The 288,358-nt window shown below is 39.4% G+C and overlaps 3 protein-coding genes and 1 pseudogene across 6 annotated transcripts; 1 reads left to right on the plus strand and 3 right to left on the minus strand.

Moving 5' to 3' along the window:
• Positions 1 to 7,702: 7,702 nt before the first annotated feature.
• LOC101545849 (mitochondrial import inner membrane translocase subunit Tim8 A-like) lies at positions 7,703 to 8,590 on the minus strand. The gene has a single exon (XM_055118661.1). It carries the CDS (start codon positions 8,078 to 8,080, stop codon positions 7,703 to 7,705), a length of 378 nt encoding a protein of 125 aa, XP_054974636.1. The 5' UTR covers positions 8,081 to 8,590.
• Positions 8,591 to 16,611: 8,021 nt separating this feature from the next.
• PCGF5 (polycomb group ring finger 5) lies at positions 16,612 to 126,988 on the minus strand. Of its 4 annotated transcripts, none has more exons than XM_055118925.1 (10): positions 126,853 to 126,988; positions 71,953 to 72,247; positions 48,515 to 48,611; positions 45,266 to 45,321; positions 45,096 to 45,155; positions 39,721 to 39,869; positions 37,118 to 37,216; positions 34,032 to 34,121; positions 28,516 to 28,575; positions 16,612 to 22,257 (listed from the first exon to the last, which is right to left on the minus strand). In XM_055118925.1, the coding sequence occupies exons 2-10, from the start codon at positions 72,062 to 72,064 to the stop codon at positions 22,210 to 22,212; spliced, it is 771 nt and encodes a 256-aa protein (XP_054974900.1). In that variant the 5' UTR covers positions 72,065 to 72,247; positions 126,853 to 126,988; the 3' UTR covers positions 16,612 to 22,209. The 4 variants fall into 4 exon arrangements, with proteins under 4 accessions (XP_054974900.1, XP_054974901.1, XP_054974899.1 ...); XM_055118926.1 differs by lacking the exon at positions 126,853 to 126,988 and adding an exon at positions 124,497 to 124,816; XM_055118924.1 differs by lacking the exon at positions 126,853 to 126,988 and adding an exon at positions 74,354 to 74,602.
• On the minus strand, positions 90,345 to 91,293 carry LOC101547305 (40S ribosomal protein SA-like; annotated as a pseudogene).
• Positions 126,989 to 134,070: 7,082 nt separating the features above from the next.
• LOC101546109 (ADP-ribose pyrophosphatase, mitochondrial-like) lies at positions 134,071 to 134,973 on the plus strand. The gene has a single exon (XM_055118662.1). The coding sequence runs from the start codon at positions 134,086 to 134,088 to the stop codon at positions 134,971 to 134,973; it is 888 nt and encodes a 295-aa protein (XP_054974637.1). The 5' UTR covers positions 134,071 to 134,085.
• The last annotated feature ends 153,385 nt before the right edge of the window (positions 134,974 to 288,358 follow it).

Genomic DNA, 288,358 nt, shown 5'->3' on the forward strand with positions numbered 1-288,358 from the left:
AAGAGTGGTGATGTCCAGCGTAAGGTCATGTGGTGTGGACAACGCTCCTAAAGTCTGATGTCCATCAAGACTACAACCAACTGTGTGAGAACCACAATCTGATGCATACAACCCTCAGTCATTACAATAATGGGCAGAAACAAAGAAGGGAAAGGAATCTTTACAAAGTTGTTCAAAATAACTATAGATACAGAACCCATTATTAAACATTCACAAACTATTTTGCATTTGCAAATGTATTTTTTCATCTTATCAACAAATTTGCTAGGGAGGCTCGCAGGGGCCAAATGTCGTTTGAGTTTCTTTTTTTGGCAGCTATGCCTGAGTGACTCTGGAACTGCAGAACTCCTACAGCATAGAAATCTAGGAATTGTCATAAGGAATAGATCTGCCTCCGTGTCACAGAGGGTGACAAGGCAGGCATGACACATATTCCTCAGCTGTGTGAAGAATGGCCACAAATAGCATCATGCAGATCCATTCTTTCAGTATTTCTAAGGCATTCTGCAGCCCAGAGTGGGTGGTAATGCAAGATCCGGTTTATTCCTTTACTTTTTTCTCTTTCTTGGTCCAGCCAGATGCAGAATTCTGCTGTCAAATCAAGCTGTTTATACAACCTGTGTCTTTGAAGTCTCTTTACTCAGATTTGACTTGGGATGTGGATAAAATCTCTTATGTCCTTTGCATGCATGTATTTTTTTCATCAAGTTTTGTTTGTTTGGGCTGAGTCACATTTCATTGCATATGCACCATATCTTTTTAAAATATGGAAATAAAAATGTATTGATACTTAGTATGAGTATCACACAAAAACTCAACCAAGTCCTTCCACCTCATGGCACACAAGTTATCTGCTCCTGGGAAAAAACAGATCTATAGTCATCAGTTAATGAATGTGATTAAATAATTTACGAAGGTGATAGTGATGGTGCATGTTGAAGTTGTGGGGGTGTGGCAGTTGAGATTGGAAGTCTTTAGCATGCCTTAGCCTCACTTTGAGAATCTGTTAAAATAGATTCCTGGGTTCCATATCAGAGAATTTGCATTTCTAATCCATTAATTTCCCAGGTAGTCCTGCTGATGATGCAGTGGAGAATCACAGGGCTGCCAGAACAGTTCTTCTCAAGCCTGGCCCCATGTTAGAATCACAGGAACACATCAGACTCTGATATAAGATCCAGATTGTATTTCATCTCTGCAGTTGATTTCATTTGTACTCCCAGAGTTCATAAGCACTACATTAGTTCAAAGGCAAAAGTTTAGGAGAAAAATAAGGAGCTTAGAGAGCTCACCTAGAACCTATTGCTGTAACTCCAAATTTACCTATGCATCAATTGCAATGAATACTGATTGCAAATTGAGCATTATAAATAGCAAAGGAAGCATCTATGTACACATGTCCACGGGCATTTCAACGCTCAGCATTGAAAGTAAGGAAATTACTCAATGAGGCAATTTCTGAGTAAGTGCCGGGCATGGCAGCTATGGAAGAAGCTGCTGGTGCAGATAAATCTTCAGCATTGTTGAGAAATTCAGTTATGAACATCAGTGAAGACAGAGCTTCCACCTGGCACTATGTACTCATGCTGGATGCTGCCAAAGCAGGGCCAATTCAAGCACAAAGATCCAAAATCCTGACCTGAAACTGTCCCCTGAAACTGCCTGCACAAGCTTGGTTTCTAGATGCTCTATAAAAACATATCAATTTATTTATTTATTTATTTATTTATTTTTAATTTTATCACCATGTGGAAAGTTACAAAGTTCTCAGGTTTATGTCTCAGTTATACCGTATTCAAACATCATCCCTTCGTCAGTGCCCATATTCCACCACCAAAATCCCCGGAAAAACATACCAATTTTTTGACCTGGTAAGTTTATGTTTCCTTTACTGCTAAGTTTCCAAAGGTACATATTTGATGCAAATTTATCTCTCGTTGATTAATAATAACCTATATTTATGGAACATTTACCTTTGTCAAGGGAGTTTTCCATGCACTATTTCACCCTTCTAAATAAGGAACTCTTTTTTTCCCTTTTTGGGTCACACCCGGAGATGCTCAGGGGTTACTCCTGACTCTGCACTCAGGAATTACTCTTGGTGGTGCTCGGGGGACCATATGGGATCCTGGGAATGGAACCTGGGTTGGCCGCATGCAAGGCAAATGCCCTACCCGCTGTGTTATCACTGCAGCCCCTAAATAAGGAACTCTTATGATGCCAATTTTACAGAATAGTTAAGCACAGAGTTGAATAACAAAACCTAGTATGGTTATTAGTACACTACTTAGCCAGCAGCAAAAACAAGATTTAAATGCAGATTCTGCCCCCCCCGCCCCAGGGGGGGTCTCTTTCACCTACCAGCCATGCTCACAGTGCAATGGCCTGGGGATACTTGGGATCTTACAGTCCCTTAGAGAAATTCTTCAAGATCAAAAGTGTTTCATAGGGGCTGGAGCAATAGCACAGCTGGTAGGGCGTTTGCCTTGCATGCAGCCAACCCGGGTTTGATTCCCAGCATCCCATATGGTCCCCCGAGCACGGCCAAGAGTAATTCCTTAGTGCAGAGCCAGGAATAACCCCTGTGCATTGCCAGGTGTAGCCGAAAAAGAAAAAAAACTGTTTCACAAAGTGCTAAGATGTTACCACAAATTTAATCTCAATTATCACAGAAGAATTTTTTAGAGAACACAGAAGACCATAATCCTGTATATATTCTTATGTATTAAACTTTCATATCAATTTCTAACATGATAATGATGGCAATAATCCATGGACACCAGGGATCCTTGAAACTGTTCATATCAGTTTGATTCTTGAAACAATAATCATTTATTTTATTTTTTTAATGTTTGGGTCACACCTGGCGATGCATAGGGATCACTCCTGGCTCTGCACTCAGGATTTACTCCTGGCGGTACTCAGGGGACCATATGGGATGCTGGGAATTGAACCCCAGTCAGCTGCATGCAAGGCAAACGCCCTACCCGCTGTGCTATCACTCCAGCCCCCAACAATAATCTTTTTTTAGTGTGGTGCTGGGGTTCCAAAAGCAAAAGGTTTGAGAACTTAGATCTATCACTCTTTTGCCATGTCAGAATCAGAGGAGAGACGTGGGGCAGCCCAGTTCCACCATTTTACTGCTGAGGACACCAAGGCCCAGAAGGCACATACATGGCTGGCCGGTCACACAAACATCAGCTCCAGAATGAGCACTGGACCCACTTCTTTAGTTTTCAATTTCATTTACAGATAAATGGAGGCATATTTAAAACAGTAATTTTCTCTGGGCAAAATCCAATCTGTGCTAGCTTCCAATCTGGCAGACTGAAACAGGGGCTCCAGGGAGTTGTGCAAAATGATAGGCTCCAGGCAAAAGGGAGCAGGAAAATGGCAGTTGCTCCCAGCAACAAAGTGGATTAGTCATGGAACAAAGGGGCTATTTTCCTCTAGGGGACAGCAGGGGTCAGTCGGGCAGATTATCCAACAGTGCTGGTAAAGGCGCTTCCTCATAGACTGGTGGGTTCCATTTACGGGAAGGCCGAATCTGTCATTAAGTCTGGTAACGTGGACTTCATATGAGCAACTCCATTTTGGTTGTGTTGTTGAAGGATTCCCACACATCAGTGAGGCAAATTCAGCATGAAGGCAATTCTCTCGGATTGTTTTCCTCACAGGTACCTGTTCCTAGATTACCTAGGTTATTAAGAGGCGGTCCTAAACTCTGCTTTTGGCAGAGGGTAGGGTTCTTGCATCTGGAGAAGGCTGGCCCCCAGTTGGTTTTGGAATTCTGCCCAAAACTGTCCTCTGTGCTGGCACAAAGCTTTCCTTTAAAGCAATAGTCCTTTCTCAGAACATTTCAAATGGAATAAATACACGTCAATCAGCGTGGCGTGGCAATCAGCAATCAACTCCCTATTCAGTCAAGCTGGTGACCCAGAGGTCCCCAGCGCCCTGTGAAAGTGGCCGGGTGACAGGGACACTGTGTGGGAGGCTGGCCTCACCATTACCTGCAGTGGAGCTTGGATGGAGTTTCTCATTCTTTCCACAGTAATTGGAGACCGGGAAAAGTTAAAGCAGAAATGAAAGAGCTTCAGTCCTTTGAGGCAGAGGAGCTAAACACCTCTAAAGGCATGCAACCTCTCAATCTGCACTTCCCTGATTCTTTCCATCTCTTTGCTTCCTTGAACTCTTTCCCCGAGACTTTGCAACCATTGCAGGTTGATAGCACCCCCTGCAGGACAATTTGGGAAAAACTGACTTTAGGCAACCAACCCTGCCTTTCCCTGACAGTTTCCAGTTGCCACTGCCTCAGATGTAGATTCTCGCCTGGTCTGTCTTCATACTTTCTCTTCTTTCTTTTAATATGTGTGCACATAAACAGCACAGCACTCAGAGGCGTGAACAGCCTCCTAACCTCTTAAGTCAGCTCAGCTTCTTTCAGTTATCTCATGAAAAATCATTACACCGTCCTCTTTTCATTCTATTTGTGTTGCTCAAATTTTACCCTAATCACTTCTGAGGAGGCCCTTGGAGCGGTAATGAACCAACTCTCTGGAGGGGACGATACAATGTGGGATTGAGGGCAGGGGAGGAAATCCTACAGAGGTTTAAAAAAGTAAAATTTTATTTGTATGACTTGAGTGATAGCACAGCAGGTAGGGCGTTTGCCTTGCATGCAGCTGACCTGGGTTCGATTCCTCCGTCCCTCTCTGAGAACTACGGAGAGTATCCCGCTCACATGGCAGAGCCTGGCAAGCTACCCGTGCATATTGGATATGCCAAATCAGTAACAATAAGTCTCTCAATGAGATACGTTGCTGGTGCCCGCTCGAACAAATTAATCAACAACGGGATGACAGTGCTACCGTGCTATTATTTAAATATATATTAATATTGACAATGGTTATTTTGATTGTCACTATCACTGTCATCCCGTTGCTCATCGATTTGTTTGAGCGGGCACCAGTAACGTCTCTCATTGAAAGACTTATTGTTACTGTTTTTGGCATATCCAATATGCACGGGTAGCTTGCCAGGCTCTGCCGTGCGGGCTCGATACTCTCGGTAGCTTGCCGGGCTCTCCGAGAGGGGTGGAGGAATCGCTCATGGGTCTGCCGCGTGAAAGGCGAAAGCTTAACTGCTGTGTTATCACTCCAGCCCATATTGTATTCTCAACTATTCATGTATATGGAATGCTATTCCATCTCTTAATGTTCTATCATTATGTGAGCTTTCATCTATTCCACTGAATTTATCCTTAAATATTTAATTCTTCAGAATAAAATTGTGACTATGATTGTTTTCTTTTAAACTTTTTCCCTCTTGCTCATTATTTTCATATGAGATTGCAACAAACTTTTGTGTATCGGTTTTGAAACAAGCCACGTAGTTATATTCTAATAAATTTTTAAATCATTTTATTGTTTTTTCTGAAAATATTATCATATTATAAGCAATAATAATAGTTTCAGTTTTCCTTTTCCAATATGGATTTCCTTGCATTTTTGTTTGTTTTTTGCTTTTGTCTAATTGCTCTAATATCTGTCACACAGAATTAAGTAAAAGTGGTAGTATAGGAAAGCCTTGTCTTGTTTCTGATTTTATTTTATTTTATTTTTAAATTTAATTGTATTGAATCACCGTGACAAAAGTTACAAAGCTTTCAGGTTTAAGTCTTAGTCATATAGATCAAACCCCATTCCTTCACCAGTGCACCTGTTCCCCCACCAACAGCCCCAATATACCCCCCCTCCCACCCCCCCCCCACAACTGAGTGGCCAATGATCTTCACTTCACTTTATTCTCTCTATACTTTGGATACATTCAATATTTCAATAGAGAACTCACTATTATTTTTTGGAATTTCCCCCCAACAACCAAACCTGCTGGAAAGGCATCATTTGATAGTGTTTTCCATTGCTGAGAATGAAGATTACAGCAGCTCTTTAGGATTTGGATTTCTGTTGTTTTAGCTCAGTTTACAGTCTAGATGCATTTCTATAAGTCTCTGGGTGCCAAAATGGGTTAGTAGACCTCCCGGATCATAGTCTTTAAGGAGCAGAGGGGCCGTGTCGTGCGCGGCTGCTCTGGATCTCATCTGTGCGGAGGGCGTGCCGGTAACACCCCCATCTCATTATCTCTTTTGCGCCAGGTCACTACAAGGTCGTACCTCTGGGTTGTGAGTCCTAGAAAATGGCGGACGCCACGTGGGCGTTGCTGCTGCTGCCCCTGCTCTCTTCCTCATAGAAAGAAAGCGTTGGGAGAGAAAATCCTTCCCCCTCCCCGGGGGGCATGGGGTCGTAGCTCAGCTCACAGTCTAGATGCATTTCTATAAGTCTCTGGATGCCAAAATGGGTTGATTTTATTTTTTAATTGAAAACCTTTTTATTTTTGGGTCATATTCGGCAGTGCTCAGTGCTTGCTCCTGGCTCAGTACTCAGGGATCATTCCTGGAAGGCACAGGGGACCATGTGAGGCGCTAGGAATTGATTGAAACCTGGCCAGCTACATGCAAGTTAAATGACTAACCTGTTGTATTCTTTCTGACCCCTTGTTTCTGATTTTAAAGATAATGCTTTCAGCTTTTCACCATTGAGAATATTATTAACTGTGGACTTCCTATAATTTTTATTATATTGAGATATGTGCATTAAATTATCATTCCAGTGAGAACTTTTAACAAGCAGGTGATAATTCTTGTCAAATGTTTTCTTAGCATCTGTTGATATGTGATTTTTATCTCTCCTATTGATATAGAGTTTTATATTAATTTTATGTAATACCATCCTGTATATGTGGAAGAAATTCTGCATGGTCATAATGTATGATCTTTTTGATGCATTGTTAAATTCAATTTGCTAGTATTTTATTGAGAATTTTTGCCTCTATGTTCATGAGACACTGGGCTATATTTTCCTTTTGGGAGGGGAGAATGTCCTTGTCTGCTTTTGGTATTAAGTTAATTATGTAGACTCATAGAATGTATTTGAAAGCATTGCTTTAATTTTTAAAAGAGTCTGCAGATAAGGTTTAGTTCTTCAAAGATTTTGCAAAACTCACTGCTAAATCATTTTGTCCTAGACTTTTAAAAAAATTACTGTTCCAATCTATGTGTATGTTATCAGTTTAGATTTTTTCTTTTCTAATTATAAAGGGAGACTAATTACAAAGGTGAAGTACACCATATTGATATTACAGATTTCCCCCCAGCACTCAAACATGAGAAAAGGAGGCCTAGAGTTAGGTACCAAATTACTCTTCCTCTCACTACCACCCTTTTTGAGAGACATGAAGACATATATTAATCTGCCCAAAAATCTGAAATGAGTTCAGACACATGATAAATTTTGCCATTACTAAGTTTGAGGAAACAGTTCCACCATCAATATACAGGAAAGAGTTAAAGGGGTTTTGAGACATGCACAGTACCACATACAGTAATGAGTATCAAGAAGTTTTTCAATTCCTGTGTACTCTCTCCATAACACCAGCATGAAAAAAAAAACAACCCACAACCCAAACCACATTTAATTACAGTGAAACACACAAAATTGGTCTTTGCTCCATCTTAGAGGATGATAGGGTGCCCTACAAGTGACACAGGTGGGAACCACCCTCATGGCCTTTTCTTCATTATCCCATCATCAATAGATCTTCATTTCTTGAAGTACTGTACTTTTCTATAGGGAGAATGCCCAAATCAGTCAAAACTGCGTTCTGGGAAGACTGTCTTGGATTTCTGGGTCTGTTCCAGTCGATTTAAGATGAACTGGCTTGTGTCAATGAAGCGCTCAACGCAGTTCACCAAACAGGCTTCAGTCCGACTGTCCAATTTCGGCCCAGGCTTGTCCATGCACTTCTCCCAACAAAGTTCTGTCATTTGATGTACCAGCTGCTGGAAGCTCTGCTTCTGTGTCTCTGCCTCAATGAAGCACTGCAACTGCCGGTCTACGGAGGAGGAAGGGGAGACGGACTCCATTCCAGTGGGACGCGCGCACGATCCACTAACCAACCGACCTTCGCGTGTCTCCGTGACGGAGACGATTGATTCATGTTTTCTGTCTTTTTTTTGTTTCATTCTTATTAAGCTATATTTATCCAAAATTACCTATTTCTTCTAGGTTATCAAATTTATTGGCGTAGAATTGTTCATAGTAGCCTCATTACCCTTAGTATTTCTATATCTGTGTAATTTCTTTTATTAGTTTTTTCTTTATAAACCCAGTAAAAGGTTTATTGATTTCATTTATCTTTTCACAAAACCAATTCTTAGATTCATCGATCTTTCTTTTATTGTTTTTTTTCTATGCTATTTCTACTCTGATTTTCATTATTTTCTTCCTTTGAGCTTTTAACTTAGTTTCTTCTGTTATCAATCGCCTTAAATGGAAAATTAAATTTTCTGTGATTTTCTTTGTTTCTTAATGAAGGGCTGTATCATTACCAATTTCCTACTTTTTAGCACCACTTTTGCTGTGTATCTCATGCTACTGAAAACTAATTTATTATTTTTCAATAAATTTTTAAAATTCAATTTATTTAAATAAAATAATAACAATTTAAACAAAATCTACAGGTCTCATTTAAATTTCTGCTTTGAATTCTTCACTGGGCCTGCGGCTGCTGAGATTATTGTTTAGTCTTCATTTGTTCAAGATTTATTTAGGGGTGTGTGTGTGTGTGTGTGTGTGTGTGTGTGTGTGTGTGTGTGTGTGTGAGATTAAATGTTGAATTTTAAAACACTGCAATCATAAAAAACACTTGGTATGATTTCAGTTTTAGAAAATTATTGATATTTGTTTTGCATTTCAGCATATGGTCTATCATTGAAAAAGTTTTGTGTGCATGCACTTAAGCATGTAAACTCTTTTGGAGCAAAATGTTCTATAAATGTCTATTAAACCCATCTGTTCTAGTTTATCATTTAAGGCTATTATTTTCTATTTTATTTAGCTGTTGTCCATAGTTATATGGTGTGCTAAAAATTCATATTATTGCATTACTGTCATATTCCTCTTGCTTTCTATTAATTATTGCTTGATGAATCTTATTGCTTTTTAGCTTGGTGCATAAACATCAAAAATTGTAATATCTCCTTACTATATTAAGCCTTTCATCATGTAATTGTTCTCTCTTATTAGTGTTATAAGCTTGAAATTTGTTATCTAGATATAGCTATACCCGCCTTTTTTAAGCTGCCATTTGTTTATTGGATTACCATATTTTTACTCTTCTCCCCAAAATTTCTCTGCTGCATAATTTTGGTATTCTGCTACTTCTAGGTATATTGTTTTTCATTTTATAAGACACACGATAAATTTCTTGCAAGGCCAATTTGGTGCCAATAGTTTTCTTTAATTGCTATTTCCTTGTAAAATATCTCATTCTTCCTTCTGATCTAAAAAATAATCTTGCATGTGTGAGTATTTTTGAAAATCCCTTCCCTTTCCTTTGAATATCTCATACTATTTTTTTATATTCTATTTGGTTTCTGTGGATAATCTTACAGGAATTCCTTGCATATCATTTATTTTTCCCTATATTCTTATTGTATTGTTTTTTTAAATTTTTATTGAATCACTATGAGATAGATCATTACAAAGCTGTTAGTGATTGGATTTCAGTCATACAGTATTCCAACACCCACCCCTCTACCAGTGTACATTTCTCACACCAGTGTCCCCAGGTTCCCTCCAATTATCTGTCTTCTTCTTCTTCCTTCTTCCTTCTTTCTTCTTTCTTCTTCTTCTTCTTCTTCTTCTTCTTCTTCTTCTTCTTCTTCTTCTTCTTCTTCTTCTTCTTCTTCTTCTTCTTCTTCTTCTTCTTCTTCTTCTTCTTCTTCTTCTTCTTCTTCTTCTTCTTCTTCTTCTTCTCTTCTTCTTCTTCTTCTTCTTCTTCTTCTTCTTTCTTCTTCTTCTTCTTCTTTCTTCTTCTTCTTCTTCCTCCTCCTCCTCTTCTTCTTCTTCTTCTTCCTCCTCTTCTTCTTCTTCTTCTTCTTCTTCTTCTTCCTCCTCCTCCTCCTCTTCTTCTTCTTCCTCCTCCTCCTCCTCCTCTTCTTCTTCTTCCTCTTCCTCTTCCTTTTCTTCTTCTTCTTCCTCTTCTTCTTCTTCTTTCTCTTCCTCTTCTTCCTCTTCCTCTTCTTCCTCTTCTTCTTCTTTCTCTTCTTCTTCTTCTTCTTCTTCTCCTCCTCCTCCTCCTCCTCCTCTTCTTCTTCTTCTTCTTCTTCTTCTTCTTCTTCTTCTTCTTCTTCTTCTTCTTCTTCTTCTTCTTCTTCTTCTCCTCCTCCTCCTCCTCCTTCTCCTTCTCCTTCTTCTCCTCCTCCTTCTTCTCCTTCTCCTCCTCCTCCTCCTCTTCTTCTTCTTCTTCTTCTTCTTCTTCTTCTTCTTCTTCTTCTTCTTCTTTCTCTTCCTCTTCTTCCTCTTCTTCTTCTTCCTCTTTCTCTTCTTCTTCTTCTTCTTTCTCTTCCTCTTCTTCCTCTTCCTTTTCTTCCTCTTCCTCCTCTTCTTCTTCTTCTCCTTCTTCTTCTCCTCCTTCTCCTTCTCCTTCTACTCCTCCTCCTCCTCTTCTTCCTCTTCCTCTTCTTCTTTTTCTTCTTCTTCTTCTTCTTCTTCTTCTTTTTCTTCTTCTTCTTCTTCTTCTTCTTCTTCTTCTTCTTCTTCTTCTTCTTCTTCTTCTTCTTCTTCTTCTTCTTCTTCTTCTTCTTCTTCTTCTTCTTCTTCTTCTTCTTCTTCTTCTTCTTCTTCTTCTTCTTCTTCTTCTTCTCCTCCTCCTCCTCCTCCTCCTTATCTCTCTCTTCCCCCTTCTCTCTTTCTCACTTTGTCTCTCTCTCTCCCCCAGCTCTGTTTGGGCATTGTGGTTTTCAATATTGATACTGAAAGGTTATAAAGAATATGTATTGTTTTTATTCTTAGTTTAAACTCTTTAGTGATGTATTGGGGTGTGTTTATTTGGTTCTTTAAAAAGGGATTCTTAGGGGCTGGAGCGATAGCACAGCGAATAGGGTGTTTGACTTGTACACAGCCGACCTAGGTTCGGTTCCCAGTATCATATATGATCCCCTGAGCACCGCACAGCAATCATTGGGAAAGACGAGTAAGGAGAGGCTGCTAAAATCTCAGGGCTGAGTGTAATAGAGACGTGACTGGTGCCTGCTCGAGTAAATTGGTGAAGAACGGGATGACAGTGATACAGTGATACCTTAATTCAGACTTTTGGGCACCCAAACCCCCAAACCTCACACAAGTTTTGAAAGTGTGTAAATATATATGTCTTGAAAGAAAACATACCAAGGTCTTGCTGACCAACACAATCAGGTGATCTACAGGGATTCCTTGGGTGATGGCTAAAATAATCAGTTCTTCAGGGAAGCATATTAACACCTTTCTGGGAGATGCAAGTGAGCTATAATGAAGTGAAATGCAAAGATGGCAACTCCCGGTCTATACTTCCAAAGAATATTTCCATGAGTGCCCAGCCAGAATTCTGCACTCCAGTCAAACAGGCCCCTTTCATAAAAAGATTAAGGGTATATTTAAGTCTTTGGTTTTGAGTTGTTCTGTGTGGGTGGTAGTAAGTAAAAAAGTTGTTTTACATTTATTATAGTTCTTTGAGACAGAGGAATGCCACCAGACCAAGGTGTATGCCTTGGGTGGCTGCGTTTCTGGGTTAGTAGGTGTAAAAACTGGGGCACCAGTCATATGTAAATGCTCCTTTCAAGAATATTAATGCTCTGGATCATGATCGAGAGTACTAGGCCTCCAGAGGCTCTGGAGAGTGGTTATTAGCTTAGGTGCGTGTTTCATTAGATGTCTACTTGAGACCACCATTATGAAGATAAACTAAGAGGATCTTTCACAGGGTGCTTCCGTAGCCATGGAAAAGGGAGCTGTTGGAGTAGTTTTCTCCTTTAATGATAGTCCAGCGAGCCTAGCTTTTGACCTCTTGCCCCATCAGGTCCTGGAAACCACTGAAACTCATGGGTAGCAGGACTTCCCCAAGGGAGAATGGCCCTACCTCCTCTCATCTGGGAACCCTAGGGCTGTGTTATACTGCCATATGTTTTCTTGTTACTAAATAGCAACTTTTTATTTCAGCCTATAGAGGCTCCCTTAAAATTTCTCATAACAGAGGGCTGACAAGATCCTTTGCCTCTTGACTAGAAAACTTTCTCTTCTTTCAGAAGGACAACTCTGGTAAGAATTGGGGATGGTTGCATGCGACTCTATAGCATTGTATATATAGCACTGTAGTTCCGTTGTTCATCAATTTGCTTGAGTGGCCACCAGTAACGTCTCCATTGTGAGACTTGTTAACTGTTTTTGGCATACTGAATACGCCATGGGCAACTTGACAGGCTCTGCCATGCAGGCAGGCGGGATACTCTTGGTAGCTTGACTGGCTCTGAGAGGGCAGAGGAATCAAACCCAGGTCAACTGCATGCAAGGCAAATGCCCTACCTGCTGTGCTATCGCTAGGTAGATTGCTAGGCTCTGCCGTGTGGGCGGGATACTCTCGGTAGCTTGCCAGGCTCTCCGAGAGGGACAAAAGGTCAGCTGTGTGAAAGGCAAATGGCCTACCTGCTATCACTCCAGTCCATGGTTCTATAGACAACTCTAAATACTTCAGGCACATAATATGTGGTCCTCATTTGAAGGCAGTTTATGCATGGTTGCTCAATGCTCAAATGCAATTAGTGACTACCATTCCCCACCCAGAGTGTCTGAAAGTCGGCAGCAGTCTTGGATACTGGAGGTCTGACACTTTCACTTGAACCCACCTGAACCTAGACTGGAGACTGACTTGATTGAGAGAGAGAAGATGCTCTGGGGAGCCAGGGTCTTCCAAAATTAGCACAATTGGGGAGATGCGGCTGTCTTCCTGTGACTCAGAATATATAATGTCAATAAGTACCATTCCCCTTCTCTGGCTTCCCACACTGTGACCCTCCGCTTTTCTTCACTCCCCAATCTCTCAATCTGTTCCTACTTTCTGTGGTCTGTGAACCCTAGATAATTAGTTCCTCTTTCCTAATTTTTAGTTATCATTATCATCATCATTCCATTGATTGTCAAATTTCTCGAGCAGTCTCAGTAATGTCTCCATTCATCCTAGCCCTGAGATTTTTAGAAGCCTCTCTTTACTCGTCCTTTCCAATGGTGCTGCATTGGAGGCTCTTTCAGGCTCAGGGAATGAGACCCAGCATTGTTACTGGTTTTGGCATATGAATACGCCATGGGGAGCTTGTGAGGCTCTCCCATGTGGGCAGGAAACTCTCGGTAGCTTGCCCGGTTCTCCTAGAGGGAGAACTAGGCTAAAAGATGTCGCTTCCAGGACCTTGGTCTTATAGTCTCTGGATGTTGGCCATTGGTGGTATTACATGGTGCTGGGGACAATTTCTGGGTGTGACCGCCTAGCTACTGGAAAATGGGGAATCTGGGCGGAAGAGGTCCAGTCCCGATCCGAGCAGGCTTGGAGGTCTCAGCCCCGGGTCCTACACACCTGGGTTCCTCTGCTGGTTCCCTCATGTGTGAGGCTCGTCTGAACATGTAGAGAGGGGCCTTGAACATGGCTGTGGCTAGGCTCCGGAGGTCTTCGGCTGCGGGAGCTCTGTTTGGGGCGGGGAGGGAAACTGAGCCTCCCCCACCCCCTTCCGAGGGGCTCCGGGGAAGACAGCCAGGTGCAGGGGCAGAGACTCTGCCAATTTTTAGTTATATAATGGATTATTTAACTCTCAAAAGAAATTTAAGGGGGAGACCTATGATGGAGTTTGTATAATATAGTGCCTTCTGAAAGGCAGACACAGGACAAAAGGCAGACACAGGATCCCCCAAATTCCATACTGATTTTGGTTATTCCTTCCCAGCCTCTGGATGGTCACTCTGCTCTTGCAGTTGCCCGGGTCAGCAGTAGGCTTGGTGATGCAGGAAGAGCTTCAATTTCCCTCCCTTCCATCCAGACCTATTCTTAGTGGGCAGGCTGGGCTGCATGCTGCAGCACAGGGTACATGTATCTGTTCATGCCAGCAGGAGCGCTTTCGTGGCAGCGCACCGTGTCATCTAGAAGAGTAGTAATAATCTTCTATTCCAGGGGTACTGGTGATAGCACAACTCTCTGTCCATTGAGAGTACCATCTGTGAGGCCTAGTTTAGGACTCACTGCTCATGCTGCCCGTGCTGGCCTCTCATTTTCTCTAGAGCATGACCATGGATCAGTCCTTGAAGTAGGTACTGGGACAGAGAAGTGGACTGCACAGGCTGTCTTGAATGGTTGTAGGAAATGCAACCTGCCTGGTTGCTACACAAGCTATTGCAATTGAGATGAGTGTTACGAAAAGAACGGTACAGGGCAACCTAGCCAAGGCAGGTACCTGAGAGGGGAACTGAGTTTATAAGGTCATAAAACTGCTGAGTGACTGAAGCCTTCCTGTGTTCACTCCCGTTTCCTGATCATTTCCCACCACGCCACCCAGCCAGCCCAGGATTCTGGAAACACTCTAGCAGCACTAAGATCCCTTTCAATGAACACATGTTTAAAAACCAGACAGAGTCAGTGTTCTTGGGCTGTTTCCATCCCACTTCTTGGTCAGCTCAAATGGGAAAAGTTCCCAGAACACCCACCACACCTCCACCCCTCTAGCAGCTGCTCATCCAACTGCTTCCACATGGGAGCTGAAGAAATAAAAGGAGTTTGATGCCAGCAGGTTGCACTGACCAGCCCAGAACAGCTGGTACCAATTCTTCAGAAGCAGAGCAGAGCACTCTGCAATTCAGGAATTCCCAAAATCCCACACTGATTTTGCTTATCCCTTCCCAGCAGATGGTCACTCTGCTCTTGCAGTGTGCCCGGGTCAGCAGTAGGCTTGGTGCAGTAAGGGCTTCACTTTCCCTTCCTTCCATCCAGACCTATTCTTACGTGGGGGACAAATTAAATGGGCAGGCTGGACTGGATGTTACAGCACAGGGTACATATATCTGTTCATGCCAGCAGGAGCACTTTCGTGAAAGGGCACCATGTCATCTTGATTCTAGACAAGATCACCATGGCCAGATTCATGTTTTCTTGGGAGCCTGCAAAATTCCCATTCCATGGAACAGAAGCATCTGCTCCTCCCAGTGGTTTAACACCCTGGCTTCTGGCCACCTGGTGAGTTCCTTACACCATTCAAGGAAGACTAGGAAGTGGGGGTACAAAAACTTTCTGTGGAAATCATTCAAGTGCAGAATTCCACAAGGTGCAGCTCATGGGAAGAGAATCCCCTTCAGTAAGAGACTGTCCCTGTGGAGTAAAGATGAACTTGCTCAGAAACAGCCCACTGAAACAGGCACAGCTCCAGAAAGATTGCCGAGACAGAGGAGCTTTAAGGGAGAAGCCAGGTCCAGCTTGCTTGGAACTATCCTAACAACCTGCTCATTTCCTCTCCCCTACCCTGACACCACAGACCTAAAGAGTGAGGGAGAAAGGAAACAGAGTACCCTCTTTATAGAAGGCATGTGAATGTTTACCAGACACTAGTTAGAAACAGGGACAAAGTGTAAGATGAATACTTAAGCATTAATTAAGAAATTAGAAGGTCTTCAGATTTCTGAATTGAGATGGTTTTGAGAGTGAAAGCATGCTGAAAAAAGTGCTAGGGATTGTTGAGGTTTTCACCTAGTAGAAGGGGCTTACATGGGGGACAAATTAAATGTGTGTTTTAGTAACATGTCATGGGGGTCAACTAATTTAATGTCACATTTAGCAGGTCATTCACTACTAGCTACAGATCGGGTAATTTTTATCCGTTCTTATGGTATCACTAACATAAGACAAAACTTTAAACATCAAAGTAATAACAGGTCAGAGAAAGGAGTTTGCAGGTGTCTTGACTATCTATTTGGCTTAACCAGAATTTTGGGGGGCAGATATACAGGACTAAAACAAAGAAGCTATCTAACTGCTAAAAGAGGCAATCTTTTGACTTGGGCCATAATTTGACAAAATGAAATGTCCTAAAGTATATTTGTGGTTACAACTCAAGTATTATTTGAGAGAGTCTGCCATTTTTTTTTGTTTGTTTATTTTCTGGGCCACACCTGGTGGTGCACAGGGCTTACTCCTGGCTCTGTGCTTGGGATTACTCCTAGTGGGGCTTGGAGGACCATGTAAGAAGCCAGGGATCAAACTCAAGGCAAGTGCCCTACCTGCTGTACTATTGCTCTGACCACCCTCAGGAATCTTTATTCAAATATTGAACAAATTTCAATGAAAATTTTAAAAACCATTTGAATTGATGTATCAGGATTTGTGATAGTTAGTTATACTTTTCATGCAGACATCATCCCAACACCACACCCACCACCAGAGTACAGCTTCCCTCCCCAGTGCTGTCCAAGGCTTCTGCCACCCTCCCCATCCTATGTAAATTCATTTTTATAGACAAAAATCTCTAGTTCTGATGACTCAGGCCAATTGTTTTCCCCCTATTATGTGTTTTTATATCCCACATATGAGAGTTTATTTATTTATACTGTGGAGGTGGTGATGCCTACACACATAGATGATTCAAGTTACACTTGGGGAGACTTTATAATGAAATCTAAAACTACCAATGTTAAGGATGACAGACAACAATGAATTTTGCAATCAAAAATTTAATAACAAAGATACTATTTTTAACATGGTCAAATATTCTTGGCTAAGTCCAGATTTAAAAAAAAACAAAAGTATCTAGCCCAACAGTACAACCATACAGCTTTGTACAGAACATTCCATAGATTGACAGAAAATACATTTGAGCACAAAAATAAAAAATATTTAAAGAGAATCTCTAAGCAGCATTTTATTTCTGCAAAACAGACATATATCTTGTACTGATTAAATATCTACAAGTGCTTTTCCTTTACAAAAATACATATACTCTTAATAGACTAAGTCATTAACAATGACCTGGTAATTCTTTCACTTCAATTTGAATGATTTATAAGCTAAATCTTACAACCACAAAAAGGTTTTTATTTGTATTAAGATGTTACCACTTTGACAAAAAAAGCTGAAAATATTTTATATTTCAAAGGAAAATGAGCAACATAACTGTACAATATAGTTGATTATGGTTTTATTTAATGTGAGGGCTACTCTATTAAAAGCTGATGTTTGCCATTGTGTTGCCAGATGCAGGAATGCAGCAGAACACTGGTGCTCCCCCCACAAACTCTCGTTACGGACCACAGCTTCATAAGGACACTTAGGCCCCACTCCCATTCTAAAACACACAGAAAAAGAAAACCTATCCCAAACAATATCAGGCTGATCTCATTGTATCTTATTATTTAGAACTCCTGGTTCCAGTGAACCGATGTGAAGTATGGATAATGTGTTTACTATCTCTACACTGTCCAGAATATTTAATCTTTATTTGCACTAGATGATTCATCTTTCATGAAGCTCTAAAAGCTAGGCCTTGCATTTTTATCTCTCGCAGCTGATTCTAGATTTAAAGACAATTAAATTAATTTCCAAAAACTGTCTCCTCTCAATACTAGAAAAGGGTGTCCAGAGTATACAATTTTGGTGAGCATTTAAAATAAATTACTTGCAAGTTTAATTCCTTAGTTTCCTAAAAAGAAAGTGCTCAATCTTTTCATTCTATTTTGAAATACAGCAAGGATATCAAGTAAACACACTATTTGTGGAAACTACATTAGACTAGGAAGAGAATCACTTTTAAATCACTGAAAAATGACAGTGCTTTCAGTAAAAGAATTATGCATATTTAATTTTTATGCATATAAGCCCTGAAATGCATTTTTAAGTACATTTTAACGAGCTTTCGGTCTGTTGTTTTTTCATCAAAATTCTCTGAATTAAGCTTATCAAGTAAATCCAGAAACAGTTGGTTAATTTGTGCTTTGAAAGGATTTCTAAGTTTCTTAGAAATTAGAAATATTAGCATAGTAAGTAATATTTTATGTCTAACAGTTATGCTATGCTCCTTATAGTAGAGATATTCATTCTGGTAATATTTTGTAGTTCTGTATTTCTAGTCCAGAAAATTAAAGTCATGGCAAAATCAGTTTTACAATTTTTACAACTAACAAACATCTTACTGGCATAAAGCAGTCTTGCTGGTAAATTTCTTATGCTAAACCAGAATGTGTAATGGTGCCATCAATTTTCATCCTAATCAAGAAAGTTTACTTGGGGGCCTCTCCCCAAAACTTCACAGTACGTGAGCTTTGCCTGTCGGGTGGTCCATAGCATGTGCTCCCAAGAAGAAATGGGTTAGGAGAAGGTTTAAAACTCTCTTGATATGTGTTCTGAAAACATCTGCTAAATCTGGCTGTCTGACTAAATTTTAATAACAAAGTAACAGCTGAGAAATAAGACAGGTACTTAAAAAAAACACAGGCTCTATGTAAATTTTGCTTTGGAATACAAGAAAAAAGAAAGCACTTCTTAAGTAACTCCAACAGAATGTATGTTTTTCTATACAAAGTAAGCACATCGCACTTTTACTAAATCTGTCTTCCATAAATTTCACAAACCACCAAGAACCAAGGAACTAAATAGGCATAATTTTAGTTCAATCTTTCTCTATGGAATAAAAAGTATCCTTAATTAAGCATTAAATTTCCATTGTTTTCTTTTCCAAGTTTGTATTTACTCCACACCTTTATCCAGGGGGAGACTTTTCACGGTTTCTTTTGACAAAACCTACAACTGGTTTAGATGTTAGTAAAAAAACCAATGAACATATTTAAGAGGAAGTATATTTTGGTCATTAAGAAAAATCTACCCTTGATTGATCTCCCCATAAAAATCCAGTTAAAGCCTTTCTTTGGTGACATTTTAGCCATTAGCCTAGGTTATTGCCTAACTATATCAAATCAAATTGGAATGAAAATGTTTCCAACCTCCAAACTGTTAAAACTGTCTCTCCACGATGTTATTAACAGTTAAATATCTTTGGTGATACCTATTTTCTTATGAAAATCTTAAGAAGTTTTCTTATGAAAATCTTAACTTATGAACACCTATTTAGATGCACAACCATTCCTAAGAGATTGGTGCAGATTAACTTAAAATTTATGCAGTATCTAAACCGGAAATGCACTTTATTAATGAGGCACTTTCTCAAATTTTTCCATAAAGCTAAACAGTTCAGAATATCATGTAGTTCACTTGTTCTTAAAGATTCACTTAAATTTAGATTACATTTGAGTGTATAACATAGTTGAGCAAATGCATTACATCTATAAAATGTGGCCCAGTAGTATGTGATAGATTTTCAATGATAAAAAAAAACACTATTCCATAAATAGTGAATAGACAATTACATAAAGTAAATGCACCCCAGATTGATGACCCAGTATTACTCACTAAAGGGCCTTTCTGTTTACTTTTTGAAAGTATTTCATTAATCTAAGGAAAAGATCACATTATGATTTTTCTGTTCACTTATGATGAATATAGATTACTTTAAGTGCCTATAACCATAGACCTATTTACATCCAAAGTTCCTTGACCCTTTTGTATCTATGATAGCTAAGGCAGAGTAAACATTATAAAATCTTTTAGGGGGAAGTTCTTTCTGTTTATTGCTTACGAAGCAAAAGATTAAAGAAAATTTTAACTGAATTTTATTCTGAATTTTCAAATTCAGATGATTATTCCTATAGGTTATTTGTATAAAGAACATTTTATTAGAAACCTAAATTTATAAAGCTAGTCATAAAGGTCACCAGTTAATTTTTTTCTGTACCTGGTTTCTTGCAAACCTGACTGAGGAAAATATTAACTGGGAATTTAAAGGATTAAGACACAAAAATAGTCCCACACTTACAAAATCATAGGTGAATATACCCAAAGAGGTCAGTCTAAGAAGTCTGTGGTTCTAGCATTAAATGTTATTACACAGGACCATAATAAAAATGTGTACCTTTCCCCAAATGACAACTGATACTCTTCTATATTTAAAGGGTTCATGTTTTGGCACATATTCCACTGTATTTCAATAAAAATGTTAACATATTGACACTGAAGAAAATTTATCTGTAACTATCCTCAATTCCCTAACTGCTTCTTATGCCATTTCTGTGAAAATAGTGAAATTACATCTACTAATGCAATTGACCAAATTTAACAAAATGCTGTATATAAAACTCCTTTAAGGCTCTTAAAGTTTTGGCTGGGGACCCCAAACATTTAGATTTCATTTGTGGTATATAAAAAACACTCTCAATTCATTTTGAATTAAATGAGAAAATTAAATTCCACATGAAAATCACCGACCTAGGTGTGACAAATATATAATGAATTAAAAAAGTCCAAATTCTTAGGGATTTCAGAAAATTAGACTTTTAAAAAACAGCAAAATACTTTCTGTGTGCTAAAGAGTAAATTCAGTTTTGGGTTGTAAATGGTCCAACCATTTAAAGAATTAGAAATCTAATTGGCTTTTAAAATTCTGCAAATCCTTCTAAGAACAAATATAGTCTAACTAAATAACATTAAGTACTGCCACAAAAATCAGAATGAGGAAACTTTATTATAAACTTTACATATATGGGAAAGATAATTATGAAGCTTCAATCTTTTACATTGTGAAGTGCATCAAGATTTAGCTGTATTTTGTGGTTTTTTTCCTCTCCTTCTATTTTTAGTTTTATTCTTAAGAAACATCTGGACATTTAGAAGGCAACAATTTGTGATATATTTTATTGGAAAATATAGCACACCTACCATGTATGTAGTATAAAAACTATGTGCATAACACAGATTGTGCTCATGTCAGATTTCTAAAATAAATCTTTTTCCTAACTTTCAAGACTGTTTAAGTTTCAGATGGTATTTGAAGCAGTTAATAAAAATTAATTTCCAAAGACTCAAGAAAACAGTAAATTTTAAAATGTTTAAAATGAAATTCTTCAGGTAACTTAGGGTAACAAGACTTTCTCCGACCTGCAGCTATTCTCAAAAAGAATGGAAGACTTAACATAACTGCAAAATCAATGACATTATTTCAGTTCTGACTTTAATGAACTTGTGTTTAAAACAACAGTCTCACTTCCCCCAATTACTACAAGATTTAAAATGGTTATCTTAAAACCATTACTTTTGGTTAGCATATTTATCTACAAAGTCAGCATTAATTCTATTTTATGTATATGGTTTGGACATATGATAAGCAAGTTTTAATCTAAGATTGCTTTGAGCTTTTGAAATCCATAAAATAGTGCTATATGCCCTAAGAATTCTAATATTTAAAATCATCAAAACCCTCTGGCATGCCAGTGACATATACCCAACGCCAATGTAAAAAAAAAAGAATATGCTCATTAAATAAGAGAAACACCAAATTATGCACACTATACAGTGACATTTCATGAAGCAGCACCTGCTTGTCATAAGGCATTATGAAAGATTAACCTTACATACACACTAATTTTGTTACATATGAACATAATCAGCTGCCCACATTTTGAATGGTTGTGAATCTTACTTCAGTTCTCCAAGAAGTGACACATTTTAAATCCAGAGAGCTAACATGCCTTCCTTGTGGATCTAGTAGACTACACAGAGAGATGAATGGAAATGTCTACAATTATGTGTTCTAATGTTAAATAAAAAGTGGAATTCTTCCTAAAAGAACTGAACATACAAAAGCAAACTGTTTTGTACACACATACACACACACACACATTCTCTCTCTCTCACTCTCTCTCACAAACTTACTGAGAATAGGACAGTGGATCCAAAACCACTTTTCTAAATATATTTTCCATATAAAATAATTTCAGATATAATAATTAGCTTCATGTACAGTACTCTATTTAAAAAAAGAATAAAATAGCATGTGAAAAATGCAACACCACAAAGATTGAGCCATATTACTAGTGTAATCAAACATTAGAACAACCTTAGAACAGGCAAGCAAAATATTCAGATGGCTGAATCATGGCCACACAGCTGACTGGTTTTAACTATGACTTGTACATTCTGAGACAATACAAACACCTTATGTAGATGGTTCAGTAGCAGAATGGCACTTGGTTTGCTCTTAATAGAAACAACATAAATGCAACTGACAACTTAAGAGACATATAATGGCCTTATTTGCATGCTGAAAATCTGGTTGTGTCCCACTAGTCCACATACAGGTTCCCTGTGCAATCTGTTGAGTAAACAAATAGTGCAGGATTCATCTCAGCAGGCTCTATGCCCCGGGGTCTAACCGAAATCAATTCTTGGTCGATACTGCAATACCATGGGGTATGACTATAAAATAAAAACATATGGTCAGTAAAAACTATATCAAAATAGTATCATTCACATACAAAAGATTTTAAGAATACATGTTTTATTTTACTAGTAGTGATTATGACAGGGTTAAAATTATCATGGATTTTCAACTGCGACTTTTCTAAAATCAGCCAAGTTTTCCATAACGTGCAACAAAGGTCTAATAGAAAGGCATATAGATGTTGTACTGGTCACATATTCAGATTGTGAATATGTGAGTAGTATAGTACTCATGTAACAGAGAGAGGCACAACCCCTGGTTAAAGGCATCCAATCATCAACCCCTGTGCGGCTAAACAATGCAAGTCCATAGTCTAGATTATGCTGGTCACTGCTTGTGAGAGCCCAATGACAGACAAGTTAACAAAGAATTCCCGACCCTGAATCTGAGAAACCAAGGTTAATCTGACATATTTCTTATAATTTAAAATTTAACTGCCCTTTCAAAATGAACAATTGCTGTTATTGAAACATTTAAGCTACTACCTCCTTTCAATGAGTTGAGACTATTAAATATTAGGACTTGAACATTTCATAATTAGATGGTTCATATTATCCTCCATGCTTCTCTAGTCATATAGAAGAGGCGTCATACAACCACATATAATACTTGAGAGAAAAGGATTTCATGGAAAACAGGCATATGCCACACTACTTCTGTGTCTGTTTTTACCTTCCATTTTATATGGTATGTCGTATAAACCCAAATATCACAAAATCAAAAGGGCCTATAGAGTGAATGGTTTTGCTACTGTTTCTCTTCATTGTTGGTGAATGGAAATTTTAATACATAGAACTGTGTCTTTCCTGTAATGGAAAAGGTGAGATCTAAAAGTCTAAAAGCCCCCAAATGATCATTTCTACTCTTGTCACAGCTGTGTTACATACTGGGAACTTTGCTGGAGTCTTTTACCCCTGTGCTCAGTGTGAGACTAGAAGAAAGAAATGGAAATTCCTACATCTTGTTCTTCCTAACAGTGAGGTCACTACCAATATTTAGAGAAAGTCTTGGTATTTGAGTTTCCACGGTCTAAATCTGTTTTGGTTTAAATTTTACTTGTTTCAGCTGAATCACAGCATCTGGTAGTGAAGCACAGAAATTTACATTTTTCATAGCTCTCTAGGTTTCCTAAAGCATGGTCAGATACAACGACCGCCACTTAGAAATTCTGCCTTAACTTTACTAATTTATATTCTACCAATTCCAGACAACATCTGGCTCTCTACTACAATAATCTTTCCAGCTTTGCATTCTATTCTTGACACTGCTGAATTTATACATTTTCTGTAAACAGGTGACTTTTTAAAAATAGAAATGTACAGTGTTTCAGTACATTTAGAAATGTACAGAAAATGTACATTTTCTGTATACAAAAGTATCCAACACTAATTCTACTAGGATAAATTTTGAGAAGAGAGAAAAATAATTTAGTAGTCACTAGTTGGAATTTTCTAGTTTGGGTAAAAATGGCCTTGCATTTTTGTCCTACTGTTAACAGGAAGATGAACAATTTCGTTAAAATGTATTATAATACTGGAAATTGTTAAGATAAACTTGAAGTCCCTGTGTGTCGGTCAGCTTTGTGAAGTAAAATGGCATCACGTATACTATAATGAAATATGGCATTTCACTGTCTCTTTATGTTATGTAATAGCATGAAGTAGCCTACGTTTTGTATTGTTACTAGTTCTCAGTCTCACCAAGTATTAAAATAAAGAACAGATACTTTCAAACATATTTCAAATGTGATAGCTTTAAAAATAGTAATACTAACTCTGACATCCTTTATTATCTTAAAAAAATAAATTCTTTATCATAAACTTGCTTTCACTATTTGGAATTTGAAAATATAAAAAAGTCCCTGGGGGAAAAAAAAAGAAAAAATTATTTGAATTCTAACAAATTATCTCAAATCATTTTAAAGTACATTGTAGTTTAAAGTACATTCTGTAGTCTAAAGTATACACTTTTTTCAAAACTGGAAATCATATTCACATGTTGTTTGGCAAATAATTTTGTCCATTAAGAGTATCATCAATATTTCTACATAAATAATTAGTCTATGTGATCATTTTTATTATATATTTTCTGTTTTGGGGCCACACTTGAGGAGCTCAGGACTTATATCTGGCTCTGTGCCCTGTGATCCCTCCTGGCAGTGCTGGGGACTGACACTGAAAGCATTACCATGATACTACCTCTCTGGCTCATGTAGCCATTTTTTAAGGCCTGCATATAATGCCTTGTAGATATGAATTACAATCAATAAATCTTTTCTGGCTGTACATCTTAGTTTATTCCACTGTTTCTCTTATTATAAATTAGTCTTGACCTAAACCTAATGTATGTACATCCTGCTCTCCATTCCTCACCTAAATCCCTCAGGATCCAAAAAGTAGAATTGCTGACTCAAACAAAATACTTAATTTTAAAAGAAGTTTTTACAGCATTGCAACCCACAGTGCCCAAAAGGAAACAGAGGCGGGGGAGGAGGAGTGAGGTGTGGGGGGGAAGCCTATATGACTCTGTATCTCAGTGATTCGATAAAAAAAAAATAAAAAGTTCAGATAAATACTCATACTGGGCTTTAAGAAAGTGGTCCCATTTTTATAGTTCAGAAAGAAACATAAATGTTCATTCTTCCACAGTCTTATCAATCTTGAGATCTTGTTCAACTCTTAATTTGGCATTACAGAAAACAGTATTTTATTTTTTCATTTCTTCACTTTTAAATAAGGTCATAATTTTATATTCTTATTAGCATATTTTGTTTTGTAAAAATGTCTTTTGTTCACCTTATATGGAAAACAAACTTTGTCTTTAACATGACTTTGTTATATATTAATGGCTTTTCTGCTGTATGTTCAAAGTATTTCCTTAGTTATAGTGTTTGTATTTTTCTCTATTTTCAACTCATTTTTCTTTTATATGTACAACAGGGTCATTTCCACTCTGAGATTATTGAACTAAACATATTTCCTTCTTATTCTTAAAGGTTATTTTTAACATTTACTACTTTAAGGACTGAGTAAGTACAGGTAGTATGAGATCTGGATGGAGTCACAAACCTCACCCCCACCAGTAGTCTCAGTATAATTCCTGAAAAGCAAGCCCCACTGTTTCATTTCCCACCCATAGGAAGTCTGCCTGCAAGTTCATTGGCCACCGCTAGTCTCAGTCTTCACTCAGTCTCACAGGCTCCTTGGAGTCCTCAAACAACCACACATGACCTCAGGGTCTCTGCATTAGGGTCTCCCTGGACGGGACTATCTTACCCCAGATACTCATATGATGATTTCTTTCACTACTTTTTGATAATAAAATCACCACCTTAAATTAAGTGACTGTCCATTTTATCAAAAATTTCATTTTTCTTTGAACGCTCATATATAATTCTTATCCATTTTTTTTTAATTTGTTACCATTATGAGTATAAATCTCCCAAAAGGAAAAGAATGAGGAGGTTTCTAAGCAGTGCTCAATAAGACTGCGGGTCATACCTGGCTGTACTTGGTCAATTGGGCCAGATGGTTCAATGCTAAGGGGCTTCAGGCCTTGTAGTGCCAGGGCCACCAGGGCTGCACCTGGTTGTGCCAGGAAAACATGCAGTGTTGGGGATCAAACTGAGGTCCTGCACATGCCAGGCATATACCCTGTCTCCTGCACTATTTCCTCAGCCCTGGGGAAAAAAATTGATAACTTTACTTCTGGATTCTGGGGTTTAAGAGTGGGGCATGGCTAAGTGCTTAATGAATATCTGTTAAATGAATCCTTTACTAATTTGAAATACTCTGTGAAAACTCCTACACACTAGTCATTATTCTACATTTAAGATTGTATCATACATATGTTTTGGGGGGTGCCTCCCTAGTATGTTCAGGAGGTGCACAGGTCCTGCTTTTGAGTCTCAGTCAACAAGGGCCAGTGGCTCAAAGCATGGGCCCAAAGGTACAGTGTTTCTTGGGTCACACCGTTACCCTGTCCCAAATAACAGTGTTGGGGACCTAACTGGAATCAGATGAATGCACACTCCTACTGCTCCAGTCCCTAGAATTATTTATTTATTTTGCCACACCTGGCTGTTTACTCCTGGATCTGTGCTCAGGGATCACTTCTGGTAAGGCTCAGGGGACCACATGGGATGCTAGAGATCAGAGTTGGGTCATCTTGTGCAAGCAAAGTGCCCTTCCTGCCCTTCCTACTACCTCTCTTCAGCCCTCTAGTATCAAAAATTTTGATTAGGCTTTAAAATATATGTGGTGGTACAGAAGTCAGTCACAATTCCTTTAAACCTGTGACTGACCTCTAGAAGCACCTGGTTGTATTTCCTGGTGAACTTTAAAGCCATCTTAGATTTCATTAATTTAGAGGCCAGAGAGATAACGCACAGGGTTGAAGCACAATCTAGGCATATGAAGGCCTAAATTCAGTCTCTACCACCACATAGTTTCCTAAGCACTGCTGGGAGTGGCCCAAGCTCCCCTCAATTGTTTCTCCCTTTCAATAAACTTTATAATTTAATTATGGGGTTATATTAATCTCTATGATATTTAATTGCTACTTAAATTTCTTGTATGGGAGTAGTGTTTTAGGGAAATATCAGTATGACAAGATCTTTGATCTTAGGAAATACTTGGGAAAGAAGTTAGTGGTCGGTTGTTCCAATACTTCCAAATTACTATCAAAGAGTTTCACAAAGAGATAATAGATCTATTTATATAGAGAGTACAAGAGGAAGAAAGGGAAGGGGGGAAAAGGGCAGAAAAATGTAGTTCACTGGTAAATTTAAGTGAAAGTTACTGTCTGGGGGATTGAACTTGAGTTGGCCATATGCAAGGCAAATGCCCTGCCTGCTGTACTATTGCTATGGCATGCCTCACTACCCCACCATATTTTTGGATCTTCCATGAACTAGTGATTTAGGGTCTTTTCCTTCTTGAATAAATTATGGTCCACTAATAATTTCATAGAAAACTGTCCATTTCAGGAAATCTTTATAAATATAATAGCATAAAAATATGTATGTACATCTTTTCTTGTAGTAAAGTGATACTTTTTAAAACATTTTCTAGGGGACTTTTGGCTAAAGGTACAAACTAAAACAAATTCAAAGTGTTGAAGATAGAAAAAAAATATGTGGATTTAAAAAAACTGGTCTTAATACAGTTGTCTTGTACTACTTTAGAATAAAATGCAAAAATATGTCTCTATCTTAGGAAATGTGCATTATTGCCTACAGCAAAAGCAAAAAGCTATGTATGAACTGTAGCTACAGAAGGGAAATCATAATTCTTCCTCAAAATCAACTGTGAAGCTAAATGCAACTGGAACATCTATACACACTTTTTAGATGTATACAAATCTAAACCTATCAGTTAAATGATCTCTCTATCCTTCACTCTAAACTGTTTAATGTGAGAAAAAAATTTCCCACTATTTTCCCTTGATGTTGAATATACTTGTTAAATATGCTTACAACATTGCAAAACAAACCAAAAAAACCTTCAGCAATTAGTATTTTCTAAATTTATAGAAGGTATTTCAATTTTTACTAAACTTTTCTCAGATTCATGTTCAAGTTTTCTCAGTGTATTATGTTAGTTCACTATAGTTTTGTTACTAAGGGAGATGACTCAAGAGAAGTCCTTAACGGCAGGGTCAAGTAAGCAAGCTAACAATTACATTTAGCACTTGTTATTATTTTATTTAACTTTATCTTCTGCTTGGGGGAGAAAGGTAAAAATGTCTACTTAGAAAACAAAAGGAAGTATAGCTGAGATATTCAGTGGGGCAGAGCTTCTCAAGGGCTAATGCTGGTAATTATAAGAAGAAATTTTTTTGTTGTTTTACTTTTGGGGTCATATGAAGGTCCTCAGGGACTACTTCTAGGATGATACTGAAGGTAGCTCCTGGTTGCAAGGGATAAGACCTGAGGCGCTCACATGCAAAGCATGCATTCCAGTTCTTTAAGCCATTTTCCAAGCTTCATAACATTAAGTTTTATTTATTTTATGGTTCATAAGATATGGCCTTAACAGTTATAATCATTTTCATTCAGTAAAAGTCAATAGATAATGGGAATTCTGGGGAAATGAATTGAAAAGATCAAATTTTATGGATTATATTCATTTTGCATAGGTATGCATCCTAGGAATTTGAATCTGGGATGGAAGCAGTCACCATTGTGGAGGGGCATCGTTAGGATCTTATGTACAGTCGTGAGTGCCTCTTACCTGATACAAAGGGCCATCCTGAGAGCAGACTTGCGAAGCTGAGCAGTTCAGACACCGAAACTGCGGAGGAGATGAACTCATCAGATAAGAGGCATCCACAACTGGACACATATTTAATACTAATTATTTAAAATATTTTAACGTCAAACATGAGTCAACATGGCTAATTTTCAGTAAAACATTGTAAAATATGGTAGCTTAAAAAATAAACTATTTTAATAACTCAGTGACTGGTCAGTTTAGCCTGAAATAATTTCAGCTCTAAATGTGATCATGTTAATATTCTGTAAACACTTGTCAAAATGGTGGCCTATACTTTCCCTCTCCTCTTTTAATACTATTTCCAACAAAAACCCTGACATCTGCTCCATTTGGTGGACATCCTCTTTCTTTAGTTATTGCTGCCATACTCTCTCCTGCATCTCTTCAACTACCCTGAATGTAACAATATTCTAGGATCCCAGAGCTAAAAGTGAGGCATGAAACTTGACTGAATTAAATGGGGATCTCTTCTACTTTATTAATTTTTCCTCACCAGGAACCTGCAGAGAGTGTGACTGCATGCAGTAGCATCAGGGATTGGGGGTGCTTTTTAAACCACTGAATTTTCTTCCAGACACTTTTGCACTGGGAGCTCCAAGTAGCAAAGCTCTGGGGATCACCTCAGTGTATATGAGCAGCACTGGGATTTAAGCTCTTGGCCTTGCACTTACTAGATAAGTGTTTTAAGCCATTGAGTCATTGTCTGAGCTACCATTTCCTGCTTTAGAAGGGTTCTTTATATTGCTCATATCAGAATCTCAGTTTTCAAATCTATTTTAATAGTACTATGAGTTTCTTTAATTTATATTGTGTTCAAATCTGTAATCCCCTAAATGTCACACAGAAACCCCACATATAAATTCTTTTAAGTAAATCAATGGGTGAACATACTTTAAATTGTTGTAATAGCTTGTCATTCAAATTAAAATATAATTCCCAGCTCTTGATTTTTCAGTATCATGTTAAACATGCAAAGACATTTTAATTGTAATGGATTATAAAATAAATGTATTCTTAATGTCATACATAAATTCAACACTGCATGCCTCTACAAAATGGAGGAAAGAAACATAAAATAAGTAAGGTATGTAAACAAGAACAAACCCTAACATTCCAGAATGGCTTTTCAAAATATACCTTCTGAAAGAATAGCTAAGCATTAATTAAAACAAACATTTGGTAGCCTTTGAAATAACATCTTAGAAACTTTCTAGTATTTCATGCCCCAAACAACTTTAGCAATTATTCCCCTAGATTTTATTCCCTGATTTCTGTCCAGTGCTCGCTGACATGCTTGCCCAGTGTTGCTACCCATGACAAAATTCTCCTTTCTGTTATGAGTCACTAAGCTTTGGCCTAATCAGACTTAGCCTAACTATGCAATCCTACAGGAATTTAAGAAGAGTAGAGAGTTATGAGGCTATTTCACCAAGTGATTAAAGTTTTCTATTAATCCCTTTGGGATGGGGGGGGGTAAGTCAAGCTGGATATTTACATTTCCTAACATTAATTGATACTGAAAATAAAGGAAAGCAAGACAAACTGGCTTGTTTGGTGCAATAACTTTTGGTACGGGTGTAAGAGATGAGACCAAACAGGATCATCTGGGGGAAGGGCTCTACTTGAGCAGACTCTAGTCAATCTACCCAAGAGAAGGTAGGCAGGAGGAATATGATTCTAAGATAAAAGCTGAGGCTGAATAGAAAGGGATGTTAACAGTAAGCTCTTAGGGATGAGACTGAATAAAAGAGATAATTATAATAAGAAAAGTTAACAAACACAAGCTATTTACAAAACAACTAAGCCCTTATCCATTATAACTAAACCCATAATATCCATTATATTATTCTGATCAGTACTTTATTATATCATATTAATTCTTACTAAGTTTTCAAGAAAAATATCTGTAATCAAATTTTAAGGATTAAAAAAACTTCATCAAAACTAGGAAGCAGGCAAGAGATGTCAAAACATAATAAAAGATAACACAGATACATAAGACATTCCTAGACATTAATATGAAAGAGTAAACATTTTCATAAGATATGCTTAAAAGGGATAAAACAGCAATCACTATGAAACAAAAGTTCAAAGAAGAAAAACTGATACTAAGCAGTGTTCGTGAGTATGTCAGAAAAATGGACACTCAGATGTTACTGATATGATTACAAATTGCTAAAACCTTGCTAGAAGACAGACAATTCATTAATGTCAAAAATTTCCCAGTATTACATGTCTGATATGGCTCTGCAGGCAGCCCTATCACTGCAGATCCTGAGCAGCACTCAGCCTTGGGTCATCCGTCTGTTGGCTGAGATCTGCTGGTGGGGCCCTGAGCCTCCTGAGCACCACTTGGGAGCACCTTTGAGAACAGTGAAGCACGAAAAGGGAAAAGGGATTGAGAGTGTCAGATGGGGAAAGGAGTTGTTAGAAACAGGAAGACAAAGTTCCTACAGAGAAGATAATTTTGAAGCGAATTCAATGAGGGTAAGGCAGGCAAATTTGAAATCTACCGGGGCAGGAAGAGCAAGCCTTGCCTGTCTGAAGAAATATAGAGATCAACAAGAGGAAGAGTCAACAAACTGCAAAGACAGCTAGGGAAATTATGTGGGGGCCATTTCTATAAGTCCCGGAAAGTACTTTGGCCTTTTTTCTTCGGTGGTAGTGGGGCCTCAAAGTGATGCTCAAGAGGCCCAGGGTTCTCAACTGGCCGGGCCAGCATCAATGTGAGGCCCAAGAATGGTGCTCTTTGGTCCTGTAGTGCCAGGAATTACCTGGTCATGTTCTGGGGCCTCCAAGGGGGTACCCAATAATTCTTGCGGACCATGTGGTACTAGGGCTCTAATGGGTGTTCTGTCTTAACTTCAGTGTTATATCTCTTTGGCCTCAGATCTGTGGCTTTTACTTAAGTGATACTAGATGTTAATGGAGTGTGTAGAGTAAAGAGCAACAAGTTTTAAGTTGTTTTAAGAGGATCAGTCTGGTTGCTGTGTTGGGTGAGGTTGAAGGAGAAGCATGGGAACTAGTCAGTTGAGTTTATGGAAATCCTGGAGGAGAGCGACCATGACTTACATCTGATGGTCCAAATGAAGGTGGCAAGACAATAAATTGATTCTGATTTAGTGCTCTTGTGGCAGAGTCACATAATTTCATAATGATGGATAATGGAACTTCAGGGATTTTCTTCTTTGTACAACTAGAAAAAAGAACTACTAATCCCCAGACTACTGAAATTGCAAAAGACTGACAGCATACCAGGCTTGGAGGAGGAGAATAAGCAAAAACATTTTCTAATGCTAAAAAACCAAAACTATTCCACGACATGTTAAAAAAAAAAATAATTTTTTTTTCTATTTACTGGTCTACTTTGTTTCATCAAAATTAAATGTCATTAGTTATTGAGCCATTTTTGGAAGCAATTTCTAGTAAGATATGCCTAAATAACCAAGGCATTTTAAAACTATTCAGAAGTGTATAATCAGAAACATAATTGGAGTAAAGACTGATTTAATTGATAGTTTATTAAGAACAATTTCTATGGCACAAATATTTCATGCTTTAATATTAACATTTAAATACTTGGGAGTGTGTGGGCAACCTTTAGAAAAGGACCTTGAGAAGAACAAATAAAGCTATTAGCGGCCCTGCAGTGGATGACCACTTACATTTCTTCAGTCTTAAGGCAAATATATTCATTAATGATAATTTCAAGCACTAATACTAAAAATGCTGAAGGACTATCAAGGTTAAAATTACATTCAATACAATTTTATTGTGTGTAATATCACAATATCAGTTCTCGCTGAGAATCAACTAGTTATGTAATCTGCATTTTTAGTACCTGAAATGTTTTGATTGTAAGGATTAAATCAGGGTGATGTATGCACTATTGAGAAAAATTATAAAATGTCATAGAAAGGAAAGTGGTAATTTACCAAATTTACAAAGACGATTAGATAAAGAATAAAAAAGAAAGAGCCCCATAGGAGTTTAATAAGTTTTTTAATGGCACACAACTAGTGAGCAGTATTAGAAATAACTTTTTCTTCCTGGCCATGAAAATTCAATCTTACAAGAAAAACTTTACCTAAGTAGCACTGGAACAGATAAAGAAATTCTGATTTAAGATACTAGGTGATTCAGTTATTATATCACATGAAGACATTTATTCTGAAAAGAGCCAAAGATCCTACCCACTGAACAGCACAATTTTTAAAAAAATGTTTCCAAAGAGTTTCATCCAGAAGTTAAGTGTATCTGTGAATCTCTACAACAAGGCAACATATTCTACAACATGACAACATACTTAATATCTGATACTTTATACTACTCTAGTTATATTTCTAAATTTTGTGGTTTTCACTAATTTCTATTTTTAATAAAACTAACAGAATAGAGATAAAAGTTATCCAGTTTCAAATGACATGCTCTGCCACAAACACACCAGAATCTTAACATCTGAAAGTCCTTGAAAGTCACACATTATAACCTTCTAGTCAATCTTAATGCTTGTTTATTTGTGTAACAGATTCTGAAGAAATCCCTGGTTGTTACTACTCTTGTTTCTTAGTGTGCTACCAGACTTAAAACCTTAATCCCAATATCATCAATAACTTGCAAGAAAAGTACTTGAACTTTCTAATTAACTCTAAATCAAAGATATAGTTCAACCTAGGAAATGCTCCTTCTGGGTTTTGGACTTCCTCAAAGGTTTCTATTTTTAATCTTGTTCTTCATGTTGCTTATTATCTAGGAACTATCTAATTCTGCCATAGAAACCACTGAAAAATCACTTACCCTTCAATCTGATTTTATACTTTCGATATAAATTATGATCCTGAAAAAAAGATGATCTAAATTCTACACTTTCCTGTTCCTTCTATTACAATAATAATAAAAAAACCTCACTGTTCACTACATGTAGTCAGGGCAAAACTTGTTCTTCCTCTTTCATAGTAAAATGCACTTACATGCTGCTTTCTTTGTCTTGTGAGCAATAGAGTTCTGAGCATACTTGGATATAGTTTCAAACTTACCTTATTTATAACAAGACCACATTTAATATAGACTTAAATTTGTAGGGCCTGGGTGATAGTAAAGCAGGTAGCTTTGGAGGGGGCCAGAGTTATTGTACAGGGGGTATAGTACAGCGTTTGCTTAACACGTGGCCGACCTGGGTTCTATCCCTGGCATTCATCTGGTCCCCTGAGTACTGCCAGGGATAATTCTTGAGTACATAGCCAGAAGTAACACCTGAGCTTCATGGTGGGGCCCAAAAACAAAACAAAAAAAACAAAAAAGAAAGGAAAAGACTTAAATTTGGGACTACTTGTCATAAGGTCACTGGGAGAAAAAAATAAGAGAAATGAGGATCTCCTTTTCAATTCAGTTTTTTCTTGTAAGTATTAAAATAATAGCTAAATGTAAAAAATATATATAATTTATACACTTAGGTAAATATGAAAGCAATTTACATTTTCTCCTCTTAATCGCCATCTTGTCATGTAGATGAATTCCATAGTATGATCCTTCCCCATAATTTCACCATTGCACAGCACATCCAACTTTAAAAAGAATAAAGATCCATTAATGAAAGCAATTTTGAATTTTAAGCATTTGTACACTTTTATTTTCAAAAGATTCAAAGTTACAATAAAAGATTGCTCACTGAAAAGAAAGCTAAATGCTAAAGTGCTAACACATCACTTCAATAATAATTTAAATATAGGTGATTCAAATATACATTTCTCATATGCCTATATCTAAAATACATATAGTTTTTAATGCAATGTAATTTTCTTAGTCCATTTCCCCATGTACTTTTGAGGTTTCAGACTTTTGTGGAGGGCAACAGTGGAGGTGGGGGGGGTTAACTTCTACTAAATAAAACTGCAGAAGACTCATCTTCATCATAGCACCTTTGGCTTATAAATTAATTTCTCAGGATCCTCTTACAATCCCAAGGTGGAAGTATTTGTTTTTCTCTCAATTTGTATTTAAAGAGACAGTAAATGAATGAATATAGACACAAGATTTATAGACCCTCTGAGGCCTAATTTTCAGTAATTACCTATTGTCAACTGACTGAATTAGGCATGCCATTGGCTGCCTCTCTAGCCTTCCACCCCCAAGTTTCTCTTTTCTGCTTGAGTAGCACTTGCTGCTAATATTTAAGAACCCTTTTTCACCTTGCATGAAACTCAAAAAAGGTTATATACTTATTAATGTTGTCTTTTTCTCTACGTAAATTATTTTCTAAATCTTTCAGGAGGCCAAATGGAACTATGTCTATGAGTTAATAAATTAATAAAGAATAATTAAAATGTTAATTTTAAGACTCTACAATTTAAAGACTCTACAACTTCTGCAGTTCTCCAATTATTGAAAAAAAAACCCCATAAATTCACATAAATTATGTGAAAAGGGAGAAGAATGCGCTTGAAATAATTATTTGTCAAAAATGATTGTAATTATAAAAAATGATTATAATTCCAATTTTATTAGACAAACTTTTAGCTAAAGTAACTGAATTTTTTTAGTTATTATAATTGGAGCAATAGCACAGCGGGTAGGGCGCTTGCCTTATACGTGGCCGGCCCGGGTTCGAGTTCTCCGTCCCTCTCCGAGAGCCGGGCAAGCTACTGAGAGTATCCCACCCGCATGGCAGAGCCTGGCAAGCTACCAGTGGCGTATTCGATATGCCAAAGACAGTAACAAGTCTCACAATGGAGACGTTACTGGTGCCTGCTCTAGCAAATTGATGAACAATGGGATGACAGTGCTACATTGTAACATGGAATTCAAAATGCTTTTCAGATATAATTTTATTAATTTGGGGATTGGGGCTTCCCAAGCAGCACTCAGTGGGCCCATGGCAATTCTTCGGCAACTAGGCCAGCAGTTCAGTCAAGGGCTGGAGAATGCAGTGTTGCTCAGGCCCTGTGGTAGAGGGGTTCCCTGGCCACTTCAGTGGTGCTGCAGGCCTCCAGGGCCAAACTTGTGATGTTCAGGGACCATGTGATGCTGGAAATCCAAGTCAGGTAGGCAGCCTGAACACTGTAGTATCTCTCCTGCCTGATTATCTTTATGCCGTCCATATTATAAACACATGAGCAAAGAAGTCAAAGGAACTTATTTGGATGAAATTCATTATCAAGTATTAGCTATCCTGACAGAATTAGCAATACTGTTACAGAAGTTTCAATTGCCAGGCATTGCATTAAATCACCCCTCTACACTGCTGGGATGCAAAGTAAGAGGCAACCAGTTAACTGCTTCTAGAAATCTTAGGAAAAGGCCTTTGCATTGGGATAGGTAAGGAGAGGATGCTGCCTTTTCTTCTTATCTTTTTCTATGAAGGAATATAGTATGTCCCAGCAGTAAGACCATGAGATAAACTATTCACTTAGCTCTAACAACGTCCTGAGAATTAGAAAAAGTTGTTCAATAAGTCACAGTAAAAGGATATAAATCTGTGGAGATACTTTGCAATTGAAGAATATAGTGAAAAACCAAGTAAGGGTAATAATTTTATTTCTTTTTTTCATTGTTGCACCTATAATTTGTTGTTAGCATATTGCATTTTAATCAAGTATATGGGACTCTGGTTACCTTTCACAAAGTTTTCCTTAAATAAATGTTGATTTCTCTGGGAATTTTTTTGCTATATGTGGACAAAACCATAGCAAAGATTAATTTTTAATATAAAACTATTAGTCACCTGAGAAAAAATTTAAGTATGTTCAAAGCTTTCTTGAAATATATAATACCTTTAAATGCTTGATCAAATCCTTTTATTTCTGCTATGACTACTCATGTTAATATTGTACATAAGCTCAAAAAGCTGCATTGTCTTTAAAGTCTTTGTTATAAAGGAAACTAGTGTTGGTCCTATAACCAGAATCGAAAGGGGAAGAAAAAGGAACTAATACAAGTGGTAAGACTGTCATCAGAGTATGTCAGAAATGATTGTCATTTCCTTATTATGTTAGAGCCTAGGATCATATTCTCTAAATACTGAACACATTAAAAATGGTGCTATATCAACATCAGGGTAATTTATCCCTCCAGTAAAGAAATCAGTGAATCAAATTTATATAGTTATAACTTAGTGCCAAGCAAGATCAGTTATGCATATCATGGAACTAAAAGACTATTAGTCACCAAATCTCTTTTGATAAAGACATCTTACATAATGAGTCTATAGAGAATTAGATAAAAATGGATCTCAAAGATCTCAAAGGAGGAAAAAAACACATTCTAAAGCATGTTGGAAATTGAAAATAATTCATTTAGCTGCTCTATTTATTTTGAGAATACTAATGTAGTCTTTCTTTTAAAATGTCCTCTAATTATAAAACTCAAGCATATTACTACCATGATTTAGTCAGGATGTTATCTTATATAAAATACAAATTACATAAATTATATTCTTAAGCTTAGAACTTTGGATACAAAACCATTTCCATAAAAGTTAATTTAAATTTATTCTGTTAAATACTTTTCTTGATGAATTTTACTTCAGATCAACACAATAAACAAGATTAGATTATTAACTTACCTCATAAGAACTTGGAAGTTTTAACTTCAAACTTAGAAATTTTTTAATAGTTCCCACAGTTACTCGTGTAGAACATCGTATGAATTTCTTCATTAAACCCTAGGAAATAAAGATTACTAATTAATATAATCTACCTTTTAAACTATAGGTGTCACTTCTACTATCATTTTGAATATTTCTAATGTTATTCTAAAAACGTTTCTATGTACAGTTCTCTAATACTTGTGAGTGAAAAAGATTTCTAATTCTTGCCCACTGAAATGATATTTTCTTTATTTGTTTTTGGGCACACCTTGCAGTGCTCAGAGCACACTTCTAGCTCTGTAGTGAGGGATCCCTCATAGGGTTTGGGGGACTCTATGAGGTATGGGGGACTGAATGTGGGTCAGCTGCATGTAAAGCAAGTGCCCTACCTGCCGTACTGTATCTCTCCAGTCCCCAAAGCCCTGACATTTTTAAAGAAGGCACTGTATCATGTGTATTAGAAAATGCTTGCATCCCCTAGACATTCTGGTAAAGTATGCATCAAAAATTTTACTGAAAATAAAATTCATAAATAATGGATATTAGCACATTACTTCTGAAAGCATCAGCAGCATTAAAATGTCTCAAACTTTAACTAGCTTTAAAAAGTACAGTATTTCAAAGAAGGCTCTAAGGAGCCCCTAAGATTCAATAGAGAGGGGCCAATTAGATCACAAGATCCTGAGTAACAAAAAAAACCTTGCAGTTTACAGACACAATTTAGGAGGAAACACATGCAGCTAGTATCGAGAGTCTCTGGCAGTGCTTTGCTAGCTATAAATTCCTTGACTCGACTACACTAATACAAATCTGCAACGCGAAATTACAATTTTAACTTTTAAGTTTCGGCTTTAATTTTCTTGGCAATATATAGAGAAACAAGAGACTGTTGGGTTACAAGGTAGCTCTGATTTAATTTTTTTTTTTTGAGGAATCTCCATAGTTCTCCATAAAGTCAAAGCATTTTACTATTCCAGCAGGGCATAAGTGTTCCAATATCCCATCTTCACTGACATAATACTTTGGTTTGATTTTGATAGTAGCTATCCTAATAGCTGTGAGTTTTGCAGTTTTGACACTAATTTCTCTGGCTAGTGATGCTACCTGTTCTTATCTTTATTCATCCTTTCTATACTGAAACTAAAAAATGTCTATTTCCTTCACCTTTAAATTGGATTATTTAATTTTTAAAGAGTTATTTAAATATCCTGCATTTTAAGCTCTTATTAAATATATGATTGCAAATATTTTGTTCTGCCTTTTCATTCTGTTGTGTTCTTCGATATATGAAAATTCTTTCACTGGTTTTACATTCAGGAAATACTGGCCTCAGAATGATCCAGGTATACTGTTCTTCTATTTCTTTACCACTGTTTCATTTTGTTTTAAAACAGTAATTTTCTAGAGCTAACTTGATTTTTCTAGTGTCATCACTTTAATTGCTGCATCATTTCTTTTACTATTTTTATAAGAACAAAGATAAAAAAAAACTTTGGTGAAAAAATGTAAAAAAAAAATAATAACAGGTATTGCACCAGAACAAATAAACTGAGAAGCTTGGAAGTATAAACAGGTACTTTTATACAATTACATAGGAACTGCCTCTAGAAATACTACTATTATATGCCTTGTACAGCCAACCTTTCTTATATTATTGTAGTTAAACTAAGACCTAGCCAAAGTTTCTTGAATAAAGAAGTGTCCTCTTGCTACTTAAATTTTCAGGTCTAATATCCACATAGTGAAAATTCATTAAGTAACTCATAATTCTATGTTGCATAATGTTAAAAACAATCTGAGTGTCTGACGTACTGATTTGAATTTTCTAATAGGAACATGCCAATAAAAGATTAGTGTTTTTTTTAAATGAACACACTGGTTTACAGATTATAAAGAGGAAGTAAAAGAAAAGAGATAGATGATAGGTATCTGAATAAAATACGAAATAAAAGAAACATTTTCAATAGATGGCATTTGCCAGGATGTGACAAAAATCTAAAAGCTAAAGTTGTTAAATGGCTGTTTGCAATAAACAGGTAGAAATCACTATTTAAATAACACAAAATGAAAAGACCAAAGAAGATGAAGTAGAGTGCTTAAAATTCTTAGTACAGGGATCCATTACAGAAAGGTTCAGCTAGCAAATATATGACTGTGAACAAGAAATGTTAAGAATACAGAAAATATCTAGGAACTCAGGAGCTCTAGAAGTTCACAGGCATTTAATGACATGAAAAAATAAAGAAAAGGATTAGAGTCACTGCCGGACATGAAATTACTGGCATCTGAGTTGGTTCTCATGTTGAAGAGAGGACGCACTTGGTATGAACTCCCAACAAAAGTATAAAAGGAGGTAAAGAGAGAGAGAGGCTCGATTTTCTGTACAAGCCACTAGATGGTGGCAGTAGCCCAGGACGATTTGCTTGAGAGAGACGAAAACAAAGTATCTGGGTAGGTAAGCTGCCTTTGTAGGTAAGGATGGCAAAGAATAGCATTCTGCTTATGTTCATAAAAACTCTGAAAGCAAATATTAAAAATATTTGTTATAAAATTATAACAAATGGCATTTGTCCACCCACCTTTACGACATTGTCTCCTGATTGTCCATTATTTCGTAGACAATCTAGACAAATAGCAATCTGTGGGTCACTTCTGTGATAATCTTTGTCATCTTGATTTTCATCACCTTCTTCATCTACTTTAGGTTTGTCCATTTTTGAAGTATCATCTGTATTAAAGAAAAATAAAATATGACTTGAACTTGATTTCAAAGTTAATAGCAATGTTAATCATCTGAACAGTAAACTTACATCAACTTAATTTAACAGTTATTGATTATAAATAGCTGACAATTTTAATATGTCTTAAATGTTCCAAACAAAACAAAAGAAATTTTAAAAATTTTGGGGGAGGGGGTCACAGTCAACAGTGCTCAGGGCTTACTCCTACACTCAGGGATCACTTATGGGAGTAAGAAAGAGGGGCAGGGCTCAGAGAATCATATGGGATGCTAGAGGGTTGAACCTGGGTCAGCTGCATGCAAGCCAAGCACCTTACCTGCTGTATCCCTCCAGGCCCAGTTTTTTTTTCCAAACCGTAAGTGATTTATTAACAGACTAAAATGTCTAGGCTCACTGTGATATTCAAAGGAATTATTACAGACTAGCTATGCTTGGTCACAAAAATAACTGCAATTAATTATTAGGTCACTTAAAAACTAGAAAAGATTCTTCCCCCATGCTGGCAACCTAATCAAGAGCCTGGGCTCCTCTCTTTTCACAAAGAGACAACAAATTGTGTCTTTACTGGAGTTAATTCCTTTAGGAGAGGCGAATGTTTGGGGAAAGAATACAGTAGAGGAGAGAGTGTCAAAGAATATCAACATGGGTGGGTCAGAAGTCAAAAGCACATGACCAAGAGGAATAGGCTCAGAAACTCCCCTCTAGGGATCTACAGGTATGTCACCCCTACACTGAGTGACCCAGGATTTGAGAGGATCAGAGAATGGGAGCAGGAAGGGCCAGGCATGAGAAATACAGAGACTTATGGTAGAGAACAGGACTGTGGAGAGCAGAGATCAGTGAGGGGGTTACTGGTAGATTAAACTATTGGAAAACTGCTGACGTTAGAACCTAACCATGTACAGCAAAAAGAAGATGCACTTCTTCAATGAGGGAGAAGGATATGGATACCTTCCCAGTGCTCACCTTTTTCTTGGAGTCATCAGCACCCCACACTGTGCTTGAATGATAAACACAGATGAGATCAGGATCACCCGCCTCCTCCCACTACACCATACATCCAGGGTAAGGCTTGGCTCTGCTAGATTCTCTGTCTTCATTCACATGGCACCCGGGTTCAATAACACCTGCCAGGTCTTTTGAGGTGCTCATTACTACACAAACTGGGAGTCCACCATGCCTGGTTTGTGAGGGTTGGATGGAGTTGACAGATTACAGCAGCCATCTAGAAACTGCTTCCTGGATGTAAACACCTATTCGTTCTCATCCACAACAAGGACAGAACATTTCTCCGACAAGGTCTATCATGGATCTATGCAAACCCACATTTTCTGTCTCCCCAGCCTCAGAGCACAGTGCAGTCAGTGATTACATGAAGTCTGTGTAAAATCAGCTCCTTTCCAGCTGTGTAACTGTGAAAAGCTGGATTCCCTGTGCTCAATAACAAGGGCAGAGCATGCCTTCCACATAGGATACAGTTAGGAACAGGCAGAGACAAGTACTCTGAGCTAGGGTACATTTTCAGTCAACCCTCACATAGGCAGAGACCAGAGGGATTGTCTGCTGCTACCAGTGGCATCTGCCAGTGGCTGGGGTCTCAGACCCTCTGTTATCTCCCTTGAACTTTGAAAGCCTGCCTATAACCTACCATGCTCCAAGCTAGGTTACAACTGACAGGTCAGGCACACAGTCTGAGGCATGAGACATCTGAAGGCAAGGAAGAAAATGCTTCTTGAGCAGATGGTGAGGGTAGGATCCATCCCTGAATCCTCCTCAGCTCAAGCAGTCACTGCACCAAGAAAGGCCGGTATCACTGATAATCTACAGCATCAATCCCATTGCTTCCCATCTCCCTCCAGGTAAAGATCTTGGGCTTCTACAATATGCCTGCTTCTAAGCTCCTATCATGATACCTACAAAACAACAGAAAGCTCAGTTTCTAAGATCAACCCGAAACCATCAATTTTAATAGGACTGGAAAGAAAACTACTTAGCCTTTTACATATGCATAAGAACGATGAAGAAAGAACTTCACCTATTACATATAAAGCATCAGAACGATGAAGAAAGAACTTTGCCAAGTGATGAATCAAGACAAAATACTTGGAAACCTTTCAATGTGACATAATTAAGTAAACTACCCAAGAAAGACTTCAAAGTCACAGTCACAAGGAGGGTTCCCTGAAATTAGGAAAACAGTGGATGGACCAAGAGAACTTTAGGAAAGAAGGAGGAAGAAAGGAAGGAAAGAAGGGAGGGAGGGAGGGAGGGAGGAAGGAAGGAAGGAAGGAAGGAAGGAAGGAAGGAAGGAAGGAAGGAAGGAAGGAAGGAAGGAAGGAAGGAAGGGAGAGGGGGAGGGAAGGGGAGGGAGGACCAAACGGAAACAACAGCTTAAAAGACATTGTATAACTGGGCTAGAGAGTTAGTACAGCAGGTAGGGTGCTTGTCTACATATGCCTGAACTGGGCTTGATTCCCGGCATCCCATATGGTTGCCAGAGCACTGCTAGGACTTATTCCTAACCCCTCTCTTCCCAAAACCCCCACCTCCAAACAAAAAATGCTGCAGTAAAACTTAAAAACACAATAGAAGGGTTCAACATCAGAATGGGCAATGCTGAAACTGAGTAAGCGAACTGTGGGTAGTAAAAGGCATTCATAAGAACCAGCAAAACAAAACGATTCATAAAAGCAAGATATTGGCGTTGGAGCAGCAGTACTGTGGGTCGGGTGCCTGCCTTGTACATGGCTAATTTGGGTTTGATCACTGATACCTATTAGATCCCCTGCACTCACCAGGAGTGATCCCTGTGTGCAGAGCCAGAAGTAAGCTCTCAGCACAGGGTGGGAAAATAAGCCATGATCACATAAAAGGGAATCGCTGTGAGATGAGCAGTAGAAACTCTACAGGCCATAGAAGTCAAAGTTCTGAATGAAAGAAAGACTTCCAATCAAGAATACACTTCTCAGTGAGCTTCTCTCTCAGGGTTGAAGGAATGGCAAAAAACAACTTTACGGGGGCGGGATGGGGATGTGGGAGGAGGGGGCATGAAGGCCCATTTGTGCATTAAATGGGCTTTATGAGGCTATCCTAGAATGAACAATAAAAAAATACACTATCACTTAGAAGAAACAAAATACCAATAATCTAAGATGAAGGGGATAAAGAGAGTAATGATGTGACTCTTAAAATGAGTTTGAGATTTTCTTTAGATTTAAAATAGGACCTAACAGGTGGAGATAGTATAGCAAGCAGGTAGAGCGCTTGCCTTGTACACAGATGACCCAAGTTTGATACCTGGCATCCCATATGGGCCCATGAGCGCACCAGGAGTAATCTCTGAGTGCAGAGTCAGGAGTAGCATCTGAGCATTCCCAGATATCACCCATAAAATGAAAACTAAATAAAATTTTAAAAATAGGACCTAAGTTTAGAATTAAACCATAGGTATCCTCAGAACATAAATAAAAATATAATAGAACTAGAATATCATACTGCCACACAAAAGGCACAACTCAAACAAAACAAAGAGCAAAAAATAACAATAAGCAATTTTATTTCAATTATCTCCCTAGACTTTTAACATCCTCAACTCACCCAAAGGATCGATCTATCAAGAAACATAACATATTTGCACCAAAGGAAGGATAATCAAAATATATAAAGCAATTATGAAGATCTAAAGAGCATTAGTAGCAATTCAGTAGTGGTTGGGGACTTCAATACCTTATTATCATCAATGGACTGATCAAAAATAAAAATATGAATAAATAAAAATAAAAATAAAAACAACTGTCCTCATTGAGAAATTAGACCACACAGGTTTAACAGACATCTAGAGTTCACTCCACCCCATAAAACTTGAATATATACTCTTCTCAAACACAGTTTTAAGAACTGAATAGTTTTTAAGAACAGATCATAAACCAGGATGCAAAACAAGGGTGAACAAATTTTCAAAACTAATCTTATCTCTGTCCAGTAATGTTTCTAAACGATGTTAAAAATTACTATCTGCTAAATAGAGAATATGAAAGAGAAATGTGGTTACTTAGCATTGGTGAAGTTTCAAATTCTCATAAATACCTAGAAATATGTTTCAAATTCTAGGATATGTATATTGTTATCATGTAATTTCCATCTCTCAAAATTTCAAACCAGATTATCAGAGCAAAGCAGGACCCTCTGACCTGGTTTTTAGCTACATCTCAGTTGTCTCGCCTACTAAAATATACAAAATTCAATAAAACAGAAAACCCTCACTGTTTACTTGAAAGTGATGGCTATTTTTTCTTTCAGTTTCCTTTAGGTTTCTAATAACATTCCATAATTAGCCAATTTTCTGTTTCATCTCTCTTTGCCCTTTCTAAAGTAAGATTTCTTATATTTCCAATTACTCTCAGTGTGAAGAATAATACCATTTTGTGTTTTTGGATCACACCCATCAGTACTCAAGGCTTATTCATGGCTCTACTCTCAGGAATGCTCAGTGAACCATATGGGATGACATAAATAGAACCCAGGTGCAAGGCAAGGTCCTACTGGCTTGTACTATGTCTCTGGCCCCTGAAGAACTCTGCTTTTGCTTGAATTTATATAAAAGGTTCATAATGAAAGAAAAGTTCACAATGTTTAAAAAAAGGTTCATGAACTATTTACAGGAGAATTTTGAACTTGAAGAGATAAGGTTCATCAGTTACCAAAAAAAAAAAAAAAAAAACCCACCAAAAAAACAAAACCAAAAGAAACCCTCCAAAAACCAAAAAAATCCTGGGTGATTTCAGAGACGCCATCAGATACACACATTTAAAAAAGTTACCTTGTGAAGAAGCAGTTCTGATAGAGAAGGAACCACTAAGCAAAGGGTGCTAGGTGGGCCCACTAGGGATGGGAGATATGGGCTGAAAATAAGACTACAGACTAAACATGATGCCTACTTAATACCTCTGTAGCAAACCACAACACCCAAAAGGAGAGAGAGAGCAAAGGAAATGCCCTGCCACAGAGGTGGGGTGGGGTGAAGGGGACAGGGTGGGGGTGGTGGGAGGGATACTGGGAGCATTGGTGGTGGAAAATGGGCACTGGTGGAGGGATGGGTAATGATCATTGTATGACTGAAACGCAAGCATGAAAATTTGTAAGTCTGTAACTTTATCTCACAGTGATTCACTAATAAAAATTTTTTTAAAAATAAAATAAAAAAACTAAGTTACCTTGTCCATTTTCCTGAGGCTTGTTTTTCTTCCAAAATTCAGATTCACGCTCAAGTTCTTCTAATTTAAAAGAAAAAATAAGTATAAAAATAATGAAGCAATCACAAAATCTTTAGTAGAACTTTTGATTTCATAAAACTCAAAAATCTGCAAGAAGTCAAAGAACTTACGTTCTCGTAGTCCAGGAACCAGCTTAAATATAATTTCCTCTAATGTATTATCCAGTCTTCCAAAGATGAAAAAAAAGAAATATTAACAACAAAGACATGAAAATCCAACATGTAAACAGTTTGTGATCTTCATCTTGTATAAATTACAAAATACAGAACACACACATTTTAACACATCTACTACACCAAACTCTTTTGCACATGGAGCTCATCTGTTTCTAGCCTTTTCCACAGTGGGAGATTGGTTACAAAATGGGTCTCCTCTCAAAATGACTTTGAAATTCCTGCAATGATTAACAGATTGAGTCTATTTCCCCACCCAGGAATACAAGCTGGCTCTGAGACGAACTTTAGACCAATAGAACGTGGCACAAATAAGACAAACTGCTTAGTTCTGAACCTCAGACTTGCCAGGCATCACATGCTTCCTTGCTCTTTCTTTTTAGAATACTGTCAATATTGGAACAAGTTTGAAGATTGACTTGTATCCTGCAGTGGAAAGCTAAGTTGCTTCCCTGAGGTCATTTTACAAGTTCATTGACAATTTAGCATTCCATGTCTGATAGAAACAGCAGTGGTCTATCTGACTGGCAGCTAGCTTAAAACCAGCCAAGACCAGAAGAATCACCTAGATTTGCGAACCATAAATAAGACCCTAAAGAGAGTGGTATACTTTTCTGAACTCAGAAAATTTCAGAAGAAAAATTATATTAAATCAAATCAAATAAATGTTAATAACGGACATTCCTAGGTAAAGAAAATAACGTATTCTTTGCTTTTTGTGGGAATGGCGCTATTTTGTTAATAAATTTTAAGTTAAAAGGAAGTTTATTTTCTGAATTATTTGTATCTGGGTATCCATTTTAGGCTTCATTATTTGTGGGTGGGGATGAGAATGAGAGTGTGCTATCCTATAAACTGAAGAATTCTCAAGGGCATTCAGTATTCCCAGTCTTCTAGCAGCCAGCAAGACCACCCAATTCTGACAATCAGTACCATCACCAGATATTGCTAAATGTAAACTGTGTATGATCACCGATATAAATCCAACTATTAAAGCTTTGTTCAAGACTACAAACCACAATGGCTCTCAAATGTTAGCCAGTGTCATAACTGGAGATAACCGAAGATGGGTTTCACTCTTTAGAGTTTAGATTTTTGGCAGGTGTGAAAACTATCATTCTGGAACCACACATTAAAAGTCACTGGATCAGACAGAATTACCTATAGACAAATTAATCCAGCTTTACAGACTATTAGATAACAGTCTGCATCGTGCGATGACACAGATGTACATAAGGAGACTACTTAGAGCACAGCTTTTAACTCTTTTTAACTTTTTCCACTCAAAACCCATTTCCAACTGAGAAATTTTTATGTGACTCTAGGCACAGAGGTATGTAAAATAAGTACATAAGTAAAAAATTATTAATAATTAATAACAAATCTAAAGACAACCTCAGCATTAATATATACAGGACTGCGTTTCATAGTTCGAGAAGCTAGGTTCTAGAGAAAACTTGTATTACAATGAACAGTTCCCTAAAATCACAGTTAACCTGTGGCAGAGCTGTGGTAGGAACTTTGGGAAGTAAGGAGGGTTAGAAAAAGGTTGGAGGGGAAAAAGAGGGACATTGGCCTGCAGATAGGAAGTGATATCTGAGTTTGCTGAGACACTGAACTGCCATTTACATAAATCTCTACTTTATAATATGGGAAAAAATGAATTGGGATCTTATAAACCACTTCTAGCTTGAAAAGTACATGGTTATACTTAAGTAAATACTGTATCACTGTCATCCCATTGTTCGTTGATTTACTCAAGTGGGCACCAGTAATGTCTCTATTACACTCAGCCCTGAGATTTTAGCAGCCTTTCCATACTTGTCTTTCCCAAGGATTGGAGGCTCTTTCAGGGTCAGGGGAATGAGACCTATCATTACTATTTTTGGCATATCAAATACACCATGGGTAGCTTGCTGTGCGGGTGGGATACTCTCAGTAGCTTGCTGGGCTCTCCAAGAGGTATGTATATATCCTTTTACTGTGTCTGGGATATGAATACGCTACAGGGAGCTTGCAAGGCTCTCCCATGTGGGCAATAGACTTTTGGTAGCTTGTCAGGTTCTCCAAGAGGGAGAACAAGGCTATTAGGTGTTGCGTGGCCGCAAAGCTTCCGGGAGCTTGGTCTTACAGTCTCTGGATGTTGGCCGTTGGTGGGATTACAAGGCGCCGGGGGCAGTTTGGGGGTGTGGCTACCACAGTACTGGAAAATGGGGGGTCTGGGTGGAGAAAGTCCCAATCTGAGCAGGCTTGGAGATCTCTGCTCCGGGTCCCGCACACCTGGGTTCCTCTGCCAGTCCCTTTATGCATGAGACTCGTCCAAACGTGTGGAGAGTGGCCTTACTTGAGCATGACTGTGACTGGGTTCCAGAGGTCTTCAATTGTCACGGCTCTGCTTGGGGCGGGGAGGGAAGGGCAACTCATCCCCTTTGAGGGACCTGGTGAAGACAGCCAGGCACGGGGGGCAAGAGACTCTGTGTTGCTCTTTTCTGGGAGCTTGGTCTTATAGTCTCTGGATGTTGCCCGTTGGTGGGATTTTTAGGTTTGTTTGGACAAGCCTCACGCATGAAGGGACTGGCAGAAGAACCCAGGTGTGTGGGACCCGAGGCTGAGATCTCCAAGCCTGCTCGGATTTGGACTGGGCTTTCTCCACCCAGACCCCCCATTTTCTAGGCAGCCACACCTATAAACTGCCCTCGGTGCCGTGTAAATAAATACTAGTTATTTTTTAAAAATTAAGGACCAGGGATAAGACTGAGTAGCAAAGTGTATGTCTTGCATTGTTTGATATTGTTTTATGTAAGCACTTATACAATCTTTAAAAAATATGACATATACTTTGAAATGAGTAATACCAATATTAGTTTCCATAACTATCAGATCTACCCTCTTTTCACTACCAGGTAGTTCAAAAAACTATGAATAATAAATTTAGGAAATAACTAAACCTGTAAGACTGAGATATAGTTATAATTTTTGTTTGGAAATATATTTAAGAAATATTTAATATGTACAGCTTTCAGTCACTTAATAAAATACTTTAAAAAGAAATAAAATGCTTTACATGAAAATTACAAATTTTGTAAGAATCTATATTACCTGGGTCAAGACACAAGAAATATGTTATGTGATAAAAATTAAGAATCTACATAATTTACTTAAATAAAATAAAATGCATTTACTTACCTCAACATTTCTAAAGGGTTTGTCTCATGAACTTGATTGCCACACCTTGGACAATCATTGCTATCTTCAAAGTGCTGGACAATGCAAGTCTTACAGACTAGGAAAAAAGAATATATTAGATTAAAATGCATCATTTAAATTATCATTTCATTTTAAATTATATGTAATTAAGAACAGTCTTTTAAAAGATCCTAGTATTAGTTCACTTCTGTCTTCGATCACATTTTATAAAAATCTTAAAATTGTTACATTAAAAATCAATCTTATATAATAAGAACTACTGCTATAATTTTAAAACTGTATATGTTTTACCTATTATTTTTATTTAAAATATGTACAAACCAATTAATGTATTAGTATTACTAATACAAATTTTGGTGAATTAGCAACAAATTGGGTTTTCTTATTTAAAGAACTAAGAAGAATAAAGGTAGAAACTGTTGTCTGCATTTACTCTTTTATTAAAATTTTAGTTGAACACAACACAAAGAGGACCTTAAAAATGTAAGGGTTTTCCCTAATCTTGTATTAATTTGATTGGCACTGTGCTCCTTAGAAAAACAGGGAATATTAATGGAGCTTCTGGTCTTTGCTAAGCATGAGTGCTCAGAGGTACCATAACTGCATCTAATGCAAGGTATGGGCAAGTGGCATCTAACTGGTTTAAGGGGTGAGAGGTTAACTGGAAGAAGGACTGAGAAAATGACCAGGATACTGCTTTTGAGGGGATTGAGGAAGAAGCCTCCTGAGCTCTGCTCAGGAAGACTAGGGCTCCTCCTGGCAATTCTGTCAACTGAGCTGATAGTCCATTGTAAGGGAGTCAGAGAATTCCATGAGGCGTAGGCCCTGTGATGCCAGGTTAAAGACCAAGGCCACCTGGAGGGCCTTCAGGGCCACACCCAGTGGTGCTTATGAGCTTCCCGGGCTGCACCTAGAGATGCCAGGGGATTATGTGGTGAACTGAACTAGGGGTAGCAACATGCATAATCCCATACTATTTTTCTGGCTAAATTTGAAATTAAATTTTATAAATGAAAATATAATTTTGGATGTAGGCTAGAAACTAATGTAGTCCACACTTTTTCCAACCTTTTCCCTATTACCTACTTATTAGGCAAACTGTTTTGTATTAATATCTCAGATATATTTATAGCATTGGAACTACTATTTTGAATCCAATTCTCTATCCGGATACTCCTTTACTCCATTTTATTATTCTTTATGAACTAAGATATTCACATCACACAGTGCTTTCATTACACCTTGATAACTTCATTACAAACTATTTTATGTCTCTTAGCCTCTTCCTCATGCCTCACGTGATCTAAAAGGGGAAAACAAAGTGCATCTAAATGATTAACCAAGAGTAAATAATAGGAATATCAAACTGTGGGTGAAATGGTAGAATAAACACTGCAAGCAAAACTTCTTGCTAAAGCACAACCAGAAATCAACTATATATCCTCATGTACTCATAACCTGGCTTGTTTGAAAGACACATGCATCAAAGGAATTAAATTGGAGGGGCAGTGTGAACTGGGGGGGAGGTATGAATCAGGGAAGTGATATCTAAGCAGCACAGTGCACCCCAACCTTGATTACAGCAAGTAGTCTTTACCTGGCAGAGTGAAGGACAAGACTCTAGAAACAACGTTCACTTTAGATCAGAGGTGCCAGATAAACAAAAACAAACAAATCCGCATCTGCTGTTTCAGGCTAGCAGCAGTTTGGATGGCTGAGTCTCTGGTCCCCCTTCAAAGGGGAACAGTGTGGCCGTATACTTATGGCCCAGAGACAGAGACAAGGAGGCAGACAGCTGTCAGGAACCAGGACAGCATGGAGCTTTCTTTAGGCTATATTCAACCCCTTCACCCTCACTGCTTCTGGTAGCACTGGGATAAAACCAGTGAGGATTATTATCTTACCCTCCCTCTACCTGCCACAGTTACAAAAACAAAGAACTCCAAGATGAAAGCTAAGGTGCCACCAGCAGGGAGGATGAAAGATGCTTCCCAGATTCTTTAAAAACAAAAACAAAAAAGCAGGCAACTGTTGCAAAAATAAGATGGAATTTCTCATAGAAAATGACAGGTCTCCAAAGGACAAACTTATAGAATTGAAGAAGGTAACAATGGAGAATGAATATCATTAAAAAAAAAAACAACCTTAATACAGAGAATCTCAACTAAACACAAAAGCAGTAAGTTTAATGTAACAGAAAGGAGCTACATGAATACAAAGCATCACCATAGAGACCAAAGAAACTACAGAATTCCAGAGATGCTGAGTATGTAGAGTCTACTGAATGGAATTTAATCTATCATAGAAAGCATAACAACTCTCACCAAAGAAAAAATAGAACATACAATCACAAATTGTATGGGAGAATGGAACAAGATATGGGAAAATAAGGAAAATGAGAAATACCAGCATACATTTAAAAGGTTAGACACCAGACAAGTACAAGCAAGTGGTAAAAAAGAAAAGGGAGCAGTCAACATTCAAGGAAATAATACTGAGAACTTCCCAAACCTACAGAACAAACCAACCAAAGATATCCAGGAACCTGAGGTAACACTCGAGCTTTTAATTCAAAATGCCTATACTGAGACACATCATTGTTGAACTACCAAAAAGTCAAATGACAAATAATATTTAAAACTTAAGGAAAACAAAAATATGTAGCATACAAATGGAACTTCACCAAACTTTCATCAGACTTAAAGGTCACAAGAGAGTGAAATGACATATTCACACTACAAGATCTTAGACCAAAAATCTTGCTGGGGAGATAGCTCAGTGGGCTAGAGTTCATAGTTTGTATACCAGCATTCCAGGTTTGATCCCTGGCACAGCATGGTCCCCTGATTATTTAACTGGAAGTGACCTCTGAGTTCAGACAGGTGTGACTAAGCCACCCCCCCTTCCCCAAACACAAAAATACCAGCCAAGAATAATTTACCTGGCAAAATTATTATTTTCAAACAGAAGCTAAGAATAGCTTATAATAATGAGGCCTATTCAACAAGAAATACTCAAGAGTTAGGCATGAAAAGCAAAAACAAAAGATCACAAAATTTTGAGCAAGAGGATAAACAGAAGTATAAAAACTGAAATAGAATGATGATATAAAAAAAGTCAAATGAAGAGCCAAATCAAGGGAAAAACGGGCCTCATTAAGCACAGAAAATATGATATAAACATTTAGAAAAAAGTGAAGAAAATAAATCACTAAGATATTACATGCATATGTAAAAAGAAATAGACACAAAAATGGGAGAAGAACCTAAAGGATGAAACAAAAAGTGAATGGAAACCAAGAGCTGGTTCTTTGAGTTAGGAAGACTTGCAGACTCTTGAGCAACCACGTTCACCAGGAAAAGAAAAACTAGGAAGGAATAGAATCACAAGTACAGAAATTTCAGCAGCAATCAAAAGCCTTCCCAGGACCAGATGACTTCACTGGTGAGTGCTAGAAAACATTCAAAGACTCCATCCTACTCAAACTCTTCAAAGTCATTCCATGAGACAACTAATAACTAATTCGCAAGCCAGAAAGGGACTGAAAAAAGGAAAGAAGAAAACCAGAAAACTATAAACCAGTATCTCATATAAACCAAAAGACAAAAACCTCAACAAAATCTTGACAAATCCAATCCAACATGTGAAGAGATCATTCATTATGACCAAGCAGCAATCATTCCAGACATGAAAGGACAGTTTAACCCAGACAATTCATTTAATTCAATGCACCACCTCAACAAAAATTAAAAATTATAGGATTGTATCAGTTGGTGATAAAAAAAAATCCTTTCACAAGATTCAACTTGTTTATGATAAAAATGTTCAATAGACTGAGCACCCACAAACTCCCCCGGCACCATCCATGTACTCTGACCAACGGCCAAGACACAGAGACTATAAAAAAAAGTTCCCAGAAGAGAGTGATGCAGAATCTCGCATGGCAGAGCCTGGCAAGCTACCCGTGGCTTATTCGATATGCCAAAAACAGTAACAACAACGGGCTTCATTTCCCTGACTCTCAATGGAGACGTTACTGGCACCTGCTTAAGCAAATCGATGAAGAATGGGCGACAGTGATACAGTGATACTGAAACTAGAAGGAGAACATCATAACTTAATAAATGCTGTAAGTGACACAGCCAATATTCAATTGTGAAAAAACAAAAAAGCTTTTTCCTTAACATTTGGAAGAGGACAAAGATACTGATTCTCACCAGTGCTTTTCAACATAATTTTTTGTAGGTCTTAGCTAGTGAGCAATTAGGCAAGAAAAAGACATAAAGGAATTCAAATTGGAAAAGAAGCAATAAAACTATCACCCTTTGTGAATGACATAAGATACACAGAAATGTACACAGCCCTAAAAACTCTTCTAGAAAACCACGAGATAAGTTCACAATAAAGTGGCAGTCAAAAAAAGTCAATATACATCAATCTGATGCAGTGAGTTGTAGAAAAGAGAAATTAAAAAAAAATCCCTTTTACAACAGCACGAAAAATATGGAGTAAATCTAATAAAAGAGATTAAGGATCTATACATGAGCAATAGCACTTTACTAAAAGAAATATAAGATGAAACAAAGAAATGGAAAGGCACCCCATGCTCATGTATTAGAATATTGAACATTGGCTAAATGGCCATCTTAACTAAAGCAATTGGGCAGTGCAATCCCTATCAAAAATTTAACGGCATTTTTCAAGAAAATTAAACAAATAAATTAAAATCTGTGTGGAACCATGAAAAAATCCCAAATATCAAAGCAATTCTGAGAAAAGAAAAACAAGGGCATCACACATCCTGGTTTCAATGTATATTATGAAACTATGATAATTAGAATAGTATGCTATAACAAAATCAGACACATAGACCAGTAAATTTAGATGGGGATTTCCTAAAAAAAAAAACAAAACCAAAAACCCAAAAAACCATTAGGATTCCATATAATCCAGCACCCTTTTAGACATATATCTGAATAAGATAAACACTACTTCAAAATTATATTTGTATCCCATTTTCATGGTAGGTTATTCATCACTGTCATCATCATCAGTGTCATCCCGTTGTTCATCAATTTACTCGAGCGGGCACCAGTAATGTCTCTATTCCTCACCACCCTGAGATTTTAGGAGCCTCTCCTTACTTGTGATCCCATGATTGGAGGCTCTTCCAGGCCGCTTTCCGGACTGACACATTATAAGACACTTCCTACTCATTTTCAATAATTACCACACCATATTTGATGGAGTTCAGGCTGTAGGCAACGAATCATAGAGAGTAGTGTGTGTGTGTGAGTGTGTGTGTGTGTGTGTGTGTGTGTGTGTGTGTGTGTACACACATACTCTCAGAGAGCCTGGCAAGCTACCGAGAGTATCACGCCCATATGGGCAGAGCCTGGCAAGCTACCCGTGGCATATTTAATATGCCAAAAACAGTAACGATAGGTCTCATTCCCCTGACCCTGAAAGCCTTATTCACAATAGTAAAACACATGGATTCAATCTAAATGCTCATCAACAGATGAATGGATTTCAAAAGTAGTGTGTATGTGTGTGTGTGGGGGGGGTCGATATACTGTCTCTAAAAAAGATGAAACTGCCTTCTGAGACAAAAACGAGTGAATACTGAGGTAACTATGCTAACTCAAAGACTTTATCATATGTGTTCACTCACATGTGGAATATGAATTGCTACAGCAAATGATGTGGCAAGAAACAGAAAATTAACTCTGAGGCTTAACTAAAACCATTGGTGTTACCTGATGGGAAAGGTAGGGAAAGGAATGTGGAGAGAAATATGATATTGAAACATGGTGGCAGGAGTGGTAATAATTACATTCATACAAGGGAAAAAAGATAGATCCTTGAAATTCCATAATACTGCAAACAAAAAATACAAAAAAATTTAAAAAGTATTAAGATTCCTACCACTAAGAATAGGTCAGAAAATTCAAGCATAACACATCAACTCATCAGAGCACAGTCAGAGAAATTCTTTTTTATTTTTTATTATATTTCATTCCTTATTCTGGAGAAAATCTTTTAAAAATATAATTAGGAGACTCAGTGTGATATAATCTAATTTTTAAAAATTTATTATAGTTAAGGGAATGTGTTGACAATGATGGTGTCATTTATGTCCAGGTGTACACAGTTTCCTCACCTCACCACCACCAAAGCATTCAAGACTCCTCCCCCCAAGCCTAGGAATCTAATTTAAAAAAATCAGTATGTAAAGAGAATAGCATTTTTGTATTTCCTTATTTTTTTCTTACTGGCTGAACAGACATTTGCTGAAAAGTCAGGCAATATACAACAAGTAGGTGATGCAGGGCAGGGGGAAACAAAAAATATCTTTATCTGTAGGAAACTTAGACCTTAGACTGGGGAAGGCAAAGAATTTTAGTAATAAGTGAAATTTACAGAAGAAGTAAAAAGTTAGAAAACAAAGTGGGAACTGACAGCTATCTTAGATAATGACTGGTTGAGGAGGAATTCCATCCTCACTCTTTTCACCATTACATACAGCTACATAAAATCTGACTGAAAGAATCAGAAAAATTTATATATGTGATATATAAAACACATATAAACATTTATATCATACACATAAATATATATCACATATATAAATTTATAGATATATATAAACATGTATTTATCTATCTGTATCTACCTGTATAAATACGTCCCCCAGCACTAATTCTCTTGGCACCTAAAAACTTCTAAAAAGTAAAAATAATGTTCAGGCAGAGGGGGCTGTCTTGGTAAACCTTACTGAAATGTAAGAAGAGAAGCTGTATTCTTTTAGAAAATTACTGGTATTTACTCTTCACGTCAGTCCCTGAAATATGGGAAAACCAAAAAAAAGAAAAAAAAAAAGGCAGCAAGAACTAAGGGTATTGCAAAGCTTGATCCTAACCTGATGTTATGACCCCACCCTGGAGCTCTGATCCTTGTGATTCAAAAGGCTTATCATGCTCAAGAATTTAGGAATTCCTCCCGGTTATCTAAAAGCCTTGGACAAACAGATCCACATGACATGCTCAAATCAAGTTCTCACTTGAGTCATTCATTGGGTAAGGGGAAGAACTGCCTTAACAGGAAATAAAGATAAAATCCAGATTGAAGAAAGAAATATACCTCTCTTCCATCCAAGTTGTGCACTATTTCAAGAATAAGGTGGTGTTAATTGCTTAAGGTTAAAGCAATATTTGTGCCTTAGGAAGCTGTTGGGGAATTATTTATATTCTATATCTGGACTGTCCAATATGGTAGCCACTAATCACTGGAAATGTTAGTTGATATGACCATGAACCTCAAGTGAGTCTTTCATTTGTCAGGCACACATTCAAAGCTCCTGATCCATCAAGCTAAAACCAATGCTCAAGTCTCTCCACTGGTAACTAAGGTTACTTTACTAAAGAGAGAGAGAGAATGAGAGAGAGAGAGAGAGAGAGAGAGAGAGAGAGAGAGAGAGAGAGAGAGAGAGAGAGAGAGACTGAAAGAAATGAAAATTTGTATCACTACACCAATCACTCACTAGCATCTTAGTACTCTTACATATCCCCATAAATTTCATATGCCTATTAGATGTCAATCTCTACTTTATGCACTAGATACCTAACCAGTGACCCAAATGCATTGCTCCATTATCACCTTTCCCTACTTCAATCATCTGCTAGCTAATAAAGATTCTCATCAATATTCAAACATACTATTTCCCCATTTCAAAAACAAAAACAAAACCCAAACTTCCATGGACTGTATTTCTCTTGTTAGTTTTTATTACATTTCAAAATTCCCCAAACAAACTCTAATTCCTTTCTTCCCATTCTTTCTTGACTGTATCAATACCTTTAAGTAAAATCTTCACATAGTCACAGTATAATGATCAAAACCAGGACATAAAACATTTCCCATTCTCTCACCTCTTCATTTGGTACCACTCTATTGAAATTGCTTGACAAGATTACCCACTACCTACTCTTGCTAAATCTAGTGGTCTTCAGAAGGAAGGGGGAAATAAAGTAAATACACTGGGTAAAAGAGGAACAGTATGGTAATGGACTTTCAGTGGTGAACAATATACAGATGTTGATTTATGATGCACACCTGAAACTTACATATTATAATACAGCATTATTTCAATTAAAGGACTGGAGCAATAGCACAGCTGGTAGGGCATTTGCCTTGCACATGGCCAACCCAGGTTCGATTTCTCCGTCCCTCTCCAAGAGTATCCTGCTCTCATGGCAGAGCCTGGAAAGCTACCTATGGCATATTCAATATGCCAAAAACAGTAACAAGTCTCACAATGGAGATGTTACTAGTGCCCACTCGAGCAAATTGATAACAATAGGATGACAGTGCTACAATGCTACTTAAATTAAAAAGTGCAAAACAGGGTCTGGGGTGACAGTACAGCAGGTAGGGTGCTTGGCCTGGTATCCCATATGTACCCCAAGCATGGCCAGGTATGGTTCCTGAGAACAGAACCAGGAGTAAGCTCTGAGGAACACCAGTATGGCCCATAACCATCCCCCAAAGTGTAAATTAACTTTTCTATTCTCTTACATCGCTGTCTGAGAGGGGTGGAGGAATCGAACCAGGGTTGCCTCGTGCAAGGCAAATGCCCTACCTGCTGTGCTATCGCTCCGCCCTCTCTGAAAGCCCAGTAAGCTACTGAGAGTATCCGTACTGAGAGTATCCGGCCCACACAGCAGAGCCTGGCAAGCTACCCGTGACGTACTAGATATGCCAAAAACAGTAACAAGTCTCACAATGGAGACATTACTGGTGCCCGCTAGAGCAAATCGATGAACAATGGGACGACCGTGCTACAGTGCTATTCTCATATATAACACAGCTGACTCAGCTGAACTCTCCTCCTCAATACTGTTTGCATTTTGTCTCCCAAGATCACATAACTTGGTTTTCCTTCTACTTTACTAACTCTTTCTTAATACCCCAAGGCTCAGCACTTGAACCTGTATCTTCACTTATTCCCTTGAAATTTTCATTGTTTAAACATGATATGTACACTGATAAATCATCTCTAGACTCATATGTTTAACATCCAATTGGAAAATTCCATTTACATGTCTCATAACTTACATTTAATTTTCAAAAATTAGTCTCTTGCTTATTTACCCTCATTTCCCCTATATGATCAGATGACATTTTTATCCTTCACGTTTCTAAGATACCAGTCACTGAATACAACCTGACTCCACACAGAGCCCGGTTGGGGTGGGGGCACTACAAGGGACACTTGATCCAGCTATGTGGGATGGACAGATTAATGTGTAGATCTGGCAATGTACTGCTGTTCAAGCCCAGTGGTGATAGAGGTCACCACGGCCATACCTAGTGGTGCTTATAGGCCACGGGCCTACAACCAGCAGTACTTAAAGGATCATGTGGTACTGGGGTTTGAACACTGGAACTCTGATATATCAGGAAAGCAATGCAGCCCTTTGACCTCAGTCATAAAATTTTTTTAATTTTTAGAGCAATATACAGACCCTTAGCAAGTTTGACTGTACCTTTAAAACATTCAGAATCTGACCACGTTTTATTACTGAGGCAAGCCTGGATTACTGCAATAGCCTCTTAACAGGTTTATTTCAAAGTAAACTGAGTGACGAAATTAAACATAAATCAAAACTTGTCATTCCTCTACTCAAAACTACGCCTGGTACAGGTCTTCATTTTACTTGGAGTAAAACTGAAATCTCTTAAGTGGCTCTATAAGGCATGAATAGTGTCAACAACTTACACTCATTTCCATCCATTACCTCCGAACTCTCCTTCACTTAACTGCTATCCACTTACAGAGGTCCCTTGACCATTTTCTCAACCTGGCAGGTATAATTCTATGTCAGAGTTTGAGCTTTTTTCCTTCCCTTAATCCAAAATACTCTTCACCCATGTTTAGTTAACTCCTTTATCTCCTTAAATCACGTTCTTAATGAGGTCTACCTTGAATACAGGTTTATTTGAAATTGCAAGCCTTCTACTATAAACTGTGACTTACTTACTGCCCTTGCTGCCTGATGTGTCCTGCTCAGGGTAGGCATGCTCAGAATGGTACTAGGAGAATGTAATCAGTAGAAATTGGTAGAAAAAACAAGGACAGATGGGTCAGGAACAGAAATGTGACCAAAGCTTTAGAGCCAACAATCACACTATTGTGGTTAAGTCAGAAATCAACCTACATTTTCAACTAAGCAATGGAAGTGACTCTGAAATTACTAACATTTCCCCTCCCCCCCAGTGCTAGAGGCTCACATTTAGGAGCCTTGTACCCTAATCACTGAGTCACATTCATAACCTCAAACTGGTAATTTTTGAGAATTTAAAAGGTAATTCAATATAAACTAAAATCTATTTTCAATTTTTAATAAATACTATCATTTTCTGTTAACCAATAAAAAAGATGCCAACGTTTGAGTATTCTGAGACTATAGCTTTGTTCACTGGTGCTTAAATTGCCATATGAAAATTATCTTTTGTTTTTACTACACAGTTGGATAATACTTGTTTATGATGTTTTCATTCAACCTTTGTGCAAACATTTAAACATACACGTACACTGGCCACGATTTCTACCTCTGAATACCTCAGCATTTTGGATTTTGTATGTGTGTGTGTTTTCACAATTCATCATTGGTATAGGCTCTAACTCATTTTGATATAGTTTATTTTAGAAAGCCAATATAGAGGACAATTACCACTTTTGTTATCTTCTAATTATCTTTTAGTGTCCGTAACATTTGCTCAACTATTTAAATACACTTTGCTACTTAATGCAGTTTCGAAAACTAAATGAACTATACATATAATATTGAACATTATTCTTAATAATAGATGACATCTAAAGCCCTATAATCATTCTTTTTATTTAAAAAGAATCATCATGAATCATCAACACTAGTCACTCTTATAATCACTCTTGTGAATGAGTGACTAGTTTCTACTAAAATACTATTTGAAATATGCAACACCAGTATACCAATGACTTCTCTTCTAATAGAATCAATCCTAAGACATATTAGTACCTGCTGAAACTTTATAATTTCTGTTTGGGTGGTTTGTGAAAGGATGAATATATTAATGAAAATATAGATAGGTATATTAAATGACTATGCGCAAAAAAACATATGTATAAATTTAAGTCACATGTTGCTTAATGAAATTTGAAAAAAAAATACTAAGCAGAAAGAAAAAATAAAAAATAAGGAACTATCATAACTTAAGAAAAAGATTTGCCTCCACTAGATATTAAATCACCCATTTCTGACTTATGTTGTTATAATTTAACCTTTCTGAGTTTTGTCTCTGGAAAAATAAAACAATGAAATGAGAACTTGGAGTTTTCTTCTTCAAACCCCAAAGCTTGCTCCTTTCTATTATTCTTGTCTCTGCTCAAAAGGTAACTTTTAAGAAAGACCTCACTCTGCTTTATTTTTCTTCAGAGTGCTTATTATACTTGAAGCCTGAAAGCATTATTATTTACTTGCTTTACTGTCAAGTCTCTTGCTAAGACATAAATTCTAGTCACAGACCACCATGTTTGTATGATGACTGACACAATTAATTCTTCATAAAAATTCCTGGGAGGGTTAAATAAGGCTCATAACCACAAATATTCGATATTAATTCTTTTTTAGTATTTATTTTAATTACTAAATGATAAAAACACAATATGAATACTATTATTATAAAATTTTAGTCCACTGAAGGCATCTTAAACTTTAATTCACCACAGAATCACCAGGAGAGCCTGTTATTACACAGCTTCCTGGCCTTCTCCTCAGAGGCTCTGATTCAGTACATCTATGGTTAGGTCAAAGAACTCATACTTCTTCGACAGGCCCAGTGACCTCGGTAGGGCCAGGGTCAGCCTCACTGCCTGCTTGTTGCCTCTATCTCAGAATCCTCTTTCCTCCCCAGTTGCCCCTGGCTTTGCGGGTCCAGGCGGGGAGGGTGGGGAGCTGTCCAGTGCTAGCACACCTTCTGGCCCTCAGTGGACTTGGCCAGCGCCCAGCCAGGGATGGGCCCTGGCAGCTCCCGGCCGGAGAGTGCCTCTCCCCTCTGCCACCCGCACCAGGTTGTTGGTGGGGGGACCCCAAAGCCATTCTGGGAAGGGCTCCAGAGGAACTTCCAGCCTAGGTTGGCAGCCCCCCGACCCCCGCCCTCTGGGCCACCTCAAGAAGTACAGTCTAACCGCAGGCTCCGAGCTTGCCCTCTGCCTGCTTTCCCGCCCCCAGTCCCATCCCCCCTAGCCTGGTCCATGTTTCTTTGGCTCTTGGTTTTCTTTCCAGATTGGGGGTTCCCGAGAGGGCTCCCAGGGGAGTGGTAATGGGTGCTTCCCTTGTGGGCAGCTGCAGGTCCCAGGCTTCTCCTCCCTCTCTGGCAGGGCCCTATCCCGGGCAGGGGACCTGGGGCTGGGAGAGTCCAGCCGTCCAGCTGCCCCCTTCCCAGTTTGAATAAATAAATTCAATAAACCTGTCCACCCCCCTCTTTGGCGGGGGTGAACTTTTTTAAAAATAAAAAAAAAAAACTCATACTTCTAATAAATTCCCAAGTGGTGTTACTGCTCAAAGATGCTGGTCATCTTCTGCGCTTCGAACAGCAAGTGTAGGTGGCAAAGATCTTTAAAATAGTTAATATCAGGCTGGACTGATAGCACAGTGGGTAGGGCGTCTGCCTTGCACGTGGCCGACCCAGGTTCGATTCCCAGCATCCCATATAGTCCCCAGAGCACCGCCAGGAGTAATTCCTGAGTGCAAAGCCAGGAGTAACTCCTGTGCATCGAAAGGTGTGACCCAAAAAGCAAAACAAAACAAACAAACAAAAACCAGTTAATATCAACATACTGAGTTCTCTGTACCTTAATTATTTGTAGACTTGGGGCATGGTATAGTATAGTGGCTAGGGTACATGTCTTGAACACAACAAACCTAGGTTCAATCCCTGGCACTCTATATGGTTTCCTGCGACCCCCAGGAGTGATCCTTGAACACAGAACCATGAGTGAGCTCTGAGTATTCTGGATGTGGCCAACAGCCAAAAAAAATTTGTGTATTTAACTTTGTTCAAAAACACTAGTTGAGTACTTAAATATTACCATCTTCAAATAAAGATTACCACACAGAATTACCAAGTCTCTTCTTAATCATTACATATTACTATTACTTGGGGGACCACATGTGGTGCTGGGACTCACAGTTAAGCTGGGGTCAGTTGTGTGAAAGCCAAATGACTTAAATCCTGTGCTGTCTCTCAGATCCTACAACACTCAGATTCTTTTTTTTTTAAAAGAGATTTAGTGTTTTTCTTTATTATAGCATTTTGACTAAAAAATCCCCCCATTGGCTCTTCTCTTACAATAACATCAGCAATGACCTTGGCATTTAGGTTTTAGGTTTCATTTAGCATAAAACCTAAAACTTTCAAAAGGTCTTTTCTCCTCACTTTGCTGGTAGGTAGTAACCCAATTTATATCTATAGTTAAAGTAACTACAAATGGTCAGACATCTGTAAATAAACCTTCTTTTCTCTAATTCCTGCAATTCTAATTTTTTGAAACAAATGTCCTTTTAGTTCTTCAGTCCTATTATGTTGTTCTAAAAACAGGGCTGAAATTTTGAAAGGGGAAAATTACACCTTTCCCCCATTTTCTCTAATGGAGGGCTTTAAACAAATTTGTAAAATATTTATTTAAAAAATGTTTTCAATTGAATCACCATGATACAGTTACAAAGTCTTCATGTTTGAGTTTCAGTCACACAATGATCAAACACCCATCCCTCCACCAGTGCACATTCCCCACCACCAATATCCCCAGTGTATCCTCTGCCCTTTCCAACCCACCCCCTGCCTCCATCGCACACAATTTCCCCCATACTCTCTCTCTACTTTTAGGCATTATGGTTTGCAATACAGATACTGAGAGGTTATCATGTTTGGTCCTTTACCTACTTTCAGCACACATGTCACATTCTGAACGATTCCTCCAACCATCATTGTCTTAGTGATCCCTTCTCTATTTAGCTGCCTTCTCCCCTAGCTCATGAGTCAGGCTTCCAACTATGGGGAAATATTCCTGGCCCTTGTGTCTACTGTCCTTGGGTGTCAGTCTCATATGATGCTATTTTATATTCCACAAATGAGCAGTCATTCTATGTCTGTCCCTCTCTGACTCATTTCACTTAGCATGATACTCTCCATGTCCATCCACTTACAAGCAAATTTCTTGACTTTATCTTTCCTAACACTTACACAGTATTCCATTGTGTAGGTAAACCAAAGTGTAGATGTACCAAAATTTCTTTAACTAGTCATCTGTTCTTGGGCATTCGAATTGTTTCCAGATTCTGGCTATTGTGAACAGTGCTGCAATGAACATAGGTGCAGATATTATTTCTACCATGCTTTTTTTGTATCCTCGGGATCTATTCCCAGAATTGGTATTGCGGGGTCATATGGAAGCTCAATTTCTAGTTTTGAAGGAATGCCCATATTGTTTTCCAAAGAGGCTGGACCAGTCGACATTCCCACCAACAACACTCAGATTCTTAAAGTGGTTTCTAACCACAAAAAAAGTTAATGAATATACTATAGAATTCACATTTTAGCTGCTGAAACAAAATACTTTGTTCTTAGTTTAAGTGAAAAGGCTTTCATTTTATGTCACAACTGGGCTGGAGCGATAGCACAGAGGTTGGGCTTTCGCCTTTCACGCGGCTGACCGGTGTTGGATTCCTCTTCCCCTCTCGGAGAGCCCAGCAAGCTACTGAGAGTATGGAGCCCGCACGGCAGAGCCTGGCAAGCTACCCATGCGTACTGGATATGCCAAAAACAGTAACAATAAGTCTCTAATGAGATCGTTACTGGTGCCCACCCGAACAAATCGATGAGCAACAGGATGACAGTGACAGATTTATACAACCAACAGACAATACAATGCAAGCAACTTCTAAAAGTTTTCCAGAACTTTACATACAATATACAGCTGCCTTTCATCTACAACTGTCAATTTCCCACCCAGTCCAGTCTTTCTTTCCCTCTCCCTCTCTGAAACCTGAAGTTTTTTACACTTTGTAATGTTTAACACTGACTACATTCCCTTCGATGTACCTATCACTGCATCTGAATCTCTAAAATACAATAAAACAAGAAATTAGCCATTTATTTATTTAAAATAATATTGAGCACTGAAGTGGTAAGGAATGACAGCCTTAATATGTGATATCAGATGATTATCTTGGAAAAGCTGAGTTTTAAAGGAAGAGTAATGGTCACCCAGACATATAGGAGAAATGAATTTCAGCAGATTACTTTAACCTATGTATCGATGTGTAGGAAATCGAAGAGGAAGAGGCAAGCAGACAGGCACTGTTAACAACTAATGATTCTAATTTATGCTGCAAAGCAACAAGGTGTTTCTAAGAAATTGGAGTTAGCATGAAGAACGAGTGACAAAGCACCAAGCTTTTTCAAATGATCAGCACTCTGAATAACAGCAGTGGCTCTGGAGAGACATGATAAGGGTATAAATAAGAATAGTGAAAGGGGAGGGAGTCTATGTGGAGACAGATTGTAGTAGTAGTAAAGACACCAGATGTGTAGTAATGGTAAAGAGAATCAAGTGTGGTAAAGAGAATCATGTGTGTATCATATTTCCTGCTTGAACACTGAGTGTTCACAACCCACTCATTCATTTGTAGTAGACTGAGTTCACATAGTTTTAGGACAACCAAGTGGACAGCTGGGAAGATTCTGAAGCTCAGAAGAAAGGATTCTGACCCCAAAAAAGAAAAGAATAGAGAGACATCTCTATAGGTAACCAATGTTTCAAAGTAGTTGAATTCACTAAGGAGGAAAAATATATATCCAAAAGTACATATAGTCATTCTCTTTGTACCATGAGAAGTGTTGCTTGCAAAGTTCCAAGTTCATAATATTTACCACTCCTATTGATTATGTACAACACTGAATTATAGACTACAATAAATATGTGTGTGCCCATTCATTTCCTTATGCTTGGTTATTAAAATTATCTTACAGACACATAACCATGGTTAATGTGGATTTAGCTCTAGTACTGTGATGACCATTTATAGCTAACGCTCATAAATGATGCTTTGTTTTATTCCTCTTCCTATTCTTTGGAAGTTGCTGCAATGACCAGGGGTCACTCACAGTCACGGAGCTCATATACTTAGTTTTCTTAAATTTAGCTTTTTTTGTTGAGGTTCTTTGATTTACAATACTGTTAATGTTTCCCATGTACATAATTCCAACATCACAGCTATCACCAGCGTACCAACCTTCCTCTCCAGGAACCCCAATGGTCCTTTTTTTTATAATAAATTTATTTATTTTTAATTAATGAATCACCATGAGTTACGGATTTGTGCTTATGCTTCCCTCATACAAAGTTCGGGAACCCATCCCTTCACCAGTGCCCAATGGTCCTTTTTAACCCCCATCCCTAGCAAAACTCTGTGTGATCATTTCTTCCATTGTGTTGATCCTTTGTGTTACCCTGCTGTGTATCTTTAAAAGTCCCACAAGTGAGAGGTCATTCTGTATCTATCCCTGTCCTTCTGACTCTAATTCCATCTATGATGCTGCAGCAAATTAATGATTTTGTACATTCTTAGAGCTGCAGAGTATACAATTGTGTATATATACCACAACGTCTCGATCCATTCATCCATAGTTGGGCATCTGGGTTCCCCTATCTTGGCTATTGTACTAAGCACTGTGATGAACATAGATGTGCATATATCCTTTCAAATTAATGTCTTTGAGATTTGGGGACAGATGCCAAGAAGGGGTGTGATGGGTCACATGGGACTTCGATTCCTATTTTTTTTTGAGAGCTCTCCACATTGCTTTCCACAGAGGCTGATACTGACAACATTCCCACCAGCAGTGTATGACGGTTCCTTTCTCACCACAACCCCACCACAACTGGCTATCTCCACACTTTTTGACATGTACTTTTATTACTGGTATGAGATATCTCAAGAGTTTTGATTTGCATTTCTATAATCATTAATGATCATTATGCCTTGTTGGCCATCCATTTATCTTCTTTAGGAAAAGTATTCACCTCCTAGTCCCATTTTTGGAAGAGTTCATTGTTGTTGTTGTTTTTTTCGTGTTAAGTTCTGTGAGTGCATTATAGATCTTATTACTAGCTTTTATCTAATGTATTGTATGCAATTATTTTCTACATTCAATAGGGTGCTTATAGCCTGCTTTTCTTTTACTGTGCAAAAGGCTTTTTAATTTGATGCCCATAATCTGGGGCTTAATTTAGGACTCTCAAATCTGTCCACTGTTCTGCAAGTCAATCTTTATTCTAGTATTCCATGAAGTTTTTATTGTTATAGCTTTGTGATATAGTTCAAAACCAGAAAATACAATGTCTATCTTTTTTTCCTTCTTAGTATTTCTTTGGCTATTTAGTTTTATGGTTCCATGCAAATTTTAATAGCTTATCCCAAGTCTTTGAAACATGTCAAAATTTTAATGGGGATTGCACCGAATCTGTAGAATGCTTTGGTTATTTTGAGAATGTTAATTCCTCCAATTTATAAATAGGAAATATCCTTCCATTTCCTTATGTTCTCTTCTATTTATCTTAGCAGTGATTTATAGTTTTCACTGTTTTATTCTTTCACTTCCTTTGTTGATTCCTAGGTATTTGATGTTTTAGAGAACTTCTTTGGAAAGAATAGTCTTTTAAGTTTTCTTTTGATTTAGTTCATTATTTAGGTACAGGAATAGGTACATAAATGCCAATTTTTTCTTTATCAATTTTGTAACTTGACATTTTGCTGTATTTATTAATTCTAAGAGTTTAATTTTTTGGGGGGGTAAACCTTAAGGTTTTCAATGAACAGTATCATATTGTTTGTAAATAGTGATTTTCTAATTTGGATTCCTTTGATAATTTTTCCTAACTGCTATAGTGAAGACTTCCAAAACTATGTTGTATAAGAGTGGTGACAATGGACATCCTTGCCTTGTGCCTCATCTCAGGGGGGCCTTTCAGTTTTTCACCATTAAGTATGATATTGGTTGTGGTACTTTATGTGGCCATTACTATCTTTAAGCATGTTCTTTTTATCCCTAATTTTTTTAAGGGTTTTTTTTTTTATCATATTGGATATTGGATCCTGCCAAAAGTTCTCCTTACTTCAACTGATATGACTATATGATTTTTATCTTTTTTTTGTTGCTATGATGCTATTACACTAATTGATCTGCATATACTGAACTATCCTTGCATCTCTGGTATGAATCTCATTTAATCATTTGTAACTCTTCTGATATAATGCCGTATTCAGTTCATTAGAATTTTGTTTAGTATCCTTTCATCAATGTTCATCAGGGATATTGATCTATAGATTTCTTTTCTTTTCTTTTATTTTCTTTTTTTTTACTTTTTGGGTTACTCCTGCCTCTGCACTCAGGAATTACTCCTGGTGGTGCTCAGGGGACCCTATGGGATACCAGGGATTGAACCCAGGTTGGCCACATGCAAGGCAAATGCCCTACCTGCTGTACTATCACTTTGGCCCTGGTCTATAAATTTATCAGTACTGTTTCTGTCTTCTTAGCCACAACGGTCTTACATTTGCTTCATATAAGTTATTCAGTAGGATTTTTATTTCCTTGATATTTTGGAAGAACTTGTGCAGTATGGGCATTAAGTTTTCTTTGAAGTTTCAGCAGAACAAATCAGTGAATACATCTGGACTTGGACTTTTGTTCTTGGAGAGATTTTTAATTATTGTTTCAACTTCTTTACTTAAGATTGGTTTATTCAGGTTTTCTGTTTTCTCTTGGATCAATCTTGGTAATTCTAATGATTCTTAGAATTCACCCATTTCTTTTAGAAATTCTTGAGCTTAGAGGCATATTTCATGATAACCTCATGATTTAAAAATAAAAATTCTGAGGTGTCTGTTGTAGTTTGTCATCTCTGTTCTTATTCTGGTTTTCTTTTATTCTTAGTGAATTGGGCTAAGGGTTAGTCAAATCTTATGTACTCTTTTAAATACCCAACTCTTGGTTTTCATATTATTTTCTGTTTATCACTGATTGACATTATTTTTTATTATCTGCTACCTTCTACTTGGGTTTATGATTCATTTGTTGTTTTTTCCCTAATTTCTCTAACTCTAGGTCAAATCATTAATTTTAGCCCCTTCTTTCTTTCTTTTTTTTTTTTTTTTTTTTGCTTTTTGGGTCACACCCAGCGATGCTCAGGGGTTACTCCCGGCTTTGCACTCAGGAATTACTCCTGGCGGTGCTTGGGGGACCATATGGGATGCCGGGGATCGAACCCGGGTCGGCTGCGTGCAAGGCAAACGCCCTACCCGCTGTGCTATCGCTCCGGCCCCAGCCCCTTTTTTCTTCCTTGTGTGCTACTGAATAGCTTTAAGCTTTCCATGTGGCACTGCTTTTGCTATGTCCTACAGGTTCTGATAGTTGGTGTCTACATTTTTATTTCGAGGAATAAGAAAATAAGGAAATCTTTCGATTTCTTCTTTGACTTCCTCTTTGATCCAGCTACTATATGGAGTTTAGTTTCCAGGTAATTTTTTTTTTTGACACTTTGATTTCAATGTTTGTGTCTTTGTGGTTTGAGAAGACACATAGTATGATTTTTATATTTTGGACATTCAAGTTGTGTCCTATGACGTGCTCTATCTTGGAGAATGTACCATGTGCAGTGGAGAATGTATATTTATTTTACGAGGTCTGGAGGGTTCTGACTGTTTATTAGATTCAGTTCTTCCAGTTCTTCATTTAGGGTCTTTGCTTCTTTAGTCAAGTTTTGCTTGATTGATCTGTCCAATGATGAGAATGGTATACTGAAGTCTCAATTACTATCTTTGCCGTCATCAATATATTTTCTCAGGTATATCAGCAGTTAACATGTAAATTTTCTTGCCATACATCTGTGCATATATGTTGATAAGTAATAGCCTTCATTACCCTAAGCAAGTATGTAATGTTTTTTCCTATCTTCTATCATGCTCTTTAGTTTGAAAGCTATTTGGTTTGAAATAAGTATGACTATCCTGCTTTTTCCTGTCTGGCATTAGCCTGTATATCTGTCTTCCAACCACTGACTATGGGCCTGTGTTTATCATGGGAGTTTTAAGTATGTCTGCTGTAAATAACAGAAGGTTAGGTTTTGTTTCCTAGTCCATTCTGCTACTCTCTGTTATTTCATGGTGGGGGGAGTTAAGTCCATTGACATTTAGAGAAATAATTGATATGAAAAGATTTATTGCTATGTCTGTATGAGTAGTTTAGTTACTTAAGCTATATGATATTTTTCTTTTTCTATGTGGCATTTTAGTGTCAGTGCCAGGACTGGGTTAGATTTCAAATATGACCGAAACTGCTGTTTGAGAATGTTTTTATATCCCTCTACAACTCTGAGAGATAACCTTGCTGGAAGAGGAGGATTCTTGGCTGGAAATTCTTTTCCTTCAAGAATTTGTATATGCTGTTCCCTTCTTTTCTGTTATGTAGTTTTGCTGGAGAAAACTGCTGTAAATCTAATTCCCCTTCACCCCTACCCAATATATGAGGTATTAATATTATCTTGTGGGTATAAGAAGTCCGACTCCATCTCTGGTTCTTGTCATCTGATTACAAAATGTCTCAATATAGTTTTGTTTGGGTTTACTCTGCTTGGTATTCTCTGGGACTTTTGTATCTGTGCTCCCATTTCCCTCTGCAGGTTGGGAAAATCCTTCAATTATTTCTTCAACTAGTATTATTTCTCTCCCTCTGTTGTCTCCTGGAATTCCTATGATACTGAAATTGTTCCTTTTGGCACTGTCAATAATTTCTCTTATAATCTCATTTTTCCTTGCTATCTTTTCGATTTCCTATTCTTTTTGGCTGGATTTGTTTACTGTATCTTCAACTATACTAATTCACTTTTTAGATTCATTCATATTGCATCTAAGGCTTATCATTCTAAAGGCCAATCCTGACACTCGTTAAAAAATAAACACATCTATCTTAGTTACAATCCTTTTGTGTTTCTCTTTACAACATTTGCTACTATTTAACACAGACCCAGGTTTTATCCCGGGCAACACCTGGGAGTGACCTACAAGCACAAAACCAAAATAACCTACACATAATTAAGTGTGGTCAAAAAAGAAAAACAAACAAGCCCAGACCTCAATGGAAAATCCACCAACTCCTCTAGAGTTAGGAGTATGTGCAAGTTTAGCAATGACCTATGTGATATTATTCTATTTTTATTGTGGTAAAATACAGAATATTTAAGAAAAATTTTCCATTTCGCAAATGATTCTATGTTGCATCCCTGTTTAAAGCTTCATATTTAAAATTAAGTAATTCCAACAAAAGGGGGATAGTTGAAATGGAGCATTAAAGGAAAAATAAAAAAAAGATACCACATTATCTTAGTTGATACAAATCCATGGAATTTAATGTGGAATACAGATCTGTGAATTATCTGTTGTGAGGTTTGGCAAATGACTTGTTTTTGTCTCCACACTCATTCCAAAACAATCTCTAAATCTCTCTCACATCACATCAACAAAAACTTGATTCAATTCTACTGTAAACCTTGAATGAAATAAGTAGGTATCTACTCTGATATACATTATAGGCATTAAAACAGAATACTAGAATTACATTCGCTGAAATAGGAAAATTAACGTTTTGTTGATAGGAATACTAAAAGTACGTGGAATCCTGCATAAATGGCTATAAAAATGGCTCTTCCTCTCTGATATAATTAGAAAGAAACCTGTTAGGAGTTCCACCGCATAATATTGCTTGAATCTGAATATGTTTCAGAATCACCTGGAGAGCTTGTTAAACAAAGATTGCCATGGCCAACCCCGACTTTCTGATTCAGTCGTTCTGGGTAGAGCCTGATAATTTGTACTTCTAACATGTTCCCAGGTAATGAGAAGAAGGTTGATGGATTAGTTGAAGAATACAAAATTTTGATTATACAGGAGGAATAAGTTCTGTACAGCATAGTCTATGAAACTATATAACTATAATTAACAATACTATTGCTTTATACTTAAAACTTGCTAAGATTATAGCTTTTAAGTGTTTATTTTATTAAATCACTGTGATTTACAGTTATTCACAGTTGGGTTTTATACATACAATGTTCCAGCACCAATCTAGCCACCAGTGTCAACCTCTCTCCACCAATGTTCCCAGGTTCCCTCTCTTACCCCACTACCTAACCCCCTCGGCCTGCCATACTGACAGTCACCTTTCTAAATTTGGTTGTTGAAGTTTGGGTCTCATGATTTCAGTACTGTCAACTGAAATTGGTTTAGATATTTTGCTCTATCATTCCTCAACACCACCAATGTACCCAAATCCCCTTGTCCCATTGCCCCCACTCCTCATTTGCTTCTCAGCAGGTTCTTTCCTTCTCTTCCCTATACTCTGAAGCCAAGTCATCCATCCCCCCTTAAATCATTGCATTTCCTCATCCAATTATTCTAAATACCACATATAACTGATATCATCTTGTGCTTTTAACTATAAAAATTAGAATAATAAGAGAACAGAAGGTAACTTTTGGTAGTGATAGCTAAGTTTATGGCATGGAAGGGATGGCGATGAGTTCAATATTTGCACTGAACTCATTAAATTATATTCATCAAATATGTACATCTCTTTGTATATATATATGATACCTCAATAAAAGTGATTTGATAAAAACAAACAATGAGCTGCATACCCTATATCACTTCAAAGTATATTTTTAAATCCTAAATAGTTCATTTTGGTGTGGCGGCATCTTTCGAGAAGTGGTCAGGAGCCCCAGGAGCTCACCCGTGAATCCTCAGATATCCAGACCAGCTGCTTAAAGCAAGTGGCCTTGCAGTGACAGGGATTACTTAGGTTACTCTGGTGATATGTGTTTAGGGACTTCCAGGGCTCTATGTACCTGGTGATGCTTGGGAACCTCCAGGGCCACACCTGCTGGTGCTAAGGAGTCCACCAGGGATGCATGTGTGATCCTTCAGGGGAATTTATGTTGGGTGATATGCACCCTAATCTCTGTACTATCTCCTGTCTCCTCAAATAGCCCTCTTAAAAGCTGTAACCAACAATAAAGGTTTTAAATTCTGAAACATTTTTAAATCAGATGAAAGCCAATGATTATGATAAACATAAGAAAAATTTCTTTCCGATGGTATCCCAATGTTAAGTTCAAATTTAACTTACTTAAATTTGAACTTAATTCTTAGAATACTCATTGTGTTAAAAATTAAGATATAAAGATGGTAGTTTAAAAAGAGGAAATGTAACCAGTAACTTATAATAGGCAGATGAAAGAAAGAAATACTCACATGTATGAAGGCATTCTGTCACCGTAGTTGGCTTGATCAGATAGCCTTTGCAGATATAGCAGGTGATATAAGGATTGAAATCTTTCACCAAGTGTTTCCTTTGAGTAGCCATTCGTGGTTAGCTAGGACTGGCTTCAGTAGTTCAGGCAAAGAGGGATATTATATGGATAAAGGTCTGATCCCAGGAGTTGGTGTGGCGTTCCCAACTGGGCATCCAGAGGCATAAGAACAAACATCCAGTTTTATCATGAGATCGCTGCTCATCACTTCTTTTGGTGGTTCTGCTTTTCCATATCTGTTTTCATAAGTGAAAAAAAGTGGGACAATTGTTGTCAAATTGCTCATATTATACTAATACCATTATATCAACAGCAAGTGTTACTAGTTCCAAATTAAGCAAAGAGTTGAACAGAAAACTTCCCCCACTATCAGAATCATTTTAAAACCTGTCTATTTAATTCAAAATGACAAATCAATCTCATTCTGAAGCTTCAAATATCACCTTTACACAAGTGATACCCAAAGCCATGTACTCCCATTTTGTCTTTACTTTTCTGATATTTTTTCCTGTTGTTTGGGGTGCTGGGGGGCACACCAGGCAGTGCTCAGGGATCCCTCCTGGCCAGACTGAGGACTATAGGTGGTGCCAGGGATTAAAGCCAGGCCAAATGTGTACAAAGCAAACACCCTACCCACTGTACTATCATAAAAAGCCTCTGATTTTTTTAAAAAAAATTTATTGGTCTGATTACTCTACTGGGGTTCCCTACAGATAAAAATGAAAAGACTCACAACGTAAGCCATTGTCCTCACCTATCAGAATGCTCCATCTCTATTCTGTACCGGAAATCCAGTCATCACTACAAACAAATTGGTGTCTTCCTACGTTCCATCCATTCACCCAACTTGTGTACCACCCATCCACTAGCAGCTCATTTTACTTTCTGCTGGTTATATTTCACTTTAACTGGGGCCCTCCTCTCAAAGAATGTGTCTTCTCTTTGAGACAAAAAAGTTTCAGTTTCTTTGCCTGTCACATGAGACCCTCCACAGGCTGCCCTTCAAGTACTTTCCTTCCTGCACACTGAAGGAAGTTTGCTCTGCACACTCTTTGCCTTCTACCCAGCAAGCCCTTTCTCTATCTACATTCTACAAGGCCCTTCTCCAGTATTATCCTCAGTGTAATCTCTTCTAATTTTTAACCTACACTTCACTTTTGTGGTGTCTTCCTCCATATCTTGAATCTTTGGTCACATTAGTAGACCTGCATACTAGGCAAAACATAACCTAAGCAATATTGCTTATCCTCTCCAAGCCCCAGTTTCTTAACTGTAGAATGAAAATAACAGAATCAGGTTCCTAGAGCAGTGAGAATTAAACGAGACACTCTACAAACAAAAGCAGCACACAGTAAAAATGGAATGCTATTAATTCCCCCACCCCAGAGAAGTTTAGAAGTTTAGCAAAGTTAGCTTGTGACCCTCCACCCCCCCCCCAAAAAAAGTGTTTCAAAGACTTCTCACAACAAATTGCGCCCCCTTAGAAAACAACGGGGGGGGGGAGGTGCTGATTTCTTATGTTAATTCAATGAGTGTGAACTTGTGTTTCTCCAGCTAACTTGTGCAAAGGAAACCGTCAGTCATCCCACTAATAATACATTCGGGGCGTCAGCATCCTATCATCTCGAAAATCGTCCCTTCTTGAAGGTCAAACAGAAGATGAATTAGTCAGGGGGTGCGAGTTCAGGTCCCTGGCCCCCAAAGGCCCCTCTGCAAGACACTGAACTGCATATTCGAGCCTGGGATCTGGGTTTCCTCCCATCCGCTGGAATTAACGGCCACAGGTTTGCTGAGCAGCTACAAAGTCAGGAAAAGTCCTCGGACAGAGAGAGTTGGCACAGTCCCGACCTGGAGGGAGGGCTCGAGACTTCCAAGTCACAGTGTCCTGTCACCAGGGCAGGTTTCAAAGGAAGCAAGTACTTGCAGAGAGCGAGTGGGCACGGGAGGGAACTTTTCCGCGTCCTCCGGCCAGGACCCGGGGCGCGGCTCGGGCCCGGGCAGTTCCCGCTCAGTCCGCCGCGCCCGGTCGGCAGGTGCGCGGGCCCGGGCCGGGGCTCGGCCGCGGGGCAGGCGCCGCCGCTCCCGGGTGCCGGTGCACGCAGCCCGCCGCCCGCTCCCGCTCCCGTCCCGCCCCGCGGGCAGCAGGGCAGCCCGGGACCTCACACGACCACCCCCAGGGTGGCAGGGCGTGGGGGGGGCGCTTTCTGGCCCCAGGCTGGACGGGAGCGACCGCGGCAGGTGCCTGGACGCGCCGCGCCCGCGGCGGGCGCAAAGTTGGGCGGGGAGCCTTGGGGTCCTGGCCTCCCGCCCCCCGGCCACGCTCCAAACCTCCAGGCACCTACCCCGCGGCCGCCACCTCCTCCGCCTCCGCTCCGCGCCCGCCAGCGCGCCGGCCTCCCAGGGAAGGAAAGTGAAAGAGAAACAGCGCCCGCCGCGGCCTGGCCGGTCCCCGCGCCCCGTCCGCCCTCCCCCTGCAGGCGGGAGCGCGCCGGCTCCGCGGGGCCACTCGGCGCGGGCCCGATAGGGCGCGGCGGGCCTCGGGGCCCTGAGCGGGCACCGCCTCCAAGGGCAACTCCACCCCCTCGTAACCGCCAGCGCGCCGGCCGGCCCGCCCCGGCCCCGCCCCCGGCGCCACGCCCGCAGGCCACGCCCCTCACCGGCCCGCCCGCCCGCCCGCCAGCCCGTCCGCCCGCGCTCCCCGCAGGTGGCGCGGCTGCCCTGCCCTCCCTGCCTCCCGGGAGCCGGGCGCTAGTGTGGTACTACATTGTAGCTTTGCCAGATTTAATCTCGGTTCTTCTTCCTCATCATTAACCCCTCCAGGCTGTTTTCATCATAACAATTTTTCCTGATGGATTTAAAACCTACACTCAATATCGAGATCGTTGAAACACAGAAATGTTTCATAAAACTGGAACCGCGTCGTTGCCCAGCCAGTCCCACCTGGGCTGTAGACACAGGCAAATGAAGGGATTCTTCGACTTGCAATTTACTTGAAAATCGCTAACTGGTCGGGCCTGAATGATAGTACAGCGGGTAGGGCGTCTGCACTGCAAATGGTCCCCTGAGTACAGCCAGGAGTGATCCCTGAGCACAGCGCCAGGGGTAAGCCCTGAACACCCAAAAACAAAACGAAAAAAAGTAATGAATTGGTTACCGTAGAGGGGTCCAGAGATCATGATCCTTGACTACTGTAAGAGCAGGAGGAAATGGTATAGCAGTGGGTTGAAAAAAGGTTTCTGCTGTTTTAAAGGTTCAGGACATCATCACTACTCCCACCCAATCAAAAATGTATCTTCTCTAGTGGGTTTTGAGTTCTATGAAAACATTCATCGCAATAAAAACAATGGAGGTGGTACTCAAATGTTGAGAGTTCTCTTTTTCTAGTGTGCTCCACAAACACAATTTTCTACTATGATCACTATTATTGCTAAATAATAATTAGCCTCAGTGCTTTGCTTCTTGAATGACTGCAATTGAATAATCCTAGGGGTAGCAGGTAAATCAATGTGGCCTTCATAAGTGAACTAAAAATTAAAAGCCCCTAAAGGGAAACATACTTTTGTGTATGAAAAAGAAGAAAATATGTAATTACATCATCTTTGCTTTTTCTAGAAGTGAGAGCAGTGATGACTAAGGAGCTGGCAATAATGAGTAGAGGGGATTAATCAAAGTGTTGAAAGGGATCCTGGTAGTGCACTTTTAGGAAATACTAATAATAAAATGTAGCAGAGATTTCCTAGAATTGAAGCAGCCCACAGGCATGAAGACCATATCCCTCTGACACGCAAATCCTGAGCTCTTTGGAAAGGAGAAACTGAGTCACCACTCTGATGCAGAAATCTAAGGCCACACCTAGATAAGGATGAATCCCTCAGAAAAGAAGTAGCCACAGAAGAATCCATGAGATTACAAGAAGACTGTCAACAGCACAAGGCTTTCCAAGGCAACCAGGTTAACTTTACGAATGCAAACCTCCAGGAAAAACCCATTTGGAAGAACTGCACAAAATACCCTTCCGAAAGCCATCTGGGGTTTGATCTTCAAGCCATGTTCTCCCTTGAACACATAGCTCCCTTGCTTGTCTGTTTCTCTGTGTGCCTTTTTCTACTCTGGAGAAGCCTGTGTTCTCTCCGTTTCTCTCCCCTCACATCTTTCTAAATAAAGTTTCAATAAAAACTTTCTTGCTTCACCATTTCACCTCCTCCTGATATTCTTGTGAGGGAAAGGCAACAGATTCAAAATGTCTGTGCTGAGGTTGGGACCGATCTGATGGAGGCCAGCACTTCTCTGCGAGATGATGGCAGAGGTGGGTTGAGCAGAGAAATGGGAACTCTTCCCTCGACTTCACCTCCCAGGCTCCGCACTTGACTGAGTCACTGGCAGCAAATTTTCTAAATCTACAAATAAAAGATATTATTGTATGTCCCACAACATGTGCAAAATGACTAGTACTTTTCTATTTTGCATCTGAAGCTATTTCACACATTTTAAAAGACTAACAGTCAATGAGTACCAGGAGTTTAACTGTGATGGGTAGTCAACGGCAGGTGGGATTTATCTGTACTCCCTGAGGAAATAAGTTAAGGCTAGACACTGGGAGGGTTTATATGAACAATGAGGGGAGGGATCATGAATATGCTACAGAGCTGAAACTGAACATAAATGAGGAAGTGAGATTGTGTTAACTGAAACTGCAAATAGAGTGTTGGAGTGATAGTACAGACGGTGTTTGCCTTGCATGCAGCCTATGGCCTACCTGGGTTCAATCCCTGGCACCCCATATGGTCCCCTGAACACCACCAGGACTAGTATCTCTGCGTGCACAGAGCCAGAGGTAACCCCTGAGCATTTCCAGTGTGATCCGGAAAGAAAAAAAAAACCTGCAAATAGTAGATTTAAGTGTGGGGCTGGGAGATTACAACCTTTGCAAAGCCATCTGTACTTTGTGGTCTTAGAGGCAATATTCCCCATAAAATGATTTCTGGGTTCTTCTTTCCCCTCTTCATCCACCACCTCACCTTCTCCCGGCCCAAGGAAAACTGCATATACACATATGCACATATACCACCAACAACATAAAACAAGCAAATTAAAAACCTAAAATCTAGTTTAAAAAATAAACAGCCAGAAGGAGAGCTCATATGCTTAGAATACATGTAGGTGTAGGTGCTAAGCATGGAAACACTGGACTTTCCAGCTCTTTGTATTGCTTCTCCTCTGGGACTTTTCCAGCAATTCATGCTTTAGTGTCCTGTTTCTGACAGTGGGGCTGGAGAAATACACAGAATAACAAGAGATTGCTCTGGTAAGACCTAAGTACCAGAGGGACCCACAAATAAACAGAGACCTGGAAGTAACCGGATGTACATGATCAAAAAAAAAAAAAGAAAGAAAAGAAAAAATGAAAAGAAACACAATAAAAGTAATAACTGGTAGTACCCTTTTCAAAAATCTATTTCCCCTCTCACTTTATAGTAACCTAAACAATGCAAATTCAATATCATAGAGCTGATGTTTATAGAACCAAGACTTAAACAAAGGGGAAGTGACATTTTCTTTATTCTTTACAAGTCCATGAATGAGAGGAGGCTTGGTAAGAAACAGATTAATTTATAAAGCTAGAGATATAGTACAGGGGTTAAGGCACTTGCTTTACACACAGTTGATCTGGGTTCAATCCCTAGCACTGCATATGGTTCCCTGAGCCATAACAGGAATAATCCCTGAATGTAGAGTCAGGAGTAAGAATCTGAGAACTCTTGGTCAGTGTAACAGAAAGAAATTCAGAAAGGGAGGGAGGGAGGGAGGGAGGGAGGGAAGGAAGGAAGGAAGGAAGGAAGGAAGGAAGGAAGGAAGGAAGGAAGGAAGGAAGGAAGGAAGGAAGGAAGGAAGGAAGGAAGGAAGAGAGGGAGGGAGAGAGGGAGGGAGGGAGAGAGAGGAAGGGAGGGAGGGAGGGAGGGAATGGACAAAAAGAAATGACTGTGTAGAGTACATTCAACACAGGCTGGCCACTATTGATCTCCCAGCAAAGTGGGCATCATCCCAAAGAATTGACTTGTTTTATTTGATCATTGTTCTCTTCCAGAAAACCACAAATGACTTGGAGCTATCTTACATATACCTAATAAATGTTTTCATTACTTTATATTGTATACCTATAGCTTTATTTCAGTCAAGTCTAGGGAACAGATAAGATTCCCAATGCTGAAAAAAAATCACACTTTCTTTGCCAATCATCATAAATGGACTTTTTGTGACATTTTATTTTTTTTAAATGTCTATGTAAAGGTAACGAGAGCTCAAAGGGGTAAATTATATACCCTGCACTTAAGATCCTGATGTAGATCTGAGTTGGAGTACTACATGATCTTTTCATGACCCCTGACTACTGCTAGGTAGAGGCTACCTCCAAAATTAAATTAAAATATGGTGATTACCTCACATTTCTAAGCAGTATTAGATAAGAACGTACTTTCCTGTCACTTGTATCACTTGTCATCCATTAACTCATCGATTTGCTCCAGCAGGTGCCAGTAACATCTCCATTCGTCCCTGTTGCATGCTAGTGTAGCCCAATGGCGTCTGCTGCTCTAGGAACATGAAGAGCCTCAAACCGTTCATTCAGGGTATTGATGAAGTCTGACCATCTCATAGTTGGGCAGCCAGGCGTTCTTTTGACGTCCCATGGAATCCAGTCAATAATGGCTCTAGTCCAGCTGTCATCTCCAAATCGCATTTTGTGTCCGGCCCATGTGATTTTCGACACCTTCGCAGAGGAGACAGTGTCCCTGATTCTCGATCACTGATGGAGGTTGGAATTCTGGATTCCTTCTCTCACTTGAGTGAAACGTGATACTCCAAGCATAGCTCTTTTGATTCCTCTTTGGGATACCCGAATAACGTTCTCATCCTGTTTTCGCAGGGTCCAGGTCTCTGAGGCGTATGTTAGTGCGGGAAGAACGGTGGAGTCGAAAAGATGTGCTTGGAGCCAGAGGTTCTTGATCCTCTTAAGAACTTCTTCGAAGCTCTTGAAATGGTATGACCCTGCCAAACCCCTCTCTTTATGTCGACGATCACTTCCTTGTAGAATGGTGAGATCCTGGTGGTGAATCCGTAATACGGTTCACAGAGGATCTTGGTGTACTGAGTTTGAACACCCTGTTTGGCTAGGGCTTAGATGACTGCTTCAGTCTCAATAGAATCAAAGGCCTTCTTTAAATCAATGGACGTTAGACAGAGTGGCATCTTGAACTCTCGTGAAACTTCAATGAGCTTGGTCACCATGTGGATATGGTCGATCGTGCTGAATCCTTTTCGGAACCTGGCTTGCTCTTATGTTTGTCCTTCGTCTAGTGTTCTGCCAATCCTATTCGGGATGACTCGAGTGAATATCTTGTAGACGACGGACAACAGGCAGATCGGGCAATAGTTGCCAATGTTGTGGATGTCTCCCTTCTTGTACAACAGAACGGTCTTGCTGATTTTCCATTGGGATGGAACTTTCTGTTCTGTACTTTCTCATATGATAAATTATTTTATATACCTAAGTATGCTTCTTAATCTTTTTTTTTTTTTTTTTTTTTTTTTGGTTTTTGGGTCACACCCAGCGATGCACAGGGGTTACTCCTGGCTCTTCACTCAGGAATTACCCCTGGCGGTGCTCAGGGGACCATATGGGATGCTGGGATTAGAACCCAGGTCGGCCGCGTGCAAGGCAAACGCCCTACCCGCTGTGCTATCACTCCAGCCCCAAGCTTCTTAATCTTTAACGTAGATCACCTTTCATAATGACTACCCTCTGAAACCGGAAGCTTTGCTACAGCGTTTTTTATATTAAAATGTGATTAATGGTCCTATTGGGCCTAAATGTGCTTATTTTATGGGTACTGTAGCTCAAATATCAGTAAGAGCCTAAAAATCAACAAGAGATGATTGGGAGGGGGACAGAGAACTGAAGAATTTCTAATCATTCCTGAGCTGTCTCCTTTTCTCTTGATGTACTCCTCTCCTAGAGATAATAGTTCCAAGGACTCTGCTTAATGTCCCTTGAATCCTTCCACTTAATCCACCTTGCTTCAGATCACTGTAATCTCTACTCTCTATCACTTCAATGGACTCTTAAATCGTCTCCCTACACCACTTTTCTGCCAAACTACTCTCCACAGCCCAGTCAAAGGATTCTAAGTACAAATCTGATAATTCTGCTATATGGCTTAAAAAAAGACTTGTTCTTAAAAGCCCAATCATGTAATAAAGTCATCTCATGCCCCTGTCATGTCTGCTTCTCTTTTCAACTACACACTATAGCAGTAGAGAATCTTATTACTGATTCTTTCTACCCTCTCTCTTAAGAAATAGGTCTTCTAAATGAGCAACAAGACTTAATTCTTCTTTTTCCAAATCATTAATAAATCTGGCCAGTCCTCTGTAATTCTTTAGTTACCAGAGAATCTCAAAAGCAACCTCCACAGACACTTCGTAGCACCAGGAAGTCTCCTTCATATACATGTAATAAAATACAGAGGTATTCTTTCATCTCACATATAATGGTAGCTTAGATTATTGACTTATTTGATTTTCCTATTGGAGTAGAAACCTAGTGGACCCATCTCTAGCAAAGGGGATGACTAACAGTAAGCAAATAAATATCGACTATAAAATCAATTTATTGCACAAATTTAATAACACAATACCAGAGTATTCTTACTGGACTTCTTTTTGGATATAACAAAACCTTTAGAAACAATATGTCAGCTGGTAAAGTGATGGGTGTTGGAACATAGTATGACTAAAACTTAATCATGAACAACTTTGTAAGAGTCTATCTCATGGTGATTTAAAAACAATTAAAAAAAAACAACCAATGTGTTAAGGTAAATTTGTTGCCCTCCTCCGTCCCTCTGGGAGAGCCCAGCAAGCTACTGAGAATATCCAGCTCATACAGCATAGCCTGGCAAGCTACCTGTGGTGTATTTGATATGACAAAACCAGTAACAAATTTCACAATGGCTACTGGTGACTGCTCGAGCAAATCGATGAACAATGAGACAACAGTGCTACAGTGCTATAGTGCTGAGGACTACTAATTATACTCAAACCAGGGAGTAGAAACTAATTCACAAGATTTAATTATGGGCCAACACACAAAATTTATTACTGAAGTGTTAAATGGGACATGATAAAATGATTAAAAAAAACAACTGCAGCTGAAGGAAGAAGTACTGTGGGTAGTCAAGAAATTTGTCCTACAAACTTAATATTCTTTCAATTTTAAATAAATAGGTAAAATACCAAAGGTTATAGATTATGGATATGGAAAACAAATGGGAAACCCAGAAAGAAAATTATGTTAATATACTAAAAATCAAATAGGGAAAAGAAATATTAAGTATAGAAACAAGAATGGTTTACAAAGATACTGAAATTAGCAAATCAGCAAAATGAATCATATATAGTACTCTAAATACATTTTGCTAAAGAAAGACCAAAGGTTTTTTTTTCTTTTGCTGGATCTATTTACCATGATGTCAATAGTTGAATGGAGCAAGTTCCAAGTTATGTGGGAAGAACAGAGAAAGTAACTAAAATAAATATAAGTTATAAGGAACTAACCAAATCATCAGGATTATGGTATTTAAAAGCCTCTTTACAGAACCACAGCTTTTATATGATAAGGTCATATTAAATCCCATGCTCATATATGGGCAAATGATTTAAATGCAAAACATCATCAAATCTGAATGTTGATTCTAAGCAGTGACTTTAGAGAATTTCCACAAACTAATATGAAATTCAGATGAGATAAAGGCAATATTAACACTTAGACACCTAGATATTTAAATACCAAAGGATACTGTGAACATTGGCTAGTATTGGGACAAAAATCACAATTTTATAGACACTGTGATTTATTTAATTTTTGACTTTTAGGGCTATTCCTGGCTCTGTGCTCAGGAGTGAGCCCTGGTGATGCTTGTGGGGACCACGTTTGCTGCCAGGGATTCCAACTGGGTTTGGCTGAATTCAAGGTAAGCACCTTAGCTTGTGTAGAATCTCTCCAACCCAGGTATAGTGGGTTAGAAGAAAGGACACCAGATCAGAATCAGACAACCTGGTCTTTGGTCAGGGCAAATTGCTTAACTCCCTTTAGTTTCATTAAAGTTCTATGAAAATTGAGATTAATATTGCCATCGGAGTAACATTCAGGGAAGATTCTCCTTTATACCATGTGTTGTTATAACAGAGAAATAAATAATCGAGAAATTATTTTTAGCCATGTCTTTATAAGCCTATTTTTAATTATTTTCTCTTCCCCCTGTTATTACTGTTTTTTACAATGACTAGGAATCAGAAATACTTGATAAGGTTGCACACTTGTTCACTGGGGTTTGTACACTTAAGTTACAGTGCTTACGCATAGCTGGCTGCATGCTGGAGACTGAACACTATTTCAGAAACGCGGGTCCTAGACACTAGAGTCTTCAAGTCATGTTTAGTGCATATTGGAAGGCAGGAGGAATTAAACTCATGGCCTCATGCTTGCAAGTCAGGCACCATTAGCTACTGAGCCATACCCTGGACACCTCAAAATGTTTGTTGTTGTTTAATTTTAAACTGTGAAGGACTATAAAAATATTAAGTTATCAGCAGTAATTTTGTGAACCACCAGCAGTTGAATAGAACCTAGTAAACCTGTACTGCAGAGTATCAACAGAGGTTCTGACAGTAAAATACTATCCAAGAACTTGGTTTGGGGGCCACATCCAGTAATACTCAGGCATATTTCTAGCTCCACATTCAGATAGGCTCAGGGGGACCACTGAGGTGCCAGGGATAGAACCTAGGATGGTTGCACACAAGACAGAGCCCTACCCTCTGAATTATCATTCTAGCTCCCTATGAATGTTTACAGTATAAATGAGACACTCTAGGCTGGACAACAGTTCTAGGGTACAGCATAAAGGTAACACAATGGTCAGAAAGAACACTTTTGTCTGAAATCAGTCATCATTACACCCAATTTAAAAAAATAAGTTAGAGAAACCTACTCCTCCCCACCCCCAAGCAATTGAAAGACATACAAGGAGTGGTAGTTTCCCTGAGGACATTTAATAATTTGAGTAAGTTCAGCATTATTGAAGTAGTATATCAAAATTTTGTTTATTCCCTCTTCCTCTCAGAGAACCCAGCAAGCTACCAAGAGTATCTTGCCCGCTCGAGCAAATCCATAACAACAGGATGACAGTGATACAGTGATCCCGCAAATGAGAAGGTAGCAGGAATGTTTTTCATTAAAATGCAAATTATCCAGATGTGCTCTTAATTAAGAGTCATCCATAAGAGCCATCAAGTGACCTATCTGCTCCTAGTTCACCAGGACCAACAGACTCCTTAGTACATGGGGATAAAGAATTAGTAAGGACACATGGCTTTAGTTATGAGTGAACACATCAGCAAGGTATTAACTGTATTATGTCACTGGCCGGGATGTGAGAAACTAAAAGAAGAAAAACATACATGAGGTGAGGAGATGACAAGCCATCCAAGACAACCTCCTCTCCATCCTTCACAATTCCTTACTGTACCAAACAAACATCAACAAAACCTAGGAAAATTAGTACAACCAAATAAACAAAAGCAAAAATCAAATTAGTATGTTTGTATTTTGTTTTCAACTATTTAAAGACAATGATTAAAACTAATTTTTGTTCCAGTGTGTGGAGAAGCTGAGAAAATTAGTCTAAATTAAAGCAGGGGAACATTAGTGATATTATAATATAGAACAGCCAAATTCTTAACTTTCTGTTGGGGAGGGAAACTCTACAATAGTTTCAGAACCTGTGATTATTTTTTCTTGTTCAAAAAAAAGGGAGCTGGGGCTGGAGTAATAGTACATTGGGCAGGGTGCCTGTGTTGCATGTGGCTGGCACCCAGTATGGTCCCCTGAAGCCCACCAAGCATGATCCCTGAGCACAAAAAGTAAGCACTGAGCACCACTAGATTTGGCCACCAAATAAACTCATTTCAAGAAACAGGATGTACACAGATGTCAATGGAGTCTTAGAAACATTTCAAACTCTAGTGGAATAATCTGGGAATAATCTCATGGAGGCAGACCTTAAATGTGACTTATTTAATAAGCTAAATTAATAAACTATATTCCATCTTATCTTCATAACTATGTAAACAGGAAAAGGATAAAGAGCAAGAACCACGCACAGCTAAGAGAAAAACGGGATGGGGGCAGTATATAGGCGGTTCGTTAGGACAAAGAAGTATTAAATTTGGCAAACTCTGAACAATCATCAGTGAAGGATGGATTTATCCTTTGGTTCACTTAACCTGAATTTTCACTCTTTATCTTTGGCTTTGATTCTAATGTCCATTAATTTACTTTTTTGAGTATTACTTTGCATTCTCTTAGACCTAAATTCTGCAAGTAAATGCGTGAATTACAAAATTGGAATTTTGTATTTCTATTCCACTGTATCTTAATCTTCATTTATTTTCAGTAATATTATGACACAGTTACATGCTTCAGAGAAAGATATTATAATGTGACATTTTAGAACTGAGGACAGTAAGAGAAAATATTAAGGCAAGTGGTGAATTGGTCCGGGTTATGGCTAAAGTTTTCCTACTTGCTTAAAGCATATTTCCCTTTAATTAAGAAAAGGAAAATATAAGCCAGTCACAAAAGGAGAGCTATTGGATTATGTTTTTGGTACCCAGAGTAGTTAAGTTCATATAGACAAAAAGTAGAATGGCAACTGCCAGCTCTGACCAGAGAGTATGGGTGTGAGATAGCAATGTTATTGTATAATCAGCATGGAGTTTCAGTTTGGACGATCAAATTCTGGAGATGCAGAGTAATGACAGTTGCACAATATTAATGTACTCAATGCCACTGAAACATACATTTTAAAATGGTAAAACTTGTTTTACATATATCTTATCATAATTAACATATCTTAATTGTAATTTTGAGGCAAAATTACAATATTGCACCTGGAAAATCACTGATTGGAGTTGTTTATCTTAGAAGATAAAATCACAAATGGCCTTCAAGATCTTTAATTATACAGCTATATATTTCTAAAGATTTGTATACAGTAGCAGTCAGCAACTTTTACCTGTAATTAAATATGTGGGCCATAGGGTTTCTGTCTAAGTACTCAACTCTTGCTCATGTAGGACACAAGATGCCAAAACCAATATGTAAAGAAATAATATTGCTGGAATATCAATTCCAGTGAAACATATCAAATAGGCAGCAAATCAGATTTGGCCTTTGGGCAATGGTGTGCCTCAAATCAAAAGCTCTTGATTTAGAAAGTATCACTTTATACTTGTATAGATAATTGCAATTTAGAAATTTTCCTGTATTATAGTGGTCGATAACTTCAACAATTCCAATTAGTTACTGTTAACAGTTTGAAACCAAAACAGCAGGGTCAGAGTGATAATACAGCAGGCAGGGTGTTTGCCTTGCCCGTGGCCGAGCTGGGTGCATCACATATGATCTCCTGAGCACCACCAGGAGTTAATTCCTAAGTGCAGAGCTAGGAGTAACCCCTGAGCATGACCAGGTGTGATGCAAAAAGTAAAAAGTAAATAAAACCACAACAGCTTTAGTGCAAGATTTTAACTTTATGACTTCATTTTTTCAGGTGCTAAGTAGAATATAGTGGGTTAAGTACTCCTCATCATCACCGTCACCACCACCTTCATCATCTCCATGGCCATCATCTTTTCATCTTCATTGTCATCATCATCATCAAACAGCTCTGTTAAAAGCTGTATTACTCACACACATATCTATCTACCTATCCATCTCTATATATTTCTGGTAAAAAAGGAAGTCTTCCAACAAAGAGAAAATGAATGAAAAACAAAAGCATTCTTTCCCATTTGTTAAAGGACAGATTTATAAGTCTCTCATCTGACTTTAAAACAACAAATATTGCTAATGGAATTTAAAAAGAAAATATTTGCCATTCTACCTAGAATTCTAGAATCCTAACCTAAGAGAAGTCAAGGGCTTTGGGGAATATGAGTGGAAGGCGCTCTACCTACAGGAAGAGCTTTGAACTGGCCTGACCCAGGGAAGTCATGCAGAACTGCATGCATAGGTCAATGCCAGTCTCACTTTAGCCAATTTCAACAGCCTGGATTCTGATCTGAGAAGAGACCCTGAGAGTCAGGGTTGTGAGAATTCACTCCCACCTCACTCTTCCCATCTCTTTTGACTAATAGCAGCTAATAGAGAAGAGATATTTGAAAAGCAACTGTGGGAAGTAGGTCTGGTGAAACCATAAGAAGGGATGCTTCTTTTTTTTTTTTTTTTGCTTTTTGGGTCACACCCAGCGATGCTCAGGGGTTACTCCTGGCTCTGCACTCAGGAATTACTCCTGGCGGTGCTTGGGGGACCATATGGGATGCCGGGGATCGAACCCGGGTTGGCCGCGTGCAAGGCGAACGCCCTACCCGCTGTGCTATCGCTCCGGCCCCAAAGGGATGCTTCTTAACAAGGAATTTGCATACCTGATAGGCATGGGTGATACGCTCCCCTTTTCTTTAAGATGAAAATATTAGCAGATAAAAGAGTTTCAATGCACTTTTTAAGTCACTAAGATTGAGATCCATTCACTATATATCTTGTTAAATTACAAAAGAGCAGACTTTGATAATCAGATCAGCTAAGTACTGGCATTTTAATCTATTAAATTATGAGAACTACAGAAAAATGCAAGGCTGAAAAGTGATTGCATGTAGTTATTATTTAAAAATGCGATTTTTTTCAACAATCATTCTTGGTTTGAACGATTTACAATGATACTTCACTTTCTAAAAATTTTTGAAGAATGATGCTTATCACAAATACTGACAAGGAAGTTAGTTGTAATTTGATGATTACAAATTAGTACATCACCATTCCCTACAAAGCATTTCCTAAATGGCTTATCATTCTGAAATTTTAGGTATATATTTCTACTGAAAAATAAAAATTAAAAACAGAAACTAAACTTATGAGTATTGGTGTGCATATGTTAAGAAAGACTTTCAGCCATATCTTTCCTTTATGTAGCACTGTAGTCCCATTGTTCACCGATTTGCTCGAGTGGGTACCAGTAGCGTCTCCACTGTGAGACTTGTTGTTACTGTTTTTGTCATATCGAATACGCCACGGGTAGCTTGCCAGGCTCTGTAGTGTGGGCAGGATACTCTTCGTAGCTCTCCAAGAGGGACAGAGGAATCAAACCTGGGTTGGCCTTTTTATGAAATATATTTGCTCTTATACCCAGACTTCTCATGTAATTAAGAAATAATTCATAGAAGTAGTCAATAAACTAGCTATTATAAATAAAACAAAATAAATATAATTTAGCTTCTAAAAAATTAAAACCTAAAATCTCCATATTTGACAATAATGTGAAGCATAGGAAGTATATTAAGTGTGCAATAGCAGCACATCTCAAAAAATATGCATATTAATTTAAAAATATTTTACTGCTAGGGCAAGAGTGATAATACACCGGGCAGGGTATCTGCCTTGCATGTATGTGTCTTGGGTTTGATCCCAGCACCCCATATGGTCCCTGAGCTTCAACAGGAGTGATCCCTATACAGAGTCAGGAGTAATCCTCGTGTAGCCCAACAGACAAAATGAAAACATTTTTACTGCTGAATCTTGCTAGCCATCATTTGAGCTTTGGGAAAAGTGGGGCCAATGAAGTTACTCAGCAAAAGGTTGCCAATAATCATCTGTGAAGCACAATAAAAGTACAATAAAAGTGTGCTTGATTTGGTCATTAACTGCCCTATTTTAGTAGGACATGTGAAATATTACATGTAAAATATTGTATATATTTATTATAAATGCCTGTTGTTGAACTGGACTATGTCCCTCCCTACTTCAAAGTATGCTGAAGTCCTAATTGTTGGTACCAACCAATGATTGTGACCTTATTTAAAGACAGAGCGTTGGCAAGGGGCCCAGAGGAATAACAAAGGGTTTAGAGTGCCTACCCTGCAAGCATACAGCCTTGAGTTCAAATTCCCAGAGTCCCAAATGTGCCAAGTATGATCCTAGCCACTCTGCCATTTAAGCCTGGAAGCTCTGCCCCCTGTGATCCTCGGCACCACAAGTGTTTTCTGGCTGCACCGTAGTAGCAAGGTGTAGGTAAGCATCACATAAAAGGGTGCAACCCCTGGTGGGGACCTCAACTGCAAGCACATGTAAGTGCCAAGACAAGGAAGTGTGGCCTGTGGTGGTGAACTAAGAGTGAGTGAGTACCACAGTGACCTCTGGCAAGCACAACCATAACTGTGTGTCCCAACAAAAGGTGAAAATCTGGCAAGAATATGTGCAAGCACCACAACTAAACCTAATGTGCCCTCTCCAGAAAGCATCACAGCCAAATATGTGCAAGCAATCAGAGCCAGTGTGCAAACCCTGATCATAACAACCAGAGAAAGAGAGGGGCAGCAATGGATAATTGAAGGTACAATCAATTTACAGGAATGTGTGAAGTAGAAAGTAGTGGACAAGAAAGGTATACTACAGTAGCTGAACTCTTAATTCAATAGGGCTAATGTCCTAATAATAATAGAAGAAAAGTAAAGTTCTATGTGGCAATGTGGATGCACAGAGAAGAGGCAGAGACTAGGTCAGCAGCAGCAGAATTACAAGTTAGAGAAGAAATTTTCTCTGGGCACCCTTCTACCACAAGAAACTCAACTACTTCTGGGTATAAGGATTTAAGAAAACTGATCCAATTTAGGATGATAGCTACAGAAAACTTGAGAGAATTTCTCCAGGCACATACAGAAGGATTTAAAACAGCAACAACAGTATTGAGAACCTAGTGGAAATGGATAACAAGCATCTACCTATCTGTAATATGGATCTGCAGACAGTCCAACAGATAGGGGAAAAGGAAAAATGGATGCATGGACTAGCAAAGGATAAAAGGACTGCAGATAAAGGGCAGTGAAAAAAATGGGTGAGGACTGAGGAGATGCTCAACAGACCAGTGCATGCTTTTCATGCAAAATGCCTAGGTTCAATGCCCAGCATTTCATGGTCCCCTGAGCATGAACATGGCGTAGTCACCAAGTATTGTTGGGTTTGGCCCCCAAAACAATAAAAGTGAGGGGAGTTAAGAGAAAATTAAGAATGATTACTGGGATCTGAGGAAGGCAAGGGATCCAGACAGATTGAACTAAATAGAAAGGAAGGAAGTGTATCTATTCATATTGACAAAATTTTCCAGAGAATAATCCAGATTATGGATAACTAATTCTACTAATTTTATTTGGGTGGGTATGGGGGCTCTCAGCAGTGATCAAGGGCTCTGGAGATCAGGACTGGTGATAACGAACTGGGCTCAAGGACTAAAAGTCAGGGAGCAAGGAGGCAATGCTTCTTAGGCCATGCAGTATCTGGGACCACCCTGGCCATGCTGGCAATGCTCTAATACCTCCAGAGCTATACTAGGTGGTCCTGGAGTGGAAACATGTGGCAGTGGGAATCAAACCATAGTTCCACATATATAAAGCATGGGTACTGATCCCTGTGCAATAATTTTAAAACCATTTCAAAGTTAGTTTATACTGTACTGAATTCTAGATATTCTTTTAAATATTATAACTAGGCTCAAGGACTAAAACTCAGGGCACAAGGATACAATAAAGTTTTTAAAAATGGTACTGATTAATGCTAATATCTAGAATAGACATAATATTTGCTATACATAACTGACTGCAGAAGTTGATACATATGAAAACATACACACATATTTATACACATATGTATAGTAAAATTTAAAGACTGCAAGAACTAGAGAGATCTTTTTGTTCAACTATATAGCTACATTACCTTTCAACCATTTTGACTTATAAGATACAAATGCTATTAACTGTTGATACAAGAAAATGCACAGCACTGTATATAGAATCCTATACCAGAATGCTCAGCATTTGTAAGCCCTGACCTTGAAACCATTCAAACTGTATATTAAAACACTTTGTACCATACATAGGGATATCTATGATATTCAGAATCAAAATACAGACAAGTAGTACTTGGGAAGTAAAACAGTATGATTAGCAAAAATATGAGTGCTGTATGATTCTCTGAAGACGTTGTTTCTTCATGTAATGTAATGATACTATAGAATTTCGCATATAGTTTGAAGTAAAACTTACATCTTTACAAAAACCAAAGAAATCAAGCCCAGTGAAAATTCAAATTTCTTTTTTTTTCACTTTTAGAAACTCATTTATTTTCCATCAACCTTATATTCACTTTCCGTTTGAGCTTAGAACAGCTTAAGACCACTCGGTGGTGATTCCAACCCATTCTGTGGCCTGGGCCGTGGGAGCTGCAGACCAGTCTTCTGTGGCAGGCTGAGCGCTCCAATCTTCAGTAGGGAACTGCTGAATGGGCACAGAGGGCACCTGCACCCCTTCAGACCAGTCTGCAACCTCAGGCTGCGTCGCGGTGAACTCCGGTGCTGGGGCTGTCCATTCACCCTGGAATTCCTCCTCGGTCACGGCCTTCTCGGCAGCACCCTGGTCTTCCTTCTCAATCTCCTCAGGATCTCTGTAGAAGTAGAGATCAGGCATGACCTCTCATGGGTGTTCACGGAAGATGGTGCCTCGCATGCGCAGGACCTCCCAGGCCAGCATCCACCACATGAGACCCACAGAGTGAGCTCCCTTGTTGTTGCAAGGGATGGCCATGTCCACATAGCGCAGAGGAGACTCTGTGTTACACAGAGCAATGGTAGGCAGGTTCACGTAAGATGCCTCTGTGAGGGGCTGGTGGTCAGCCTTGGGACCAGTAACCACCAGAAGTCTCGGCTCCTGGAAAGCCGCCTGGATTTGATTGCTGAAAGTTCCAGGAGTGAAGCGGCCGGCGATTGGAGTGGCACCCGTGGCAGCAGCGAACTTCAGCACAGCACGCTGGCCAGTATTCCTGGATGAGATCACACTGACATCAGCTGGGTTTTCAATGGCAACTATGGCACGAGCTGCCAGCAGAAGCTTCTCCCAGGTTCTCTTCAAATTTATGATGTAGATGCCATCACTTTTCCTTTTGCAGATGTACTGTTCCATCTGGAAATCCAGGTTGGTGCCACCTAAGTGGGTGCCTGCTGCAAGGAATTTGAGGACATCCTCCTCCTTCATCTGCAGGACATCGAGGGCTCTGGACATTGTGAAATTTCCCTTTAAGTTACGAGGGGAATCGTGAACAATGCCGTATGAATCCCTCGCTGGGCAGCGGAAAAGTCAAATTTCTTATATTAGGTGAAAAACTTATCTTGAACTAAGTCTTATTGTTAAAAAAAAAAAAAACCCTTGAAGAAAGGGAAGAAATAAAATTCCTGTTTGTACAGAGAAAGCTGCTCCTCACTTTTCTTGTCTGTCCAAAGTGTAAATACAACAAAATTAGCTTGTATGAGTTATTCATAGCTGTATTCCACTTTGATTTACTCAGACTCAATTATCCATCTCATCCCTGTTACGACCACAGCTTCTGTGTACACAATATATAAAATATTAACCATGGGAGAGGAAGAAAAGAAGGCAAACAAACTTCCAGTTACTTCTGGCTCAATAATTCACTTCCTCTAATTGACCAGCAGTAGAATGCTCTGTGAGCATTAAGAGACACTGCCAATTACTCTGACCAGATCATTTTGGAATGACTGTCAGGCGTGATCGTTCCTAGAACGTGTGAAATGGAGAGAGAATAGAAACAGAATGGGCACGCACAACATGTCTTCTTGAATACCTTCCTGTGCCTTCCTGGAGAGAGTGGAAATCATGGTAACACTTAAAATCTTGTGTTCAATTCTCTCAGACTAGAAAGGCAGCCCTCGAAGCCTCCCAAGCTTTAGTCTACGGCCCCTGCATAGCAGAGTCATCTTCTGAAGCATAGCTGTCACTCCTCCCCTCCCTTTCCTAATCCCTAATGATGTAACAAGGTAATGAACTCTATAAACTCTATACAAGCACTGTGCTCTTTATGTCATTATTTCTCTTATGGCCTAAAGCAACCCTTTGAAATAAATAAAACCAAAGAGCTCATTTTGCAGAGGAGGAAACTGTACATAGGTTTGGGTGTCCACCAGGATCATATAGCTCATGATGGACAGAGACAGGATGGGGCCCAGCAGAGTAGCTCTGGGTATACTCAGGTGAGGGTCACCTTTCAGACCCCTTTACTCCACAAAGCATCATATCTTTGGGCATTGATTTAGCTTCCTTACCTCCACTATTTCTAACACAGGTTCTAACCAGCTGCTAGAAGAAGCTCTCAGTGTTCTATAAACATAAGTACAGTGTAAATGCCTCCCTATGGCCTTGGCTTGGTTGCTCCCCACCTGAAGAAATTACTTAATTCCCTTTGTCCTCTCTACCATCCATTAAGACCAGTTGCAAGTCTACATTTTTCCAAACAATTTCTTCTTTCAGTCTTTTCACCTCATTTGAGTGTCTCTTTACAAAGCTGATGGAAACCTGCATGCCTGACATTTAACTGATCCAGTATTAATATTGATGTTTCATGTTTATATAGTCTATCACGTAAACAACCTCAAGGTTGAGACTGACAAGGCCTAACCCAAGTCTATGAATTCTCATATGCTCAATAAATGTGGGATGAATTTATAAAAACCGCTATAGCATTACATAGCAGAGTCATATAAGTAAAATTAATGTAGCATACTGTCTTGTATTAAAAAATCATATTAATATGGGTTTTTTGGGTAAAATAACAGGTACATATAACTATTGGAGTATTCTTCAAACCAATTACCAATTCCCCCAACTAAACACATCAGCTGTATACACATTTTTGTGTGTGGACACAGCAAACCAGTTTGTGTATATCTGTACAAAAACAGCCAGGGACCAATCTTAGAGCAATGTTCAAATACAGCACTAGAAACATAATGAGAAATTCGAGTTTGTTGGGATAAAAATAATGCTTTGAAAGAGTGGTAAGATAGGTAATGGAAAAAAGAGACACTAAGTCACCACTCCTTTATGTGCAGATCATTTTTCTAACCACAGTAAACACCATTTGGGCAATTGTCAAAGGTGCCATTGTCCTCTCAGGGCTTTTGGTAATTGGTAAAGTAGCTTCTCTATTTGAAACTTTTCTTTTTCCTTTGCTTTTTGGGTCACAGACAGCGATGCACAGGGGTTACTCCTGGCTCTGCACTCAGGAATTACTCCTGGTGGTGCTCAGGAGACCATATGGGATGCTGGGAATCGAACCCAGGTTGGCCACATGCAAGCCAAACACCTTACCTGCTATGCTATCGCTCCAGCCCCTTGAAACTCGTTGTAGTACCAGAATATGATATTCTTTTATATTTGAAGGAGATATTCATTGAACTATATTGTCCTATAAGTCATTTACCATTTGGAGCAGACATAAAGATACAAAGAATCTGGGTAAGAGTCTGAGACATTCCCAGTTCTCAGTGACTCTTTTTTAAGGAGTTGCTCTAGGACAGAGAATGATAAAGACCACATAGCAGAAAGCAGATGTGTTCTAAATGCTAGGCAGTATCTAGCACTTGAGGCATTAAAACAGTCATTCTGATTTCCACAGGCCTTGGCTCCTTTGGTACCCAGATAGTGGCCTATAGGTAACTGTTTCTGCCAACCCCTGCTTCTCTAGAAACCAAGGAACCTCTATAAAGCAATCATCTGACAGTATAAAATAAACAACCAGACTGAGCCAATTATATCGCCTGATAACAGAGATATTCATATGGCATCATCTAACCAAGATTTAAAAGGTACCTACTTGTTTAAGTACTTTCGCAGATTTCAGGTTTTTAGAAGTGCTTCCATACTGTGGTTTTGTTAGACACCCATCATCAATGACACATTACTCAAAGGAGGAGAATAAAATCCCTACTAACTCCACATAGTTCAATGAACAGGTACATATGTGGTATGGCAAGACAGGTATCGCAAGAATTAGAGAATGTGGGGCTGGAGCAATAGCACAGCAGGTAGGGCGTTTGCCTTGCACACGGCCGACCTGGGTTTGATTCCCAGCATCGTATAAGGTCCCCCAAGCACCGCCAGGAGTAATTCCTGAGTACATGAGCCAGGAATAACTCCTGTGCATCGCCGGGTGTGACCCCCTCGAAAAAAAAGAATTAGAGAATTTTCTAGCAGAGAAGATGGCTGTACTAGCAGGTACATTCTTTGCAATATGTTCTGAATGTTCAGTACAACTAGGGAGGAAGATGGGGATAGTTTTCTGGAAAGATGGAGCATTAAGAAAGAGCACAGATACATAGAAAGCTGCAAATCAGAAATTGTCCAAGTTATACTATGACCAGGTATTTATCTAAATGCAAGAAACAGTTAAGGATACAAATGGTAGAGATTAAAACAAGTACCAGAAACAAACTATTCCTTTTGGAAATCACCTGGGTTCTGTTAGATGAAATGGTATGTGTGCATTAGTTCTATACTCATATATCTCCTAAAGCTTATTAGCAGCTGCTAGGCTAAGGTGATAGAATTTTCTATCAACATGTATCTAAATTCAGTGCCACAACAAAATACCATAGATAAAGCAGTTTATAACCAAAACTTTATTTCTGATATTTCTGGAAGTGTGATATCAGATTACCAATTCCCTCAGTTGTAAAATTATCTTCTATAAGGATGATCCCATTAGCTCTTCATAGAATATAGTAAGGGGAAATATAAAAGTCAGATGACAGATGGGCAGATGAATCTATGTCAGAGGGGGAAATTACTGATAAAACATGTAATAGTTTTTTTTTTTTTTTTTGCTAATCTAATTTTTATTTTTTAAAAAATTTTATCACCATGTGGAAAGTTACAGAGTTCTCAGGTTTATGTCTCAGTTATACCGTATTCAAACACCATCCCTTCACCAGTGCCCATATTCCACCACCAAAATCCCCGGTATACCCCCCGCCCCCCACCCCAACTGTATAACTGATGAATTTCACTTTATTTTCTCTTCACCTTGATTATGTTCCATATTTTAACACAAAACTCACTATTGTTGTGGGAGTTATATCCCCAAACAAGATAACCCTAATAAGGAGGCATTTGATAATTAGTTTTCCATTCAAAGATTGTATGTTTTCAGGTTTTAGAAAAGGTCGAGTGGCCGCTAACGCAGCCGTGCGGCTCGGATGTGTCCCAGTCCCGAATCCTGGAGCCGTGTGAGTTGCTCAGTGTCGCCAGGGCTCCATCTGGAGAAGGTTGCTGGCGGCACCTCCTCCTTCCGGGCCCCCGGTGTTGCTGGCCCCGATTAGGGTCCGGAGCATTGTCCGGGCCGCGTTGCTCACCAGAATGCCTGCCGCTTCTCTGTGGATTGTGTCAGCAAGATGGCCGAGTATGGATTCTTTTTTTTTTTTTTTAATTTTATTTATTTTTAATTAGAGAATCACCGTGAGGGTACAGTTACAGATTTATACACTTTTGTGCTTATACTTCCCTCATACAAAGTTCGGGAACCCATCCCTTCACCAGTGCCCATTCTCCACCACCCGTAAACCCAGCGTCCCTCCCACCCTCCCCAATCCCATCTCCCCCCCACCCCACCCTGCCACTGTGGCAAGGCATTCCCTTCTGTTCTCTCTCTCTAATTAGCTGTTGTGGTTTGCAATAAAGGTGTTGAGTGGCCGCTGTGCTCAGTCTCTAGCCCTCATTCAGCCCGCAACTCCCTTCCCCCACATGGCCTTCGACTACAATGTAGTTGGTGATCGCTTCTCTGAGTTGACCTTTCCCCGGAACGTGAGGCCAGCCTCGAAGCCATGGAGTCAACCTCCTGGTACTTATTTCTACAGTTCTTGGGTGATAGTCTCCCACTCTGTTATTCTATATACCATAGATGAGTGCAATCTTTCTATGTCTGTCTCTCTCTTCCTGACTCATTTCACTCAGCATGAAACTTTTCATGCCCATCCACTTAACTACAAAATTCTTGACCTCCTTTTTTCTAACAGCTGCATAGTATTCCATTGTATAGATGTACCAAAGTTTCCTCAACCAGTCATCCATTCTGGGGCATTCGGGTTTTTTCCAGATTCTGGCTATTGTAAACAGTGCTGCGATAAACATACATGTGCAGATGTTGTTTCAATTGTACTTTTTTGCCTCTCTGGGATATATTCCCAGCAGTGGTATTGCTGGGTCAAATGGGAATTCAATATCTAATTTTTTGAGAATCGTCCAAATTGTTTTCCAGAAGGGCTGAACCAGTCGGCATTCCCACCAGCAGTGAAGAAGGGTCCCTTTCTCCCCACATCCTCTCCAACAGCGGTTGCTTTTGTTCTTTTGGATGTGTGCTAGTCTCTGTGGTGTGAGGTGGTATCTCAAAGTTGTTTTGATCTGCATCTCTCTGATGATTAGTGATGCAGAGCACTTTTTCATGTGCCTTTTGGCCATTCGTATTTCTTCCTTGGTAAAGTTTCTGTTCATTTCTTCGCCCCATTTTTTGATGGGGTTGGATGATTTCTTCTTGTAGAGTTCAACCAGTGCTTTATATACCATTGATATCAACCCCTTATCTGATGGGTATTGTGTAAATATCCTTTCCCATTCTGTGGATAGTCTTTGGATTCTGGTCAATGTATCTCTTGCGGTGCAGAAGCTTTTTAGTTTAATGTAGTCCCATTTGTTGATCTCTGTTTTTACTAGATTGCTTAGTTCCGTGCCACCTTTGAAGATACCTTTATCTTCAATATCGTGGAGGGTTTCGCCGACCTTGTCTTCAATGTACCTTATGGTTTGTGGTCTAAAAACATGTAATAGGTTTTAAGAGGTTACCAGACAATACAAAGAAACATGTACATTTGGAATTTTTATGAATGTAGTGGTCGAAAACTGCAGATGGTCAGAATGCCAACAATCTGTTTAGAAATGGCTTTTAAAGGAAAAAATAAAATTATTTCACCAAAACCACTGAAACCTGCCAACGACGGGAAGCTCACAATTCATGCAGAGCCAAAAACCAAAAATGAGCATTTATTTTTAGGTAGGGAGAGCTCAAACTGTCTAACTTCCCTTAGTATTAGTGAAATCCCCATCTGACTAATAAGAGAACAATGGTAGAGACACAGATTCCAACAAGGTTGTCACTAGTTCCCCTGAAACTAACTTTCTGAAAGGTCAAAATTTCTAGGGAAATAAATAAGAAGAATGAGTGGAGGGGATACAAACTGTTGTTATCGCAATTTCTAGGAATTGAGTAACTGAGGTGTGGTTCTTCTTTCCACCATGCCTATCTGAGCTCAGACACTCGTCAAAAGGTCAGTCTCTTCCATGTTAGTGAAGTAAAATTTTCAGAGTAATACAGCAAGAGTAGGACTTGGTTTAAATATTACAGATCAGCTGACATACTCCTACACATCTGTTACTCTTCTGCAGCCCACAGACTACCTACCAGTATCAAAATCACTGGGGAGCTTGTTGGGAATGCAGAACCTGGGATCCCAAGTGATCACATGCAATTAAAATTTTAGATGCATTGTGGATGTGCTAAAGATATTTCTTGCTCCTTGGATTAGTTTGCTTTCCCCAGACACTAGGAACCAGTGCAGTCAGGCCAATTCTAATACAACTTGAGCAGTAAAATGAGTAGTAGTGAATTAAACACAGAGAATTTAAAGAAAATAATCCACAAATACATGTTTATAATAAACATATAAAAAGAGAAAAATCACTGGAGAATAAGGATACTATATTTTATTGCATGATTTGAGTTTCTTTATTTACACAAGTTAAAATATTATCGCAATTATCATCCTAATGACCAGCACTGGATCTGGAATATAGTTCTTCAATAAGTATTGGTGAGTTTTACAGATTACAGACCAAAAGGCTCATTTCTTGTTAAGCTAATGAAGACTACCCAAATGTTAATATATTCCATCTTCCATCTCTTCTAAAGCAAATATGTATTTATACACATACATCTAAATATCTAAATATAAATACAGCCAAATGAATCAGATGTGGGCAGATGCAGGGCAAAGTCTTGGAACATGGTAGGAACTTGCTATATATTTTATTAAGGAATAAGTGGTTAACTGATCACAGTCTAGTTGAGTTGTGTGAGCTGACCCATAAAATCCACCATTCATGAACTTTATAACATTGCTCCTAGAGGTAAAATGTGCCATGTGCTTGGTTCATATCAATGAGTTTATACATAAAATCTGGAATATAAGCTTGCCACTTGCAATAGAGACCAAAAACTGCAAGTATGTTTTGACTTAGACTGTGATGAATTTAGGGCATGAAGGGTAGGAAGAAAGGCTTGAGAGGTCTAGTTTGATCAAATTCTAGAACTTTGGTGTGAGGATTACATACATATAGAGATATGAAGCTACTGCCCAAAGTGGTGGTGGCAGAGGGCAGTTTGGATAGAGAAGGGATCACTACAACAGGGATAGTTGGAAACAATCACTCTGGACAAGAAGTGCTGAAAATATGTAATGGGAGAAGCCTGATAACCTTTCAGTACCTATAATGCAAACCAAAATGAAAGAGAGGTGGGAGGGAGGGAGAGGGAGAAGGGGAAAGAGAGAGACGCTTGCCATAGAGGCAGATGGGGAACTGGAGACTCTGGTGATGGGACTCACTCCTGGTAAGGTTCAGAGGACAATATATGGTGCCAGGGATTGAACCCAGGTCAGCTGTGTGCCAGGCAAGCACCCTACCCACTCTATTATAGCTCCAGCGCTAAACACATTTTTATATATTTTTATTCTGAAACCTTACTAAATTTGTAAATTTTAAGAGAAATTTATAGGTTCTTTGGATATATATTTTTATATTAGGTAGTGATCTATAAATCACTTTTCAATTTTGATGACTCTTTTTGCTTTGTCTAGGACCACTAATATTATGTTTAATAAACGTAATATGAGTCAGTATACTTGTCTTGTTTCTGGTATAGAAAACTTCAGATTGTTCAGATTTTGTTTTGGCTACACCCAGCAGTGCTCAGGGACTACTCCTAGCTCTGTGCTCAGGAGTGCCTGGTTGTAGCCGAGACCTGCATATGGTGCTGTGGCTCAAACCCAGTCAACCACATGCAAGGCAAGCAGCCTACCTGCTCTACTTTTTCTGACCCCTTAGTCTTTTTTGCTTTTGTTGAGTATTAGCTTTGGGATGATTATATATGGCCTTAATTAATAACAGGTATGTTCCCTATATACCCACTTTTCAAGAGTTTTCATCTCAAGTAAATGCTGAACCTTGTGAACTTCTTTTTCTATTTTTATCAAGAAAACCATACAGTTTTTAATCCCTCATTTGTTAATGTGCCATATTACATTGGATGTTTGTTCTTAACCAATACAAAATGCTCATGAATGAGTCTTGACAGGAGCATATTCCAGACCAGTAAATTAACAGCTTCCACTACTAGGAAACCAATTAAGTAACAAGAAAGAACTTTCTAATGGTTTCCAAAGCGTCAATATAGTAAAACCTTTGGACTCTATTATGTTACAGTTGCAGTGTTCTTTATTAAGGCTCTAGCTTTAATAATTAATAATAGCAATGATACAGTGCACTAGATCATGTGGTGAATATGCTTTATAGATTTTATCCTACTTAATCTTCACAAAATCTTGTGCACAAGCTCTATTAATATCTTATTTCATTTAGAGGCCACACCCGGCAATTGTCAGGCTTACTCATATGCAGTGCCAGAGATGAAATCAGAGTTGGCCATATGCAAGGTTAGTGCCTTAACCACTGTATACTATCTCTCTAATCCTATTAGTACCAGTTATCAGATGAATGAACTAAATCAAAAAGAATTCAACAGTATTTCCCAAAATCACAAAGGTGACTGAATTCAAATGCAGACTATTGAACTTTGGAGTCCTTAGCCTTAATTAGTAGGCTATATCAAAGAGGTAAAAAGAACTATAAAAACATTGTCAGGGCCGGAGTGATAGCACAGCAGCAGGTAGGGCGTTTGCCTTGCACGCGGCCGACCCGGGTTCGATCCCCGGCATCCCATATGGTCCCCCAAGCACCGCCAGGAGTAATTCCTGAGTGCAAAGCCAGGAGTAACCCCTGAGCATTGCTGGGTGTGACCCAAAAAGAAAAAAAAAAACATTGTCATCATCACAGAACTTTTCTTTGCATATACTCCTCAAAAATGACATGTACAAATGTACTTTTTTCACACCACATCCTGTGTAGTAAGAATAATTACTATTTCCAACTTACAGTTGTGAAGCAAAGAGAGGTCTGGTACTTCCTGGGATCATAATGCTAATAAGATGCAAGACCTGGACTGTCAGCTTCCCAAGTCCAGAACCTTTCCCTTGCCAGACTGCTACTTGCAACAAGCACAGTGCGAGTAAACAGTCCCAACTCTCCAGAACCTCTGAGGTTGGAAATTGCCACATTAAAGCAGAGAACCATAACTAAATGTTCATTACTATAACCAAAAGTCATCAAAAACAGATTAAGAGGATTTCATTCAGCCTTGTTAAGAAAGAAAATAGTAACAGATTTAAGCAAAATTTCACCCAAGATGAGTTTCTAAAAAACAGTTTTTCTGGAAAATTAATTCAATGAAGAATAAATGAGGTGTTATAGGAACCTGTAAACATTCTACTATCAAAATTGTTTCTGAACCTGCAGCTTGGGGTTTCTCAGAATTCTCTCACTTGGGCTGTGGATATTTGAGGAAGGGCTCAGTTCCCTCTTTCACACTCAAACAAGAAGCTCTGTTTATATTTATTACATATTGATCTCCCCAATAATGAACCTCTGCTTTGATGGGATCAGAGCTCCCATGGGAATTCTGAATGGGCACCCCTTCTTAACTGGCTTTATAGCCTAACCAATCACTTCCCAGAATCCCAGAAACTACCTTACAGAATTTCTCTTGCTTCATGAATGTTAATCCCTCATCATTCTCCAACATGACTAACCTTACCATTATTTTCTGACAACAACAATCACTGTCATTGCTTATGTATTCTAAATCCTTCTACAGTACGGGCTCTCCAGTTATATATTTTTACATCAATTACTTCATTTGAATGCTCTTGATAGACTTATGAAATAAGCTCTCTAATTTGGCCTTACTTCTAGAAAGAAGTAAACGGCGGCTTAATTTGACCCTGTCCATAGGCCAGTGAATGAAGAAAATAAGGACGAGAAACAAGATGGCTCACCCCAAAGGTCCCCAACTCCTGCCCAGCATGTTACTCTCCCTTTCAATTCATAAGAAGCCATGTACCCAAGTCCCAAAAACTCTGTTCCACATTCAATCTTATCTTTCTGATACAAATCAAAGCAATACCTTTACTTCTGGAGTATCCCTTTATGCCAGTACCTCAGCAGTGTCATGTATAGCTCTGTCTAGTATCATCCACAGAGGCTAATGGAGAGGCTTATGAAATCTCATGTTCCTTGGCTCTCCAGCTAGTTTGTTTCCTAAAAAGAAGAAGTGTACCTGCTGCTCCTTTTACATCCTCACTATGCTCACAGGAGTTCTTACAGTGGTTTGAACAGAGCAGTGCAATAGTAAAGATTCAGTGTTAAGAGTCTTGCAGTCAGGATACCCACCTTGGTGCAAGACAGTCATTCTATTTACTCAAGGCTCACTTTTACCAGTACCAGCAGCAGTTTTCTGTGTTGCCGACAGAAAACTGACACTGCGGCTCTGACACCGGTTGCCAGAGCAGAACTGGTGGAAGAAAATAATGCGTCCAGAAAACAGTCCATACATCATGGGTGGTACCTTGATAAGCACATATCCTAGTTTCTGTGTTCTTTGGGTAGGTTAACTCTGAAATGAAAGTACTGTTTAAATGAATTCCCTCAAGGGACACAGGTGCACACAGCAGTTATTTCTATGAAAATGCACCTTTGCTGACTCCCTGGTCTGCCCTGTCACACTGGCCCATTTTCTTGCAGACTTTGCTGGGAAAGCCCCAACTTTTAAACCCTGTTTTTGGAGTCTGTTGCAGGGGAAACCAAACAATCCTCTTCTGTATTACTCAGTTTCCCAATCTGTTAAACAAGAGACCTGGAGAAAGCATCTCTATGACTTCTTCTGCCTTTATCACCCTATGCTTTGGAAGAAATAAAGGCATTTCATTACCAATATAAAACTGAAACTGACAACTAGGGTTACTGCATCAGCTCTCATACCTGCAGCTGGATTTCACCTACATCAAAGGAGCAAGGAGGTAGAGTCCTATTCCTGGTCAGTGAGGCTTCTGGCAGTCCTTCATGGTGCTACTGCTGGCTTCCGATGAAACGGACTTACATGCAGAGATTTTTTTACCCAAGGTCATACACATTCCCAGCCCAGCAAACATACAATGGTGTAAGGTCACTGGGATATAAAGGCCTGACCCAAGCCAAGTCAGACAAGCTCAGTCTTTCTACCTTCAGAGCTCCCGGTGGGGCTGACCAAGGCTGTCACTGTGCCTGCAACGACAAATCAACGTCTCCCTCTGCCCCCTTTGCTTCCTTTCCCATCCTTCCAAGGGCACCATCTAACAAATATCCAGAATATGTCATTCCAAGTCTGCTTTCCACAGAACCTAACGGTCACAATTACATTTTATATTTTGTTTATTAAATTACCCACCTTAAAACTGCTTACAGAGGCAAAGATATTTCTCTTAATGCTGTAACACCAGGAAGTGATGGAGACAAAGCAAAGGAAAAAAATGGGGGGGTGCTTATTTTTAATAAACTCAGAATGAGGCAGATACCAACTATATATGAATGCAGTTTCAAATTTCTGAACAGAAACAAAAAATATATAAAAGGTCAGCATAGTCAGTGAAACTGAAAGCTGAGAACTCAGATGAGGCAGTCATAAAGGGCAACGAAAGAAAAAATATCTCACAGAGAAGGAAAACAAGAAGGGCCTTGCCAAGGAGAATAAGCAGACTAAACAGTGAAAAATTAGGGGTTAGCAACAGTCCATCTATAGAGATGGAGAAATGGTCCTCTATTCTTGAAAACCACATCCAATTCATACAAAGTACAACCCCATGTTATGACAAAAGCCAAAGCCACAGGAGTAGGAGTGGGGCCTGCGGCGTGGGGAGGGCGATAGTGTTTTAATTAAATTCATGAATGGATCATCCTACTGAAAAGGCCAGGATGCCGCCACTAGGAAGAACCCTCACTGAGACTGATCTCTAACCTGCGTGTAGCTCTGTCCCAGGGAGAGAAAGCCAGAGATCCAGCTTTGCTGAGAGCTGAACCAATTGGTGGTGCATGGTTCCCTCTACAGAGCTCTGATCTCCCTGGAAACTAAAACTACTAGGAATGAGAAAGGAGGATACTTGAGATTTAAGATAAGGTGAACAGAAAAGAGATCACTGAGAAGTGACATCTGGGCAAAGGTCAAAAAGAAAGGAGAAATTCATTTGATGCTTAACTGAAGGAAAAAAGGCTAGAGAGCAACAAATTAAAACACAATAGAAAGGAATAACACAGATGCTCAAGGTCAAGCAAGAAAAAGCAGCATGGGAAACTGTGGGGCCCAGAAACTGTAGGGTCAAATCAAAGGAAGACATATCAAAGCCAAGATTTTCTTGGCTGTTCTGCTTACCATTACAGAATCTCCCCAAGTCTGGCATATTCAAGGATCAAAGTAGGGCCTTTGCCTTGCATGCAGCTGACCTGTTTCAATCCCTGGCAACCATATGGTCCCCCAAGCACCACCAGGAGAGATTCCTGAGTAATTTTAGTTACTTATGTTTACTTACGTTTAGTTTACTTATGTTTCCACATAGTCCACAGACTAAAATTTAGATTCCTGAGATTCAGAGCCAGGAGTAACCCCTGAACATAGCTGGCTGTGGTCCAAAAAGGGCAAAAAAAAAAAAAAAAAAAAAAAAAAAAAAGAACTAAAGAGTACTTACTTGAATAGCAGTATGAATCCAGACAAAAAGAATAATGCTCCCAGTGTTTAAATCAGTACTGTGAAGCCTAAACAACAAACACTTAATATTTCTTTTTACCACCTTGGAGAGGCCTAATAAACAAGTATGTTTCTAATGTCTAAAAACTTCATGCCTAAATGCAAAGGGTTGGAGCCACAGAAGCATCAGAAGTTTGGGAGGTTTTAAACATATGGAATTCATTCACTGAACACATACTGAGCAACAGAGTCTAGAAGATGCTCAATAATGAGACTTAAAAAGAATAAGATTTCAGAGCTACTGCTTTTTTGCATAGATCAGCTAGCTATATGCTAATTGCTCTCAGGGCAGGAGGGAAAAAAGAGGAGAGAGAGAGAGAGAGAAAGAGAGAGAGAGAGAGAACTTATAGTTATACTAGTTCTCTTCTTACCAGAATGGAGAAACTGCTTTGAAAATTACTGAGGTGATTTTCAGGGGTGTTTTCTGGATATAAAAACAAGTTTGATATTTACCAGTATATGACTGTTTTCTCTTTTTATATCTAAACTTCCAACAAACCAGTAGTTTATGATCCATAAAAGTGGTTTTTGAAAACCAGTCTGGGTTTTTATTTACTTTTAAAATTTCTTTCCAGTTTGGGTTTTTAAAAAATACTTATGTTTCCACATAGTCCACAGACTAAAATGATTTACACATGCCATGGGCAAGATGCTTTGTAGTAAAACATCACTGAAATTTAAAAAGAGAACATATTGGTCTCCATGGGAAGGAGGAGGTAATGGGGGTAGGGATTACTGCCCCGAAGTGGCCAAAAGAATCAGTAAAGAGAGATGGTTCCATTTGGCTTCAGAAGAAGGCTCTCACCTACACACATTTCACCACTATTCTTTCATCACTACGTGCTTCAAATCCTTTGTGAGATCACATTTTTCACTTAGTCTTTCTGAGACTCAGATGCCTCATTGTAGTAACAAGGGAGCTGCCTTATAAAACTTATCTGCCAGGGGTTAAATAATATAATACCAACAACATATCACACATAGTGACCACAAAAGCTTTTACCCACTGAATATCAACTGCCAAGTGTATTGTGGTGATAATGCATTGTGATAAGACATTCTGTACGTATTTTTTTTCCAAAGATATCAGTCCTCAGAATCAGTTTTCTTGCAAGATGTTATAGACTTGTAACAATCCTGAAAGGTGTGCTGATAATCTAGCTTCCTGAACCTGAGCAGGGAAGTGAAAAGGTAATAATCAATGTGACAGCCAAGGCCAGATACTCTAAATAGTTTTCATCTGGACATAGCTCTCCTGTGACACTCAGCTACCATGCTGAGCTACCACCTAACAACTCTGGCTCCTTCTCCATCCCAGAAAGACCATGTAGCTTTATCCAAGGAATCCAGATAGCCCAGACCAGGCACCCTGTGAGCCCCTTTCTGATGCCAAGTGGAATGGAGACGGGTCAAAGAGTCAAAACATTCTAGATTGAAACAGAGAGAGATAACATAATTGCTGTGTTCAGGCTTTAACTTTTGGAGTGGCTTGCCAACAACTAGTTTATTTCTAGTATAAAGATCATAACATGTTATTTTTAAAAAACAGATTAAACTAGTTCCACATTATGCACAAGGTAGAGAGAACCTGGAAGTTTCTCAAAAGACTGAAGACTTGAAGTCTTTTTTTTCTACCAAAAAAAGTGTATTTTTCTACCAGTAAATTCGCAGCTCCCCATTTAGTGTGTGGCTTCACTGGTTAATAGGAGCTACAAAAAAAGTGAGCAAAGACCCTGCTCACTTTTCAAGACTGAAAACCTTCCAATATGTGTTTGGGTCTATTGAAAAAACAAACAAGCAAGCTTTCCCATCTTCATTTGCTTCATCTCTATCACACTGAGAAAGTGGAAGCACGAGAAAGCTCCAAAACATGCCCATTTACCACCTAGACTCCTCTCTTCTTGAGGGATCTCCAATGGCAGTTGGCAATCGATTCACATCCCACACACTGTCCTATATGAATTATATAGGACATTTCACTGTTACCATCAAATTCTTCACTCTGATGGTAGTTCTCATCAGCATGCAAACATACTATTAGTATTTGTTTTTAAAGATAAAACATACAAACAACAAAATTCTTTGTCCCAATGCTCTCATTGCAGCAAAGCCTTCTACTGTCAAGATCTTACTTTCAATCTTAATTAACCTATGGGTAGCGTTTGTCACACACAATCACTCTTTTTTCTCTTTGGTATGCTTTATTCAGTTGTCTTCCAGGACACCACCCCGTCTTCATTTGCTCTCTAACTTCTTAGTTGATTCTTGGTGTTCTGTACTTTTTCCTTTTTTATTTCTTGTCTGGCGGTGATATTGAGTGTCAACTTCTCGATTCTTTGTTCTCTTCTCTCGTTTTTATTCATTCTGCTTGGATGAAAGCCAAAGCCTTTTTTAGTCTCCACTCTTCATTCCAGATCTCATCTTAACTACTACTTACTTCCCCTTGCTCTCTTTATCTCAGTCACACTGGCCATTTTGTTACCCCTTTATCATTCTAGGTAGACCTAGAATTCACATTTGGACTTGAATATCATTCTGTCTACAGTGTCTCATTGGCATTAGTCTGGCTAACATCTTTGCCCCTTGTATTAGTTTTGTATTTTGCTGACCAAATTACTATGAATTTAGTGACCTAAAATATCCTCCATTTATCTCAATACTCAATGTAGATCAGAAATCTGAGTGTAACATGTTTGTTTGAATGTTTGCTTTTTAGGTCACACCCGGCAATGCACAGGGGTTACTCCTGGCTTTTCACTTAGGAATAACCCCTGGTGGTGCTCAGGGGACCATATGGAATGCTGGGAATCAAACCTGGGTTGGCCACATGCAAGGCAAATGCCCTACCTGCTGTGCTATCGCTCCAGCCCCAAGTGTAACATGTTTTATTTGGGTCTATTACTCAAGAGTAACATAAAGGAAAATTCAAGGTGTCAGCAAGGTTGGAGACTCTGGGAATAAACCTGCTTCCAGCCTCATGCAGGCTGCTAGGCTAGATTTGATTTCTTGCAGCTTTAAGACTGCAGTTCAAGTTCACTCAACAGCTATCAATCTGAAGCTGGTATTTGTTCCTTGAAGAATGTCCTCCTTTCTTCTCATGATTTCCACATGTCCCTCCTCTAATACTTGGGAGGCTGAGTCTTTCCATTTGTTTATTTACTTGAGACTTTTGACCATATCCAGTGGCACTCAGAGTTGTTTCCTGTTTCTGTGCTCAGGCGTGACCTTGGTGGTGCTTGAGGGTCCATGTGTGTTGCCAGGCATTGAACAACTCTTTAAGACAAGGCTCATCAAGAAAAGAACCTTATCTCCTGTACTATTCTACAGTTCTGTCCACGGATTACTTGTAGTCCCAAAAGCTCGAAAGCACTAACCAGAACAAAGATTCTTGGTTGATAAGAAATCAAAGTAAGTCCATGCATTATACTCTTAATATTGTCCCAAAGATGAGGTAAATGCTACCTAATTAGCTTAGTTCTCATTAATAAAGACTCAGCGTAATGAAGTTCATTATTTCTACAGAAATAATTTAAATTTTATCCTAATATCTCTAGATATAAAAACAGAAATAATTTGAGTTGTTAATTTGGTTTTGAACAAAATAATCATCCATGCTTTTATCTAGAATGCCTGCTGGGTGGGGAAAAGAACTACAATGGTTTGAGAAAGTTCTGTGAAAAAGGACACGGAGACTTGATAACATTTAAAAACTGACTATTGGTGCTAAGATCATTCAAATAGTGCAGCACATGCTTAGCACATGCAAGGCCTGATTTTTAGTTCCCTGCACTGCATGGCACCCCTGACTAGCAAATATCAAGGGGTTTGAATGTTCTTTTAGGATGACTCATTGCTATGTTATTTAGGTGTGGAGAAAGGTTGAAACATTCTACAAAGAAACAAAGAATGAAATCAAGCACTTTAGAAATCATATCAAAACTTTGAAGAGGCAAGAACAGGATCAGAGAGGGAGGGCAGGTGTCTGGAGGACGCTGCTCACACAACTAGTCAATGGTCTGACACTTTGGATATATGCTACTACAGAGTAAAGAGAGTGAAAACAAAATTTATTTCTCTAAATATTCACTTAATGAGCAGTTTTTCTCTTTCAAAAAGCTGGATCCAGTAGATAAGGAAACTCTCATTCAAAATCACACTTGGTAGGATCTGGGCGAAATGTCTCACTTCAGGTGGAGTGCTTCAGCAAGGGGACAGAACCAAAGGTTGTGCAAGTCCACAAACCCTGAAACCTTGGAGAGATTCGTGGGCCCCAGTGTATGGACAGGCTTATGGTGCAAATAATCAAGAAATTAAAGAATTTAGAGTTAAATCATAATGTTAACTATTACCTAAGATTCCTGACAAAACCTCTATTTAGAGACAGACTTGTTGCCAGTTGAAAGGCAAAAATGAAGGAAAGCATATTTTAAGGGAGGAATAAATAAGACGTTTTAAATGAGGTTCTCACACAAACACAAAAGACTGCAGGAACCGATGTGAAATAGTTTCTAAATTTACCAAATCACCACCTTCTGCTTTCTGAATACCTACAACAGGAATGCAAAAGAGCATAATAACTCAGATCTATATTTAAAACATGAGACAGAGCTTGTTGGTTATTTCTTAAGACAATCTTTCATTCACTGAAGAGCACTTGGCATTAAGAAAAAAATGGTTTATTAAGGCAACACACACACAGTGACTTACTCAATGGGAGAGCATCAATGTTATGCAGTGGGAGAAAATAATTCTATTTTTAGAGTCACCAATCAACTTTCTTCACCATGGTTACAGGCTGTGTTTCATAACTTTTCAGAATCACAGATGATTCAAAATGACCTTGGTAATAATTTAGATGGAATCTTTTTTTTATACATGGAAAATTAAAGTTTAGACAGGTGGGGAAGATAGTCTGACACCACACTCTTTTAAGTCCCTTCACATCTATGAAAAATCTGAAATCATTACCCTGGGGAAAAGATACTCTTTAATTCTCCAAGTCTTATTCACTTGCAAACTATATGAAATTGTTTTTGGCAGTTAAGGTCTCCATATGTTTCTACATGCTTGGGAAGAAACCTTTTCAAAACAACATTTCTATACTCAAAACTTCAATATAGTTTGAAACACAGATGTGTTAAATACTGGCTCACATGTTTCTGAGGATTTTAACTTGTTTCATTCTACCCAAAGTAGTGTATGTAAAAGACAACAGACAAATTATGTGCACTAAACATGCATCTACAAAGTTTGTTAACTCAATTATCTCATATTTATGTGTAATCCTTAATCTTCTTAGCTTTCAACCATGTTCATGTACTCATGTATATATATGTATAGACAAACACAGAATATACATACATCCATATATACACACATGTTCATTTATGTATACATTTTGAAAGATCATATGAATTTGGATATTTGGTACGACTAGATAAGATTAAATTTAAAGCAATGAAAATTTCCAAGTGATATTATTATTAAATGAAATTCACTTTCTAAAAAACAACCCCAACTCTGAATGAGTATGTCCTCAAAATTTTATAGAGAAAGCTTGTACTCAGTCAGCATTTTAGAATACATTTATGTGCTAGGCAGTATGTAATGGATTGAACAGCAAAAGATCACATCCCTGCCCTTGCTGAGTTAAAAGGCTGGTAGAGTGTGAATAGATGATCATCACAGATATGTAAAATGCAGTAACAGTAGCTGATAAATAACGAGTACAGAATGAAGGGACTAACTCTCCTGCGAGTGAAGGGAGACTGTATGAGGAAAAATGGTAAATCACTGTATCACTGTCATCCTGTTGCTCATTGATTTGTTCAAGCGGGCACCAGTAACATCTCCACTGTGAGACTTGTTACTATTTTTGGCATATCGAATACGCCATGGGTAGCTTGTCAGGCTCTGCCATGCGGGTGGGATACTCTCGGTAGCTTGCCGAGAAAGGGACGGAGGAATCGAATACAAGTCAGCTGCCTGCAAGGCAAACACCCTACCCACTGTGCCACTGCTCCAGTCCTAGTCCCAATGGGGTAGAGGGTCATTTCTAGAGATGCTGGGAATCCATTCGCAGTACTGCTTCAGGATCCATGCAGTGTCAGGGAATAAACCTGGGGTTCTGGCACGTGGAGCTTACTCCAGCCCTCTGAGCCATCTCCCTGGCAACACAATTAAGATTTTCTCCTCAAATTCTCTTCAGATTCTCTCATTGTAGGAATAGAGAAAATTTTCCAGACAATGAAGCTAAGTGAAATGCTCCATATGGAAGACCTAGCATATGAAAAAAGAGCAAAAGTAGAATTGTAATGTCAGGTAACTGGTTGACAACCCAAAAGTAAATATATTAAAAAGCATTTTTAGGGACCAAGAACAGTCATTATCATTTCATTTTTTTTTTTTACTGAATCACTGTGCAATACACAGTTACAAAGCTGTTCAAGATGGGGTTTCAGTCATACAATGTCTTACACCCTTCCCTTCATCGGTGAACATTTCCCACCACCAATGTCCCCAATTCCCCCCCATTCCCCACCTCAAGCTTGCCTCTATGGCAGGCACTTTTCTCTTCTTCTTCTTCCTCCCTCTATCCCTCTCTCCCTCCCTCCCTCCATTTAGTGCACTATGGTTTACAATACAGGAACTGAAAGGTTGTTATGTATATCCTTTTATACAGAGTGAACATTTCCAACTATCATTGTCATATCATCTCTAACCTAACTACCTAACTGTCCCCCCTGCCCCACCTGTGGTAAGCTTCCAACCATGAAAGAGTCCTGCTGGCCCTTATTTTTACTGTCCTTTGGGTATTATTCTCATATTATTTATTTATTTATTTATTTTTATATAGAATTCTTTCTAAAGGCTTTAAGAAAACAAAAACATAAATACTAGAATTATGATTCTACAGAAACTTGAAAGTTTATATACAAACATATAGATGGAAACAGTGACACATAAATTTATAGAATTTTCTGGGGAAACATTAAATCATAAGAGCTTATAGGCTTCCCAACTGATCTCTCTCTAAAAGCAAACAGAAAACAGAAGAATTTCTGAATGAAGAAGCCAACTTTAACATTTTTGTCATTACAAATCTCCTGAATATGAAAAGTTTAAAAAAATATATTTTGTTTTCTTATTAGGTGTGCCTCCTCTGACAACCACCACGACCTCAACCTGGCAATTGTTTCTTCATAGACTACAACCATAAAGCAGGTATATTCCCTTCATAAAGATCATATAGAGTGCTTCCCGGGCTACTACAAAATCAACACAAAAAGATTTGTAAGTCATGGGGAAAGTGTGCAGACTTTATTAACAAGGGTTCTCAACTCAGAACACTATCACTTTAGGAGAATATATAATATAAACAAATATGTATATTCATACATGTATAATGTATGTTCAGGTCTTATACTAAAACTAATTAAATCAGAATCATTCAGGATATGGTCTCTTACTCCACCACTGCTTATTCCCTTGTCTCTCTATATACCAGATGAGCAAGAATCATCTGATACTGATCCTTCTCCCTCTGACTTATTTTTCTTAACGTGAGACTCTCCGTTTTCATGATTGTCAGAGCAAAATGCATGACTTTATCTTTTCTTGCAGCTTCCCAGTATTCCATTATACCACAAATTCTTTATACAGTCATGGTCTTTGGACATTGGGATCATTTTCATATCCTGGCTATTATACTAAGTGCTGTAATAAATATATGTATGCATATATCTTTTCAAACTAATGTTTTTGTGTTTGGGGGCAGATGCCAAGAATTGCTGGGGTCATACAAGAATTCTAGTGTTACTTTTTAAAAGGAATCTCCATACTACTCCCCATAGAGGCTGAACCAGACAACATTCTTACTAACAGTGAATACGGTTTCCTTTCACCACCTTCCCTAACAACACTGGTTCTTTCCAGTTTTCTTTATATTGTCACTCTCACAGTGAACTGCATAATGACAATGAACACTTGTTCATATGCCTACTGGCCATCCATGTCTTTTTTTACCAAAGTGTCTGCTCATCTTCTCTTCAAATTTTTGATGGAATTATCTGCTGTTGAGCATTGTGAGTGCTTTATCTATATTGAATGTTAGCCCTTTATCTGATGTGTTGTTTGCAAATATTTTCTCCTATTACCTCAGGTGTGTTTTTATTTTAGCCTGAATTCATTTTGTCATGGGAAAACTTTAAATTGCTATAGTGCAGTGTTTATTTTTTACTTTGCTATCCATGCCAATGGAGTCACATTATTGAAGACACCTCTAAGGCCCATATTTTGAATTCGTAATTTTAAACTTCTAAACAATATGCATATATTAATATGTCTTGATTTATTACTTTTGGACTTCAGTAATCATTAGAATTGCTGATGTCTTGCCATGAACTAGCTTATACTCTTCCACTCTCCTAACAAGTTATGTCACCATAACTTGTTACCAAGCATGTAATCCAATGGATCAGTGGTTGAGGTACCAGCTTTAAACATATTAATATTTCCCCAGGCGTGGTCACGTGTTTAAATTTTTACGTCACATGTTTAAATTTTTACATTGTAATGACTAAAAGTAATGTGTGCCACTTACAAGCTAAGACCTAGTCTTTGTTTTGCTAGCTTTTATCCCTTGTTTGAGTTGGAGCACAGACATGCTACACCCAGGATTTAGTCATAAATTCAAGATAGTTCCAAGTAACTAAATGATAACAGAAATCTGGAATTCTGAATAGCTGCATGGAGAAGAAATACACTCACCTGAAATGCTCATCCTTGAATTGTCACAAAAAATTAAATTATCTTTTCAGCCTTTTTCCCACTGAGGTCCTCTTTCAACCTTGGTTCTTCCCAATGATACATGATCCTACTAACTGACCCCGCTAATACCATGCCACTGTCTCATTTAATCAATTTCCATCTGTGATCCCTTTGGAATATTTTGGGGACCCAAAGAAGGCCAAATGGTTCCCAGTTAAGAAATGCTGCTTTTGGGGCTGGAGCAATAGCACAGAGGGTAGGGCATTTGCCTTGCATGCAGCTGACCCGGGTTTGATTCTCAGCATCCCATATGGTCCCCTGAGCACCACCAGGAGTAATTCCTGAGTGCAGAGCCAGGAGTAACCCCTGTGCATCGCCAGGTGTGACCCATAAAGAAAAATAAATGCTGCTTTAAATCAGTCATGTGGGGTCTTACTATCGCTACTGCTTCAAGTGGTAGTCTAGCACAATAGTGATTTATATGATCATATGGACTGGAGAGATAGCACAGCGGGTTATGCGTTTGCCGTGCACATGGCCAACCCAGGTTTGATTCCTCTCTGAGAGCCTGGCAAGCTTTCCGTGGCGTATTTGATATGCCAAAAACAGTAACAACAAGTCTCACAATGGAGATGTTACTGGTGCCCGTTCGAGCAAATCGATGAACAACAGGACGAGAGTGCTACAGAGATCCTTTGTAAATACCTGCTGTGCCTATTTCATCCTGTGTATTTTTTATACATTTAGGTGTATAAAGTCCAGAAATGCCATTTTTCATTATACTTGCTATTTTTAAGTGAAGCAAAACAGTTTTTATTGAACAAAATTTAATTATAGAAGTGTGAGAAGGGAGAGGGCGAGAGAGTGAGCATGAGAGAGAGATGTGTTCAAGAGAGAACATGGGATTCTTGAGGTGGGGGAAAGCCTCATTTACTGTTCTTAAAACCAATAAATTCATCCCAAATATTCCACAAGAACTGAAAAGCCCCTCAAAAGATTATTTCACCCTTGGTTCAGGTGTCAGATGATTTGTTTGTTTTGGTTTTGGTTTTGATTTGGGTAACTCCCTCTTGAAGCAGCTCTTCCTCCTATGATCTGGACCACCTCCTATCTCACCTGATGAACTACTGTCATCTTCAAGTTTTCTTTACAGATGTTGTGAAATATTCTACTATTTTCTTTCTATACTTAATTACCTGTTTACAGAATCCCACATATCATTTTTCCATGGCAAATATTTAAATGTTAATAAATACCATCTAAACTCCCCCCCACCTCCCTCCTCCCAGCCCCCCAACCCCCATGTGTCATGTAATCTCATCAACAGCCAAGACCCAGAGACTATAAAACAAAGCTCCCAGAAGAGAGCGCTGCAGAATCTCTTGCCCCCGCACCAGGTTGTCTTCACCGGGGCCCCCTTGAGGAGGGCAGGTTGAATTTCTCTCCCCACCCCAAGCAGAACCCCCACAGCCAAAAACCTCCAGAACCCAGCCACAGCCATGCTCAAGGCCACTCTCCACAAGCTTGGATGAGCCTCACACATGAAGGAACCGACAGAGGAATCCCGCTATGTGGGACCCGTGGCTGAGATCTCCAAGCCTGCTCAGATCGAGACTGGGTCTCCTCCACTCAGATCCCCAGTTTTCCAGTAGCTTGGCAGTCACACCCACAAACTCCTCCCCGACACACCACCACAACCACCATGTAATCGCATCAACAGCCAAGATCCAGAGACTATAAAACAAAGCTCCTGGAAGAGAGTGACACAATTTTTCTTGGAGCGCACAGTCACAACCTCTTGATTTTTATTTTTATTTATTTTTTTCCCCGCATGGGAAAGCCTGACAAGCTACCTGTGACATATTTAATATGCCAGAAACACTAACAACAACGTTCTCTTCATGTTCCTGGAGCAAGCAGACACCATTGGGCTACATTAGCACGGGACAGGGACAAATGAAGATGTTACTGGTGCCCGCTCAAGCAAATTGATGAACGAAATAACAGTGATACAGTGATACAACGAAACACCATCTAATAGTGTTCTGTAAATGATACATAGACAATAAACTTCTGAGAAACATCTATTCTACATCCTACCTAATAGTTTTTGAAATTTTAGGTTGAAAATAATGTATCTTAAAATTCTGAATTAATTCATTGCTTTTTATGTTCTAGTGTTGCTTATAAGCAACCTGATGTCATTCCCAATTTTTTTTGCATTTTCCCTACATTTTCCCTTGCAGGATTTAAGATATGCCCATTTTCCTTAAAATTTTGGAATTTTACAATGGAATATGTTGTATATTGGTTGCACGTATATTTTTTCCCCTCCATCCATTCCCCGATTATTTGGTGAACTCTTTAGTCTACAAGTGTGTGTTCTCCAATCTTGGAATATATTTTCTTTTACACTTTTATTTTACTTTATTTATCCATTTATTTTACTTTTCCCTGCATAGTTTTCTAGATATCTCTTTAGTATAGCACCTTTTCAACTTATCTTTTAAATCTGCTTCTTTCTTCCTGCTTCTGGTGTCTTAGATTTTATTTTTACTTTTTCTTCTGATCTTTTTAATTACTTTTTCACCATATTAGTTTTAATATTATTTTTAATTATTTCTTTCAGATCCTATGGTTTCATGGAGGCATTATTATTTCTTTAAATATTAATTACAGATAGATGGGGTTTGATTAGTTTCATTCTTTTCTCCTTATATGTCTCTTTCCTCCAAGATTTTTCTCTAATTTCTTCTGGTTTCTGCCTTTCTTTTGTGAAGGTTTTAAATGTCTCATAAGCTGTTAAGTTTCATATTTATAGAACAGAAGGAACAGGTTTGTTGCCTAGTGGTTTCACTATAGGGAAAATAATGGGTAGGTAAGACTGTTTTTCACTATGGGGCTCCAAATATCAGTATCTACAGGTCTCTTCTTTATGGTTGTTCATTTTATCACTCTTTCACTATTCTATTTGTGTCAGTAAATTACCTGGCTGGTTTAGGAGTAGGTTAGAAAAAATGCACAGAGGCTCACAATTTGGCATTGAAAAATTTATGGAATTACTCTTTTCAGTTGTGAATAACCCCCTTTCCCTCTTTTTTTCCCCTGATAACCTTAATTACAGAACCATTAATTTACTTAACTTTTTCTGGGAGAAAATGTCTAGTGTATGGCAAGAACATCTTGCTATACAGGGTGTGTGTGAGAGATGAACTTAAGTCCTAGTTTCTTGCTACAGACTTTCATTCAACTCCTTAATTTCACCACCGCACTCCACTCCAGTATTTTTAATTCCAGAGTCTACTTAAAAATTCACGGGCACAAATTGGCTGTTTCGTCACAGGAGCTATTCTCACAAACTTCAAGGGCACATATATATCACTATACTTAGTTGCCACAGGTCTGTTGCTTTTCATTCTCCAAAAATCTGTGGTGTCTTCTCATCTGCTATTACCTCCTCTCTTATTTACCATCCCTGCGGGTAGTGTCTGAGAAGGGATTAACAATGACTACAATCTACCAAATTCTAATCATAAATCCTTACCACTAAAGAAGTTACCTCAGATGTATGAACCTTTGTCAATTTTTAAGTAGTCATATTCTATTTTCATAGACATAGTTGATTAACCAAACTTCCCTCACTGTCTTAATGTTTATTGCAATTTTTTTAAAGGGGAGAGGCATATCAGCCTGTGCTCAGGGCTTTCTTCTAGCTCTATGCTCAGGGAACACTCCAGCTCAGAGGGGTGGTGGGGTTCAGGGGACCATACGTGGTGCTGGAGACTGAGCCTTGGTCGGCCATTCACAAGGCATACACAATATCCACAATATCCAATATCTCTCTCAGGCTCCACTATTTTGTGTTTTGCTCATAAGTTATTCAACATAATAACTTTGTGCATACTACAAAATTCTTCTGATTGACTAACTTACTTAGTCTTAAGAGATGGTAGAATTTAGATCACTAGATTATATTAAACCAAGAATATGCCAAATTTCCATGACATGATGCTGTTTTCACTGATTTCTTACCACCTCAAACATTCTATATCAGCCTGATCTGAAAAGTATTTTCCTTGATAATGGTCAAATGCTTCTCTGGAAGAACTATGCCTACTAAAAAGTCATCATCAATAGTGGACTCTTAGTTGTTTTGCTTCAGGAATGGGCAAAGGAGGGATAATCAGGACATTTCAAAAATAAGCCTGAAAATTTTCCTCCCACCCAAAGGGTCACAGCTTTTTCAATCCATCCAAAGAACATAAACTTAAGATGCCGCACCTGAGGATTTTCACCTTAAAGACTAAAAACTCAGGAATTTCCCTAAATACTAAATTCAAAGTTAAAATCAGGGATGTGGCTGAGCAGTAAAACCCATGCCTTACATGCATTTGATCTGAATTCACTCCCTGGCATCACAAAATAATAAACAAACAAAACCAAAAAAACTATCAGGACTAAATTGTTACAGAAATCAGAAATAGAGTACTAGCTCTAATTCCACTCAAAAGAAGTACAAATTTTGGACCTGTTACTGAAGACTTCCCTTTAAAAAAATCCAACAGAGGAAAATATTTCTATTGGGAAAGAACTAAACTGTTCTATTTCTTGTATTGTAGATGGATATTCACTTTTAATAATTCATTAAGCTATACATTTACATTTCAAAAGCTGTTATATTTTATATTAAAATAATTTAAGTTAAAAGAGAAATAAGAAGGCAGAAATTTCATTTGTCATAAAACATATTGCTTTGCTCTCACTCTGCCAGAATTATTAAACATGGTGAAATGGATAAAAGGAGAAAAGTTGTCATGATTTGCCTTACTGTCCTAATCTAAACTCACACCAAATTTCAGCAGTTATTTATGTTGTATGATAATAATAGAAATGATTACTCTGGACAAGAACTGAGTGTTGAAAGTAGGTAAAGGGATGTGATAACCTTTCAGTATCTGTACTGCAAGACATAAAGCCCAAAAAGAGGAGAGACAGACAGACAGACAGACAGACTGAGAAAGAAGAAGAAAAGTGTCTGAGAGGATTGGGGGTGGGAGTGAAACTGGGGACATTAGTGGTGAGAAATGTCATTGGTAAAGGAACAGGTGTTGGAACATTATATTACTGAAACCGAATCTTGAAAAACTTTGTAACTGTGTATCTCACTGTGAATCAATAATAAAAGCACTTCATTTTTAAAATTATTAAACTTCACAGTATATCTTGTATCTCATATATAATACTGATACTATGCATTTGCACATCACCATTTGCAAAGAGCTTTCACATGCTGCAGATGAGGACACCAAGGCACCTATTAGTTAACTGGGAATGTCCCTGAGGGTGATGCAACGGAGCCTATTTCTCAGTGCCAATAATTAAGGGCTCTTTAAGCATATTATGAGAAGAAAGAACTCTACTTCTCCAAAATTCTGAATTCAACAATGTTGATCACTGTGCTTTCAATGACAGCAAGCTTCTGCTACACCAATGTTTCCTAAAACTCTGAGTGAAAGGACTGTGAAATTAAGGAAGGACCTTATGGTCAGCAAAACAAGGCAACTGTTGCTTCACCTAAGTTGAACTCAAATGCAAACAAGAAAGTTAGGAGTGGTCAATAAACTTGTGTTCAAGGAGAACACCTTTTTCCTACTAACAAAGTTTAAAAAAGACAGATTCCCTGTTCACTTTGGTTTCCTGCCCTTAAACCACAGACCCTACACACCTCTGGAATCTCAAACTTTCCAGCCAGCAGGTTGTTGCAAAGTCTAGATGAAAGTGTAGGTGTGACTAAGCCATATCTGGCTTCACATGAAGCTCTATCTTCCAATCTGGACTTTAGAAATAATGAAGGTAGCATTTTGTCTATCTAGTGATTTTTTTTTAGTAGGAGAGAACTGATATTTTTTGTTGCTCTTCTCAAGGACACTATCATCTGTCTGTCAACCGGAAGTCACACATAGATTTGATTCCATAGCTCTTCACAGCAGCTCTTCACAGCAGATTTACATGACCACAAAACCTGGTGCTGTGGGGTTCTAAAACACAAGGGTAGGAAGTACTCTCAGACTTTAATTCAGTAGACTCTGCAAGACAATACTGAACTGAATTTCAGAGATTCTGGTTCTTTCTAGAACCAGCTGTGCTTACACATGTCTGCTGTCAGGGGTTTCAACCCTTTCAGAAAAGTCCTCAGAAGACTTCAGCTTCCTCTTCCTTGAAATAAAGAAGCAGCCACTTATTTGTAAGGTGTTGTTCAACACTGCAGGTTCATATATAGATATACCAAAAAAAACTAAATAGATATCGGCATTTATATATAATCATTTGATTTTATAAACCATGGCTTTTTCAGTTCCTAGTGGCATTTTACTTCATACTTAGGTTGCTTCGTACAATTACGTATAGCTGATGCCTCGATAAACACACCTCAAAGTTCCTTCTGCCTTTTGCTACTAACCCTCCAAATTATCCACTCCACATTTCTCCTTTTCCTTTGCTCTCACTGCACCAGTCATTCCACATACTACTCTCACATCATCATCCTGCTCTTTCTCCCAGCCCATCAACGCTCCAGCTTCACTTGCCTTCCTGCTCAACCAAGGGCCCATATGGAGTTGGCAGTTTCAGTGACACTCACACCATCACCACTTCCAATATTCTTAGCTTTGCTGGAGAAAGTTATGTTTACAGGGAAGATGCATTCCATCACAGGGTAAGGCTAACGTCTTCTAAGCAACTTGACAGGCCCTCATCACTTTTGTTTCCCTGTAGCACTCAGATCTACAGCTCTACAGCTATTCCAAACCTTTGACTCTTTTCCATCTCCCAACTTTACCCCTCACTCCCAATTTTATTTTCATCTAATCAATCTTCTGTTTATATTTCCTAGTAGAAGAGAACCTATTCACTTCAAATGCCACCCTCCCTCCCTACTTTCAATATACTTCTTCTAAATCTGTCACTTTGTATTTTCTTTTCTATGTTATCTTGTTCTTTCATAAATAACTACTTGTGTCATGACTAGGATGAATAAACAATTTATCATCTTAAAGGGAACTTTATTTTAAACAAAATGGGATTTAGCTATTAAAATATCTATAATATTTATTCAAATACTGTCCCACATTAGACTGGGATAAGAGGTGTGAGAATAGATGAGACTAGGCAACCCACTCAAGCTTCTTGTTCCTGTCTATCCTGTGAAGGGACAGAACCACCAATTCCACTCCCTCTTGATCTTCATTCTCTTTTCACCACTGTTAGACATTCTACCCACAACCCTCCTAGGTACTTATCATTTTTAATTTAAGAAAATATTTAGATGTTCAAATTCTTCACAGTATTTTTACTCCAGTTTACACTTCCTTCTCCACTTCCTTCACATCCATGCACCCTTCAGGATTTGCCACCAATGCCCAACAGATCCTTATCCTCACTGAGTATAGACAGTGGTCACTGGTCAATCAAATGACCTTTCTTAGTCTTTCTGAGCACCCTCAAAATAATTATTTACTGCCAGCACAGCACTTAAGGTATTATTAGCATGGTGCAAACCTTTCCATGTAACCCTCTCACTATTCTCACTCCAAAATCCTGTCTTCATAATCAGTTTAACAATCTTCCTCTCCATTCCTGGATATGTTTTTATGTCTTTTCTTCCAAGTCTTGGTATATATGGACCACCACACCTTTGCCAGTTGAATTCCTACCAATGCTCCAGTGAATTACTTAAGATCTCTTAAGTCTTCCCCAGTTTTCTGCATAGAAATTGCAGAGAATTTTCTGTATGCCTAACAGTTTCCCCATGTAAAATAGCATTTGCTTTCCTGTCTTAATCTCCACAAAGGATTCGTAAGCCTCTCAAAAAAGGTGTCTATGTCTAATTAACCCCAATACTCCCTAAACAGAGTAAACTGGAGGAGAGGTTGAAATATGAGTTAATATTGTATCCATAATGACACATAAAATAATAAAAATGCAGTTAATAGCATCAAAGTTAATCATGCCAATTCTTAGGAGCTCTTGGATATTATTTTTCAGTTGTGAATTTAAGATTGTTCTTTTATTTAAACTCAAATTTCATGAGAAACTGCATTCCTTATCACTTTCTTTAACTGCAGAATAGAATAAATTCTTAGAGATCATCACATTTCCCTCTTTCCATCCAAAGTACTAATTCTCCAGCTGAGAAACCAAGTTCTGAGACATTTGACTCCTCCCACAGTTACATAAATCATACATCATTATTAAAGCCATTATTATTTACAAAGTTTCTTCAGACGGTTCGAGTTACGACTGTGCAAAGTAACAGACTTTGTAGAAATGGTGCCTCCAGTGTGGATATTTGCCCAGGGATACTCAGATGATGCTGGACAGCGGCCTGAGCCTCGGCTCCCAGTCAGTCACTACCTTAACCACCACCATAACAACAGCAGTGGCTCCCAACCTTATTTGGCCTACCACCCTTTTTTCAAAACAAACAAAAACTTACTTGGTGCCACACCCCTCTCCCTGGAAACTGACCTTTAAAAAGAAGCAGAAAGTGTCCTTCAATTGCACTGGAGGCTACTGTTGGCCCTGGATTGCTCAGCACACCCCCAGAGGTAAGTACGATCATCCACTTCAGAAAAAACTCTAAAGACTGGTCCTCAACCACCAGGCCAAAGACCAGTGCCAGTTGCAGGTGCAGAAAGGTTGGATACCCCTGGTCTACCCCCTGGTTATAACTACTAGTATGCAAGGCAGGTGCTGTTCCACAGTGTGACGAGGTGGAAGAACACTGCTCTTCAGGGTACGGTATAGTCCACACATTTTGGATACTGCTATTTTGTGTTTTCCCATCATGTCAGTGCTACAAAACATCCATCAGCGTTCTGCCTTTGGTGAGATGATGAAAGTCAAGGTAACCAGCCCATCTACAGGGCAATGTAAGTTGTGATGTTTGATGTGTGAAATGCATTTTTTACTTAAAATACTTTGACTTCAATGACTTTTTCAGGATGCAACCATATTTTTAAGTCAAAAACTACTTTATGAAGTCCCTATTGTATGAGACCGCTTACAAACATGACCCCAGTCTCAGAGCAAGTTCTTATTCCTGAGATAAGAGAATGCTCAAAAGAGTCAAGCAACTTGTTGTAGAAAGTCCTGTTTGTTAGAAACAGAGCTGAGTTAGTTTGACCTCCAATTTTTTTTTTTTTTTTTAGTGGAGGGAAAACACCTGGCAGTGCTCTGGGCTTAATCTTGGCTCAGGGATCATTCCTGGTGGACTTGGCAAACTATATGAAATACTAAGGATAAAACAAGGTGGACAACATGCAAGGAAAATACACTACCCACTGTGCTATCTCTCTGGCCCCACAAACTCCAATTCTATCAGGATATGAAGGCTAGGCTTTTCTACCTGGCACTGTGGAAAGGGAAGGCCTACTAGACTTTCTGATTTCTTTATTCAACTGTTTATCCAGTGAATATTATGCCAGCTAATAAACATGCACACTTATAAACTGTAAGTCATTTTATTTGAAATCATGGAGACGTGAAATTAAATGGTAGATGCAATGAAATTTTAAGGTTAATTACTGACAACATTCTCTTATCAAAACCATCTTCAACCTGGAAAAGAGATATGGTTTCCTTCTTTTCCAATTCTTAAATATATCCTCAAGTTAAATTTATTCAGAAGTCTCAGGTATAGCTCAGTGGAAAAGCACCTACAAGTGTAAGGTTGCATATTTGATTCCTAGCACCACTTCACACGAGCCATGCTCTGTGTGTGCAAGCATAACCAAGTATACAACCCCTGCAAGCACCACAACCCAGTAAGTGCTACAATTAAGTATGTTGCAGCCTTGAATCATGGGAACAACAAAAAGGGAAAACAATGACAACTTAAACATAAGTTTATTTTAATGTTTCGATTTCTGAGCCAGGCTGGAGTGATAGTGCAGTGGGTAGGGCTTTCGCTTTGCATGTGGTCGATCTGAGTTCAATTCCTTCACCCCTTTCGGAGAGGCTGGCAAGCTACCCGTGGCATATTCGATATGCCCCAAACAGTAACAACAAGTCTCACAATGGAGACATTACTGGTGTCCGCTTGAGCAAATCAAAGAGCAATGGGATGGCAGTGACAGTGACAGTCACAGATTTCTGATCCACACCCACCAGTGCTCAAAGCTTATCCCTGGATGGATCTGTGATCAGGGATCACTACTGGCAGATTCTGGGAAACTCTGTGATGTCAAGGATCAAACCTTGCTTGGCTGTATGCAAGGCAAACACCTTTCCCTGATGTATCGAATATCCAGTCCTTAAGTCTAAAAAAAAAAAAAAACAATGTATTTGCTAAACTATCATGAATAAGTACTTATTGGGTTTCTAGATGTGCATGGCATATGGAAAGATATACAGTTAAGTGGCATACTTTTACACTCCCAGAGTTTAGAAGAGGCCCACATATAGCCAAATGCTAAGAACCATTCTCTCCACTTATGGGAGCTCCTTCTAATTTGGGGCCCTTCATGTTAGGACTCCTAGCTCTAATGCCGGTCCTGACTTCTGGACAAACTATCTCACTGTTCTTAGTTTCCTCTGTCAAGGTATTGACAGAAAAGGAATGGACAGTGTCGAGCAATTTCCAAGGCCCCTACTTGCTTTAAAACTCTACTACCTTTGAATTCACTCTCAAAAGATTATACTTTGATTTGTGAGGGTGAAGGAGGGAGGGGAGTGGTGGTGGTTGGACCACACCCAGCAGTCCTTAGGGCTTATTCTTGGCTTTGTGTTAAGGGATCACTTGTGGTGGGATTGGGGTACACGGGTTGTCCAGGATTAAACCTGGCTCCTCTGAGTGCAAAGCAAGCACTTTACTAGCTATATTCTCTCTCTGGTCCCAGTGCTTTTGAAAGTGATCACAGCTATTATTTGAGACAGAAAACTATTGGATACCCACTCTTCATTGGTAGCAACTTAGGATGAGCTGAGTTTTGAAGATACTGCTACAGGACTAAAGGTGATGGATATGCCACCAAAGTTTACTATTCAGAGCAATATAAGGTTTACTAAGTTTATCCTCTAAAAAGGTTACTATTTAACAGTATATTTAATATACCATTATTATAACAATATATTTAATATACTATTAAACAGTATATTTAAATTCTTCCATTATATATTTGATATAACTTTTCCGCAACTAATCTGTTTAAAATGTAATTCAAAAGCATGTCTTCTATAGATTCTTCTTTAATTCTTCATGATTAAGTTACTGACATTAATCAGACTTACTAATATTAATCATTAAGGCCTCTGCGTAGATGCAAATCTTGTATTCATTTAGCTAAATGAATACTTCACATTAAGCACTGGCTACATTTGATCCTCCAAAACTACGGCGAAATTTGAGCTGTAGAAGCAATGTGGAGAGAAGGATATAGAAGCCATTTGAAAAACTGGAGTGAAAACACATAGTACTGTGAGAAATTGACTCGACTGATTTCAATTTTTGTTTCGTTCTGGGGCCACATCCAGGGCTCTACTCTCAGGGATCACTTCTTGTGGACCCATGGAACCATATGGGGTGCTGGAGACAGAACCCAGGTTAACCCCGTGTAAGGCAAACACCCTACTCTCTCTCTGTGCTTGGCTAATTTCAACTTTTTTTTTCAACTAGCACAGATAATATTTTTAATAATCCACTGACTTACACAGCAACACACTTTGTCCTCAGGAGGCACCACATGCCTTATAATTCTTCCAACAGAGCATCTTAAAATATGATGTTCAAACTCGTCTTGTACTGTAAGCTAACTGAAGAGAAAAATCAAAAGGGAAAGAAAATAAGAAGAAAAAAAAAGAACTTTGCCACCTTATTGCCTTGGTCACAAAAGGCATTGCATTCCACAACTGTCAAAGGCAATCTTACAAAAGATCATAACAATGGAATCAATTCCTTCACTACTCTACAAAGACCCCTCTCAGAGAGCCCAGCAAGCTACCCAGAGTATTAGATATGCCAAAAACAGTAACAACAAGTATCACAATGGAGACGTTACTGGTGCCGGCTTGAGCAAATCTATGAACGGGAAGACAGTGCTATCTACAAAGAGAGCCCAAAATATGCCAGGCACTGTTCTAGGTGCTGGAGTTTCAAAGCGCTGAGCAAAAAGAAATCGCTTCTAAGAGTGGTGCTTACACATTCTAAAGCTGAGACAAAAGCCTAGAAATCATTCCAGAACAGTGTCCCTCCTCTGACCTCCCCCTCACCTCCCTCACCCCCCCCCCACACACACCCAGTCAAGAACATCATAGCATTATGGGGTGGTTCTTAGACTGAAGAATGAAAATTTTCTTGATGAGACCAAGAAGGCCGGAACAGGTGCCACGGGAGGTGAGGCCCTTAAGATAAGAAAACTTTAACTCCGAATCCTACAACTGTGGGGTAGGCCAAGGTTAAGTCCAGATAAAGTCCTGCAGCGAATTAGATTCCTTTCAGGATAAGCTTTTGGAAAACGTCCCACTCCCCACCTCCTCCAAATCTAAGTCTTTACTAAGTAGGATTCCTCTGCTTCGAAGTCACTTTTTTTCTTTTAAACGCACTGACTTCGAAAGTTTCTGCTAATTACTTTAGCTGTACTTTAAGTAGAGGCAATTACGAGGGTTTCAACCTTTTCACTTGACACCGTTCAAAATTCTGAATGAAACAGGCCAACCCGACCCTGTGCGAATCAGCGTTTCTCCACCTACTCGTGAGAACAGCCAGGTGGAAACTTGCAGCCCTTCCAAGAGCATGAAACAGGCCGAGGGAAATCCAAGGAGAGGGGGCTGGGGGTGCCTGCCCACCCCCCTACCAACCCCGCAGAGTTCCCCCAAATTGTAAAAGGAGGAGCCCAGGGTACGCCTTCGCCCTCTGCCACTCCCTCCCCACCGCCCCTGCAGGCGTCATCGCGGCCGGAGGGCCGCTGTCCCCAGATCCGAGGCACCCGGCGAGGAAGCGCGCGTGCGGACCCCGCGTGAATCATGGGCGCCCGATCCGTGGGGCGATGATTCATTCGCTGCCACCCGTTCCGGGCGTACTCTGCCGGCCGCACACGCAGTTTCCTTAATATTAAACAAATGTGGCAAAGTACAGGCTCCCGGAACCACGACCGTGTGGACCCCGGCAGCGCGGCCGAGAGGAAGTGGCCCGTTGCGGCCGCAGCCCGAGCGTTCCCGGGCCGGGGCGGAGGGGCGGCTGGCACGTCCGGCCTCCCGGGCGAACACTCCCCATCACCCCTACCCGCGTCCCCCACGCTCCCGGCACGCGCGAGGGCGGCTCCCGCCGGTGGGGCGCGGAGGGCGCACAGGTGGGTCGGCGCGGTCCCCCGCCCCAGGCCGGCGCGCCGCCCGCTGGCCCCTCGCCGTCGCCGTGACATCTTATATAAGAACCCGAGCTCATCAAAACGGAAGCGGCGCGCGCCGCCCGCTCCCGAGCCCCGCTCCCCGCCGCGCCGCGAGGTTCATGCCTCCGGCCCCCACCGGGCTCCCGGCGCTCGGCTCCCGGGCGGGGGAAGGGCTCGAGCGCCGCCGCGGCTCGTCCCTCCGCGCCCCAGGCGCTGCCGTGGCCGGTCCCCGTCAGGAAGCCGCGAGCGTCACCAACTGCGTCAGCTTCTTCGAACACATTTCACGGTCTCTCCCTCCAGCCCGGGAGCCCGCGGCTCGGGCGACGGCGGGGCCGGGGCCGCCCGGAGCCCGGGTGGGGAGGAGAAAGTTCCTGGGGGCCCTCCCCTCTCGCGCCCCGCGCCCGGCCCCGCCGCGCCTCCCAGCCCCGCTCCGCACGCCGCCCTCCTGCCCGCACCCCCCGACAGGTTGGGCAACTTGGGAACCCCCGTTAATAAAACGCTTTCCCGCCCCCCCACCCCCCGCTCCGATCCCGCTCGCCCGCGCACAGCCTCCAGGCGCGCTGGAGGGGTGGGGGAGGTGGGGGCCTCCCCGCCCTCGACCCAGCGGCAAAGAGCGACGCTAGAAAGTTCCCCGGGCCGCGCCGGCGGGGAAAGCGCCCGCGCCCCGGCGCATCGCCCTTACCTTGCTCCCGAGAGGCCACGATCCGGAGGGGCGGCGCGGGGCGCGTGGTGCGCGAGCGCGCGCGCGTGGGGCGGTAGGTGAGGGAGCCCGCGCAGGCGGGGGCGGGGCGGGGCAGGGCGGCGCGGGGTGCGAGCCGCACGGGGCGGGGGGGCAGGGCGGGCTCGGCGGGCGCGCGGAGCGGCGGGCGGGCGCAGCGAGAGCCGGCGGCGGCGGCGGCGGCGGCGGCGGGCGCGGGGCGAGCGCGCCGAGGGGGCGGAGGAGTTGCCGTGGGTTTGTTTACGCATTGCTGCCCGGCTCGGGGCACAGCCCGCACTCCCTGATTGGACACAAACTGGGGCACAGCCTCTCGCCGCCGCCCGCCAGGCCTCTTCGAGCCACGGCCGCTGCCGCCGCCGCCGCGCCGCTCCCGGAGCGCCCTGCCCTACACGGCCCGCCGCGGCGCCCGGGTCCGGAGGGGACGAGCGGCGGCCACTGCCCCGGGACGGCCGTGGAGCCGCACATTGGCTCAGAGCTAGCCATCGCCCACCTGTAGTGGCCCGATCTTGGCTAGGAGACGTTCGAAACTTCGGGGAGACTTCGTTGCATCGGGCCAAGGAAGGAGTCTCCCCCCCAACACACACCCCAAATGAGGAAAGCGTGCCCTTGAATGAATGAAAAAAAGCAGCTCTGCTGCTATGTAGAGGCCCCTTTGGCAATGGTCAAGCTTAGGCCTACAGAAAAGACCCCGCGTCCCCTGCCCCGTCCCGACCCCACAGCTCAAGGTTCATTCTGAACCTGATCGCTTAGCTTCAGCGCAGCACTCAAAAGTTGACATCTCCGAAGTGACCTTGCCACATGGCCCTCTGCGTCACAGAGTACCCCATTGTCCAATGCTCATTCATAAGGTCAGTGAGAACAGACATTCCGGCTGCTTTTATCCTTTCACAACTGATTTTTTTTCCTGCCCTGCTATTTGCCAGAAAACCACATCTATTAGGTCCTGCCACCTGTCAGAACCTTATACCCATCTCTGCAACCTCTCCCTGCGGAATTCCCTTTGTGGCTAGCCAAAGTCTCACTGGAGTAGGGCCCCTGCACCGTGAATTCTTTATGAAAGGAAAGTTATTTTTAACAGAGGCCTGAGGATGGGAGAGATTGAAGCTGTTAGAATAAAATTGTTTCTATGTCTTTGTCGGTCTGCTCAGCACTGGTAAAACCCACTGGAGTCTCTATCAAGTGGGAGATCATGCATAAAAAACATTTTGCAAAATGCTAACTTTCCCCAAACTGAGACTTCGCTCTGTTTCTCCTGTGCTGCCTCCCCACCATGCCTCATCCTGTGTCCCCTACTCATTGTGAGAATTGAATTCTCCTTGGCGGAACAGGACAGAGATGTTCCTTAGCCAACACTGAACATGATCAAAGTGGATATAGTCATTTGTATATAGAGATATATAAAGATAGACATAACAGACATAACCCCAGTCATTTTACAGATAATTCCTAGGCTAAAAGTCCCTCAACTCTGACAGCAAGTGTGAACTTCCCACTCTCCAAGTATTGGAAAAGGGGACTCAGGCCCTTCTGACTCTTAGGCTGGCTGGATTCCATTCTCTCTCTAAATGTGTTGCTTCCAGTCACACTGAGAAAGCTGTCTTTGAGGGTAAATCTAAGTGAAAGTAGTTTTCTTTCCCAGATAATTCAATAGTGATAATTTAATGCAGTGTATTCATTACAAAGGTGTTGAAAAAGCTGGAAGTGCAATCAGGAGGAAGGTGAGACCCTCCTGAGATTAGCAACTGCTGGGTACATGTCTTCTATGCCTACAGGGTCAGAGGGAGGAGACCAGTGAAGGGGTAATGCTGTTGGGGCAGCAATCATGAAAGAAGTGTAACTACTGCTAGAGACACTCCCCAAAGTGAAGAGAAGGAGGTATAATGCCTGGCATCTCGCTTCCTCCCACCTCAGGCTTACCCAGTGGTAAAAAAGCAGTAGTAGACAAAGGAAGGAATGACAGAGGGCAGGAGGGCAAAGCCCTTAGAATAGTGAGAAAGGAAAATGGATCTGAGTGTACAGTGGCAAGTAGCACTCCAGGCTTGGGTGCTGCACCTGTTTCTTCTGGAATGCTGTTCTGCAAGGAAGCACAAACTTTTTCTTTCTAAAGCCTAGAATTTCCTTTTCTTTTCCCTTTGTGTCTTTTTGCTTCCATTTCTCCTTATATTCGCTTCTTGATCACGATTCAATTACAGTTCCCTTCTCTCTTTTCTCTGTCACTGGCGTAAGAGTTTCTATTGAGTTCCTGTCATTTTCTGATCTCTCTTCCCCTGCCCTCCTGGTCCGCCACCATCCCCTCAGTCATTTCTAAGATCTGCTTATCTTACCCATTTTTTTCTGGTAAGGATGGTCTTACTTAGTTTTTTTTTTTTTTTTAGTGGTCTTACTTAGTTTGAAGGAGATGAACTGGTCCCAAAAGAAGTTGATAAGACTAGAAACTCCCATGTTGTTTCCCCTTTTGACATGTTGCTAGACACTTCACATTGTTTTATTCCCTTTACTCTTCACCTCATAAATCCTAACGAACCACAGAGAAACTTTTGCTGATGTAGGTAACAACAAAATTAACATGAAAGTTCTCTTCATGTTTAAGTGCCTTTCTTACATCTTTGCATTATTTTTCCTTTTATTAACACATATATTTCTCCCAAATCCCAATTCCAAATGTTCTTGCAGATTTCCACTTTAAATCTTTGATGATCGGAGATAGTTATTTGGAGGAGATGGCATTTGAGCTGACCTTTGAACAATGGGTAAAATTTCAACAAAGATTGAGGAAGGTCACTCTGGTGGGACAGTGAATAGTAATATAGTCCAAATTTGCTGGGACACAAAGAACAACTAGAAAATGAGACCATATTTCATATATTTATCTTCAGATCTGTTTTCCGAGACTGACTGCTCAAAAACAGTTTAATCCTAAGTATATCAAGTATATCAGGTATAGGTGTAATTACATAAATAGACTCATGACATCTTAAAACTCCTATCCCTAAAAAAAGTATATACATTGTCTGACTTCACATGTCTGAGTTAGAGGACTGATGCATAGATCACTGAAGTTTTATGCTAGTTAAACATGGGTATTACCTGAATTCCTATCCCTACTTTGAAAAACAATCGGGTAATAGGTTATATGGCCTTGATCTCATCTGTAAAATAGGTGAACAGTAAAAAAATCTACCTTGATGGGTTTTAGTGAAAATTAAGTGCTTTTATATGTAAAATATTTAGCATGGTGCCTAGTCAGTCTTTCAGTTTGGGCAATGCTCAGGGCTTACTCCTGGCTCTGCTCTCAGAAATCACTCCTGGTGGTGCTTGTGGGACCATATGGGATGCCAGGGATCAAACCCAGGCAGGTACCCTACCCGATATACTATATCTTTCCAAGCCCATGAGTATTCTTTCTATTACTAGAAGTTTTATGTCTATTACTATGGTGTTTTTTCAGTGTCACCTATGAAAATATGGTATTTCTCTGGCCTGCTTACAGAAGTTCTCTGTTAGTTGTTTAGCTCCCATTCCTCTCTATTTCTTACTGTCTTCTCTGCCACCAGCCACAGTAATCCGTTGAAGTACTGGGGGAAGACAGACACATGAAAAATGAACAATGGACTTGTAATACAGTTAATGATATTGCTTACAAATTCTAAGATAGTCAAATTTTACTAATTAAAATTTCAAAAGGCCCACAATAATCAAATTAAAGGGGTTTTAATTATGTCATTCCATGGCCTACAGAGTGCCAAATCTACCAACTTTCAATTTTATTAGTTCTCAGGGGAATTTCCTGGAGCCAGGGAAAATCTTTCATTGAGCACCAGTAAAATTAATGATAGAAGAGAATCTCTGTCCTCCACTTTTCTTCCTGAAGCCCATATTTTATGCAGTCTCAGAATCTTTGTGCATCCACACCCCATCTTGAGGCAATGAACACAATTTTTTTTAACCTTTTGGTCTCGAGAACTGAGCTCAGTGTCTGGGGCCTAACAGGCACTCACATGTTGAGCAATACCACACATACCAAAAAGATCCCTCCTCCGCCTTCCCATCTTGACAGTTGACTGTTCTTAGATAGTTGTCAGTCTGTTACAGGATTCACCAGAAAGCTTGACAACAGATGAATGGGAAATAAATGTGCATTTCAGAACACAAAGTACATTCAAAGGGGTTTATTTTAACGGTGTAAACTAAGGCAGTATTTTAAGAGGGCCAGGAAGACATTTTTGGGGCAGCTGGACTTTCCTAACACCTTCACTTCACACCACACAAACTGAGGCTTATCTCTCCTATAAATAAAGGCTATTTGACTTGCATTGTTACACATTTTACTTTAGATTTCTTAAGTTAATGTGTAGATGGCCTTCATTCCCCATATGGCTACTTTAATTTTCTGCTTAGGTCATTTCTTTAAAGGTACAGATTTCTTTACTTAAAACAAAAAAAAAATCAGATCCACAGAGATATCTCAAAGCCTGGAATGCATGCACAAAACTTAGGTTCAATACCCGGTCCCACATGTCTCCCAACTCCAGAAATTCAAGGTGTAACCCTGGTAGATCCCAGTTTTACTAGCCTGCATAGCACAATATTGCTGGATAAAGCACCAAAAGTATTAGAAGGAGCATTGTTGGGGGTGTCCCCAGAGCCCTCAAGCATTTATGAGAGGAAGCTTCTAAAAATGTCATCTTTTCATCCTAGGTTTCTCCTTTACTTCCAAAGCAGACTTGTGATCTTAATCATTCATTCTGATCACTCACTCTTCAACATCTTAGCTCTTTCTTCAACTTCCAACTCCCTTGTATGCTTCCTCTAGGAAACTGGAAGGGATTAAAAGGATTGATTCTACATCAACTCTTCATTTTATACCAGAGGAAACTGGAGCACAGAGATGTAAATGGTAGAATCTTGAGTTCCCAGAACATTCATCACCTACAGAGGAGCACTTCACTAAAGCACCAAAAAATGAACTCCCCATTACCAAGTTCCCATCCATGGCAAATTCCCATTTCTGGCTATCATCAACGTCTTTGGGCCCCCATGAGATTAAAATATATGTTTCTGACTCATAGGAGTATTTGAGAACTACATGGCACTATTTCTATTAATTCCCTCAAATGAATACTTCATATTGCCCCTAGAATTATTATTATATGTTATTATATGAGACAACTAACTTCTAGGGAACTTAAGATATTTTCCCAAGATCAACCTGTATTGAACTGAGATTCAAAATGGAGGAATTCAACCCCCTCGAACCTGTATGCCACAGACTTTAACATAGTAGTTATTTATTGACAGTATTAGCACCTCAAGAGAAAAGAAAACTTTTTCTCTGTTTTCTTTCAATATTTCTTTCCGAAGAGGAGTCTTCATATCACTATATGAAGAGTTGAATAATTCATAAAAATTTGTTTTACTGGTTACAACTTAGTTTTGCTTCCCAAAGACAGGTAAAATAGGATTCTTGCACTGCTTATGCCCTATAGTCACCCTGGCTGGCCCTTCCTCCCCCTACTTTGTTTTCTATAAAATACTTAATAAAACAGAACTTACAAAGAATGGTGCCCAGTGACAGGCCAAGGCTTTGTTCTCTGATTGTCCTCAGTGTTTGTTTGTTTGTTTTGATTTGGGTTTTATTTTTTTTTTAGACTTTTTCAAGGACAGAACTGAAGCATTCTCTGTGTATATCTCTGTTTTTCTGTCTCAGAAAACAATTCAAGAAAGAAAATCTTCCCAGTGTCTTCCCAGGAAATAATTCTTTTGGTCTCAAGTATAGTATTTTGTTTCCTCTCCTTAGGGAACCCTTTGTACCATGATCATCAAATGGTCTGATTTAACTGTCTTCTTCCCTTTGATGATGCTAAAAGTGCAACAAAAGCCTTCATTACTGGGTTTGAAGTCCCTTTCCAGGTGTCATGTTTTCCTCCTTGGTAGTGGGGATTTTTTGCATTATACTCTACACACCCTCCTTTCCCTCATTATACTCTACACACCCATGCCATCCTTAATTATGTGTTTCCCCCAAGCATCTTATTTATATTTGAACATCTGCTATTTTTCATTCATAGCAAAAATCGACCTTGACCTTCCAATAATGAGATTGTCATAGATCCTAAATCTTACCATGAGAAAGCCAGAAGAATTTTCTAGAAAAATTGTAAGTCAACTCTGACCTCATATGTAAATTGACACGAGTTCAGCTCCTATAGTAATTTCAACTATCTTGTTCTCTTTTACACAAAGTGTAGGGTCAAGAAAATTAATGATAATTGTACTAATGACAACTGGCGATTTTGAATGGAGCCTGACATTAGGTTAGCAGCTTTACATGCACTCTAGATACTATTTCTATTTTATATATGAGGAAACCAAAATGAACTTAAGTCACTTTGTTCAAGAAGATCCCAGTTAAAGAGGGGAGTCTGGGATGGGACTTAACTCTTAACGATTGAACAATACTTGCCCTCCCTGCCAGTGATAGTTCTATTTCTTCATGCTGTGCCCCAAACAGAATCTTTGAAAAGTAGAAGACACTGGGTCCAGGTCAGTGCATGACATACCCGTGGGTGTGCTCTAGGTAAAACTGTGAAAAGAAAGATGAAATAAATCTTATGTCCCTCTCTCACTAGCCAAATGGCAACTTGCTCTAGCCACCATTTGACCTCTTTCACATGGATTTCTCATCAGTATCTTTGATAGGGGCACGAAGTGGCTTAGAGGTCCTAGTCCTTATCCCAAATGGGGGGAATCTCCCTCAACATATTCACTCTGCCTTCAAACAACTGTCCTAGATCTAGTGAATTAAATCTTCACCTAATGGTCAGTCCACCGGTAAGCAAGAAAGCGCTTTGGTGGGTAGTGTGAGCTAATTTGGTTAGACAGTGTTCTAAACCTTAGCCCGAGAGCGTTTGGGGGACAGGGAGGACATTTTAAGAATAACTGCTACACTTAGTGCGGAGAAGGGGCGCGAGGAAGATTGTGATGCATCCGCGAGCACCAACAGCACAGTTGGGAGCGTATTCCCTCCTGAAAGCGACCAGAAACATCTCCTGGATGTCTGAATATCTGGCAAGGACTTTCATGAAAGTGTTTCTTTCTATGACCTTGGCTTCTGTGGTGGTCCGCCTTAGCAGCTGTCCCAATTTAGCAGCCCGTTGGAGCCTGTTTATCTCTCGGGGTCTCGCTCTAAACGTCAGGATGTCAGATTCAAGTAGGTCTGCAGAGAACCCCCATGTGAAAGCCCGGACTTCTCCATACCCTGGTTCGAGAGTGGAGCGCAGCCAGGTGCCAGATGATAAAGTGAGCTGGCAGGTTGAATGGCCAGAGTACAACCCTGTCCAGTACACTGCCCACTCTGTCATGGCTGGGCCCGGATGGGCAGACCCCCCAGTGGGTACGAGCAATTTCTCTCCGAAATTCAATGAAAAGGACGGGCCTGTCGAGAGAAGAAGTCAGAACGGATTGTACCAGATCGAAGACGGTAAACCCCAAAATCCCGCAGGACGGACAGGAATGGTTGGCCGCGGGCTTCTGGGGCGCTGGGGTCCCAATCATGCCGCAGACCCCATCCTAACCAGGTGGAAAAAAGACAGCAAGGGGAATGGAACTACTCACCCTGAGTCTGGGAGACGCATCCTGCAATTTGTAGCCATCAAAAGGAAGGACTGTGGGGAATGGGCAATTCCCGGGGGCATGGTGGATCCTGGGGAGAAGATTAGTTCCACCTTGAAGAGAGAATTTTGTGAGGAAGCCTTGAACTCTTTGCAGAAATCCGGAGCAGAAAAGAAGGAGTTGAATAAACAACTGCACAAACTCTTCAGCCAGGAGCACTTTGTAGTCTATAGAGGCTATGTGGACGATCCTCGGAACACAGACAATGCATGGATAGAGACAGAGGCTGTAAACTTCCACGATGAAACGGGGGAAATCCTGGACCATCTTCCTCTGCAAGCTGGTGATGATGCCCAGAAAGTGAAATGGGTGGACATTAATGAAAAACTTGAACTTTATGCCAGTCACTCGCAGTTCATTCAACATGTGGCTAATGTTCGTGGTGCCCACTGGAGTGAGAAATGGGAACAATGATTGTCCTTAGGGGTGTTTTACCACATCATCTGACCCAAAGGTCTTCCAATGAAAAGAGGCAAGTGAGAAGCAAACAGAAGTTCCACTAGACAGGAAAGGAACCACAATTTCTTTGGTTATTTCCAAAAGTGTTCAAGATATAAGATTTTGTGTCAAGGAATAATCATATTAAACAAATAAGGAAGGACAGAATCACAAACTTTTCAGTTTTCCAATTGCAAAAATGAAGAGCATGGTCTCATGTTGTATACATGGCTTTAACCAAAGACTACAAGTGTTCTCTGAAGAATTATAGATTAATAGAGACCACTTTTATTTATTAAAAAACAAAGATAATTTATCAACCAATCATTTCTCCTAATGTGTCAGATTGTGGTCTACTGTATAATATAATGGGGGATATTAATTTTTCAAATTTAAATTTATGTGCTATTATATTCATTGCATTAAGCAGGAGCCCTCTGTTGTTATTTTTAGAGCCTTCAGTTTTGTGGGAAGAGTTTAATTTTCTTTTAGTTCATAAAGGTAAAGTATGTAGGAACCATAAAAATATATGCAACAATAAAATGAACTTAATATAAAACCCTGTGCTTTTAAGAATTTTGTATAAATAAAAGAACTAATTGTAAAAAACTAAAGCGTGCCAAGGGGTGTGTGCACTCACGGGCTCTCTGAGCGGCTCTGTCTCACTGCCCACGTTTGGTGCTCTGGAACCGCTGTGTGTGCTGTCGGTCAAGGGCAGGCGGTGGAAGGAAGAAGGCCAAACTGGTTGCTCCATCAGCTTATTTTATTCTCTCTCTCTGCTTCTTCCAAGTCGGCCCCCCCCCTTTGCCCCACAGCCTTAGATTATATAGCAAATTACATAGGGCGGTAGCACAAAGGTAGGTTTAACATCAACAAATCAACAAAGAAGGGTAAGACCATTTCTTGAGATTAACAAAATCTCATCTAAGGAAATCTCATCTAAGGAGATCCACTCAAGGAAGTGATTCCAAACAAGGGTGTGTCAGGGTGTGAACTAGTAATCTGCTTAAATAGTTACAGTAAATCTACTTCTAATATTTCTAGCAATGTCATTCTGTATGAGCACAGTAAGAGATATAAAGTTTGGTTCTTCCTGAGGACATCTCTCTATACAGTCCTCAGGCCAGGTTAATCTTTCTAACCCCAGCAGAGTCCTAGTCTCGTCATTACCTTTGGATCATGACAGCATTGTCCATGATCATGCCCTCAACTTATAGTTGAGTATTGTGGTGCTTTGGCCTGGCCTATCTCGATGCAGGGTAGCACATAACTCACTGCTTGCCCTGGATCCATCCTGTCCCTCGTCGAGACCCTGCTTTGGGGGTGTTAGAAACTGAGGGCAACTGAGTTAAGAAAGCAGATGCCCAGGAGTAAATATTATTGGAGTCAATCAACTCCCAAGTTACAAGCACAATATTGTCTTCCTGTGTCCATACAGAAAGGACATTCCTTTAAGGTAAACTATGTTCCCTAACGCAAGGCTAAAAGGACAAACCCCATGTTATCCTACACTAATCTCAGGACACTTGCTTCCTCTCAACTCAGAAAATTCCACAAATATGAATTCTGCCATGAAGTTTTTTAAATCAAAATATGTATGTAACTCTTGTCTAATAAAATATTTGTATACCTATTTTCTTCAAAAAACTAAGCAAAACAACAAACCAAAACAAACATGGTACATAGATGGGAAACTTAGGTATTTGTATTCAGTTTGCAAACATGGAGATGGTCCCCTGACAATTAAGAGTATGGAGATTTCAATAGCAGTAAGTAGATCATAAAAATGTTTCTTTCCATTCTCATCACCTAAAATAAGCCAGTTAACTTTATTTGCATGAAACAATCAAAGAAACTCAAATTACTACAGTGAGAATTTCAATGATGAAGGGCAAAGATTATTGCTAGAATTGACCACTTCGTGTGTTTGACACTAATAAGAGTGGATTTTTTTTGTTTGTTTGTTTTTGGGTCACACCCAGCAATGCACAGGGGTTACTCCTGGTTCATGCACTCAGGAATTACTCCTGGCGGTGCTCAGGGGACCATATGGGATGCTGGGATTCGAACCCGGGTCAGCCACATGTAAGGCAAATGCCCTACCCACTGTGCTATTGCTCCAGCCCCCAAGAGTGGATGCTTTTATTCCACTTGCTTGTGCAAAAATTCTTGGTCTCAACTCTTTTGAGAGCTATATGTAGTGACTTCTTTAGTCCTGAGGATCGCCCTAGGTGAAGGATACCTTTGTGATGAAGTTTGGGATACCTGTAGCACTGTTGTCCCATTGTTCATTGGTTTGCTCGAGTGGGCACCAGTAACGTCTCGATTGTGAGACTGATTGTTACTGTTTTTGGTATATTGAATATGCCATGGGTAGCTTGCCAGGGTCTGTCGTGTGGGCGGGATACTCTTGGTAGCCAGGCTCTTCGAGAGGGATGGAGGAATCGAATCCAGGTTGGCGACATGCAAGGCTAATGCTCTACCTGCTGTGCTATTGCTCCAGTTCATTTTTTGGAATAAAATAAATGTTGATTTGATATTTTTATCATTGATTTATCTACAGATATTATGAATTTTTATGTGTTTTTTTTTGGGCTATATACCTAGTAGTTCTTGGGAACTATTCCCAGCTCTTTGTTTTGGGGTTTCCTCTCAACAATGCTCAGTAACCATGTGAAACCAGGGATTGAACCCAGGCCTCCTACATGCAAAGTATGTCCTCAGGCAGTTAAGCTACGATTCCAGACTTCTTATTTAAAACTTGTATACCAACCCTCTAAATGTCCCTTTTTTTAAAAAAATTAAGGGATCCACATTTCATTTTATTGCAAAAATTGTCAATTAATTAAATGTTTTTTTTCCCTTTTCTACCTGGAAAAGTTCCTCCATTTCCCCTTCCCCCCAACTTTGACACTTTTTAGGTAATAATTTTAGTAGAATTGCTTAGATTCTACTAAAACTCTTCCAGTTTAGATTGCTCTAAATTTTTCCCTTGAGGCTAACTATTTTGGAAATATTGAGACCCCATTTTTAGAAAGACTATTACGGATGAATATTTGCTTAAACTTTTGTATTGAAAAATTAAAGTTTCCAACATACTAGATAGCAAATAGTATAGTTACAGTTTTTGAATGTCACTGGAATTTCAAACTACTTAATAGTATTTTTGAATAGATTTTTACATTTTTATACACACAAACAATTTGAATTTATATATATTACAAGGACTGGAGTGATATTACAGCGGGTGTGGCACTTGCCATGCACGAGTCCGACCTGGGTTCCATTCCTCAGTCCCTCTCGGAAAGTCCAGCAAGCTACCAAGAGTATCCCACCAGCACAGCAGAGCTGGGCAAGCAACCTGTGGCATATTTGATATGCCAAAACAGTAACAACAAGTCTCACAATGGAGACGTTACTGATGCCCTCTTGAGCAAATCGATGAACAACGGGACAGCAGTGCTACAGTGCTACTGTTGAGTGCATAGATTACAAATTTGAAAACACAGGATTTCTTTTAGATTGTAGTTTAGCTTTGACTAGTATAGGGAGGACCTGATATGGGATGAGTGAAGAGAATCTGTTTTGCTCCACCTATCTCTCAACCTCTGAGACTTCTCAAGGCATGTCTCACAGCAATGGCAGAGGAGCACCTGAAAATGTGCTAGTTTCTGTGGTCCTGGTTTCAGAAAGGAAGAGAGGCATTTCCTGTATTCTGTGAGATAAAAGCAAGTTTCAAAATCAACACAGATTTAAAGGATGGAAAACTGATTCTACCTCTTTAATGAGATGAAGCAGAAAGCTACAAGGCAAAGGGCATGATGCATACATTGGTATGTATAGAGAGATGTGAGGAATTAGAGCCACCTGAACACTTACTTTACATTTGTTGAACCTTTGCTTCCATTAAAAGTATAATTCATGGCTGGAGCAATAGTACAGCAGGTAGGTTTTTGCCTTGCATGCGATCAACTGGAGTTTGATCCCCTGCCCCCCATATCGCCCCTAGAGCATCATAGGAGTGATTCCTGAGTTCAGAGTCATATTACTAAGCCCTGATCAACCACCAGGTCTGGCCACACATAAACCAACAACAGACACACAAAAACAAACCAATAATTCATATACCATACAGTCCACCCATTTAAAATTCAGTGAACCATATCATAATCACTCTAATAACATTTTAATCTTCCTATAAAGAAACCCCATACTTTCTCTAAGGGTTTTTCTCTTATTCCCATGTAAATACTTTACTCCTCTGTGTGGCCTAGTATATTTTTCTATTGTAGATTCCTATTATAATTAATTTTATTGAAACTAATAATTATATATTATTCATTTGTATACTCCCAGTGTCTAGCAGTGTCTGCAACACAGTAGGTGCTCAATAAATATATGTCTAAAAGAAATAAACACCATTAGCTTTTTGCTTATTAAACACTGCAGTTTACCCATAAACATTTCTGACTTTCCACATATATTTAAAAGTATTTGCCATATCAGTAGAAATTTGCTATTGTCTATATAAAGCAATTGGTGGGAAACTGGTGGGCAATTGTCTACCAATTAAAGTTTGATACCCACTGTCCTTTTTCCCTCACTGTTCCTTTCTTTCTTGTAATAATAGCAACAGCTACATTTTCTCTTTCTTAGGTACTACGGACATATTATCATTAGTGCTTTCTAATTAAACCAAATGAAACATTTAAGATTGACTTTTGTCATAACAAGAGAACTCACCCTATGCTGCTTCAAAAGGGCAGCTTTGTGAGATGAGAGGCCATGCTTTCTTTTTCATAATCTACTATGGATGTATAGGGCTGGAGTGATAGCACAGTGGTAGGGTGTTAGCCTTTCACTTGGCCGACCTGTGTTAGATTCCTCTGCCCCTCTCGAAGAGCCCGGCAAGCTACTGAGAATATCGAGCCTGCACGGCAGAGCCTGGCAAGCTATCTGTGGCGTATTGGATATGCCAAAAAACAGTAACAAGTCTCACAATGAGAGACGTTACTGGTGCCCGCTCAAACAAATCGATGAGCAATGGGGTGACAGTGACAGTGACTATGGATGTATATGTAGTTGATAGGATCCTGGATAAAATTAATTCTAAAACAAATTTTCTCTCTTATTGTTAACTTATTATTAACTTATTTGCATTTAAAGAAATAAAATACAAATAAAATTGATTTAGTTTAATGACTATGAGCTTTATAATACTAACATTTATATGTGGCAGTACGCTTTCTAGGTGAGAAAAATAGAGCCTTTTGAGAGTTCTTGGAAATTTCTTATTGTACACACTTAAAAATGGAAGATTGTCAAACACGGATGCTAAGAAATTCACATTTCAGTGTGGAATATTTTGCTCCTGGATTTGTCACTTACTAGCTGTAGAAAACTTGTGCAAGTTGCATCATTTCTCCAAATTTCCTTGTGGTTGATAGTTCTAAGTGTTAAATTGACAGCTATGTGCAACACTTTTATATGTATGTCATTGGAGAGAGTGGATAGACTTCCACATTTACAAATATTATACATTTATAAGAAGCAACCTTTTCCAAACAGAGATGAGGAGAAACTTGAATTTTGCTTTACTCTAATGCTATTTAAGAACATTTTAAGAAAATTGGTGTTTAGTTATCTATTTCTTCTTTGCAATAATATCACAAATGTATGACTTAAATCAACATAGATTAATTATCTTAAAGTGTCAGTGGATCAGGAGTCTGAGCATGGTTTAGCTGATTTAGGGTATCACAAGACCACAATCAAGATATTGGCTGGGGATGCTGAAATTTGATTGAGGAAGGGTCTGTTTTCAACTTCATGAAGTTGTTGGCAACATTGAATTGCTTTCAAACAATTGCTACAAGGACCACAGCTTCTTACTATAACCAGGTGCTGTTCTCATGGATTATCACTTGGTCCTTTTTTTAGGTCGGCTCATTACATGATAGTTTCCCACCTAAAAGCCAATAAGGGAGAGTTCCTTCCCAAAATGGGTTACAGTGTTCTGTAATGTGAGAATGTGCAAGTATTAATGTCACATTGTTATATACAATTATCTAGAAGCAAGTCATGGGTTCCATTAATACTCAGAGGGAGGGGTCCTACAGGCCTGGACAGCAGTGAAATTGAAACCCTGGGGAGTACTGTTAAATTCATCTACCACAGTTGGATAATTACAAAATTATTTTACACAGAGTAGGGTAAAATTTTAAATGCAACCTCTCCCTACAACACACACATATAAATTCTTGTAACAAGGAAAGCATCTTGATTCTCCTTTATTCCCCATTTCAGAAAACACTGCCCCGGGACTCCTTGTTCTTTCTAGCCAGCCTATGCCCAAATCCAATCAAACAATAATATAGAAGATATGACCCTTTTAATTCTGCTGTTCCCAGTTACCATGGTCTACTCCTCACCATATATTTGTTTGTTCAAACCTATCAACTGGCTTTTCTGATCTTATTTTCATTCTTTTTTGTTCCACTCTCTGTTCAGCAACCACAGTGCATTTCTGAAGACATAGGTTAGATCATGCTGTTCTCTTCCTTAATGTCTTCCCTACGAATATAAGTTCTAATTCCTTTAGCTGACCTATAGGACCTTGTACCAACTGACCTCTGCCTGTTTCTTGAAATCCATCTGTTCTGTTAAACATCTGTTTACACACAATTATATTGTGTGATTTGATATCATGACATACATATGCATTTTCAATTTCACAATGTAAAAATAACTTAAAGTGAATAAAATTAGGATTGTTGAATAACCCAGAAAAGAAGGCATGGTCTTACATTATGTGAGCAGGTTAAAGTCATTTTAATAAAGCTAAGCATTTATAAAACTTAAAATAAATAGTTATTAGGATGAGAGGGTGTGGGACCACACTTGACTGTGCTCAGGGCTTACTCCTGGCTCTGTGTTCAGAGATTACTCCTGGTGGTGCTCAGGGGACCAAATGTGGTATTGGGGATTGAAGTGAGACTGGTTGAGTACAAGACAATCACCTTAACCCCTGTACTGTCTCTTTGACTTAAAATTTTTTTTAAATAGAAAAAAAATTGTTTAGCAAATGTGACTGATCCATTACATCAAATATTAGATATTTATAAAAATGCAAAGAAAAGATATTCTAAGAGGAGATGTTTGATTATATATGAGCTTTGAAATAATATAAAATCTGAACCTTAAATATCAGTATACATTGGAGCTAAATCAAGAGAATAAATTTACCTACAAATCGTTAAGTTTTATTATTTTGATAGAGGGATGGCCAAAATGTATTACATATGTGGCTTATAGTTGAGATTGGTCAAATTTAACTTATAAAATTATGTCCATAATAAAAGTTAAAGTTGCATTTGAACATTTATACAAAACAAATTTGTTACACTCCTTATGAGTTAAAATTTAAAAATTACTTTAGAATGATGTGGCTTCAAATTATTAACTTAGCAGAGTCTACTCAAGTCAACTGAATATGTTCACCCAGATAAAATAAAGTGGAAAAATATTGAACAAGGCTACTTGTTTAACAGTAAATTTTCAGTATTTGGTATATGTTATTTCCTCTTTCTGTTTTTTTTTTTATCACTGCTTGGCCGAACAATCCCAAAGTACTGTAACTTGATCTATAACTTGATCTGTTTTTTACTTTCCCTTCATATTATGTGGGGCTAGGTTCAATTGCAGCAGAAGAAAATAAACAGAAGGTAGTAATAAAGGCAGGATCATCAAGACTTGTCTCACATAGAGGAGGAATGTGACCAAAGTCTTGACTGAGATTAGTAATTCACTTGAGGTGATAAGTTACATATGTTACATAATGCTAAAGAATTATATTTATTTTTGGATAAGTAATGTGGAAAATGATGGGATGCCTTTTCATAAATAATACTATTTATGTTGAGTAATATGTGTCATTATTCCCTTCCCCTAAATTTTGAACATAGTGAATATTAGTTTGAAATGGAAAATCTGTGTAGGTTGTATTTTAGGGGTATTTTAGAAATATTAGGGGTATTTTAGAAAAATTTCAGGGGTATTTTAGAAAATTTAATTGTGAGGTGTTGAATATAGTTCAAATTCATTACTTATATCACTCACCAAATAAATATATTGCACATAATCATATTTTATGATGTATCTATTTTGTTTTAGAAAAATTAATTGTGAGGTGTTGAATATAGTTCAAATTCATTACTTATATCACTCACCAAATAAATATATTGCATATAATCATATTTTATGATGTATCTATTTTGTTTTATTTTTTTTTATTGAATCACCATGTTACAAAGCTTTCAAGTTTAAGTCTCAGTTATACAATGATCAAACACCTTCACCAGTGCACATGTTCCACCAACAAGAACCCCAATATATGCCTCATCTCACCCCCCCTACCCTGCCTGTGTGGAAGATAATTTTCCCTTTACTCTCTCTTTACTTCGATTACATTCAATGTTTGGACAGAAAACCCACTATTATTATTTGGAATCTCCCCCCAACAATCAGACCTGACAAAAAGGCATCATGTGATAATTTGTTTTCTGTTGCAAAAAATGAAGAGTATATTATTTTGGATTTCTGGTATTTTAGTAATTAATTCCAGGGTGATTTCTGCCAGAAGCCACTGGGTTCTGAAAATGGTTTGGTGCCTCTGGGAATGTGGCTGTTCAGGAGCGGAGGAGCCGCTTGTGGGTGGTCATCTGGAGTCTCATCTGGGCAGGGGGCCCCCCCATGCCGTGATTTCCTGCGTGCCCCGTCACTGCAAACTTATACCTCCATCCAATGGGCTTTGAATAATGGTGGTCACCATGCCACCACGAGAAGGAAAGGTCGAGGGACAAAACCTTTCCCCTCCCAGGGCTGCATGAGGCCATAGCTTATTTCATAGTCTAGAAGCATTTCTGCAAGAAGTTGCTGTGTTCTGAAATTGGTTTGTGTGCCTCTAGGATCATGGCCATTCAGGAGCAGAGGAGCCATTTGTGGGCGGCCGCTTGGGGTCTCGTCTGGGTGGGGAGCAGTATGGCATATCTGTTTTATTAGTCAAATATTATTTTATTATTTTTTAATTTTAACCGTGATAGGGCCTTTTGGTTTTCTTTTCAGATTACTTTGGGGAGAAAAGAGTGTAAAGCTCCATTATGAAGAAAATTTTTTCATGGCTTCTCACTTTGGGATGCTGTTAGACTGTTTTTGGCAAGAAGTAGGGATACTCATATTTATAGGTTCTACAAAATCCTGGTGGTTTTTAATGTTGTTGTAGACTCTAAAATATCACTATATAATTTTTATTATGGTGAGGCATATTTTAAATTAACTTAGGCTGATTTTATTAGTATACTACTACAACAAACAGAATAAAAACTCTTTCATCTTTGGGGGAAACTTTATTTTTTTTATTTTTTTTTAATTTTTATTTTTTAAAAAATTTTATCACCATGTGGAAAGTTACAGAGTTCTCAGGTTTATGTCTCAGTTTTACCGTATTCAAACACCATCCCTTCACCAGTGCCCATATTCCACCACCAAAATCCCCGGTATACCCCCCGCCCCCCACCCCAACTGTATAACTGATGAATTTCACTTTATTTTCTCTTCACCTTGATTACGTTCCATATTTCAACACAAAACTCACTATTGTTGTGGGAGTTATATCCCCAAACAAGATAACCCTAATAAGGAGGCATTTGATAATTAGTTTTCCATTAAAAGATTGTATGTTTTCAGGTTTTAGAAAAGGTCGTGCGGCCGCGTTAGCGGCCGCGCGGCTCAGATGTGTCCCAGTCCCGAATCCTGGAGCCGTGTTAGTTGCTGCTCAGTGTTGCCAGGGTTCCATCCGGAGGTGTGCTGGCGGAACCTCCTCCTTCCGGCCCCCCGGTGTTGCTGGCCCCGATTCGGGTCCGGAGCATTGTCCTGGCCGCGTTGCTCACCAGAATGCCTGCCGCTTCTCTTTGGATTGTGGCAGCAAGATCATTTGGGGGAAACTTTAAAATGAAGCTTATTTACTGGTTATGCATAGACATTCAAAATCTCTTTCATTCATTTGGGCTTATTGATGAGTGTGGTCAGCTCTCCTAGTTAGTTCAGGATGAAACAGATTTTAGCTGTGACAGTTCTATGTCTTAGAAAATCTCTCAGTTTGGACAAGCCAGGAAAGTTGATCACAAGATTTATTAATCAACACTCCTGGCCCCAGAATATAGGGAGTAGAAGTAAAGAAATATATTGAAGAGGAAGGGGAGAGAGATAGATGAAAAGCACCTGGGGTAGGGGGTCAAAGGTACCCAGGTAAATTCGGTGGTGTTAAGGAATGATAGAATGAACAGAAGTGTTTTCCTCAAAAAAGAAATACAAATGATCAAAAGGCATGTGAAAAAATGCTCTACATCGCTAATCATCAGGGAGATGCAAATCAAAACAACAATGAGATGTCATCTTACACCACAAATTCTGGCATACATCAAAAAGAACAAAAACAACCAGTGCTGGTGAGGGTACAGAGAGAAAGGGACTCTGATTCATTTGTTGGTGGGAGTGCTGACTAGTCCAGTCATTTTGGAAAATAATATGACATGCCTCAAAAAAACTAGAAATTGAGCTTCCATGTTACTCAGCAATACGATTTCTAGGAATAGATTCCAGAAGCGCAAAAAAGCCCCGTAGCAAAAATAACACTTGTATATTCATTGCATCACTGTTCACAGTAGCCAGAATTTGGAAACAACGCGAGTGCCCGAGAACAGATGGCTATTTAAGGAAGCTATGGTACATATATACAATGGGATACTATACAGCTGTTAGGAAAGATGAAGTCATGAAATTTGCTTATAAGTGAATGGACACGGAGGGTATCATACTAAGTCAAATGAGTCAGAAAGAGAAGGACTGACACAGAATGACCGCATTCAATTGTGGAGTATAAAAGAACATAGTTTGAGACTAACACCCAAGGATAGTCAAGACAAGGGCCAAGAGAATTGCTCCATGGTTGGAAGCCTGCCCTACGTGCTGAGGGAGAAGGCAGTTGGATAGAGAAGGGACCACTAAGTCATTGATGGGTCGCTGGATCGCTTGGGATGGGAGATGTGTGCTGAAAGTAGACAAGGGACCAAACATGATGACCTCTCAGTATCGGTGCTGCAAACCATAATGTCCCAAAGTAGAAAGAGAGAGTAAGAAGAAAAGTGCCTGCCATACAGGTAGGGGGTGGTGTGAGGTGCGGGTGACAGAAGTAATACCAGGGACATTATTGGTAGAAAATGTACATTGGTAGAGGAATGGGTGTTTGATCACTGTATGACAAAATCTTAATCATGAAAGCTTTGTAACTATCTCATGGTGATTCAAAAAAAAAAAGAAATAATAGAGCTAAAAATACCAACCACAGAGTCAACAACACTTAGGTCATAAGACCCAAATTTTAATAACCAAAGCTAAAATATGTCTGTGAAGATGGCAAGCTGAGGCTGGTGTGGGGGTAGGACAGGGAATCTCCGAACACTGGTGGATGAAAGTTGATATTGGTGGTGGCATTGGTGATGAAACACAGTATGTCAAAAAACCCAACCATGAATAACTTTGTAATTCATGGTGTTTTAATAAAATAAAATTTTGAAAAAGATATTAAGCAATAAGAAATATTATTGAGCATGCATTATGAGTCAAGAATTAGAGCTACAACAATTAACAAAAATGTTTATTGTCGCTGCCCTCATGGAACTTAGAAATATGCAACTAGTTTATCCACATCACCTGGAGGCACAAAAAGGTGAGTAAGGAGATGTGTATTATAGTCTTATATTCTTTGCAGCATTATTTACAATAGCAGAGGTTTGGAAATAACTCACGCCCAATGATGGATAAATATGTAAAAAATTCCACATATACAAATTGGAGTGCCAGTCAGTCATTAAAAACAATGAAGTGTTGCCTTTTGTAACAATATGGATGGAATTAGAGGGATTACATAAGCAGAAATGAGTCATAAGGGATAAGTGCTGGACTTTCTCAATAATATGTGGGATATAGTAAATTGAAGCAAGGGAACAGATAAAATCAAATAAAAGCAAACCCATGGGCTCTGAACACAGAACTGAATTTATCAGACAGGAACTGGATATAGATGAACCAAAGTGGGGGGAAGTTTTATGAACTGTGGTAAGGCACTATTAGAACCTTGGGAAGTGGTTGTGAATGGTCAACACATACTTCGAAGAAGCGTGAAATTGTGTCCCCAAAACATAAAGTTGCATAAATTTATGTTTATACAACATTATGCATTAAATAAAGTAGATTAAAATGAGAACTTTTTTTTCCTTTCTGGGTCATACCCGGCGATGCTCAGTGGTTACTCCTGGCTTTGCACTCAGGAATTACTCCTGGTGGTGCTCAGAGGACCATATGGGATGCTGGGAATAGAACCCGGGTTGGCTGCGGGCAAGGCAAAAGCCCTACCTGCTGTGCTAGCGCTCCAGCCCCAGAAAGTAAAAAATTCTAAAGTGAAAAAAGAGAATAAATAAAACATATCTGAGGAGCAGCGAGTTTGACAAGAATTTTAAAAACTTACTACATTTACATTAACTTTAAAGGGTAAATGTGGAATGTACACAATTGATATAGATGTTAATCTATTGATTGAAATATATTATTGACTGAAAAAGAAGACAGATAAGTATATATGTGCAAATGAATGATTATAAGTTGTATATCTGTACTATGGAATACTATGAAGCTGATAAAAAGGAATTATAGGAATTCATGTAAGTAGTTCATTGGTAAAAGGTGAGTTTTAGAACATTCTGTGTAGTATACTACTTTGTATACATAATAGCATTTGTCATTTTAATAATATACAGCAAATATTAAAATTGATAAAAACAATGTGTTTATATTCATAGAAAAACATAAAATACAACAAATTTGAAGTAACTATCTCTGAAGTCTGAGATTAGTAAAGGGCATGATAAGAATTAATTTTTTAGCTTTATGTATATCTTTTAACATACACTTTTTAAAAGAATGTTATTAGAGTTTCCCAATCTTCAGCTCAGTAAGGCTCTAGGAAGGTTAAACTTTCGCTAAAAGGAGAAAAATATATCTAGGAGTTCTCAGTATATGAATGCTGGAGACCAATAAGAAGCTCCTTCCATCTCCCTCCTACCTCTGCAGATCTTTGACCAAATGCTTTTCCTAAGTGCACTCAGTGAAAGAGAAAAACTAGCTTAAGAGCTAAAAAATAATTACAATAGATGGCGTTCTCGGATCTAAAATATTGGATGAAAATACTGCCTCAACTTCTAGGACTTAAGTGATGGCAATGAGGGCAATAAAGTTTAGCTTCAAAGACAATAAATGGTTTGGCCATAGTATTAGGGGTAGTAGGCTTCTACGCATGAGTTTGATGAAGCAGTGAAAAATGACAGCCAAATAACTCACTACAATAATACAAGTTTTCATGAAGGTGTCAAATAGGGCCTCTTTAGGTGAATTAAAAAAAAACAACTTGTATTTATTCCCCGTGCTTCCTATAGGCCAAGAAGAATGTTTCCAAAGACTTTGTTAATGTCAGAGTTGCTGGTGTTAGCTACTATCTCTCATGACACTGATTCCTGGGAGGTCAGAGCCTGGAGAGTCTAGTCTTATATATTGCCTTTCATGTTTAAATCCCAATGTCATTTATAACCATTTGTGTTAATACATTTTACCAAAATAAATGATGAGTTTGAACTGACACTATATAGAAAAGAGGAAAGCAACAAAATTAAACCAGATGATAAAAGCCAGTGACCTACCCCAACAAAGACTTTGTGAATTTTTAACAGCTCTTTTTTTTAATCAGGGCTAAATAATAGAAAGAAATTTTGTGCTATAGAAATTATTTCTCTAAAGAGTTTTGTGTAAAATAAATTATTTCTTTAAAGAGTTAAAATCCACAAGAAAATAAATATGTTGTATTTTTTCCTGATCAGAAATACTACAGAGAATAATTTTGGTTGAACTGTTACATAACAGTGACAACATGATTGAATTCCAAATCTAGAGGGAGTGGAAAAGTAAAGTGAAAACCCATTAAGATATTTAATTTAAAAAGAAATAAGACTAAATTGCTAGATTGAAATAAATGCTTGTAGTTCATTCTTTAAAAAAGACTTTAAATATACCTTCATGAAAAATGAATGTCACCAATTTCACAAATTAGATGTTGTGGAAAAATCATAGGTTGTTCACTAGAGCAGTAAATGAAATCATAAGAGGTAAAGGGTTTCATGGGAGAAGGGAAACATTCCATAAATGACATACACAGGAGAGCATGTAACTTCTGTCAGATCAAATTCACATCAGAAATTAGCCCAAAATTTAAGGGACATGTAGAACAGGGAATGCAATTTGACCATGAACTATCACTGACTGTACTAGGACCCATTTGAAATTGGTCAAGGTGAGCTGCAAGATCAAGTCATATTGATCAAAGAATATACTGTTATGGAAACTGTTCTGTAAGGTAAAATAATGTATAAAAATTTTTCCAAGAGCCCTAAATGGGGTATGTAGAGAACTGACACATAAGAAGTTGTCAGTTTTGACTATCATCAGTCTTTCAATACTAGCAATTATAATTGTTGTAATGTAACTGTAAACACTATAAGCAATACAATAGGCAAAGTGTAGGCAAACACTATAAGCTGTCTTTCAAAACTATAGGCAATTATAATGTTAATATTTTATAACATTGAGAGAAATAGCCAAAGGAATAATTTTCCTTGAGAGATATTATATAAAGCTAAAGAAGATGCTTTTCAGGATAATAAGTACAGGGGGCAATTATTTTGCTACACATTTATAAAGTGAGTAGCAAAGACCCTTCAGATTTTCAAATAATTATGTTCTCCTAAGAAGAGAAATTCAAGATGTTCTTCAATCATTCTATGTGAGGAATCAAACCACTGTTATACTATCACCAGGAACTTTTATGTAGACACAGATCTAAGATAACACAGATAAGAAACTAATCTGATTTATATTTTTTAAAGTATTGAATTTAAAATTTAAAGATGCCTTTTGTCAATAAGTTATGATCAAAGAAGATTTATGAGTGACTTTTCTAGTTTTTTTTAAAATAATTTCTTTATTTTTTAATTAGTGAGTCACAGTGAGGGTACAGTTACAGATTCACACATTTTCGTGCTTGTTTTTCCCTCATGCAATGTTCAAGAGCCCATCCCTCCACCAGTGTCCATTCTCCACCACTTATGAACCCAGTTTCTCTCCCACCCCCTAACCCATCCCCCCTACCTCACTCCGCCTCTGTGGCAGAGCATTCCAATTTGTTCTCTCTCTCTCTCTCCTTTTGGATGTTGTGGTTTGCAATAGGGGTATTGAGTGGCCATCATGTTTAGTCTCTAGTCTACTTTCAGCTTGCATCTCCCTCCCCGCTCGGGATTTCCAATCACATTTTACTTGGTGTTCCCTTCTCTGTCTGGGTGACTTTTCCCCAGCATGTGAGGCTAGCTTCCAAGCCATGGAGCCAACCTCCTGGTAGTATATACTACTATTCTTGGGTATTAGTTTCCTACTCTGCCATTTTATATTCCACAGATGAGTCCAATCTTTCTATGTCTGTCCCTCTCTCTGTGGCTCATTTCACTTAGCATGATACTTTCCATGTTGATCCACTTATATGCAAAGTTCATGACTTCATTTTTTTCTAACAGCTGCATAGTATAGATGTACCAAAGTTTCTTTAACCAGTCATCTGTTCTTGAGCACTCAGGTTTTTTCCAGATTCTGGCTATTGTAAACAGTGCCGCGATGAACATATAAGTGCAGATGCACCCCAAATGTATGATCATCTAATCTTTTGATAAGGGGGCAAGAAAAGTGAAGTGGAGCAAGAAAAGCCTCTTTAACAAATGGTGCTGGCATAACTGGAAAACCACATGCAAAAGAATAGGCTTAGACCTCGACTTGACACCATGCACAAAAATCAGATAAAAATGGATTAAAGACCTCAACATCAGACCACAATCCATAAGGTACATTGAAGACAAGGTCGGCAAAACCCTTCACGATATTGAAGCTAAAGGTATCTTCAAAGATGACACAGAACTAAGCAATCAAGTAAAAACAGAGATAAACAAATGGGACTACATTAAACTAAGAAGTTTCTGCACCGCAAAAGACACAGAGACCAGAATACAAAGGCAACCTACAGAGTGGGAAAGGATATTCACCCAATACCCATCCGATAAAGGATTGATATCAAAGGTATACAAAGCACTAGTTGAACTCTACAAGAAGAAAACATCCAACCCCATCAGAAAATGGGCCGAAGAAATGAACAGAAACTTTTCCAAGAAAGAGATACGAATGGCTAAAAGGTACATGAACAAATGCTCTGCATCACTCATCATCAGGGAGATGCAGATCAAAACAACTATGAGATACCACCTCACACCACAGAGAATGGTACACATCCAAAAGAACAAAAGCAACCACTGTTGGAGAGGATGTGGAGAGAAAGGGACCTTTCTACACTGCTGGTGGGAATGTTGACTGGCCCAGCCTCTTTGGAAAACAATATGGACGATTCTAAAAAAATTAGAAATTGAGCTTCCATTTGATCCAGCAATACCACTTTTGGGAATATATCCTCGAGAGGCAAAAAAGTACAGTCAAAATGACTTTTTCTAGGTTATTGGACCTTAAACTTTTTGGTCCCAGGATGAAAAGCTAAAATTTATTGTTAAAGTCTCCAAAAAGTTATTTATCAGTTGTTTATAATTATAATAAACCTATCACACGCTAACATAAGATATTTTTCTAAATTAAACAATGTGAGAATAGAATTGGGTTTTTTAAAAAATATCTTTGATGTATGATTTACTAGAAAGGGTGGATGATTACATTTATTCTGTTTTCAAGCTGCTGTGATGTTATTCTGACTGAAGTAATTGAGGAAAATCTGGCATCATATGGACATATAACTGGAATAGAAATATGTTTTCACAATCTCTGTAAATACTTATGAGTACACTTTGATAGTACACTAAAACTCACCAAGTAGTGATATTTTAGAGATTAGTTTCAGTATGAAGTCTGAAACCATATTATCTTTTCTTATTCTGTTAGATTACAATCCATTGGTTTACATTGCACTTTGAATTTTTTAAAAATAAAAACCTCGCATAATTTGTGTAACAACAAATTTTTCACCCAGAAATTGCTGATTAAGTTCTGTAGATTTTTCAGGTGTTGCCTTCATTCTATAATATAAAATATATATTTGTAATACCATCATTAATCTCATCAAAAATACTTTCTTTAGGCATTGAAGCTGTCAGTTCATAGCTAGGCATGTAATATTTCCAAGATGCTAAACTTTTCTTGAACACTCAAATTTTATCTATGGCAACAAAGGCTGTCAGTTTTTTGTCTTTGAAGTGACAGACCTGCTTTATTCATTCTCGAGAAAATAGTTGCCAAACACTATAGCTATAGTCTGTCAGGGAAGTTTTCAACTAAAACTGGTGCTTCATGAAAAAAAATGTAACACATATAGGTCTAAATTTGATTGTATAAGACCTTTTTTCTAAGGATAACTTTCTCATTTACCATGCTGAAGATGTGATTCGTGTAGTTCTAGTTTTACCGCATTTTCTCGAGTCAAACTCTTAATACAATGAACAATTTTTACTGCTTCACCAAGGATATTCCTTTTTAAATTTTTCTGGGGTGTAGAGTCAAAGCAATAGTAGAGCTAGCTGGGCTCTGGCCTTGCTTGTGACTGACCCAGGTTCAATCCCCAGCACCTAATATGGTCCTTTGAGCTCCTCCAGGAGTGATACCTGAGTGCAGAGCTAGAAGTAAGCTTGAACACCACCAAATGTAGTCCCAAAACAACAATGATTCTGGGTTTTTGATTACACTGGGTAGTTCACAGTTAACTTCTCCCAGCTCTGTGCACCAGGGTTTTACTCACTAGTATTGGGCACAATAAAATTTAGACCAATATATTTTGCTTTTTTTATGAATAAATGGGCACTGTGCTGGCAGCCATGTCTCTAGACTGTGAACTAAGCCATAGCCCCACACCGGCCGAGGACGGGAAATATCCTTCTTGCTCATTTTTTTTTCCCTTGTTGGGTGGCATGGCATTAGTCATATTATCAGGACTATTAAGCAGGCATGAACTTGGTGGCGCGGGAAGGAGGAAAAAAAAAGAGTTATGTACTTGGAACAGCGGGGCTTCATATCTCTTCATTCTCAGCAATGGAAAACTATCAAATGCTTCCTTGGCAGTAGGGCTGTCTTTTTTGGAAGGAAACTCCAACAACAATAGTGAGTTTTGTGTTGAAATATGGGATGTAATCAAGGTAAAGAGAAAATGAAGTGAAATTTATCAGTTATGCAGGCGGGGGTGTGGGGGTGTGGGGTGGGAGGTATACTGGGGGTTTTGGTGGTAGAATATGGGCACTGGTGAAGGGATGGGTGTTTGAATATTGTATAACTGAGACATAAGCCTGAGAACTTTGTAACTTTCCACATGGTGATTCAATTAAAAAAAAAAAGGCAGCAACACTAAATTGCCTCTGAAATTATATAGCCTTTTAGCACCATCAGGCCTAAAGGTGGAAAGGGGAGAGACCAATAACCAAATCTGGAGAAGAAAACAGAAGATACTGGCACATTTCTAGGTGAACTAATCTGACTTTGTTCTTCTCCAGCTCAAACTCAGAATAGTCACAGGATGAAGATGGCTCAGAAATGGTGATGAGTGTGGTCAATATTTATTTTTGAGTATGTGAAAGACAGTGACAAAGAGAAAAATAGTTTATCCTATATCCCTCTGATTTCTTAGTTGAGATCCCTATAATAAAAATCATATTAGTAAGAAAAAAACAGACCAAGTTTATTAACATGTATACCTTATCTATATATGGACTACATTTGGGAATAAAGTTATAATTTCCCTAGGTGATTTTGAATTCAGGCTTAAATACCATTTTAATAGAAAAGAGAAAATGGAAGAATAGGACTCATGGGGAGAAAAAATGATCTTAAGAAAATATGACCAACCTCTTATAAAAATAAATATGAAGTGTGATAGTTTGTGACAAAGATTGTATGGTTATGATTTAGATTTCTAGTCTTCTCTCTTGTGATGAGTCCATCTTTTTTGATAGGTAAAATCTCTGCCTGGGGAGGGGACCTATAGCAATTTAGTACCTATTGGAGTATCTCTCATTGTTCAGGTAAAGGGAATGGAGAGTAAGACTACCCTTCCATTTGCTGTTTTCCAAGTGTATACAGCTCAAAATCAATATGTCAAGGCAGAATATTATATTTTGGGATGGTGTGTCCTGATTTCCTACAATCATACTCTGCTATCTTCTATACTAATTATTTAAAACTAGCACTTGATATTTATTATTAAAAACATATGTGTTTGGATCAGAGAAATAGATAGTACAGCTAGTAGGGCACTTGACTTATTAATGGTCAATCCAGGTTCAATGCCAGTTTCAATCACATATGGTTCCCCAAGCACTGTCAGGAGTAATCCCTGAGAAAAGTTTGAATTGCAACCCCTGAGCACCATGGGTATAACCAAAAAATCAAAATAAAAAGCTGTATTATTGAAGAAGAGCTCCAAAACATTAAAAAATATAAAGAAAGAAACAAATCACAAGATCATACCCATGTTTGCCCTTAAAGTGTGTGTGTGTGTGTGTGTGTGTGTGTGTGTGTGTGTGCGCGCGCGCGCTATTCATGGGCAGAAGTGTATACATGTGTTTGTGGCAATTCTGCGGGTTGGGTAAAACAGTATTGAAAAAATTATAGCATTCATTATACCATAAACTTTTATTTACCATAAAACTTTTAACTTAAGACATATCAAAAACCTTATGCATGTACCATTTTATTTGTAACCTTAAGGAGATAGAAAAACAAATTTTGTTACTTATCAATATAAACAGCATGCTAATATGAATTAGATTTTAGATTGATAGATGCAACATGGCATTAGGGGCTTTGTGTTTTAAAAAGATGATTCAATTTATGTAGAGTTATATCCTGAGTACTTCTAGTATTATTTTATTATGACTATTTCAGAGCTGGAGCGATAGCACAGCGGGTAGGGCATTTGTCTTGCACACGGCCGACCCAGGTTTGATTCCTCCGACCTGGATTCTATTCCTCTGCCCCTCGGAGAGCCCGGCAAGCTACTGAGAGTATCTCGCCTGCACAACAGAGCCTGGCAAGATACCCATGGCGTATTTGATATGCCAAAAACAGTAACAATAAGTCTCACAATGGAGACATTGCTGGTGCCCACTTGAGCAAATCAATGAACAATGGGATGACAGTGCTACAGTGCTGCAACTATTTCAATATATCATTGAATAGTGAATGAAAAGCACAGCTTTTCTATCCATTATTCCTGGATGGGCATCATTATTACCATAGGACTCTGATCATCTCTGACCTCTTTTGGTCAAAGCTGGTTGTACTAAAGGTAGGCATCTGATATAAGGGAAAACTATGGATCCAACTCTGGCAATTAACTTGTCTTTGTCACGAATTTTATTCTGCAGGGTATGTTGTGATAAATATTTTGTTTATCAATTTTTGTGTATGTGTTATAGCTCCATTAGTTTATGTACTTAAAATATTAATTTGTTAGTCAAAAGTATTGGTAATATTACAAAAGTATTGGTAATATTACAATCTTGATAGATATTGCTATTTATCTAGAAAATAATTTACTCTCCAGGAAAGTTGTAGTATGAACATCTTCATGCACTATAAAATTATTTGCTGATGCCTCATTTTCTATTTGAGTCAAGAGAGAAATGTTAATATATTTAAGAAGTCATCATGAACATGGATTTTTCTAAAAAAATGATAATAGACTATAAAGAGATTTAGTCATGTTGCATTTCCCTATATTTATCTGTACATATCGCCCAAATTTTAATAGAGCTAAGTTTCTAGAAAGGTCTTTTTGAAGTTGCTGCCTTGATATCTGAGATGGGAAAGGAATCTGGCACTAGAAAGAAAGAAATGGAGTGCAAAGATCCTAATAAGAATGCAGAGGACAGATTTTGATGGATATATTGGGAAAGTAAGGAGACAGTGACCATCAGTTTTCTAGGAATTTACTTATTCCCTATCCACCAGAGATACTAAAGGATAGTCTGTTTCCATTGTACAATTTAGCACAGAGGTTCTTTTAGCAAAGTTTTTCTCTTCTCTCAATGTGAGAGGAAATAGTATTCTTCCATTAACAAGGTCTTAACCATAGTGTATCAACCAACAACAAAAAATTGAAAATAAAACAAAACAAGGTCTTAAGCTTTTGCTATACAATGACTCCATTTGAAAATTGGGAAAGTACTTGGGATAGGGTATGCCTCTGAGAAGGCGTTTGATAAATGTTAGCTATTATTATGAAAATATATGCAATGATTAATAAGAGTTCAAATATGTATGTAGCTTATTTTAACCTAGATTTGCTACTTGATAAACTGTAAATTAGTAAACTTTTCTCTAGTTTACATTCTCATTTCCTTTGTGTACACACACAAATACACAAATACGTACATATGCATATATACTCGTATCTCCAAGAGCTATAATCTTCGCCACTGTTTTTGGTGTTGAAGAGGAGGGACTGTTTGATTCATGTCTCCTTTCAGATGTCTCTTCCTCTGATTCCTATTGTGACTCTAATTTCTCTCACTATTGCTGAAACTCCTTTTCTCTCTCTCCTGTCTCCACCATGTCCCTAGTCCATCTTTCTTATAATTCTTTTTGGAAAATCCATAGAGCTTTCTGTCTCAGGAAAAATAAAGGTTTAACATGTCCATGATCCAGTAAGTGAGTAATACAATCACTGCACTAGGTTTGGACATGTCGATGTCTTGTATGAGTCATCTTACATGATGAGTTCTGTTGTCTGTAATCTCTATAATCAGAGATTCTAAAAGGTTAAAGAGCATTTAGAAATCACTAAAGTCAGTGTTGTGACTATTATTAAAGTCCTTCTAGTACATCTCTGACAGATAGGTTCTCTTGGACACTTTCCGTGACAAGGGTCCAACACTCTAGGGAATCTACTCCCTTGTGAGAAATCCAGTGGTTAGAAATAGCTTACTCCTAGAAACAATAGACTCTTATAGTAAAGTTGCAGGCTATAAAATAATACCCAAAAGTCCATGGCTTTCTTATATGCAAATAGTGAGAGAGAAGAAAGCAACATGATAAAAGCAATCCCGTTCACAATTGTGCCTCAAAAAATCAAATACCTTGGAATCAACTTAACTAAGGAGGTAAAGGACTTGTATAATGAAAACTACAAAATGCTACTTCAGGAAATAAAAGAAGACACGAGGAAATGTAAAAATATCCCCTGCTCATGGATTGGAAGAATTAATATTGTCAAAATGGCAATTCTCTCCAAAGCATTGTACAAATTCAATGCGATCCCTATAGGGATACCCTTGTCATTCTTCAAAGAAATGGAGCAGGCGCTCCTAAAATTCATATGGAACAATAAGCCCCCACGAATAGCTAAAGCAATTCTTGGGAAAAAGAAAATGGGAGGAATCAACCTCCCCAACTTCCAACTCTACTACAAAGCGGTAGTCATTAAAACAGCTTGGTACTGGAACAAAGGCAGAGCGGCGGACCAATGAAACAGGGTTGAATACTCTGACACATCCCCCCAAATATATGACCATATAATCTTTGATAAGGGAGCAAGAAATGTGAAGTGGAGCAAGTAAAGCATGTTTAACAAATTGTGCTTGCAAAACTGGACAGCTACATGCAAAAAAAAAAATGGGCTTAGACTTCCACCTATCACCATGTACAAAAGTCAGATCAGACCAGAATCCCTAAGGTACATTGAAGACAAGCTCGGCAAAAGCCTCCACGAGATTGAAGACACTGGTATCTTCAAAGCTGATACGCCACTGGCCAAGCAAGTGAAAACAAAGATAAATAAATGGGATTATCTCAAACTAAGAAGCTTCTGCACCTCAAGAGAAACAGTGACCAAAGTACAAAGACAATCAACAGAATGGGAAAGGATATTTACGCAGTACCCATCCGATAAACGGTTATAACAAGGATATAAAATGCACTGCTTGAACTCCACAAGAAGAAAACTGCCAACCCGATCAAAAGATGGGGTGATGAAATGAACAGAAACTTTCCCAAAGAAGAAATCCGAATGGCTGAGAGGCACATGAGAAAATGTTCAACATCACTAATCATCAGGGAGATGCAGATCAAAACAACCATGAGATATCATATCACACCACAGAGACTGGCCCACATCCCCCAAAACAAAAACAACCAGTGTTGGCGTGGATGTGGGGAGAAAGAGACTCTTCTTCACTGCTGGTGGGAATGCCGACTGGTTCAGCCCTTTTGGAAAACAATATGGACGATTCTCAAAAAATTAGAAATTGAGCTTCCATTTGACCCAGCAATACCACTCCTGGGAATATATCCCGGAGAGGCAAAAATGTATAGTAGAGATGGCATCTGCATTTCTATGTTCATTGCAGCATTGTTTACAATAGCCAGAATCTGGAAAAAACCAGAGTGCCCCAAAACAGATGACTGGTTAAAGAAACTCTGGCACATCTACACAATGGAATACTATGTAACTGTCAGAAAACATGAAGTCATGAAATTTGCATATAAATGGATCAACATGGAAAGTATCATGTTGAGTGAAATGAGTCAGAAAGAAAGAGACAGACATAGAAAGATTGCACTCATATGTGGAATATAATGTAACTGAGAAGTACAAGTTGGCAGTGATGCAACTTCTGGCAGATATTTCTCTGGACTTAGTTACTAAAATACTAAAATACAGAAAACCAAAACCATGAGGCCGCTAAGTGCGGTCACTCGACCTCATACCTCTTCATTCTCAGCAATGGAAAACAAATTATCTAATGCTTCCTTTTCAGCACGTCCGACTTTAGGGGAAAGACTCTCCAAACAATAATAGTGAGTTTTGTTGAAATATTGAATGCAATCAAAGTGAAAGTAAAGTGAAATTTATTAGTTACACAGGTGGGGGGGCTAGGGGTGTGGAGGGGGCTAGGGGCGTGGGGGGGGCTAGGGGTTGAGGGTGCGGGGTGGAGCTATACTGTAATTCTTGGTGGTGGAATATGTGCACTGGTGAAGGAATGGGTGTTCGAGCATTGTATAACTGAGACTTAAACCTGAAAGCTTTGTAACTTTCCACATGGTGAGTCAATAAAAAAAATTTTAAAAAATCTAAAAAAAAAAAGAAATAGCTTACTCAGTATAGAATCGAGTTTTTAACTTTTTAAAATAGTTATCTAGGGGTTTCAGAAAACATATGAAAGATGTCTATTATTTCTTCTTGCATCGAATAGTAATTCACACACTAGCAAATAATCATCAGTTCTCCTAAACTCTCCCCTCTATCTGCTAGTATCAACTAGGTCTTCCTTCCTCTATGTTCTAGACATTGGTATCACTGTATCACTGTATCATTGTCATCCCGTTGCTCATCGATTTGTCCGAGCAGGCATCAGTAACGTCTCTAATTGTGAGACTTGTTACTGTTTTTGGCATATCCAATATGCCACAGGTAGCTTGCCAGGCTCTACCGTGTGGGCGCGATACTCTCGGTAGCTTGCCAGGCATTCCGAGATTGGACATTGGTAAAATATTAAAACTTCCTTGACATTATGTCCTTTTTAATTAATTTTTCATTGAGGTAACAATAGTTTTCAAGCATGTAAAAGTTTCTATTATTTGGGGGTACAATGAAATCATTCTATTCCCTTCACCAAAGTGAAAATATACCTCACCACAGCCCATCTGACCCTTCTGATCATTCCCTGAGTCCCAACTTAATAGAACAGAATTGAGTCCCTCATTTCTTAATCTGGGTTCAAAGAATTGTTGGTTATTTTCTATTTCCTTGTTTACTTCTTTATATATCACATATGAGTGATATCATCTGTTATTGATAGTTCTATTTCTTATTTTGTTTAATATGACACCCTTTAGTTATATTCATATTTTAGCAAAAGGCAAGATTTCATATGTTTTTCCTTGCCTTTTGTAATAATTCTGCAATGAACATAGGTGTTCATATATCTTTTTGAATTAGTAATTTGATGGTGAGCATGACTTTTAATCTTTAACTCCTACTATTCTTTTCTTTCTTACTCCCCCATAACCAGTGTGGTCCACTAGTCACGTTGTCCTTTAGTAGTAGGTTACTGCATTGACTTAAGTTTCCCTGGCAATCATCAGGTCCTGGAAGACAAGGGCTTTGGTTTATCTGCTTTATCTTTACAGAGCAAAGGGAGAGAGAAGGAAAGTGTCTACTATAGAAGCAGGCAGGGGATGAGGCTGGGATGGTAACTGGGAACACTGGTGGTGAGAAATGTTCACTGGTGAGGGGACAGATGTTGGAACATTATATGACTGAAATCCAATCATGAACAACTTTGTAAAAGAAAAAAATAAATAGTCCACTATAAAAAAAAAGGAGCAAAGAGAATTTTCTAAAATCTCAGGGTCAGGACGAATGGAGACGTTACTGAAACCACTTGAGAAATTCGATGATCAATGGGATGATGATGATGATGATGATAAAAAATAAATAAATTAATTAAAATTTCTTAGCTTACTGTGCAAAAACAGAAACCTACATTTAAAAAGAGCAATAAAAGAAGTATCATGGGAAATAAGCAAAAGAAATTTTGAAAGAATTAGGGCTCTATGAAGCACAGGACAACCAGTATTTTGGAACAGCATTTCTATGTAAGCCTTCATTACATTTCTAGGCTAATTGTCTAAAAAATAAAAATTTAAAAGGCATATTCATAATCCTAAACTAGTTAGTAATAGAGCTAAGAAAGAATCAAGATATTTACTCATAGAAGTAAATTCTAAACTAGGGATTTATTGAGAAAGTGTAAGTAGTAATAACAGAAAGGAGTGGAGAGGAAGTTTCAATCAGGAGAAGGGCACGGTGGAAGGCTAGAGGCAGAAATGGGCATGCCCTTTGCTATATTTTTTGTTTTGTTTTATTTTTGCTTCTTGGGTCACACCCAGCGATGCACAGGGGTCACTCCTGGCTCTGCACTCAGGAATTACCCCTGGCGGTGCTCAGGGGACTGTATGGGATGCTGGGAATCAAACTCGGGTTGGCCTGTGCAAGGCAAATGCCCTACCCACTGTGCTATCTCTCCAGCCCAAGGAAAATGTAATTTTATAATATTACAACTAACTTCCAACTTAAAAGACTTATTTTTGTTCCTTTTTATTGAAATAACATTGCTTTATCACAGTTTTACACAGCTTTAAGTATGCATCATTTTAAATGAACATCTATGCATACCACATTGACTATTAGGTCTTTTGAATTGACATTTTACTCATTTACACAGACAATGTGGAAATGCCACTATTTGTGGCATTTACTCATCTACACAGACAATGTGGAAATGCACTATAAATGCTTTGTCAATTTTTCTAGTTTCTATATCTCTTTTCAATGGAGATCTTAAAGTGTCCAAGAGGCCATTGCAATAATGTAAAGGTGACATAAAAGTGTTTTGACTCGATAGAGGCTACAGGACTGGAAAGAAAGATCAGGGCTGAACAAGATTGCAAAGGGAAAAAAATCAATGGGACTCTGGATTAGATATTGAAGGCTGGTTAAACATGGCACCTAAGTTCTGAACCTTGTGGTTTAAAAGCATGGAGGTACTCTACTGGTTCTGATAGGGAGCTGGTGGAGAGACAGGAGTATTTTCTCTTTTATTAATTCATAAAAATCCATTTTACAAGGATTTATTGAATATGCCAGTCACTGTACTGGTGAAGAAAACAAGATTTTGTTTCTTATCCTTGTGCAGCTTAGCCCAGGAATAGGAAAAGAATAGTAAGTAACATGCAGATTGCACCTGAAGATTATCATGGAAACAAAATGTCTGAGTAATAGAGACTAACAAGGAGAAAGTATTCAAGTTCGATTCAAATTAGAGCCTGTGGTAAGGTCAAACCTTTTATTCTGGTGACACTTATGAAGGATAAGAAATGACTTAAGGATAAATTAGTTTCATATTTTCTGTACTATGATGAAAAAAGAAGGTAATGTTTGTTGATCACTTAATACCAAGAGGTTTGTAGTGTATTGTAATTTACATTTTACTAAAAAAGAAAACAGAACCTCAGAAGGTTAAACAATCCAAATAAAAACAAAAAGGATTCCATCCATAACCCCAGAGCATGTAGTCATACTAACACCTTTGAAGAACTCCTGAGGAAAAGGAATGATCAAAGAGCATCTCTTCCACAAAGAACTTGTAAATAATACTAGAAGTATTATAGAAAACATTATGAGGAGGTCCTGTAGCAATTTTCAGATGAATTCTTCAATATTGGGGTTGTAATTCAGAGTCATTATCAGAAACATCTGAGAAAGCATAGGGAATGCATTAGAGGCACCCTTTTAAAAATAGAGCTGGGAGCAGTGGTTCCTGGAAAGTACAGTGATATAACTGATACTAATCTCCCGGCAAAATTCTGGGTTAGCATGCCAACAGAGAAGTTTAGAACCCAAATTTTTCATTTGACTTTGAAGAAATATATCTCAGTTTTCTTTTCTTTTCTACCTTTGTCTATCTCCCTTAAACTCTGTGAACTTCAGTTTCTTTATCTGCAAACAGGCTGATAATGATCACTTTACTGGGTTATGGTGAAGATGCAATAAACTCATTCATGTACATAAACTTGTACTGCAGGCCACTACACAGGCTGAGAAGCAGGTTCTCATTTCCAAGATTAAAAACTATAGTTAGTGGAATAGTGCTAAAGTGATTTTACCTTTTGGGGGTTGTGAAGTATATTCTAGGCAATGCAATGCTTCAGTACAGTGTAAAATTAGAAAAATAGATGCAAAGCATTCAACAACTGTAATAATTATAAGACAATTTCTAAAATATATTATAGATCAGATGACTGGCCAATGCTTGGCAGACTCAGTTGTTCATTCAACAAATATTTATTGACTGCCTACTGGGGATCTCTCTGGAAGAAAAGAAAAGATACAAAGAGGAATCGTGATTTATATTCTATCTGAAAAAGATTTGGCTTATTCATTAACTATCCTGAGTTTCCATTACTGGTTACACTGTATACAGTTCTTTCTGCTTGATCTGACAGGGAGGTTGTAATTCTGCATTTTTGTGTGTGGCGTTGCAATCTATCTGTTGCCATGGAGAGATAAAGTGAAAAGAAGGCAAGCTCTGGCTTCAATACAAACAATGTCAAAGAACAAATATAGAAAAAAAGTAATGAAAACAAATGGAAAAAGCAAAATGGCTTTCTGCTTGAACGTGTATGTTCAAAGCATGAAATCTCCTTTGTCATAATCTAAGGTGGGAAATACCCTACATTTTAAATACATGCTTAAATTTTCTATTTTTTAAATGCATGAAACTAGCCATGAGGCTATTATTAATTAGAATGCAGAATATATTAATTGTATATCAGTTCTAATCTTTGCTTTCCCAAATGGAGATCCTTAATTTGGCAGCCATTTTCTTACTCTGGTAAACTGACACCCAAATTGTTTGAATTGCAAAAAAGGGCACAAGGATGGTCAGGTCCTTTTCCATTAGATTAAAGGAAACATTAAGAAATTTTAGTTTTTTTCATTAATTTTTATATGTCCTTGATCCAAAACCCTGCTTCTCCCTAAGAGTCACAGACTAGGGGACGTCATTAGAGATAAAGGAGCAGTCAGTACTTCTTAAACACTTAGTTTTCAAATATATTGTTCATGTGTCATTTCTACTTAATGCAGACAATACTCCAGAGGCTCCTATTAGACAAGGACACTAAGTCTCATAGATTCCATGTGATTTGCCAAAAAAAAAAAAAACCAACAAAAAACTTACTGCTGGTAAGATGCAGATCAAATGTTTTAATTCAAATCTTCTGACTCTAAACTGAGGGGTTCCTACTTTTATTTCAGCCACACCCAGAGGTGTTCAGGGGCTACTCTTGACTAGCAGGCAACTCAGCAGCCCCCAGGCTTCTCCATCCACTCCACCCCCCACCACGCAAAGCATATCGTCAGTGCTTTGAAATTTATGGCCTTGATGATTCTAACTCTTATGATGCCACCTCCTATCAGACAATGCAACGTGGAGAGCAGAACACAGCTGGAACAGAAAATGTGATTTTTATTCACAATGCTAAAAACTCCAGGACACTGACAATATTACTTCATCTTTCTGGGCTCATTTGCCCTACTTGTGAAAGAAAAACTGAAAGGTCATCCTACTAATTTACCAGCCCTATTGTGTGTTCTATGGTCTGAAGCGGGAGCAGAGGAGGGAGGGGTGGCTAATAAACCTTGAGCTTCTCAATGGGGGAGTGGGCATTAGGATTTCAATTATACCAGTGATATGAGTGAGAGGTATAGCTATATATCCAAAATACAAACTCAACAACACTGAGAACATGAGATCTAAGCTGCAACCACTGGAACTGTAATGTGCCTGTCGAGCTGCCAGGCAGGGGCTTGGGGGGGGGTGGTCAGGTATGGTGCCACCAGCAGGTCAACCTGTCTCTGAGGGGCAAGTTCATCAGGTACAGCGCATCAACCTGATGGTGCCTTCAGGCTTCCTGATGCCCTCAAATTGTTGCTGTGCCATTGGCTGGACCCTAACAAGTTGGGACCAAGTTTACCAAGAAATCAGAAGACCAAAAATTAGGTATGTGGGAGTTACACCCACAAACCATCTCCAGCTCAGCTATACAAGCTCATTTATTGGCCTTATTTTAGAGGCCGATGGATAAATCTCGAAAGAGATCAAAAGCTGCAGTTAATCTCAGACCTGTGGATGGCTGAACAGACCAGGGTAAAGTTGGAGGGGAGATGGGGCCCGCTCAAGCAGAGCCCCTGGCAGCCGCTTGCTTCCACAATCCAAAATCATTGCCATACCCCTGGCCTGCCTCCACCATCTCAGGACAGATCTCAACAAGATAAAATCTGTTGAAAATTCTGGCATGTGGGTTTTGTGACTGAAATCTCAAGGCTTTCTTGGTATCGGGATAGGCTCCCGACCTCTCCCCACCTCCCCATACTTCCAGAAGCCTTGGCAGTCACATCCACAACCCAAAGGTGCCACCCAATTGAAAAGCTATTCCAGCCTTACGGTCCTGATAAAAAACACCGAATGCTCTGAACAGACATCATGGCTTCTTAGCACCTGTATTGCAAACTATAATGCACAGAAAGAAAAGAAGAAAGAGGAAAAGAAGAAAAGTGCCTCCCATAGAGGGAGGCTAGGGGTGGGGCTGGGGGTTGGGGCATGGTGTAGGGAAACAAGGGACATTGGTGGTGGGAAATGTACACTGGTGGAGGGATGAGTGTTAGATCATTGTATGACTGAAACCCAATTATGAGCAGATTTGTAATGGTCTATCTCATGGATATCCACTGTCACTGTCACTGTCATTCCATTGCTCATAGATTTGCTCAAGTGGGCACAGTAACATCTCCATTGTGAGACTTGTTGTTACTGTTTTTGGCATATCGAATATGCCACGAGTAGCTTGCTGGGCTCTGCTGTGCGGGCGATATACTCTCAGTAGCTTGCCAGGATCTCTGAGAGGGGTGGAGGAATCGAACCTGGGTTGGCCGCATGCAAGGCAAATGGCCTACCCGCTGTGCTATTGCTCCAGCCCATGGATGTCCAATTAAAAACATATTTTTTAAAGTAATGTGGACTTTATGCCCAATTCAACCAGCTTAATCAGTGGCTGAAAAAAATAGCAGTACTCCTACATTAAAAAAAAAAGTTGACAGGCGGATATGGAGTAAGGGTTGTGGTGGGGGAGGAGCCTGGAAACACTGGTGGAAGGAAGTTGACATTGGTAATGGGATTCATGTTGAATTACTGTATGCCTAAAATGCATCTATCAGTAACTTTGTACATCATGGATCTTTAGTAAAAATTAAAAATAAATAAAGCTTGAGCTTCAGATATCCTCACTTGTATGACTCTATGGGAAGCTGGTACTGCAAGGAGCTAGAAAATGTTCTGGGTAACAAGGAAATGCGATTGGAGGCATTTTTATATAAACATCTCTGTTCAATTATCTAAAATATATCTCAGAAGAACTACCCCAAATTTCTAGGATTTCAGGAATCTAAAGTTTAAGTACCTGGTGCGCTATAGCACAGTGGGTAGGGCATTTTCCTTGCACGCAGCCGACCTGGGTTCAATTCTTCTGCTCCTCTCGGAGAGCCCAGCAAGCTACCGAGAGTATCTGGCCTGCACGGCAGAGCCTGGAAAGCTACCTGTGGCGTATTCGGTATGCCAAAAACAGTAACAAGTCTCACAATGGAGACGTTACCGGTGCCCGCTCGAGCAAAGTTGAAATAATATATGCTTCAGGAGCCAATGAGCTACTGGCCTACATTTTACCCCCCAGGTTCTGCCTGGCATCCCCCAACTCCCTTTCCCTCAGACACATGATGACTTGGTCAGTTGCTGTCCTTACTTTGAAGTAGTCTGTGAGGTCACCTGTGCCCTTAGATTAAGGTATTCCCTGAATAGAAGTACGATGAGAACCTTCATGTAGGGCAGGGGAGAATGTTTTAAGGGCTGGGGCACAGACTGTGCGGTGAGTGTGGCTGCCAGCATGACATGGTGCCCTGTGCATAGAGCTGGGACTAGCCTCTGAGTGGAGCACCACTGGGTGTTGTCCCCAAAGCAAAACAAACTGCCCTGTCAAAAAAGGCTGTGAAATCCTTCTTGTCATCTCTGTCTGCTAAAACTTCAAAAGAGAGCAACAAAGAAAGGCCCATAGACAAGAAGCTGGAAGGGAAAGAACATTTGTGAGAATCAACATTTTGGCAGCCCGGCAAGCTCTCGAGAGTATCTCGCCTGCACAGCAGAGCCTGGCAAGCTACCCATGGCGTGTTCGATATGTCCAAAACATTAACAATAAGTCTTACAATGGAGATGTTACTGGTGCTTGCTAGAGCAAATCGATGAACAATGAGATGAAAGTGTCAGTGACATTTTCCTTATAGAAATTAAAAAAAATATTTTAAGTAAGAAACAAAATTCCTATGCACCATGAATATCTCATTCTGCCTGCCAAGCTACCCATGGTGTATTTGATATGCCAAAAACACTAACACCAAGTCTCAAAACGGAGACGTTACTGGTGCCCGCTCGAGCAAATTGATGAGCAACGGGATGACAATGAAAGTGACAGTGACCTTGATGACAGTTAATTTCAGACATTTTTCTGGTTGAAATGTACTGATTATCACTCTCAATTTCTCTTTTAGTTCAAAAGGCAAAAAAAAAAAAAGCTCAGAATCCCCTTTTCAAGTGATTTGGTTAATGAAAAGATTAGTTATGTAAGAACGAATCTCTTTCTCGTCTGCTGCCTTCTTCCCCCCTGGGGAGACTTATCTTACCCTAATTCAACTAGGGCTTGTAGAATTTAGATGTAAGGCCAGAGTCAGTTACCTTTTCCTTCTTACATGCTGCCATCCACTGCTGTCTCTGCCCAAGCATGCATTTCCAATGGTCTCGAAAAGGTTCTCTTTCTCTGACAGTGAGATTTCAGAAAGGACAAAAAGGGCTCTATGAAAGCTCATCTCTTTTTGGATAGGACTGACATTGGAAACAGCCCATGGCTATGCTATCTTATGTAGTAGCCACTTATCCTATCTGGTTATTGGGCATTGGAAATGTATTTAGTGCGGCTGAGGAATTGTATTTAACTTCAGTTTAATGAATTGAACTGAAATGTGTCCCTGTGTTTGGTGGCTTCTATGTAGGTCCACACAACTTGAGATGATAAGATATGCCCCAAACCTGTGGGTCAGTTTATGGTCCTGGTTTTCAGAATCCAAGTGATCAAGTAAAAGTATTAGCACTACAAATAAGATTAGCTGGTTGCATGAGCATGCAAAATGGATTATTTTGCCCTTGTTATTGAGATTTAAGTGAGAAGGAAACACATTTTTGAGTAACCATAATATGTAAAACATTATAGAGATGTGTAGATGTATGTGTGTGTGTGTGAGAGAGAGAGAGAGAAAGTGAAAGAGAGGAAAGATTAAAAATTCTGCAGCCTTCTCTTCCCCAGGGTTTTGACAAAATCTGCTACATTGATGAAAATAAGAAGAGGTGATATTAAATTTATGAAATAACAGAAGTGCAGAAAAGTGTCAACACATTGCCAATGAAAGTACTTGAACCTCCAAAGATGGAGGAATATGAAGATATTGGAGAGGTAGGCAGAGGGCGTTAGCTAAGGAGGCAGGAGTGTTTGAAGAGAAACAGATGGAACCCTGGTTGTTGCTACCCACTGTGAAATCATGGGAATTTAGTTAAATCAAAGACTAAGAAAAGTTTTTCTCTGTGTTACATGCTGCAATAGTAATTACCATGGCAAATACTTTCTAGTCTATGACAGACCCTGTTCTCTACACTTAATAATATATTAATTCCAAATGGTTAGGCTGTTGCAGAACCAAAACCAGAAGTTCAAGACCATGGGTCTAGATATTAAGACAGGCAGATGTGGCAGTTCATATTTGGTTGGGAGGGAAAAGGGGATAGACACTAAATCCAGCAAGACATAAGAAACAGGGCATCAGGTCTCAACAAGACTTAATTTACCTTGGCTCTTGTAAATCAGAGTTTCAAGTCCTCTGAAGTAGGTACTATACTTACCTCTGTATACTTACCTCTGTTATACAGATGATGACACTAAAGCCTAGAAATATCTCAATAATCTTTCTGAGAACACATAACCAAGAAAGGAACGGAGGAGCATATGTTGGAACTTATATATTTGATAACTCTTCTTGTCATCTTCATGTGTGTCTTTGTTTCCTTTTTTTCTTTCAGATGCATTTTACTGAAGTGCTGTGATTTACAGTAACACTTATGGTAGTCTCATGCCATAACATACAAGTTTTGATTATTACACTTACCACCAGAGTATATGCTTGTCTTAATGACACCTGTCACATACCCCATCCCCCTGTCTCAGTTCTGTGGGTTAAAAGGTCAGAGTTGGTGGTGCTAAGGGGTTACTCCCAGACCTGTATTTGGGGAACTCTGCCAGCAGTACCCAGGGAACCATGTGATCCTGGGTATAGAATCTGGCCATAAATTATCTTTAAAGATAATTCTATAAACTTTCGGGACTTTTCTTTTTTATTTATTTATTTATTTATTTATTTATTTATTTATTTTATTTATTTTATTGAATCACCAAGTGGAAAGTTACAAAGTTCTCAGGCTTATATCTCAGTTATACAATGCTCAAACACCCATCCTTTCACCAGTGCCTATATTCCACCACCAATAAAAACAAAAACAAAACAAAAACAAAAACAAAAACAAAACAGTATACATCCCACACCTCACCCCCCAACCCCCCCCGTGCGTGAGTGATAATTTCACTTCCTTTTCTCTTTACCTTGATTACATTCCAGATTTCAACACACAACTCACTATTGTTGTTAGAGTTTCAAAACAGACTCACTATTTTTGTTGGAATTTATCCCTCAAGAATACAGCTCTATTAAGAAGGAAATATTTGATAATAAGTTTTCCACTGATGAGAATGAAGAGATAAAATGTTGCGCAGCCGCAGTAGCGGCTGCGCAGTTTACAATTTCTGTATTATAGTAATTAGGTCCGCGGAGATTTAAGTTGGAAAATGAATCATTTCCCTTCCTGGAACAGCATGTAGCAAAAGCTTAGTTCACAGTCTCCATACATGGGTGCAAGCACTTGCTGGAACCCCAAATCCTAAAGCTGTCTCTGGTTCCCGCTCATTCCACATCCACCGGCTGTGCAGAGGCATGGGCACCCGGGCCGAAACTCGGCCGGAGCCGAGCACCGGCCCCAGCTGGGACTCTAAACTTTGGATTTTTCAAGATATTTTATTTAATTACTTAAAAATTATTTTATTTGTGGTGAGGGTGCCCCCCAGCTATGATGCAGGAGCACAATAGCCACTCCCAGCAATCACTGTATCACTGTTTCACTGTCATCCCAGTGGTCATCGATTTGCTTGAGCGGGCCCAGTAATGTCACCATTTCTCCTAGCCCTAAGATTTTAGCAGCCTCTCTTTACTCGTCCTTCTCAACAGTGCTGCATTGGAGGCTGTTCAGGGTCAGGGGTATGAGACCCATCATTGTTACTGTATTTGGCATATAAATATGTCATGGGGAGCTTGCAGGCTCTCTCGTGCGGAACTCCCAGCAATACTTGGTCTCAATGTGGTGCTATTCTGACTCTGCAGTGCTGGGGGCTATCATGGATAATCTCAGTGGTGCTAGGGTGGGAGATGAAGTGTCTCTCCCATGCAAGGCATGGTCCCCACTTCCTTTGTTTCAAGATATATACTTTTATTTTTTTAATTATTTTTCTTAACATTTTTAGGCTCTAATGCAGTGCTCATAGGATCTACTCACAAAGTGGTTTATTGTTTTTGTTTTTTTTTTCTACTAGTTGGGCCTGATGGTTCAATTATAGGGGCAGTGATTTTGCTTGAGCTCAGTGGTGCTTGGGGACTTCTAGGTTTCTACACTGTGGTCTCAGGAACCATGTGTTGCACAGGATCAAAATCAAAGCCTTATGCATGCAAGGCATATATGCTTTTAATCTCTTAGTTCTGAACCACTCAAAATTTTTTAGAATTTGTTTTGCTTCTCCTGAGCCAGACACTTTAGCCAGACAGAGCGAGAAGTGGAAGGCCATTTTGTCTGAGACTTAAATATGATCTCCAAACAACTCCATTAATAAGTCCTCTGATGAGGATATCAATGTACAGGTTGTGAGCAAGTAAATGACTCAACCAGATAGATCACTTTACCAGGATTTGAAGAAAATGTTATTGAAATTTCTCTATATAGTTTTTCAATTTCAAGACAGATATTTTGCTTCCACATCTATACCTACAAAACCTTACTTTTACTTGAAAGTTGAGGCAGCCATGTCTCCATACTGTGAACTAAGCTTTTGCCCCACGCCGGCTAAGGGGAGAAATATCCTTCCTTGGTTTTTCTTCCCTCCAGGAGGAAGCGGCGTGGCGTCCGCCATATTATGGAACTTTTAAACAGGTATGAACTTGGTGGCATGGGAAAAAAAAATGTGTTTTGAACTTGAAACAGAGGGACACTTGGGCAGTCTCAGGCCGGGGCTGGTGCCGGCTCGAGCTCGTCGAGATTCGACCCAGGTGGCCATGCCTTTGCACAGCCGCTTTGCTGCTGAACGACCAGGATCCAGAGCCAGCTATATTACTTGGGTAAAAAAAAAAAAAAAGCGAGTGCTTGCAGCCATGTCTCCAGACTGTGAACTAAGGTTTTGCTACATGCTGCTCCAGGAAGGGAAATGATGCAATTTCCAACTTAAATCTCCCTGACTTAATTACTAAAATACAGAAATCCTAAACTTTATATCTCTTCATTCTCATCAGTGGAAACTAATTGTCAAATGTTTCCTTTTCAATAGGGCCCTATTCTTGGGGGATAAACTCCAACAAGAATAGTGAGTTCTGTGTTGAAACTCCAATGACAATAGTGAGTTTTGTGTTGAAATATGGAATGCAATCAAGGTAAAGAGAAAAGGAAGTGAAATTTATCAGTTATGGGGGCGGTTGAGGGAGTGGGAGGTATACTGTTTTTTTTTTCTTTTTTTGGTGGTGGAATATGGGCACTGGTGAAAGGACAGGTGTTTGAGCATTGTATAACTGAGACATAAGCCTGAGAACTTTGTAACTTTCCACATGGTGATTCAATAAAATAAATTAAAAAAAAGAAAGTTGAATTAGTGAATGAAAACAAGGAGGCTTGATCAAAAGGAACTAGGTGATACATTTTTTAAAATACATATCTCCTAAAGCTAGTAGTTTCTTATGAGATATTACACTTTAATTATGAAGGACAAATTACAAAGGAACAAAGACAAAATGAAAAAGGTTTCTGGAAAATTAGAGTTGTGAGCAGAAGCAAAAAATAATTGGATTCATAGATTTTAGACTGGTGTCTCAACTATTCCTACCTGAAAGTGACATAGAAGGATGGAAGAAATAAAACTGCCCAAGGTCTATATAAAGAATATGAATTGGTAGGTCTGGAAAGTGGCTGATGGACAAGGACAAGAGTAGGAAGATATGTGTAAGTAAATGAGGGTTCTGTTTCCCCCCTCTCACACCCAGCCCTCGGCAAAGCAGGCACAGGGAGTGAGCACTGGGGGCTGAAGACTTGGGTTCAAATTCCAACTGTGGCTCTTAGGATTTTGAATTACAGTCACAAAACTCTGTACTTAGTAACTTTACAGTTACAAAACTGTAAGAGTCTTGTGTCTATGATCAGGTCAATTGATTTTCCCAAACTTTGATACCACGGTGTAGAAGATGGGGGTATATTATTAGTTTACTACTACTTGATATGTGTAATTGATTTTGAGGACTATTTAAAATAATTCTTTCCACATTAAATTGGCATACAGCAGGTACTCAATGATTTAAAGCTGATTTAAGAATAAATGAAGACTATTTGAAATGAAAATTTATGTCAAACACAGGAAATAATTTCCCTTGGGTATTTTAAGTGATCTGTAATCTTCTTGGCATGGAATACTGACCTATACTTTAAAGAAGTGTTCTTATAATTATACAAATTGGTCATGATATTATCTTTGGATGAATAAAAAATCAATTATAGGACATACCTTTCATTTTGAAAGGAAATTTTTTATCAACAGTACACTTTAATCAATGAGTAATTATATTTCTTAATTGCATAAATGTCCATCAAACATAATTTCTTTCAAATGTTACAAAGCTTCCTGAGAAATCTGTTATCTTTAAATGACTGCCCTGGAGATTCTTTTAAAGACTGAGTGAAAACCAGACCTGCATTAAAGTGCTTTAGAAATATCAACAGAAAAGATAATTAATTCTCTTCAAAGGCATTAACAAATTTTAGAATTGAGGCTGTAGCACTCTCTTTCTGGAAGAAAACTGAGCAACATGCATACTAAAGGTAAAAATTATAGAGTGCTAATCTCCTAGCCCTTCTAGCATAAATAGCATAATTTGAACATGGGAACATGTCCTTGGATTCATCCTCTCTGAAGAGAAAGGAGCTCCTACATGAAATAACTCTCTCAGAATATGTCAGTGTCCACAGGTGATCAAAGAGAAATTTGCTTGTTTGGGGAAGGTGTTTTTTGGTAGTTAGTTGTGTTACTCACACCTGATGGTGCTCAGGTTCAGTGTGATGTTGAACTCAGGGCCTCACACATGTAAGTATACTATGTTCCTAGGTACTACTTGAGCTATAATCGTGGCAAGAGAAATTCTCCTGACTTATTCTTGATCTTTACAAGAAATAGAACAAGGTATCGCTTTCCAAGTAGAAATTGAATTTAATAGACCTGGAGCCCACTTCACAGCTGATAGTGATAGTCAACTCTGGTCAGGAGAGCCCCCTACCCCAGTCCATTGATGCTAACATCTGCCTACTTTTCTTTATCCCAAGAGGTGGAAGATGGTTCTGCCTCTGAATGGATCTGCCCAGCTGATTCAGGTTTCTTGGCAAGCTTAAGAGAAGGCCATTGGTGGAGCTGAGATTGATCTTTTGTGAGGGCTTTTATCAACTAGAGCTGGCACCTAAGACCCTGTGGGAATTGTGAATACTCTCTATTTATCACAGTCTATGTCACATGATCACCACTGCTATCCATTTTTCCCTGCCCATAGCAAGTCAAGTTTTATTCTGTTGACAGATCGGGGATTTGGAAAATTCTTGATTTTAGGTCAGAGAGACTTAATTAGATCTCTTATATGAGCCCAGGAGAGTTAACAAGTCTCTCTAAACCCAAGTTTAATAATACACCCAATGTGAGTAATAGAACTAGCTTAATATAAGGATTAAATGAGATGAAGCTTTATAGCATCTAGCAATAATAGTTGAATCTCAAATCTAAAATATATATATATATACATATATGTATTTACTTTTTGCTTCTGACCCACTTTTAGCACTTGGTTTGTTAAATGATGCTTTAAATTATAATATGTTAGTATAATATTGGGAAAATGTTGGATTAAGCTAAATCCATTGTGAAGGTGGGCAGGAGGGGTAGGGAGACTGGATGACGCCCCAAAATGCTCAGGGGCTATTCTAAGTGGTAGGGAGATCATGTGGTCCCAGAAATCCAATCCAGGTTGACAGCATGCAAGGCAAGTGCCTTAATCTCTATCTCTCCAGCCCCAATAAACAATTCCTTAGAGAGCAGCTGATAAAACTGTTTGTTATAAAAACACATATTAATGGTTGAAGTCTTGCAGGTATGTAATAGGAGAGTTTTAATAATTCCTTGCAGGTCTAGTGAAATTATCTCATTTTGCATTGATTCTCTAATTTTTATTCAAGGAATACATATTACTAGTAAAATTAAAGTCTGTTTCTAGAAACCACCCTGCAACACTTAACTTTCACTGTTCATTTAAAATACATTTTAGGGACTGGAGAGATAGCACAGTGGGTAGGGCGTTTGCCTTGCACGAAGCCGACCTGGGTTTGATTCTTAGCATCCTGTATGGTCCCCCGAGCACCATCGGGAGTAATTCCTGAGTGCATGAGCCAGGAGTAACCCCTGTGCATTATAAGGTATGACCCAAAAAGAAAAAAATAAAATACATCTTAATCTTAGTCATTCTTTTGCATTAGAAACATTGTCATTCCTGGTGTCTGAAAGAAGTTGTCTTTTTGTACCCAATACCCATCTGATAAGGGATTAATATTCAGGATATACAAGACACTAGTAGAATTATATAAGAAAAAAACTCCGACCCCACCAAAAAATGGCGAAAATAAATGGACAGAAGCTTCCTCAAAAAAAATACAAATGGTCACATCACCAGTCAGCAGGAACATGCAAATCAAAGCAACAATGAGATATCATTTCACACCACAGAGACTGGCATGCATTCACAAGAACAAAAGCAACCAATCCTGGCGTGGATGTGGGGATGCTCTTTCACTGTTGGTGGGAATGCCGACTGGTCCAGCCTTTTTGGAAAACAATATGAACTTTCCTTCAAAAACTAGAAATTGAGCTTTCGTGTGACCCACAATGTCACTTCTGGGACTATATCCCGAGGGTGCAAAAGAGCACAGTAGAAATGACATCTGTACCTATATGTTTATTGCAGCACTGTTCACAATAGCCAAAATCTGGAAACAGCCCAAGTGCCCGAGAACAGACGATTGGTTAAAGAAACTTCAGTACATCTACACAATAGAATACTATGCAGCTATTAGGAGAGATGAAGTCATGAAATTTGCTTATAAGTAGATAGACATGGAGAGTATCATGCTATGTGAAATGAGTCAGAAAGAGAGGGACAGATATAGAAGGACTGCACTCATTTGTAGAATATAAAATAACATAACAGGAGACCAACACCCAAGGACAGTAGATATAAGGGTCAGGAAGATTGCTCCATAGTTCAAAGCCTGTCTCATGGGTGGGTGAGGAGAAGGCAGCTGGAAGAGAGAAGGGATCACTAAGAAAATGAAAGTTGGAGGAATCTGTCAGGAGGGGAGTTGTGTGCCGAAAGTATATAAAGGATCAAACATGATAATCTTTAAGTACCTGCATTGCAAACCATAATGCCCCAAAGTAGAGAGTACGAGGAATATTGTATGCCATGGAGGTAGTGGGAAGGTGGGAAAGGTGGGGGTATACTGAGGATATTGGTGGTGGGGAATGTGCACTGGTGGAGGGATGGGTGTTTGATCATTGTGTGATTGTAACACAAACATGAAAGCTTGTAACTATACCTCATGGTGAATCAATAAAATAAAAAAATAAACAAAAGATTAAAAAAGAAGTTGTCTTTTTTTTTTTTTTTTTTTGCTTTTTGGGTCACACCTGGCGTTGCACAGGGGTCACTCCTGGCTCTGCACTCAGGAATCACCCCTGGCGGTGCTCAGGGGACCATATGGGATGCTGGGATTCGAACCCGGGTCAGCCGCGTGCAAGGCAAACGCCCTACCCGCTGTGCTATCGCTCCAGCCCCCAAGAAGTTGTCTTTTTGACATGGTAGCACAAAAAATGGCAGATGCCCATATCTGTGTCCCAATGCCTGAATCTGAGACACAAGCATGAGAGACCATAGTGAAGTATCAACCATGAATAGCTCTTGATTACCTGCTAATGGGGAGAATTGCTTTGCTGTATTGAGTGCTAATGAAATATTCAGGATCATATAAAGGTTTAGGGAAGAGCATTAGACAGGTAAAGAAAATACTCAAATATTGGTCTTCAAACAATATAGACATTCCTCAAAATGATCCATCAATACTTCTTTTGGGAATATACCACTTCTAGGAGCCCAAAAACACAATACAGGAAAGTCATCTGCCCTATGTTCATTGCAGCACTACTCATAATTGCCAGAATCTGGAAACAAAAGTAGAGCCCCAGAACAGATTACTGGATAAAGAAACTATGGTACATGTATGCAGTAGAATGCTAGGCAGTGATCAGAAAAATGAAATCATGAGATTTGCTTATAAATGATGGACATGGAGAGTATCATGCTGAATGAAATGAGTGAGAGAGAGGAACATAGAATTATTATGCTCATTTTCAGGATATACAAAAGCATAGTATAAAAATAATATCCAAAGATAATAGAAATGAGGGCCAAGAGGACTGGTCCTTGGTAGAAAGCATGCCACAAGAGTGTAGGGAGGAGTGCAGTTAGGGCAGATTAGGGGTCCTATGATAACGATAGTTGGAAATGATCACCCTGGACAAGAACTCAGTGCTGAAAAGAGATAAAGTAATATGCATGATATCCGTTCAGTAACAGTAATGCAAACTGCCCCTCATATGTCCCCCCGAGTCTTCCAGGAGTGATCACTGAGCTCAGAGCCAAGAGTGGCTCCTGAGTACCCACCAAGTATGCCTCCTTCCCATAACACCCTCCCCACCATAAAAAGAAAATCTATAGATCTATGGAAGGAACATAATGTGAAGCAGTTGAGAGATTCAGTCAACTCTTCAATTTGTTTCTGTATCTTTACCTACTTACAAAAGGACTATCCCCATCTCATTATGAATCTCCATGCTGTTCCTTACCTCTGTGCTGTCTCCTTTTCACAGAAACACACACACAGACACACACACAGACACACAGACGCACTCTTACCAAATTATGTAAATCTTGTTCATAAGAGAGGATTAAACCTACAACCACCTCTGAAGACCTGACTTTATTGTAAAAGGGTGCCCTGATGTTCTGACAATAGGCCAACCAAGATAAAAATAAACTGTAGAATACTATCTCGAGGCAGACAAGACCTGGAGCTTGACCAGAAAGAAAGTAAGTACCCTTTATTATGGCGTACTTGTGAGTTTTGGAAAGTCATCTCACCTCCCTGAGCCTCAATTCTTCCTCCCCAAACTGAGCATGATTAAATAACCTCACAGGGCTATTGGCAGGATTGTATTAGATAAGAAATGTGAATTAGTGAGACCTAGTTAATAGGCACACACTCTATACTGCATGGCTCTAAGCTGGTGTTTGAGTTGAAAGGCAAAGGAGGCATAGAACAATGGCATATAGAGGAAGGGACAGCTGTGGGCATGCCACTCTGGAGATAAAAACTAAAAGTGTGTCTTTTCTGTTGACAATCTAAAAACAGCAGAATAAAGGCTATTGCCAAAACTGACCAAATGCTGAATTGTACTCGTTTCCATACATATCAATGATAAATGCGTGGGAGATATGCTCCGTTACTGTCTGGTCCCACTCCATCCTCCCTGGAAGTACACTCCGGGCTAGAGAACTAGGAAGGAAACTGCCACCCACTATCCTCACTTCTGTCCCAGATATGCTTCAATTTTGTTTCTTGGCGTGGAAAGAAACATGACTGCCCATTTCCTGGGGTAGATTACCTTTATCTTCCCAGAAAATTTGAACAAGAAGGAAGAACTATTCATGAACAAATACTAGTTCCCTTAGTTGATGTTCCTCACAGTGAGGTCGGGTCTAGACTGCATCTGTGTGTTAGCCACAAGGGAAGGGGAAGGGAGGGGCACCTGAAACAAGATGATTTCCTCTTGGATCAGAATTTTTCAACCAAACGTCCCCTGGTATTTCTGTCTGTGGCTTCTTGCTACACATGTGGAGTTCCCCAGATTTCTGGGAAAGATTTCCCTGGAATATCTGTAGCTGGGCTTCCAGATGAGGCTTGGAGGCTCAGTTTGGGAGAGTGAGTGGAGAGACTGGGAAGAATAGGCCAACTGGACTAACTGTGGGACTGAGTCTGCAGAACATTTAAATCAGGGAACACCAAGTCAGATGTGTACATCAAATGAAAGAAGTGACTGGTGTCAGACAGAAGCCATTATATAGTTTTTCTAGAAACTCTGACCCTCTCAACACTCATTTCCCCACTTTGGATAGGAATAGAGATGTATAACCATGTCTTTGACTGTGTTAGGAAAGGTGGGGGGGTGGACAGTGTGGACAGCAGCAGGCACGGCCCATGTGAAAGTGTGTGTGTGTGTTTGTGTTTGTGTGTGTGTGTGTGTGTGTTGGGTGGGGCACCACACTACAGTGGGGAATTGAAACCAGCCTCCAGATTTGACAAGAACCTGGAAAATTGGACTGGTATATAAACTCTTCTAATATTTGAAAGTTGATTCAATTACCAACAACAACAGGAGTTGTAGACCAAAGAAAATACACCAGATGTGACTCTAAGGCCACTTAAAAAAAAGTCTGCATCAAAGCTTCCTCTTTGTTCCCAAGGGAGGAAAGATAACAATTTCCTGTGTAGGCTGGGCTTTTCCTAGAGTGGGTGCTGACATCTCCCCTCCTGGGGGCTGGCCAAATCTTCTCACAGCTGCTCTCCTGAGATAACAACCCCATGTATTCCCATCCTCATTCACCCAGCCACCAATCTCCCCACCCGACCAGTAGTCCAAGGTTGCAGATGGTTGTGACATTTTCTGCAACACTTCTACTTTTCCCCGAAGGCCACAATTAATAACAGCTCCAGAATGTCTGCTTAGAGGGATTTGGGTTTGCTCATCTGGCTGGAAGAAAAGTGGAACTTTATTATATATTTTTATAATCTATGTTTTATATAAAGATTGAGAAAGGCCGTACATTTTCCTTACCAAATTTTAAAGAGATGCTCCCTGGGAGCTGAAGAGATAGTGCCTAGAGTTTACCTTGCACATGACTTATCCAAGTTCGATCCCTGGAACTGCCAAGAGTGATCCTGTGTGCAGAGGCAGAAGTAAGATGTACCATTATGACAAACATAGTTGGAAATGATCACTCTGGATAGGAACTGTGTGCTGAAAGTAGGTAAAAGAACAAATATGATAGCCCTCAGTATCTGTGTTGCAGGCCATAGTGCCTAGAAGGGATGGGGGAGAGAGAGAGAGAGAGAGAGAGAGAGAGAGAGAGAGAGAGAGAGAGACAGAGAGACAGAGAGACAGAGAGACAGAGAGAGACAGAGACAGACAGACAGACAGACAGACAGGCAGGCAGACAGACAGAGACAGAGAGATAGAGAGACAGAGAGAGAGAAAAGGAAAGTGCCTGTCCTAGAGTCATAGAGACAGGCTGGGGTAGGGGGTGGCAGGAGGGAAACTGGGGTCATTGTTGTGGGAAATGGACACTGGTGGAGGTATGGGTGTTGGACCGTTTATGACTAAAACATGATCACGATTGGCTTTGTAACTGTGTACCTCACGGTGACTCAACTAAAAAAAAAGTAAAAAAACAAAATGAAGCAATCACTGAGAATAGCAAGGTGTGACCCAAAATTCAGAAAGAGAGAGAGAGAGAAAGAGAGAGAGAGAGAGAGAGAGAGAGAGAGAGAGGAGACTGCCTGCATCTATCCATGTCTCCATCTCCTCAGAGAAGAATGTCTTAGCACAGGATTGGATTCATCTGATCATACAGTGGCTTCCATTAACATGAGGTTTTCTTGTGGTATCTTTCTCAGAGCAGACTTAGAGATCTCAGCCCCAGGTCCCGCACACCTGGGTTCCTCTGCCAGTTACTTCATGTGTGACGCTCTTCCAAACGTGTGAAGAGTGACCTTGAGTGAGCATGATTGTAGCTGGGTTTCAGAGGTCTTTGACTGCCAAAGAGTTTGTTTATACTCTACTTACTGCTACTCTATCCCTATCTGGTGGTTTTCATAATTATTTTTTCTTTTACTTTTATTTCTTCCAATTCATTTGAATAGTTTTTTTTGTTAATCTTGTGGGTTTTTTCCTTTAGATGTTTCTGTGTTGGTGTTGGTGTGTGTGTGTGTGTGTGTGTGTGTGTGTGTGTGTGTTTACCACTAAGGTTTCTGTATCAAAAATCTTTTTGGAGGTTAAAGAGATATCACAGGTGTTAAGGAACATAAGCACTGGGCCTCCTCCTCCCAGTTCCCCCATTTTCCAGTAGCTTGGCAGCCACACCCACAAACTGCCCCTACTTGCTGTGTAATTCCATCAATGGCCAAGATCCAGAGACTATAAAACAAAGCTCCCAAAAGCACATGGCTGCATTCATGGCTGTATGACCTCTTATAGCCTAGTTCTCCCTCCTGGAGAACCTGTCAAGGTACCAAGAGCATCCTGCCTGCATGGCAGAGCCTGAAAAGGTCTTCATGCCATATTTAATATGTCAAATACAGTAACAATGATGGGGCTCATTCCCTTTACCCTGAAAGAGCATTCAATGTGGCACCATGGGAAGAACGAATAAAGAGAGGCTGCTAAAATCTCAGGGCTAGGATGAATGGAGATATTACTGGTGCCCGCTTGAGCAAATTGATGATCAACGGAATGACAGTGATACAGTGATCTTTCTCAGAAATTCTGGAAATTCTTTAAAGCCAAAGGAAATAAATCTTTATCAGTGAATGACTGATTGTGACACCCTTTGTTTAAAATCACTTTATGGGGACCCTCTGCGCCTAAAGACTTTGATTCCAGAGACCTAACACATTTGGGCATCCAGCGCAGCTTCTAATAGCAATGCACTAGGACTGTGAACTGGGCTACAACTCCGTGCTGCCCGGGGGTGGATCTTTCCTCCCCATCCTGTCTTCCTGCATGGAAAATGGCGGCGGCAGCAGCATCCACATGGCAGGAACCATCTTCTAAGACTCCTAACCCAGAGGTATAAGATTTTTACACTTGGGGCTCCTAGGGAATCATGGGAAGTGGGTGTAACTGGCACGCCCTTGACCCAGATAAATTCGGAGCTGCTGAGAGTGAAACGGACCCTCTGCGCCTAAAGACTTTGATTCCAGAGACTTCTTAGAGCAATGCACTGGGACTGTGAGCTGGGCTATGCAATTTCTGGCAGAATTTTCCCTGGACTTTATACATAAATTCAAAACCGCGACTTAACATCTATAATTGTCAGCAATGTGAAACGGTTCCTTTTCAACAGGTCTGACTTGGGGGGGAAATCTCCAAATGATAACAATGAGTTTTTGTTGAAATATTGAAGGCTATTAAAGTAGCAGCCACTTCTCTGGACTGTGAACTAAGCAACAGCCCCACGCAGGCCGAGAAGAGGAAATATCCCTCTTTCCTGGTTGTTTCCCATTTTCAGGGAGAAACGCGGCGTGGCATCCACCATACTATGAGGCGCGGGAAGGGGGATGAGGGGGGGGGGAAAGGAAAAGGAAAAAGGAAAAAAAAAGAGTTATGTACTTGGAGCAGTGGGGCTACATATCTCTTCATTCTCAGCAATGGAAAACTAATTATCAAATGCTTCCTTGGTAGCAGAGCTGTCTTTCTTGGGGGGAAACTCCAACAACAATAGTGAGTTCTGTGTTGAAATATGGAACGTAATCAAGGTAAAGAGAAAATGAAGTGAAATTCATCAGTTATACAGTTGGGGGTGGGGGCACGGAGGTGGGGGTATACTGGGGTTTTTGGTGGTGGAATATGGGCACTGGTGAAGGGATGGGTGTTTGAATATTGTATAACTGAGACATAAACCTGAGAACTTTGTAACTTTTCACAAGTGATTCAATAAAAATAAAAAAAATAAATAAAATAAAATCACTTTATGATTACCTCCAGATACATACATAGAATTACTTACTTACAAAGCCATATTTGAACTGGCTTCTGCTTGTTTATCTGTCCTTATCCCACTCAACTAGTCATTTTGCTACTTGATGTCCTTGGGTTTTTTTGAGTATGTTATCTCTAGTATGTCTTTATTTGGCTGACTCTACTCATCTTTAATGCCACTTGAGATATTCACTGTATCACTGTCATCCTGTTGCTCATCGATTTATTTGAGTGGGTGCCAGTAACGTCTCCATTCATCCCAGCCCTGAGATTTTAGCAGTCTCTACTTACTCGTTTTTCCCAATGATTGGAAGCTCTTTTTAGGGTCAGGGGAATGAGACCTGTTATTGTTACTGTATTTGGCATATCGAATACACCACGGGGAGCTTGCCAGTCTCTTCCGTGCAGGAGGGATACTCTCAGTAGCTTGAGGGCTCTCCAGGAGGCATATGTGTGTGTGTGTGTGTGTGTGTGCGCGCGCGCTTCTGTGTGTGCTTGTATATGTATATATATATATATATATATATATATAGTGTGTGTGTGTATGTGTATATACATATATTTCCCTTTATGATAATGTGTCACACACAGCCACTTTGTGGCTTCGTGGCCCAGGAATATGTTCACTCATGTGTGAGGGTTGGCCTGAGCGTGTGGAAAGCAGCCTGGAGCATGATGGCAGTAGGGTGGTGGAGGTCGGCTGCCGGGCTGGGTCCCTTGGGGCGGGGAGGGCTCTCGCCCGTCCTCCTCTGGGGCGCCCCTGGTGCGGAGTCCGGTGGCATGGTTATGAGGGCCTCATTTTATGCTCCCTTCTAGGAGAATCAGCCGTGAGTTCTGGAGGGTGGCTGATGAGGAGATTATCTGGCGCTGGCAGGATGTGGTTTATGGGTGTGACTGCTGGGTCACCGGAGATTGGGGGAAGCAGGCAGAGGATCTCTGCTCCCAGGTCCCATTGAGCTCAGAATTCAAGATCACAAAGCTCCGAATTACCTGTGTTCCGTGGGCCTTTGCTCATGCGTGAGGCTCAGTCCGAGTGTGTGGAAAGCGACCTGAAGTGTGGCAGCAATGGGGTAGTGGAGGTTGGCTGCCAGAGCTAGGTCTCTTGGGGAGGGGAGGGCTCTCACCCTCTCCACTCTGGGGCACCCCTGTGTGGAGTCCGGTGGCATGGTTATGGGAGCCTCGTTTTATGCTCCCTTCCAGGAAAAGCAGCCATGAGTTTTTCTGTCCTTATCTCACTCAACTAGTCATTTTTCTACTTGGTCCTTGTTCTTTGGGTTTTTGAGTATGTTATCTTTAGTATGTCTTTATTTCGCTGACACTACTCATCTTTAGTGCCATTTGAGATATTAACTTCTTTTAAAAGAATTCCTCCCTCACTCTTCCAAGACTCAGCGAGGTATCTCTCTTGTATGCTCTTCCCAATCACACAATTCCATACTATGAACCTCTGTGGAGTGGCATGGGCTGGACTCCATGATCAGAAAACTAAAGTCCACATCTGGAATTGATATGTTTTCCTGTACAAAGAAATCCACTTGTGCTTCCAGAAAAGAAAGAGCCAATACAGTCACATTGCCAATAAAAACAGCCTGCTTCAGGGGCTGGAGAGACAGTATAGGAGGTATGACACTTGCCCTGCACACAGCCAACCTGAGTTCAATCCCCAGAATCCCATATTGTCCCCCAACTACTTCCAGGAATAATTCCTGCAGAGCTAGGAGTAACCCCTGAGCATCACTATGTGTGGTCCATAAACAACAGAAAATAAAACAGCCTATCAGATTCCTCAAAAAAGAGTGCTCTGTATGGAGCACAGATTTTGCCTGTTTGCAGATTGGAAATTCACAGACAGCAGTAGCTAGATCCGCCTTGCTTGAAGGGGATCCATGCTGTTTGGCCCATTCACCACTTGGAAGACAGACTTCTAACAAAGCTAGTAATGATCTGATCCTTGCCTTCTGCTATGGACACCCTTGTGCAATCTCCTCTCTCTGGGTTTGGGCTGGGTCCAGTGACTAACAAACATAGTGGTGGAAAGCCACTTCAGAGTTTTGATTATAAAACTTTCATGATCTATCTTGCATTTTGCTGTCTCTGCCTCTCTTTATTCTCCCTCTCCCTTCTCCCACTCATTTTTTGTATTCTCTCTCTCTCTTTCTCTCTCTCTTTCAGCCTCCATCTTTCACCTGGTCTCTCAATGAATCTATCATACCAACAGGTCCATGTAGTAATAAATCTAGAGTGGATTGAGGCTGGAGAGATAGACAGGACAGTGAGTAGGGCAATTGTCTTGCATGCGGCTAAACTGGATTCACTCCCCAGCTCCCCATATGGTCCCCAAGTAGCACTAGGAGTAATACCTGAGTGCAGAGCCAGGAGTAAGCCCTGAGCACTGTTTGATGTACCCAAAAGTACTTAGGGTGAATGGACTGAGATCCTTAGTACCCCCATCCTGTGAGAAACTTAATCCTGCCAATAACCATATAAACTGAAATGAGAAGATCCTTTCCCTGACCAAGATGAGACCACATCCCAAACTAGCAGCTTGATTATAACCTATGAAACACCCTGAATTAAAAAATTCAGATAAGTTATTCTAGGATGCTGGATCTACTGAAACTGCAATAGAAAATCCTATTGTTTCAAGTCACTTAGGTTTAAGCTACTTTGTTTCTGTGCCCATTGTACTAACACAAGGATGTCCAGAAGGACTAAGATCAATGACTGGGTCATTTTGTCCAAAGTGGGTATTCTTTGATAGATAATGACATGTGATACAAGGATGTTCACACTTTTTGTCTTTTTCCATATGTTCATATATCTTTCTTTACCTCAGATATCCTGTCTTCAGTCTACCAATATTTTTTTCTTCCCTTTCTCTGATTAAGCAATCTGAGCTACTTCTCCTTGAGTCCATATACCTTCTAATCTGAGGCCAGCTCTTCATCCAAGGGAAGTGGATGAACAGTTGACCTGTTTGCAGCAATTTCTCTATTGTCTTTAGAAGTTACTATTGAGTGAACATGTAAAGTAGTACCCTTCATGTTTAGTCTGTACCACAACAGAGGTAGGAGGGGTACCAGAGGTCAGGTCTTCCCCTCCCCCTTCAGCTGGTCTCATCTGATCACCTTCATTGTCATACATTTGAGCAGAAGTAGGTGCATTTACTCAGCTACAGCTGGTAATATGAGTTAAGATAGAAAACCTGTTTAATCTTGCTTCTGAAATTAACTTTTGGGTAAATAAGTTATTTATACATGCTCTGGCTGCATAGCTCCTTACCAGTCATTGTTTGACCAGAGAACTATTTCTATGTTGCCCTCAGACTCTGAAGATAGAAGAGTATATCAGACAACATTGTGTTTAATTGTTTAGCAAGGAGATAAAATACAGAATTTATAATTCATTTTGGAGTATCTAGCATAATCTTTCTTTAGGATCCTAAAGACTTTACTGAAAAGAAATGTTTCTAAATCTTGGATGATATATCAGTGGATCTCTGAAACATATATATATATATATATATATATACATACATATGATAGGGTGGTGGGGAGGTAGTGGGCATACCTTGCAGTGCTTAAGGTTTAGTGGCTCCGCACTCAGAAATCAGTCCTGGCCAGGGATTGAACCTGAGGCAGCTGTGTGCAAAGCAAACACCGTCTTCTTTTTGTCCAGCTCTTGAAACATGTTTTGCCAAGGTTTTCTATGGAATAATAACCTTATGCACATTACTTCTTCAATGAAATGGGTCAATGTAATGATGTTATGTCATATAATATCAATGACATATTTTATCTAGTATCCAAATAAGTAGTCTTCACTGCAAGTCCACAGAACAGTGCCAGTCTGCATAAACCTCTTGTTGGTCTTCAAAAAAGTTATTGGACTTAACTATCTTTGTTGCCATCAGTGAACCTAGTTCTATGACATACTCTTCTATTATAAGCCCTAACCCCAAAGGAGAACCATAATTGAGCAACTTAACAATGCAAAACATCCCTGTCTTCCCGCCCACTCGGGGTCCTGGCTGTCATGCCCACAATCTGCCTCTGGGCACCCTCTCAGTATACCAACTGCCCATCCAGAGAAGAAGTAGTGATTCTCAGAAAACAGCAGGGTACCAGAGATCTCTCCGGACCCCACACCCAGCCACTTTCACCAGGGCCCCTCAGATAAACATGTGTGCCCTCTCTGCTTGTTACAGATGAAACCCAGGTAACGAAGAGCTCCCAGAAGCAAAGCAAAGCCCAGTTATATGGGTTCCAGGACTAAGACTCCAGGCCTCATGGCAGCAGCAGAGGAGTTGGGCCATCCCTCCCCATTTTCCTGCCCCCTCGGGTCCTGGCTGTCAAGCCCACAATCTGCCTCCAGGTGCCATCTCAGCACACCAACGAGCCTGATCCAGAGAAGCAGCAGTGACTCCCAAATGAATCCCAAAAATGGACTAGTACTCTACAGAGATGTCTCTGGACCCCAACCATTCACAATTTTAGAATTCCAGAAGTTCATGGCCACTTTTGCAGCCATGCAACCTCTCATGATATTCAAAGTGAGCAATAGAAAATAAATTATCTAGTGTTTGTCCCTGGCAGGCAGACTTGAATGGTGGGAAAATTCAAGCAAACTATAATGCCCAAAAGTAGAGAGGGAATAAGGGGGAAACTATCTGCCAGAGAGGCAGGGGGAGGGTTGTTGTGGGGTGGGGGAGAGACTGGGGATATTGGTGGTGGAAAATGTGCACTGGTGGAGGGATGGATGTTTGATCATTCTATGAATGAAGCTCAAACATAAAAGCTTTGTAACTGTATCTCACAGTGATTCAATTAAAAAAAAAACAACAATGATGCAAAGCATAGCTTCTTCCAGAATATTCTCAATGGCCTTAGAAAATAGTATGTTTTCTGATTAGTCTTCTGGTCCCACATAATATACTCATTCCTTCAAGCCCACTTCCATTAGCCTTTTAATTTTTTATATATATGTCATAACAACCGAAGACCTCCGGAACCCAGCTACAGCCATGCTCAAGGCCACTCTCCAAATGTTTGGATGAGCCTCACGCATGAAGGAACTGGCACAGGAACCCAGGTGTGCGGGACCAGGGGCTGAAATCTCCAAGCCTGTTTTGATCAGGACTGGGCCTCTTCCTCCCAGATCCCCCATTTTCCATAGCTAGGCGGTCACACCCAGAAACTGCCCCAGGCGCCGTGTAATTCAATCAATGGCCAACATCCAAAGACTATAAAACCAAGCTCCTGGAACTTATAGTTCTCCCTCTCGGGGAACCTGGCAAGCTACTGAGAGTTTTCCTGCCCGCACTGGAGAGCCTGGCAAGCTCCTGGTGACGAATTCATATGCCAAATACAGTAACAATGATGGGTCTCATTCTCCTGACCCTGAAAGAGTCTCTAAAGTGGCACCTTTGGGAGTGACGAGTAAAGAGAGGCTGTTAAAATCTCAGGGCAGAGACATTACTGGGCCCACTCGAGCAAATTGAGGATCAACGGGATGATAGTGATAGTGATAGTGATGTCACAACTATCATCACTTTAGCCTGGGCAACCCCAACAGCAAAATTGTATTATTTTTGGTATATCAAGAAGGTGACCAAAGCAAAATTCTCTTTCAAAATTCAGACTTTTGTTCTAACTCCTTGATTGAGCACCTTGATTTTATCTAGAATTTTTTTGTGTGTGATGGCCAATTTCTTCTCTTTTCAACCCCAGACTATCTCTGACTGGGTTATGCTGTGGCTTAATGTTGGCTATAGGCCAGATATCCAGGAGAGGAAGATGAAATCATTTGTTCTCTTTTAGGACAAAGTCTTCTGTGCCAACTCTTAATTGAAAGGAGTTAGTTATTCCTGTATGCTCAGAGATTCAGAGTTAGAGAGTATCCACCCAAAAGTTCCAATCCCATAAGTATGTGGTTTCCAACTAGGACCTGATTTTGGCATAGCAAGTCTGCTTTGGTTAGCATTTGATTGTCTTTGAAATTCAATAACTATTAAATCCTATGCTTCCTCTTCAACTTTTATCTTTAGTCACAGTAATAGAGCACTTTTCTGGATAGAGACTCGTTTCATACTTAAAGTTATTAACTATTGTTAGCATTTCACTCTCTTCCTGCAGGGTATCAATGCAACTTAGTGATAATCATTTAATCCTATCATCTTTATACTTAAAAATATAATGCACATTTTAAATTCTTGAATATAAGCTTTCTTCTCTGCATACTTGGCTTCTCAGCTCACTATTGGTAAAAAGATTTAACAGCTGGATGGTCATTTTATAACAAAGATTATTTCTATACCACCTACCACAAGGGATTGGAGCATGGTGTCCTCATACCAATTGTGTGGTCAGTGACCCAGTGTTAACATCTTTACCACTTGTTTTTCAGATTATTAATGATACCAACTATTGAATTTGGATTCTTTGGGAAGCAGATGCTGAAATGGTGTTAGAAGTCCAAAAGATTTATTGAGAACTAAGAACTGTGAAAATAAAAAGGTGACAAATCAGGATTATATAGAGAAAATAATCAGACCAGAGTAAAGATAAGATGAAATCTCTGCTAGCCCAATAAAAGCTCTGGAGCAAGAATTTTATCAATATAGTCTGGGTTGAGTGGACATAGGGAGGCTTTTTTATTACTGTAGTAATGACTTGATTAGCAATTGATTGCAATTGGGGTAATGCATCCTGATAAACTATTGGATGTTTGGTTAAATTTGCATTTAAGACTAATATTTAAAAATCATAAATAAAAGTATATCCCTTGGGGGCTGGAATGATAATGCAGCAGGTAGGACTCTTGCTTTGCATGCGACTGACCTAGGTTTGATCCCTGGTATCCCACACGGTCCCCTGACCACTGCCAGGAGTAATTCCTCAATACAAAGCCAGGAGTAAACTGAGCATTGCCTGGTATGGCTCAAAACCCAAAAAAGAAATGTACAGAAGTATGTCCCATGCAATGGGCATACTATATTAAATATTAATTTTGTTTTTGTCTGAAGTGCAAATTTAACAGGGTGCCCTGTATTTTTATATTTGCTAAGTTTGGTAAGTTTTTCTGGGGGTGCACTGCAATAATTGCATGCTTTTAGCAGCCATTGCTTGCTCAGTCAAGCTGGGACTTACTTTAGTAATAAAATGACCTTGAACTCAAAGGAGAAAATTTTGAAGGTGATAAGTGCTGGAGGCTGTCAGTCACCATTACTCCAAATAGCTAGGTAGAAATCATTTTTGAAGAGAGGACTGAGCAGAAGACCTCTGTATCTTTTTTCAACTTAGCTATTGTTTCTTGCTGCCTGAAAACTCAGTGAAAGCAAGAAAACCAAACACCTTGTTTATTATTGTATACTTCAAAGCTAACACAGTGCTTTGTTTATAGTATATGCTCAATTATTACTTGCTAAATCAACTTGTGCTTGGTAGTCAGAGATCTTGGAATATTTGGGGAGGACAGAAAGTAGTCTTCTGGTCTGTCCCCAGAATCCCACAGTTTGGCTGATCCTTCAGCAACTTTCCATGCTGTGTGTGCAGGAAGCAATGGGGACAGGTGGGAGATGAGCTTTACACTGTAGAGTCTCAATTCACAAATACTGAATTAAACACTAGAAGCAATTATTTATGGAAGTAATTAAATTATTTCAAAACAAAGAACATACTAATTAAGGAATTTCAGGACAGAATTTGTACATAAAAGCTTGTATTGGCTGTTAATGTGTCACGGTTGTTTATATCCATGTGTATCCTCATGCCTGAACACATAGAGGTTTAGATGTTGCACACAACTTAGATTCTTTAATTCCAGAACAACTCCTAGTTTAGAGAAGTTTCTATATTCTCTCTTCTACCCACATTTTATCATTTAACTCTCAAATTCTTGCCCACTAAACTCTACTTTGTAGTTTACAACTATTGAGTAAATCTTCAGATTCAACCTCATTTTCTTTCAAATAATCTCTTCCTCCCTGCCCACATTCCTTTTTTTTTTGAGCAGGGGCCCACTGTGAGATATACAGCCACAAAGTTGTTCATCATTGGGTTTCATTCATACAATGTTCCATCACCAGTCCCTTCACCAGTGTACATATGCACATTTCCCACCACTATTGTCCCCTTCCCTCCTGCCCCTCTCCTCCAGCCTGCCTCTCTGGCAGGCAATTCTCCCTCCCTCCCTCCCTCTCTCTCTCTCTCTCTCTCTCACACACACACACACACACACACTCTCTCTCTCTCTCTCTCACTCTCTCTCTCATGCACACTCTATTTCTCTTTCCTTTTGGGCATTATGGCTTGTAATACAGGTACTGAAATTTCATCACCACATTCCTACTTTGATAGGTTATATCTTCATCATTTCTTATTGAGATAACAGTATGCCACTTGGCCCTCCTACTTTGGTGGTTCTCTCTCTCTCTCTTACCCATATACACACTACTGTCAGGCATTTAGCTCTATAACCAACCCTTAAAATAAATCATATTAAATCAATCAAATCATGTTATTCTCTTTCCATAAATCTCTCAGTGGCTCACCTTCTTTCAGGATTGTGTCCAAACATCATCTATTACTCTGCTTGCCAGGAAGGCTTCTAACTCCCCATATCAAACAAGTGTGTTGTTTGATAATGTCACTCTCTTAATTTACAGACTCAATGAACTCCCCATTGCTGAGGATAAAGTTTATCCCTCTCCGTGTGGATTTGCAAGACCCTCTGGGTGTGACATTATTTGTGTTACATCCTCACTCACACCCTCTCCCGTGATTTACAGCTTCAAGAACATATCATAATCTATATTATCTGCCAGCCCCTGTTAAAACTGTTCCCTCAGCTGGAGGCAAATCGGGCTGGACAGGTGGATTGGTGGAGGAAAGTGGGCACTGGTGAAAGGATTGGTGTTGGTACATTGTATGCCTGAAACTCAACCATGAATAACTTCAAAGTTTCACAGTGACTAAAAAAACAACTGGTCTCTCTGTCTGATGATTCCTTTTCTACCCTTCCTCTAGCCTAGATGAGTATATTTCAAATGTTCATGTGACACCATAAACATTTGAAATCTGGTTTTATTTAAAATCTGGATCTAACTCATTAGGTTAAGAATGAGACCCCAGACTTTGTATGTGTGACTAATGATTGGATAGTGCTGGTTCAAGAACTGCAGTTTGAATAGTCAGGCCTAGCTCACGCCAGTATTTTAAACAGCTGTGAAGGGTTATGATAGTTCTTCAGGAACTAACTACTTTTTTCTTAATTTACCACAGCTCCCTACATCCTTATCAAAGACATTGGTGACAATTGCTTTTTTTTTTTTTTTTGCACTTCTGCTAATTCCCTTTCTTTCTTTCTCTTCTAGACTTTAAGCTTTTTTTAGGGCAGGAATTAAGGGAATGGACTCCATTCTTTTCACATTTCTAAGACTGACTTTACACTAAACAATGGTTGAATAGTTGAGTACAAAGTCAGCCTCAGAAATATGAAAAGTATATTTACATTTAAGATTCTCTTTGTCCTCAACTTTCTGATGTGAGAGATGAGCATACTAAAATAGAACTTGTCTGCCTGCAAATGTCGGAGACCCAACTCAAATTTACTTCCTCTGCACTAACTTGGGTAGCTAAGAGGGGGAAGCTGACTGAGAAACTCGCAGAATTAAAGAAAGATGAATAACCAGATTTCAGATAGGCGATGACCAGCAAGTGAGAGCAGAGATCTCAGACCTTCCTTAGGCAACACCATGAGCTGGTTTGGCCTGAGCTGTCTCCTGTGTATCTTTCATTTCTGCTGTCTCTGCTTATTGTGAGGCTGGCCTCTGAGTTTCCTACAACAATCTTATTCCAAACAATTGGAGTCTAGACTCAGCCAACAAATTTGGATCGCTACAAAGAAAACCCTGTGCCCATCTGTGGCCATGGCAAAGAATGAGTTTGGAGAAATAGTGAAAAGTAGTTGTGTGTGTGTAGTGTGTGTATGTTTGCACGTGCACGTGTGCACGCAAGCATGCGCACACATACACACACTCACTAATTTGTGTGTATGTCCTTGTGAATGTGTGTGGTGGAGGAAGAGCAGCGAAGTCTGTTAATAGAAATAATGAGATGTAAATCTTATCTTGCTGCTTTAAAAGGAATAGCTACTCTACCAAACTATATTAGCCACACTTCAGAAAATTGTTATCAACAGAGTGGGGGGAGTGGGGAAAAGGAAGGGGGCAAATAGGCTGCAAGGAGGGCAGATGCTGGGAAGCAGTGTTCATTTTCTCTCTCTGCCTCCCACTAGTGGTAAGTTTTGGTGCAGTTTCTAGAGCCGCTGCATCAGCTTTTTGTACATGTCACTCTCCTATCCATGACAGCATTTTCTAGGGCACGTATAGCATTCACCAAAGGCACTACAGAAGCCTTATAGCAAGGAGGACAAAACATGACTTTGCATCACTGACCAGCTTTGATTTTTCTCAACTATAAAATATGCCTAATAATCACATCTACCTTGCAGAGTTGTTTCAAGGCTTAGACAAATGTGCTTGCAAAGTCTTTATATTTATTGAACTAAAAACAAGAAGCAGGGGCTGCTGCTGCTTATTGGAGATTCTGAAAAGTTAAATAATTTGGCCTGGGTCACACAGCTTGCCAATTGCAAAGTGGGACTTTCAACTCAGTCTCTCTGATACCTGGGTCTGTGTTCTTTTCCCTGAGTCCATTAGAACAAATCTCTTCATGCTGGGATTCAAGGCAAAGAGTACCAGGTCTTGCTGCTTGCCGCAGCCTGTTATTACGCAGGAGCAGTTTAACCACAGCTCCCCTGAGGGTCACAAGGAGGGAGAGAGCTATAGGGAGAGGTGTTTGCCAAGGAACATGCATTGTAATCCTATCATTAGACTCAAATCTTTGCCTGCGAAAGAAACCACAAATGAGGGAAACCTCCTGGGAATGTATATTTTTAATACTAAAAATAATTTTACCTAAAAGAAATGCCTCCTAGAAAAGAAATAATTGAGCAATAGTCCACATTTAAAGCATTTGCTTTGCAGTTGTTCTGTTGCCAGTCTTATAACTGAGCCAGCACCCTCCCCAAGTCACTATCTTGCACTGATCATTTGGCTGGCTCACGAAACGCAAACTAATATTAGCCTAAGCAAAACATAGCTAGCAGGATTAACTGGCTGTTGAAAAGAAATAACATGATATGTATGTAAATAAGAGAATTGGAAGGATTATTTTCCAGTTTATGTAAGTAGCATCAGGTAAACATCTAGAGAAAATTAATATGCTATTTTTACTTATCTCAGTATCAATGTCTTTCAGAGATCTTTGGAATAGAATAGCCAAATATCTAGTCCATTTTGACTAACAATTTCATCATACTCCTATTCTTGTAATTAAGTTTCTAAAAAGAACAAAACAAATCCCACCCAGAAACATTTAAAAGAGGGGAAGGGTAAGAAAAGAAAACAACCTAGAAATGTTTTCTTTGTTTCTTGAACTCTGTTCTAAGTTATTTTTAAGAGCATATCTCACATATTTTAAAGCCAATCTTTACTGTCATTAATTTAATCTGAATAGCCCAGAGGAAATAAGCAATTGAAAATGAGTATATATTTGTCCTCTGCTAGTCTGAATTTTGTTTCTGGAGCAGTCTAATTCGGACAGTCTGTTGGTGTGCCTGCTGACAGAAAAGCTTCTCAGCTCATGAAGAAACCATAGGGAGATTTTTACATCCTGGGCACCCACAGGGTCTAATCAAAAGCCAGGACCTTCCTACGTTTTAACACCTCATATCCCAAAAGCAATGCCATTGGGACTTCCACAGGCAGCAGAGGAAATCTACATTTTGGTTTTCCCAATGCTTAAACTTCTCTACTTGTACATAGGGTGCGGGGAGTGGGGGTAGGGGTGGGGGGAGGGATGTGATTTCAGTTTATAAAAATTAAAAAAACAACAACTAACACTTACTAAGCATTTCTCATCTTCTAGGAATTCTTCCAATGATTTCCATGTATTACCTCCTTTAAAGCATTAACTCATTAAGGGATCTGCCTTCATTGGGGGATAGGGGATGGGGTTTGGGGAGTTGGATCAAACCTCACAAATGCTTAGGGCTTATTCCTGCTCTGTGGTCATGGACCTCTCCTGGTTGTGTTCAGGGGACTGTATGTGGTTCCAGCAATCAGCAGTCAGACCAGGGTTAACAGTCACAGGGAAAGATCCTTAACTTCTATACTATCCAGCCACAGAAGCTATCTTCTTAACATTGTCTTTGCTGGGGATATTTCCTGCTTCAAAAGTGCAGATGTGGCAATGGCCACTCAATACCCCTACTGCAAGCCACAACACCCAATTGGACAGAGAGAGATCAAAAGGGAATACCCTGCCACAAAGGCAGAGTGGGGTGGGGGGAGATGGGATTGGGGGGTGGGAGGGATACTGGGTTTATTGGTGGTGGAGAATAGGCACTGGTGAAGGGATGTGTTTGCGAACATTGTATGAGGGAAAAACAAGCTCGAAAATGTGTGAATCTGTATCTGTACCCTCATGGTGATTCACTAACTAAAGAATAAAATAAATTTTAAAAAAGTGCAGGTGTGGGAGAGCTATTGCCACTGGCTTTTCCAAGTGGAAAGTGAGTATGATTTGTTGGGAGGAGGAAAACCTGAAGAGCCCAGGAAGTCCTGTTAATACTAAGGCCAAGTAGGCATGTCTTTGATTGTTATAAGATGTCATTGACCCTTGTTGAAGTTAAAGGTTAGTGCATACCAGGAAGGTTATATTTACACTGTGGGCTAAAATTAGCTTGCACACCCTCACAACAACCAGAAGACTATAAGCCTCCTAGTTTATCAAGCAATGCTAATTTTGGTAAAAACCAAAATGGTCCTTTGGCTGTTCTCAGTAGATAGGCATCCAACAATAATAACATCCATTTCCTTCTCTTTTCTTGTCTCTATGCTTTAGGAAATTACAAATATAAATCCAGGATGGGGCTGGAGCGATAGCACAGAGGTTGGGCGTTCACCTTTCACACAGCCGAAACCGTGTTCGATTCCTCTGCCCCTCTCAGAGAGCCCGGCAAACTACCGAGAGTATCGAGCCCGCATGGCAGAGCCTGGCAAGCTACCCGTGTGTATTGGATATTGAATATGCCAAACACAGTAACAATAAGTCTCTCAATGAGAGACGTTACTGGTGCCAGCTTGAACAAATCGATGAGCAATGGGATGACAGTGACAGTGAAATCCAGGATGACTTTGGTTCAGTAAAAATACCTACAAACATGGAATCTAATAAGGGTTCTAAAAGTGGTGAAATTTAGGAATTTCTCTGGATTAGAGGCAAAATGAAAATAAAGTAAAAACATGGTGAATATGAACTCAGAAGGGCGAGAGTTGAAGCACTGACATGGTATAGTGCAACTAGAACATTCAGAGACAAACTAAGATATTTAACTTTGTGATAAATATCACCTAAGGTGGAAGCAAATACAGGTCTCCCCTTGGCTTGTGCATGTCACCCTTCATGGAAGTGCCTGCAGTCTGTCTAGAAGAAAAATGAAGCTATCTATAAAAAAGTCCTATCAGAACACACATCAAGAATTTGCAATATGATCCAATAAACCGGCTAATTTGGAGAAGTGAAGTAATATAAGGAATCCAAATTCAGGTGTACAATAGTTCTGGGTTTAAACTTTATGGTCAACTGTATACTTGTTCCTATAGGATGCTGTGTTGAATTTGGTGCTCCCCCAAACTCATACATTGAAATCCCAGAACACACTGTGATGGTATTAGGAAGTAAGATTTTGAGAAGTGGGCAGGGTAGAACCCTCAGAAGTGGGATTATCTCTATTATAAGAGAAAACCAGAGATCTTGACCACTGCTCTGACTGTGTAAGGACACACTGTGAAGATACTCACTATGTGACCCAACTGCTCAGTTTTGGATTTTTCAGCCTCAGAACTGTGTGCAATTAATTTCTCTTGTTTATAAGCTACCGAGGCTGTGGTATTTTGCTATAGCAGCCGAAACAGACAAAGGTAATCAGGAAAGCTAGCGATGGTAAAAATTTAAGTTGCCTACTTGGTATGTGAGTTTAGGTAAGTGATGTACATTTAGCTGTACATAATACATCAGTGATGTATCTAAAACATGCTGGCCTGTTTTTCTGTTATTGGCTCCTTTGATTTGTGTTGGCTATTATTATATTAAGGCTTAGCTGAAATATGATATTCCACCCACCCATCAACCCACACACACACTTCACTTTATATTTTTGCTTTATAGTGTTGATTCTTAACTTGTAAATGTGTATGCATGTTTTTAAAGAGTCAACTTTATGAAACTTAGAGAGTCATCTACTTTTCTAGAACTTTCATGGGCTTCATTCAAATCTTTAACCTATCTGCAATTTTGATGTGTTGTCTGGTCCATGGACTATATTTTAATTTTTGTTAGTGGCCACTCATTTGAAAATTTTTTGTTGAGTAATATTTTGCTACTAATATGAGATCTTCATTAAATAAATTACTAAATTTCTATATTTGTTTGAACCTATATATCAACCTGTAAGTTTCAAACACTGTGCAATAAAATCCCTGGTAGAATCACTAAAAACTGAACAACCTAATTCTGAAGCTCATATGGTAATTATTTAAAATAACCATAGGTATTCTTTTAAAAAAGTGAGCATATATTAAAATATAGTATGTAGTTATTATAATGTAAACAGTGTGATATGTGAATAAATGTATAAATAAATAAATAGGTGAGACTTAGAAAGGCAGGCATAGATCTTATTTATTTCATTTAACATAGTCAACTTAAGATCATTCATCTAGGGCTGGAGCGATAGTACAGCGGGTAGGGCATTTGCTTTGCATGTGGCCAACCGGGGTTCGATTCCCATTATTCCATATGGTCCCCTGAGCACCGCCAGGAGTTAATTCCTGAGTACATGAGCCAGAAGTAACCCCTGTGCATCACCGGTTGTGGCTCAAAAAGCCAAAAAAAAAATCATTCATCCATTTTGTCCCAAATGGCACAATTTTACCTTTTTAATCGACAGTGACAGTGTGATATTCCATTAAGTGTAACACTATAGTTTTTTTTAAATTCTAAATACTTGTCAATGGGCATTTAGGTTGATTCCATATTTTGTCTACTGTGAATAATACTGCCATAAATATAGAGTTGCAAATATATTTTTGAATAGTATTTTTATATTCTACAGGTAAATGCCTAGGAGAGGTATTGATGGGTCAAATGGAGCTTCTGTTTTACATTCTTTTAAGAAAATCTCTTACCTAAGCAATTATCTTCCTTAAAGTCTTTAAATAATTACAACTTTAAAATATATTTATCCAACTGTTACCAGTTTTGAAGTTCTTTTTGTACATTCATATTTCCATCTGGTATAATTTTCTTTAGTGTTTTTTGTATGCTAGTGACGAATTCTTTTCTATTTCTGGAAAAAAGGTTATATTTCACCTTTGGTTTTGAGAGATGCTTTCTCTGAGTAAAGAATTCTAATGCAAAATGTTTTTTCCTGGTAACTGAAAAATAATGCTCTACTCTTCTGACTCTTCTGATAAGCATGTGCTGTTACTGTTTTCTTTATTCCTTGATGTTCTCCAACACAGGTCTTGAACAGTTTAATTATGATGACCTAAGTGCTTAAGGTCATTGGTAGATTGTTGGAAACTACTTTAAGCAAGATAATGAATGTGTAATGAAACCAGGTTGCTTAATTTCAGTAGCTGTTTTTTTTCCTTTTCAACATTTTAATAAAATGTTGTTGAGTGAAGTTACATTCTTCTGGACCTGCTGAAAAAATTATAAAAGGTTTATTCTGTGTGTGCTTGTGCATGTGTTTGCGTGCACATGTGTGTGTGTGTGTTTGTGTGTGTATGTGTATGTGTGTGCACCTCTGGTGTATATTTAATTTGGAGTTAGAATTTGAGTCAAATTTGTAAAACTTTAGTCATTATTTGTTTAGCGATAGCACAGCAGTAGGGCGTTCACCTTTCACGAGGCTGACTCGTGTTTGATTCCTCCACCCCTCTCGGAGAGCCCGGCAAGCTACCAAGAGTATGGAGCCCACATGGCAAAGCCTGGCAAGCTACCTGTGGCGTATTGGATATGCCAAAAACAGTAGCAATAAGTCTTACAATGAGAGATGTTACTGGTGTCTGCTCAAACAAATCGATGAGCAATGGGATGACAGTGACAGTGACAGATATCAGTTTGACATGCCCTTCCTCAGAAGCCTCTTTCATACTTTCATTAAACATTAAACTATTTGAAGTGCCCTGCTGATCATGGATATTCTGTCAATTTTTTTAGAAGTTCTCTTTTTGCTTTATGTTTCATTTTGATTTATCCAAATTCCCACACAACTCCCAACATTCAGAGGTTCACCCTCACCACCACTGACTTGTATCTCTGGCACCTTATATTATTTTGAATCATTTCTTTTGTTCTGTCTTCAAATTCTCTAATCTCTTCTTTAATATATGATCTACCCTTAATTACACCCAATGTATTTTTTTTATTTTACACACTATGCTTTTTAATCTTAAGAAATTGAATTAGTATCTTTTCTTTTTAGTATCTACACTAATTCTATTTTTGAGCATATGGAGTATAGTTATAGTAGCAATTTCAAGTCCTTGTCTACAAACTGTAGCACCTGTGTGAGCTCTATGATGATTTTAAATTATTGTTTTTTTCTCCTCAGTAAAAATTGTACTTTTTACTTCTTTTCAAGTTTGATATATTTTAATTGGATGCCAGACATTGACTGTTTACTTTCTTGGGGGCTGGATAATTTTGAAGACCTATGCATATTTTTGATCATTCTCTTTGGGATTTGGCATTTAGAAATAGTAACTTCTGGGATTTACTTTTTATCTTGGGGGGCTTCCCCTGGTAGTGATCAGGGGGGTTATTCCTGGCAGAGCTTGGGGGACCATATGTGGTTCTTGGGATGGAACCCAGGTCCACCAGGTACAAGGTAAACACCATACTCTGCTGTAGTATAACTCTGACTTTTGGGCTTTACTTTAAATTCTTTTAAAAAATTGTTTTTTATTTATTCACCTGAGATTACAAAGTTATACATGGTTGGGTTTCAGGATACAATGTTTCAACACTAATCCTTTGCAGTGTCCACATAACAACCCCAATACTTCTTGAACATCCTCCCACCTCCATTTCCCTCCCATCCATCCATCAGTCTGCTTTCATGAAGACAGGCACTTTTTAAAAAAATAACTTTTGGCACTGTGGTTTACGGTGTTCTTATTGGCATAGTTTTATTCATTCCCTTTACCCCCTTTAAAATATTTTTATTGTAGTTAAAGTAATATGGTTACAGTAGAGTTAATGTTTAGGGTTTTCATGTTCAATGTTACTGCACCTTTACCATGCTAAAGTGACCAAGAACTTCCATCACTGTCTTTGTGTCACTTCAATTCCTTCTCTCCCTTGCATTCCACCCAAATCCTCTCCTTCCTCTGTTTTATAACCCAGTTTTGTAGTTAAAGGTCAAGGGTTTGTCATAACTCAACGTCTACGTGTATTGTCTATACCTGTTTCAGTGCCTATTGACCATATGTATGTCTTGTTCAAGGAAGAGTCTGTTCAATTCCGCTCCCCATTTTTGATGTGGTTACTTGGTTTTATGTTGTTCAGCTCTGCAAGAATTTGTATATCTTGGATATTAGTTATCCTTTTATCTGATGTATGGTGTTCAAGGGCTGGAGCACTAGCACAGCAGGTAGGGCGTTTGCCTTGCACTCGGCCAACCCAGGGTACAATCCCTCCATCCCTCTCAGAAAGCCTGGCAAGCTACCTGTGGCGTATTCAATATGTCAAAAACAGTAACAACAAGTCTCACAGTAGAGATGTTACTGGTGCTCACTTGAGCAAATCAATGAACAATGGGACAACAGTGCTACAGTGCTACAGTGCTATGGTGTGCAAATATTTATTCCCATTAAGAAGGATTTTTTTTGTTTTATGATTTTATTTCAGTACTGTGATTTTCAATGATGTTTATGATAGGATTCCATGCATATAACATTCCAATAAAAACCCTCCACCAGTGGAATATGTGCACTGGTGAAGGGATGAGTGTTCGAGCATTGTGTAACTGAGACTTAAGCCTGAAAGCTTTGTAACTTTTCACATGGTGATTCAATTAAAAAAAAAAACAAACCCTCCACCAGCATCCATCTCTCTACTCTATTGTTCCAAGGTCCCCATCCTAGCCACCTCTTCTCATTGCCTACTCTTGATAAACTCAGTTGTCAGGTTCCATTACCTTTGTTCATTGTTATCCCCTTACTACATATAAGAGATGTCATTTTGTTTCTGTCCCTATTCTTTAATTAACTTCACTCAGCATTATGCCATCTAGTTCCATCTATGTAGCAGAAAATTGCATGATTTTTCTTCTTTTATAGCCAAGTAGCATTTCATGCAGATCTATACCACAATTTCTTTATCCAGTCGTCTGTCCTAGGTACTTGTGTTGTTTCCAGATTTTAGCAATTGTGAATGTTGCGATGAACACAGGGGGTGAAACATCCTTTCATAATAATATTTTTGGGTCCTTGCAGTAGATGCCAAAAATGGAATTAATGGGTTATATGGAAGCTCAATTACTAAATTGTTTCAGAAGAGTCAATATTGTTTGTTTTCCAAAAAGTTGGAGAATCTATTTTAGTTATAATATCTTTTATTATATAAACATTTTTAGCTTGATGCAGTTCCATTGGTTTATTTTTGGTTTTGTTATCTTTGACAATGGTGTCAGACTATTAAAGATACCTTTGATATCTGCTTAAATTCTATGTTTTTCTCAATATATTTTATGGATTCTGGCCTAATTTTGAGAACTGTAGTACATTACATTTTTATTTAACTTTTTCTATGGTATGTGATAGGGATACAGTTTTGTTTTATTTATTTATTTATTTATTTTAGGCTAGTGGGTGTTCTGTTTTCCCATGTTATTTTTTAGAGGACAAATCTTTGTCATAGGTTAATTGTTCATTTATCTGAGAGTTTACCTTTGGGCTTCAAATTCTATTTTATTAATCTGAGTGTTTCTTTTTTCTGTACCACAAAGTTTTGAGTACTATATTTTTATAGCATCATGTAAGGCCAGGAAATGCAATAACTCCCTTATATTTTCTTAGAACGCTTTTTGCTATTTGGGAAGATTTATAATTTCATACAAATTTTAGTAGAGTTTGTTCTAAGACTTGAAGATTACCATCAGAATATTGACAGGAATCTCATTGCATTTTTTTAGTGCTGTGTGTAGTATACTCATTTTGAAAATGAGTATACTTCTGATCTATGAACATGTAATAGTTTTCCATTTCTGAGTGTTCTCTTCCATTTCTTTCAACAGCGACTTAAAGAGTGAATAAAATAGTATTTGATGTATACATTTCCATCCTTTATTGATTCTCAGGTACTTGATGTTTTTAAACTATTTTAAATGGAATTGTCTTTTAACATTTTCAGAGTGTTCTCTGCCGCTTTCTTCTCCCCAGTATTCCGTCCTTCCAACTCACAATGCCATCATCTCTGGAAGTCTTAAACCCACCTCTCTTTGTTCTGGTCCATCATATTCTTTAATATGCTTTCCTCACCCCTGAACTTCAAACTATGGTCACTCAAGTCAGCAAGATGAGACAACCATGGCATTATTCTTGCTTATTTTATTGTTTTCAAAGATCTAATATGCAATGTTTCAATAGTTGTTATTTTCTATATTTTGTTCAGCTTCTGTTTAACATGAAATCGTAAATATGCTACTACCACTACGCTAGAATATCAGAAGCACAAATAAAATGTTAAATTTCTCTAAAACCAGTTAGATGGAATCTACATGGCTACGAATTGTAACCAGTAAAGATCTGAAGGAAACCTTTGGCAGTTTTCTTGGTAGAAGTGAACTCCAAACCTCTCTCTCAAAGGATTCAGTTTTCCTCTACAAACCACCACTTTGTCCTTTTCATTCTGAACTTGACTTGGATGAATGTGGTATCAAAGCTGAATTTCTGCTTTATTTAGAAATAAAAAATACTATAGATTTACCGACAATCTCTTCCATCCAAGTTGGGAATTTAAAATGAATGGTAACTTCCAAAGACAATCAGCTGACTTTAAGAAGCAAAGCTCCTTGTCATCTATGATGTGTTGAACTGTGGTTTGGACATTCATAGGCATCTGAGCCAAAATGAGATGGAGAGGCAATGTAAATAAGAATTAGTCTATAATTCTGCTGTTTTGTTCCTGACCTGGCACCTTCTGCAAAGATAGAAATGTCAGTGCCTGGTGGTGGTAGAACATGCCAACTGATATTGTGACCTAGAGGTCTGAGAAGGTGCTGGCTCCATTTTGTCAGCTGGCAGACTGCCATTGCCAATGGGAAAAATCATTCCTCTGTGATAAGACAGTGACAAATGCTTTCCCTGTGCTGTGATTAAAGTAGGCTCTGCATTATGACAACAGGGCTTCAAGCTTAGCGTAGCATTCATTTTTTGCTAAATATTCATATGATTATTTATACTCTCTCAGGCCTTGTCTGAAACCAGAGAGTTTAGAATTTTAGACACGAATAATTTTCCTTTTTGGGAAGAAAAATTAGTGGAGCAGGAAGGAAGGAGTACATTTAGGAGTTGAGAAGAGGATGTGGAAAGGGGTTGATGATTTTATAATCAGTACTTAGAAAAACTATGTATTTCCTCGGCATGCTTGGTAGAAGTAAATAAGTAATTAATTGAGAAGGGTATGTATTAGTGTAAGCTCCAGTCCTAAGGGGCTGTGTTTTCTCTAACCCAGAAGCTCATAAATGTGTGTTGAGTGAATGAATAATGAATGAATAATCCATAAAAATTGCTGCATCATCTAGGAAAGAGACCAAAGTTTGTCTTTGTAACCAAAGCACCTAAGTATAGTTCTAAACAATTTGAAAGAACTCATACAAGGTTTTTTATTTGTTAATGAGTAATAAAAGGAAGGGAGATAGGAGAAAAAAGGAAGAAGGGTAAACGGATGGAGGAGATGGATTCAGATTCCCAAGAGGAGACAGTCAGATTTGTTATCCTATTTCTTAGGGCAGCAAACATGAAAACCAAGAATTGCTCTGTTTGTCTTTTCCAGCTATTTGTTACACTTGTTTTAGGGCCATTATATCCCAAGCGCTTATGGCGAACCTCTGGACAATGTGTTAGCCTTTTGTAGCTTACAGAGCATCTCAAAGCTTTCCAGATGGTTCTGGATACAATAAAAATTTAGTATTTTAGCTGAGGTTGTGTTTTCCACCCTCTGAGATGACTTTCTCAGTATTGCATACATAGTTCCCCTGTTTGCTCCCTTAACTGGGGGTGGTATGTGTATATATGTGAGAATGGGACTGGGTTGGGTGGAGTGTGTGGAGGGAGATTGAAGAAGTCAGTGCCCACCCCTGTGAGTCCATGTCTTAGCACACAAAAGTCCACCTCTCAGCATCTTTTGGTTTCTATGTTGCACAGAATTCTGTTTCTGCTCATGTCATCTTTAAAAGGTGATGGTTGTACAGTTCTGTAAATATACTCCCCCAAACTAGTTGTAAGCTTTAAGGTGGAATAGAATAGTTTGTGAATTTTGTCTTTACAATTTAAATCTTTAAGTTTTAAGGGATATTTGTTTATTTATCGGGTAGGGTGTTTGCCTTGCAGGTGGCCGACCCAAGTTCGACTCCTCCATCCCTCTCGGAGAGCCCGACAAGCTACCAAGAGTATCTCACCCGCACGGCAGAACCTGGCAAGCTACCTGTGGTGTATTTGATATGCCAAAAACAGTAACAACTAGTCTCACAGTGGAGACGTTACTGGTGCCCTCTTGAGCAAATCGATGAGCAATGGGATGACAGTGATTTAAAAATGAGAGATAATGGGTTCAAGACCCCAAGAACTGAAATAATAATTAACATTACAGTACCTTGGAAAGGATCTTAGAGAGGAGATATGAGTATTTAACCCTCCTTTGCACTGTTTCCAATAAATGGATGGAGAAACTTCTGGGTTATCTTCATGCATTATCATGAGAAACTTGTCTAAAAATCAAGAGGTTAAGCTTATCTCATATCAGTTTCCAACAAGCTGAGTGTGGACCACCTCTCTGTTTGGACCTCAATTTGCTCATCTGACTGTTAGGAAGCTTGTGTATTAGAGCCATTATTGACTGTGACTCTTCTGTAATTCTTTTTGGGGAAGTTGGGGAGGGGAGATCCACATGTGGTAGCTAAGTCCATCCCTGTGCTCTGAATGACGCAAGAGGTCAAACCCAAGCGTCCTGCATGTAAAACAGTCTTTTGAGCTCTCTTCCCATCCCTGCTTTCATAACTCTGAGGACCTTGACCACTTCCACCCCTTTTACCCTGGAGCTCCCTAATCCTAGAAAAGCTTGAGGTAAAGAATGCTCTGATTAACCATTGGTCCCATGCTGCCTAACTGCTCTGACAAACTCAGCACTTGGACAAATAAAGATAACTTGGTAGACAGCAGAAACATGAGAACTGACATACAGATGACTTAACCCTAGAGCCACAGTCTTTTGAGCCTTAAAAAATTCAAATGAATAAAATATAAGATAATATTGACTTTATTTGGCAAATGACAAATCAGAAAAACAGACATAAAAGAGTTTTGAAAAACTGTACAAGGCAAGAGATTTTCTAGCAGGATGGAGTATAAACAAAGACACCATGCTAGTCAAAAAGTCAAAAAATGGATTGGTTGGTGTAAAGTTATTTACATTCCTGCTCAGCCCAGATGAGATCCGGAGCAGCCTCGTATGACACGGTCCCCCTGCTCCTTAAAGACTATGATCCGGAAGGTCTACTAACCCATTTTGGCACCCAGAGACTTCTTATAGAAATGCATCTAGACTGTGAACCTAGCTACAACCCTATGTTGCCCTGGGAGGGGGAAGGATTTTCTTTCCCAATGCTTTCTTTCTACAGGGGAGATAGCAGCAGCGGCAGCAGAGCCCAAATGGTGTCCCCCATCTTCTAGAACTCACAACCCAGAGGTACGAGTTTGTAGTGACGTGGCGCACAAGAGATCATGGGATGGAGGTGTTATCGGCACACTCTTTACCCAGATGAGATCCAGAGCAGCCGTGCACGATATGGCCCCTATGATCCGGGAGGTCTACTAAACCATTTTGGCACCCAGAGACTTTTTATAGAAATTCATCTAGACTGTGAACTGGGCTAAAATAACAGAAATTCAAAACCGCGTGGCCGCTATTGCAGCCGCATGAGCTCATATAATTTTCATTCTCAACAATGGAAAACAAATTATCAAATGATGCCTTTTCAGCAGGTTTAATTGTTGGGGGAAAATTCCAAATAATAATAGTCAGTTCTCTGTTGAAATATTGAATATATTCAAAGTATAGAGAGAATAAAGTGAAGATCATTAGCCACTCTGGTGGGGGTAGGGTGGGAGGGGGGTATATTGGGGTTCTTGGTGAGGGAACAGGTGCACTGGTGAAGGGATGGGGGTTTGATCATTATATGACTGAGACTTAAACCTGAAAGCTTTGTAACTTTTGTCACAGTGATTCAATAAAATAAAAAAATTTTTAAAAAGTTATTTATATTCCTTATAGGGAATGGTAGGAGTCTATCTGGATAATTACTTAAATGTTGTAGATCAGGAAATTACTGATTGAGTAATAAAAGATTTCATTTTCTGGGAGAGCTGAACCAACAATTTAAATTAAAAGTTAAATTTCAGTTTGGTGACAGTTAAATTCATTTTGGTGACATTGGGACTTAGCACAACTGACCAGATTTTGGGCTTACTGTGTCTTCACAAAGAACTTAGGGTGTCACCTGCTCTCCCTCTCCCAGTCCTCAAAGAAAACACTAACACCTTTAATTAAGAAGATCAGTCTTAGCTATTTTCTGGAGGAGACACAAAATCTGGCCTAATTTTTGGATAATAATTAAAATCAATGATAAATTTGATTGAATTTGTTATAAAACAAACTCAGGAGTGTTGGGAAAAATCATATTTACATAAGGATATATGCACCCTTCTGTTTATCATAGTGTTATTTATAGTAATGGGCTGGAGCAATAGCACAGTGGGTAGGGCTTTTGCCTTGCATGCAGCCAATCCAGGTTTGATTCCTCTGACCCTCTTGGAGAGCCTGTAAAGCTACTGAAAGTATATAGCCCGCAAGGCAGAGCCTGGCAAGGTACCCACGGTATATTTGATATGTCAAAAATAACCAGTAACAAGTCTCACTATGGAGACTTTACTGGTGCCCACTCGAGCAAATAGATGAGCAATGGGATGGCAGTGACAGTGATACAGTGATACAATGATTTATAGTAACCACAATCTTTAAACAACTCAAGTGCCCAATAAGAGATGAGTGGCACATCTATATCTATATATTATATCAAGTGGGTATAAGAATGATATCGAATACTATGATGGAATACACTTCAGTATATACAATGGAATACTACTCATCTATTAACAAAAGACAAATTCTTTCCTTTTGCTATAAGACAGAGCTAGAAGGTGTTATGTTTTTTAAAAATTTTAGTCAAAGGAGAAATTTAGATACTTTTTAATCTCTCTCTTATACATGTGATATGGAGAAAAAAGCAGGGATATAGATAATGTCCAATGAAAACAAACCCTTACACTCTGACAATCCTGAGACCATGTGAAATGTGTGGGGAGGCAAAGAGAAGATTAAGAGATGGGGAGGAAGAGACAAAGAGAAGAGAGCTATGGATAGCAGTAGAAGGATTTTAGCACTTTGGTGGTGATGCAGTAATATTGTACTTAAAGCATGAATGTGAGCTCTATTGTGAACTGTTACCGCACTAATAATAATAACTATTACTACTTCTGCCCCCACGCCTGACTGTCTTCACCAGGGCCCTTGGTGAGGGTGGGTTGAGTTTCCCTTCCTGCCCTGAGCAGAGCCCCGGCAGCCAAAGACCTCTGGAACCCAGCCACAGCCATGTTCAAGAACCCTCTCCACACATTCGGACAAGCCTCACGCATGAAGGAACCGGCAGAGGAACCCAGGTGTTCAGAATCTGGGGCTGAGATCTCCAAGCCTGCTTGGATCAGGTCTGGGCCTCCTTCACCCAGATCCCCCATTTTCCAGTAGCTTGGCAGCCACACCCACAAGCTGTCCCCGGTGCCGTGTAATCCCTCAACAGCCACGATCCAGAGATTATAAAACAACACTCCTGGAAGCATGTGGCCACATTTACAGCCTAGTTTATAGCCTATAGCCCATAGACCTCTAACAGCCTAGTTCTTCCTCTCAGAGAACCTGGCAAGGTACCGAGAGCAACCTGCCCACATGGCAGAGCCTGACAAGCTCTCTGTGGCATATTTGATATGCCAAATACAGTAAAAATGATGGGTCTTTTCCCTCTGACCCTGAAAGAACCTCCAATGTGGCACTGCTGGGAAGAACGAGTAAAGAGAGGCTGCTAAAATCTCAGGGCTAGGATGAACAGAAATGTTACTGGTGCCTGCTCGAGCAAATCAATGATCAATGGGATGATAGTGATACAGTGATACAGTTATACTGCTGCTGCTGCTGCTGCTACTGCTGCTGCTGCTGCTACTACTACTACTACTACTACTACCACTACTACCTCAACAACTACTTAATCAAATTTAGCATTTTTGTCCTGATAAACAAATGGGTAAATCCTTCTGCTTCATCCAATGGCAAAAGATTAGTATCAATCTTCTGCTAACTGACCGGATTGTTACTGTTATGTTTTTTTTAACCCAAATTGAAATTATTCCTTATGTCTGGTGTCTCTGTTGTACCCACCACCATGGTGATTTATTGATGAGGCTTGGCGCGGTATACTCGGACCAAGCCTCCATAGGGACACCATATAGCCATTCTCTGTAATACTTGCCACCTTCTGGGACTGTGCCAGATAGTGGGATAAGGGTTACTATTGTTCATGGGCTCTGAACGCCAATCCTCTTTGGAAGAAAGCTTGTTTTTCTCTTGTCCTCGAGTTATCTTCATTCTCTCTTCACCTTCCAGAAACACCTATTCAATGGGAGTAGTTAAGCCTTCAAGTAATTTTTTTCTTTAAGCCTCCAAAGGGGAAAAAGAGAGATGATAGGAAATGGCTTGTTTTCTAGTTAGTATATAGGCTTAGTTACTATTAACTATGATAAGATTTAAATCAACTATGACTTGAACAGGAGGAAGCTGGGATTTAGCGCCTCCAAGAGGTCTTGTAGAGATGATGGCTCAATCTCTCTTCTTTGTGCTAGTTCCCCAGGTATTATCCACATCTTCACAGGCCAAAGCTGGGTCATCTCCTTATCTGTGGCCCATACTGTCACAGGAGAAGGAGGAGTTCAGAACCTGTAACTTGTCTTAAAGACAACCTTTAAATTCTCTGTCACTTTTATTCCCCAACTGTTGAGTGAACTAATGCACAAGAACACATTTGGCTGCACACACACACACACACACACACACACACACACACGGACACACACACACAGAGCACTGGAGGGAATCCTAGTAGTTAGAATGAGGAGACATATAAAATAATGGACAATTAAAACTTAAAATAAATGGGAAATCTGAGAAATATAGACCAAAAATTAACATTTCAACAAATTAGTATTATTGCCCTCATCTCATCATTGAGGACCAGTTACATGTGCTGCCATTCTGTTAGATTTGCATGTATTATCTTTAGCTCTTTACAATAATTCTGCAAGGAAATGAGAGCCTGTGTATTATCTGAGGCTCTGTGGTGGCTTTTTACTGTGTACATTTAGAGAAGTGAAATTACTTCTCTGTATGATTTAGGATTTAGGGTTAGCCACAGGAGAAATTTGAATGAGATTTGGAAGGCAAATGGAGCAGCTGCCATTTCTACACCAGGCACTCTGGCAGCACCTGCACTTATCTCTAGTCTGCATGTCTCCACCTGCCCCTGTTGGCATGGGGCAGCACAAAGGCCATGGGCTTCTCTATTCCACTCCTCCCCCACTGTATATCTTCTTCAGCTTCTCCGATGCCAAGCAAGGTATGTATGCAACTCATAGTGAAGCATCCCAGTTTTCCTCATTACTGAAGTCACCAAGTTTGACATAGTTTGTCCTTGAAATTTTCAGTTAGTCTTAATAAATTCTATTTGTCTTCATGGGCTCTAATTTATCTTTGCCCTTTGCCATTCCATAACCCCTCCTTCCCTTATCCTCTCTTCCTTCCTTCCTTCCTTCCTTCCTTCCTTCCTTCCTTCCTTCCTTCCTTCCTTCCTTCCTTCCTTCCTTCCTTCCTTCCTTCCTTCCTTCCTTCCTTCCTTCCTTCCTTCCTTCCTTCCCTTATCCTCTCTTCCTTCCCTCATCCTCTCTTCCTTCCCTTATCCTCTCTTCCTCCCTCCCTTCCTTCCTCCCTCCCTTCCTTCCTTCCTTCCTTCCTTCCTTCCTTCCTTCCTTCCTTCCTTCCTTCCTTCCTTCCTTCCTTCCTTTCTTCCTTCCTTCTTTTCTTCCTTCCTTTCTTCCTTCCTTCCCTCATCCTCTCTTCCTTCCCTTATCCTCTCTTCCTTCCTTCCTTCCTTCCTTCCTTCCTTCCTTCCTTCCTTCCTTCCTTCCTTCCTTCCTTCCTTCCTTCCTTCCTTCCTTCCTTCCCTTATCCTCTCTTCCTTCCTTCCTTCCTTCCTTCCTTCCTTCCTTCCTTCCTTCCTTCCTTCCTTCCTTCCTTCCTTCCTTCCTTCCTTCCCTTATCCTCTCTTCCTTCCTTCCTTCCTTCCTTCCTTCCTTCCTTCCTTCCTTCCTTCCTTCCTTCCTTCCTTCCTTCCTTCCCTTATCCTCTCTTCCTTCCCTCATCCTCTCTTCCTTCCCTTATCCTCTCTTCCTCCCATCCTTCCTTTCTTCCTTCCTTCCTTCCTTCCTTCCCTCATCCTCTCTTCCTTCCCTTATCCTCTCTTCCTTCCTTCCTTCCTTCCTTCCTTCCTTCCTTCCTTCCTTCCTTCCTTCCTTCCTTCCTTCCTTCCTTCCTTCCTTCCTTCCATCCTTCCTTCCTTCCTTCCCTTATCCTCTCTTCCTTCCCTCATCCTCTCTTCCTTCCCTTATCCTCTCTTCCTCCCATCCTTCCTTTCTTCCTTCCTTCCTTCCTTCCTTCCTTCCTTCCTTCCTTCCTTCCTTCCTTCCTTCCTTCCTTCCTTCCTTCCTTCCTTCCTTCCTTCCTTCCTTCCTTCCTTCCTTCCTTCCCTCATCCTCTCTTCCTTCCCTTATCCTCTCTTCCTTCCTTCCTTCCTTCCTTCCTTCCTTCCTTCCTTCCTTCCTTCCTTCCTTCCTTCCTTCCTTCCTTCCTTCCTTCCTTCCTTCCTTCCTTCCTTCCTTCCTTCCTTCCTTCCTTCTTTCCTTCCTTCTCTACCCTGATTCAGTTTCACTATAACATTTTGAGGCAACATTCTTACATATACCTCTGCCATACAGCTCACTTTTGTATAAAATCACAATCCTATAATAAATTATTATTCTTTACCACTCATAGAAGTAATTCTTTGATCAAATTCTAATTTACAGAAATACTTTGGCTGCAAATTATAATGAATCATTTTTACATAGCCTGAGCATATTACAGGTAATTTATTTTAAGGATGTGGGAAGTTTTTTTGGAACCCAAAAGTGAGCAGATAGTTATATTTTAAAGACGGAGAATGTCTTCCATATTAAAACCAACAAGAAGATTAAATGAAAAATTAAAACTGACAGAGACCAGGCAGATAGTTTGTCTTCACATGACTGACCTGGATTTGAACCCTGACACCCTGTATGGTCCCCAATATCCTCCAGAAGTAATTCCATGAGCATAGTTAGAAGCTCTGAGCATTGCCAGGCATGACCCTCCCCCCACCAAAAAAAAAATGGAAACCACCACCAAAATTATTTTTTTTTAAATTTATTTATTTAATTTTTTTGTTTTTTTTACAGTTACAGATTTATACACCTTTGTGCTCATACTTCCCTCATACAAAGTTCGGGAACCCATTCCTTCACCAGTGCCCATTCTCAAAATTATTTTTTATCTTGTGTTTCAATGATAAAAATAATTCATCTTTTATTTAGTTACTTATTTTTTGATACCAGGAAGAGATCATACATTAAAGGCAAATACTGTACCACTGAGCTATATTCCTGGCCCTCAAAAGCACTCTTTCTTTCCCTTGTCTCATTCTCTATCTTTTACTTATGAGCTCAACCTTCAAACACAAAGTTTTCTGCACTTCTTCCTGCATGAGCTCACTTTCAGTAATTTTCCAACGTTTAGAAAACCAGTTTCTTTTATTTAACTTTTTTTTAATCACCGTGAGATAGAGCATTACAAAATTGTTCACTATTGCATTTCAGTCATACAATGTTCAACATTTATCCCTCCCCAGTGAAATTTCCCAGCACCAGTGTCCCCAGTTTCCCTCCCACCCCTTCAAGCCACTCTCCCACCAAACCCCAGACTGCCTCTGTGGCAGGCACCTCTATTCTCTCTTTCTCTTCCTTTCTCTCATTTTAGGCGTTATGGTTTGCGATACAGATGCTTTTTGAAAGGTTATTGTGTATACCTTTTACCTGTATTCAAGACTTAGTTCTTGTCCAGAATGATCATTTCCAACTAATATTGTCTAATATACTCTATCTAACTACCTTCCATCTCCCACTCCATTGACCAACCATTGACCAGTCCTCCTGGCCTGTTTACTCTGGCATCGGATATTAGTTTTATACTGGTAGAAAACCAGATTCTAACCCATAGCCACCAAAAGAAAACATGGTCAAGAACCTGATAGTCTTCACATCCACAGCTCACTTAAATCTTTAAGACTCTTGGTTGCTTGTTTATGGGTAGATGATGTGATTACACAGTCCTGAGCTTTTCATGACAGACTCATTGTCCCAGCTGCTGGGAGTAAGTAAAGCAGAACACGTTGGCTGTGAGTCTGCTCAAGAATGACCTCAGCTGCAGATTGTCTCTTGGCCAAGATCACACTCCTCCAGTGGCCCCTGTCCAACATGACAGATGTTGGGGAGAGAAAAGGCCTGGCTGCCCCGTCTGGATGCTGAACAGCCCATCTAGCACCAGAGGCACCTGTGGAATTGTCAATGTCCCTTTGATTCTGGGTTACAGCTCAACTTCTCTTTTTTCCCAGTTCTATTTTTTTCCAATGGTGTTGAACTCAGAGACCCCTCGATAATGACTCTTCTCTTCTAATGTGCCTCCCAAGAAAACTAGCCCAAGTCATCTTTAAATGTTTTTTTGTTGTCTTCCATGCATCTACTTTTTTCCTGGCATTTTTCTCATTTTTTTGTTAGTTTACAACTTCTTGTTGGGCTTGCACTCTTCTGACTGCCTTTTCTCATTAATCTTTTTCATCTCCCTATCTAGGTGGATAGTTCTACTTGTTTTCAAATGTAATCTATGTGTTCAGTGCCTCAGGCTTTTCATCTCCAGCTCCTGCTTCTCTTTGGGACGCTAGGTTCTCAGCTCAAATTTTCTTTTTGATGATAGAATTCATCTCAGAATTTAGAATTTAGAATTTATCTCAGAATTTAGGATTTTCCTCAGATTTGATATTTCCCAAAATAGACTATTTTTCCTCCTCTGGGACTTGTTTTACTTTTTTTTGTTTGTTTTTCTTTTTAATTTTTTAAAATTTTATTTTCAAGGACATGGTCACAGTCATTGATTACATTCAATATTTCAACACCAATGCCACCACCATTATACCTTACCACCACCATTATTTCAAGTTTTCCCACCACCACCCAAGCCTGCTGAAAAGGCAGATGCTAAGTAATTTATTTTGTATTGCTTGCTATAAATAATTGACCAAAAATGATCAAAAAGTTTTTCTTAGAGGGAAGTGTGTGAAAATTGTTGTACCTCATCTTGGAGTCATTAAGTTCCTGTATTAGAGATCATTAATATGCTGTTAGAGTTTGAGTCTTGTGTGCTAATATATATATATATATGTAGTTATGTATATATGCATTATTTTGTAATCAAGATTGGTTGTCTTCAAACTTGCACCCCATGTGGTGTGCTTCTCTTGGTATATCAGTGGCATTAATTGTATGAGATGTTGGGTGGCCACAAAAGTGGCTGTATGCTGCTGGAATTACATCACAATATCACAATATCCCATTTATTACCAATTTCTCGGGTGGGCTCAGTAACATCTCATTTCGTCCTTTCCCTGAGATCTTAGAAGTCTATTTCGACTTGGCCCTCCTAACGATGTTGCACGGGGGGCTCTTCAGGGTCAGGGGAATGAGATCCAGCTTGTTACTGGATTTTGCATATGAATACACCATGGGGAGCTTGCAAGGCTGTCCCACAGGGGCAGGAAACTCAGAAGATTGCCAGTTTCTCCTAGAGGGAGAGGTAGGCTAAAGATATCGTGCGGCCGCAAGCGGCCATGCGATTCTGAGAGCTTGCTTTTAAGTCTCTGGATGTTGACCGTTGATGGGATTACACACACCTGGGTTCCTCTGCCGGTACCTTCATGCATAAGGCCTGTCTGAACGTGTAGAGAGGAGCCTCCAGCATGGCTGCAGCTAGGTTCCGGTGGTCATTGGCTGCCAGGAGCTCTGCTTGGGGTCGGGAGGGAAGCTGGAATACTAAACTTTTTTCATAGGGTGCTAGACTTGGAGTTAAAAAAATGTCTTTGGGTGGTGATTTTGGGGTTCAGAGGCATATTTGTAGTGTGCTGCTCTCCTCCTGAAATCATTTGTGAATATGGATCATGGTCATTAATATGCTTAAATGGTGGCCCAGAGGCAGTTTGTGGGCAAGAAAGCAGAAGCACAGGGAAATGGGTGGGGGGGTCCGTTCCTGATTCCGGAAGCCTGGAGATTTCAGTCACAAGTCCTGCATACCTGGGTTTTTCAGCAGATTCAATCTCATGTGTGGGTGGCTCAAGACAATCCTGGAAAGGTCTGCCATGAGCATGGTGACGATTGGGTTCTGGAGGTTTGCGGCTGTCAGGGTTCTTTTGGAGCAGGTGAAGGGACATACCTGCCCCTCTCCAAGGTGCCTCGGTGATATCAGCCTGGCACAGGGTGGCAAGGTATCAGAGTAGTGTGTTGCTCTTTTCCGAGATTCATTTGTGCATCTGGATTATGGCCCTTAATGTGCTCAAATGGTGCCCAGAGGCAGTTCATGGGCTGGGACTTGTTCTTTTTGTTAGGGTTTTCCACTTTAGTAGACTGTGTCTTCTTCATGGTTTAATTCAGACACTGGCTCCATCGATGACTCTCCTTATTCTTTCCCTCCTTTAAAAGCTCAGCAATGTTCTCTCTTGTGTCTATCGAAAGCAATATAGCTGGCACTAGCATTGCAGAATTTCCTTTTTCCCACTGTACCAAACTGTATGGTAAGATGCATCTCAAGACAGGCAGGTGTGGACTATCTGGGCACTCGGCAGTCATGCAAGCTGACTGAGCTCCTAGCAGTATCCTCTGAGGGCTATCAAATTTCTACAGAGGCAACAGAGAAATGCAATGAGTCTGAAGATTCCTTGTGTATCATTAGTATTTTGATGATTACACGTTATGTATTTTATATCAGTTTACTAACTAAAAATATTCACATATGCTTTATATTGATATAACTAATGTATATTTCCCCTGAGGGAAGGAAATTTTGCTTTGTCTTTAATATCTGGGAATAACAAGACAATACTACAAATATAAAGTACCAAAACAAGCAAACAAAAGCACAGTGCAGACCTTTCCCATAAGCTATGTAGATGATCAAATATTGACTGAACTTTCAATTTGTACCAGACACTGCAAATGCTTTGTAGGCACTTGTTGATGAATAAGACATGACTCCTCTGTTTTCACAAAATAGTTACGTGAACAAAGCACCAGACTGAGCAGTTAATTAATAAGAAGGAATTAACTTCTTATTAAATAATAAAATGCGAAGAAATTACACATTAGGATGCTTCCAAATGCTTAGCAAGAGCTATAGGACAAAGAACGGAGTGCTAAAAGGAGACAAAGTGAAATGCATGCTATCCTTTCAGTAACGGATTTGCAAACCACAGTGCCTAAAAGAAAAAAAGGGTGAGGCAAAGGAAAGAGAAAGAGCAATAAAAATGCTTTCCATAGAGACAGGTTATGGGTAAGGGATGGCAGGGAAACCAGATCACTGGTAGCTGTAAATGTCCCAGCAATACATTCACTGGTGAAGGGATGGGTGCTGGAACATTGAATGACTGAAATTCAATCATAAACAACTTTGTAACTGTGTATCTAGTGATGATTCAATAAAAAAAATTATTTTTTACCTATTAAGTTCCAGGGACTGGGCAAATGGAAAAGATCCTTGAATTGTTTTCAGTTGAATTGTGTGGGAATCTCTGTGATTTGTAACACCTCAGCTATTCATTTCTATGGTAATTCCCATCAGTAGGAGTCATCACATTAATACATATAAGGGCAGTTGAAATAATCCCTGGTCGTGATTATGTTTCAGAAAAAGGCCATGCCTTTGCTTGTATTATCTCATTTAATACTCACAACAGACCTATGGACTAGCAATGGTTTCTGAGGCTCAGCAAGGGTAAATGTCTCCTATTGTGGTAAGAGATAGCACTTGAATTCAGATTTGCTCAATCATGGTTCTAGCTTCAAATCTAGGATGAAAACTTCCCTAATCCTTTAGTACCTCTTTCTGTGAAAATAGAGTGAAAAAAAAACTCAAGTTACAAAGGGGAGCAAATATATATAGGAGAAGCAGCATAAATTCTTTCTGGTGAATGCCAAAAATTAAGGGGTGAAAAAAGTTTGTGTGATATATATATATATATATATATATATAGAGAGAGAGAGAGAGAGAGAGAGAAGAAAAGTGCCTGCCACAGAGGCAGAGAGTGGGGGGTGATAGAAGGGAAGCTGGGGACATTGGTGCTGAGAAATGTACAGTGGTGGAGGGATAGGTGTTGAAACACTGTACAATTGCAACCTAACCACGAACAGTTTTGCAATGATCTATCTCACAATGATTCAATTTTTAAAAAGTAAAAAAAAGAATGTGGAATAAAAGCATTTGTGGGGCTGCAGCGATAGCACAGCAGGTAGGGCATTTGCCTTGCATGCAGCCGGCCTGAGTTCAATTTCCAGCATCCCATATGGTCCCCTGAGCACCGCCAGGGGTGATTCCTGAGCGCAGAGCCAGGCGTAATCCCTGTGCATTGCCGGGTGTGACCCAAAAAGGAAAAAAAAAGCGTTTGTACATATAGGAGACTGGAAAGTCAACTTTTCACCCAAACTCAAATATGAGACTGGTAGTGCCTGTTCCATAATGTAAAAAATATAAAGTTTGTGAAGGGTTGTTACTTCTAACCTTTATAAGACCAGTACAAATTTGGAAAAACTCACAAACTGAAGAAATAATTGACAAACCTGAACGTTTGTTTTTCAAAAATGAACAAAATTCTTCCATGGAAATCCATTACTTTCCCTGACATTGGCTTGTATAAGTTTCTGAAGTTCAATTCCAAATTTATAGAAATTTCTAAAGTGCGCTGACAATTTGGTGGTCTCACTATTTTACACTATGGATACCCACAAATGCTATCTATTCCTCAGAGAGCTGGTTGTTGAGGATTTACCAGCACATCACCGCCTAGAGGCAACAAGGTTTTAATTAGCATCCCTTATCTACCAAGAGAATTTGATAGAACTAATGTGGTAGAAACTGGGAATAGAGTGGATATAGGGAAGGAAGATGAAGAATACAAGAATATAATTAGAACAAATGTTAGTGACTCCCACATTCCTGCAGCATGTGGGAATTACTGGGGATACGAGATAACAATCTCTAGAATTATTGACACAGTAATATCAGATTTATGTTATATTACATTAGATATAGCATATACCTATATAATATGTTATACATAAATAAATCTAAAACACTATGAATAATATCTGTCATCTATTAACAGATATTGAGATATTGTGTATTATATAATAACACTGTATTATGTAAACCATAGTGTATACAATGTTACATATCTAGAGTATATAAAACAAAACAAGTGCTCTTGCATATAAAATATTATTATTTTGGCTTAGTTTAATTTTGTAGTCTATTAGAAAGAAATTTTAACTTAAAAATATTTAATTAAACACTTGATTTATCTCATTATCCATAAAGTTTTCTTGTTTCAAGATGTAATATTATACATCATATTTACATACAATTTTATCATGTAAAATTTAAAACACGAAAACTCTGGGTAATTATATCACTGTATCACTGTCATCCCGTTACTTGTCGATTTGCTGGAGCGGGGACCAGTAACGTCTCCATTGTGAGACTTGTTGTTACTGTTTTTGGCATATCGAATATGCCATGGGTAGCTTGCTAGGCTCTGCCATACAGGCGAGATACTCTTGGTAGCTTGCCAGTCTCTCCGAGAGGGGTGGAGAAATCGAGCCGGTGTCAGTTGCGTGTAGCAAGCGCCTTACCTGTGAACGCTCCAGATCTCCTCTGATCTTGGAAGCTAAGACAGACTAGGGCACAGGAGTGAACCTAGGGATATTGGTGAAGAGAAGGTCACACAGGTGGTGGGATTGGTATTGGAACATTGTATGCCTGAAGCTCAATTATGATTAATTATGTAAGTCATGCTGCTTTAATTTAAAATAAATTAAAATTTGGAGAGTGGCCTTGAGTATGGCTGCGGTATAGCCGGCAGAGAAACCCAGGTACGCAGGACCTGGACCCGTGGCTGAGATCTCCAAGCCTGCTCATCTCAGGACTGGGCCTCCTCCACCCAGATCCTCAGTTTTCCAGTAGCTTGGCAGTCACACCCATCTCCACATCATGTAATCTCATAAACGGCCAAGATCCAGAGACTATAACACATAACAATAATGGGCCTCATTCCCCTGACCCTGAAGGCAACAGGGATGAATGGAAATGTTACTGGTGGCCACTCAAGCAAATCAATGAACAACGAAATGACAGTGATATACAGTGATACAGTGATATAAATTAAAGTTTAAAAATCTTGTTAGCTGTTACTTTTTTGCACCAGCATGTCCAGTGGGCTTCCCTCCTCACTTGAAGTGAAAGTCAAACTTTGATTATAACTATAAATCCTTGTTTAATTGCTCCTCCTCTCTCATCAATGAGGCCTCTTATGACTGAGTCTCTTCACTTAATTGTGTTTATTAGAACTGTTTGAACTCTGGCATCTCTCTAGCTTTATCTATTCCACCACTTTTTCATTCAACTCCTGAGTACTGTATCTTTTGTTTTATTGACTCTTAAAGTGAGGATACTAGACCCCTTTGTGTCCCTTCCCTCACTTCTTCTTTCCAAATTTTGGTTGCCTTTCCTGAGGTATTAATTTTTATCACCATGATATGACTTGAATTTCATGTCTCCTACTTTAAATCTTCAAGGCTATGTGTAGGAAAGTTGATGAGTATTAGTCCAAATTTCACTTCCCTATGGTCTCCATTTTAAATTTGGAAAGAAACAGTGCAGAACATTGCTGGGATTTTTCCAGAGAGGAGGAAGAGCAAGTGACTCCTCAGGAAACGAGTGGGACAGCTGTTGGTGGATACAGCAGACTTCCATGTGGGCCTCCTTTTTATATGCCTAATCACCTGATTCTCCACACCTGCTGGTGTGTGGGAACAAGTATCTGTGAAGGAGAGCGTAGATTAACTAAATTAGCCAGATGATGAGCCAATGTTTGTCTTTCCAATGAGACACAACTGCTAGGCCAAAAGGAACATGTATATTAGCAGCACTGACGTATTCTCTTTCTGTAGACAGATATGTTGGAAACAAAATTATAATAAATGTAACTTGTTGAGGCTGGAATCATTACAAGGCATTAAAAGACAGGGATGTTAAACCCCAATAGACTCAGTTAACCCAGTGAAACCTCTCATTAGGGAGAAATGATTATATCAAGTTGATTATAGTTCCTCAAGTTCTTTTGTCTGTGATCACCTTCATTTATATTGGGTTTCTTTCTTATTCCTTCCTTTTCTTATTTTTAAAATTTTGATCCACACCTAGCTGTGCTCAAGGCTTACTCCTGGCTCTATGCTCAGGGATCACTCCTGGCTCTATGCTCAGGGGTCACTCCTGGCACGGCCTAGGAGACCATATGCAGTGCTGAAGCTAGATCCTGGGCTACCTTCATGCAAATAAGACATCCTACATATTATACTATCTCTGTAGCCCTGATTTGCACCCTTTCTATGTCTTCATCATTGATTAGTTTTATTTTAATTAATAGTAATTTTAATTTTAATTTTTTAATTTTTTTACTGTCCTAAAATTAAGCCCCATTGTCCTGCAAGACATACTGTCTAAGGTAAGTTAGCACATCTCTGTATTAAAATAATTATTTGAGACCCTTCTTATTTCTTTCACACCTCAATTCATAGCCAGTCACATCACCAATACCTCCAGGTAAGAATAGAATACCCATTTTCTATCGATTGAAGTCATCTTGGAAATACAGTATCTCATAAATAACATTAATAGAGAGAGCATCATAATTCTGTACTCAGCATATTTCTGGGATGGATGGAAACATTTTGTGACATCAGAAGACTGGTTGGATGTCAGAACAAGTTTCTGCTGGGCCTGAACATATTTATAGCTGTTGTGATGTAATGATTTACTACTAGATGGCCTATCAAATCTTAAGGGGAACTGAATGAGGAATATTTAGTGTTAATTAACTGTGTGCTGGGTTTAGTGTCTCTTCTGTGTTGTCTACCATTGTATAGAATTAACAGATTAAAAAAACTGAAAGGGATATTAATACATTCATTTACTTTTTTAACATATATTTGATATTAAACATCTACTATGTGACAGATATTATAATAAATTCAGGTAACACAGTACAGTTATAGACAGGGAAGATTATAGAATCTGACCTCACAGAGCTGACAATGTAGAGGCCAAAGAAAGATTAAATAATAATTTGACCTGTAATAAATAACTATTACAGTGAAAAATGCTCTGAAAGAGAAGAGTTGAATGCTATGAACACACAAAACAGGAAGGAAGGGTCTAATCCTGGATAGGTGGGGCTGCAAACAACATTTGTAAGGAATTGACATGTAAATTGGGAGGTAAAGAAACTCACTAACTGCAAAGTCAATGGTGCTAAGAAGAAAGAAACTCCAGAAGGTTCCCATCTTAAATTGGTTCAAATGTAGGATTTGAAATATTTTATGATAACAGAAGTGTTTGGGGAAGAAGATGAAGATTTTGCCAAATCCCTAACTATGCCATGAACTTGGAGTCAGTTTTGGGTGAGGTCCTATCATCTTCATTTACACATCAGAAAGTTAGAAAGAAATATCTTAAATAAATTGCCTACATCCACACAATTAATAGCTGCCAGAACCCAATTCAAATCCAGGCAAGCTCAAATCCGTGCTCTAAATATTTGTAGCCCTACCTCAAACCTCTAAATTTGTGGCAGGAGGGAGAAGAGGAGGCAGCCTATCCAAGCTGTCCTATCTTTACAGCTAAGAGAGTTCTGTCATCTAACTGTATATAGAGTTTAAAAAATGATTTTTACATCCCATAGTCACCCTCATTCTCTAAGACCCAGCTGGATCATCAGAGCTTAAGAAATAAATGTACCTAGTAACATAAAAAAACTTATTTAATCAAAATGATCTTTTGATAGTAGAAGGGAAAGTATATGCATATGGATTTGGAGTTGGATAAGAGAAGTGAACACAATTTTCTTAAAATCCAATGAGTATTATAAAAAGTAAAAATGGTACAAATGAATGAAGAAGACAGAACCCAAGTAAGAATAAGTGTTTCCTCTGATTCATTATACAGGCAATTATGATATGCCATTAATCTATGTACATACATTATTTTATAAAAAATAAATTAAAAAGTCTACCAGTGTCATACTATGAAAGAATTAACAGTAGATAAGCTCTGCAACTAAGAAAAATAATATCAGAGAAACAGAGACCATAATAGGCAAAGGCAAACAAGAGAACTAAGTAATCTGAGTTGTTGTAACTGAAATTATATGATCTCAACCTAGTGAAGGAAGGAGCTACAAAGAAATTCTGCAATGGTTCTTGGCATACATTTTGGTACGCTACAGATGCTCATTAGCTCTGGATATTAATGGCTAAATTTAAAAGTTTTGTATTAATATTTCTCTGTCCTCTTACTAAAACTTACACCTTTATGACCCCCTGAAGCTCACTAGCTTTGAAAGCATTAGGAAGCAGAAGTTGCAACGTAACCTAGAATTAGACTAGGGCGTTGCAAGCCACCATTATTCTTGTTCTACTAGCTTTACAGATATTGTTTGTCAATAAGCATGGCCAAAGCAAAAAGGGATGGAATAGGCAAACTAAGGCTCATATCCAGGTGCACATGCAGTCTTACCTTCATTGGAAATGATCTCACTCCCATTAGTCTGGAGGGCTATGTGGAGGATTGATGTTCCTACTTCCTCTGTTAGATTAAGTTACTAAGATACAGCTAGTAAGTTACTAAGATTCAGATAACGCCTAATAAAATTTGGGCATCAAAGGCTTGTGGATAGCAAGGCTCTTATCAAATGGTAGGAAAAGATAGTGGGGCAATGTGAAGGCTGGCAGTCTTAAAGGAGGTTCAAGGCATTCACTTTACATACATGTGGTGTTCTGTGAGGAACGCTGGGGTTCCTTCATCATATGCTACCTCCTGCTAAAGCCTTATGTTGGTCAAAAAATATAAAGAAGATTGAACTTAAAAACAAATAAAATGGCATGAGAAGCACAATGAGCACTTCTATCCTGAAACCCTAAAAAGAAAATAAAACAAAAGCCTTACATTGGAATGTGGTTCTCAGCTAGTTGGTGTCACCTTCATATTGTAACTGACCACTTCCCATATCAGGTGATTCCATCAACATGACCAAGACTTCAAGCTGTTGCCGAAGTTCAACAAATTCTGCAAGAATGCAAACAAATTTGCCTCTGTGAACTGGCTCTATTGTGTAACAGGGAAGCAGCTGCTCTACTTTGTGCACTTAAACTGTAGGATGTACATATATAGTGGATGGTATGTGGAAGAACATGTCACTGCCACTGTCACTGTCATCCCATTGCTCATTGATTTGCTCCAGCGGGCACCAGTAATGTCTCCATTGTGAGACTTGTTGTTACTGTTTTTGGAATATCCAATACGCCACGGGTAGCTTGCCAGGTTGGAAGAACATGTTAATAAAGAAAAATCCCGTCATTAAAAAAAGGTGTTCCTAGCAGTTTGAAGACTGAAAAAGTCACCTTGACAAAGGATTGTCTTTATATAGGAGTACTTGAGTGGAAATTTTGTCTATTTCTTGAAAAATCTTATTAGTATATTTTGAATCAGCATTCAGTCTGGGGCGATTACTGAATGTTTGAAAGTTGCTAAGAGAATAGATCTAAATTATAGCATCAACAAAAATGATTCCACGTTTTTTTCCCACCATTAATCATTGTTCTCCTAAATTTATTCCTTTAGCTAAGCTTGAAGCTGTCCTGAGATGACCCATGACTTGGCAGCTTCCTCTTCAGCTTCAGGCCTCACACCAGGCCTGGGTGACCTTGCAATCCAGCTTTTAAAATATTTTTGGAATACTATATAAATACTTTTTCAATACTAGCTGATCGCAGGGAATGCTGGCTTTGAGAAGACAAATGCTAGGAATGAGAGTCTGTGTTAATCTGTGGTTCTCTACCCAAGTTTCTGGGTTAATCTGGCCCTGGCCATTCATGGCCCCAGATGCTACAAGGAAAACAGTGGTAAGTTATACCACTCTTACTAAATCAGAACTGATGCTCCACAAATATTATAGTGAATAGCTATAAAATATTTAGCATTGGTGGAACTCAAAGGGATATAAAACCACTAACTTTGGGTCCAGAGGATAGCTCAAAGGGCATGTATTGCATGTAGGAGATTATGATTTGATCTCTGGATACCATAAGGTCCACTAGCACCACTGGAAGTGCCCACCTGTCTTCATCAAGAAAATAATTTTACCCTATGTTCATAGCAGCATTATGTACTCAGTCAAAATATGTAATCAACCCAAGTGCCACTGGACAGATGGTCAAATAACTGTGTTAAAAAATGCATAGGTTTAGGGGCCGGAGCGATAGCACAGTGGGTAGGACATTTGCCTTGCACGTGGCCGACCTGGGTTTGATCCCCGGCATCCCATATGGTTCCCCAAGCACTACCAGGAGTAATTCCTGAGTGCAGAGCCAGGAGTAACCCCTGAGCATCGCTGGGTGTGACCCAAAAAGCAAAAAAAAATGCATAGGTTTAGATATACTCAATAAAATAGAACTCTAAAGACATAGAAACCCTGCCATTTTGAATAAAATGGAGTTTGAGGTGATTAGGGTAAAGAAAAAAAAAAGAAAATGAGAGAGATATTTAAAAAAGTCAAGGCAATACAACCTCCCCTACCTGACCTTACTTCCCAGCAGCCTCACCCACGTTCCCCAGTCGCTGCCATATAAACTCATCTACCAACTCTGTTCCAGAGACTCATAATCGTGATCTTGAAAGAGATCAACTAGCAGCAAAACTTTCTTGGATACACTGATCCCAGCTGAGACTGCTGGGGCAATTTTGGGAGAGAGGCAGGCCAAGTTCCTGCTGTGCCAAAGCCCTGGCAGCCTCACTCATGATCCAACAGCTGCTGCCATAACTGTGGTCAGACTCCACCACCTCATAATGAGCTCCACTGAGATGTCAAACTGACAAAAATTTCAGGTACATCGGACTTTGGGAGCTGAAAACTTTGGGCCTTCTCAAAGTCAGGGTGGGCAACTTCCCCTGCACCCACCTACCACCTTCCTGTGCTTCTGGAAACTCGAGCAACCACACTCAGGCACCACCACCACTATGTAAGCTCACTGCCCAGTTAAATATTCTACATTTTCTCGAGTGCATGACCACATTCTCTAAACTCTACAATACTAAGATCCCAATAGGACACAACCAAATTGGATTTAATGTACTTAATGTAGAAGCCAACTAAGCTTGATTAACAAAAACATTAACACAGAAGGCTTCAGTAGCAATGACAATTTAGGATATCCTCAAACAAAGACTTAATGTACCCATGATGAGACACAACAATTTTCACAAATTTTCTTTTACTGAAGTATTTTTTTATATTCTATTAACCATTTAGTGGTAACAAGCGATATAAAATAAATTATTTGGGGTCTGCTATGAATCAGGCTTGAGAGGTGGTTGGGAAAATGAAGACAATGATGGAAGAAAGGTGACAGTGATGGTCGGATTGGTGTTGGAATATTGAATACCTATAACAAATGCATGCTGGGGTGATAGCACAGTGGTAGGGTGTTTGCCTTGCATGTGGCTGACCAGGGTTCGATTCTTCTGCCCCTCTCAGATAGCCCGGCAAGCTACCGAGACTATCTTGCCTGCAGTAACAAGTCTCACAATGGAAATGTTACTGGTGCCCACTCGAGCAACTTGATGAGCAACAGGATGACAGTGACACTGATATAGTGATAACAAGTGCATCATGAACAACTTTGCAAATTACAGTGTTTAAATAAAGAGGGGGGAGAAGAAATTAAAAAAAGTAAACAAAGGCAAGAGATGCCTCCATAACCCATGCCAGGCTGAATTTCAGATGCAGGCAACCCAGAGGCAGGTCAGATGAGCAGGTCCACCTGCTCAAATGGTGCTGTAGCAGCTGAAAACCTTTGCTTAGCCGCATGCTCACAGCCGAACTCCACAGGCTCAGGGAGCCTCATCCATGAATGAATCTGTTGAAAAACTCAGGTATGCGGGTTTTGTGATTGAAATATCCAGACTTCCATGGAGTCAGGGATGGGTGACTTCCCCTTTCCCTCTGTTCTTCCAGGAGCCTGGCTGTTATGCCCATGAACTGTTTCCGGCACCAAATAACTGGCCATGACCCAGAGACTCAAATAAATCTCAAAAGAGATCAGCAATCTGCAGAGATGCTTCTAGACTCCAAAGTCACCATTTAGTTAAAAATTAACCCCAGCTGTATCACTCCATCAAAATTTTGGAATTTTTGGATCACATGGCCACTTTCATGGTACTGCGACATCTCCTACTTTGCATCACTGATTTACCAGGAATAGCACAATACATTGGATGTGATGTAGAGTAGAAGGCAACCAATCTCGATTAAGAAAATATTAACACACAAGGCTCAACCTGTAAAATCAGGCTAGTAATCTCCTACACAAGAGCTTATTGGCTCCAGGGTGAGATATAATCTTCACACACTTTCTTCTAAGGAAATTAATTTTGATCATTTTTAGCAAATTAATCATATAAACAATACAAAATAAATCATAAATAAATTTGGGCTTGCAATTAGGGTAGGCTTGGGAGGTGATTGGAAAAATAGGAAATAATGGTGGTGGGAAGGTATAATGATGGTGGGATTGGTGTTGGAAAATTGAATGTACAAAGTTACTGTAAACAACTAAAAAATCCTAAGACAAAAATTGGCAATAAACAAAACAAAACTCCAACTCAGTATAAACTCTGTTTATACCAGAGGGAAAGGGAGTAAATTGTAGAAATTGGTAGAGAGATCATTTGGTGGCAGCATAGTGCTAGAACTTTGATGATGCATATGGTGAACCCTATTACATTTACAGGTATTAAGCTCTACTACTGAAATTCTATCATATTATACACTTATGCTAAATCAATAAAAAGGGTAAATAAAAGTAGAAAAAGAGAAAATGTAGGTAGATAAAATTAGCAAATTTCAAATTAATGACAAACAATAGGCAAATGATTAAATCTGAATACAATAAAATATCTCAAAATTTCTACAAAATTGGCACAATGAATTTTTACGGAACATAAACTGTCACTGTCATTGTCATCCCGTTGTTCGATTTGCTCGAGTGGGCACCAATAAAATCTCCATTGTGAGACTTGCTACTGGTTTTGGCATATCAAATATGCCACAGAGAACTTGCCAGGCTCTGCCGTGTAAGCGAGATACTCTTGGTAGCTTGCCAGGCTCTCCGAGGGGGGGCGGAGGAGCTGCACGCAAGGCAAATGCCCTATCCGCTGTACAGAACATAAAACTAAATGAAAGTATGTTCTTAACTTTAAAACTCAAAGCATTTACAAAGAGGAAAACAAAATATGAGCAATATGCTCAGGGTGGTATATCATGGATATATTTAATTTTTATTTCATCCAAATGTTTTCCTATGACTTAATTTTGACAATGCATTGTCAAAAGCTGAATACAAAGAAATATTATGAAAATGTATACTAAAGTTCTTTGCAAATATTTTTTTCCTACGGGACAATTTTCTCTTTAAATTTTTTTATTTTATAAAGTAGTTCACAATATTGATTACATTTAATATTTAAACACCAATCCCATCACCATTACACAGTCCCACTACCATATTTCTAATGTTCCATCCTGAACCCTAACCCCTTCCCCAAAGCAGAACTAAAATAATATATTTTGTATTGTTTGTTGTGAAAAACCACAGAAAATGCTACCAAAAAAGTTTCCTGAGAAGAAAGAGTTTGAAGATCATTGTATTTCACTCAAGAGCCATTAAGCTCTTCTATAAGAGATTGCTATCATGTTGCTAAAGTTTGATCCTTGTGCACTTTTATATACATATCTGTAAAAAATAATATTTCCTTCTAAGATTGGTTGCCTCCTACTTTGAACCCGATCACGTGTGGTGCAATACTCTTGGAGTACACATAGTGGTTCATGAATAGGTTGCCGGAGAAAAAGAGACACAGGCAGAGTATTTTCATTCCCCATCCCATTGAACCCAGAGTTCTCAGTCACAAAGTCCTGCATACCCGGGTTTTCTGGGGATTCACTTGTGGGTGAGGCTCGGCCCGAGCATGTAGAGAATGGCCATGAGCATAGTGGCAGTTGAGTTCTGGAGGTTTTTGGCTGCCAGGACTGGGTCCCTTGAGGTGGGGAGGGGTCTCACCTGGCCCCCTTCGGGATGCCCCAAATGAAACAGCCTGGCATGGGGCCCGGCAGTGGCATGGTTATGGCAATTGTCATGTTATGCTCCTTTCCTGCACAGAAGGACATGCAACTTTGGGTGGCGGCTGATGACGAGATTATCTGGCCTATAAGGACAATTTTCACAGAAAGTTTGAGAAAATACTTTTAGGAAACCATCTAATGTTGCTGTTGACTTTTAACAATAACATGAAGTCATAGCAATGAAATATTTTTCATGATGTGACTTAAGCAGTTAGACGTTTTTAATTAGCTCCAGTACCAGTTCTAGAGTCTAATAAATGTCTCTTTTGGCTATGAAGATAACAGAGTATGGGCATAGCCATTGAAATTCCTTAATTTTAATGGAACAGAACCCTAGCATTGCAGTCATGTGCACATTTATAAGATATTAGGAATGAGAAGGGCAACTAGAAACTCTGACATTTATTGCTTCCTTTGTGTCAGGCTCAATTCTTAGTGCTTTACCTAGATATTTTTACTTGCTTTTTCATCCAGTTACTCCAGCAAGGTTTTATTTTCCCTACTTTACATATAAGGACACTGAAACTCAGAGAAATAACTTCGCCAAATGTGGTATTGTGGTTTATAATTAAAAACAGGTATTTGGTCTTTGTCAAGCACCTAAAAGAAGCTGCTAAAAACTTATAAATTCCTATAGATAGAAACTCTTATAAATTAATATAGGTAAGATACACCCCCCCTTGATGGTTCACCACCTCATTATGGTGAGGGAGTGGCAACAGTGCCAACCAGTGAAGAGTGAACCAACAGGTGCTGCTTAGAGATACAGGCAGGTGCAGGGCTGGACTCCTTGTATTGACTATGTCAATCTGGCCAGTACTTTCTGTACATGAGCAGCACATCCATGTACAAGGTGTGTGCCATGTTTGTCAGTGTGCAGATCATTACAACATGCCACCCGCATGGCAGAGCCTGGCAAGCTACTCATGGTGTATTCAATATGCTAAATACAGTAACAAAAATGGGTCTCATTCCCCTGACCCTGGAAGAACCCCCAGGGGTTGAGAAGCATTCAGAAGAACCTCCAAGTGTTGAGAAGGACGAGAAAGGATAGGCTGCTAAGATCTCAAGGCCAAACTAGGCTGCCAAAACAAAGAAGGACTAAAATGACTGTTTGCACTTTTAACGCACATATGTGGGCATTGGAAGCATCCATTGATAACCTGATGGTGCAAGTGCACAAGATTAAGTATGGCGTCACTGGATTGACTGAGGTGAGAAGGCATCAATCACATAACACTGTTTTCGACACTGGAGAGTAAGTGTTCCTCAGAATATGAGACAGTAGAGGCATCAGTGGTGTCAGTGTCCTCTCAACATGAACTTGGCCGTGAGCATTGATTTGTTCGAATGCCTAACAACTCAAATCGGATGCTTACGTTTAAATAGATGTGGTCCATTGCCAGCAGTTTCTATCTTCATCTTTTATCATCCAACTATGATCAAAAAGAAATTGAGAAGTTCTACAGGGAGCTGGAGAAGTTCTATAAAGAAGACCACACCTTCTACAAGGCAAGGTCATTGTTGGTGATTTTAATGCCAAGATAGGACCTCCCAAATAACTCCACATTGAGACTCACATTCTAGAATGGAACAAACAGGGTGAGAGACTGTCTGAATTCATTATGTTGACCAAGACCATCCATGGTAACTTGCAGTCCCAGAAGGTCAAATCTAAACATTGGACATGGGAGTCTCCTGGTGGACAGTTCCACAATGAATTTGACCACATCATATTCAATCGATGGTTTTGCCTGACCAATGTCGCTATTGTGCCAAAATTCCAAACAGGATCAGACCACCATCTCCTTCCTGCAAAATTCTACTTCACAGAGCTGGTAGAAGGGCTGTAAAGTTTAAGAAGAGAGCTCCTAGAACAACCACCAACTGGGATCTCTTTGGCACTATTGCGGCAATATGGGAAGATGCCATCACTGACAACATCAACGAGGAATATGATCGTTGATCAATGAGGAATAGTTCAGCACCTCCGTGATTGTGTGAGGAACACCAAGAGAGAGAAAGCCACAAAAAGACACCTGTCTTCGGAAACTCTCGAGCTTGTTTGCCAATGTGATTTGGCATGAGCCTCAAGCAATCACAAGCTAACATCCAAGCTCACAAAGCTGTGCAGAGAAGCAATAACGGAAGACTTCAAAGAGAGAAGAGCAACAGTGTTGGCCGGTGCGGCAGAAGCTGGGAAAAGTATTCGCAATGCCCGCCTGTCCTTCCCCAACTATAAGACGACTTCCCCAAGATGACTGGCCTCTGATGTCCTGATGGATCTATCACATCTTCCAGAAGGGCAATGGAAAAGATTATCCATGACTTCTGCTTGGATCTCTTCAATAGCCACGACCACCTGCCCACACACCAAATTCTGCAGGATGGATATGTCACTTCCAGTGTTCTCCCTTCCAAAATCCGACATGCCATTTCATTGGTAAAGAAGCATATAGAACCCAGTCCAGACAAGGTCAGACATGAACACCTGAAGAATCTGCTGCCAGTCCTCGTCAATACACTGGCTTGGCTCTTCACACGCTACCTGTCTGAATGCAAGATTCCATCCCAATGGAAAACCAGCAGGACCGTTCTGTTGTACAAGAAAGGAGACATCCACAACATTGGCAACTATCACCCGATTTGCCTGTTTTCCATCATCTACAAGTTGTTCACTCAAGTCATCCTGAATAGGATTGACAGAATACTAGACAAAGGACAACCATGCGAGCAAGCCAGGTTCCGAAAAGGATTCAGCATGATCAACCATATCTACACGGTGACCAAGCTCATTGAGGTCTCGTGAGAGTTCAAGATGCCACTCTATCTAACGTTCATTGATTTAAAGAAGGCCTTTGATTCTATTGAGACTGAAGCAGTCATTGAAGCCCTAGTCAAACAGGGCATTCAAACTCAGTACATTAGGATCCTCCATGAGCTGTATTACGGATTCACCACCAGGATCTCACCATTCTACAAGGAAGTGATCATCGATGTAAAGAGAGGGGTTTAGCAGGGTGATACCATTTCACCGAAACTCTTCAGTGCCACCCTCGAGAACATCATGTGATGACTGGAATGGGAAGGAATGGGAGTGAAGATAGATGGTCTGCAACTACACCACCTCTGCTTCACTGATGACATTGTTCTGATAACACCAAACATTAGCCAAGCAGCATAAATGCTAGCCAACTTCGACCATGAATGTGGAAAGGTTAGACTGCAGATGAATCTCACAAAGACAATGTTCATGAGAAAAGGACTAGTTCCTGATGTTCCATTTGCCTCAACAGAACTAACATCTCTGAATGAATGCAGCAGTTACGTGTACCTAGGTCGAGAACTCAACATGACAAACCACCTGGCATCTGAGCTGTGCAGGAGGAAAAGAGTGGCATGGAATGCCTTCAAGAGCATTGAAGAAGTGATTAAGAGGATGAAGAACCTCTGACTCTGGGCACATCTTTTCAACTCTACCCTTCTTCCTGCATTAACATACGCCTCAGAGATCTGGGCTCTACAAAAACAGGACAAGAACACTATTCGGGTATTCCAAAGAGGAATCAAAAGAGCTATACTTGGAATATCACATTTCACTCAAGCGAGAGAAGAAATCTGGAGTTCCGACCTCCGTCGAAGATTGAGAATCAGGGACACTGTCTCATTTGCCAAGGCATTGAAAATCAGGTGGGCCAGACACATAATGCGGTTTGGAGACAACCACTGGACTAGAGCTGTTACCAACTGGATTCCATGGAATATCAAAAGAACACGTGGCCGCCCACCTACAAGATGGTCAGACTTTTTCGTCAAAACTCTGAATGAACAGCTTGAGGCTCTTCATGTTCCTGGAGCGAGCAGACACCTTTGTGCTACACTAGCAAGTGACAGGGATGAATGGAGACATTACTGGTGCCCACTCGAGCAAATTGATAAGCAACAGGATGACAAATGATATAAGATTCGATGGAGCGTTTGCAGTCTAATGAGACAACTGTGAGTCGGCTCCTGGGTAGTTCTTGGGTGATAATTGATTTCTAGAAAGACAAAAGACAATGGCAATGTTGGAATTTTTAGTCCTGCTCTCCACTTATTAGAGGAGGCAGGGGCTGGAAATGAAGACAATTTCTCATGTTGAATCAAGGATTTTCCATAACATCCTAGTAATGTGGGGTTCAGAAAACTTCCATGAGGGTGGACACAGCCACAGATGTGGAAAGGGTAACATATTAATTGCAAGGAATAGAAGATCCTATGCTTGGAATCCTCCCCAATCTTTTTCCTATATATCTCTTCATACAGCTCATTAATACGCTTTATACTGTGTTATGTCCTTTAACTGGTAAGTGTCAATAAGTGTTTCCCTGAGTTTGTGTACTGTACTAGAAAATTATGAAATCTCAGTGAGAGTGCAATGGATATGACAACTGTTTGTGACGATAGAGTTAAATTGTAGGACAGTGGAATGGTGCTTGAAACAGAAGAAAACACTATATGTTGGTGACCAGAATTATCGGAACAATCTGTTCATTTCACACAGCATTCTGTGTGAAATGAAAGACAAAGAAGAAGTATTAGTAAATGATACAGTTAGAATTCAAACCATCTTTATAACTCCTTATGAAAATAAGTGCGTGAGTGCATGTGTGTGCATACGTGTGTGTGAGCGTGTGCATTTGTGTGTGTGTTAGCCTATAATTATTATATAAAGAACACTCAATATTGGTGATGGATTCTCCTTCCAATTACTGAAACTTGGAGAAATGAAATGAATCACCTGTGGCCAAGTAACTAGCACTAGAATACAAATAAGCTGATTCTGAGTAGATGAATTGTGATTGGAGTCTCAAACAGTCTCAAGAAAAAAATGGAATAGATTTTGGATGCTAGAAATATGTAAGAAAAAATAATTATAAAAAGGCAAGATGTGTGGAAGGTGATGCCCATGAGGAACTGGCTCACGAGAGATCTTAGGATGTTTTGATCATGAACTATGAGCATTAGCCCAGGTAAGGAGTTCCTACGAGGCAGATAAAACAGTATGTCTGACCAAGAGAAGGGCTTAAACTTTTGGAGATCTGTCTCAACAAGTGTTGTTGAGAGCAGTAATTCAAAGATCCAAGCAAGAAAGAGCTAGCCTCTCACCTGATTCAGGATTTCTTGAAATATGTTCCAGTAACTCTCCATGCTGTGAAAATCACTTATCCGAATTAATGACATGAGTGTGATGTTGTCAATGTTCCATGTAGGAAGGAATTTGGAAAACAAAAACTCTACAGCCTTCAACATCATGGTATAAAGAAAATCATTATGATCTCCAGTTGAGTCTTTGTGATTGTCTGTCACCACACTTGGCGTGTCTCATCCTCATGAAAGTATGGTAAGACAACTAGTGATAGGTACATTACAGAGAAAATTCCTTCAGTAGAGTTATTTGTTGAAGATTAAATCTGTATATTCTAATCTTAGGTGATCTAGTGAGTTGTTGTCTTTTGCAATTTTATAAGACTGGGTTCGTTAGGGAAGGATTCATGTTTACTCATCATGAATCTCCCATTAGTCCAACTATGGTAACTTGTTCACAAATATAAATTGAATGAGAGGGAATCAAGTGCCTTTCCAGGGTTGTGTTGAAGCACTTAGTACCTAAACTAATTATTCTACAGGTTAACTTAGAGGTAGTTTAGTTTTGATCTCAAGTACTTTCTTTGGATTGAAACGTCTCTGTCATCCATTTGGCTTTTAAAACAGTAAGTGCTAAGAGGTTCCCTCTGGGTTGATTTTTACTTTTCAAGGTCAGGCAGATCTAGTTCTGAGAAATTTAATGGGTTTTCCACCTCTTTTTGATGGAGAAAATAGCAGAACTAGATTAGTCCAACTGTAAACATAACAGAATTAAGTGGGTCACTTTCTATTTTTTGTATGCTGGCTATTTAATTTGTTGAGCAGACATTATCTCTTCCAAAGTACACATAAATTTCAAATAGTATTTTTACAGTATGATATAGTGATCTGGCCAAAGAGGAAAAATCTGATGAACAGGGACTAGACAATGGATAAAATTATTTCCACTTCCCACTCATTTTTCTAACTGATATCTAGATGGCATCCACATTCTAAGTTTCTTTATATATTTACTCTAAGTAGCAACATAGATAAAAGCCCACTTACACTTATCATTATGAATATTTGAGAGTCCAGGATATTTTGAATACCTATCATGAATCAGATATTGTAAGATGCCCTTTACACATAACATCTCACTTATGTGTTATTCCCTTAGGGTAAGCAGGAAAATTAAGTAGATTTTTAGAGGTCAAACCATTCTTAAGTAGCTAGGGTTTCAATGAAAGTCCATTTTTTGTCTTTATACTAAATCAATGTTTCTTAATCTTTTTCCATTCACATTCCCTTTCTGACCTCTTTCTTTCCTGTGACCCATGTTTTGCTAAATGGATTCCTAGTTTTATACTGTAGCTCCCAATTTATGCAATTTTCACCTGTGACATCTTGGAATATCCTGTGAACCATATAGCCCCTGGTTGAGAAACATTGTACTAAATCTCATTCCTACTGGGATGGAAGAGCTTTTTCATTTGAACTTTATTAGGGACCCCTGTATTTTTATGAGAAAGGTGTTTCAAAAACAGAGATAAATCGTAAGTATTATATTTTGCTTTTCCCATATTTGCAGTGTCTCTTAAAAAGCTCTGTGCCACCAAAAAGGTGGTGAATGGAAGTCCCTGTCAACCTAAACTCAGACTCAGTTGCATTCAAGAGCATGTCAGCATTTTTTTGAAAACAAGTGTCATGCTAAGAATCTATTTTAAAATTTAAAAGTATTTAAAAAATATTTTGAATGCAATAATATTTTTTAAACTTTTTTTAGAAATTGATATTCTTTTCAGTTTCTTTTTAAAAATGATAAATCTACTAGTACAAACTAGAAAAGGTTTACCATTGTGTGGAGCATTAGCCGTCCATTTTAAACTTTTGAAACTAAATTATTTTTGAAACTAAAAATTTTAATGTAAAACATTAAAACAACAAAAAGCATGCATATATACTGTATATTTAAAAAGCAAACACTCATTTATCACGCTTTCGTTCATTCCTAACTGAAAAGATTCTGAGTAGAGAGCGCACTGTAAACTTTTGTCATGCTTTGCAGGCTCACCTTCCTTGCATATGTGTGTATCCTCAGTAACTTGACTTTATTTTCAAACAAAAATCAGTGTATGCTTTATATTTTATCCTTTAATTTACAGTTTAATACATCATTACACTTTTGTATGTTTGTCAGTCACATTTCTGTTTATCACTCATAAATGGAAAGAATTCTGCTATTTCATTTTCTTACTTTAGAAGTTTTCCATTAGGATGAATCATAAGCTAAAATATACCCAAGGTTTTGAGATGGCTATTAATGTATTATTTTCAGAGAATGGAAAGAGAAATCACACAAATTAGGTGGTAAGTTCCAAAGAAGGTAAGGACAAGGAAGTAATTTTTCATTTTCCCACTCTGAATGGGACACTTCGTGATCTGCATGTTATAGAAAAATGAAAGTGAGGTCAGGCTTGGCAGGGAAATTGCTGGCTACAAGCTTTTAGGACAATTAAGAAACAGCAGGATCATTCTGGCACTAACTTCAACCAGTTGGCAGAAAAATGCTTCTTCTGCTCCTATGGTGACTGGCAATTTGGAGTAAATGGCTCAAATTGCCTTTCATGTCTGTCGGCAAGTTCTTTATTGAAGTTTTTAAGTCTTGTTGAATTCTCTTTGATAATGGAGTATCTTCTCTATTAGGACAAATCTGACATCTATAAGCCTTATTTCAATTCTAACAGAACAAAAATTCGCTTGTTTTCTGAGTTAGGAATTCTTAAAATGTTATTCAAGTCAAGAAATAAGAACTCTCTAAAAGTTTTCTTCTTTAAGGCCTGTTACCGTATTAAAAAAAAACCACATTTTATGATCAGTGACATAGTAATAAGCATTTTGAAACATAAGAAAAATAGCTCACAAACCCCTTTATTATCCTTGGTGAAGTCCAATGACTTGGAACCTTAGGTAGGTATATCATTAACTTAAAGATGTCCCTACACACTGAAATTATAAGCTGTCAATAAAAGTTATTTACTTCCAACTTCAATCTGAAGTTCTCTCTGAAGTTCCATAACTCCTCCTGCCCCAATACTTAGCCAGGGCAGCACCAACAATTGCTTAGTTGAAACCTGAAGTTAAGAGGCTGTGCTTTATAATGGTTGTATGTAGCTTGGAAACAAAAATGGCTAATGCAAGGTCAATTTCTACCACATGTTCATGTAGAACCTCCGTGAAATGAAAAAGATAAAAATTGCTGATAAAAATTAGTGAATTTATTTCACAAGGCACCAGGACATTGCTTGGACCACTGAATATAAGTTATTGTTTCTTGCATATTTAAGGCCATTATCTTTAACTTTCCTTACTGAAATGAGTTCAGAAGCTGTTTGGGATACTGAGATCAGAAAATCTTTTCGTCTTGTTCCCTTATTAAGAAATAAAAAGAGGACGAATGTGATTGAGTCAAATGATTCTCTTTCAACATCAAGTCCACTAAGAGAGGGGGTGGAGGAGGAGTGGAGTCCGGTTGCTTGGCTTGACTATACAACCTTCTTGCCAAAGCTCAGATTCCTCATCTGTCTGAGGAGTGACAATTCCTCTTTCCAGAGTACTGCTGAGAAAATAAAGACATTATGAAAAGGTGCTTGCACATGAAAAAAATACATGCTCTGTTGACTGAGCACCTACTAAGAGTGCTCTCTGTTTAGGGAATTTATCTCACAGTAAGTCTGCAAGATCCACTCATCTTAATTGAACTTAAAGAAATGAAAACTTTGACAGGTTAAATGATTTGTAGCAGTTCTCAATGTTAAAAGGTGGTGGGATTAAAATATGAATCCAACTATTTTACTGAATAATCATCATCATGTTTTTAACATATATTCACAAGTATTATATGCATTCTAATTTGTATCAGTTTAGTAATAAATCGTTTTATTAAATTACTTATTAACAAATAGTTGGAAATAAATTAATAAATAATTTTAAAACATCAAATGTTGGGTGATCTCACTCATCAGTGGAATAAAGACAAAAATAACAATATCAAACTATGATAAACCCTTTGCCTTAGATTACAAAACATTAGCAAATAGGGAAGTAGGGAGAAAATGAAAATCAGACTAGAAGAAACATAGAGAAAGTGGTAAAGGGTTATGGACACTTTGATGGTAGTAGGATGCAGAACTTTATACGTCAATATAATAAAGTTTACCACTATTATAACCATATTGCCTATATTATAAAATATTTTTATATTAGAAAGAAATTTCATATAATAGTCATCTTTCTCTTTTTTTTCTCAAAATATTTAGCATAAAATCTGTGATGATTATGAGCTAAAATATGTCTTCTGACTCAGAGGGTAGGCTTTTTTTTCTTTAGCCCTGGATCTCTGCATGCACCCTGGGTATCTGATTAGCCCAAGGACTCTCAGGGGCCATAACAGCAATCAGAATTGTAGGAGTGCGAGATTATGAATCCCTGCTTTCTCTTTACTGTCAGAAACTTTTTAAAATGTTTTGTTACGATCCATAAATATATCAATGCACAGTGTACATTAACAGTTAAACGATGTAACAGTTTTTGCAGTAATATTCTTGGATTCTTTTCCCTCAAAGTTTCACAGACTTTCTGAAACATCTAAATGATTTGCTGAATGATTCTGGTCAGGAGAGTTTTCCCTTTTCCATTGATTCTAAAGCAGTGAGTTGACTCCCCTCCTTCTCCGTTCTGGAAGACTTTTTAAGTCATTACAAATAGCATTTATCTTTATAGTTCTCAAGTGACCTTTAGAGCAGGCATTTCTTTATTCTCCCTGGGATGGGTTCTGACATCATTCTCCAAGAACACAAAGGTCTCCACCAGTTTGATTTATCCTGCTGGGGCTTTGCAAAGGGTCTCTCCTCTGACTAGGTCTTCACTCAGACTTTGAGGGAAAAAATTTAGCCATTTTTCTTTTTTTCTAATTTTCCTTAAGGTTTTTTTTTTAAGTCCACTATATTAACATCTACTTGGAAAACTTTGTTGACTTTAAACAAAGTATGGCTTTGTATCTTTGAGTCAATTATTTCTTATCTTTGGCTATTTCTGCTCTTTTTAAATTCAAATTAGTTAGCATCTGTTCCCAGGATTTGGTGCCAAGGTGCCACCCAGCTTAGAGAAACTAATCTTTGATCTTTTTCTTTTGCCTTTTTTTCCTATTACTGTACATTAGTTATCATCGCAATGTCTCCCACATCTTCATAATTCCCTTTACGAAATCACTTATCCTTAAAGAAAGAAAGTTTAAGGGAGAATTATGAAGGTGATTTATATTAAATGCTGAATTAAAGCATCCCCAAACTCTTTAACTACCTCTGACTCTGCTCTCCTTGACTGGTGTATGTTGTTATGTGGGACAATGGGGGAGAGAATTGAGCACAGGGAATAATTGTCCAGGGGAAGACTCTGTCCTAGGTCCCTGGAGAAAAGTTACTTGGGCAACATTTTCCTGCCCAATTTCTAGTGGTGGAGGTAATGTTGATAGGTAAAAGTTAATGGTAAAAGTAAATGTCAGATGGGACCAGAAAGATAGGTAAAGAATTTGCCTTGCATGCTGTCAACCCGGGTTTGATCTCTGGCATTCCTTATGGTCCCTTGAACCCACCAGGAGTAATCCCTGAGCTCTGAGCCAGAAGAAAACTCTGAGCAAAGCTGGGTGGTATCCCCAAAACAAAATAATGATAATAATAAATTAAAATTTAAAAACTTAATGCAGTAGAGGAATACAGGGTAGCTCCTTCTTAACAATCTGAGTCTCCCTGTTTCTTTAGCTCTTTGGTGCACATAGTTTTTCTTTTTTTTTTCTGGAGGGAGGGTACCAGCTGTGCTTACTCCTGACTCCTGACTCTACACTCACTCAGGAATCATCTGCCAATTCTGCCAGTGCTTGTGGCACCATCCGGGGTGCCAGTGATTGAATTGGGACTGACTGTGTGCAAGGCAAGTGCTGTAACCCCAAACACATCCCTCTTAAACAGAGTTAGCAATAGCTTTGTAGTAACACATGGACAGAGAACTTAGGCCCAAGTTTTGAAGTAAATCTATTCATGCAGGATAATTCTTTTGAATTCCTAATTTCTATACTTTTACATAAAAATAGAATTTTGTAACTTGGGGGAGATTTCCAAGTGACTGTCTCCTGAGCATTTTTTTGTCAGGAATTGAACTATTTTACCCAGTGCCATGAACCTAAATATGATCTCTTCTATGGTGTGGCAAGTGGGACCAGTCTGAAAGAGGGATGGACAAATTTACTTCCTATGGACCAAATTCAGCCATTACCTGCTTTTGTGAGACCTGGAAGTTATGGTCAGTTTTTACATTTTTTAAACATGGAGGGAAAAATCAGAAGAAGAACAACTTTTTGTGATACATAAACACTATATAAAATTCTGGTTCTGTGTCCCTAGATAAAATGTGATCAGCACAGAACTGTGTTTGAACATTTATGTATCATTTATGGTTGCATTTGTGCTACAATGCCTGAGTTGGAAAGTTGCAACAGAATGTAGGATCTCCAAAGCCTAAAATACTTATTATCTGGCCTATTAAGAACATATTCTTTGACCTCTGGACTAGAAAACTTTCTGAGGCTTTCTCTGCATACTGCCTTGCTAAAGTCATTTCTTTAGTTGCCAAGAAACAGGCTAACCCCTCAAAGCTCCAAACTTCTGTGTGTCATAAAATACCTGGAAATGTATAGGAAGAACAGAGAATGGAACATTTATATGCAAATTGACGTAAGCCGTGGGTGTGCAAGAAAGATAACATTATTTTCCTAATGAAACTTATTGTGCTTCAAGTCAGAACAGTTTTATTCATTTCTATAAAACCTTTGTTTTCTCAATCATCATTTTCAGCTAGATTTGAATATTCTCTTCTATCTTGCTTCCCCCACTAGCGTGGGGCACCTACATGGCCTCGGGTCATGGCTGTCTGTCCAAAGGTATATTCCACCACTGATTACTGCTTAAGAATCATGCGGTGCCTCTGCTTTCTGCTGCAGTGTCCCTCTGTCACTTCTGCCAGGTACATTCAAGAAGGACTAGCACTCTGTTTGAGGCCATTTGGACTCCTATTCTAGGTTTTTTAAGGAAGTCTGAATATCAGCAGATCCCCTCGGCCTCTCTGTGACCTCAGTGCCCAGGACCCAGGAATTGGAATGTGATCTGTTCATAAAGTCCTTGCAGTGAGTGAATGATGCTATCCTTCCCTTCTACACAGCCAGACCTGTTACTGCTCCAGCAACAGCAGTGTTAGAACAGGATGTGTTCCCTTTCAGGGCTATGATCTAAGACAGGCAGGACGCAGGGAGGAGCAGGCCCCAGTTTGAAAGATCTTACAAAAAAGAGTCTGTTTGTCTCTCCTGCTTCTGCATCTGTTCCAGCCTCTTAAGTCAGATCACTTGGCTCTGTTTTATTCAGCAACTTCAGACTCTGGTTAAGCCAAATGGAAAATCCATGATGGAAAAACAAAATGGGAAAAACCAAGACAGAGGAGGTCGTTCACCCCCTCATAAATCTCAACCCACTGTGTCCATTGAAGGGCTTGCCAGAAAAATGTTATTTTCAGTTTTCTCTGTGGGTGCAATTTATCTTTACTACTAAGTAGTCAGGTTGAATTAGATCCTGAATCAGATACAGTTTGACCCCTTTTCCTTGAAGGCAGTCCTTTGCCTTTCTGTCTGATATCAGTTACCCCATTCTAAGGTCGGGCATTTTCCACATTAGGGATCACAGACTATTTAGATAGCTGGGTTGGGTGACATTTAAGTTTTCTTTTCTCAGCTAAATAAGTAACTCCTCTTCTTTTCCTGTGTTTCACTAAGAATGAGAAAAAGTCATTCAGTATTGTACTTTACTGGGTTTTTCTTTTTGAAGATAGTTACATTTCCTGTATCTTATGATCTACCTTGGTCTGAAGTACAGTCTTATCCATCATCTGACCATTCAAGTTTGCAGTTATGAAAGATCTGTAATAGAATGAAAGATGAGGAAGGACACATCGATCCAGGCAACTTGGTGGGCAAATTAACCCGTACGCCAGTGAGGTTGTTGGAATTGGCACTGAGATACCCATGCCTCCATAATGTTACTATGATTATGTGTAAAGAAAAGATGTGCTTCTTTAAAACAGTCCCCCACCCCAAGATTTTATTAACAAGAAAAAACACCTTACAAAAATAGAAACAGAATACAGGCAAGAAATTTAAGTGTATTTCCAACTGAACAGCAAATTGAAAGTTGACTTCTAATTTCCTACAGGGAAGTGGCTTGTTTTGTATAAATGAGGACCAGTGTCTAGAAGCAAACCTCTTTATTTAAAGGAGCTTCTTTAAAATCCTTGTGGTAGTCTCAACATAGAATCACAATTCGTTCACATGCTTCCCTTCAAGAGGTAGGCTTTAGTTCCTATAACCTCGAGTGAGTTAGAAACTGACTTCTAATGAATAGAATGTGGCAGGTGTGACCTTGTGCCAATTAACAGACTGCAGCATAAAAGGTCTATGATTTTCTTTTTGCTCTTTCTCTTTCTCTCTTGGATCACTCAGGGAGAAGCCAGCTGTCAGGTCCTAAGAACAGTTAAGCAGTCGTATGGAGAAGCCGACATGGTAAGGAAGTGAGGTCACCTGCCAACAATCAAGGGCTGTGGCTTCTTGCCCAAAACCATGTGACAAGCCATACTGGAAACAGATTCTTTAGCCCTAAGATAAGCCTTTAAGGCAACACAGTTCTGGCCAATATCTTGACTGCAATCCCATGAGACATCCTAATCCATTGCTACTGAGTCAAGCTGTTTGCAAATTTCCGAGTCACAGAAGCTGTGAGAGACAATAAAAGTGCCTTCTTTTAAGCTACTAAATTTTTGAGTTTTTTGTTATGCAACAATAAGTACTTGTGGAGGTTTTCTTTGGAGAATTTTTCATCGCAATAAAAATTTTATATTTTATTTGTGATGATATTTCTATGTTTAATGCTATAAAGAATAACTAAGCAGCTTTCAAAAGAAATAGGGGGAATAAATTACCCGAGCTGTCTAAACTGGACCTGATGTGTTCCTAGAAAGTTTAGTGTATAGCTGCAAATGTTCTCCATGTGGATGACTTAAACAGACAAAGAGGAAGTGGGTTCAGGTTTATCCATTCCACAACATTGTAATAGCAGAGTTAGAATTTCAGAGCAGAATTTTTGATGGTTTTACAATATATTTACAAACTCTTTGCAAAGGCATTCCTGTTCCCTAAGATGGATGGAATCTGGACCAATCACAGTGATTTGTTTTAACCAATAGATGGCTCCATTGACTGTCCTGGCTAACATCCAGAGTCAATTACAAGACATCCAAGTGAAAGATACCTCCCAGTGATTTCTGTCCCCAACTACTAAGTCACTCCCAGCTGCCAGACACTCTGAAATTGATTCTTCACTATGAGTCTCAGAGCAGAGTCAGGCTACACTCACTGTGTCCTGCCCAAACTCTTGTCCCACAGAATCCATGAGCATTAAACAGAAAGATTAAATTAGATTGATTTAGGCTGCTATGATCTGCAGTGGTTTGTGCTGTAGCACTGGCAGCCAGCAGAAACAGTTCATCTTTCTGCTTAGTTGAAAGTAATTCCTTGCCAGGACAAGAGCTCTTTAGCCAACTGAGTTTAAGCTATGGCTCTTAAAGGAGTAAACTTCAGGGCAAAACGTAAGGTTTGGTGGGAGAGTGGCAACCTGAGAGGCCAAGCGGAGACACTAAAGGCTTCTGTTCCAGTGTAGTTTTCTCTTGAAAATTACAGGTCCCTGTGGAGAATATTGAAAGGTTTGTTGCAGGACACACACACACACACACACACATCACTTGTATCACTTGTAGTCCTGTTGATCTTCGATTTGCTCTAGCGGGCGCCAGTAACGTCTCCATTTGTCCTTATCTCGAGCTAGTGCAGCCCAATGATACCTGCTCGCTCCAGGAACAGGAAGAGCCTCAAGTCGTTCATTCAGAGATTTGACAAAGAAATCTGACCATCTAGTTGGTGGGCGGCCACGAGGTCTTCTGACGTCCCGTGGAATCCAGTCTGTAACAGCTCTAGTCCAACGGTCATCTCTGAATCGCATTACATGACTGGCCCATCTGATTTTTGATGCCCTGGCAAACGAGACAGCATCCCTGATTTTTGACCGTCGACAGAGGTCAGAACTTTGGATTCATTCTCTCACTTGAATGAGACATGATATTCCCAGCATAGCTTTTTCGATTCCTCTTTGGGATACCTGAATAGCATTCTCATCCTCTTTGCATAGGGCCCAGGTTTCTGAGGAATATGTTAGTGCAGGAAGAACGGTGGAATCGAAAAGATGTGCCCGGTGTCAGAGGTTCTTCATTTTCTTAACCACCTCTTCGACACTCTTAAATGCATTCCATGCTGCTCTCTTCCTCCTGCGAAGTTCTGGCACCAAGTTGTTCCTCATGTTGATTTCTCGACCCAGGTACACATAGCTGCTGCATTTGGAGATGTTTGTTCCATTGAGAGCAAATCGAGCTTCAGGGACCAGTTCGTTTTTCATGAACATCATCTTGTTGAGATTCAGCTGCAAACCGACCTTTCCACACTCATGGTCGAAGTCTGTCAGCATTTGTGCTGCTTGGCTAATGTTTGGTGTTATGAGAACTATGTCATCAGCGAAGCGGAGGTGGTGTAATTGCCGACCATCTATCTTCACTCCCATTCCTTCCCATTCCAGTTGTCGCATGATGTTCTCAATGGCGGCACTGAAGAGTTTCAGTGAAATGGTATCACCCTGCCACACCCCTCTCTTTACATCAATCACTTCCTTGTAGGATGGTGAGATCCTGGTAGTGAATCCACAATACAGCTCATGGAGGATTTTGACATACTGAGTTTGAACACCCTGTTTGGCCAGGGCTTCGATGACCGCCTCAGTCTCAACAGAATCAAAGGCCTTCTTGAAGTCAATGAACGTTAGACAGAGCGGCATCTTGAACTCTCGTGAAACTTCAGTGAGTTTGGTCACTGTGTGGATATGGTCTATCATGCTGAATCTCCTTCGGAACCCGGCTTGCTCGCATGGTTGTCCTTCGTCTAGTGTTCTGCCTATTCTATTCAGGATGACACAAGTGAACAACTTGTAGACGACAGACAGCAGGCAGATTGGGTGATAGTTGTCGATGTCGTGGTTGTCTCCCTTCTTATACAACAGAACGGTCCTACTGGTTTTCCACTGGGACGGAATCTTGCATTCAGACAGGTAGCGTGTGAAGAGTCGTGCCAGTGTATTGATGAACACTTAATACCTATTATTCCCCCCCACACACATATACATATATATATACACAGAGAAACAATAAGCATTAATTTCACCTTTCAGTCTATTCCACCCACTTAAAAATTAGCAATATAAAAAATATTAAACACAGATAAGTACAGGAAGTGAGCCATCTAAAAATTTAGTGTTACCATCCAGAATTCACCAACATTAACTTTTTGGGGGCATACTTGTTTTATAGCTATTTTGGAGAAGTGGGATTCCTCAGGACCAGCTGGATTCAGTAGTATGAGGGCAACTGGGGCCACATCTGGCAGTGCTCAGGGTCACCAGGGCTACATCCAGTGGTTTGTGGAGGGGACATGTGTTATTGGGATCAAACTTCAGTGCTGACATTTAGGGCATGTGCCCTTCCTAGTGAGAGCTCTCTTCCTAGCTCAAACATCTACATTTAAATAAAGCAGCAGTTAGCAACCTTCCAAACTTTCCCATTTTGATTCATCATCATCATCATCATCATCATCATCATCATCATCATCCCGTTGATCATTGAATTTGTCAAGGGTCTCAGTAACGTCTCCATTCGTCCTAGCCCTGAGATTTTAGAAGCCTCTCTTTACTCATCCTTTCCAATGGTGCCACATTGGAGACTCTTTCAGGGTCAGGGGAATGAGACCCATCATTGTTACTGGCTTTGGCATATAAATACACCATGGGAAGTTTGTGAAGCTCTCCCTTGGGGGCAGGAAAACTCTCAGTAGCCTGCCAGGTTCTCCCAGACGGATAACTAGGTTATAAGATTCCGGGAGCTTGGTTTTATAGTGTCTGGATGTTGGCCGTTGGTGAGATTACACAGTGCCTGGGACAGCCCCTGGGTATGACTGCCTTGCTACTGGAAAATGGGGAATCTGGACAGATTAGGCCCAGTCCTGATCCAAACAGGCTTGGAGGTCTCAGCCCCGGGTCCCATACACCTGGGTTCCTCTGCCAATTCCTTCACATATGAGGCTCGTCTGAATGTGTGGAGAGGGGCCTTGAGCATGACTGTGTCTAGGCTCCGGAGGTCTTCAGCCGCAGGAGCTCTGTTTGGCCATTCCCATTCAATTCCAATTTATTCCAGGCCCAGAGGTAAATTGTCTCCTGGTTGATACTTCTGTTATGCCTTTAGCTTTTAATTATTTTAAGAAAAAAATAGTTCTGAAACTTACTTTATATCATTTTAATTTTGTTTAACAACATTTAAAAACTCTTTTTAGGACTGAAGCCATAATACAGCAAGGAGGGTGCTTGCCTGGCACATGGTTGACCTGGGATCAAGCCCCATGACCCCATATTGTCTTCCAAGCCTGCCAGGAGTGGTCTCTGAGTGAAGAGCCACAAGTAAGCCTTGAGCACAGCTAGGTGTGGCCAAAAAAAAACTATACATATATAGATAGATAGATAAATAGATAAATTTGTGGTTTTAAGTTTTAAATATATTTTTAATTGTAGTTTACAATACTATTAATAATGGCTTCTCATGCTCAGTATTTTTTTAACTAGTTTTAGTGACATTGTCACTAAGAAATTGATTTGGTTAAGACACTTTAGAAAGTATTTGCTTGCTCTCTCATCAATGAATTAAAAATCCTAGGATACATGCTCTCCATCTAGTGGTAAAAGCAGGATAACCACAGGTGCACATGGTCTGATGTTGAGCCATGAACACACAGAAGGGACTTCTATGAATCGGACACTCCTTCAGTCTCTGAGTGATACAAAGATGGATAAAACATAAACATTGACCTCAGGAGGCTCACAGTCCAGAGAGTATTTACCATATGCTCAACAATCATATGAGAAACAAGCTGGCTCAAGTCAAGCGACTTGCTCAAGGTTGTTCAACTAGTGATTCAAGCTCTTCCCAGTCTAATTTCAAAACCCATTTTTAATAGCAATGTTAGGGGCTAGGGAGCCACAGACTATGATCCTCAGCCCAGCAGTGCAGGAATGACAGTTCAGTGCTCACACCAGGCTATGTTGCGCCACTCCAATGGGTGGTACTGGGGTCCATGAGGGATACCACTACGGTGCTAGGAGTGAAGGGGAGCATAGGGATCAGGGAATCACACTGGAGTCCTCATGCCTCCAGGACATGCACTTCATGTTTTTGAGCCATCTTTGTTTCCTCAAAACCCATTTTTAAGGTTACAAAGCGTTCTAGTACTTCAACACGTTATTGTACTAATTTGGTCTCTAGGCCCCAAGCAGTCTAGTCCAGGGGCAATGCCCAGCAATGCTTTAGAGAAGCATGAGGTGACCAGGATCAAATTCTGGTTTTTCACATGAAAATCATGTGCTTCAGTCCTCTTCGCTATTCCTCCAATCTACAATATTGTTTTTATATTAATAGAAACTTATGTCTCAGAGATTAAAAGTGCTGAATTGGGAAACTTAAAAAGAAGATAAAGTTGTTCTATTTCATGGATGACTCCATAATACCAAATCTGAGAAGCTTTGCCATTAGCAGTGCCTAGATGACAACTTTGAGAAATTGCTGGCTGGAGGATGGCATTCTAACACAGAGCAAGAGATGGTTCACAGAAGAGAGGAAGACCTTCAGTGACAACTAGCAGCAGTGATGCTCAGGGACCATGTGCTGCAGGAGATCAAACTGGGATTGGTTATATTCAAAATATAAGTATTAAGTACCATAAGTACCTTAAGTACCTTAAGCCCAAACTATCTCTCCAGTCCCTGGTTATATTTTTTCTTTGTATTCCAGTATTAAAAATGTAACATCTAGATCAGCTGGGCACTAATCAGCCAGAGCAGGGTGCTGACTTGAACAAAGTAACCCACTTAGCTAAGCTCCCCATCTTCTGCTTGATGAAAGAGGCTTTTGTTTCCTCAATACAGGAAAGGGATCTAAAGAAGAGTTGAAGATTTCATAAACTGCAAGTTATTAAAATGGATCCTAAGTCTTCCTCTTCTATTCTCCTACCTCTGTTAGTTCCTCAAATTAGAAATCTTGATGCTATATTCTTCTTTCCCACTTGATTTCTTGATTGGACTAGAACAGAATCTTGGTTTTTTCTTATATTATTGAAGTCCTGAGGATAGAGAAAAATATGTGCTTGGTACAAAAAGCACAGAAATTGAATTCATTGGGAAGGAATGTTTCTTGATGAACTAACAGAACAAAATTGGTATAGATGTAGGTTGGCCACAGAAATTAGTAACTGCACAGTAGAAGAATAAAAGAAGGCAAGAAGGTTAAGAATAGGGAGACCATCAGAGTTTTGGCTATAGAGTTCATAGATTTATTGTGTGACTTATATTTTACTCTAAGCATAACTTGGCAGTATTGGAGAAATTCACAAAGTTGGGGAGTGATGTGCAACAATACGAGATTTGTGTTTTTTAAAAGGTTACTCCACCTACAACAGAGAATTCTAGGATAGCAATCCTGGTGACAGCAAGACTAGAATCATTTAGGATTGGAGAGAACTGGAGTATATTGTTTGGACATTATAGCTGAAGAAAAAAGTTGGCAAGATGCTAGAACCAGGAATTCTATCTACAGGGGAAGTGTATATGTGATCATCTGATATCAAGTCCAACTCCTTAACATTGTGAATGAGGAAATTTGGGTTCATAGAAGTAAAGAAATATCAAATTATCATGTGTGAATAGCAGTATCACTGCTCTGATATGGGCTCTTGATTTCTAGATTAGGAAACTACCCATTTTATCACAAAACTTTACCTATCCAAAGAGGACCTCCAAAGTGATACTCAGGAAACACAAGGACCAATCTGATATTATCAGCCAACTGAACTGACAGTTCAATGCAAGGGCATAAAGATGGTTGTCTATATCACCACAGTGATGCTCAGGGACCATGTGGTGCAGGAGATGAAACTGGGATTGGCTATATTCAAAATAGGCACCTTAAGCCCATACTTCAGTCCCTTGGTTATATTTTTGTGTGTGTGTTATTTTCTCTCTCATCACATTATTATGAAATCAGGAAAGTTGTTTGCGTTTGACAGTTGACTAACTAAACTTTCATTTTGCAAAAGTCTGTTGGAAAGTCACATGGTATAGGAAACATTGTAAGATATAGTCCTATACTCCCCAGATGACTCACTCCTAGGCGCATAGAAAAAACTTATTGACATTTTAAATTAAAATTAAGTTGAAATGCACACAAAACTCTGATTTACATAAAATGAATCCTTATTGAGATTCAGACTCCAAAAAAAGAAGTTCAAATAATTAGAGGTAAGAGAAGAGGAAATATTAAAGAAAATTGCCATTTGTCTTTTTTTTTCAGGTATTAGTGACTTATACTGCATAAGTTTTAGGTCTGAGACATAACAATTGACACCTGTTTATGGTGGATTGTAATCACCACCAAAAGTCTAGTTTCTATTAGTCTCCAAACAATTAACCACCCCTTTACCCATCCCACTAAGCTCCACCTCCACAAACTACCATATGACAACATTCTATTAGAGTCTAAAGATTTGTTTTTGGTAATGATTTAATTTTGTTTTCTTTATTTTAATTTTGTTTTCTTTATTTTTCTACCACTACCCAGCCACCGCCACACTCCAGGCTGCTCTCCGGACACTTGGGCCGAACCTCACTTATGAGTGAAGCCCCGCAAAACCAGGTAAGCAGAACTTTGCGACCTTGAACTCTAGGTTCAACGAGACCCTGAAACAAGATCCTCTGTCTGCCTCCTCCAATCTTCGGCATCTGAGGGAGGGGTCAAACCCAGACCCCCACCCTACCCAAGCCAGATAAATACCTCACTGGACGACCCCCACTACATCCACTACCCAGCCACCGCCAGGCTCCAGACTGCTCCCCGGACACTTGGGCTGAACCTCACACACAAGTGAAGCCCCGCAAAATCAGGTAAGCAGAACTTTATATTTCTATGTTTCACAAATGGGTGATAGCATATAGAATTTGTCTTTTTCTTTTTGTGTGTAGTGGCATAATCCACATCCCCCAGGTCTAATGATGTTCTGATTAGCAATATTTTATCTTTAAAATTTTTTGAGCCATACCTGGTAGTGCTCAGAGGTCACTTGTCTGAGGCATTGTTTGGAAAACTATTTGGTTATGGAGATCAAACCCAGGCTTCCTGCATGCAAAAGTATATGCTCTGGTCCTTCTAGCCATTTTCTGAGTCCAATGCTGTATCTATGGCTGAGTAGTATTTCTTTGTGTATGCATGCTGTATCATCTCTATCCAATCATAAATCGACATTTATATTGTTTTCATATCTTGATTTATGTAAATAGTGCTATGATGAACATAGAGGTACACACATCTCTTCCAATTAGGTTCTTCATATTCTTTGATTAACCTTAGAATTGAAATAGTGGAATCACACAGCAATTCTAGTTTTAACTTCTTGAAATATTCCCATACTGCTTTCACCATCAGCGGGTTTTGTTTGTTTTGGTGTGTACCAGGCAGTGCTCAGGGTCTACTCCTTGTCCCACGCTTAGGGGACTGTGTAGTACTGGGGATTAAACCCAGGCCTTGTGCTATGAATGGTTCTCTCAGACTATTGGCTATCTCTCTGGCCATCCAATCCATTTTTATTGTTGTTACTGTTTTGCTCTTGATTTTCAGCCACACCCAGAGTTGCTCAGGGTTTACTTATGGTTCTGTAATCAGCAATCACTCCTGGCAGTACTTTGGGACCATGTACAGTGCTGGGGGCTGAACCTGAGTCAGCTACGTGCAAGGGAAGAGCCTTACCTACCGTACTATTACTCTGGCTCCCCAACTTTTTTTTATGGATGGAAAGATAATAGCTCCTGCCTGATCTGTCCCAACAAACTCTAAATGGGAAATGTCGTACATGCTCTCCCCGTAAGGCTAAACCTAGGCAGAAGCTTTGCATGGGTTTAGTGGAGGGTCTACGCACCTCTCCAACACTTGCTAGTAAAGATCCTAGTGGCAAGAATGAACGAATGACAAATACTAATAGGGTTATGCTCTCTTTTGGCTTCTGCATTTGAAATGTTAAAAGAGTACTGCTGATTCTTATTTGGGAGTGTTTTAGGTTTTGGGGTTTTATTTTTTTAGTGATTACTATATAATTTTAACATATGTAAATAAATAAATTAAAATAATTTAATATGATAAATTAGTTTCTTATCTACAAAACTAACATTTTAGCTCCAGAATCTAAAATATATTTCATTACATTTTATTTTGTATTTGGATCTTATTGCAGTAATCTGCAGTAATTGTCATATATTCTTTTTTTAATTTTTGTATTTGTGAATCAATGTGAGGTACAATTACATACTTACAGACTTTCGTGCTTGCATTTCAGTCATACAATGATGGAGTACCCTTCCCTCCACCAGTGCCCATTCTCCACCACCAATGATCCCAGTATCCCTCCCACCCCGCCTCTGTGGCTGGGCATTCCCTTTTGTTCTCTCTTTCCTTTTGGGTGTTGCAGTTTGCAATAGAGGCATTGAGTGGCCATTGTGTTCGATCTATAGTCTACATTCGGTACACATCTTGGGAGTGTTTTTGTTCAGATGGATATGTGGAATCAAATAGAAACCTAGGGAAAGGGATGCCAAGAAATTATCTTCTCGTAGCTGGAATAAAAACAGAAGGGAAGAATTGTTGACTTTATAAATGACTTCCTTGAATTCAATAAACTGAGGAACCCACAAGGGATAAGGAATATAACCAGGAACATAAAAGTGCAAATGGCGTTTCTGTTGTGTGCTTTTGTGCCCCCAGGATATATTCCCAGAAGTCATATTGCTGGGCCATATGAAAGCTCAGTTTTTATTTTTTCCATATTGTTTTCCAAAAAGACTGGACTAGTCCACATTTTCATCAACAGTGAATGACAGTCCCTTTCTCCCTACATTCACATCAGCACTGGATTTTCTTATTCTTTTTGTTGGGTGCCAGCTCTGTGGTGTAAGATGATATCTCATTGTTAATTTGATTTGCATTTCCCTGATGATTAGTGATGGAGAGCCTTTTCATGTGCCTTTTGGCCATTTTTATTTCACTGTTCACACAATAGCCAGAATCTGAAAAGAACTGAGTGCCCAAGAACAGACAATGGGTTAAAGAAACTATGCTACATCTACATAGTAGAATACTATGCAACTGTTAGGAAGAATGAAGTCATGAAATTTGCTTGTGAATGAATGGACATGAAGAATATCATGCTGAATGAAATGAGTGAGGAGGAGAGGGACAGACATAGAATGAGTGCACTCATTTGGGTGATATTAAAAAAAATACTATGAGACTAGAGCGATAGCACAGCGGTAGGGCTTTCACCTTTCATGCGGCCAACCCGTGTTTGATTCCTCCGCCCCGCTCGGAGAGCCCGGCAAGCTACTGAGAGTATCGCGCCCACATAGCAGAGCCTGGCAAGCTAACCATGGCGTATTCAATATGCCAAAAACAGTAACATTAAGTCTCACAATGAGAGACGTTACTGGTGCCTGCTCGAACAAATCGATGACAGTGACAGTGACAGTGACTATGAGACTACTACCTAAGGACAATAGAAACAAGTGCCAGGAGGATTGGTCCATGGTTGAAATCCTGCCTCAAGTGATGGAGAGAGGGCAGCTGGGACAGAGAAGGGACTACTTAATAACAACAATGGTTGAAAGTGATTGCTTTGGATGGGAGATGCAGGCTGAATATGGATAAAACATGATAACCTCTCAGTATCTGTTTTGCAGAGAGAGAGAGAGAGAGAGAGAGATAGAGAGAGAGAGAGAGAGATAGAGAGAGAGAGAGAGAGAGAGAGAGAGAAGAAAAATGCCCACCATAGAGGCAGGCTGAGGACAAGAGGGGTGTCGTCGGAAAAATACTGGGAACATTGGTCTTGGGAAATGTACACTGGTGGAGGGATGGGTGTTGAAACATTGCATGACTGAAACCTGATCATGAATAGCTTTGTAATTGTATATCTCACAGGAATTCAATTTTTTAAAAGAATTTAACCAGGAATAAACCATAACTTGATGATAAATCATAGCTATCAATAAATTAAAATATTCATTTAACTCAACCATTTCCCATGTTATCTTCTTAGGAGCCCAAGATTGACAGATAAAAACTGAGGGGTTGTGTAGAACTCAGTTTAGGTAAAAGAATCCATTCCATATGGTGTAAATGTCAGAACTAAATGCAGCCACCTGGAAAATTTCAAATAAAAAGTTGCCTCTTGGTTTCAGAAAGAATGCCAAATACCTGTATGAATCATTCATCATGAAATAATTAAAATTAGCTTGAATGACTCAAATACTAATGAGAGTGGTATTATAGTCACTCCCTGCTTCCATCCCCTTTATTTTTTTACTATTTTTATTGAGGTTCTATAATTTAAGATACTTTTAGTGGTGATATCCCATACACATAATTCTAGTAACACCACATCCATCACGAGTATGCCCAAATCCCTCCCCCACCCACCACAACACTCCTTCCTTTTATCCCCCACAATTTAATTGTGTGGATCAGTTTTCACATTGTATTGTCTTTGATACTTTGTTGCTACTTTGCTGTTTAATATTTAAGTCCTGCAGGTGAGATCATTCTGTATTTATCTTTTTCATTCTAACTGACTTTACTCAGCATTATATTCCTTAATTCCATCCATGTTGCTCCAATTGCATGATTTTGTCCTTTCTTAGAACTGCATCATATTCCATTGTGTACATATACCACAACTTCTTGATCCATTTATCTATATTTGAGCATTTGGGGTGTTTCTATATCTTAGCTATTTACTAAATAAGCACTGTGATGAATATTGTTTGGCACATATATTTTAAGATTAATGTATCCTCCAAGCCTGCTAGGATCGGGACTGGGCCTCTTCCGCCCAGATCCCCCATTTTCCAGTAGCTAAGCGGTCACACCCAGGGATTGCCCCCGGCGCCGTGTAATCCCATCAACGGCCAACATCTAGAGACTATAAAACCAAGCTTCCGGAATTGGCGTGGCTCTTAGAGCCTAGTTCTCCCTCTGGGAGAACCTGGCAAGCTACTGAGAGTTTCCTGCCCCCATGGAGAGCCTCGCAAACTCCCCATGGTGTATTCATATGCCAAAACCAGTAACAATAATGGGTCCCTGAAAAAGCCTCCAATGCGGCACCATTGGAAAGGACAAGTAAAGAGAGGCTTCTAAAAGCTCAGGACTAGGACAAATGGAGATGTTACTGAGACCGCTGGAGAAATTCGATGATCAACGGGATGATGATGATGATGATGATGATGATGTATTCATGCTTTGAGGCTAGAAGCCAAGAAGTAGTATCACTGAATCATATGGGAGTTCAATTCCTATTTTGGAGAGAAGTTTCTATATTGCTTTCCTTAGAGGCTGAACCAGACAACTTTCCCACCAAGAGTGGATGAGAGTCCTTTATCACCACAGCTCATCCAATATTGGCTGTTCCTAGACTTTTTCATATGTGCCATTCTTACTGATATGAGATGATATCTCATTGTTGTTTTGATTTATATTTCCATAATTATAAGTGATGATGAGCATTTAATAAGCCTGTTGTCCATCCATCACACCTTCTTTGTAAAAGTGTCTATTCATCTCCTCACCCTACTTGTGGATGAACTTCTTAACCCTTTATAGTCATCATTTCTTTAGGCATATATAGAGTTGAACAAGAACCTCTGTCAGACAGATATGTTTTCTGTGCTCCTAACTTCTCATTTTGTATTCTGTCTCTCTCTTGCATTCTGGCTATTAATAAGGTTTCTGAATCTTTCTGACCACATTTTACCCCCTAAGAAATATTCAATGTTCTCAAATTATTTCCCAGTTCTTTGTTGATTCCATACTCACCCCCAGTTTTTCAGAACACTGTTCTCATGAATCGATTTTTTGAGGAAAATAATTAGTCAAATTTATTCATATAGGGTGGATGACCTCCAGCTTTCTACTCATCAATATTTCTAAAGAATAATGAATTAATGTTAATGACAGAACACTGGGGAACAAGAAAAACTTCTTAGCATTTGAGAGAGGTGGGGATATACAAAGCTGTGCTCAGGGGTCACTCCTGGCAGAGCTCAGGGAACCATATATGGTTCAGGGGACTCAATTCAGGTCAACCACACACAAGGCAAATACTATCTCTCTATCCCACCATTTTAAAATGTCACTTTGTGTTTTTTCATTGTTCTTGTCATGATTTATAGTTGTATAATTAGCTGATCAATTTTTCAAAATTTGATGAGAAGAGAGTAAGTCCCATGCCTAGGCATTTCTTAGCCTAAAACACTATGTATGTATTGTTTGAATGAATGAATAAGGAAATGAAGTGAATTTTTACGTGTAAGTTAGATTAATCTTTTTCATATTTGTGCTAAAGGAGAGCAGGATAAAACAAGAGGCTTAAACAGGCTCACGGAAAAGGGGAAAATGTAAGGAATGAAAATATACATGGTCTTGTTTTAAAATAGAGCACTGTGTAAAAACTTATGTATTTTTTTGTTTTATTTTCATCATAGTTTAGGTAAGATGGTAAAATGATGTTGACATTTGTTGAAGTATTAATGTCCTAAGTTATTTCACCTTCACCATCATCAAAGTGTCCAAGAACCCCCACCACTATCCCTCTGTCACTTGTTGGATCTTCATTCCCTCCCTCAACACTCTCCCAAGTGTTTGTTAATCAGTTTTATAATCCAAGGTTAAGCTTTTTTCATTGTTTAATGTTGTTCATTCCCTTGTTTTGTCTCATTATTCCACAGATGGGTGTGTACTGTGTACAAATTACTTTAAACTGAAAAGAGAGCTAATTCATGCAAGATTAAAAACAACAAGTCCCAATTACTTTTGTTTGCTCTTTTAGGCCACACTTAATAGAGCTCAGGGGTCACTAAAAAAGGGTGTCTCTAGGAATGTCTGAGGTTTTTTTTTTTACTTATTATCAATCAAAATAAAATATTTTTAATTTGGATGTCCATAGTTTACAAATAAACAATGTGCTTATTTTTCTATATCAACAGAACTGGGTTTATCGGTTTATAGAGAATAAGAGCATATCACAGAACCAGATTTTGGTAATTTTGCTGATTATTTGGATGATTATTTTTACATCCCCAGCTTCCAAAATATCTTCAAGTGTTTTTTTTTTTTTCAGAAAATTCTTAACTGGATTTAATCTACTTTCTAATCATCCATTTCTAAACTAGTGTTACACTATCTGTACAGTTTTTAGCCTTAAACTGAGTTCATTATTATGGATTCTATAATACAAGAGGTCCCTATTCGTTGTAATTCTCTTTCTAAACATTTTTCTTAATTTTATGTTAATTACTATCCCTTACATTATATATGACTTCACAATCTCACAATTATTTTTTTAATTTTATTTATTTTTATTGAATCACCATGTGGAAGGTTACAAAGTTCTCAGGTTTATGTCTCAGTTATACAATGCTCAAACACCCATCCCTTCACCTGTGCCCATATTCCACCACCAAAGACCCCAGTATAGCTCCCACCCCCACTCCCACCCCCCATCCCTGCCTGCTTAGTTGATAAATTTCACTTCATTTTCACTTTACCTTGATTACATTCCATATTTCAAGACAGCATTCACTATTGTTGGAGTTTTCCCCCAAGAAAGACAGCCCTACTGCCAATGCAGCATTTGATAATTAGTTTTCCATTGCTGAAACTGGAGAGATATGAAGTCCCGTTGTTTCAAGTACATAGAGTTTTTCCCCCCTCCTTCCCGCGCCACCAAGTTCGTGTCTGCTTAATGAATAGTCCTCATATTATGGCTGACACCACGCCGCCCTACAAGAAAAAAGGATATTTCCAGTTCTTGGCCGGCGTGGGGCTATGGCTTAGTTCAGTCTAGAGACATGGTTACAAGTAATTTCTGGAACCAGTAGTAGTCTAGTTAGGCTCCGGATTCTGGTTGATCAGCAACATCTCAGACACTCAAAAGTGTGGCCACCCGGGTCGAGTCTCGGCGGAGCATACGCTGGTATCGGCCCGAGACTTCCAAAGTGTCCCGCTGTCCCATGTATATAGTTTTTTCCCCCCTCCCATTCCCGCACCTCTAAGTTCGTGCCTGCTTAATAGACTTCATAATATGGTGGACACCACACCGCGTTTCTCCCAGAAAAGGGAAAAGAACCAAGAAAGAAGGATATTTCCTCACCTCGGCCGGTGTGGGGCTTTGGCTTAGTTCACAGTCTAAAGAAACAGCTGCTACTTTGATTAACTTCAATATTTCAACAAAAAACTCGGTACTATTATTTGGAGTTTTCCCCCACAGTAAGACCTGCTAGGCTTTTCTGCTGCCACGCGAGCTCGACCCCGGAGGCAACTGAACTCCTTTGGACACGAGCAGCGCCCCAAAAATGCCTCCAAACTGTGTGATCGGAGCTACTGGCCCCTGGGCCTCCAGCGGGGCACGGTTCTTCTCTCCAGGCTTCTCCATCATATGAGCACCACGAAAGGGAAGTAAAAGTTTGCAGTGATGCAATTACCAAAAGAATTTTCCTTGGACTTCATATAGAAATCCCAAACCGCGCAGCTGCGACCTAATATCTCCTGATTGTCAGCAACGTGAATAGGAATGTCTGAGTTTGGGAGGGGATTTTGTGCTTAGGGATTGATCTAAGGTCACCACACACAAGTTGATGGCCTAAAACCCTGTACTATTCCTCTGCTTCTCAGTTAGTCAATACCTTTTGTTACAAGGTATCACTTTAACCCAGATCAAAAAAATGAATCAATATCATTCTTCCCTCCCTCTGTCTTCTTGCTCTGATGAGACAGAGGATTTGGAAGCAGATCATCCCCAACCATGTATTTTCAGCTCCTCCACAGCCCTCCCTGTGCAAACGCTGTCTTACTAACCACTTCATGGCCTTTCTTCCCTGGCTTTCTCAGTAAGGAGAAACAGAAATAGGACATCAGATGTAAGTTTTGCCAGTTTTGCACAAATACGCATTTTGTGCTGCAGAAGTGTCCTTGTTTTGCCTGAATTTCTATGAAAATAAGATAGAATAAAGTCAAAGTGCCAGGTGCCATGCAGATACTCAAAACAAACTATCCCCCCCCACCCCATACCATCACCTTCTTTTTGAATGCATTTCCCAGGCAGTATCTCTTTTCTTCTTGCCTAAAAGTGAGGTTGGAATGTTTGTAATTGATTAAAAGATAGAGAGTGAGGGTTAGAAATTTATATATGTGATAGCAAGCTGAGCATCTCTGAGTGGCAATCGCTTGTAATTCCCTAGATGGAAGACTTCTTAAAGAGGGTGATTTATCTGTAATGAATCACTCAGGTGCCTATTTTGCATTCCTACTGTTGCTATGGAAATCACCACTGTAAGAATGTGTGCAGATGTAGAATGGATTGCCAGATGTAAGGCGGGCAGAAGCTGGGAAGGAGGGGCAGGAGAGTAAATGCAAGTGGACAAGTGGCAGGCATTTGTCAATCTCAGCTTTAGATCTGAAGGAAAAGAACAGAAGCACGGTTGCAGAAGCTAGAATAAGTACTGTGGGATAAACACTGCCATAGATAACTCAGTGCCTAACAGAATCCAAGACTTTCAAGAATCTCCAAGTCTCAACTCTGCTGCTTTGGGTGATTGTTCTGTTTGTTGTCTCTGAATTGCCATTAATAGCTTCTCCTTTCACTGCCATTAAATTGACAAAATAATCACATGATTGTCACAGAAATATAATTTCTCCTATATAGTAGATAAGGTGTTGCTGCAATGATCCCATGAGGTCTATGATGACATTTTTAACACAAGGCTTAAATCATGTAAAAAGCTATTTCTCTTAGTAAGAACCATTTCTCTCTTTTCCTATACATCCATCACCATTGCAATTGACCAAATGTGCTCCAACATTACTTTCCCCTGTCCCTTAAAAGAAACAAGTTCTCTTTTAACATTTCATAAAGACAGAAGGAAAAATGTGGTGAGTTGTGGATACTGGGAGTCAGTGTGGCTCACTAAGTCTTGCAAAAACTAGATCTCACTGTTAGTTATCTAATTACATTCTTCACATCTATTCATCTATTCTGCAAGAAAAAATTAATAACTGCTTATCGTGAGGGAGGGCTGGAGAGACAGTACAGCAGGTAAGGTATACCTTACCTTGCCTTGCATGTAGTTGACCTGGGTTCAATCTCTGGGATCCCATAATGTCCCCTGAGCACCACCAGGAGTGATCTCTAAGTGCATAACCAGGAGTAACCCCTAAGAATCAGCAGCTGTAGCCCCAAAATAAAAATAAATAAATAACTGCTTATCATGAATGATTTGAGGATGAATAGTTCATGATTTTTAGCTATAAGAAATGTTAAAAAAAATAAAGGGAGGTTATGGAGTACTTGGAGAAGGTTGGAAAAGCAGTTCTTGATCAGGATTAAGGCCACAGAAGTAGCCAAAAGTGGAAATTATTACCCTGCTGTTGAGAATTGGTCCCACTGTAAGCATCAGCCATTGCTTTCTCTATGGGATATTGCTGTTCTCTTTATTGTCACTGCCAGAATGGATAATCTGTGATCATCCTTTATGCCTAATTAACTGCTCAGATGTGTGCATCTGATGAACCACATTTAGTTTGGGTGCTAAACTCTAAGCACAAGCAAGATTTAGAGTCTGTGCTTAAAAACTATCATCCCTTTTTAACTTCAATAGGAGGAGATGATTTTGCCTCCCACCAATTTCATAATATAGACAGGAAATTCAGATGCTCTGTGGTCAAAAAAAAAAAGTCTTCCATAATGGGAGATGATGTTAAATCTGTGAAGTTAAGGACCTCTATTTATAATCTTCATAAAATAAGCTCCCTAAAAATCTAGCAAAGTCAAGGTCAAATGAAGCTGAGAGCAGTGCTGCCTCATGTTTTGAAAAAGAGGTAATTTTAATTGTCTAAAGTTTGACATCTAATGCTAACAGAGAAAAGAGGAAGAAAGGATACTGATTAAAATCCTTGGGTGCAGTGGAGGTCATCGTTTTGGATGAAAGAGGATCCATATTTGCCAATTTTGCACCATTATCTGCCAGGTATCGAAATCAACCACAGAGAATGGAAACTGCTCATCCAGGAGATAAGAATTCCACCCACAGAAAGAAGGTAAGAGAAGGAGTGGGGGGTTTCAAGGAATATTGAACACCTGGGTGACAAATAATAAACTGTAAAAGGGACAAATGAATCATTCGAAGGAAAAACAAAAACAAAAGAAACCCAGCAAGAGCCATGTTATCATTGTACAGATGGTTGTCAGGATGATAAAATTTGCCAAGCTGATACTTAGGCTACAAAGCAAGAGAACCCAATATTCTCAGGCAAAGAGAGTTTATTGGAAGGATAGAGGATACATAATTTAACTGGTAGTACTAGGTAGGGGTAAAGGGCAGTTAGGCCCATGGAGCAAATATTCTAGGGCTCTCATTATCCCTGTCTCTCATATCTGCCTCTCTGCCTCTTGAAGAATTACCACCTGGAAACACAAGCCAGCATTTTCAACTTCTTTACCTTGGAGGAAAACAAGTCTCAGAGTCCTGCTCTGAGTCTCTGTCATCAGAGAGGAGACACTCTCTTAGTTTGGTTCCCATTCTGCACTAACATTCTAATGAGCCATTCCTACCCATATTCCCAGCTTCAGTTTCTGATAAATTCAAAGGGAAATTCCTAGTTGTGAGCAAGCTGTTAACATTTTCACCCTGCCTTGGTGTAAGTGATTGTGGACAACAAGGTGCAGTCTTGATTCATTCATCTGGGGTTCTTTCTCCTAGTGGATCTGTCAGGGAGGCAAGGAGCATAACTATACAACCATACATGGCTGTGGGGCATCCAATCTCTGTAATTTATGGCTATTTTCAAAGAATGAAAAATCATTGCAAGATATAGTTGGTGTGTTACATCCAAAAACCTGGATGAGAAGATGGACAGAGTCTCTTCCTGCTTTGCTGCTCCACATAATATAAAAGTAGGTTTTGGGGAAAAGAATCATTATAAGAACCTCAAGACCAGGACCCTGCCTTCATCACTCTGGGCACATCACAATGTTCATGTGGTGCCCCATAGGGGTGGGATTGAAGGGAGCCCATCACAAATCCAATTCCATAAAGTATTGGGAAGCAATTCCCTAAGTCAGAACAAGTGTTCATTTTGTACCTTCTAATGGGAGAAGAGCTGATGTTTCAGAGAGTTCTGGGGCTGGGATAACATGCACCAAAAGCCTTGAGAGCAAGGGAATGAATCTGGAAGATAACTCTAATGGGAGACCATGTGACTTCTATGCTGAGTTCTTTTTTCCTTTTGTGTTCTTTTTTTTTTGGCATTGCTCAGGGGTTACTCCTGGTTTAGCACTCAGGAATTACTTCTGATGGGCTCAGGGGGGACCATATGGGATGCTTGGGATCTAACCCAGGTTGTCCAGGTGTAAGGCAAAGTACCCACTCTAATATCACTGCCACACTACATCCTCGGTTCCATCTCTAGCACAGCATGGCCTCACTCTGGGGGCCTCACTGAGCTTCCCCACTCCACTGAGGATGGACCCTAGAACTAAAAAGAAAACAATCCTTAGGAAGGGGGAATCTGGATAGAGGCAATGCTTAAGGTGGGCAGGTTCTCATTCCATGGTCAATGTGTATATCAAACTATCTACAACTGCCTTGAGGACGTTGTAACTGTCTGCTTGGTTTTATTAAGGTTGGCTAAGAATTGGCTGAATAGAAATGATCTTTATCTTTCCTACTATTTATTGCTAATGTATTTAATGTCACACATTTTACATTTGAAAAGTAAAAGAGCACTCACTGGTTAATCTCCCTTTATTCTGAATTATTGTTTTTGTTGGGAGGGGGCTCCTGAAGAGTGTAGGGATCACTAGAACTATACCTGGTAGAGCAAGAGACACTATGCAGTGCTAGGGATAAAACCCATGCAAACCAGGAAAAGCATTAAAAATTTAATTTATTTTTACTGTATTTCAAAATTGTTAGACATTGTGATTTACAATACTGTTAATGGTAGGGTTTCAAATTTTTCAACGCCAAACCCTTAACCACTGTCCCGGTGTTCCACCCCCTCTCCTATAGCCCTCCCACTCTATAGTAAGTTCCAAGGTAAGCTTCCATCTAACAGTTCTCAGTTCCTGTTGTCTTTTTGCATTTTTATTTCCCTACTATGTTCCTTTATATCCCACATATGAAGGAAATCATTTTGCATCTACCCCTTTGTTGTTTAATAATTTACAATCACACGATTATGTGTATATAAATCTATATACACATATATGCATGAATCATTAATATTATATATACATACATACATTTGGTGTTGGGCGTTCACCTTTCACGCAGCCAACCCATGTTCGATTCCTCCGCCCCTCTCTGAGAGCCCAGCAAGCTACTGAGAGTATCGCGCCCGCACCATAGAGCCTGGCAAGCTACCCGTGGAGTATTGGATATATCAAAAACAGTAACAGTAAGTCTCACATTGAGAGATGTTACTGGTGCCCGCTCGAACAAATCGATGAACAAGGAGGATGACAGTGACAATGACAGTGACATTTGGTGTTATGGACTGGAGCGGTAGCACAGCGGTCGGATGTTTACCTTGCACGTGGCCTACCCCAGTTCGATTCCTCCACCCCTCTCAGAGAGCCCAGCAAGCTACTGAGAGTATCGCCCACACGGCAGAGCCTGGCAAGCTACCTGTGCTGTATTCATTATGTCAAAGACAGTAACAAGTCTCACAATGGAGACATTACTGGTTCCTGCTTGAGCAAATTGTTGAGCAATGGGATAACAGTGATATATATGATTATATATATATATAAAACAGTGATATATATATATATATGACCACTGTCATCCCATTGTTTGTTGATTTACTCCAGTGGGCACCAGTAAAATGTCTATTCCTCCCAGCCCTGAGATTTTAGCAGCCTCTCCTTTCTTGTCTTTCCCAACAATTGGAGGCTCTTTTAGGGTTAGGAGAATGAAACCTATCGTTATTGTTTTTGGCATGTTGAATACGCCACAGTTAGCTTGCCAGGCTCTGCCAGTGAGGGTGAGATACCCTTGGTAGCTTGATATATATATATCAGAGAGCCCGGCAAGCAATATATATATATATATATGTATATATATATATATTACTCTCTATGATTTGTTGCCTACTGTCTGAACTCCATCAAATATGGTGTGGTAATTATGGAAAATGGGTAAGAAGTGTCTTATAATGTGTCTGGAAAGCGGCCTGCAGTGTGGCAGCAGTTGGGAAGTGGAGTTTGACTGCCAGGGCTGGGTCCCTTGGGACAGGGAGGGTTTTCACCCGCCCCCTCTCAGTGTCTCGAGTGAAAACAGCCCGGCATGGAGTTCGGTGGTATGGCAATGGGGTCCTCATTTTATACTCCCATCTGGGAGGAGCAGCCACTGAGATCTGGAGGGTGGCCGATGAGATTATCTGGTGCCAGCAGAATGTGACAGGGTGTGGCTTATGGGTGTGATCCCTGGATCACCAGAGATTGGGGGATAGCAGGTAGAGGATCTCTGCTTCCAAGTCCCGTTGAGTCCAGAATCCAAGGTCACAAAGTTCTACATTATCTGGATTCGTGGGACTTCATTCATGCGTGAGGCACATGTGTGTGTGTATACATATACATATGTGTGTGAGTGTGTGTGTGTGTTTGGGGGTCACTACTCCTGGCTCTGCACCCAGGAATCACTCCTGGCAGCCTTGAGGGACTGTATGGGACTGGGATTGAACCCAGGTAAGCCCCTGTGCAAAGCAAACAACAAACCTGCTACACTCTCCCAAACCTAAGTCTATTTTTTAAATTATTCTTAATGGAATCTAATCAATAAAATCAGTGTGTAGATCTATATGTGCAAATGTGGTCTGCACATTTGTTTTTGCTTTGATAACAATAATAGTTAATGTTAGGAAGCTATTTGAAATGGGCATTTTAACATCAGAAGATTTCAGAACAGTTAGTAACAGCATGTAAGAAAGCATCCAAGAAGCTATTTCATTTCCATGGCAGCCAGGACCCAGACACCAAAGCTTTATAGATTAAAATCAATGCCTGAATTGCATTCAGAAAGCTTGAATTGCCTGTCAGACTTCAGGACCAGCCGCACACTGTGATAAATGAGGTGAAGAGACTCATCCAGGCACGGAGTGCGGCTGCATTACAGAGCACTTTGGTGTCTTTTTTTTTTCCGAAGCAAATACCAAATGGAATGAATTACTGGGAAATAGCAAATGAATGTCAAGAATTTGAGATACAGTGGTTATAATTTTACTAATTACTGGGAAAAGATGAACACAAAGTCAATGTGTGAAAGAATGTGGTTGGGGGAAGAGGGGAGCAGGGAGACAAAGAAAGAGAGTTGGTGCAGGAAGCTCCCACTTCCTGTCTGGGTAAAAGAGACCACTGGAGCAGCATATGTGTCAAGTTCAACTCCCAACTTGATCACTGCAAGCCTATGACATAAATTACAATGAGTGTTAAATAAGATAAATATATAAGCACAGCAGCTAGTGCCTGGTACAGAGTAGGCAGTCGACACATGTTGTCTCCCTCTCTCCAGCTTCTGTGTTCTAGTCCTTTTTATTTTGTATAGGAATCATAGCATGGAGATGTGAGAGACTTTTCTCAGTGAGTCAGTGTTAATGAATAAATCTTGTTGCTCTTCTAGCAGATAACAAACATTTAAAGGCAGAAAAGTAAGAATGAAAGGATGGAGCATTGAGAAATTCATAGAAAATCTCCACAAAGAATGGCTTCACTCGGTCACTGTGTGAATGGGAAGCAAACAGCTAGTAAAGCAGGTAAGGTGCTTGCTTTGCACATGGCCAACTGGAATTTGACACCCCCCCCCCACCAAGAGTGATTCCCGAGTACAAAACCAAGAATAAGTCCTGAGAACAGTTGGGAATGGTACCCAAACCAAATTTGAAATGAAATTAAAAAAAACTAAAATTGCATGAATAAAAATAAGATAACTTCTGATGCTATCCTTTGTCCTTTGCTGCAAATCTTTCCAACAGAAAAATAACTCTAATGTTTCATTCCCCTGTGTTCTCGTCTTTTTTGGAGACATTTAGACATTTCTCTGGGTCCAGAGGAATCTGGGCATAACAGTCCACCACTCTGTGGCTCTAACAGAGCTACAAAGGTAGGAACACACTTGGTGCTTTCCTCTTCTATGTGAAATAGGAAAAATTCCCACTGGGGTGGAGTTTTTGAGTAATTGGACAAAAACTGGGAGGGGAGCCAAAATATTTTCTGAATTTATCCAATTAGCTGTATAAAAGAAAACAAAAGCAGAATCAATCTTAACAGTCAATTCTCAAACTATTTTTACTAGTTATTTAAAACATGGCTTCTTAAACTAATTTATAGTGTGGCCCTTTTTAGTGCAAGAAATATTTATGTAGCCCTAAGTATATAAAATAGGTATACAAATTAAATACTTACTGATAGTAAATCATAAAGATTTTATTTTAAAATGATCTACCTATTCAATTTGGAAATGGTGCTGCAATCCAACAGCTTAAGAAGGTAGGAGTAGAGACTGGTAGAAACTTTTCCCCCCTACCAAACCCACTGTTCTCATCTTGGTGATAGTGCTATAGATGTTTAGTATGAATGTGGTTGATCAGAATAGATATCATATTCCGCAGTCTTCATTGTATATTTGTCCTGTAACATTCAGGCTAATGAGGTGAATGCTTAGGAAGCTTGTGTAACTTCCTGGATGTGCATGGCAGAAGAGCATGCGGAACTTCTGCCCTTCCTTCCTTCTGCCAGCTTTTATATGCTTTTGATGGCTGAAACGGGAGCTTTCATCTTGGATGGACCTTGAAAGAGTGAGGAATAACACAATAGGAGGAACCTGAGTCTGACATTGTCAGGAACCAGGCCAATCCTAGATTATCTAGATTTCTCTTATATGGAAGGGGAAATCCTTACTGTTGTTTTTGGTTTCCTTTTACTTAAAAAAGAAACCTAGTCTTAACTAATAAAAATGTTAGGGTTGGGTAGCACTGTAGCGCTGTAGCATTGTCCTCCCGTTGTTCATTGATTTGCTCGAGTGGGCACCACTAACGTCTCCATTGTGAGACTTGTTATGTGTTTGGCATATTGAATATGACATGGGTAGCTTGCCAGGCTCTGCCATGCAGGCGGGATACTCCTGGTAGCTTGCTGGGCTCTCCAAGAGGGATGGAGGAATCAAACCCGGGTCAGCTGTGTGCAAGGCAAGTGCCCCACCCACTGTGCTATCGCTCCAGTTCATTAGGGTTGGGTAGATGAATCAACCAGTAGTGTTAGACTATTATTCAACATGCTCACTCCAGACTTAGAAAGACAAAGATAGTCCAGAGGGCTTATTAAAGCTCAGCGCTGAGGACTCCTGAGCTAAGGCAGACTTGAGGGGCCCCGAGCCTTAATTCAGCTTTTCACCTGGAATTTGGGTACTAGCCCACATTCTTACATTCTTAAGCTTTATCTTATGCAAAGCCAATGTACAGAAGCGGAGCTGGCAGTTAGAAAAAAAAGTTATGTTTGGTTTGTTACATGTACCATATTCATCAATTCATCTTGCCTGGTACTCAGTGGGTGGGTAGGTTGATTCATGGAAAACTCTAACACACTAAAGGATAACTAGGAAACAGAACAATGTGAAACATAGTTTAAAAAAACAACCACATGCTTCCTTTTATTTTCAGAAGAAACAACTACCTTGCATGTTCAAGGCTCTGAGTGTAATCCCTGGTGTCACAGTTACTCCCCAGCACCATTTGTGTTCCCAAATACAAGCAAAGTGGTTCTGATGCTCCCTGATCATGCCAGGTCCAAGAATTTCTAGGAGTAGCCCCAATTAAAAAAAACATTAGTAGATGTTATACTAAAAGTGATCCCTTAAGGATAATAAATTCTGGAAATTTCTAAAAGATTGGCACTGCACCTTAGTATGTTACAAGCTCCAAGAGTCCTTTATAAGGAATGATACTATATCTCTTTTTTAAAATTTTATTGAATCAGTGTGAGATAGTTACAAAATTTATGTTTGGGTTACAATCTCACAATGATCAAACACCCATCCCTCCATGAGTGCACATTCCCCACCATCAATATCCTGGGTATACCCCCCCTTTTCTACCTTCCCCCTGCCTCCATGGCAGACAATATTCCCCATACTCTCTCTCTACTTTTGGGCATTATGGTTTGCAACACAAACACTGAGAGGTCATCATGTTTGTTCCATTAACTACTTTGGGCTTGCATCTCCCATCCCGACTGATTCCTCCAGCCAACATTTTCTTAGTGATCCCTTCTCTATTCCATCTGTCTTCTCCCCTCCACTCATGAAGCAGTCTTCCAGCTATGAGGCAATCCCCCTGGCCCTTGTATCTACTGTCCTTGGGTGTCAGCCTCATGTGATGTTATTCTATACTCCACAAATGAGTGTAGTCCTTCTATGTTTGTCCCTTGCTTTCTGACTCATTTCACTTAGCATGATACTCTCCATGTATATCCATTTAAGGAATGATACTATCTCTTATGAGTCGTCATGAGGGAATACTTCATAGGACTTTGCAGCTGAGTGTAGTCCTTGGGCATGACATATTGGCTATTGGCATTACCCAGGCCTTGATATAAACATGGAATCTCAGGCAACTCTGGAACTGCTTAGTTAGAATCTAAACTTTTAACAAGATTCTCAAAGAATTGACTGTGTATTTTTTTTTTTAAACATCCTTACTGGGGCTGGAGTGGTAATTCAGCAGTTAATACATGTGCCTTACACAAAGAGGCCTACCTGAGTTTCATCCCTGGCATCCCATATGGTTCTGACCATCACTGGTTATGACCCAAAAATAAAAAGAGAGAGAAAGAAAGAAAGAAAGAAAGAAAGAAAGAAAGAAAGAAAGAAAGAAAGAAAGAAAGAAAGAAAGAAAGAAAGAAAGGAAGGAAGAAAGAAAGAGAGAAGAAGCATTATCACTGATTTGTTCCTAGATTCTGGGATAGACATAAAAACATACTGTCAAGAGCAAATAAGGAAAAAAATGAGCAAGTATGGGTGATTCTCACAGTCACAAGCTGATCTGAAGCACTTTATTTTTACTTATTTATTTATTTTTATATGAATCACCATGAAAAAAATTACAAAGCTTTCAGGTTTAAATCTCAGTCATACAATGATCAAACACCCATCCCTTCACCAGTGTACATGTACAAAGAACCCCAGTATACCTCCCATCCCACCCCCCTCCCCCTGCCTGTGTGGCTGATGATTTTCACTTTACTCTCTCTTTACTTTGATTACATTCAATATTTCATCAGAAAACTCACTATTATTATTTGAAATTTCCCCCAACAATCAGACCTACAAAAAGGCATCATTAGATAATTTGTTTACCACTGCTGAGAATGAAGCGCATAATAGGTCATGCGGCCGCAACAGCGGCTGCTAGGTTTTGGGTTTTTGGTATTTTAGTAATTAAGTCCAGAGGAATTTCTGCCACAAGTCGAGTCACTGCAAGCTCGTACCTCTGGTTAGTGGGCTCTATAAGATGGCGGTCGCCATGCTGCTGCTGCTGCCACTGCCACCACTGCTGAAAGGAAAGGAAAGGCCGAGAAAGAAAAACCTTTCCCCTCCCGGGGCAGCATGGGGCCATAGCTCAGTTCATAGTCTAGAGGCATTTCTTTAAGAAGCGCTGGGTGCTGAAAGTAATTAGTGGGCCTCCGGGATCATGATCTTTTAGGAGAGGAGGAGCTATTTGTGTGCAGCTGCTCAGGGTCTCATCTGGGCTGAGAGTGCTCCAGTAACGTCCCCCATCTCAAGATCTTCCGAGTGCCTCAACACTGCAAGTGATCTGGAACACTTTAGACTGAGACTGTCACCATCAACTCCATGGATCCCCTGGACAAATTCAGTTCTATAATCCATACTTCTTGATTGATACTGAGCCAAGCTCGGCAGTCATCCCATCAACCTACTCTCATCACCCTCACCTCAGTTTCTGTACAGATTGCAGGACTAGAGTTGGTCTCCCAACAGAGTGGGGCCCTGATGATTCACATCTCTGTGGACTATTATTTCTTCTCTCCCCAAGTTATATCTAGATCTGCAGAAAAGATGATAAGGGAGACCCATTCACTATAAGCTACCCGGAACTACAGGGGTAACACTGGGTTCTTAAGCCCAGAGACAGCTGGGGAAACTGAGATCGACAAAGTATCAGCCATTCATTTTCAGTCATACTCAGGCACCTTATTAGTCTAGCCAAGTGAAATATCTGTTGAGCTAGCAAATGTTGATTGTGAAACCACAATGGATGGATCAATTCCATTAACTGTTGGCTTTATGAGATATAGGTAGTAGTGGTAGTTTTTTTCTCTTGATCCAGACCTGCAGACTTTCTACCTGCAAAAATGTTAGTCAAGTATACCTTGGACCAGAGAGATAATAAAGGAGTTAAGGTTCATGTATTGCAGCCTGTTGGCCCTGGTTCAAATCCTCAGCACTGTGTCTAACCCCTCAAGCATCACCAAGGGTCACTTCTTAGTACAGATCCAGGCATAGCCCCTGCGGACCACTGGTTATGGTCCTAGAACCAGAGGGGTAAAGGTCACTTAACCTTAACCTCTCTGTGCCTGAGTTTTCTCATCCATAAAATGGAGATAAGAGTTATTTCTAACTCCAAGGATTGTTGTCAGAATTACAAAATGAATGTATGTGAAGCACTTAACTGTGCTCTTAGCACATTGAAAGCACTACAAATGTAATAACTTGTATCACTTGCATCACTTGTCTTCCCATTGATCTTCACTTTGCTTGATCGGGTGCCAGTAATGTCGCCATTTGTCCCTGTCACATGCTAGTGCAGCCCAGTGATATCTGCTTGCTCCAGGAACAGGAAGAGACTCAAACCGTTCATTTAAGGATTTGACAAAGAAATCTGAGCATTTAGTTGGTGAGCAGCCACAAGGTCTTCTTATGTCCCGTGGAATCCTGTGGAAGCAGTTGGTAACAGCTCTAGTCCAGTGGTCGTCTCTGAATCACATTACATGACCGGCCTATCTGATTTTTGATGCCTTGGCAAACGAGACAGCGTCCCTGATTCTTGACCTTTGATGGAGGTCAGAACTCCGGATTCCTTCTCTCACTTGAGTGAGATGTGATACTCCTAGCATAGCTCTTTAGATTCCTCTGTGGGATACCCGAATAGCGTTCTCATCCTGTTTTCATAGGGCCCAGGTCTCTGAAGCATATGTTAGTGCAGAAAGAATGGTGGAATCTAAAAGATATGCCTGGAGTCGGAGATTCTTTGTTCTCTTAACCACTTCCTCGACACTCTTGAAGGCATTCCACACTGCTCTCTTCCTCCTGCGCAGTTCTGGCACCAAGTCATTCCACATGTTGAGTTCTTGACCCAGGTACACATAGCTGCTGCATTCGGAGATGTTCATTCCATTGAGAGCAAATGGAGCTTCAGGGACTAGTTCATTTTTCATGAGCATCATCTTGTTGAGATTCAGTTGCAATCCGACCTTTTCACACTCGTGGTCGAAGTTGGCCAGCATTTGTGCCGCTTGGCTAATGTTTGGTGTTATGAGAACGATGTCATCAGCGAAACGGAGGTGGTGTAATTGCCAACTGTCTATCTTCACTCCCATTCCTTCCCATTCCAGTTGTCGCATGATGTTCTCAAGGGTGGCACTGAAGAGTTTCGGTGAAATGGTATCACCCTGCCACACCCCTCTCTTTACATCAATGATCACTTCCTTGTAGAATGGTGAGATCCTGGTAGTGAATCCACAATACAGCTCATAGAGGATTTTGACATACTGAGTTTGAACACCCTGTTTTGCTAGGGCTTTGATGACTGCTTTAGTTTCAACAGAATCAAAGGCCCTTTTTAAGTCGATGAACGTTAGACAGAGTGGCATCTTGAACTTTCTCGAAACTTCAATGAGTTTGGTGGCTGTGTGGATATGTCAAGTATCAGGGACACAATGTTGGCCGATGCGGCAAAAGGCGGGTAAAGGATTCGCAATGCTTGCCTATCCCTCGCCAACTAACAAGACCAAGATGACTGCCCTCCGAAGTCCTGATGGATCTATCACATCTTCCAGAACGGCAATGGAGAGGATTATTCACAATTTCTACTCGGATCTCTTTGACAGCCATGTCCACCTGCCCACATACCAAATCCGCAGGATGGATATGTTGTTTCCAACGTCCTCCTTTTCAAAATCTGACACGCCATTTCATTGGTAAAGTCCGGACAAGATCAGACCTGAACACCTGAAGAATCTGCCACCAGTACTCTCATCAATACACTGACTCGGCTCTTTACATGCTACCTGTCTGAATGCAAGGTTCTGTCTCAGTAGAAAACCAGTAGGACCATTCTGTTATACAAGAAGGGAGATATCCATGACATCGGCAACTATCGCCCAATCTGCCTGCTGTCTATATTCTACAAGTTGTTCACTCATGTCATCCTGAATAGAATAGGCAGAACACTAGACAAAGGACAACCATGTGAGCAAGCCGGGTTCCGAAGGGGATTCGGCACGATAGACCATATCCACAAAGTGACCAAATGTAATAATATAATATGCATATGTAATTACAATATAGCTACATATCATAATTGAGGAATTAAAGCTGAAATCAAGTGGATAACATATACATATTATATACATACATATATACATATATATATATAAATGAAGAAAGAAGTCTAAACAGTGTAAGAGACCCCATAAAGTTCTTCAGCTCTGTTTCTCCCAGTTGGTATTAGCTAAACAAATCATTGTCAGCTCCATGAAAGCAGAAAAGATAATTTCAACAAGGTCAAATTTAATAACTGGCTGCTCAGGTCTATGCTGGCTCCTATGAGAGATGCTGTGATTTGACTGTGAGGTTCCTGGAGTGTGATTCAGTAGAAGAGAAAGACATTGGCACAAATACTCCACTTAAAGGACAAGTGTTGAAATCACATGTTCTGTGAAAGCAGAAAAGCACACAACAATAATGGTGATGGCGATAAACAAATAGACAAATGCCTATACCAGGAATGACATGTATTTTAACCTACATTATTCCTTTTGATATTCAAAACAAGCCTTCAGAGGCAGTATAAATCATTCTCATGTTGCAAATCAGTCAGTGGAGCTTGAAAACTCTAGGAAATTTGCTAAGTTCTCATTACTGACAAGTCAAAATCAGGGATGTGAACCCCAGTGAGAGTCCTCTCTTTTTCTATTACATTAGGCTGACTGCAAAGAATAACAAATTTTCAGAGAGGAGCTGATATTTAAGTGAGCCCTTGAAAGATGAGTTAAATGTTTAGTCAGAGTTGGGAATCCAGGCAAAGGGGTGTTTGGGGGAGTTGAAGAACAGTCCATCCCCGATGTGGTGGCAGTAAAGGCAAGCAGGGGCAGGACAGGGAACCAGGACTGTTGGTGGAAAAAGAACTGTGAGTCTAAAAGATGGAACTACGGACAGGGACCACAAGGCAGAGGATGTTGAGTAAGAGATGGAGGAGCTTGAACTTTATTTCATAGACCACTCAGCTACTCAACTGTCTTATAGGATCTTAAAGAAGAGGAAGAAAATGTCTGACAGGGTAAAAGGAGGGAGGAGATGGATTTCCAGAGGGCAAAGCGTGAGGCAGACAGAAGGGCCTAGAGTATGATGTTGTTAGCATACAGATCCCATTTAAAGGCACTCAAAATCTAAAAATTCAAACCAAACAAAATTACTTGCTGTACTTATAATGCCAAATAGGTTTGCATTGAGTCTGGCCCTCCAGTTTGCAAATTCTACTAAGTATTGGCATCCCCATGAAAAAAATAGCATACAACTGGAAGCTAGGAAACCAGTTAGGAGACTGTGTATAGGGAATGATATAGGCTAAAACTCAGAAACAAGCAGTGGTATTGAACCTGTTGTCTAGTTAATAAATATAAAAATTCTCTTACAGGTTACTCAAAAAATTTCAAATCTGATCCCATCACTTCATTAATTATCACTTGAAGTGGGGCAAAGGAACACCTTAACTAAGTATTATCTGTAGGTCTGTTTTTGAAACCTCTAAAATTCAGATGGATGGAGTTGATTTCTCCAATTCTTGTGATTTAACTGCATGCAGACTCATAGCCAATGAGAGGAGATGAGAGGATGGTTAAATAAAAACAGTTCTATTTTTGGCATGCTTTAATGACAACCTTGTCTTAGAAACATTTTTCGCGCAGCGCCTTTTTCTGTTCAGTGTCATTGAAAGTGTTTTTAATTTCAAAGAGAGGCTGAGGCACAGGATGTTAATCAATGAAATTCTGGCATGCTTTGCTATGAATGTGGCTCATTATTTATATTTACCACTGACAGCAATGGGTTCTTAAGTCCAAGCAATATTATCATTCATGCCTGGTTAATAAAGGAAAAAAACAAATGCTGCAGGAAACTCATCCTGTTGTTGGAGGAAAGGGAGAAGGATCTATTTTAGACCTCTGGGATATTTCATTGCCCCCATCCACCCCAACCCTCCCTATGAGTCGAAGGACAGAAATTTGAGGGCAGAGAGAGAGAGAGAGAGAGAGAGAGAGAGAGAGAGAGAGAGAGAGAGAGAGAGAGAGAGAGAATAGAATAGTTGTCTGGACTGAAAAAATAAGTTGTGGCTGAAATACTGAATGATGGTATTTATGTATTCCTTGCTTGTGGGGTTGCTGCAGTGCTTTTGTTATGTATGCACAGGATGCAGCAGGCATTGCCAACGTTTTTGTTCCTCTGAATTCCTGTCTTTGGACATTGCCAGGATTTAGGGTGGGGTCAACCCAGGGCCATTTTTGCCCAATAAAGGTCTGTTTTATTAAAGGCCTGCTTGTCCATTGCCTATTTACTGCTGCCTAAAACAACACTTTCTTTATCTCTTTTTGGCACAGACACTAAGAAATCAGGGAGACTCACTGCTACTGGGGGTTCTACTTTTTGTCTCCTGTCTGGTGTTAGGAAGCTTGGGGACTCAAAAGAAGGAAGAGCTAGAGTGCAGAATTTAGGATTAAATTTCATACTATGCCATACTGCAAGTTCAAGTAACAGTAGCAGCAGCAAAAGGAGGAGGAGGAGCAGGAAGAAGACAAGGACAAGGAGGAGGTGATGGGAGAGGAGGAGAAGGAGAAAAAGTAGGAGGAAGAAAAGGAGGAGGTGGGGAGGAGGAGGAGATTTTTCCTATCTACTCTGCTAAACTGTTTCCTCCTTATTGTTTTGACTGGAAACTCTGCTGTGTCATTCACATGCCCTTCCTCCCTGCTCTGATGACAAGGCCTACAGAAGAGTTGACAGCTATTAAGGCTAGGAGCTTGCAGGGGTGTTTTACTGGGAAAATTAGTTGGTTACTTGGGAATGTAGTTCTGATAAAAACTCTGGTTTTATCAGAATTCTCACTAATTTTTCTGGCTTCAGGAAGGCAGTAGGCTGGGTTAATTCTTTTGGTGCTAGCTTTCTGGAATATCCCCATGGAGTCACACAGGATACCACCCTATTTAGGATAGAGGAAATGGCTATTACTGGGTAAATGGTTACTATTAAATAGCACTGTAGCACTGTCACACTGTTGTTCATTGATTTGCTCAAGTGGGCACCAGTAACGTCTCCATTGTGAGACTTGTTGTTACTGTTTTTGGCATATCGAATACGCCACGGGTAGCTTTCCAGGCTCTGCCATGCAGGTGGGATACTCCTGGTAGCTTGCCAGGCTCTCTGAGAGGGATGGAGGAATCGAACCCGGGCTGCGTGCAAGGCAAATGCCGTACCTGATGGACTATTAAATAAAAGGTTAAATTAATTTATTTAAATTATTAAGCTCCAGTCAAACCATTAAGCTATTAAGGAATGATTAAACTTGGAGCACTTACTAATCAATAAAACTTTCTGCTTCATGTTCCCCTCTCAAACCACTATTCAGTTTTTCAACTTTTCAGATATATATTAGAATGATCTAGATTTATTCAGAGGCATTTTTATCCTTCCTTTCTAACAAAGTTTCTGATGTGTGCTTGTTTTCACACTTTACTAAACCAAGATTTACAAGAACATTGTTTGTTTCTCAGACACTGGATCCAATGTCACTTCTGCCTTGATTTGTTTTTCTTCTTGGAACAAATGATCTTCTCTGGACTTCTTGACCATTGGGAGCCCTGATTCACTTATCTACAAACTGGACTGAGACCTGGAGAAAGTCCGCTTGCTATCTACCAGCTTCATCAGCTAACCATTCTCTCTTTATGGTGTCATGTGCCTTGAGTTGAAGACATTTTTAAGAGTTCCAAGCAAATTAGTGCAAAGAAAATGGTAGAAAACAGTTTGGGGAAGGCAAGGTCCTCATCAGATATTCACCAAAGAAATTTGAAGATATATTATGACTAGAAATGGGAAAAAAATAAATATAAGTTAATTATTGGAAGATGGTATTTCCATATGTTTATAGGATAAGACTGTCAAATACTGGAACAGCTAGAGGAGCAATAAAACATTCATTCTGTGAAAATTGATTATTTAAAGAGTGGTCCATGGACAAACAGCAGAACAGTTGCCTACGAGTTTGTTAGAAGCGTATAATGTCAGGCCCACTAAGTTAGAATGTGTATGTATTCCCATAAGATCAGTCAGCATGTTAAAGTTTGAGATAGATAGCTGTCAACTACAGTGTTGGGGCCACCTAGGTAACTGCATCCATGCTTAGGAATTATTTGGAAAATGTTTGTTAGTACTTGGGGGACAATTGGTACTGGGGATTCAACTTGGGCCCTTCTGCATCCAAAGCATGCAATGCTGGCCTTTGACCTACCATACCCTTAAAAAATTGATCTCACTCACTTGTAGAACAAAATTGATTAATTAAGAAAGAAAATTGCAAAGAGTATCTTCAAAGTCCTCACCATGAGAAAACAAATTTTAACTATGTGTAGTGATGAATGTCCCCTAAACTTATAGTGGTTATCATTTTTAAAAAGCTAAGACTTATGTTGTACACCTAGATCTTATACAATATTATATGTCAATTATACCTTAATTTAAAAATAAGTATGCACATTTGCAAAGAAAAAATATTGCTGTTGAAACACACAGGAAGGGAAGAAGCTTATATGGAGAAGCTTTCTGGAGAAGAGTCAGCTGAAAGGAAAAACTAGTCTGTCTGGAAGAACTCATCAACAGAATAGTGAAACATCAATCAGGGATTAACAAGCACTTGAAAGAGAAGTTTTTAAAATAAATATTTAATTGAGATATCATGGTTTGCAATAGCATTAATATTATTTTATGCTTACAGTGTTTCTCAACCACACCCATCATCAGAGTGCCAACTTCCCTCTACCTCTGTCTCTAAGCCCTTCTTTTCCTTGCTATGTTGGCATCTTGACTTCTTTAATTTACTACTTGCATTATATAAATAGGTTACCGGGACCAGAAAGTACAGAAGATAGGAACCAAGCACTGCCAGGAATGAACCCTGAGCATGGAGCCAGGAGTGAACCCTGAGAATAGTTGAGGGTAGTCCCCAAACCTAAATGTATATGATTATATATATACTGGGAAATAAATATAAACATAAAACCTAAAACTACTCTTATAGAAAAAACCAAAATATTTGTAAACTCATTTATGTAGAAATTTGTTAGTTGTAACACTAAAAGCACAAGCCATCCAAGAAAATGTTGATAATTGAGACTTTATTGCAATTAATAATTATTCTTTTGGGGGCTGGAGTAATAGTACAGTGGGTAGGGTGCTTGCCTTGCATATAACTGACCTGGGTTCAATCTCCAGAACCTCGTATGATTTCAGGACTCTGCCAGGAGTGACTCTTGAGTACAGTGCCAAGAATAAGCCCTGAGCATGGCTGGTTGTGCCCTGACTCCCACACTCCAAATTGTTCTCTGGATGGCATGATAGATAATACATATATATAGATAATATATACAAAGTCTGGGAGCAATTTTTGCAAATCACTTCTGGAAAATGATTTGTGCCCAGAATTTATAATTGCCAAAGCTGAATCCAACAGGCCATCTTCAGATAAATGGATAGTATAATTTATTATTCCATAGAATGGAGTAATGCTCAAAATAGAAAGGTAAGAACTATTAAGAAACGAATGGAAGTCAATATATATGTAAAATAAAAACTGTTTTTAAAACATTCATACTGAATGCTTTTATTTACAAACACATTTACAAAAAATGGAAATGAGTTAATATGGAATAAAATCAGGTTATGGGTTGTCTCAGAGGCAGAATGGAAGAGAGGTTTAAAAGGAATTACAAAGAGGCATGAGGAAAACTGAGGGAATAGCTATGTTCATTTTTTTTTTATTATGGTGGTGGTATCAAGATCGTGTACAATACCCATTGTTCACTTCAAACTTTTGCAATTAATTATATATCAATAAAGCAGTTAAACATTTCTTTAGAAAGTCTTGTGTAAAATATTTTTTAAAATTCAAACACACAGGATAATATAACTAATATCTGTGTACCCACCTACTTTTGACATATCTTAGCATTTTTCTATCATTTCTTTCAGTTTTTAGAAGGAAATCATTACAGTTGCAGTTGAAGCAGCTGAGTCTCTTTCCAAATCCAATATCTGTTCTATTGCATCATCCAAAATGTAATCACCATTCTGGCTTTAATAACTGTGGAACTTGCACTGGTTTCTCCCTTTTGTTTTGTGTTTGTGTCCATAAAAATACATAATATATTCTATCATGGCTTGCATATTGGAAGTCTTTATATAAATGGCAATTTCTTCTGGAAACTTGTTCTTTGTACTCAACATTATGTTGTTGTTATTCTTAATCTAGACATGCCATTGTACTTCATTCATTTTCAATGATTTATGTTGTGATTATTCTCCTTTTGTATTTTAAGCTTTTTCTAATTTTCTGCTCTTACAAACAATATTATCCTTTCATGTTATTGCACCTATCTCATTGGGCCTTTTTGTATGAGCTTTACTAGGGAAAATATCTAGGAAATTTTTTAGTAATCTTCACTACTTGTTAGACATAGAAAATTGTTCTGCAAACTAGTTTATACTTACACAGTCAGTAGCATTCTTACTGCTCTGATTTCTTAGCAGCGTTCAGTACTGTCACACTTTCATTTTATTTTTTATTGGTTATCTATTCATAATCAAGAACAGGATACTAAAAAGTATATTGGAAAGTCTTCTCAGTATGCAGGATCTATAAGTGGTATACTTCTATTTTTTTCTACTTTAACCTTTTTCCATTGAAGTAACAGGATTTATAATAGTGTTAATTATGCTTTTCCCAGCTAGCCCCTTCTAGATAAGTTCAGTTCTATAGAAAAAATCTCTAGTCCTAATGACTTTGACCATTTGCTCACTGTGGGATTTTTTTTTTAATCTCACATATGGGAGGACTCTGTTTTGTTTTTATTGTGGAGGTATTAACACCTACACTCATACAGATGAATAGAGCTAAACTTCTGAAATTCCACAAAATTGTAAATCAATTAAAAATTGATAAAATATTTTCTACAAACTGTATATATCTTTATTTTTTACAAGTTTATAATTTTTTTAAATATTGCAACTAATTCTGGGACAATACATTAAAAAATTTACATGAAATACCTAAGTCCTACAAATGAAAAATTTAATGAATGAGGATAATTAAGAACAATTTAAGGGGAAAATCTGTATAGACTTATAGAAATATGTTTTATCCTAAGAAAGGTAATATTAAATTAATGTTAATAAATATACTGCTAAATATCTGTATTAATAAATAAGAGATTGTAGTAAAAATTTCTATGTATATAAAGCATAGACTTCACCTTATCAGACATAGAACATTAAATATAGATGAAAAGCTAATTTGTTATTGATAATATGTAAAAACTCTTAGTCAGCTATGGGTAAACAAACCTTTCCTAATCTAGTAGAAACAACCATAAATGCCTCAAGTAAATGCCATACTCAAATGCTGAGAAGTTTGTCTTGTCTTTTAAAGAAGCTACTTTAATGTTTCTTGCAAAATTGGTTTCAAAGCTATGAATTCCCTAAGTTGTTGCCTGTCCTTGGGACTCAGTATTATTCTTTCAACTATAAATGATAACCTATCTGGATAAAGTATTCTTGGTGATGTTTATTTCATTGAGTTTTTGAACAATAGCTGTTCTCTTCTGATAGAGCTACTATGAATTTTATGGACTTTCTTTCGTATACAAGTCCTTATTTTGATCCTGATTCTTGCAATATTCTTTGTCTTTCTTTGGCTTTTGTCATTCTGAGTACAGTGTGTCTTGGAGTTTTTATATTTTAGTCTGTTTTTACTGGGACCTCAGGCCTCTTGGTTCTGAGTGCCTGTATTCATGAACTATGGTAAATTCTTATCTATGATTTCTTTAACTTGTACTTCTTCATTAAATCTGCCTTCCTGTAAGATAACATTGGTTTGTCTTTTCTGCCTTGCCACAGGGAGTTTAGGTTTCTTGGGTTATTCCCATCACAGTGCTCCCATTCCTCTGTGTTTATTTGCAACTTCTTTCTTTGTGCTCTGTTGACTTGTAAATGTTGGTTTTCTCTTCTCCTTAAGTCATTTGCATAGTTAATTCAGAGCAATGTCCTTTTCATATGGACACAGAAAGACAGTTAATGCTATGCTTTTGTAACTTGGGGGTTAATTGACTCTGAATGATATTTTCGTCCTGGACATCTGTTCTCTCAAACTTAAGCCTCAGTTGCCCTTACTTCCTAGCACCCCAAAAGAGGGACTGGATGGACCCAGGGCAAGCAGTGAGCTATGTGCTACCCTGGCATCAAAATGGACCTGGGCAAAGTGCCATAAGGCTTAACAATAATTTAAGAGCATGGTCATGGACAAATTCTGTCATGATCCAAAAAGTAATAACTAGAGTCGAACCCTGCTAGGGTTAGGAAAGATTAATCTGGCTTGAGCACTCTAGTCTGAGTCTGTGATGAGATGTTTCCAGGAGAGCCACCCTACAAGCTCAATTTATCTCTTTCTGTGTCCATACAAAATAACTAATATTAAGTTGTTAATTAAGTTATTGGACTTAGGAGAAGAACACCCCTAGGTGGTGTTTCTGCCCTTGAACCTGATTGGGCGGTCAGGAAGGGCTCTCTTATGTGGATTTTGCTATGGGACTGGGTGTAGCATTGGCCCAGAGTGCTGGGGGTGGAGACATGAGAGAGTTGGAGCAGAGGGGAGAGAGAGAGCAGGGCAGCAAGACGGAGCACGGAGAGACTAGCAATAAGGACAGAGGGAGGAAAATGTAGACGAAGACTAGAGGAGTAGGCATGGGTGCAGATAAGAAAGGGCAAGGCAGCAAGATGGAGCTTGGCGAGATGAGCGGGAGAGACAGGAGGAGACAGGAATGAGGGGCAGTGCAAGACTAGAATGGGGGGCTCAGAGAGACTGGAACAGGTGCATGGGGAGAATGGAATAAACAGCAACTGATCAATCAACCGCTTGTCCCTCATTTCCTCCTTTGTCTTCCTATGGCAAGGGCCACCCTGGCTGGGGAAATGGCCCAAGAATCACCCAACCGAGGCAGCCAGGGGGAGAACCTTTGGGGCCTCCCCTGGCCATCCGGGAAATTAAACACCTTCCTATTCTTCAGGGACTCTAGTGATTCTTATGTTTTTCCCCTTGAACTCATCCCATAGTTCTCTGGTGTGCTGTATGTCATTTTTGAGACTTCTTTCCATCTTCAGTTGTTTTCTAAAGGTTTCCTTCATCCTCTCTTGGATCGCCTCAATTTCTCAGCTGCTGTTATTCTATTGCTCAGACCTTCTGCTGAGTTATTTTATTTTTAAAATATCACCTACCTTACTCTTCATTTCTTTCATTTTTGATTGCAGTTTTCTCAATTTGACTCTCATACTTGTGTTTTGCTGACTACCTGTGCCATTGCTTCTTTGGGCTCATTAGACATTCTCACTACAGCCACTCTCTGAAGAGTTACAGAGCTGATTGATACTGGTTGAAGCTTCTGTGTTAATCTTTTGGCTCATTAAACTTGGTGGATTAGATTTGAAATTGATATTTTTCTTTATCTGCCTGTTTTCATCCAGTGATGGAAAGTATAACTGTGAGCAGTGTGAGACTTGATGATGAGGGTAAGTGTCTGGGTGATGCAAGAAATTTAGATATGGGCCTGCTAAGATGGTGGAGGTCAGGTCTTAGAAGTTACTGGGACCTAGCTGGAAGGGAGGGGAACCTAACTGGGGTTCTAAAAAGGCCAGTGGAAGATTTGGGCCTGGAGTGCGAGGTGGCTGCTGAGAAAAAAATGGGTACATATTTTTCATGAGAACCTCTGCCTAATTTCTTTGGAATCTACTTATACTTCACACTGCTCTTTTTTTTTTTTTGATGGAGCTCCCTCATTCACTGTTGTAAACTAAAATCTCCTGTTTGTGAGTTTTAGCTTTATAAAAGACATGGAGAGATAATAATTCTTTAGGCAAAAAAGAACTTTTTAAAGCAAAACAGTAAGAAAAACTTGTCTACTTTGTAGAATTAGAGGAGGATAATTAAGGAAAAAGAGAGATCAAAGTGTAAAATGAAATGTCAAAAAGCTACCTTACTCTCAAGGTGATATATCATAATAAATAATATTTCTAATCCAGGCTCTAACCCCCATCAAACACTGATACTAAATGTATGATTCTCATATCTACCACCTTCGTCATCATCATCAGTTAATTCTGTGTCTAAAGTGTGTTTTAGACTCTGCATTTAGCCCTCCACAGAGCCTAACTGAGTTGGCTCCTGGCTCCCTTTCTCCTTACTCCACTCTTCATCTCTGCATTCCCTTCTGCAAATGAGCACCAGGAGGATATTCTTAGAAGATCACACTGAAACATTTCACCTGTTTTGAAACATTTCAAGAGTTCCTGGTGCTTAGAACACAAGGTTTAGATTACTTAATCTGGCAATTGAGGAGTTTTCCAATTCAATCCTAGACTTAACTTCCTTTCTGCCTGTGTACTAAGCCCACTTCTTTGGCCAAGAGGGTCTCACTACTCCTCCCAAGAGTTCTGACACTCTTCAGCTACTTTCCCTTCTTCTGTCCCAACCCTGCATGCACCGCCTATCCTGTCCAGCTGTACATCACCACCATCTTTTGGTTTTGGATAGTTATTACCTCTATGACTCACTAGTGTCTCCTGATTTTTTTTAAATTTCTGAAATACATGTTACAAACAGGTCAGGTCCTTCCTCCTGAGTAGACAGTGAGTACTTTAGAAGTATAGAATTTGTTCTATGTTTCCAAAACAAAACACGTGCAATCTAGTGGGCGTTCATTGAGTGGTGAATTAACAGCATTTATATTAATGAACTTGTCAGGTTTTGGGTAGCATCTAGGAAATATGTTGTCCTCCCTTCCTTTCCAGCAATATCTCCAAGCCTGATCAAGTCGCTGTTTATACTGATTTTTCGGTGACCTCAGTATAAGGACAAAGTCCTACACAGTTTGGAAACATGGTGTACACATTCCTACATGGTGGTTTTCTTTATTCACCCTTCCAGCATTAGGCCTGGTCAACCTCTAACTCTTCTCCAACCTCACAAAACATTTTAATGTCTTCAAATAACCTGCTCTGTAGTTCTGGGTCTTGGCCTTTGCTCTTCACTCTTTCTAGACATTTCCATCCTTTCCCCTCTGCTGAAATGGTTCTCAGAAAGCTTGAAAAATTTTTCCTGGCTTTGCTGGCCTGAGTGGCTTAAGTACTCTCTTGTGCTTCTAAGACATTTATTACACTCTAGTCACTGTCCCTTCAGTAACCTCAGCCCCACCTCTACTCCAAGTTCCTCTTGTAGAGTAACTTTTTCTAATGGTGGAAACATAGATTCAGGCACAAACTAGATGCTCAATAAATGTCTAAAGAAATTAAAAATATCATGATAGAGGGAAAGCAATCATATATATGTAGATGTATATATTCACATACATATATACAGTTTATAAGACTATTTGAAAGCTCATTTGCATTTTAAGAGACATATTTTGGGGCAACAGACAGATTTCAGACACCATGATTTACAATACCGTTAACGGTAGGGTTTCATGCATAATAGATTTCAGCACCACTCCCTCCCTCCATAAGAGTGTCTGTTTCTCTGCACCATTATGCCATTCCAAACCCCACACCTTGTGGTAAGCTTCCTATCAAAGGTCAGTTCTCAGTTTCTGCTGCCTTTGGGTATTTATTATTCCTTTCTATGGTTTTTTTAATCCACATATGAGAAAGATCATTCTGTATGTATTCCTCTCCTTCTGACTAATTTCACTTATATGCTCCAGATACATCCACATAGTGGAAAATTGCATTGCTTCATTTTTTCATAGCCGAATTTAAAAAAGTTCTCCAAGTGATAAGTCAAAAAATTAAAAAAAAAACTTTGTCAGGAATAATACATGTAGAATGTAGAGTGGAAAGTGGTTAGAAGTGAAGAATCATGGGAAGGAAAAAAAGTCAGGAGTGATAGAATTAAACCATGTGAGTTCTTATGAAAACCAAAGTGAGGGGAAAAGTAATATTAACAGAAACTGACTGATTTTACACCAACACTTTTTTAGGGGAGCTGGAGAAGGTTGTGCCACATTAGGCAGTGCTCAGAGGCTACTCCTAACTCTGTGTACAGGAATGATTATGGTGGTCCTCAAAGGACTATAAGGTGCCAGGGATTTGAACCAGGGTTGGTGAAGACAGACAAATACTTAGCTCTTGTACTATCTCCCTAGTCCCTCTTACATTACTCTACAGTCTCCTGGCTATAAAAGAAACTGTAGAGAGCACTGAAATTAGTGAAGGTACTCTAAATAAATATGAGGACTCAAATTAAACCCCAGTGAACATTTGTTGTTATCTTTGTAACAAGAACATGTGCAAACCAAATTCAATCTTATTTCCTTTCCTCAGAAGGAGACATGGTAAACCTAAATAATTTAATCCAGTCTAGAATTCTTTGCATCTTTACAGGAGAACATCTGTTAGTGGGTGGCTGTTTGCCTGCAGGTGGAAAGCGTGTTCTGCCCAATAATGGGGCTCCTTTGGGTTGCCAGTAAGAAAACAGTTATTGCTCAAAGAGAACCCAGAATACCTATTTCTGAAATGGTACATGTGCCCAATTTGACAGGGTTATGATATTTAAAAAAGTGGCCTATAATCAGTTCCTACCTGGGAATTAAATAGACTAAAAGGATCTAAGTTTCTCCATGATAATGAGACTTTCTTTGAGATCTTAATTTTTAAATTAAATTTGCATGGCAGTGGACATCTTTGGCTATCCAATGCTATTACTTCAGCCTGAAACCCAGAATTGGGATCTTGATGGAAATGATGAAACCAGGGGATTTGATCTCTCACTGTAGATAAGGGACAGGGGTTGCCTAAAGGATGTGGATCTTAAAAAAATTAGACAAGACCCAAGAAAAAAGGTACTTGGCAGGCAGCTAAAACCTAAGAACAAACAAGTTAAGTAAATGAGTAGTGGGGGAGAACCAGGATGCTGAAGACCTCACACTCCAGACCTAAATTTTCAGGTCTGTCCCCCAGAAACTCAAGAATATTAGCAATGATGAGGCTCTAACCATGCTGAAAATCACAAGAAAATTAAAATTAAGAAAGGCATCCTTACCTGTAATTCCCTTCTGAATTTGATTCACTGTCTGGTATAGAGGTTTCTAAGATTAATTGACTACCACCCACTTTTCAGAAACAAAAACAGTTTTCCCCTGGAAATCTACCTTCCTCAAGCAAATAAAAAGCTACTGTCCCAAGTGCACCTGAGTCTAGCATAACCTATCTTCGATAATTCCAACTCTCTGGGGATGAGGGTGGCGAGTGCAGGCATGGTGTCCCTTGCTTTGGGAAATGAAATACTGTTGTAGTACATTCGTGTATTTGTCTGCTGAGTCAGACATGAAGACAGAGAAAGCAAATAATTGAGCATCATATAGTCCTATCTTCACTGAGTCTAGAGGAGAGAAAGTATCTATCTTAAATCTCTTTATCCCCTGGGAGTTTTGATTAAGCCGGACATTTGTAAAAATAGATGCCTGGCAGAGGAGAGAGAAGGAGCTATCCACAATTGGCAAAATCAAGAAAAGTGTCAAGCCAAATTCTTCACTTATCCTGCTATCAAGCTGCCTTCTAAAAGACTATGGGGGAAACTGGATAGACATCCTGGAATGGCTCCCGGAGGAGGAGCCACAATCCCCAGATCAACACAGAGGGGAGCCTGAAGCTCAGGTCATACAGTCCAGGAGACTGGCAGACGCTGTGTCTTCCTCTTGTTGGGAACCTCACTGGGGAGCCAGTTGGTCAGGTTCCTAAATTTCTCCACAAAGTTAGAGCAGGAGGGCACCAAGACTCTATAAAGGCTCAGAGCATTTGCTGCACGGAAAAACATTCTTACTGCCTAGTGATTTGGGATGTTTTGTTTTTAATCAGTGGCTTTCCTTAGGGCAATCTCCTCTATAGGTTTCAGACTCTGATCACTTTTTACTGTGAACCCCTATCCCCCATTAGCAGCAGACTTGTTTATTTATTTTTCATTTGACTTTGGCTTTTCAGTCACAACCAGCTGGGGAGACAGTGTAGTTCAGGGGATTGAATTGGAAGGTTCCATTTACAGAGCTTTGAGCCATTAGGAGCAGATTGTTTTCTTTCAAGTAATGTTGCAAATGAAATGGGGGATACTTTACTAACTTTGAATTTCATAGAAGCAGGACTACTTTTCGTGTAAATATATCCAAATATTGCCCCCAAACATCAATTTACATGTATTGTTTCTTTGCCAAATCGTAGCCCAAAGGAATTACCCCAAGGGAGTCGATACCTGATTCAGTTCCTGGGAACAGATCGTTTGGTTCTTTATCTGACATTGAGATTGCCCAGTGATGGCAAGTTTTATTTTGTATGAAAACTTCCTGTGTGGTTTTAGAGTAGGTGGGAGAGGAAGGAGTGAGTATTTGTCAATTCTAGAGACACAGTTTTGTTCTTAGTGAATATGACCTCCCAATAAGGAAACTGAGAAGAGAAATGCAATATTAGTCCTCTCTGAATGAACCACCCCTGGCAGGAGTCTCAATTTAGCACTGGGATGTAAACTGGAGGTAGACAAGTGAGCAAAGATGATACCAAACCGATACGATCTGAAACTGTCGAAGAGGATTGTTTTACAGCCACCTCATATTCCTCAACTTCCTTTGTTGGTTAGTTGTGAGTGGGTTTTGATAGCACCAGTGCTATACTTTCATTTCAGCTTTAGCCAGAATGAGAATTAGATCAATTACTCTCTCATAGCAGATAATTAATGACTGAAATTCTCTGCCTGGAGATTTTTTTAAATATTGATGACTGTAAACTGGAAAAAGCAGTCACTTAAGTGCTATAAACAACTTTCTACCATGTAAGAGGTGGAAAGGGTGTCCATAATTCTTCCATGAGTAAAGTATTCCTTTTAAAGAACCTCCATATACCAAATGTAAAGCAAACGTCTACACATTGCTTATTGCTGGAAAAACAGTAATCTTATCAATACCTGAGGATTATTCCTCAGTGACAAAACACCTTGCATATGTGAGGCCCTAGGTTTGACCTTTGACAATACAAAAAAGCAAAGCAAACAAAATAAAAAGTTACCATTAACCTAAAATCTTATTGTTCTGTTTATGAATTGAAAATGCCTTTGTCTTAATCAGAGATGCTTCTTTAATTATACTAGGATTGCTTACAGAAACTGAAGGTCTGGGTTAAAAAAAAAAAACAAATGAAAAACATGGGATTTGAATCCATGCTAGAATTTGCTGAAGTTTTTCAGAGATCTGTCCAAATGGGGTTATAGCCTTGACATGTATAGAGCTAGTTAAAACTGGTATACAGAAGGCACTAATATTAGACTTACATTTAATGATGTAATTGTCATACTAAAGTGTTTAGGTCTAGGCCATCCCTAGTGATTGGGGTGGGAATACTTCTTAAGGATGGAGAAATTCCCACTGCAAAATCACCCTCCAAAGGACAAATTATATCAGGATTATATAAAACTCAAAAGTGGCTAAACAACAAGTGTTTGCCTGTTTTTTTTTTCTGAAAAAAAGTCTAGAATCAGCAGACAGAGCTAATAAATTAACTTCCTAGTCTCCAAGGATTCATATATCCTTTCATTTTTTCTGCTTAACTAGACTTAGTGAAGGACTTCTGTTCTCAGGCTACAGTATTGTTGCTGGAGCTCCAGCCATCTTATCTACATCAGAAAAAAAGAAAGGTTCAAAAAGAAATAGTGTATATGTGTGAGTTGTGTGTGTTTTCTGATTCTCCCTTTAAGCAGCCTTTTGGACATCCACAAAAACTTCCATATCTATCTGAAGGGATCAAGAAATGGACTTTTACAGGCACTTTGCCACAAGACATTAACAAGTGTGTGATTGCCAAGGAAGCAGAAAGCGACTATTGGGTGGCAGCAGAAGTATGTCTCTGTAGGAAGTAAGCTGAACTTGGTTGGCGGGGACGGGGGGGAAGGGGGGTGGAGAGCATGGCTTTGCATGCTCGGCACCATTTGGCAGGGGCCTACACTTTCTGGCAGCCAGGGTGAGTTGGACCCTGCCACTTTAGCCAAGGCTGGATACCAGGAACACTAAGAATGGCTCCTGTGAGACGGGTTTCAAGGAGCTGCCTTAACTGCCAATAGTTTGAGATTACTTTTGAGGTTGCATTTTGCTAATCCTCTGCTCAACTGTGGGAAATCAAAGTACAGGGGAGGGAGGTATTTGTACCTGGAACTAAGTAGTGGGAGGCGAGCTGTCTCTCTCCTCTTTGCAAAGTGAGGAGGATGATCCCTGACAGATGGACTGCTCGTAGCCTATGGAATAAATCAGACAGACTCCAAGATCTACCACTACCCTGGTGATACCTGGCTGAGGCACAAGTATGGCTTTAAAGGTGGAGGATGGGCCCTGAATAAAAACTGTTGAGCAGGTTGATATGCTCCTGAGCACATTTTGGAATGATCACTCTGGTTCTCCCTGAATGGAAGGGTTTCCTGGAATGTGGGCCTTTCAAGTGCAATAAACAGGCAGTCTGGGCAAAAGGAAATGAGCTGGTCCACTTGAATGCATGCAAGAAAACAACTCAACAAGGAAAACTTGAATTTGTCTGGAGTCATTGGAAATCCAGAGCTAAAAGCCTATGATATGGCAGTTGGGGGACTCAGAGCAGCTCTGCCATTCTTTTCTGGTTGGCATTATTCTTTTTTTGGCGTTATTTTCAGGGAAATTTTAGGTTCAAAACAAAATTGAGAGGAAGGAACAGAGATTTCCCATATACGTCTTTCCCCACACGTTTCACTACCCCCGTTATTAATAATCCCCTGAGAGGGAACATTTGTTACATTGAAGGACCTACTTTGGCTCATCATAACCACTGAAAGATCTGAAGTTTAAATTATATGTGGGTTTGAAAAAAAAGCAAATGTCATGTATCTACCATTATAGTACCATGCAGAGGATGATACAGACCCTAAAAATCCTCTGACTCCACCTGATCATCCTTTCCCCCATCCCTTTAACACTACTTTTTTTTTTCTAGAATGTTATCTTGTTGGGTGATAGAGTGTGGATCCTTTAGGGCTGGCTCTTTTACATGTAAACAGATAATTAAGGTTTCTCTCATTGCTCCATTAGGGTTAATTAGGACCAAATTATATTCTATGGGTCTGATTTTGATTTTCCAGGGTATGAATGGTGAGAAATCAGTTCTGATGATGCCTGAAGCTTATGATTCCACAAACTCTAACCCTTAGTGTAAAATTGTAAAAGCACAGAAGAGAAACAATTAAAAAAGGTCATGACAGACATGGCAATAAATGAAAAACTAGACAGAAGAGTGTAAATCTCACAGCAGGCATACAGACCTACCAGAATGCAACCTCCTCTCAACCTACCAGCCCTACTGTCACCTGCTGCCAGTTCACATCTTCAGCTTGGTCATGTCCTAAAAAGCATTACACTGTTCCCAGCATCTCTGTCAGGAAACATTTATTGCTAACATATACTTAGTGGATTGGCAGCTTCTCCTTCAAGTTTCAACTTAAGGTTCATCTGTGGTGCACCTTACCTTGCCCTCCACAAGAAAACAGAGTGCTCCCTACTTCCAGACATCCATGTACTGGGGAATATCCTAACTACACCAACTAATTCCAAGAGTAGTTAGACAGGACCACCTCTCTCACCAACCAATGAGCTATGAGATAAATACAATTGATGGTTAATTGATTCATTTGTTAAGAGTCAAAGTATGTGTGTATTTATATTTCTGCTTACTTGATCATTTCTATTTAGAGAATCAGATTATTGACTGCAATATCAAGTGGGGCCACTGTGTTTAGGATTATTTGTTAA

This window comes from Sorex araneus, chromosome 11, assembly GCF_027595985.1.
Source record: "Sorex araneus isolate mSorAra2 chromosome 11, mSorAra2.pri, whole genome shotgun sequence".
Lineage (NCBI taxonomy): Eukaryota > Metazoa > Chordata > Mammalia > Eulipotyphla > Soricidae > Sorex > Sorex araneus.

What these genes read in the sequence shown, in the direction of transcription:
- LOC101545849 (XM_055118661.1), bottom strand. Translation starts at nt 8,080, where the DNA reads ATGAAACAAAAAAAAGACAGAAAACATGAATCAATCGTCTCCGTCACG.
- PCGF5 (XM_055118925.1), bottom strand. Translation starts at nt 72,064, where the DNA reads ATGGCTACTCAAAGGAAACACTTGGTGAAAGATTTCAATCCTTATATC. An exon ending in GACAGAATGCCTTCATACAT is followed by an intron (nt 48,612 to 71,952) that starts GTGAGTATTTCT and finishes CTTTTTTCCTAG; the next exon opens with TCTGTAAGACTTGCATTGTC. An exon ending in GGCGATTAAGAGGAGAAAAT is followed by an intron (nt 28,576 to 34,031) that starts GTAAATTGCTTT and finishes TCTCCTCCGCAG; the next exon opens with TTTCGGTGTCTGAACTGCTC.
- LOC101546109 (XM_055118662.1), top strand. Translation starts at nt 134,086, where the DNA reads ATGTCAGATTCAAGTAGGTCTGCAGAGAACCCCCATGTGAAAGCCCGG.